The following is a 288,358-nucleotide window of genomic DNA, read 5'->3' on the forward strand; positions in this document are numbered from 1 at the left end:
TAATCACAGGGTAGAGTTTGCAATGGATGAACACAAACTAGACGACATTCTACTTTAATCCAGCTATTTGTTTTGCCTGTTTACAAGTGCAGTAACCCCTCACTATAATGCGATTTGCTACTTGACGGATTGGCATCGTGCATTGGGTTCTGTATTCTGCTGGGCTAAACAGTCTCCCAGCTTATTAATATTTGATTAATCACAAATGTTTGATTGCCGATGTGAATCACCTGTGCCCGCTCCTCTGGCGTCAACTCCCTCGACTCTGATTGGCTCCCTGTCCTTATTTAAACCCACTCCTATCTGTCCCCTCTGGTCAGTCCGTCTGCGGACCTCAGTTAACACTAGGCAAGCCTTTTTCGACCCTGACTCCCACCTGTTTTTTGCTCTAGTCTGTCCCCCGGCTTTGACCCGTTTTTAATCCTGACCACGTCTACTCTCCTGTCCCGGCTACCGACCCGTTTTTCCGTTCCCGACACCACCATCGCTCGCCACGGAAGATCCACTTCTGCGCTCAGAGAGACCTGCTTCCCCCGTCCAGCAATCATCGGACCGTGGGTGCAACATTTTCTATTTCTTACGATAAAACTGTGGGTCCTGTCATTCTGGTCTTGACAGTTTGAACAGTACTTTTCAAATGCTTAAGGTTTTTTTTTTGTTTTTTTTTCAATGGAAAATAAAGCTTATATTTTTCATAATTGAAATAAATAACGGGTTCCTATTCACATATTTCCTTTAAAGGTAACCCCAGCGAGAAACAAGGAATCGCTGTACCTCTAAAAGCTCTTGAAGGGGGCATGCTTCAGATTTTTGAATACATCTTAAAAGATCACATAAATTAAAAATCGCAAAACTTGCCAAATTCAACATAATATCCCAGTTGTCTAATTTCCCTCATGTCATACATTAACTAGTGCGTATTTATCTAATTTTACTTAGGGAAAAAATAAAATTATTCAAATGAGAAAAAACATGTGGTTACTCTGCTCATTTTAGGTACTATTTTCACTTATTAGGACATTTTAATCAAGAAATAGGAAAAAAAAAATCATTAAAATGAGAAAGACACTAAGTTGTATTGCTCATTTTACATATCACTTGACTTATTTTAATTTAAAACGGTTTAGAAGAAATTAATTCCAAAATATCAAGAATGCGCCTAATTCTGGATCTGAAGCCAATTAACCTATCAGAGGCAACATTTCTTGTTGTAGATAGTATGATCCAAAACATCCGATTGAGAAAAATGATTGTATTGCCAGGGTTGGTTTCTTTGTTTTCTGTCAAATAAAATAAGGTTGTCTATAATTTTGAAATATATTTAAAGATATATAAGTATATTTATTATATATTTGTCAAAATTAGTGTTGCATATGTTTTTATTTTGCTTTAAAAGAAGATTGCTTATAATGTCGGGGTTGTTCTATATTGACTCTCAAATGCATGTAAAGAAGATTGCTGCATTATAATATTATTAGAATAGTATCAGATTGCTCTTTTTTTTTACTATTATCGGCTACTAGTGCACTGTTAGCAAGATTATCACTATTTGCCAATCATGTTTTGTTCCCCACCATTTAAAGTTCTTCTGTGTTTTGTAGCCTAAGTCGTTTAATTAAAAGGAAAGTCTCAGGGGAGGACTTTAGAACTGTCACGTCGGGCGCGATTGCCATGGCGCCCAGTCGGTCCCAGCCGGGTGGCGCTGGATTCTGGAGCGGTTGCCGCGGCGCCCAATTGGCCCCGCCCATGGACACTGGCTGAGGCACATTGACTGATTGCTTTTTGGAGTACTCAAACACTTTCCTTCTAACTGTGCTTTGCCTGAGCGTTTGTTAAACCTGTGAGATTTTTGTGAACCTTCTGTGAGATTTCTGCAAGTTCTGTTTGGCTCTGAGAAATGCCTAGTCTGTACGTTTGCCTGCGTTTGATCCTGTTTTGTTTTCGGTCTGATCTGTTTGTATGTTTTTGACAACTTTTCTTTTGTTGGGATTTCTAATCCACTCCGCGACCATCGATTCCCGGATCGAGTGCGCGCACCCTCCTCATCCTTCCCCAATAAATTGTGAGTACGTCTACGCGAATGGGTCCTTATTTCCTTTTTCCCGCTCCGCTCCATGACAAGAACAAATTTGATTTTTTGATCTTGACGTTTCTTTATCCACTCTTCTGTTCTCCTGACAAGTTCAAAATCTATTGATGTCTTCTCTCCTCATTGTAAGTTAAACTATAAACCTATCAACCCATAAAGAAAAAGTATCATCTTGACAGCAAGAGCTCCACGAAGTTTCATCTGTCATAAGGAAACGGTAATAAAAATATACAGACTTTTTCCTCATGGTCCATTCTTATTGACCTACAAAATAGTTTGCATGTGGACAATTGAGCAAAAAACATCTGTGTTGGCGGTTTGTGAAAAAAAAAAAAGAAACGTCCGCTGTCTTTAACATTCATGTGTATCTCCCTCCTTGGCTCCCACCTCCATCGTCATATCTTTTTCTCATCTGTCCCCCAAGCGGGATTCGGGACCCTATAGTACTTTCACCGTGGCCTCAGTAACCTGTGAGGTCACATCCTCCCATCCCTGACCTTGAGAGTCACGGCAGCCTTGGGAAAGCGTCGGTGGACTGATTTAGTGATACACGGGACGGCGGAGTTGCCGAAAGGTCGGCGGGAGCTCGCATGGCCTCAGCGTCCATGTACTTTGGATTCCGGGATGATTTAGTAGGGACTGGTTTGGATCTGAGGAACTCCGTCAGAAGACGTAGTGGGAGGCATGTGGGAGAGTCGTTTCCGTTCACCTTTAGTGTTGACATCATACAGGATCATGTGCAAGTATATAATTTCGCTTCCCATTAGCATCACGTCACATATGTCAAAATCATACATATTCTTAGATTTTAGGTTGCATTGAAGTCTGCTGACAACATTGTTTTCAAATATACCTTAAATGGCTTGTGGACTGTTCCCAGGGGGTGGACCAAAACCAATGGGGCGGCAGTAGCTCAGGAGGTAGAGCGATCGTTTTAGGATTAAGGGATCCCAGTTCGAATCCCGGCTTGTCCGTGTTACATGCCGAAGTGTCCTTGGGTAAGACACTGAACCCCCAATACCCCCAATAAGCAGGTTAGCGCCTTACATGGCTGCACAGATCACGGCCGCTATTGGGAAATGTGAAGCACAATGTAAAGCGCTTTGGGAAGTCATTGACTTGAAAAGCGCTATATAAATGCAGATCATTTCATTTCATTTCATGGTGAAGCAGCATTCAGCCACTGGTCTTCCTGTATGGAACAATCTGCCGGAGGACATCTGGTCTGCAAGGACCTTTTCTATTTTAAAGAGGAGGCTCAAGACTCAATTATTTAATATGGTTTATATTTTTTATTTTTGATCTGTTTAACTTAAATATTTTACTGTATAGTATCCATCCATTATGTGCACCGCTTATCCTCAGTAAGGTCGCGGGGGTGCTGAAGCCCATCTCTGCCACATTTTGGGAGAGGGCAGGGGACACCCTGAATTGGTTGGCAACCAGTCAGAGGGTACACAGAGACAGACAACTTACTCACTCATTCACACCGAGGAACAATTTGGACCTGCCAATTAGCCCGCCATGCATGTTTTTGGAAAGTGGGAGGAAACCGGAGTTCCCGGAGGAAGTACAAGCACGGGGAGAAGATGCAAACTCCGCACAGTAAAGCTGGATTTGATCCCATGACCTCAGAACTGTGTCGCGGACAGGCTAACCACTCACCCACTGTGCCTCCTTTACTGCATAGCACTTAACTTTTATTTTAAACTTTTATGTTTTGTCCTGCAGTTGTTTTTATTTTATAAAATATATATTTCAGTGTTTCCTCATTTGGGGGGACCATATTGGAAGAGTGTGGTTCAATGGCTGAAAATCCTCAGGCCATCGGCTATTTCATCCAATTAAAGGTTCAACATCAACCACATTTCAAGTAGTAACAGTATAAACCTCGAGTTAAATCGGGTTAAACATTTGTAACCCAGAGTTATTGTTAAAGTGGCCCACATTACATCTACGGCAACCCCCTACACCTCCTTTAAAATAGCCACATAATAAAAGAAATATGAAACCAAAATATAAAATGTTGTAACAATGGCGCCACCACTCTGTACTTCCCGAGACACCACAGTAAGTGGTACCGCGACGACCCTGGCGATCAAGGGATCTGTGAACCGTGTATAAGAAAAACAGAAAAACAAATAATGAATTAAATATTGTGCCTTTAAGCAGCTCTTTGATGGTAGACACTCATATACACCATTTTTGTATTTTACGACCTTTTCATTCTTTTCCTCCATCATCGTCACTTTCTTTACACTTTTCCTTCCCCCTATAAATCCCTTGGACCCAATATATTGGGGTTAAAGGCAATAAAGGGTACCAAATCACAATACAACGAGATGTAGTCCCTCTTAAACACAATCAATAAGGCGCCTATTGACTGAACAGGAAGGAGAGATCGGGCGAGGGGGAAGCAAAAGGACATGGCATGACCTTGGGCCATTGGGTGGCTATGCTTGTTTTACACCTTCTTATGTTGATCTTTTTTTTTTTTTTGTGCATATAATATTGTTACAATATTGTAAAATTCGATGCTTGTACCTATGAGCATTTGATTCATGTGTGACAGAAAAGGTCAGCAGCTGACACGTTTATGTGAAGGGATTAAGGTGTGTTTGGAAAAGAAAAAAAAAACGATATGATCCAGTTCCAACAGTGGCGACTTGGCTTAAGTTGCACCCAAAAAAGCAGCACGGACAGTAATACGCAATGCAACAGACAGCAGCGTTGGCGGATTTAGCGTCCAGGCTAAAAAGGATTGGCTTGCCATTCAGCGTGGCCCCTCGTGCAGTTTCTGATAATCTCTTATCGTGTTTATCTGACAAAACCGATTAAATGGTCTGCTATCTGGTTTTGTTCATGCTTGGATTTGCCATCAAACTTTTTTTGTTACATGCAGAAGTGTTTGTGAGCTTCATGTCTCTGACAATCGGATCCCTTTTCAGCTGTTTTGTTTGTTGATTCTGGTGTATAGTTACAAACACCCCGTTTTTTTTTAAAGTTGCTTGAGATTAGTCACTATGATTCAGATTCAGATTCAGATTCAGATCTACTTTATTGTCATTCTAGTACAGGTGTATACAGAACGAAATTTCGATACATCTGACCCGCACAGTTTCCTTGAATGTACAGATATAAATAAAATGTTGTATTGAGTTGGAGTATTGAGTACTAATAATATACTAAATAATTATGGCTATGTATAGTATTTTACAGTAGCGCAAATAGTGCAAGAGGAGCAGCTAACCAGATGTGCAAAAAGGGCAGTCAGGTAAACAAGTCAGGTAAACAGTAACAATAACACTGTAACAATAACGCTGTAAGTACAATAGTGCAGAGAAACAGATGTGCAAGGAGTGGCTAGCTATAAAGAACTGCCAGTAGTGCAAAAAGTCAAACAAAACCAACATATGTACAGATTAGCAGCAGTTAGATTTACTATGTGTTTGATTGACCATTTAACAGGTACCATTGATGGTACGTAGGGTGACCATAATTATAACTAAATAAAAATAAACATTTCATCTCAGAATCGTGAAATGATAGTCAATTCATTTTCACAGTAACCTAGGTAGAATATAAAACCCCAAAACTCATCTCTCTTAAATATAATACATAATTATGAAATAGTTTATATTTAATTAAATCCAATATTTGTTGGGATAAAAGAAGCCTAAAAAGTCAGATAATTTGCAAATGCAAGGCACTCTCCTGAGCTACAATTCTTATCTAAATTCATCATCTATATTGATTATATCTCCTTATTCCTCCTTGCCTTATCCCATCTTACCAGGGTTTGGCTCCCTTAAACAGTCGTATGACTGAGGACAGTAAATGATGCGTCAATAGTTCTACCCAATCTATGTGTCGCAATACCTGCTATTGATTCTTTAGGTGAACAAACCTCCCAATTCCAACCCTTAATGCCGAGTGCCAGGTAGGGAGATACCAGGTACAAGTGCTGTGAGTCTAGGTATTACTCCGCCAAGGCCCGAACCACCAACATCCCGGTCTCATGGGAAGGCGCTCTGCCAGAAGGCCACTGAGGTGGTATCTAATTGGATTACATAATATCAATTTAATATTACTAATGTACAAATAAAATAAAATAAAAAAACATCATCGAATATTCCACACAAAAAAGGAAAATCTTATTTTAAGTATTAATTACTCGGGTATGTTTATTATAAGACTGGATAGATAGATAGATAGATAGATAGATAGATAGATAGATAGATAGATAGATAGATAGATAGATAGATAGATAGATAGATAGATAGATAGATAGATAGATAGATAGATAGATAGATAGATAGATAGATAGATAGATAGATGTTGCCAAGCATCAGTCAACTTCAAAAAAGTTGACTGGAAAAACATTGAAAACTTACATTTACATGCAAAAGTGGAAATTAATTCCTATTCGAGAGATGAATTTTAATTGATCAATCACAGTGTATACATTTTTGTCATGATGACAGATGAATAATTTCACCTGTGCCCGCTCGTTTGGCGCCAGCCGCTGCTGGCTTCCTGATTGGTTCCGCGTCCTACTTAAACTCCGTCCTTTCACTCGCCTGTTGTCAGTCCGTCAGCGAACCTCTTTTTCTACAAGGCAAGTATTTTGACTATGATTCCCGTCGGTCCCGCTTTTTTGACCCATTTTCACCCGTCCGTTCCTGATTTCCCCGTTTGTCTCCGGCTACGACCTGTTCTTGACCCAGACCACGTTTTGCTCTCCTGATCCGGCTATCAACCTATTTTTTCCGTCTACGACACTATGATCTCCCACTCTGGAAGATCCACTGCCGCATTCGGAACACGTTTGGATTCTGTCAGCGGGTTTTTTTCTGTGTCCAGCGACAACCGGATCGCGGGCGCTGCCTTTCCTCCTTATCTCAATAAAATTGTGGTTAACGTTACGCACCTGGGTCATAATTCCGTTCTGGCCGTGACACATTTTTGTTTCATTCACTGGAAGACCGTAATAAGGAATATCGTATATAATTTGAATTGTCCTTATTTCAAGTACTTTGTGAAGCTTCATGATGCCTTGTTATTGTATTAAGTCATTACAATTTATCGTGTAAGGTCAAGAACCATGAACTGCAAGAAGTGTACATGAAGACTTTGTTTTAAATTCCAACTCTGGTGGTCTTTTCGCCTTTACTCCTATCAATCATACGGCAGCTATTTATTGAGCCCAGCTTTTGTCCCATAACAAACGCGAGCTATTTGTGACATATTTGGAAACATCGTCAAGTCACTTAATAGCACTTTGCACTAAACACACAACTCAGCGGAGGGAATGTTTTCAATTGTGTTCGTGTTCTGGGCCTCACTGACACAAACATCATTAATATCCTTCTACTAATGCGTTGTTTTGTTTTTTCGTTTGGAGGGGGAATAATTTTGTCAATGCATACTTGAAAAGGTTTCGGAAATGATTTTGGAAAAAAAATGAAACTCATGCATATTTAATCGCAGTGTTATGAAACACAAACAAAGTTGTACTTGGCCATAAATGCATAGTTAAATAGGAACAGCAAAAACACTATGCATTGGAATATAAGTTGGAGTTTTATGGTTCTGATATAATAATATGACTAACTTATTTAAAAAGATGCCAACATTTATTGTTTTATAAAAAGCGCTACCATTCAGCGTATGAGAGGCAACAACAATATTTTGCCTAAAAAATAAATCAAGAAGAAGGTGAGATAACGCCTTAGATTGGCAAAAATGTTGCTCAATTCAAGTATTTTTGTGTAATACACGGTAAAAATTATGTTTTACAGTAAAATAAGAAAAATTAATCCTTTGATAGACAGTGTGTAATATTTAGCGCATCCTACTGGTAAGATTAATTGAAATCATTAAAAAGTAATTTCGAGTCAAGTCATTTTTATTTGTATAGCCCTTAATCACAAAGAGTCTCAAAGGGCTGCACAGGTTATTGCACGGACTATTATTTCAGACTATTTAATACACCATCCCCTGATCTGGAACCAACATGAGGGCAAGGAAAAACTCAAACATGAGGAAAATGAAGAAACCTTGAGAAGGGACCACACATGTGGTATCCCCCTTTCAGGATTACCAGGCAAAGGATGTTGCAATTACAAATAATACAGAGATATTGTCCACAAAAAGTATAGGTTATTCATATGCTTTAGAGTAGAAGTGTGTTTTAAGCTTAGATTTAAACATTTCCACTAAGGTTGCAGATCGGATCTCAGGGGGAGGAGCATTCCACAGCACCGGTGCTCGGATGGGAAACACTCTCGAACCTGAGGAACACTTCTTGGCTCTTGGGATCGCCAGTAGACCGGCGCTTTCAGAACGAAGGCTTCGGACCGGAACATAGGGGGAAATCAGATCTGAAAGATATGAGGGAGCAAGTCCATGTATGATTTTGTATAATACTAAGAGAACCTTGAAATCACATCTCAGGCTAACAGGGAGCCAATGCATGTTAGCCAAAATCGGTGTGATGTGATCGGACTTTTTTTGTCCTAGTTAAAAGCCTCGCTGCAGCATTTTGTACCGGCTGAAGGCTCTTGATTCTGGACTTCGGGAGACCAGAGAGTAGTGCATTACAGTAACACAATATTGAGTGAAATCTTTATGACAAATACTTAAAATATGAAATAAACATGCGTTTTTACAAATATTCGTGGGTCAAGAAATTACATTTTTATTAATTTAACAAGAGCTGCTATTTTGCCGCTACCGGTACCCAAAAACAAACAAAAAAGAACTGGATAATGTGTGTAAAAATGCTTTTAGATCCACCAAAGCAAAGACAGCTCAAGTCTTCTATCTAACATCTAAAATGCCTATTCTATACAGTCTGGAAAGTATCGTGTGCATTTTTCAAACTTTTCAAGCTTACTTTTTTTGAATACATATTCAGCTGTATAACATAGCGTGCATTGAACATTGATGTACATCAAAATAATTTCAGTAAGTCCTCTAAATCACTGCAGCATGCCAGCTCTCCTCATTTAAAACATCACACCAGCCCATCAGAAAGAAAAGGATACAAAAGTCGTCTTAGTTTACATCGGAAAGTCCGGTGTGAACGGCGCTCCTTCAGAAAGACGACAGTTGCTCGCTTCCATCTGTAATAAGCGTATAGTGCCCTGTGGCATGCAGTAAACATTAACAGTGCACAGTGCGATCCTTTCATGCGAAACGAGGGGACGATTGGCACCCCTTTTACAACACAAAGTTCACTTTCTTACTCATAAAAATGAAACATAGGCAGTTACCGGCTGTTGTATTGTGACACTCAATAGAGCCAATATGTTGTTTTGTCATTAAAATAAAAAAAAGTTGTTTATGTCACGTATTTCATTACTTTCAGACTCAACATTTTAATCAACATCAATTTCCTCAACCAACCTTTAGAGACATTGATGGACTTTTAATTATCATGAGACACAACACAAAAATCAAATTTTTTGAAATTTCATACCTGTATTTTTAAACTGAATCCAGAATTACTCAATGAGTTCATGTCTGTCTGGGAACCAAGATTTGAAAATCACTCTTTTTCATAAGCAGTGGGACAAAATACGATGAGGCCCGCTAAGGGATTGAATCCGGCCCGCGAGACAACACTCAGAGAAGCGCAAGAGAAAAACAAGCTGCAGGTTGAAATATGTGAACTTGATGTTGCCAAAGCCAGGTGCCTCAAACAAAGACACTGTATTTGTATTTCTTTTTCTCTCTCTCTCTTTTCTCCTGTCTCTTTCTCTCTCTATGTCTCTCTTTTTCTCTTCCTTTGTTGCTCTTTGTCTCTTTCTCTCTCTGTGTCTTAACCTCTTTTGCTCTAACTTCCTTTTTTCCTTTTCTCTCTTTTCTCTTTCTGTCTTAATTTGCGCTTTTTTTTCTCTTTTCTCTCCTTCTGTCTTTCTATTTCTCTTTTGATTTCTTTCTTCCTCTCCTTTTCTTTTCCCCCTCTCTCATGACTTTTATCTTTTGTTTCTCACGCTCTCTCTCTCTCTCTCTTTTTCTTTCTTTGTCCCGTCCTCTCTCTTTTTCCCTCCCTCTTTCTCTTATTTCGTATCTCTCTTTTTCTTTCTCTTTAATCTACTAGTCCGGCCCCCGACAGAATGTTTGTTCTATCGTGTGGCCCCCAATTAAAATGAGTTTGACACCCCTGATCTAGACAATGCAAGTTCCCTGACAGGTCAGACTCTTGCAACACATGCAAACAATCATTGGCCAATTTTAGTCTTGTCCCAGACTTGATGACTTTGGTGTTCAATTTTTCAAAAATTAAGCAAAGTCCTTCGTCTCCCAATAAACACAGACCCCCTCATTGCCCTTTTTTGAGTCCTGCCACCACCACTCTTTTCCTTTTCCACCGTACTTGCGAGTACACTCATCCCCCTTAAATAGACATACATCCCCTCTGACATATAACAGATGAATTTAGGAAATATGGCAAAATGTGAAGCTCTCCCTTAAATGTTCCACAACACCTAGAAACCCTTTTTACCACACATATATACTCTGCGGTTTTATAAGCTGACCCCCCGTTTCAAGATTTATTTCATTATTATTATTATTATTATTATTATTATTATTATGTAAATATTTTTTAAATTATTTGGTTGTGACTGTTATCAATAATAAATTTACATTTTGTATTATAACTATACCACAATTTCCCCTTTTATTATTTTATTTATTTACTGAATCAGAAATTCTTAGTTTTCTTGATTGTGTCAATGTATGGCTGAATTTTTTGGTTTTGGTGGCAAATACCAGCTCAGTAGCCTAGATGGTAAGGCGCCCGCTTTGAGACTGGGAGGTCGGTGGTTCGCGCCCCGGCCGAGTCATTCCCAAGACTTAAAAAGTGGTCGGCGGCGCCCTCTGTTGGCTGCGGCTGCATCGGCTCGCTACAACGGGTCAGGTGCAATCGACATTTCGTTCTGTGTACATTGTTACACAGAATGACAATACAAGGAAATTATTATTATTATTATTATTAAATGGCATATAGTATTCTATCTCCCTCAATTGTCTGTACTACCAATAAAGAGAAAATGTAAATAAAACTATTTTTGTTAAAAAAAAGAAAGTTGTGTGAGACGAGTAGTCGGCTTTGCTAAATTTCTATACCATAAGTACGAAAAAATCCTTCTGAAAAAGGAGTATATTATGAAAACAAATAAGCATTTCATTGATGTACCAATGGCTGAAATGAATAATGAATGATTACGAATAATACTCTAATACCACGTTTATTAAAGTGCAAGGCATCCCCAATGATATGCAGAAACAATATTGAATCATCAACCCAAATATAGGGTTGGTCTATATTTGTCTTGACCCCAAATGGGTTGTATTTGACCCAACTGCCCATGGAGGGATGAAAACAAGTAACCCTGCACAAGAAATTGACATGGGAATGCACGGAACAGACAGCAAAATGGAAATGAAATTTCCCTTCAGGGAATGCTATATGTAACAAATGCTCTCTTGTCAGCCTGTATTATAGTGAACATCCTATTTTCCTTTTGTCACTGTTAACTGTGAACGATCATATAATTACTCAATTCATTTTAACCAACGCAAATCCCATTGAACCCCAACCACACAAACAATTAAAAGTACACAATAAAGTCCATAATAGTCGAAAGCGAACAGAGAGAAAATGAGCATTGCAGTTTTCAGTCTAATACATTTTAATCTATATTTTAAGGTCATGCTTTAGCAGAAGTTACCTCAGGCTGGCCACATGCAAACCTGTTTAAGTTTACTATGCAAATTATTATATACAAAATACTGTGTAGACTCGTATAATCAGGCCTAAAACATCCACCCAGACCTGACCAGGGCAGGCAGCTATTAAAGTCCTACCTAGCCCAATACCAACCAATAAACTTGATTTGAGGGATCCATCCCGAAGAATACCTGGATTTTCACATTCATTTGTGAAAACTGAGCCGTGCTTCTCTCTCGCTGACTTTATTTTTAATTATCCACCTGTCATTTGTTTCTTTTTCCGTGTGTTGCGCGGTGGAGGTACCGTATCCGCATGATGGATTTAGTACCACTCTCACCAAGCGCCGAGCACCTCACTATGCACGCCGCCGAACAAGCCGCCAAACGCGGCAACACTGCCTGCGCTGCACAAGACGGGTCCTCATCCGAGAGCAGATAATCCACTGCGCGACATAAAAAAAAATAAACAAATAACAATGACCGGTAGATACGAGTAGCATTGACATTTTGAGCTCAACGTTTAGGCTGGGCTGAGTCCTGCATCATGCTTAAGATCTCATCTCTAAAACTGTGTGATTGGGAATTACCTGCAAACTTCTTCAAGTTACACACACAACTCAGAATCACATTATATGCGGTTAGGGCAGACAGAGACACAAAAGCCTGCAGGAAGCGGTGAGTAGATGGAATTGTTATCTACGTGGACACAATGTGGTGTAACCCTGGGCACAAAGATTTCCATCTGCTGCAGGGACGTGGAACTTTTGGCCTAGCGTGTGACGTCATCCACTCCACTGTTGCTAAACTACAAACACAGCACCCAAGGCCATCCTGTTAATCTGTTAACAATCACAAGGATACTGCTGGAAGTGTGACTTTACCTACGGGGATGAATAAAGTATCTATCTATCTATCTATCTATCTATCTATCTATCTATCTATCTATCTATCTATCTATCTATCTATCTATCTATCTATCTATCTATCTATCTATCTATCTATCTATCTATCTATCTATCTATCTATCTATCTATCTATCTATCTATCTATCTATCTATCTATCTATCTATCTATCTATCTATCTATCTATCTATCTATCTATATACATACATATCTAACCAACCTCCATTTTGCTGATGATATTGCCGGATTGGCAGGAGACGAACAGGAACTCGGAGATCTGGTCATAGCATCAAGCCAGTATGGGATGGAAATTTCAATTTCAAGAATATTCAATTTAATTATTCGGTAAAAAAATACATTTTTATCGGGGAAAATAGACAAAGAGAGTGGCATCAAAACAACAATGTTTAATGATGGTAGTCATATTTTATTTTACTTCTGTTCTGTAACAGGGTGATCTATCTAAAACGTACATCCTCTCAAAGTTAGATATTTAACAAACGATACTTGTTGCCATAAATAACTCTGTCGAGTGTTTGGCTATGTAAAAACTCAAAAGGGGTTTAAAACTTCTCTCTGAAACTGCCAGTCAATTAGGAAACAACTTTGGAATGCCTGAATATTTTGAGCGCGTGCGAAAGATTTTAATGGAACACTTAGGAATCTAAATACAATCCACTCGGTGCTTTCATTCATCTTGCACAAAAGCGTGGATTTTGCTCTGGAGTGACGCTAGCTTGCATTTGGACAAACATTGGTGCAGGTGCAGCCCTCTTTGACTGATGAGTCTGTTTCCAAAGTGCAAGCTGCTCCGTCACAGCTGTCTCCACACCGACACTTAAACACCACAATCCACTTCCCGCTCTCACTCTGCTTTTCCTTTTTCCCTCCCCCCTTTTAATTTGTACTGGGCATGCCCAAGTCTATTTTTCATCTCCAAGACAATCTTTCCAACTCTCGGGCAGGCAAGCATGTAACGGTGCAATGTAATTAGGATACAGAAAATATTAATACTGTAAATTCCGGACTATAAGCTGCTACTTCTTTCCCAAACATTCAACCCTGCGGCTTATTCAGTGATGCGGACAATTTATGTAATTTTTCTAACAGCCGCCAGCGGCGCTCGAGTACAAAAGGTAAGATTTAGACCGGTAGAATATATGCGCCGAGGATGACTGCAACTTCTTAGCTTATGCACAAACTAAATTAACATAAACATATCTTCATCATGCAAATTGCAAAAAGAAAGGCACATGACGCAGCTTTCAAGCTAAGCACAAACGAGCAGTCCGATAAAGAAGGAAACAGAGCTACTACTTGTAAACTTTACTTTGCGAGCTTGTTGATAGCGTGTTATTGAATAAAGGAGCGTGGGACGACGTCTATATGTCAAAGACACTTTCCCATACTGAAGGAAGACGACTTTGATGAAGTCAGTTATAAGGAGGAAGATGAGGACTGTTTACCGTGATTTCTACATGTACGGTATAATTTTTTAACAGAACCGTTTACTGTAGTGCGAGCGTGTTGCTAGTAGCCTTTTGCTACCCTTCACAGGCACCGTTTGGGATGAAAGTTATAATATTATTATTAAAGCTTTGAAAACTCTTTCGGTGTAACGTCTTTCTTTGTACATATGTGTAACCATGTATAATATGTATTTGCACCTGTATATGTTTGTAATGTGACGGGAAGTGGGGTAAAGGTGAGTGAGTCCTGTTGTCGCGGCGGACAATAGTGGATATATATTTTTCCCACCCTTACTTTTGGAAATATAGACTTTTTTTTTTCCTTGGATTAGTTTCAACGGGTACCCGGACTCTGCAGGTCTGCATCAAACCTTAAGTACCGATATCATCGTCCGTTCATTTTGCCGGCTGTGGTTTTTGGACTGTGTACTTTATATTCAGTTACAATCGCGGGACTCAGAGTTGGGTTTGGATTAATTTGGTGATTGTAATACATGATTTAATGTGGGTGCGTGCGGCTTATATACAGGTGCGGCTTGTGTAAGTACAAAAGCGGTTATCCTCTTAAAATGTGGTGGGTGCGCTCCATTGTCCGGAATTTACGGTAGTATTCCAGTTACAGAGAAAAAAGAAAAAAACAAATTACAATTATAAACAAGGAATACTATACAGGATAACAATTTTATTTAAAAGTATATTTACGTGTATATAATCTGCCGATAGATGAATTATGTCTATCATTTTTCATGCATTGGCACTAAAGACACATTGAAAGATAAGGCTTTGAATTAGAAATGTCTTTATTGCCATTGATGTCAACATTGCAAACCATTGTATGCAACTAGATTAGACATGGCACTCCAGGAAACAAAATGTAATATATTTGAAGAGAAAGGAGATGCAAGATTATCAGTATAAATAGGGAGAGAGAGAGAGGGAGAGAGAAAGAGAGAGACAAAGAAAGAGAGAGAGAGAGAGAGAGAGAGAGAGAGAGAGTGAGAGAGTGAGAATCTGTCCAAAGGACTGCACAAATCTGGCCTTTATGAAAGAATGGCAATTAGAAAGCCATTTCTTAAAGATATCCATAAAGTAAGAGTAAGTGTTGTTTAAAGTTTGCCACAAGCCACCTGGGAGACACTCCAAACATGTGGAAGAAGGTGCTCTGGTCAGATGAGACCAAAATGGAACTTTTTGGTAACAATACGAGATGTTTGGCGTAAAAGCAGCACAGCTCAACACACCATCCCCACACTCAAACATGGTGGTGGCAGCATCATGGTTTGGGCTTGCTTTTCTTCAGCTGGGACAGGGAAGATGGTTAAAATTGATGGGAATACAGGACCATTCTGGAAGAAAACCTGATGGAGTCCACAAAATACCTGAGACTGAGATGGAGATTTGTCTTCCAACCAGACAATGATCCAAAACATAAAGCAAAAGGAAATGGAATAATTCACCAAAAACATATCAAAGTGTTTGAATGGCCAAGTCAAAATCCAGACCTCAATCCAATTGAGAATCTGTGGAAAGAACTGAAAACTGCTGTTCACAAACGCTTCCCATCCAACCTCACTGAGCTCCAGCTGTTTTGCAAGGAGGAATGGGCCAAAATATCAGAGTCTCGATGTGCAAAACTGATAGAGGCATACCCCAAGCGAATTGCAGCTGTAATCCCAGCAAAAGGTGGCGCTATGAAGTATAGGTAGCCCTGGGGAAGAAGCTGTCTTCGATCCTATTCGTCTGAGTTTTGAGGGGGCTGTAGCTTCTACCAGAGGGCAACAGGTCAAAGAATTGGTGGCCCTGATGGGAATTATCATTTATAATGTTATGGCTCTGTTACAGTATCACAAAACAGTGATGTCTTCTAGATTGGGCAGGGAGCAGCCGATAAGCTTAAACTCAAGTAGCAGTTGTGGTAAAGTCCGCATCTTCTGCTCATATTGTACAGGTTGCATGTCTGTCACATTGTGTTGTGGGTAAAACATATTTTATTTTGGTCTCTATTTGATTTCTCCTTCAATGTTGCACTTGCCGTGACCTTGCAGTTTCGTGAGGACGTTTGCGCGTGTGCTAGTGATGCCTACAGGCACATTTGGTAAATTTGAACGTTTTTTTAATTTTCAGTTAATCGCTCAAAATTCACTCTATGATTACTGTATTAATGGTATTTTTATGTAAAACAAAGCATACTTTGTCTGCCATGTGAATGAAAAAGTTGTACCGTAAATTCCGGACTATAAGCCGCTACTTTTTTCCCAAATGTTCAGCCCTGCGGCTTATTCAGTGAAGCAGCCAATTTCTGTAATTTTTCTAACGGCCGCAGCGTTGGAGTATAAAAGGTAAGATTATGACAATTACGGGATGCTTTTTTTTAACAGGCACGTTTGATGCATTGATCCTAACTAGCGTGTTGGTACCTTTCAAAGGCACAGTTTGGGATGAAAGTTATTTTATTATCATTAAAGCTTTGAAAACTCTCTCGGTGTACCATCTTTCTTCGTAAATATGTGTAACCATGTATAATATGTATTTGCAACTGTATATTTTTGTAGTGTATTTATTTTAGAGATTTATTCTGTTATGTGTTCTACGGACGAATCAAAAAGAATGGGCGGAGCAAACGCGGGCTGATGGGAAGTGGGGTAAAGCTGAGTTACCGGTAGATCTGTCTGTTGTCGCAGCGGACAATAGTGGATATACATTTTTCCCACCCTTAACTTTGGAAATATTGGGTGCTGGGTCGGCGGGGGTCACTCCCGGGCCGCGCCACGGAGCGAGTTCGGCGGACGCGGCGTCACACGGCGCGACGCGTAGAAAGGCGGCGGGCGTGATCGGGCTACCCCCGTTACGACCCCAGTAGCGCGGCGCGACGACAGGCTGCCGTCCGCGCGCGGCGGGCAAAAGGCGGCGGACGTGCGCGGGACCCCCGTTACTGTGTCGGTGTCGTGCGTATCGCGCCCGAAAGTACTCGCGCTGCGGGTTAGGGGCTCGCTCGCGGGAGCGACCGAACGGCACCCCCAGTGCGGCGCAAGTAAAAACCCTGTCGTGAATTTGTCTCTGATCGTCCCGGGCGGACCTAAAATCGCCCAGCTGTACGACTCTTAGCGGTGGATCACTCGGCTCGTGCGTCGATGAAGAACGCAGCTAGCTGCGAGAACTAATGTGATCTGCAGCTGCGATTGGCTGGCAACCAGTTCAGGGTGTCCCCTGCCCCTGGAGATGGCGGGGATGGGCTCCAGCCCCGCTGCGACCCTAATAAGGATAAGCGGTGCAGATAATGAGATGAGATGAGTTTTTTTTTTTTTTTTTTGAAGGGGCGTCGCTACTTTGCAGATTTTCACTTTTAACGGGTGGTTTTGGTCCACATTAACCGGGTCTAAAAAATAATCATTAAAAACAATTTTAAAAAATGTTGTTTTTTTTTGAAGGTGCGCCGCTACTTAGCGGATTTTCACTTATCGCGGGTGGTTTTGGTCCCCATTAACCACGAGAACCGACGTCTTAATGTATTCCAAAAGTAATCAAGTTACATTTCTGTAATATTCTGGTATTCCGATTACATTACTGATTATATTTTTCAACAAGTTACTAATAACTGTATCGGATTACATTTTTAAAGTAAGCCTCCCAACTCTGCTTTTGAGGTACGGTAACAAGAATACAATTCTATGTCATCCCAAATAACTTAACTCTCCTCTATATTCCACTCTGGGGTTGAGTGAAAAGCAATCTGGAGGGTTTTTTCTGGGGGTGGGCGAGGGTCAGAGAGGAGACGGGGAAGCAGCTGCAGAAGCAGCAGTGCCAGGATTGCATCTCCGCGTATTGACCAGAAAGTTCACCAATCAGCCGTTAGCATAGTCTCGCAATGTGATTAGCATGGGCTGTGATGATAATGGATTTTACATGCAATTACGCCTGAGGGGAAATTAAGTGTGTTTTGGGATTCAGGCACCAAGGGAATAAGACAACTACCTGCATCGGATCGTGGCTTATGTCTTTGGCCGACGCGCTGGAAAGGGTACTTAAAATTCAGGAAGTGCTCGTAAACTTAGAGGATTTTTTAACCCTTTTTAACGTAGTTCATGATTTAAATGCACAAATATTGAATTGTCCTCAATATTATTAATATAAACGTGATACATTGGATGCGAGATAAAACATGGCACTCCAGGGTAAATATGTATTGAAGACCTTAAGAAGAAAAAAGAGAAAAGACTGTCAGGATAAATAGGTAAACATATTTAAAAAGTAGTGCTTTAAGACTGACCTAGGTTCTAATAACAGCACAATAAATAATAATAATAATAATAATAATAATAATTTCCTTTGTATTGTCATTCTTTGTAACAATGTACACAGAACGAAATGTCGATACACCTGACCCGTTGTAGCGAGCCGATGCAGCCGCAGCCAGCAGAGGGCGCCGCCATTTTTACCAATGTTATAAGTCTTAGGTATGACTCGGCCGAGGCGCGAACCAGCGACCAATAGTGCATCATAAGAATAGTGCAACGAAAAGAGGTGCAAAAACATTTAGCAGCAACAAAATATCCCCAAAAAGTTCAAAGTATATATATTTTCACTCTTGTGTGCAATAACATTCAGGAGCAACAAAAAATCCTGAGGTATATGTTTCCATAGTGTTCTGTGCTCATTCATAATGATTCTGGTCCTGGGGAAGAAGCTTTCTCTGAGCCAGTTTGTCCTTGTTTAGTCCATCAGAGGGAAACGGGTCAAAGAAGTGATGGCTGGGATGAAAACTGTCCTTTTGTAAGGTTGTCAGCTGTCACGATTGCCCATAACACTCACCTGTGCCCGCTCGTTTGGCACCAGCTGCTGCTCGTTGCCTGATTGGCTGCCCTCCTATTTAAACTCAGTGCTCTCATTCACTCCTGGTCGGTCCGTCAACGAACCTCTGTACTTGCAAGGAAAACATTTTGACGCTGTCTGATATCTTATTTGTGTATCCAGTATCTAGTATCAATCCCGTCAGTCCTGTCCTGTCCAGTATCCTGCTTGTGTATCCGGTATCGGTATCAATCCCGTCCTGTCCGGTATCTTACTCGTGCATCGTTTATCCAGTGTCAGTCCCGTCCTGTCTGGTATCCTGCTCGTGTATTCAGTATCTGGAATAAATCCCGTCTGTCCCGTCCTGCCTGGTGTCTTGCTCGTGCATCCTGTATCAGGTATTGGCCCTGTATGTCCCATCCCGCCCGGTATATTGCTCGTGCATCCTGTATCCGGTATTGATCCCGTCTGTCCGGTATCCTGCTCGTGTATTCAGTATCTGGTATGGATCCCGCCTGTCCGGTCCTGTCCGTATCAAGTATCGGTCCTTCTGCCCAGCGATCACCGAATCGCTGGCGTTTGTGTTCCTGCGCATGACTTCCCTGTTTCCGTAAAAAAGAGCTTGGTGTGAAAACGTTATGCGTTTGGGTCCACCGTCTGTTCGGGTTCTGACTGTCGGCTATGCTGCGGTATTGCAAGCCGTAAATGTCCTCTAGACAGGGCAGAGAGCAGCCAAATATCTTAAAACTGTAAAACCCTCTCTCCAGCGATTTTTTTCAGTACATTTTATTTTATTGCGTGAAGTTAGGTGATTTGATAACATTTATGAAATAATAATAATAGTGTAAGAGCCTGTGTCCCACATTAACAAATATGCCACTTTAAACCTTCCTCCTGTAGTTACTTGAAATGTCGAGGCTCATTTTGACCTTTTTTTGGTAAATACTGTTTTCAAAATAAGATGCGAGCAGTTCTATTTTCAAAACATGGACAACAAGTTTAAGGATCTGGGGATGGTGTCATTGTAAACTGTGCAGTCCTTTGATCCATTTTGTGATTTAGGGTGATACAAATCATTGTGACTTGACTTAATTTGGATGTAATACCTCGTTTTATCAGTCTAAAAAATATGTGTGTTTTTCTTCAGCAAAAATCTGCCGAAAGGTATTGATCACGCATGCATGAAGGGGAAATGGTACCATCGATATCGAGCAATCTTTTGGAAAAAAAAAAGAAGAAAAAAATAAAAAGATCAATCTTGGGGGGGCACGAGAGGATTTCTTCTTCAGAGAGGAGGCATGACAGAAAATAATTGAGAAGCACTGCACTAACTCAATTCGCAGAAAATCCCACAGTCCCGACGGTGACGACCCGGCGAAAAAAACTATTTTTTTCCGAAATTAAGCTCTCACAAGGAAGCCAAACAACACTAACAAATGATAATTGCTATTTAAACTGCAATCAATTCACATCATTAAAACACACTGCAACGCTAATTTCACATCTGAAGATTGAATCTTTCCGAACGAGTATTTAGCGTCGGGTGACCCAGCTTCGATGTAAACAGACAATCTCGGTTCTAATGAGGACTCGCTGATCTCATCCAGTTTGCCATTTGGGTCGTAAATTGAGAGTTTTATAAATTAAATGAGAAAAACGGTTGAAACTTCTAGACACATTCATTTAAGGTTACCAAGGCACACTGCGATCTCCAGTTATTATTGACATCATATTGCATACATGGAAGAAAAAAGAATATTCAAATGAAACACAATAAACCACTATTAAATAACGAAATGTTAATCCTATCCTTCAAAAGGATTTGGATTTTCAAATGTTATGAGCCATTATGACCTAAAATATTTCCATTTGGTGAAAGAGCGTGACGCACCGCTATAACTAATTCTAGACACATGATATGGCGTGGAATAATCTTCCCCAGCTTGCAATATATTCAAAATCATGGATCCAGATGTTTACGCTACATTTAAGGCCAAAACATATTTTGTTTCATATTTTGCAAACAAAGAAACATTGTCATGCAACTTTGATTGTGAAGAAAGTAAACTTAGATATATTGAAAATAAAAAGAAACATGTATACGTGTATATGTATAGTAGCCAAAGTATATTTCTCGATATAATGTTTAAAACATACCAAAATAAACCTACATGAAAATGAAATAATATATGTTTATTTTTCTCAGTAATGGTAAAAAACATGTTTGATATTTTTTATTATATAATTGTATTAGTCATACACAAGCATACCTCTGCTATAATTCCTCCACACTTTTGCAAGTATTTATTTATTTTCAGTATTTTTTTTAGGTTTTCTGGCTTATTGAATATATGTTGTCTTAGTTAAGAAAAAAAAAAAAACTACACATTTTTATCCCGAAAAAGCGTAAATCTCAGAACCAAACCGCCAAAGGAAAATAACAACACACAATAGTACAAACGTAAAATGAAAATAATCAAAAATATGTGAAAACTAGGAAGAAAACCTGGCATAAAAAATAAAAACAACCTTAAGAAAAACATTAAAAAATAAGAGTAACTAAAACAATCAGAAAATAAAAACATCTGGAATAAATCTGGCTAAAGAAAGAAAAAAACTTTGAATTGATAAACTTAAAAAAAAAACAAATAATTTGCTTTTTTTAATGCAACAACTTCCTAATACATCCCATCACACATCACACCTAAATATGTATAATTATATTGACATTAATACCTAGGTAAGCTTATTTTATTATTTTCCAAAAATATAAATGAATAAATACCCTCTTTACTAAGTGTTTGAATATTGGACACCTGGATAGAATGCCAAGTTTTTTTTGACTATGCTTGCTCACTGCTGTTAGTTATTTTGACTATTAAACAAGGAACACAGAAAGGGCTAACGAGAGGACCTCTAGAACAAGTTAAAATTTCTTATCTGACGATTTGACCATTTCTTATTCTCCTTGCAAGTTCAAAATACATTTATGTCTTCTCTCCTTTGTTAAGTGTCTCCTTAACTATAAACTTATATATACATACCACAGCCATATCCCCCTAGTGGGAGGTGGCTAGAGTCATTTCTGACTCATTTTGGGAGATTGATTCAGAGGAGGGGATTCCCAGCCCCCTCGCTCAACCCAACTGAGGTGTTGGGAGTCATTAGGTGACCAAACCCCACAATTCCAACCCGTAATGTTGAACGCCAAGCAGGGAGGCAACGGGTACCAATGTTTAAGTCTTAGGTATGACTCGGCCGAGGCTTGAACCACAACCTCCCAGTCTCGGGGCGGGCGCCACACCCCCAAGGCCACCGAGCTGGTCAACACCACCGAGCTGGTCAACTATAAACTTATCACTCCTAATTCCCCAAATTAAAAAATACAATAGAGGAAAAAACAAATCTATGCATGGATACTGAACAAATAACAAACAACAGAGTACAAGCTTTTCCACCCCAAATCATATGAAAACATGTCACGAAAAAATAATAAAAAAATGCCTTTCTTATTTTGAACCCTGCTCTTGCATTTCTTGTTATTGTCCAGCCACATTGCAAGACATTCCTTGATTAACAACCAGCATCGCCCTTGACCTTCAAACCACCTCCAACGCATTCCTCACATGCTGAATACTTTTTTCCCCCTTCCCAATTTACGATGTCAGTGGCGGAGCTGCGTATTCTCCCATCACATGTCGGAGACTTTCCAAGTGGGATGATCCCATTTGATATTCACTTCCTATAATTTATATGTTTGACAATAACCAAGGGATTGAAATGGAGCTGTTAAACCTAAAAAAAAAGAAGAGGAAGAAAAAAATCCCCCTGATCTCTCCACCTTCTGCGGAAGGAAGAGAAGGATTTTGGAGTATTTGGGGGGGATTGTGTTTGATCACACTGAAGCTCGACTCTGATCACTCCTCACATTTTCCATCCGTTGACACTGAGGCGCTAGCGGACCATCACATCATCATTGGCGCTTTGATAGCGAATCCTACCCAGTCGGAAAAAGCGGGCCGAGTTTTGGAATGTCGGGAGTAAGCCACTCTCGCCTCCCTTCTCCTTACCAATAAGGGTGGGCTGAGTGATGCAAATAAAAATGATACTGAGCGAGTACTTACCGTAAAATCCAGACTATAGAGCGCACCTGATTATAAGCCGTACCCACCACTTTTTGAGTGATTTCCCAGTTTTGTACTTACACAAGCCGCACCTGTGTATAAGCCGCGTGCGCCCGCATTGGAACTTGTGACATGATCACAAGATTAACCCAGATCAGGCTGTAAGTCCCACGATTTTGCAGAGATTTATTGTTCAACATTCTTTACCAATTCTCCATTATCCGTCAAATTATGATACACCACAAAGCCAATAGGCTGAGACACTTAGGCTGAGTCAAGGTCCTAGCCTCCTAGCCTCCTACCAACACATTCCAAAAGTCAAAAGTACACAATCCTAGAACCACAGTCGGCATCATGAAGGGAAAAAAATACCCGTAATTAACGTATGATGCAGACTTGTAAAGTCCGGGTCTCGTTGAAAGTAATCCAAGGAAACAATATGTATATTTCCAAAGTGAAGGGTGGGAAAAAATATATATCCACTACTGTCCGCTGCGACAACAGACGGATCTACCGGTAACTCAGCTTTACCCCACTTCCCATCAGCCCACGTTTGCTCCGCCCCTTCTTTTTGATTCGCCCGTAGAAAACATAACAGAATAAATCTCTAAAATAAATAAAAAAATATACAGTTGCAAATACATATTATACATGGTTACACAAATTTACGAAGAAAGACAGTACACCGAGAGAGTTTTCAAAGCTTTAATAGTAATAATATAACTTTCATCCCAAACTGTGCCTTTGAAAGGTGCCAACACGCTAGTAGGATCACGCTCGCACTGCATCAAACGTGCCTCTCAAAAAAAGAGCATCCTGTAATTGTGAAATTCACGGTAGATCGTCCTCAACTTCCTCCTTATAACAATCGTCATCAAGGGCGTCTTCCTCATTACCGGAACATACCTTTACTTAACAGACAATGTATGCATAAACTTAGAGGTTGCAGTCTTTCTTGGCGCACATATTCTACTAGTCTTAATCTTACCTTTTATACTCCAGCGCCGATGGTGGCCGTTAGAAGAATTCCAAAAATTGGCCGCTTCACTCAATAAGCCGCAGGGCTGAACATTTGGAAAAAATGTAGCGGCTTGTAGTCCGGAATTTACGGTAAATAGAATCAACACTATTGTTTTGGGATCAATGCTGTCTTCTCATTTGAACTATCACTATAATGTATTTAGTGGGTCATAAGATTATTCATACATTATATCTTTCATAACGTGTTCACACTTTATTTGCACCACTGACTTTATTTTGAAAATATTGTGCAATGAAAGGTATTTTACTTGTTTTGTTGACATTCAAAAATAAATATTCATATTGTTGCTCCGTTACTGCTTGTTTTGGTTTTACTCTTGACCTGTTCGAAAACGGTTGTTGTATTTTTCATACTGTTGCTGACATATTTTGCTGCGAACCGGAAGTGATCAATCCCCTTTAAAAGCGTTTTCATTGTGTTTTTTTTCAACTTTTTGCTCTTTGACTTATTATTTTCAAAATGTTGTGCAATTGAATGCATTTTAGTTGTCTTATAGTCATTGTTGTTTAATTGCTGCTTTTTGGGTTTGTCTCTCCAGAGTTTTGTTGTGAAAAATATGTTGTAGTAGACGTATTTTGTTATATTTAATGTTGACATTCTTTATATTTGATTGTTTAGTCTATTTGCACTCTGTCTTCATTTTCAAAATAATGGGCAATTTTTTTCCTTGTTGACATTATTATACATTATTTGTATTTTCGTCACTTTGCTGATTTTATTTGGTCTGGCCCTCTTGGCTTTTGTTTTGAAACATTTGTAATGAAATGTTTTTGTTTATTTTTCATACTGTTGAAGTTTGCATTGAAACAATTTAACAAAAACAAGGGAATTCTAATCATTGTGCTGTTTTTATCAAAATCATATACTAACTCAAGGTGGGAGGGGTTGAAACTTTTGCAAGTATCGGATCGATCAATTATATTTACACCCTTGGATCAAATCAATAATAATATCTCCAGTATCTTCCACGCTACTAAGGTTTGCAAGTGTCAACGTTAGACTTATAGCCCCTCACCTCCTTTCTGATTCTTTTGTTCAGCGAAGCATAAGACGCAAAGCCTTCAATCCCGTAGGCTTTATGGTTTGTAATTTTGTAAATTCGGAATTGATTTACATATGAGACGTGTTTACGTTTTGCGCTATTGCAGTTTACTTAAATGCGAAGCTTAATTATCGGAAAATGATCCATCCTGCCTTTTTCGGCGCCGATTATCCTTTCTCGGGTAAACTGATCCCGACTGAATTTGGGCGACTCTAAGCCGCTACTTTTTTGTTACTTTTTAGACACCACAGCTTTAAATATAGTGCAGCTTTTATATTTTTTTGTGCTAACTATTTCCATCACATATGTGTGATGGAAATGGTTAGCACCATTAGCACCAAATACAAAACAATACAGTGACCTGCAAACATTTATGATTCCCGTGTAGTCGTGAAACTACCATAGGTTTTTACCAAAGTTAATTATATAATTCATACACAGGAGCAAAAAGCGGGATTTAACAGTACCTCATTAAATATGTACAACATACTCAAAATATTTTAACTTTTTAACTACAAAGCAAGTCCTGAATTTGGCGCTGTCATCAATCAATATAGGGCTTACTATATAGGGTGCAGTAATATATACATACTTGCCTGTTAATCGCCATTTGAAATAGCCACACGATCCGAAAACTAAAAACCTCCTCCTCAACAGGGTTGGGTAGGGTTACTTTAACTGGATTACTGTCAATTACTTTTGAATTACTCCAATACCAAATATGCTTATAAAAGACAAAATAAACTAATTATGAATAAAATTATGACTCACAACACGTGGTAAGCTTTCTCTCCTGGCTTTGATCTCTTTGATCTCCGGCAAAACTAAGATAAAATGCGACAGAAACAAAATGAAAATAAATCCAAACAGCTTGCCAACATCATTTTTTGCCGTTCCATATATTCCGCTACACCCCAAACCTGCACAAAATTTAGTAATTTTATTCATATTTAGTCTATTTTGTCTTTTATTGCATATTTGTTATTGGAGTAATCCAAAAGTAATTGAAAGTAATCCAGTTAAAGTAACCCTACCCAACCCTGCTCCTCAACCATGGTGGGGTGGTGTCTGTATCATCCTCAGACTCCAGTCCTCGATTAGGATGGTTATGCGCAGTATCTAATCTCTTCCTAGGACTGCACTCTTCTGGACTGTGGTTCCAGACATGCTTCCAGGGATCCTTTGGAGCCACTCTTTTAGTTTGCGGGTCACTGCCCCAGAGTGCCCCCACTATCACAAGGATCATGCTGGCCTTGACCTTCTACATCTGTTCCAGGTGCTCTTTCAACCCTGGTACTTCCTTAGTTTCTTGTGTTCCTTCTTCCTGATGTTGGCGTCAGCTGTGTTTGCTACATCTATTATCACCACCTTCTTCTGTTATTTTCCACTACCACGATGTCGAGTGTTTAGCCAGGAGTGACTTGTCAATCCATCCAATATCGGCACCGCTTAACCTCAGTCAGAAATAAGAAATAATTATTTTAAAATATATTTTTTTAGCTATTTAAATATATATTTTAAATCCAATAATTCATTTAAATATATTTTTCATTAAAAAATGTTGACACATATTTAACAACATTGTTTCATGAGAAACACTGATATGCATTCAAAGTACCCAAAACATGATCACTAATGTTGTTTCCATCATCGGTTGTTCATGCTTTGATTGTTTACAGCATCAAAAAATATCGAGTGTATAAAACTTCCATTTCATCTACTGTACACACACTACGCCAGGAAACAGTTTGTGGATCTCATCCCAGCAAAACGTTAGCTTCAACTATACAATAGCCTGCAATAATTCTCAATTAACAACATGAGGCCTCCATTAGCAACTGGTGTCATCTTCCAAAATCAATACTGACAGCCTGACAGTCGTCATGACTTTATCTGTCCGTCTATACGGAGCGCGTCCCCCGCATACCCTTCATGCCATTAGCCGTTCTCGCCAGACGTTTCCGTGAAATGTTTGGCCGGCGGTAATCGGAGAGCAAGTGGGATTCCCAATGCATAAAAACCAGACAGCATGGCTTGCCTTGTTAATGTCATTTTCTCAGTTATGATGGAACAAATAGGGACAACTCAACTGTTTATGTGTAACAAAATGACACATCCTGTCTCTGTAAAGATCACTGAGGCAGATCCAAGTCTGTAAGCGAAGACAGGCATGACCAAACTACGGACCGTGGGCCACACAAGGCATGCTAGGCTTTTTTATGCGACCGTGGGGCAGAAATAGTAAAGATATAATTCCCAAAAAATAATGCTGATAATGTTTTGCCTTTTGCTGCAATTTTCAGATATTCCCAAAAGATGGCACACTCAAAACACATCGTCGTTGAAAGTACACCATCTAGAGGCCGAACCGTGCCAATCAACTTGATGTGAGAGACCGAGCCCGAAGGAAACCCTTATTTTTATATTTTATTTGGGTGGATTCAGGAAAAGGAGGGTTTTTTTTATTGCAGATGCAAATTTCTGACTGGGTTTGGGCTCAGACCTAAGATCTTACCTCTAAAACCAACCATTAGCATTTGTACGATGATGAGCTTAACTGCAGTGAGTTTTCTGCCCATGAAATGGACAGACCACCACAGCAATCCATTTCAGGTTAAGATTCAAACCTTTCATTAAAATGAGTGCACAAAAGACAATTAAAAGTAGACAGTCCACTGACAGCCAGTAGCAGTTAGATGCACGTAGCTTCAAAAAAAGTTTTGAATTATTGCTAATACTTTGATGACACGCGAAGTCCCCATTGGTGGAATTTAACAAGCTCATAAATATGCATTTGTAGCAAGCACACGTTTACTAACAACCTTGGTGTGACTCTTGTCCCCAGAGTCCCCTTGTGAACTCCTCTTCGTAAATCAAATATATTCTTCATAAAGGATCATAGCTGCGTAGCTTAGTTTATTCTGTTTTAGGTCTGGAAACTTGCAAAGGAGATTTCATTGGCATCATGGGATCCCAGTTCATTTATTTGAATATTATTTCGAAATGTTGCTCACTGCTTTGACTATAATGACCTGTTTATCACTATCGGCCAATCAAGTTCATGTTCTTTGTTTACCACACCCTTTTGTTAACCTAGTAAATGTAATAAAAAGAAAGGCCTTAGGGAACACCTTTACAAAAAGTTGCAATTTCTTTTTTAAAGGCTTGTTCTCCTGTTCTTTTTTAACTTCAATCTAGTCATTCAATATATATATATATATATATATATATATATATATATATATATATATATATATATATATATATATATATATATATATATATATATATATATATATATATATATATATATGTATATATATGTATATATATATATATATATATATATATATATATATATATATATATATATATATATATATATATATATATATATATATATATATATATATATATATATATATATATATATATATATATATATATATATATATATATATATATATATATATATATATATATATATATATATATATATATATATATATATATATATATATATATATATATATAGTATACATTTAATTTATCAACAAGAAAATTACTCAACAAGTGGTTAGAATTTATGTACTTTTGCTTATTTGTTCATAACAATATTGTCTTTTTAACAATCAGGAGGCTCTAAATAATACCCAATCTCCCTTTTAAATTTGACTACAAATAGCACAAAAATGTCAAAACTTACAAAAAAAAGTTTAGCTCTTTTAACAATAAATATGCTTATTTTCACTCTATCTATTTTGGATTTATGTTACTATGTTTTTGATCAGATAATACAAAAATAAATACATCCAAAAATAAGCTAAAAGTAAAAAAAAAAATAGAAGCAAATACACAATTGTCACCTATACTTGTGGAAAAATACTTTAGTTTTTTGACTCTTTTCTAGTAAAAAAAAGAAAAGAATGTACATAAACTGATGCTTCTTATTGTATTTTTTTCCATGTCTTCATTTGAAGAAAAAAATGAGCTCTAAATGTGTTGAGTTGTTATGCTTGTCTTTGTGATAACGCATGTATTTTTGCTTCATATTCAAATAAAAAAATGCTTTATTTTACCTCCAGAAGGCGCTAAATAATAAACAATCTCCCCTTGGTGGAAATGATTTACTTGACGACTAAAAAAATCTAGCGTGACACACTATGAAAAGGATAATAATAAGGAATAATGCGTGAGAGTACATTTGGCAAATAACGTTACAGGATCCTATAGTGAGGCCAACATTCTCATCGCAATACTTACACCCTCAATCTATAATAAATCAGTAGAGAGCAACTGGGAGGTTGTTTGTAAGAGTCATGTTACTCCCTGCCAAAAGTTTAACGTCCATGTTGTCGTAACACTGACGTTAGATATAGCGTTCCGTTTTCTCATAAAAGACATTAAAATCTTCTCAAGCTAACCATAACCTTCTATTTACATTTTCTATCATAACCCTGATTCGAACTTTATTCCAACGACCAGCATTATTTATGCTATGTCGACACAAGTATTCCGTTTTAATTGCAGTGTGCGTGCCCAAACTATCGAGTAATGCAGCGTCTTAGCATAAATCATCGTGTTCCCAACAGAATGGTGTCATGTTTTTGCTTTCAAACAGCGTTACAGCATCGGTCTTTTTTTTGCAGCCATCTTGTTTTGGTAACTGACAAACACGCAACGGAACTCCCCACATTTTCATTTGACTTCATCAGAACCCCGTGGGCGGCTTGATGGGTGCCGGGTTAAAAGGTTTGGCTCCCATTTGGTTTGTTTTGTCATACTACATTTTGTATCTGCTTCTAAGAGTCGTGGAATTCTCAAACAAAACGTTAGCTGGGAATTTATGGGTTTTAAATGTTACAATATTGGTAAATTGAATGAGCAGGATTCCAATTCCAGTTTATCAATAAATGATTAGCATTATCTAAGTTTTAGTATTATCCTATATTTAGAATGGAATTCACATCTCAGATAGAAAAAAAGTTAAAAATTGATTTAAAATTGTAAGTGCATTCATTTGATTACAGCTTTGCACGTACAAATTAACCTAGTATTATTATTAGCTTAGCATTGCAAGTATCTTATTTTAAGAATGGAATCCCAATTGCTCAATGAAGTTTGAAAATGTTGAGTGCATTCATTTGCTTAAAGCTTGGCACCTGCAAATCAATGTAGAATGAGCATTAGCTTAGTGTTACCATTATCCCCGTGTTAGCATGGAATATAGATCTCACAGCTGGATTCCAATTGCAACAAGGGAAAATAAAAGTTGAAAAGTGATTTTTTTTTTTTTTACATCTGTGTACCTGCAAATTAACATAGGGGTAGCATTATCTTAATGATAGCCAAAGTAAATACTAAACTGACATTTAGCCATACTTAAAATATAATACACCATCCAAAACTAGTATATTAGTACTGAACCAATCCATTGAACCAACTGTAAAATTGCAATAAATGAATATGTGTGGGAAAAACAACCAGTATCTCATCTTAAATCTTAGACTATCACTGCTAGGTCAGCTGATTTGGTACAATGCAGATTATCTAGCCCAGGGTCCATCTGACAATTGTCCATTTTGGGCAAATGATTAAAAACAATTTAAATTTTTGAAACCGGTACCTTAGTTAAATTGTCAGTATCGGTACACTGCAGATTATCTTGCCCAGGGTCCATCTGACAATTATCCATTTTAGACAATTAATATGAACAACTTAAATGTTTGAAACCAGTACCTTAGTTAAATTGTCAGTATTGGTACACAGCAGATTATCTTGCCCTGGGTCCATCTGACAATTGTCCATCTTGGACAATTAATAAGAACAATTTAAATGTTTGAAACCTTAGTACTTTAGTTGAATTGTCACTATTTCAAGCAGTTCATCAACAACTGAGAGTACTAGAAACAATACTGCTCAAAGTACAAGTGACAATAATTCCACAAGTACAGTGGCACTACAACAATTATTACTGCAACCATTACAAGTTATTATAATACTACAACTACTACTACTACTACTATACATACTTCAAGTATTCAATCTGCATGCCCTCGTACAATTCAAGAGTCTAAAGTTCAACAGTTAGTCAGAAGTGTTCTGAGTATTACATACTGCACAGTCCTGCGTTAAGGTAAGGTACTTATAACGGTACTCGAGCTTTCTGAAACATTTATAAAATGTGAATCCATGAATGACTGTAGTCTATAATTTTGACTGGCCTTTTTTATGATTGCCTTTTCTACGCTGTTTCAGTCAATCAATGTTCTGATGACTTCATTTATTTTTCCCACAATGTTACGGGTAATTTCTCCTTGCTAATTAACAAAGAAAAGTCAAACACATTTTGTCCTGATGCATCACACAGTTTCAAACAGTGACAAGAGTAAATATTTTTGTGAGATTGTAAAAGATTACTTCTCTCTGCACTTCCCAACACAAATACTAATGGGGGATGATGCTTGTACACGCAAACACTAACAGACAAAAATAGCCTAACAGGATGGTTCCCACGAAAAGAACGCCGACGCTTAAAAAAAGACTTAACCAAATTTGACAGTCAACAGGACCGTAAAAGCCTCCCTTGCTGTAACCAAACAGCGGTAATTGTACTTGTCAGGTAGAATTAGCTAACATGAAAGTGAACAGCTTCATTTCTCTGAGTGTACACACACTGTAGATATGTACATTTTTTTCTCGAACATAATGTAACTTTGCTCCTTATATAGAGTCCCAAATTCAATCACATTCTTCTTCTAACCTGGGTTGCATTGAAAATAAGTTAGTGACTGGCAGTGTTCCCTCTAAGCTGCGCGCATGCGCAATTGCGCACTGCTCACACATTCTCAGCGCTCAAGAAAATCGAGCCAGCGCACGAAAATGAGGGCTCAAAATTACAAATTAAGAAGCGACTAAAGTCAAAGTTACAGTGCATGAAGTTAAAAATACACGGGTTCCCCTGACGTTGTGTCCTAAATGCGGTATTTTGAAGTCAAGGTCGAAGTAGAACGAAATTGAGTAAAGTTAGTAGAGAACCGGCTTCTTCGGCTCGGCTCACTGAAAGGAACCGACTCTTTCTGGTCCTAAACAGCTCTTCGGGTTGTTTTTGCTTCTTTAATCCCAACATGACCAAATATTATGTAAAATTATGCACAAAAAAGGAAGGGGGGATAGAACAAAAAAGAAAAACATACCAAAATGAAAAAGTAGTGAAAAGCTGAGAAAAAAAGTAACAGCTCGGAAAAAATAAACACAATGAGATTTTTTTAAAGGAATTTTAAAAAAAAGGAGAAAAAAAAACACGGCAAAAATAAGAAAAAGTTTGTGTTGCATTCAAATAATTTCCAATTATAGCAAGTGAATCTTGTTGCTAACATTGTACTTCCACTAAAAAATGTGATTAAGTACAGTTCTGTATCTTACAACCGACTAAATAAGCCCCCAAAAATTGTAATATTATGCGACAAAATATTTCAGGAAATAAAAAGAAATGGATATCTTGTGAAAGAATTGTAAGAACAAACGACGTTTGTAGGCCGTAATACCTTTGCAATAGTACATGAGTCAATTCATTCAAAAGAGAAAAATAATTTTGCATTGCCGGAAACTCAGCAAAATGTAACTTGATGTCAAGTTTTGGACATGTTTGATAATTAATTATCTTGCCACACTTGGGATTATGGTTGCTCACTGTTGTTTCAAGCGCTGCTCACCAACTTTGAGTGAACGCTCAGACCTGTGGAAAATTAAAGGGAACATTGGTGACTGGGCTTATCCTGGACATTCCTTCAAAGCTATTGTGGTAGAACTGATTGACCGATTGGCTGTGTGTGGTAAATGAACTGGCTCACATTTGGGAATGTCCGGAAAGAGCTTGTCATGTCTCCTCGGCTGACATGAAAACACACGAGGGCGGAAAGATGAAGGGTAGCGTCGGAGGAGAAGAAAAGATTGAAATGGTGCTCCATGTGCTTTGTGAATGCATTCATGCATGCAGACCTTGCTCGCGGGATAGTGTCATTTGTTGTTTTCAGTTTTGTCGTAGTTGCACGGCGCTCTGATCCAGTGCTGCGCTTCACTGTTGGGCACGGGTCATGCTTCTTGGCCAGAATTGTGTTAAGATAGGACCCGGATTAGTTCATAAGGCTATCACTAACGGGTTCTGAAAAGCCGGTCTGCTGCGTGACGGAGAGCAGGGCACAGAATCAGGAGTGGATGAAAGTTCCAGCGACAGTGACAGCGCGAGTCCGGCTGTGGGAGCGTGGGACGACGTCTATATGACAAAGTTTCTTTCCTACACTGAGATCGCGGGACTTAAAGTCGGGTCTGGGGTTAACTTTGTGTTTGTGTTACATTCTATTAATGTGGGCGCATGCGGCTTATATACAGGTGCGGCTTGTTTAAGTGGAACATCGGTTTTCCTCTTAAAATGTGGTGGGTGCGGCTTATAATCAGGTGCGCTATATAGTCCGAAATTATGGTAAATATCATTTTTAAACATTGTAGCGTTCCCAACAAGGAAATTCCTGACAATGAGAGAAAATTATAAATAAAATAATTCTTAATTATTCAGAGCCAAATTTCAATTGGTAAGATACTTACTATTTTGGTTTGAACAATTTTATTGACACTATTAACAGCAAATAAACAAAGTGAGGTTTGAACAATTTTTCTCGACAATTTTAACAGCAATTAAGCATTTTCACAATTTCGTGAGAGACTTATGAGCTGATTTAAGTTGGATGAATTTAGTCACAAAATGATTTTACAATATTCTACAATATTTTCTTCAGTACCTATTGAACTCAGAGTTTTCAACTGAATTTCTTCATTTATTTTGATTTATTTAGCAATGATTATTTGGTTGCTTGATTTTTTCATGTATTTAGTCGTTAATATTCAGATTCTCTTTTGTTAGTTTTGTTTTATATTGTAGCCAAAAAGTGACTTCAAACACAGCGGTGTATACTTGTTAGAACCAGTTAAAACAAAGGGTCATTGTGCAGTGTACATTTCGCACAGTGCTTTATGATTTGGTTTTCCTCAAAGTTTAGGTTTTGATTCTCCTCAAAGCGTATGTATCTTTATTTTTTGCAATATAAGAATGCCTGGCTTCCTTTTTATATTTCCTCAGGTTTTATTTTGACACATGGACCGCCCTTCCAGAATGAATGTGATTGTCGGCCAAGTTAATCTTTGCACTTTGATTGTTTACAGTCATTGTGGTTTAGTTCATTTATGCCCAGAATATTCCGTAATAACCCCCACAACAGAACTGCTCATTTACAGCTCTTATTTTGATTGACTTGTTGTCCTTTCACCTGGATATGAAAAAAAAAAACTTTAGTAAAGTTAAGCTGCATTGAAACTGTTTCAAAACTCTACCTCTAAGAAAAATGCCACACTTTTTTTCTATCTTGATGGATCTCAGCGACTCCTGAACTGAATTAAGTTAGTTGAACCTAGTCACAAAAGTCTTTTGTTGGCTCCTGCTGGATCCCTGCAGTCTTTCCCTCAGTCCCTATTGAACTTTACGCCTCCAACTGCGTACAGCTGCATGACACTTCGCTAAAAATCTCATAACACTCCGCCGAGCTCCTTGGCAGGACCTAACATTGGAAGTCCGCTCCAGGGGGGTAAAACGTACAACCAGAGTGCAATTTTTTTAATAATCTCGGTTGCGCAACATGTTTATCCGTTTACTCGCGTCGTTAGATGAAAACAAGTGCTAGCACAAAGAGATTCATCTACATTTTCATGTAGAGAGTGATGCAAGGACGCCCCCTGTGGTGAGTCGGTCCCCTAATCCGTCAAACGTCTGTCTCAATCACAAGGGTACTTCGACACACACACAGACACACTAAGATGAATGTTAGCTTTGTACCGTCTTTACTCTCAAAGGAACCTAAGAACACATCGGGTTCTCCATCATTTTATCACCAAAGTAACACCGAGTGTTGACCTTACAACTCGCACACTTACACAAGTCCCAGGACTGCCGAGCTCATGCCGCCTTCTGTCAACGTAACAAATGATGCTAGCGCAGAAATAAGTAAAAATATAATCACAACGAATTTCTCAGCATTCTCGATGGTACGGAGAAGACAAACAGGTCGGTTATTGAAATGTCAAAAGCAGTTTGTATATTTATATGCAGGGTTGGGTAGGGTTACTTTAACTGGATTACTTTCAATTACTTTTGGATTACTCTAATACTAAATATGCTAATAAAAGACAAAATAAACTAAATATGAATAAAATTACTAAATTTTGTGCAGGCTTGGGGAGTAACGGAATACATAGAACGGCAACAATGATGTTGGCAAGCTGTTTGGATTTATTTTCATTTTGTTTCTGTCGCATTTTATGTTAGTTTTGCCGGAGATCAAATAGATCAAAGCCAAGAAAGAAAGCTTACCACGTGTTGTGAGTCATAATTGTATTCATATTTAGTTTCTTTTGTCTTTTATTAGCATATTTGGTATTGGAGTAATCCAAAAGTAATTGAAAGTAATCAAGTTAAAGTAACCCTATCCAACCCTGTTTATATGTGATCAACACTAGGGTCTTGATAATCACAAACAGTGCAGCTGGATTTTTCTGATTGTACAGGTTTGATGCATTATACATTTAAGGAACGTAAGCAATAGGCAAACAAGTCAATGCATCCCAACAGGACAGTATTCTTAAGTTAAATTGTCCGCTACAATGCTTTTCTAGCCCCTTGTTTTCGGTCGAACACTTGCAAAACACATACATCTCTAAGATGCCAGTCTCTAAGATGCCAGTCTGCTATTGAATGTTGTCATATATAGTCCTGGTCTGCTATTTGTTTGGGTCACGGCATTATGAAGATGCCATTATGCTATTGGCTAAACTCCCTCCAACAATCCCATCTTTCTCCTCTTTTAGTTCAGCTTGGAGCTTCATACAGACATTTAGTGTTGCTAAAGGGAAAAGCAAAAACATGATAACCATGGAAATGAAGCTAGCAACTACCAACAAATGCAATGAATCACACCCATTGTCACCCGCTCTAAGGAATATGACCGTAACCCATTAAGGATTTTGAAAAATATTAAAAATGTGAAGGTGATTAAAGTAACGGTCTTATGAGGGCATGTAAATACTTCCAAGCTTCCCCCCTGTCTCAGCATCCTCCCACTAACTCCAATGTACCAGCTCAAGTCACGTGACATTAAATGTAGAATAGAATAGAATAGAATATACCTTTATTGTCATTGTTATAAAATGAGCTAACATATTGTGACAACGAAATTGGGCATGACACTCCAGTTTTACACATTCACAGTAAGGTATGAGCCAAGTAGATAAAGGAACAGAGAAGATAAGGTTATAAAACAAGCGGGATAAGACTATAGTTATAATTTACATGGTATTTACACAAGACATGTCGGTAAATGTAAATGTAATTTTTCCTTTACTTGTATATAATAATGTGATTTATTCATATACAAGTCCATTACCAGTATTGCTTACTATATACTGTTTAGTTGATACTTTTTTAAAAGGATATACGATTCATTTTTGCCCCATTGGCATTAAGAGGGTTTGGAACGTATTAGCTTACTACCACAGATTTTGATCCTCCGCCATGTGACATTTTAACCCACCTCAGAAAGGGTTAATATTATATTTTAAGGGTATAGTGTACCTGGTGGAACCACATTGAACTGTTTGCTCAAAAATGCAGACTCTAAGGTTGTGTGTGTTGGATAGCAACAAATTCCACTCCAAGTACAACTGCAACTCGCATTAAACACTCTGATTGAAAATTTCTAACTGCACTTTTATGTGCGAAAATATCAACATTTCTTATAAACTGCCACTTAGTATACTTTCGTTGCTTTTCCACAACACTTCATCACACCATATGAAAAAATGACGTACATTTATCACCTTTGGACCAGCTTCATTAAAAAAAGTTCAGAAGTCGAAGTTCAAGGTGAAAACCATCTGTTCTGCGCTTACCGCTCTGTTTAATAATGTATACACTCTTAACAGCGGCCAGCTTCTTGGTGATTATTGATTTTAGTTGAAAGCTGAATGAAATGGCATTTTGACAAAGGCACATGGCCATCTCCATTTTTCAGCATTTGGTTCTTACAGTAACAGCTAAGGACACCACTTTTTAACATTCACCTGTAAATTACGCCCAAGCATTCAAGTCAATCTAGTTTGTCTTTGTCTGTTTCCACGTTTGCTTTATCAAGTCAAGTCAAGTCAAGTCATTTTTATTTGTATAGCCCTTAATCACAAAGAGTCTCAAAGGGCTTCACAGGTTATTACACAAAGTATTTTTTCAGACTATTATTACACCATCCACTGATCTGGAACCAACATGAGGGCAAGGAAAAACTCAAAAAACCTCAACATGAGGAAAATGAAGAAACTTTGAGAAGGGACCGCACAAGTGGTATCCCCCTTCCAGGATTACCAGACAGCGAAAGGATGTTGCAATCACAAATAATACACAGATAGTGTCCACGAAAAGTATAGGTTATTCATATGCTATAGAGTAGAAGTGATCAAGAGCATTGATTTGCAAGTTGTGATCCTCAATACAAGCTAATATGCATTCACGCTTATTAAATGTTTGCCATTATGCAGTCCTCCATTCATGAGCAAATCCATCTGAATCGTGTGCAAGTGACTATTTATTCTTAGTCTTGTTCTCAAAGTCCCTGCATTTATCTCACCCAATATTTCTTTTTCATTCTGAAGTTTCTCCAATCCTTTCATGCACATATTAAAGACATACATCACCGGGATCAAACCTTACCTTTGAGAACCCAAGACAGGCTGATTTAGTGCTGGTTTTCCTGGTGTGTTTGACTTTTGATTAGGGTCAGGTGCCAGGGACGCTGGGATATACCTCCGGCAAGGCTTGAATATGGTTTCTGGCGTTACTGGCTGGTTTTCATCACCTCCACTAGCTTGCATATAGAGAATTGCAAGGACAGGTGTTGATGTTAATTTAGACTTGAACGGTTGGATTGTACAGTGTACTGTTTTCTCATTGATTCACATTTAATTGTTTTCTACCTGTCATGAGATCAAACCTTCCTGTGTGGAGTTTGCATGTTCTCCCCGTGCTTGTAGGGTTTCCTCCGGGCACTCCGGTTTCCTCCTACATTCCAAAAATATATGTTTCAGGTTAATTGGCCGGTTCAATTTGCCCCTAGTTGCAAATGAGCAAGTGAGTTGTCTGTCTCTGTGTGCCCTGCGATTGGCTGGCAACCAGTTCAGCGTGTCCCCTGCCCACTGCCCGAAGATAGCTGGGATGGGCTCCAGCACCCCCGCAACCTTACTGAGGATAAGCGGTGCATATTATGGATGGATGGGTGGATCTTTTCTAACTGTTCGTCCCAATACAAGGTTACAATAGATTCAAAGCCAACAATACAATTGAAAAGAAAAACTTGGAGGTCTAGGCTTTCTTGCTTGAGGTGTTGCTTTTAATTCTGGATCAGACCCTTTCTTATAGCACAGGTTCATGAGGGATTTGCAGAATTCATGCCATTAGCGATGGGTGTTTCCTGAATAAAATGCTTGAACTTCCTAATATTTGGAATTGTGTTCAAACTAAAGATGGGTGGATCAATCCAAATATAATTTTCATCAATAATGAGAAAGTACTTGGATCAGCTTAATACTATTGTCCTGGGATTGATACTGGCTTCCCATTTTACGAATACTGTGAAAATGTTGTCAGTGAAGTGTACATATATCACAGTAAATCACGGTACAGCATATAAATCAAATAGTATGCAGTGTAAGGTATTTTATGTCTTGTTGAGATTTTTATTCAGTATTGGTAATTTCTTTATATTGCTAATTTTGGGGAGTTTGACAATTTTATTTTGTTATGAAACAATTGTAATATGAATATGTATGGTTATTTAATTATACTTTTTAAGTTTGCGTGGGTTTCCTCCGGGCACTCCGGTTTCCTCCCACATTCCAAAGACATGCATTTCAGGTGAATTGGCCGGTCCAAATTGTCCCTAGGTGTGAATGAGCGAATGAGTTGTCTGTCCCTGTGTGCCCTGCGATTGGCTGGCAACCAGTTCAGGGTGTCCCCTGCCCACTGCCCGATGATTGCTGGGATGGGCTCCAGCCCCCCCGCGACCCTACTGAGGATAAGCGGTACGGCTAATGAGATGAGATGAGATGAGTTTGCTTTGTTGTCATTTAATTTTAAAAAGCAAACAATTTATTCCCTAAAGTCGTTGTTCTCTGTTTATCGTTAGGTATCCACCAACCCAAAGGGAATAGGGGTTCAATTACTCCATGATTAAGACATTTCCAAGCTAAAAAGTATGGGTATCAGATCATATCAATCAGTACTATTAATTTCCAATTCAAACATTGATATCAAGGGCCCCGTCATGCAAGTTTTCAAAGTTTCCCTCCCTTGACACAGGTTATTAATGGAAATATAGGCATATGTATATTAATTTTATGATAATGCTTTAGCTTGCAATATAAACTATAAAACATGTTAATTCCTGAAATAAATGTGCACTGTATATTGTAACATATTAATTTTACTTAAATCAGATCAATGCTAAAATTCCAAGTTTTAACGTCGTTTTCAGGGGTTTGTTCCCTCCTCCACCACAGGTTGTTAAAATTGTCTGCTCATCAGACAGATCCTAGTCATTGCTATAACCTGTTTTGGACAGAGGGAAAAACCTCAAAAACATGCAGAACTAGATTTGGAGACAGCCTGAAACTTTTTTTTTTTACTTCTGATCAAGACTTTATGTACAGCACTTTGGATACAGCTTTGGTTATTTGTTTAAAAAAATAAATGAATAAAATAACACGCTGAACAACTCATGCTGAAATATGAATGGCTCTTAAAGGTCTGAATAAGAGCTCCATTCTTGACATACTTCATTTTCTATTTGGTATGTGTTCATGATTTATTTTGTTATCACTTCTTTCCCATCAGAGCTTGTAAAAGGAATGCATTACAACAGGGGATAGCACTGGTTTACCTGTGATCCTACAAAATGCTCACACATTTCTCCAGACTCTAGTACTCTAATGTTGTAGTTGTTTCTTCCCACTAATTCACACTGACGGTTTGAGCACCAGAGGGTTTTATGGATACAAAAACAAGACAAAATTGGTGGCACACTGTGTCCTTTGTTTCTTGACATAAGGAAAGCATGGTCCTTGTTTTCTCTCCTTGTACATCTGCCTACAAACATCTGGACAGAGTCAAGCTTACAACACAAAGCAGAGGAATCATTATTCTTTTTTTTTGTCCCTTCAGCAAAGAACACAAATCATTTTTATTAACACATTTCACCATTGGGGAACCAGGGTGAAGGGAGACAAAATACGTTGTTGTTTGCCATCACGTTATTGGACACAGCAGCTGGGTCTTTGAAAATCGGTAATAAAAATGAAAGGTCGGAGGACTGGTTCACTAGGGTAGTCAAATGACTCATCTTTGGCACATTTATTACAAATATTGGAGCTCAGGGCTTCGCTCTAAATATTGTTTTACTCACCCACAGAGTAATTATTTTTTTCTTCAACTGTGATTCATATAATATAGCTCCATCCAGGCATTACAAAAGTAGATAATCTAGACACTTTGTTGATCATTGCAATGAATTATCAGGAAATCCATCCTTGTTTGTTTCAAAAATTATAGAGCAAATCTAAAGCCTTTTAAAGCTTTCCCCACCATATTTCTAAACTACCGTATTTTGTGGACTGTAAGGCACACTACTTTGTGAAGCACATTTTTGACTTTCTGGCTTTTATTTTAGTAGTCGGCAATATATCGTAAACATCTTCCAATAATCTTAGTAAAATAGAGACAAAGTCTATTGGAAAGAAGGGAATAATTTGTAACCTTTGCAATGAATATACTTTCACACCGTTCTTGGAACCTCTGTCAAAGTAAAATAGAGAGCTTTTGCATCTCTAATTCCATGGGTATATTTTTTAAATAAATTTCAACATACCATATATAAAATAAATTCCTTGAAACGTGTTGTTTTTTAGGTGCGCCTTAGTCCGGACAATACAGTAGCTTAAAAAGGTCATTCTCAACTTTTTTAGGGGTGGCTTTAAGCTCTGAGAGCTATGTTTTATTTCAATCCACAGCAAAGATTTTCGGGTTGGGAATAATACAAACTAATGGTTTATATTTAGAAAATATACTGAATTTTATCTGACCCATAAAATTTGGAACTGCATTGGTAAGCTGCTATACTTAAGCTAAAAATACAAATAATTGTAAATAAATGTGTACACATATAATTTCGCATAACCATGTTACCCTTAAATTGCTAAAGATAAAAGTTGATAATGCAAATATTTGTGATCATTTTATTATATTTTAAACTATATTTTACTAAAAAAAAAATATATATATTTTACTTTAAAAATGTGAAAACTGTCTTACACAGCAGATGGCTGATACCTGTGTTAATTTCAGGTATAATCTTGCAAACAATATAAAATAAAAAATCCTTTTGGTTAACCTTTTTTTCTAAATGCTAGAAACATTCTACCATCTGCATATATCAAATATATTATATTATTTTTGTTTTTGTAAGTCCAACAGAAACATAAGTTAAAACATCTGGTAAAATTAACACATACAATTTAACCAGAAAATAAGGTAAACATATACAACAATTGTATCTCGAGTGTATTCATATTCTCTCGTTTGAAAACCACTGTCCTAATGTTTTGAAATTAATTTTATGCTTATATAAAATGCAATTTTGTTGTATAAGTTGTTAAAACAACAATGCATTACAGTGGAAGATGCAGTGTTTATTAATAAGCACGAAGTGTAACTGCTTATATTTTTTGTTCAAAACAAATGCTCAAAATAAAACACAAAACCAGTTGTAGCATCCGTCCATTTTTGGAAAACATTTTAAGAATATTTATTATAAAAATATAATGTTTCCACTACAAATCCTTTTACATTAGTTGACAAGGCCATCTATGTTGGAACACATAAACTCTCACACAAACACACGGGTAAGTCTTGAACAGAGAAAGGAGGATTCTGAATATTGGGTGCATAACAGTATTGCTCTCTCGGATGTCCCAGGTTTACAAAACAATTAAAAAAAATACATATAACACTGACATATAATTTACTGTAATTTAAAGAAAACAAAAAGCAGGCAAAAAACAAACACTGCGCTGTGTAATGTTAACAAATAAATAATCACAATTGTGTTTTTATTGTAGAAAATAAAACAAGCTGACAAATATAATTCGAAACGGTAAAATATAATACAGATGCTTTTTGTTTTGTTTGTTTTTTTAATTAACTTGTTGCACAATTTGTAATCTTTATACATAGAAAAATTTGTACAAAGGAGGATGGCATGTACATAATATTGCAGGATCTGTCGGGCTAGTTGCTAAAATCGTTATGATGGTTTACATTATGTACACGCGAATCAGATCACGTAGCAGCGAGAGCAGCATCCACAGGTAGAACACTGGCTATACCGATGCCATGAACAAAGCTCGGTTTTTCCCAAACATCTTCTCTGTTCATAATCTCCAACCAAAATACCTACGTCAAGGAAAGTGCTCACAAATTGTGTGTTAAGTGCATTTTTGAGTGCACCCCTTGAATGCTTCTCATCCTAAAGCATAGAGTACGTAGTACTAGTACTTAGATGAGAATTCTTGCAAACGTAGCATACCATTATACTGTGGACCATTTAAACGTAAAGGTGCACTCAAGAAATCCCTTTTTGGACATATTGTATTCATTTGGATCTGATACTATTGATAAAGAAACAAAAATAATATCACTGTTGGTATATTTAAATGGTGCTATATTGTATTCATGTACAACAACGCAGGATCTTACCCAACCACGAGGCACTCAACTTTGTGCGTCAACCCCATTGAAAAGATGAGGACATCGTCCCCGATACAGGGGTTATGACTTTAGTTGGTCCATTCAGTCCTGAAGATGTCAGTGGCCTTCAATTAATTGTAGTTGTTAGCAGATGTCTTAAGTTAACAGGGTGATACCTTTATTCTATCGTTGGCATTGGACACCTGCAGAGGAGATGGTATAGGATGACTTTTATGCACTGTGGCTATCGTCCAAACACGCTATTTTTTTTCATTTCCACACCCTTTAGAGTGGATCTGCTTTTGTAACCTAAGTGATAAAAATAATGGGTGAGTAGAGGCCCTTCAGAACAGGTTGGGATTTCTTATCTAAAGGCTTGCTCTCCTGTACCCGTTGATAAAACTTTAAACTAATCACTGGCACATTCTTAAATTTGAGTGGACAAGCCTATTTTTTGGGCATGTGTATGTCAATCATATGATAAACTAATTGAAACCGGATTTCACCTTTTGATGATTTTATCTTCTACCTCTATTACATAACATGGAAAAACTTAACAGCATTTTAAGTCGAAACTAATCGTCTTCAATATTATGTAATTCGAACAATTATTGAGCTCTCAAAGTTTGGAAGGCTGTCAAAAACAAACCAGAGGAAGTCGTTGTTTTCCATTGCCCGGAATGCTAAAGCAACAGGATAAGCTAAGAATGATCATGTATTCCTTGTGGTTTGGGTTTTATGACATAGTTTGCACTTTATGCAATATTTATTTGCGTATTCTAATTAGAAACATTCTTTATTTGAGGCTCTAAAAATGTTAGTCAACAGTTTCAGTGGTCTCAAACCTTTAAACTTTGTCAACTTTTCTTTCAAAACAAATTTCAGTGCATGTCAATCCAATAAAAAGGAAACCACAGAACAAACGTTTTCTTTTCCCCTTTGAGCATATTCAGAGTATGTCACATCCCTTACACAACAAGAAAATCTGAAGGGGAGGTGTGAAAAAATAACACAGCTTCATCTTTGACGTCTCATTTTCAACCTAACAATATCACTCGCACAGCTCTTAGTGTGCACTCTCGATTCCTCACTCAGGGTTACTCTGTTCACTTCATCTGTTCCCGCTTGTTAGAGAAAAATATAGATCAAATAACCTGTGCATCCTGATATTTCACATAAAGGTTGCCAGGTTGCGGCAACAGTGCTATAATGTTACAATATCTGCCCGTTTTGCGTTGAACTTCCATTTGTCATACAAAGAGTGTGAAGTGTGTTATTGCTCCCGTACCTTCAAAGCTTACTGTTGAGTGTATCATAGTCACCGTCTTTGAACGACGCATGCTCGTATCTGATTATCGTCATTATTGCTTAAATGTGACAAGTCGATAGAATGCTAAAGATCAGAATGGATGAAGTTACTGAGTTACTGTGTAGGTAGTTGCAGAAGAATCTCAAGACTTCCCCAGTCCAGGAAGGGTCCACGCTGGATTAGCTGCTGCTGCTGGTTTCTGAGGAACATCTAGTGAGAGGAGTCAAAAAGAACCTCGTGCTGGCAGTATATCAAAGGAAACGCCGTACACCGAGATTTTGAGCTCGGCCTTCAACAGGGCCATCCCGTGGCTTTGTTAGTTCTCGTCTTTTTGTGGTCTGTAAGGCATCTCAACTTGAGAGTGGAACAACCGAAGGTCAGCCGGTTGACTGCTTTGCCATTCTTGGCTGCCCGCCAAGACGTTACATGTCGAAAAAAAGCCCATTTCTGGAATATCCCTATCAGTCATCTGCCATCATTACTAGGTACACACGGTGTGTATTGGCAAGCAATTAGATCCAGCGATCTGCCGACTCAGCGGTTTGCCCGGGCGGGGCCTTGTCTTTTAAACAGGTACCGGACCATTCTTGGTGTGAGATTCCAGGGCTTTGAGGCTGCTCATGATCTTCTTCTGCTGTCCTCCAATTGTCAGTCCAACCTTTTTCAAATCCCTGTTAAAAAAATCCAAGAGGAAAAGGGGAGGGGGAGGAAAGGATGGGTCATTTACCAGACATGGCGACAGAGTGGGACGTGACAGAGAGAAAAGATTGGGAGGAAAAGAAATAGAAAGTATGCATTAGTGGAGAAGGAAGTGGCATCCTCCTGACATTTAATGGCATGCTCCCAGCTCGGCTCCCTTCGCATATCACCCATGCAACTGCCATTCACAACCAGACTACATTTCCCAGAAGGCCGGCGAGCTGCCACCGCTCTGGGTGAGGACACGCCTCTGATTTCCGTTGGTAATGATCAACGATACAGGCCTGTGGCCATACACCGACAGTCGCGTTTATGAGCTGTCAGCGTGCTTGGGTTTGGTTCCCTGGACTGAATTGAGCCCAGTTTTATCTAACAGGCAGGAGGGGACATTGGGAAAGGAGACTAACTGGCGCATGGGTACAATTTGACATGCAACTGAACAGGAACATTTGCTCATGAAGAGCTAAAGCTTCAATTCAACATACGTTAGGCAGTCTGTGCATTTGGAAAGTAATTCAATAACTCACTAACCTGGTGAGTACATTCAAATACATTATTAGTAGGATAAGTACAGTCCAAAAGACAAGGTACAAGAACACAATGAGAAATAGCTTGTCATAAAAGCAAGTTTTGCAAAGCAACGGACTTTAAGAAAGACATCACTGCAATCCGTGCTTAAACACAAAAGGGAGAGTTTACATGTCACAGGAGCTATCAGGTTTGAAGTAAAACAAAAAACAAACATCATACAAATAAAGGAGTTGCAGGAAAAAGCAGCATTAGTTTGCGAAAAACAGACGATTGCTCGGTTTCCATCCACACTAAAAAAAAATATTTACAATTAGAATGCTTGTTTGGATAGCCAATTGCTGTCTGAAGTGCTCACTTATAAATATGTATACAGCCAAAATCCAACAAAAACATGCATGTCTGTCCCAATAATATTTATTTTTTTATTTTTTATTTGACAGAAACATTTCTTTTTTTAATTTGTATCATTGATTTCCAAGGTAAAATTTTGGATTGTTGTTTTCCAAAGGAAAAAAAAGAATTATATTTTAAAATACAAACGATCAGTCTACCTCCATTGAGAACCAAATAAATCAGTGTTTTTTTCCAGTTGGGGAGCTCAAGTTTAGAGTGTTTGAAATTTTTGAAAACCAATTCAGAGTATTTTACCTATGAACACATTTTAACATTGTGAGGTAACCCACATTTTGACAAATACGTTTATTTCTTAAAGTCAAATGTACATAACATGACTTTGTATAAGCTCTTGTATCAATATTGTCACGAGCCAGGATGGGAGCCACCAGGTTGCAATAGCCCAAGACACACCTCAGAAAGTGGTGTCCTGACGACCCTGGCAGTTAAGGGGCAGTGAACTGTGGACGGTGATAAATATATTTACATATGCTTGTTTTAGATATAAACTGAAGAAGATACAGCGTAGGATGATTTTGCGCAATAACTCTGATGTTGGAAAAGAACCGTTTTTCCATTTTATGAAACAATGCAGCTAATTTATGAAAATAATTAGCTTTTAGCGTCAAAGAAGACAGTGCTAATTTTTCCGCAAAAGAAGACCATGACCCAGCACAAGCAAACAAGCCTTTTTGTATAATGCTTGTCGGCAGAAATCTATGTGATACAACTTTATAATCAAAATAATTAGTTATTAATTCATCACATATTTAATTGGGTAGTACCACATATTTTACGTTCTTATCAAAATGAAACAATTTAAACAATGGTAACTACATTGTTATCAATGTAAAAAATGTAAAAATTGGACATACATGTTTTGTTTTGAAAATAACGGTAGATGGAAACCTAACCATCAAGTTCCCACTAGCTATCCCCATTAAAAGAGAAGGCCAATCAGTTGCACGGGATCACGTTGCACTCCCGAGGAGGCTCTCGGCAGCACCGTACCACCCACCATCCAGAGTCCGAGGAATCAAAAGGAGAAGAACTGTGCGTTAGAGAGTGGTGATCCCCATGGACGGTTCCCATTCTGGGCAAGTTGCTGGCGTGACGTGGACCTCTGTCAGAATCACTCTACTGAGACACAGCCAGGCCCGGCAATGTTAGCAAATGGAATTGTATCACTCTTTAACATGTCCTGTTTGGTCATTTTTGCTGTTTTAGTTTGCGGTTCAAAAAGGTAAACCATTGTCAATCACAGATGAAATTTCATTTAACTGAAATGATGATGATGTTACAGAAGGAAATCAAATGCATTCATCATAATTTGGAATGAATGATCATACAAACAAAGCTCATTTGTTGCCCTGTGAGTTCACCTCTTAGAATTTAAAACCTTTCGAATGATGTCATAAGCCACGTGTTACCTCATCCCAAAATCTAAACGAACCAGGTCTGTTTGTTATTTTCTCATCAGAATTGAAGCTCGAAAACAGGCAGTGTTGCCAAAACAATTCCATAATTTTCTATACCTATAAACCTAAGGGATTGGATTACACCACGGCAATCAGAGATAGGTATCTCAAAAAGAGGAAAAAAATATGTCAACTGTTTCTTATGTGTTAGTGCAGACATTCCCATGACCTCTGTATAATACCTCTGCAGGGTATTTGTATTTGGACTGATCAAACGTGACAATAGCTCAGTGTGTAGGTACTCTTAACCTGATTGCACTTTTTAGATATGGAAATTCAACTCTTCACAAAATGGCCAGTTTGGATGAAAAGAGGAGAGAACTATATAATATGGAATAGGGAAGAGCAACGATTATTTCCTAGTGTTTTCTAGTTCTGCAAAAAGTTTTGAAGTATTGGTGGCAAGAAAGAGTTTCCTATTTGTCCTAACTCCGATGTCTAAAATAATGTCTGTCTGTGACACACATAATTAAAATATATGACGTCTATACCCGTGACTGCCACTGAGAATAAACATTTTTCAGGATTTGAGTGTACATTTTCTCCCCCAAAATAAAGCAAAACCAGACCTCCAATACTTCCAAATGGACTTAAATGGTACTAACAGAGTCAGCAAATTGCAGCCAAGTACGATTTCAGTTTGTCGGAGGTCAGAGCACCGTCAACACTTGTGCTGACTATCAAGGACTAGATTAAGTCCGTACAAATCAATAGAGTAATCTATAGAGAGCAATGCGTAGTCCCAGTCAAGGCTGCTAGTCTTGTAGCAGTGGCAGTGTTGGCCTCGGTTGCTATAGCCTCATCTTTCAGAGGATTAATACAGAAATGATCCAATTTAGAATTTAGCGACAGTGGGAGGAACGTGTAGTGCAATGGGATTCCTCTTGTGCAAGATTAGTCTTGTGTGGTGTGTTTTCTCATCCCCGATTCTGCAGTGTAAGCTCTTTTGTGGGCTGGTGAAAACGTTTTATTGATTCAACGTACCTATTGATGGAAAAAGAATACGATCAATCAGCTAACAAAGAAGAACAAAGATTGTCTTTTAAACTGACTGACTTTCTTTGTGTCTTTGAGGGTGTGTGTAAATTAATTTGGTGGCTATTGTGACTAGGGATGTGGTGTGACTGTGTTGGGTCTGTTGGATCATTTGTGATTATTTTGGGCTAGGCCTTGGGTCATAGTCTGGTTAAGGTCCCTTGTGATGATCTTATCAGTTGCTGCAGTACTGTACTTCTCAAGGGATGGCACGTTTCGTTGCTCAGAGGATGCGAATTACTTGCATTTGTCTCTTGTAATAATATGACCAGTTAGAATGTTGCTGCTTCGGCACTACATTTGTCTTCTCTGATGAGGATGTTTGTAACTTGCATTTGCTTGCTTCTTTTATGTGCCCAATATGATGTTGTCAGTTACTATGCAGTTGTCAGGTTATACAAATGTTTATTAAGATGTCAGGTAGTATCCAGTCAATGTGGTCTTGTATGTATTCTCTATGGTTATGTTGCAAGCAGAGGTAGGTAGAGTAGCCAAAAATGTTCCCCCAAAAAAGTACTCAGAATGATATGACTCCAGGAGGAGTAAAAAGTAATCATCCAAATATTTACTTGATTAAAAGTAAAAAAGTACTTTGTGAAAAAATACTCATGTACTGAGTAACTGTAGCAACCACATCTGTATTTTTTCAAACAGACATCCAATCAAATCATCAAAATATGAAAATTCATCCAATTAACAATAAATAACATTTAATTTTAAAATACATTAAGATAATCAAGGTAAATTCAAGTACAGCAATAAACAATAACAAAAATGTGTATAAATCAAATAAATCAATTTGGCACAGGCAGCACATTTAGAGCCCGAGGATTCTTTTAACGGGCTCTACAGGCAGAAGTATGCACAAGAAGAACTTGTATGAATCCTGTTTGTCTGTGAGTTTGTTTTTCAGTCTGTGTGAAAAAAGTGGTCCCTTTAAATGGTATATAATAATAATGTAACATTATGATCAAAAATAATAAATAATTTACAAAAAAATTGTATTATTCTACTAACTAAATTATAGCAGCATGTTTTGTCCACTCTACCACAATATATTGCTGTGTTGTGTAACTTATATAAACTTTGAATATATGTTATGGAATAAATGTGACTTGTTACTTTCCTACCTAATGGTTGTAAGTTGTGAAAATAGGTTTGCTTGGTTTTTATTTCCTGTGATTATTTTTCTATGTTATAATGCAGTTATTGTAGCCCAGCATCTGTCACCTCTGATAGAAATGTAAATTAGTGAGTGATATTTATAACCTGGTGTTGTCTTTTGATTATGCTGTCTGGTAATGGCACTTTCCAGAAACTACAATTGTCTCCTGTGATTATGTTGTCAGTTACTATGCAATTTATATGTTTTAATCCTCATCCCTTTTGTGCAGTTGGCAAGCCCCACTCTGTTTCTTCTAATGATGTTGTCAGTTGCTGTTCATTTGCTATACAAGGGGTTGAATATTTACGAGTCATAGTTTGTCAAATTTGGCATAGTTTTAGCTAAAGGTACATATTAACATTTTATCACTACTTTGAGGTTAATCAACAGAGACCATAATGTTCTAAAACTGGGGTACCTCTGTTCAGGTTTATTGGAGAAGATTTCCATTTGAGGCCGTAGACTTTATATCCAGCTATTTCACTCTGTTACTTTTCAGTTTGATGCAGAAAGACATTTTCTTCCGTCTTTGAGACTATGTGGCGCGCCTGTCTGTTTTCGAGTCCACCTCTCGTGTGACAGAAAGATACTTTGATGAATTTAGCAGTAGTACCCTCCCAGCGATGCACTACAGAAACATCTGCTCTTGTTTGCTACCCACATAACCTTTGGACAATATCGCTTGATGTTTGATTTGCATGTTCCCCTATAATCCACATTATAGGGAATGAGGCGTTCTTGAATACCAATCTGACAACCATGCCCGCATTTTCTCTTACAAAGGCTTTCCTCATTGGTCTTTTCAAATGTCAAGTTTACTGTCTTATTCCGTCTATGAATAGTTCCACTGCACCCAGCACCCCCCCCCCCCCCCCCCCCCCCCACACCTCAACCCACCCAAACTCCCCCAGTGTAGCTTACAATTATTTCTTTCTGTACCTCCATCTTGAGTCCTATTTCTCTACTTATCACTACTTTTTACACACTCGCCTTCTACCTTCATAATCATACTAGAGAGATGGAGAGCATGGCAAAACGGCTGTCAGGACGAGTTACCTTGAGACTTTTAGTAATGGCTCCATAGCCTTTTTTTTTCATCTCCCGATGCACCAGAGAGGACGATTGTGTGTTCTTAATCAAAAGACTCTAAAAATTCTCAGTAATGCTTGCCTCACTATTCGGGTCCTTATAAAGGATTTTGACATGAATAGGCAAAGTAACCCAGTGTGTTTGTGTCTTACTCTGTGGAAGTCTTGGCGAGGGTATCACAGGAGCTGTAGCTGACCCCGGAGAAGGCCTCATTGCAGGGTAAAGTCCTCATTCCATCCATCCAGTCCCCCATCGATCCCAAAGGGGGAACCTCTGAACTGCTTCGATCCAACAACAAGTTGGCCGGCCTAACAAAGGGCGTAAAAGTAAAAGAAAACAAAAAATATACTTTAGTAATTTTATAAACCCAGATAAGAAAACAGATGTGATCTTGGCAGACTGAATTCAGAGGGGAACATGGGTAATTTACAAAGGCTACAAATTGGTAATGGTAGAACTTATACATAGCTTTCCACTTAAACCAATGGGTGCTGATAAAATTGGCAGACCTCCAAGAACACTTTGGTTCCCTCAATATGAATAACGATCATCAATAGAGTAGCGGTAATAAGTAGGGCATGGACCCCGTGAAAGGAAAAATATTTCCTTGGAACAGAACCAAATTTTCCACGGTCAGCAATGCCAATCAGTGTACAGAACATTCCGATTTCAGCAAGAAGGCAACAGAGAATTAGCTACGGAATGCCTTGTGTTATGTGTTGTCTGTTGGCATATTTTCCGTAAGAAAACACCCATTGATCCAAAAGATGAAAACCTTGCAACAATTATTTTCCCCCAAACCAGTTAAGCATTTGATTAGGTACTAACCTAATATAAAATAGTCTATGACATGTCAGGAGTATTTGGGTTAATGTCAGCATGTTTTATTCTTAAGCAAAATTAAAAATTTCCATTTCTGTGCATGAATAGAGGAATTTCATTTAATTGGCCGGGCAATGGCCCGGTCAAGCCTAATATGGCCTAATCTTAACTTGAATTATTAGTAAAAGTCAATTGAATGCCCCGCTGTTATAGAGAGCATCTCAATTTTGAGATACAGAATTCCAGTTATGAACGGGTAACCCAACCATCATATTCTGGTTTATGAAGTAAAAACAAGAGTGTATTCCTGTTTCTGATGCCTTTTATATGGCTTTGCAAAGCTCTCATTTCACAGATATCCAGGTTGTAAAACATTTCCTGCTTGCATGTAAATTGAATCAATAAACATCCCATTACTTTGGTTGTGACTGCGTTTTCCAACTAGATGCCATATGAGCATGACAATCACTATCAGCGGAGAGCTTTACCCATCCAAACTTTATTTTGCTCAGCTGTAGTCAAACACAAAACTGACATTGTATACTTGGCTCTTACACACCGTATCTCTTAGAAGGGAAAACAGTGAAGAGTCTGATGTCTTTTGGGCTTTTATCAGTGTTATGTAAGTCCTGAAAGAACTTTTTGCAAAATCCTGAACAATTTTTGGGGAATAAAACACTTTACTTGAAAATTGAAAAAAAACTATGTGTATGATGTATATAAGAAAATTGGGTAAGTGAAAAAATAAAGATGAACTTAGATGGGATGGAAGATGACATTTCAAAGAGCAAATGAAAAGAGGAAATGTGTTTAACGATGTGACTAGGTGGTACATTGACAGGATCTTTTACTGGCAGATGAGAGAGACATCAAATGCCCAATGGGACCAAGGATGAGTGACTCGTGAAAAAGAAGGATCCACAGTGGGAAGCACAGACAGCAATACGGCCACATTTACACCAGAAGCTAGTTAGTTCTACTTCTAAGACGTCATATATTGAAAACTTCTGCCCTGGATGTGTTTGTTTTTCAGACATATTGATCTTCTGTGTTTTTGCTCTTGTTTCATTGGTTCTCTTCTGATGTCACTTCCCTTCATCATCTGTATTTCTTTTCTCCTTGAATTTCCTCTGAGCTGTAAACTGCAAATGACCTTGTTTTCCTCGCCTTTTTTCTCTTTGTTTTCTCCACGGTTGCCTTTTTGGCAGCGTATCTCACCCAAACCAGAGACAGGAACGCAACTGAAGATCTGAATGTGATGACAAAGGGAATTTTTCGAAGCCCCTCGCAGCCCTCAACAGAAAAACTCACAAAAAGTAAAAGAGTCATTGTCGAACACTGAACTCAATAAATTCCCCATCATTTTTCTTTATTTATTCACTACTTCTCATCAGGTCTGGTACGCATTATTCTGGCCAAATTCAAGTTATTTTTAAGGACTTTTAAGGCCAATGTTTCAAATTCTCGAATACTATTTGAAGTAGAAATCTGGTGTAATTCAAGTATTTTGAGGAGGCTCAAGTATATCTGCAATTTACATATGCCATTTTAATCTTGCAAGACATATTATTTTTTCTATTTTAAGTACTTGTAAATTGCAAATATACTTGTTTTTTAAACAAATGTCTCCCATATAGCTGTCAGGAAAGAAATTACAGTAATATGGAGCTTACACTTTCAGTCAAAGGATGTTTTTCCTATTACAATTTATCACCGGGAAATGATCCATTCATGTTTTGCATGGCCCATAAGTAATGTGTATAACTGATATAAAATAATTTCACTAATATACATTTCATAGGGTCTTGTTTAGGTATAGCATGCGTGTGTTCTCCTGTACAAGACCCTTAGGGGGCGATGATGACAATATCATACAAACCAATGCCAGCTGCCGTAAATCAGGATGGAAGAAATTTAATGTCATTTTTAAGCCCACTTGTTAGAGAAAATGGGCTTTACAAGCAATTTAGCAAAAATTCAAGCACTTATCAATCCTTGAAAAAAACAACGCTAAAATCTAAGCATTTTTAATGATTTTAAGCACCCCTACAAACCCCTTTTCATAAATTTGAGCTGCAGGTAATGCATTGCTGTGGTTTTAAGAGTTCTTAAGGGAAGAGAGAAGAAGAACATGCAGGACAGTTGGGGGGCAATTCATCTCCGGCCGCTCCCGGGAAATTCCTATCGAGTCCCTCGGAAAAAGGAGGGGCTGATACTAAGAGTTGGCCCTTGAAATTTAATTTCTGATCGGCCTCTGTTGGATATGATGGATGTGCTGTAGTGTTAATCAGTAACGCTCAGGTGGTCTGAGGAAAAACATTAACCCAGAATCCTTCATGTGTGACGTTTTGATTCTATTTGGCTTGTGCATGCACGATTGTTACTCAAAATGTTTGATTGATACAACATGCAATAATTCGAATAGATCTATGTATTTACTTTAAAAAAGTGATTTATTTATTAATTTATTCATGAATTACCCTCTAAAGTAGAAGTCATCTAGTGCATAAGGACCGGATAATTAGACTCCCAACCTGTTGTAAAAAATAGGTCACTATTGCAAATGTAATATTCTAGGAAATTTGTAGAAGAAATCATTATCTTTATTAATGAAGCCGTGAGTTAGGCTAAAGTAATAGTCATCAATTGCCTAAGGAAGGAATGCCAGCCTGTTCCCAAAAAAAAATTAAACATTGCAATTACAATTTCCCAAGAAATCTGCTAGATAAATCATGGACACACTGCCAAAAAGTCAAAAATCAAGAAAACAAAGAAATCTACGTTTTTTCCAAATGTTATTTATTTCTTATTCTGGCCATTGATTTTGTACATTTATTTTATACATATTTTTTTATCGTCTTATGTTTTATTTCAATAGTTGTTCTTAGTCAAGTTTACAATAGATTCTATGAATGATATTTTCAATGAATTATTAATGGTTTTACTTATTTTACCTCCCAAAAAATGTTAAATAAGATAAAAAATATGTAAAACTATCTGTCAATCACTTAAACATTCTAGAAAAGCAAGTAAAACGTATTGTGAGTATCGATAGAAATTGAAAAATGTACATAAAAACGGCACAATTAAAGAGACATAGGAAAAATTAATATGATTTAAACAAATGTGTAAATTATTTGCACTTTGACTGAGACAGAATACTAAAAATAAACAAGGCCTTTTATAAATGTGAAAATTTTTAAAAAACAAGGTAAACTATAATCAATTTATTTGCAAATGAATGACTTATTTGTATTTCAACTAACACGGAATATAGTAATCCTTTGCGGTTTCACAGTTTACTTTTCGTGGTTCGAATATTTCACGTATTTTATAATTTAACTGTCTTTAATGTTATTGATATCAATGTAGTGTGCATTGTGTTTTGCAGAAGACAGCACAGAGCAAATATTATTATGGATCAGGTTGCAATGTTTATGTGTGTGTTGTTTGGGCGTGACTCACTGTATGCCGTCAGTTAAAGAGCCAGGGTAAGCAGGCTCACGAGTCAATGTGTTCACAACCCAAAACAAATCTGACTATAGCTAGTATTCTAGTGGCTCTTTATGTTGAACATTGACCCATCAATTAAATTGGACTCTGAGTAAAGTCAGAAATGCGCTAGGAAATCCTAAAGCCGAGCAGGTGCTCCGTGGATTGTTATCGGGGGTGGGAATATACTGAAATGGCGCCGGAATTCTGGTCTACTACAGCTAGGCTACACGAAAACTCTCACGAACTTCCCCTGCTGGGTCTGTATCTCACAAACGCTGGATCCATTTACCATGAAATGGGTGACCTGGAGCTACAACTAGTGCGAAACCACTCCGTAAGTGACATTTTGTATTTTAATAATCATAGATAGCTAGCTGGCCACTCTCTACATCACTTTTCAACCAAATGAAATTATCTGCCAGTTTATCGATAAATTCTTTCTGCAGTGCATGATCAGTGTCTTTAAATAAAACACGACATTTTTAATAAACAAGCCTTTTTGAGAACTATCCAATAGATCACCTTAGTCGAGCCCTCCACCCCCGATTGAGTCATTTTGTTTTGCAAATGACCACCATTTGTGGAGCACATCCATGCATTATTCATTTATGTCGTTATGGAATCTCTGCTATGTTTCCATGACACTACAAGCGGGCATGACGGACAGTGCCCTGCAGGCCTGTTTGGACAGTGGTTGGCCCATAATTAGTCTCTGACAGCCAACCTTGACCTACTGATCCCAGATCCTCGCCATGCAGGGACAGTAAACTCTGACTGGGTCCCACCCCTGATCCCTCCAGATGCTAGACTCTGGTCCTGGGCTCTTGTCTGGCGGGGGTGTTCCATTAACCAGCTAGGACAGCTCTGTGACGGACGAGGTGTGTAGAGTTGAGTGCAGCTGCTCCCACTGCGCAACTGCCGCTTTGGACACATACACACATGCACGAACGTGCAAACTTCCCATAAATCAGCACGCGAGACTGTGGCGGCCAGCCGGTGATCACCCAGTGTTAAAAGCCAATCAGGAAAATTACATGCAAACTCCAAGGGACCTATTTTCACTTTCTTAAGAAATCATTAGTCAATGTTATGAGCTTTGACGTCTCAGTAATACCACATGCGGCTGCCACACACCCGCGAGGCTTGTCCTACTTCCTGCCTAAACTGACAATTGTACAAGTACTGCCCCCCATTTCACCGCTGATGGTAAAAGCAAAACATATAGATTAAGAAAAAAATATGCACAAACAGAAACACACACACAAACACAGACCTCTCCTGGGGTCTTATTATGCTACTTTGATACCGTTTTTTTTACCTGTTTTTAAATATTGGACCCCTGCAAGGAAGATGTCTTACCACTCAAGTTCATGATTTCAACTGTTATTATTATTATACACTGTTGTTTGTTGTTTTGACCTATGAACTACCGTAAATTCCGGACTATAAGCCGCTACTTTTTCCCCAAACTTTCACTGCGGCTTATTCAGTGATGCGGCCAATTTATATAATATTTCTAAGGGCCGCCAGCGGCGCTCGAGTACAAAAGGTAAGATTTAGACCGGTGGAATATATGCGACGAGGAAGACTGCAACTTCTTAGCTTGTGCACAAATTAAATTACCGTAGACATATCCTCATCACGCAAATTGTGAAAAGAAAGGCACATGACGCAGCTTTCAAGCTAAACGCAATCGAGCAGTCCGATAAAGAGGGAAACAGAGCTACTGCACGTAAACTTTACTGTGCGAGCGTGTTGCTAGCGTGTTTTTGAATAAGGGAGCGTGGGACAACGTCTATATGACAAAGTCTCTTTCCCATACTGAAGGAAGACGACTTTGATGATGTCAGTTATAAGGAGGAAGATGAGGACGGTTTACTGTGATTTCTACATGTACGGTATGTTTTTTTAACATACCAATTTACTGTGTTGCAAGCGTGTTGGTAGTAGCGTTTTGCTACCTTTCACAGGCACGGTTTGGGATTAAAGTTATAATATTATTATTAAAGCTTTGAAAACTCTCTCGGTGTACCGTCTTTCTTTGTAAATATGTGTAACCATGTATAATATGTATTTGCAACTGTATATTTTTGTAATGTATTTATTTTAGAGACTTATTCTGATATGTTTTCCACGGGCGAATCAAAAAGAAGGGGCGAAAAAAACGGGGGCTGACGGGAAGTGGAGTAAAGGTGAGACGTGTTTGTGGACGAAGCATAACATAGTGCATATATATCTTTCCCACCCTTACCTTTGGAAATATACATTTTTTTCCCTTGGATTATTTTTAACGGGACCCGGACTCTGCAGGTCTGCATCAAACCTTAAGTACCGGTATCATTTTCCTTTCATTTTACCGGCTGTGGTTTTTGGACCGTGTACTTTATATTCAGTTACAATTGCGGGACTCAAAGTCGGGTTTGGGTTAATTTTGTGATTGTGTTACATGTTTTAATGTGGGCACATGCGGCTTATATACAGGTGCGGCTTGTGTTAGTACAAAAGCGGTTATCCTCCTAAAATGTGGTGGGTGCGGCTTATAATCAGGTGCGCTCTATAGTCCGGAATTTACGGTATTTACATCTTTGTAACGTTCAGCCAATCAGGTTGCTGTTCTCTGATTTTCACACCCTATTGGGCAGATTTGCTTTCGTAACCAAGAAAGGAAGGGCTAAGGAAAGGGGCTTTAGAACATGTTGGACTTTTTTTATCTGAAGGCTTCTCACTCTGTCTTCCTTGCAAGTTCAAAATCCATTGATGTCGCCCTTATTCTGAGTTTCTACTAAACTTTATCTTTCGAGGAATCATTTTACCATTGTTCAACTCCTTTGTATAGAAAGAGATTAATAATGTATAAATAAATTATACAAACAAGGACATGAAGGATAATTGCTCTTTTACAGTATTTATTTTGTTAAATTATTTTTTCTCATTTTACTAAAAATAATTCCCAAAATATTTTGTAAAATAAGAAATAGATCATTTAGAATAGGCAACATTATCTTCTATTTTCTGATTAATTTCAAGTAATCTCTGGCAATTTAAGAAAATTATTTCACAGTAGAAAAAGAAAAAAATAACACGTGCATCAAAAGGTGCTGCAATGATGATTTCAGCCAGAAGATAGTGTCGTCAAATACAATATTTTGAAGTTACATAAACAACCTTTACACTTTAGAAAATGCGAAAGTATCAATTTAGTAAAAAAAAAAGAAAAAACATTAAAAATTTAGAAAATTGTGCATTATAAAATATTTAGCGCATTTTGATTATTAGTAATATTTACTACTACTGGAATAATTTAAAATAAAAATGGCATATTATATTTATTTTTAACTGGAAAATTAAATTTCAAACATAATACAGTGAATTGCTGAATTTTGATGATAAATATTTTTTCTAATATGGATTTTTTTCTTATTTCATAAAAAAAATACTAAATTAAAGTAAAGAAAGGAATATATCATTTCGGCAAACATATCTGTGCCAATGGCCAAGAATTCTGTCATAATAATAAACGTTGACTGGCAAACAAAAGTGAGTACACCACTTGGTAAAAGTGGCAACGTTTTAAAATTGTATGCAGGCTTCATTATTTTCCAATACAGTGGAACCTCGCTTCCTGACCATAATCCGTTCCAGAACCCTGTTCGAAAACCGATTTGTTCGAGCACCGAAATCATTTTTCCCATTAAAAATAATGTCAATCGTTTTAATCCGTTCCAACACCATGAATGTTTACCTTGAATGTTTAACGTAAACATAAAGCTAACCCAGGCTAATCGTACATTCGTGTTATCGTAGTCTTCCGTACGAAAGATTCCCCTAACATGAACGAGTAAAAATAAAAAAAAAACAGGTGGTTTACAAGTCATTTAGCACCCAGGTCTCCACAACAAGTGGTGAGCGGTTCATTGGAAAGGGGGCTCCGTTCCAACACCCTCAATATTGGGCTCCGTTCCAACACCCTGAATGTTTAACGTAAACTTAAAGCTAACCCAGGCTAATCGTACGTTTGCGTTATTGTAATCTTATGAATAGGATTTCTTACCTTTGTGGTGGTCAGCAGAAGGCGCTTGCACACCTCCTTCATATTTGGCTATTATTTCTTTCTTAAATGCAATAGTTGTACGCACTACTTTTCTTTTTTTACCTGTAGCAACTTTGCTGCTTGCACTGACTTTCTTCGGAGGCCGCTCAGCATCGCGCCCTAGCGTACGCACTCACGCATTACCGGCGTTTGAACTCCGAGTTTTTTGACCGAACAGCGAAGCAAGAATTTTTCGAAATTTTTGGTCGGACACCGATTTGTTTGAACTGAGAGGCGTTCGAAAACCAAGGTTCCACTGTACTTTATTTTTTAGGAACCGTGATTGCATTAACTCTTCAACATTTCGCCATTGGAATCTTTCTCCAATCATCCGTAACCACATTGCAAAGCTCGCTGATATCCCCCACTTGAGTCCGCTCCAACTTTCATTTGAGACATGCATAGGTAGTCTATCACCCTTTGGCACTGTGTGTCTTTTTGGAAGTCCATACCTTGGTGTGGTGTTGGCTGTAATTTTCAGACTACCCGGGTTGCGTATGAGTTTGTCCAGGATGCTGACGATCTGTTCAAACTTTGGCCGGTTGTTCCTTTCTTTCTGCCAGCAGTCCAGCATCAGTTGATAAAGTGTAGCGGGACAGTCCATAGGCGGGGGAAGGCGGTAACCCTCATCTACCGCTTTTATTACCTTGAAAATGAAAATATCGATTGAAACTTGAAAGACATCTAACAAAGACTCCGGCGACCGACTATCCAAATCATTTGTGTTTAACACACACCCCTACATTTATTTTTATTAAAAATCGGTAAAAGGAAATGCTTTCACTTGTTCTCAGCTCAAACGAAACATCGTAAGAGACAAACGTTGAAAAAGTGCGGCTATGCGTGACGTAATTTATTGACAACATGAGTTATGAAAAAGTACGAATCGTGTCAGGAACCTTTGGTTGTTTTCATGAGTACATCCGACTCGGAGATTAAATAGAACACCATCGAATATTTAATGTATAGGTACATGGGGAGCCAATTGTAGCAAATGCAAGGATGAGACATCACTAAATGCTTGTAAGAATCGGTCCAGATGCCACACCAAAAAACCCCATTTTGGCTGTTATTTGCTAAGAAATCCTTTATATGGAAGCTGATTAAACAGTCCATTTTCACTGTTGAGACACTTGATGATGACAACTCACAAAATTGTAAACACCCAAAAACTCTAACAAAGCACCCAGGGCAATTTGATTGGGTGAGTGATAGAAATGGGCTGAGCTATCAAAGAGCGCCTACTCTTTCTCGAGTGCTATCTGCACTGAAGATAAATACATCTGTATCTTCGTTTGAAGTTTTTTTGTGACATTTTTACAAAATAATTCAACAACCTTTTTAAAAAAAAAAAAATAGGACAACAATGACAAATAAACTGAGCCGCAACACTCTTAAAGGTGATGTGCATAGTTTCAGGTGTTCTTAAAAAGTTAAAAATATTGTATCTGGTAAGTATCTGTTAACAATGCCAAACCGAGTTCAAATATCTTAATGCGTTGTTTTTCATTGCGCATATCTGCTTTTCCTGGCAGAACAAACCCTCAAAAAATTGAAAAGAAATAAAGTTTATTCAAGCTTTTCTAAGAAATGCACACACATTATGCATTACAGGTTATGCGAATCTCCTGGATCAAAGCCATGATTTAAAACGCCACACCCCACCTCTAAGTAACTGCGACAGAGAGGCAATCTTTAAGAGTTACAGTATATTTATAATGGTATAGGACACAAGCTCTGGTACTATTATTATTTCATACATTTTATCAAATCATCAAACGGCACACAGTGAAATAAAATGTGCTGAAGAATTAGCTTTTGTCTGTTTTTTTTTCTTTTCTCGTTTCTATTAGGGGTGGGCGGATCGATCCAAACATCGATATTACAAGTAGTAGACAAATACATAATCAGATCGATACAATTGTCCTTGGGTCAATACTTTACCCAGCACACATATCCTCATAACACCGTGTTAATATGTAGACAGTGCTGTCCTTCTCTCTCTCTCAGGGGCCTGGGCCATTTTTTAAATTTATGCCTTGTGTATGACTGACAGGCACTGTTTTAGCACCTCTTCTTATCCGGCCTGCTGCTTTATTGAGTGCCAAGTATATGCGCGCACCTTTACCAGAAGCTAAATATGACAGAAGGTAACAGGAAGCGCACTGTGGTGTGGACTTTATTTTTGAACAACAGAAAAGGACAATGACACGTGTCATTTGTGAGGAAAGGTTGTCCACTACTATGGCAAATTTACATAAAGACGAGGAGAAAAAATAAATCACCCTACAGAGAGCAACAAGCTGCAACCAAAAATGTTAGCTGTTCACTGTGGCAACCGGGCAAACAGGGCTGGTTCATTATATTGCTGATTTTTGGGGTTTGACTCCCTTAATATTTTCTCTGTAAAAGTCGTTGTGGTCGAAGTATTTTATTTTCTATACTGTTAAAGGTTTTTAGATTTTATTGTTGATATGATTTACAGTTTCAGACTTTATTTTCAAAATATTGTGAATAGAAGGTATATTAGACATGCGGACATTGTTATTTGTATTTTCGTCACATTGCTGCTTTTTATTGGACTCTCTTGGGTTCTGTTCTGCAAAAGTTGTAATAGAAATATATATATATCTTGTTTTTATACTGTTACATTTTGAATTTCAGTTGAAACATTTTTAGTGACTAAGCTATTTGTGCTGTGTTTATCGCAAGTACAAACCAAGTAAAGGGTGATGACAATGATCATGACATATCGGATCAGTATTGATTGGTACTACCATGTATTTACTTCAATTGGATCGATAGTAAAAATCCCAGTATCGCCGACCCCTATTATTTTAGATTGATTTTTTGTTTTCTCCATTCTCTGACATTTGTCTCTGCTACAGAGAATAAAAATAGTGTGATAATGAGATAAAGTCTAATGCCTTTTCATATGTCATCCATATCATTAGTGGTAATGATTCAGGGCACTCACCGCGGTGGCCTGGGTTCGACTCCCATTGCATCCTATGTTTTACGATTGTGGACAGACATATTTTAGACTGATCAACCATTGCACAAATACGGTAGTATACTACTGTAAAACTTTAAATACAGTATAATGTGCAATGAAACTTTGAGGGGTCTGTTTTCAGTACAAAACAATTATGAAATACACACAAATAAATATGGTACTTGTGGACTCACATCTTGATTGGACATCTCCCAGTAAGGCCGCTCCCCGTACGACATAACTTCCCAGAGCACGATTCCATAACTCCAAGCATCACTTGATGACGTGAACTTCCTGTAAGCGATTGCCTCTGGAGCCGTCCACCGGATAGGGATCTTCCCGCCCTGAGGGACCAGTCGTAAGGGAAAAATACATCAAACATTAAGTTTTGCCAAAACATTTGAAATAAAAACTTAAAACGGGGAACTATTACAAAGAAATTCAAGATGATATAGCAGTGGAGTTATGTGCTGATGGATTGGCTCTGCCATGATCATAAAATATGTTGAGCTTGGCCCTGGAACAACCTAAAGGAACTACACATGTCAATATATTTGTTTTATACTGCAAAAGTGCAAGTAAGAGGAACATGTGGGAGAATGGTAAATCAAGCAATTATCCCAGTTGTATTTTTTTGTTCATTCGGCAGATAATTGTACTATTTTTAAAGTCATTATCAGGAAAGTCAGTTAAAATAAATTTTAAAATAATTTAAATATTTGTCCTCACATTTGAAAAATAATAAAGTAAGAAACATTATTTTACAATATATTTCAAGATTTGGCAGTGGTTAGCGCATGTGCGGCACAGTTATGAGGTCATGAGATCAAACCTCCTGTGTGGAGTTTGCATGTTCTCCTCATGCTTGCGTGGGTCTCCTCCGGGCACTCCGGTTTCCTCTGACATTCGAAAAAACATGCATGCCAGGTTAATTGGCTGGTCCAAATTGTCCTTAGGTGAGAATGATTGAGCAAATTGTCTGTCCCTGTGTGCCCTGCGACTGGCTGGCAACCAGTTCAGGGTGTCTCCTGCCCACTGCCCGAAGATGGCTGGGATGGGCTCCAGCACCCCCGCGACCCTACTAAGGATAAGCGGTAAAGATAATGGATGGATAGATTTATTTTTAGTAGTCCTGACACTAATCAAAAATAAGTCTCAAAGGGATGTACAGACTATAAACTACTATTACACCATCCCGTGATCAAAATTTACATATGAGCGAGGAGCAATTCAAAAACTCTAGCACGTGGAGAATGAACAGACAATACACAGATATCATGATGAATAAAGTATCTATCTATCTATCTATCTATCTATCTATCTATCTATCTATCTATCTATCTATCTATCTATCTATCTATCTATCTATCTATCTATCTATCTATCTATCTATCTATCTATCTATCTATCTATCTATCTATCTATCTATCTATCTATCTATCTATCTATCTATCTATCTATCTATCTATCTATCTATCTATCTATCTATCTATCTATCTATCTATCTATCTATCTATCTATCTATCTATCTATCTATCTATCTATCTATCTATCATCAACATGAAATATAGGTCATAACAAAATCTGCAGTAATAGTAAAGTTATTACAATTATTGAAAAGAGAAAAACATTCTAATATCGCCCTTATCAGGCAACAACAGGCATTTTAATATTGTTTTACTTGTAAATATAGTTCATACGGTTAATATATTTATTAATTTGTTGCATGGCTATACAGAAAACATGTGACATGATACTCTATAGCAGGGGTGTCAAAGGCAAAAGGACTGGTAACTGTTCTCTCTGTCCTCCTTTGAAGTTTAAAATCCATTGATGTCTTCTCGCCTTATTTTGAGTGTCTACTGAGGTTTAGATTTATTATAGTGTCTCTAATGCCCTCCAGCATCCAAAATAGGTACTGAAGCTCCTGACCACCGACCACTCCAAGCATTAAAATCCAGTCTTTGATTTAAACAAACACCGTGATTAATGCAATGATTTCTTTTGAAAATTTTATAACAAACCACGGACACAACAACCACGCACAAGGAAAATGCCCGGGAATGCCCGGGCCATGTGCTTGTGATAGAATAATGAATCAAGATCAACACAAGGGCCAATGTGTGAAAATAGGTGCTGTATAGAGTTCTAATTTCAAAAGAACAGCCACTTTAAAACAAACTACTCTCAAAACTTCTACGGACGCACACACACACAAAAAAAATCTCACTATAGATTTATTGGGGTTCCCACACTGGCATGCATTCGTAATGCAAAAATATATGTCATTTCTTCCATAAAAAAACATCTTTCAAGAGAAGACCAAAATTCCCCGCACAATTTTTCTCATTGTGGTGTCTGCTTCATTTGTCATTCCAGTTGAGGAAAAAGACAAATGAGGGACATGGGGCTGAGGGAAGGAGGCGCATAGCAGCCAAAACTAACAAAAGTCAACGGCCAAAGACCACTCCGTTCATGCGTACTGGTGTGCCGTCACACACACTCCTCTATAACAACACAAACTCTTGCGGTTTTGAGGAAACACGGCACGATGTGTATGACAGTGAGAGACAGAAGAGGAAAAAAAATTGCACACACATGTGGATTATAATACAGTGGTACCTCCACATACGAGCACCTTTAAACACAATATTTTCAATATTAAAGTTTGTTTTTAATCAAGAATCCAGTTCACAAGCAGTCCCATAGAATACCACTAGAGACCTGTGTTCCCCTAAGCTGCGCGCGTGCGCAATTGCGCACTGCTCGCACATTCTCAGCGCACAAGAAAATCTAGCCAGCGCACAAAAATCAGGGCTCAAAATTACGAATTAAGAAGCGACTCAAGTCAAAGTTACAAAGCATGACGTTGTGTCCTAAATGCGGTATTTTGAAGTCAAGTCGAAGGAGAACGAAGTTGAGTAAAGTTAGTAGAGTTTGTCGAGGAACCGGCTTCTTCGGCTCAGCTCACTAAAAGGAACCGGCTCTTTCGGGTCCTAAACGGCTCTTCGGGTTGTTTTTGCTTCTTTAATCCCAACATGACCAAATATTATGTAAACTTATGCACAAAATGACTTAAATGAAGGGGGGAATAGAATAAAACAGAACAAAATACCAAAATGAAAAAGTAGTGAAAAGCTGAGAAAAAAAAGAAACAAAAGGAAGAGAAAAAAAGAAGGAAACATTTAGAAAAAGGCCAGAAAAAAAAGAAAAGAAAGGAATGTAGGAAAAAACTAAATAGAGAACAAAAAGAAAAAAGTAGTAGCTCGGAAAAAATAAACACAATGAGATCTTTTTAAAGGAAAAAAAACACGGAAAAAGGAAGAAAAAGTTTGTGTTGCATTCAAGTCATTTCCAATTATATCAAGTGAATCTTGTTGCCAACATTGTACTTCCACTAAAAAATGTGATTAAGTACAGTTCTGTATCTTACAACCGACCAAATAAGCCCCCAAAAATGTTAATATTATGCGACAAAGGAAATAAAAATAAATGGGTATCTTGTGAAAGAATTGTAAGAACAAACGACGTTTGCAGGCCGTACAACCTTTGCAATAGTACATGAGTCAATTCATTCAAAAGAGAAAAATAATTTTGCATTGCTGGAAACTCAGCAAAATGTAACTTGATGTCAAGTTTTGGACATGTTTGATAATTAATGATCTTGCCACACTTGGGATTATGGTTGCTCACTGTTGTTTCAAGCGCTGCTCACCGACTTTGTGTGAACGCTCAGACCCGTAAGGAAAATTAGAGGGAACATTGCTAGAGACCGCTAAAGACTGCTCGAAACCGGTCACTGCCCGTGACTGCTTATCGTCTGCATCAGCTTGTCCAGTTTGCGCAAACATAATGAAACCAATCTGTTTTAAATGTATTTGTGTGTAGGTGATTTACAATCTAGTATCAGTATTGTTATACGCCAATACCTGGTAATGCCAAGGTCCAGTTCTCTAAAGATCGGGATGACACTTTACACAGGGGAAAACAAAACCAACTGATAAAGGTGCTGTATCTCAGTCAGATCAGGCTTCTCTTGCTACTGGTAACCAAGGAAATCAGTACTTTGTTTCATGTCGGGGAGCACATTGCTTCCCCAAAAAACAACCAGGTTTTACTGCCCAAGACACACCACATGAAGTGGTTCCCCAACAACCAAGGTAGTTAGGGGATCCATGAATATTGAACAAAATACAACTGAATGCACTAAAGGTGGCATGCTCTAAAGCACAGAGTACAATGTCACGTAATTTTCCCTTAATGATATACTGATATTCTGTCTAAGTATACTGCATCTTTTTAAAACTACAAAATAAAAAGGCTAAAGTTAGTGGGTAATAAAATGAAATTATCTGCATTTATATAGCGCTTTTCAAGTCAAGACTTTCCAAAGCGCTTTACATTGTGCTTCACATTTCCCAATAGCGGCCGTCCAGCCATGTAAGGCGCTAACCTGCATATTGAGGGTATCAGGGGTTCAGTGTCTTACCCAAGAACACTTCGACATGTAACACGGAGGAGCTGGGATTCGAACTGCGATCTCTTGATCCCAAGACGAGCGCTCTACCTCCTGAGCCACTGCCGCCCCAAGTTTATATGCGGACATTTATTGATTGTGTGTCTCCAGTAGCGAATAGTGGGCAGTGTGTGAGGGGGGGGGGGGGGGGGGGGGGGTTGGTTCTGGCTTATACTGGAACAACCATATCAGAGGGGCAAACGTGAGCACATCATTTATGGTAAAAGAGCAGAATTTCGGTCAGCAAGCCTGGGAGAAAAAAAAAACTTGGACATTACCCAGAAATCGGGAAGTAATATTTGAGTGGTGAGTGCGGAAGACAACATGGATATGGAGTGTCTCAACTGTTGGTTTGCTAGCTCTCAAGATTGCACAAGACTAGAAATATAAAGGTTTCACCGCTTCCACAGGGCCGTGTACTTGTTTTTTGCTATTTATTTTGTTATTTGGATATTTAAATCAGGTTCAGGGGATAACAAGATACTTACTTCTAGAGTAACTTTTGGGTGTCAGTTATCTGGGGGCTAAAGCAATTCTTCGGAGTAACTAATAACTGTAACCATTTTTTTATCAGCAATCTACCCAGCACTGAATGTGAGTGACAGAAAAAACAAACAAAAAAAACGTAAATTTCACAGACGTGTTGATTATAAAACTGATGTACAGCTGAGGTGCCGACAGAATTGCAACACAAACAGATGTGGAACGCACAAAATTACTTCCTCATACAATATGTGACAATGGGCCCCTTCAATTTCAATCTTGTGATGAAGTATACAGAAACATCCCAGCATAGTTTGCCTAATGAATCAGGAAGGATTCCGGCGTGAAGCTTTGTCAGTTACCACAGCGGACATTTGTTTATTATAATTTTTATGACTGACCATTTCATGGCATTTCAAAAATGACTACCTGGCTCTTTATTTGACAAGCAATCATTGGTCAGCAAATTGCAGCATGCGTGTGTAGTCTAGACCAGATCATCCATCTGGTGAAAATGGCCACACACGTGCCGCAAAATAACACAGCTGTAAATATGGACGGTTGGTGCTGAAAGCGGAACGCCGGTCAAATATCGGCAGGGAATTGTTTTTAGTTACAGCATACATATCACCAAGCTGCCATTTACTTTTGCATTTTTTAAATTCTCTTTCAGTATGTCAATTGTAATTCACTCACTGCCATAGATGCCAAATACACATGTTGTTTACCGTGCATGTAGGGAATGAGGTAAATTGTAGTTCCTAAAATTAACATACAACAATGCAATCATTTTACATGGCTATCTTTATTTTTCCTGTCAAAACAACTTCTTAATTTTTTGTTTCATTCCAGAAAGATTTGTTGGGTTAAGGGCTATACATCATCCATTGCAACCTGGTATTCCTGCAAGGGGGATTACCTCATGTTCGGTCCCTTCTCAAGGTTTCTTCATTTTCCTCATGTTGAGGTTTTTGAGTTTTTCCTTGCCCTCATGTTAGTTTTAGATCAGGGGATTGGTGTCATAATAGTCTGTAGTTTACAATAGTCTGTGGTCTGTGCAGCCCTTTGAGACTCCTTGTGATTAATGACGTCAGAAATACACATGGCTTAATTTGACGTGATGTTTTTGAGTTTTTCCTTGCCCTCATTCAGGTTTTAGATCAGGGGATGGTGTAATAATAGTCTGTTGTTTGCAATCATCTGTTGTGTGTGCATCCCTTTTAGACGCCTTGTGATTACGGGCTATGCTAGACAAATAAACATGACTTGACTTGACAATTGTATTTGTCAATTTATTAGCATGTACAGGATATACAAAGGAATGAAAATTACGTTTCACACTGTCTTATGCGAAGACATTGATAACAGTAAAGTGCTGATGCAGAAAATATTACATGAGAAAATGTAGGAAGAAAAATGGCAAGAAGTCTAAGAATAATACTTCCATAATAAAACTAGCATATAGGACATAGAACACAACAGTAAAGTAAAGCATTCCAACTGTGTTACCTGGCAACTAGTGTACTAGTGTACTTGAGGTTAACCCAGGTTTTAGTTGGTGAGGTCTGGCGTTGTAAGTGTAACATATGATCCTAGCTGCTGTAGCAATAATATTAGTAAGTGTCAGAACCCGAACAGATGAAGGACCCTGACGCGTAGCGTAGCCTTTTCACACAATCTTTATTTTCCGTAAATAGGGAAATCATGCGCGTGAACGCCAGTGAATCGGTGATCGCTGGGCGGAAGAAGTGAGACAGAGAAGTCAGGGACGGGAAAACAGGAAGTGAGAGGCAGACTAGATCGAAACCGGACAGGAGAGATGGGATGGATACCAGATACACGAGCAGATACCGGACAGGACAGACAGGATTGATACTGGATACTAGAGCCAGATACCGGATGGGACGGGACAAAGAGGATCGATACTGGATACTAGAGCCAGATACCGGATGGGACGGGACAAAGAGGATCGATACTGGATACTGGATACTGGAGCAGGATACAGGACGGGAGAGACAGAATCGATACTGGATACTGGATACTGGATCAAGATACCGGACAGGATGGGAAAGACAGGATCGATATCGGATACTGGATAATGGAGCAAGATACTGAACAGGGTAAAAATGCACGTCTTGCAAGTGCAGAGGTTTGTTGACGGACTGACCATGAGTGAATCAGAGCACTGAGTTTAAATGGGAGGGAAGCCAATCAGGCATCAAGCAGCAGTTGGCGCCAAACGGGCGGGCCCAAGTGAGGGCAATGGGCAACTGTGACAAGTAAGGGTAAAATGTAAAATGTGAAAGGTAAAATACGTAAACTAATATAAAAATGTATGTCCCAATTGTTCACTCGATGTTTTACACCGCACTTTGAGTTTCAATTCATTGCCTGAAAAGTGCTTTACAAATACATATTTATGCGATTTAATTTTAATTGCATTATCGTCACAATGTACTAGTCTTTCATTGCACTATTATTATAACAGTTTATAAGCACTAAGTTGTCTATATTTTGGCCAATTTAGCCTGACAGTGTTTTATCTTATTTTTCTCTTTAAAGTCTTCATTAGATGTTTACCCTGGGGTGCAGAGTCAAATCTCCTCACATAGAATGTTTCACCTCGTTGATAAAGACAATTTAATTCAATTCCCAAATGTATTCCACCGAGGGTAAATCAATGAAAAAAAGGCAAGACACACTGGCCTGCTTAATGAAGTTTGTGTGTGATCTCACCCTTGTAGTGTAGGCAGCCTCTGGGTCGTCCTCCAGGACCCTGGACAAGCCGAAGTCTGACACTTTGCAGACCAGATTGCTGTTGACTAAGATGTTCCTTGCGGCGAGGTCTCTGTGAACGTAGCCCATGTCCGACAGATACTTCATGCCTGAGGCGATGCCACGAAGCATGCCCACCAATTGGATGCCGGTGAACTGGGCGTCGTGCTTCTGAGGGACCAAAGAGACGGGGAAAAAAAATAGGTTAATGACCTTGTAGGTTATTTGCATGAAACATCTCTAAAAATAGCCACAGTTTTCTAAATTAAGCTTTAATGAAGCACCTTTGACATTTTCATTACTTTTAAAGTCAAAGGTCGCAGCTTGGAGGTATCATAGGGCTCCAAACGACTGAAGAAAAAAGTCCAAAACAATTATTGCTAGGTCCTTTTGTAACACCATTCATTTGAGACGTTTTTATAAACGGTCTACATGGCATCTTCTTGTGCATGTCATGAGAAGGTTTAAGTTGAACATTGACCACACGATTTGGGAAGTATATTGTTTCCTGGAGATGATTTTGAGGTCAGAGGTTGCTAATTTTGGCCTGATTCTGCTCTTGTTGTGTCCAACTATGTTTGAAAAGGCTGAGGCCTCACGAGATTTATTAAACTGGACTCAAAACACTCAACTCAACTCAAAACAATTATCCAATGCAGTGTTGTTTTCAAATCTTTAATTTATTGATTTACTTATTTGAGTAATAAACCAATGGCGACATGCAGCACACATCTCAAATTTTAACCAATAATAACTGAGTTATTAGTTATAATAATTGAGTTTGCCGTCAGAGCTTAAAGTCAATAAAAGCTTGGGAGTTAAACATAGTTTTAGTAATATATTTACAATAATGCGGTTTCTTTTTTGGGCCAAAGTTTTTTCTGTTAAACGTTGGAACCTTATCAAGTTTATAAATGATTAAAAGGTGATTCGAGGTGGCATATAGAATAGAATAGAATAGAATATACCTTTATTGTCATTGTTACAAAATGGGTTAACATATTGTGACAAAGAAATTGGGCATGACACTCACACATTCACAACTACTGAACAGTTTAATTGTAGACCTACAGGGTTCTTGGAATACTAAAACAGGATAATCAACAATACTCTACTCAAGTATCAGTATTTACTTTTTTTCTGAATAAGTTCTAGGATTTACTTTTGGCCTTTAAAATAATTTTATCTTAAAGACAGTTTTTAAATGTATAATATGAGCCTTTGTTTGAAGTGTTTATCCAGGAAAAAATAAATGAAGATATATAAAAAAAAAAAAGAAAAAAAGATTGCACCCTGTTTGCGGGGATCGATTGCCCATTTTAAGTGTACATTTAAAATGTTAGTATATTTTAAAATTATTTTTAATCTTGGGAGATGGTTCATTCTTTTTCCAGACGCTGGTCCTAACAAGTGCTGTGGGGGGGCTGGAGTCTTCAGGGCAGGGGGGGCACCTTAGACCAGTTGCCCACGAATCACAAGGCACATGAAGACACTCACAACTAATACCTCAGGAAAATCGGGATCTGTCATGCATGTTTTGGGATGTGGAAGGAAATTGGCGTACATATGGAAAACATACACTTTCCTTAAAGGGAGGGCAGTAGCTGGAACTAAAACCAGGACCTCTGAACTTATTAGCCATAGTTGCTTGATATTATAGAGCAAAATCAGCTCATCTCCTATGTATTTTTTCTCAGTTTATGGATGATTAAATTATCTATGGGAAACAAGAGGATTTGTTTTCAATTAGGTAGTAAATCAGTTTTTGGTGCATTAAAGTGCTTTATGAGCAATTAACTATTACCGCACATCCTCGACTACACAGCGCACCGGATTAAAAGCTGATCTCTAACAAGTTGTGTCAATTGATGGAATGTTTTAGAGTTGCTGCAGGTGACTAATCATCGGGTATATTTTTCTTATCGGGCCAAAAACTGTGACATCAATGTCCTAATTTTCCTAGACATTTCCCTGCTGATTTGGCCAAGTCAGCAAACTTACTCTATAGGAATAGTTCATCGATTCATGGGCCTCAGTAATTAGATGATGAGGCATTTTTCTACTGAAGGTAGGCATGGGTATTTACACCGTTTGCACCGGCTTCATTGAATTGTTTCACTTTGACAGTAGATATGCTTTTGATGGACAGTCAGATTCCCTGGTCCGCAACAGTTCTAAGCCAGCTGCTCGGGACCTCAGTAGGCCGCGTCGAAGTGGGATATCAACGGGCACCACAAATAAAGAGATTTGAGGGACCATTTGCCTCGCATAAAACAACAAGTACAAGCCACACCTTGTTTTAAACTGCAGTGTTTAAAATGGTTGGTCACATGGAGAGGATGGATAAGGAGCAGATGTTGAAGAGGATCTACCGAGCAGAAGTCAATGGAAGGAGACCAAGAGGAAGGCCGTGATTGACGTGGATGGATGGTGTTATGAGTGCACTGCAGGAAAGAGTTCTAAATATAATGGAAGCTAGAGCTCTTGTTGGTGATAGAAAGGAGTGGAGAGGTGTTGTGAAAGGATAGTGGGATTGTGGACGCGTTCTTAAGGATGGGCTGGGCACCCGTATGATGTGGCAGGGGTAAACCAGTGAAAGCTGTCGGGGCCTGCTGTTGAACAAAAGAGTGTGTTGTGTCACCCTGACCCGAGTGACATGGCCGCTCTCTGGTGTCCCATTTCATCTGGAGGGACGAAAGCATGACCAACTTAGGTGCTGAGGTGCCTAACTTGTTTGGGTCTTTGGGCAATTGGGTTAGCCATGGTCCAAAAATGTTTGTGTGTGTTTTTTGCTATTTTTTCTTTGTAATTTATTTTTTATTGTATGTGTTTGTCTTGGTGTCGGTCACCCCTCTTGAGGAATATGACCAAGGTAGATGGATAGATAGATAGATAGATAGATAGTTAAAAATATAGGACAGAAGTAGTAGTTTGTAATCCGGAATTCACGGTCGTTGCAATTGATAAATGAATACAAAAGCAGCAAGTCCATAAGTCACTTGTTATTACCAAAGTGACATTGAATCCGCAAACACTTTTGCAATTTTCAAGTGGAAAATCGAACTTATTATTCGTGTCGTTTCAGGATGTTCACGCACCCAAAATTGACCGTCTCGTACCGACAGAAGCGCTTAGCGGCCAGACCACCTGGAATAGTCAGTTCAAAGCCTCCCGCTGTCCGACATATGCTATAGCGCATAAGCTATGAGTTTGCGAGCGCGAGCGTACGTCATGTCCTCAGAGATGAAGCGCAGGCCTCAGGCAACACGCCAACAAACAGCTACTCCTCCGGGATGAACTGTGATGCGGCGCAGACGCTGTAAAAGGGCTACAACATGAGTTTGCCAGCTTTGATGTTGGTGTTATGACTTTGGCGCTCATGCTTTGACTAATTTCAGTAAGGCGGGTCACTCCCTTTTTAAAGAGCAGAGAAATGTTTTAAATAAAAAAGTCACTCCCTGCACAATAAATGTGAGATTGTACCAAACGCACACATGAAAGGCAACACTTGTTTGCATCACTGAAAAATCAAAAGAGAAGCGTCTGATATTTTTGTTTTGTTTTAGTACAAGGTCAGAAAGGGAAATTCCAGTATTTCTGGAAAAGATATAAAAGCGTTAGTGTCACTGTTTGTGCGTGCTCACTGAATTAGAAAAAGGGGAGCTGGCTAATGAGGCGTGCTGTAAGCAATGTCACCGCTGTCTGGAGAGGCTGTTGTTGCGATGCGGTTATCGTCGTTACGCTTTGCTATGACACCGTGACTCCCTTGTTTTGTGCTGCGCGTGAACTGTTTGACATTGACAGAAAAGGAAGCAGGTAGTTGGGCAAATAGTTGGAACTAACATAATACAATCATTGGTGAGTTTATTCTGCTTGCTTAAAATAGAGAATGCAGTTTTGTTTATACTATCGGACACCAAGAAAGGATATTTCATGGGATGCCAAATTTTGACTTGAATCAGTGTCTGAAATAACGTCTGCCCGGACGCCCGGGGCGTGCATCTTTTACGTCGGGAGTACAATTTACAAAACGTCTCTGCCCGGGTGGCCGACAACTTTTTCAAGGGGGAAAAAAAAAAACCCCGAAATATTCTTTTTCAAATCAAACGTTTGCTTTATTCCGATTTCGAAATGTCCGTTCCGTTTGGAAATTTCGGAATTTCGGTTCGTTTGGCAATTTGCATACTCGGCAGCCAATCAGAAGCCTGCATCGAATAGCTTCCAAATTTTCCCGAGCGTTATAATGTGGTGCATTTGCACATCATTTGGATAAGTGGTTAGGAATCAAGCCAAAACCTCAGCCCCGGAAGAAAGATTCGAAAGAAGCTAACAAACTTGATGACGCTACAAAACGTAAACGTAAACTAAAAGCATCTTGGAAAGAGGAGTTCACCTGGCTTGCAACACAAACATTGCATGAATGAAGATGAGTAAATACAGGAACATACTGATGGCAGATGGAAAACAGCGATGTCATATACATGGAATGAATGTTATAAGTAGATTCATAAAAAGGTTAATTTTAGAAGAAGAATTTACATTTATTGTCGTTCTTGTGCCAATGCACACAGAACGAAATGTCGATACATCTGACCCGCAGAGTTATACTGTAGCGAGCCGATGTAGCTGCAGCCGAACAGAGGGCCGCCATTTTAGACCCAACTGCTGGGTTGGGAGTCATTAGGTGACCAAACCCCACAATTCCAACCCTTAATGCCGAGTGCCAAGAAGGGAGGCACTGAGTACCAATGTTGTAAGTCTTAGGTATGACTCGGCTGAGGCTTGAACCAGCGACCTCTCAGTCTCGGAGCAGGCGCCCTACCCACAAGGCCACCGAGTTGGTTGGCCACTGAGCTTTAAAGTGTTGTTCTGTTATATATTCCGGTTATCAATCTTTAACACTTTTTTTTTTCACTGGGCTGTAAAGTGATGTTCTGTTATATATTCTGATTATTAATCATTAATACTATTTTTTTTTTTTTTTTTTTTTTTTTTACGATTAGTCGTCCTAAAGTGTTTCAAGTTGTGAAAAAGAGTTGTCTGCCCTGGTGTCCAGTTACTTTTTGTCATGAGTTTCAGACACTGCTTGTATTGCCTCCTATTATTCATTATTATTATTATTATTCATTATTATTATTATTATTATTATTATTATTATTAGTTTGTGAAGGTCTGGTACTTTATTCAATATTCACAGTACTATCAAATCAAGCAAAGTCCTTGATTTCTAAATCCAAATTGAACACGGTAAATAGGGGGCGGCAGTAGCTCAGGATGTAAAGCGCCCGTCTTGGGATCAAGAGGTCACAGGATTCCTGGCTTCTCCGTGTTATAAGTCGAAGTGTCCTTGGGCAAGACATTGAATTGCCTATCCCCCCGATAAGCAGGTAGTTGCCTTGCATGGCTGACGCTGCTATCAGTGTCTTGAGTGTGTGTGAATGGGTAAGTGTGAAGAACATTGTAAAGCGCTTTGGGAGGTCTTCGGTGACTTTAAAAGCGCTATATAAATGCAGACCATTTACATTTACATTATTGATTATGTTGTTGACCATTAAGCACTGTCTACATTATTGTCACTATTGGTCAATTATGTTGCTGTTTTTCAATTCCCACACTTTTTTTTCGACCTAGGATAATCTGTGGTCTGTGTAGCCCTTTGAGACTCTTTGTGATTAAGGGCTATACAAATAAAAATGAGCTGACTTGATTTGACCTAATAGAACGGACTCAGGTGAGGAATTTTAAAACAAGTTTTTTTTTTGTTTGTTTTTTTGTACAGTCGTATCCCGCATTTTTTTTCCATATTGAGTGTTTTCTGTGTGGTCCTCTTCTGTTTACCTTGTTAGTTCAAAATTAATTGATGTATTTTCTCCTTACTTTGAGTGTAATGAGATGTTTGCATTGTATGTGTGGAGGGACACGACTGGGTAAGGGCCCGGTCACACAGCCGTTTGCGTCTGAATCACGACCAGAAACTTCTGCCTGTGAAGCAGACGCTGTTGGACGCTTTGAGATCGCCATACAGACGAGATACAGCAGTGCTTTACACGCGGTCGGAAATTCACACGCGGTTGGCAGCGTGCAAAAGTTTTGCGCTGCTCAAAACTTTAGGGCCCAGTCACCAAGCCTTTCAAGGGCGTATCGAGGCTGAATCACGGCCATAAATTTCTGCCCGTGAAGCAGACGATGTTGGACGCTTTGAGATCGCCATATAGACGAGATACAGCAGTGCTTTACACAAGGTCGGAAATTCACACGCGGTTGGCCGCGCAAAAAAGTTTTGCGCTGCTCAAAACTTTAGACCAAGTGATTTGTATACGGCGTGCATTACCGTTCGATTACATTCACAACAAATACAAAGACGGAATGGTTTAAGTTGTATTATATTCCCAACAAATGCAAGACGAAGTGGTTTTGGTTATATGTTCGCCATTAAATTCCCTAAAAGTGATATAAAAGTGAGATAAAACGAGGTAAAAGTGGTTGTAGTAGCGAGGTGATGCAAAGCTCGGCAAGGATGCATTTCTCGGCATAACGCTGGCTCGGCAGCTTTTATACCCATGGTCCACACGAGAAAATGACGCGGAAATGAAGCGATGAGGAAGCGGAACAGTCGCCGGCGTCTGTTTTGTGGGCATACCACCGATGAACAGCGGGTTGGCCAATTTTGCGCATTTTCCATCGCGGGCAACCATGGGCAAAACAAAAAATCGCAAAATTTTACCCGTGATACAGACGCAAACGGCTGTGTGACCGGGCCCTTAGTTATGGAATGAGAAAGTAAGGAGGAAAAGTGGTGTGGTGAGATGTCGTTAAGGGATATTGTGTTAAAATTAAAGAATAGTTTCACCTGCCTAAAACGATGCAAAACTTCTTATTTCGAACGGTGTGGTTGTAAATGTGTTCACATATTATGAGCGTACTTACCCTCAGAAAGCTGTCCAGAGAGCCGTTTTCCATGTACTCTGTGACAATCATGACGGGCTTACCTGCAAATAAGATGATATTCAGGATTATACACTTGTATTTATGTAAATTCGCAGATAACATACTTATTAAACACTTTTTACTGAAAATTCCGATCAACAATCGCAAGTGACATCATTGATTCAAATAAGACCTAAGGTAATATGTAACAACATTACAAATACAAAAGAAGAAAAACATCACTTTATGTATCTTCCAAACCAGTCACCGTTGAATCAACAGGCCTGGCGTCAACATTCGTTGTGTCCCAGATTGCTTTGTTGTCACTACACAACTCCCGACTTGCCACCAGCCATATGTTCCATCTCCATATTACCCTGATGAATCTGCCCCTCCTCTACTTTCCACATCACGCGTGAACTGTCCCCACATCTCGAGCGGATGCTTCACGCGTGATGGAACTGCGTGTTAAATAGTGGCAAATCTATCAGCAGTCGATGGGAGAAATAACATTTCCAACCCGCTTGTGATTGATCACTTTAATTATGTCAAAGCGGGCCACAACCAAATAGATGATATCAATTACTGTTTGAGCAGCACGTCGTCAAGTATTTCAAGTGAAACCATGACAACAACATAAGTATGCTGGTTTCAATTTTATGATGCATGGTGTTAAAAGTAAATGCATTGCAAATTGATTGACATTTTTATGTCATCGGAATGTTCATGTTGAGCCGCAATGCAATTTTGAGTCTGATTAATATGTTCATTGATAAAATCTGTCTTTAAGGAGTTCAGGATGGGGCAAACCTGTATACTGCAGTGGACTGAAAATGACCTCACATCACGATCCTCTCGTGCTATCTCTGACTGTCTGTGTGTCTGTCTGTCTGTTTGCCTGCCTGCTGTCTGTCTGTCGGTCTGTCTCTTCCTCGCTCCTCTTTCACTTGCCTTTACCTTAATTGGTCAATCATTTAGGAGGTCTATTTCCCTCCTCAATGCTGTTGTCACTTATAGAATAGAATAGAAGAATAGAATAGAATGTACCTTTATTGTCATTCTTTGTAACCATGCACACAGAACAAAATGTCGATACACCTGACCCGTACAGTTAAACTGTAGCGAGCCGATGCAGCCGCAGCCAAACAGGGCGCCGCCATTTTAGACCCAACTGCTGTGTTGGGAGTCATTATGTGACCAAACCCCCAAATTCCAACCCTTAATGCTGAGCGCCACGCAGGGAGGCAATGAGTACCAATGTTGTAAGTCTTAGGCATGACTCGGCCGAGGCTTGAACCAGCGACCTCCCAGTCACGGAGCGGGCGCCCTACCATCTAGGCTACCGAGCTGAAAATATATATTTATCTCGATTTTTCCGCGTTTTTTCATCTTATTACGGCGCTACCTCTTTCCTTTTTTCAATACTCTATCCCCTTGGTTCTTTGCTAGTTTGTTTTCTTCCCCATTACATTTCAATCACCCATGTCACAGCAGCGTACCAACCCCCGAGTATCGTGGTGAACACAAAATATTTCTTAAAGTACTCCTTCATTATGAATTATAGGAACAAATTAGTACACAGAATAGCTAAATCATTGAAATGTCCAAATCAATTTGCCCAATAAACTCATATATTTACAACGATGCGCCAATGAATTGCTGCATTTATTAAGATATTAATTTATAGGAGGTGAGTGGAACACACACATGGATTCCCCCCTCGTGTCTTAAGGCCTGTTTGCTTCCATCCTTTTCCACTTTTTTTGACAAAGATAAAAACCCTGCAGGCCCTTTGTTGTGTTGTATACTCATGCGGATGACTGAGTGTGTGTGTGTGTGTGTGTGTGTGTGTGTGTGTGTGTGTGTGTGTGTGTGTGTGTTGCAACATCAAACACCCAAGTGCGTGTCTCTGAAAATATGCAGCCTGTGAATCAGCCAAAAGCAGCAAGGTAAATGGGGTGTGAAAGTCTCAGGATTAAGAATTAACAGGAGCAGCTTAATAAATCACCCGTGTGTGTGCGTAGGTGTGTACGTGTGTGTGCACCGTATATGAAACTAAATGCAAACCCTGCTTCCGGGCTTGACCAACATGCACAAATGTTCTGGGTATCACTCCAAATGCCCATTAACTTTATTTTGCGCAAATATTAACTGAGAAAAAAAAGCATCACAAAACACTTGCATAATTTTGACAGGACACTTTTGTATCTTTAAGTTAAACATAAATGCTAGTGCAAATTAAATTGATTAAATCTCCATATCTTCTGTAAGGCAAAAGCACCATCTAAATCAGTGTTTTTCTACTAGTGCAAACCAAAAGTGGGTTGTGGATGCGTTTTACTTGGGTCACTGGCCTTTGCCTTAACAAAATAATGCTAAGAAGAAGGGTCGTTTTGCAGTTGCAGTTTCTGGTCATCAACAATCGAGTTGAACACAGAACGATTGTGAAATACGAAAATGGTGTACGAGTGTCAGCCATTGAAGCGCTGCTAGAAGGTACAGTGAATGGTTTAAATATCTTAGAATTTTAGCTTTTTACCAGCATAGTAATCGTTAACTTAAATTGTTATTGATGTTTAGGTACACGCCTTATTATTTTTTTTCTAATTTCCTTTTAAATGGGGCTATTTCAAAGCAGGTTTAGGGTATTATTTAGAGTATCTACTATGTGTGCTGATACGTGAGCATGTATGGTTCATGTAATTATTTTGGTTTTGCTGGTCATTTTGTTTTTGAGAAAGAGGCGAAAATATTCAACTACCTCTTTTTTAACCTGCACAGTCCTTTCTTTGAAAATATTGAGAAGTGGATTTTTTTTTTTCTTGAATAACTGTAGCAACTTCATATTTATTGATTTTTTTTTAAAACACCCAATCGGATTATTAAATTATTAAACTCCATCCAATCACCCAAAAAAATACATTTAATTTAAAAGTAAATTTAAATAAACAATGTAAATTCAAGTGCTTTAATAATCAAAACAAAAAAATATTAATAGTATAAATCAAATAAATACATTAAGCACAATACAGGCTCTGTAAGAGGAACAACAAGCCATCCCATGAACTCGAACAAAGGGGGCATTGAATATTGTAGCTGGTGTTTTGCACCCTTTTTAGAGGGAACATGCTTTTGATGTGAGGCCAGGGGTGGTCCTCCTCTTCTGTGTTTTCATAGTTGGTTTTGCTAAGCAACATTTTCGAAACAACTTTTCCCCCGCTGAAGTTGAATATGGTCTAGTGACGAGGCTACTACGTTTAATTGGTTAAACATGGTAGAGCTTGGCGGAGTTCTGTATCAAAATAAATGGGCCTTAGCGGAGACAGACAGACGCGTACTTATGTGGAGGGGATTTTTTAAGTAACAAAGCAATGTCATGTAGCAGAGTAAAAGTATGGTTCTTCACAAATCTACTCAAGTAAAAGTAAAAGTATAGGGATTTTAAAACACTCCTAGAAGTACACAATTTCCCAAAACGTACTCAAGTATATGTAACTGAGTAAATGTAAACTGTTGCTACCCACCTCTGGGGGTGGGATACTATGCAAAGTCAAACCATGCAGCTGAACTAAATTAAAAAAGGAGGATGGAGCAATTTAGAAAGTGAGATCACAAGAGAGAATAGTAGAATTAGAATGGGGGAGATTAAACGAAAGAAAGCAAAAATTGAGGACAATTAAGTGAGGAAAGGCTCTTTGTGTTTTGCAGCGCTACATAACATGGCTGCCGCCTCGGGAAAAGATAGAGGCCAAGCGTGTTTCTCAGCGACAAAGTTCAGACTCATTATTTTGTTTTGTTTTTTTGCACTCATTCTGCTCTAAAGACTCCTCCTGTGCACCAATGATAGTCCAATAAAGAGGCCCAGTGGGGAACGAAATGTATATATGGATTTATGCCGCTAAGGACACAGCTTTGATCAGAGTACATTGATCTGAGGAGATTTACACCACGGCAACTCGATAAAAAAACGCTGTGATTTTCTCAAAGCGTTGGCCACTTTAGGGCCATTTGTAAAATCGGTATAAAACACCCCGCAGAGAATGGACGTGTCATGGAATGTGGATAGAAATCATAAATCAAGTTGTTTTTTGGTGCATTCTTCCACGGTGTTCACTTTCTTTGGGAAATTGTTAAAAAAATGCTATTTCATAATCCCAAAGAGATCTTCAAATGAGATCAACAGAGATGCCAGAAGAATAAATTTCACTCACTTCGTGTAACCACACCCTCCAGCCTGATGATGTTGGGGTGGTCAAACTGTCCCATGATTGACGCTTCAGCAAGGAAATCCCGTCTCTGCTTGTCTGTGTATCCTCCTTTTAATGTCTTGATGGCCACGCAGATTTCCTTCTTACTGGGCAGTTTGAGACGTCCACTGCACACCTCACCGAACTCACCTGGAGAAAGTTTTATGAAAATAAAATATAAACAGATCAAAAGATTGCTATGACCCAAAACAACATTATCCAAGATGCCTATTTACTATGATATCCACAAAGTGATGGCGCAGACACCATAATGATGACATTGATTGGAAGTAAATGATGCTAAAAATGTTTCAAAAAATGTTGTTATTGTGTCATACAGTGATGCCTCTGCATACAAGATTAATTGAATTGAGTTATTGTTCAGAATTGCTTGTATCTTGAGCGAAAAGTTCACGGATCCCTTGACTACATGGGTCGTCAGGGCACCAATGAGGACGTAACTCTGGACAGTTTGATCCATTGTATAAAAGTTGGCACCAGTCAATTCCCTAATGTTGTTGGCCCATTTCTTTTTGGGTTTTCCTCTCCACCTGCCGCCTTGGACTGTGACCTGGAGAATTATCTTGGCCAGTCCTGATGATCGTGTGACTGATACAAAATAACTGAAAACCGATTAATTCGTTCCAGACCTCGCTAAAGCATCCAGGTTAACACTTGATAGCTATAAACACCTCTTCTGAAGCTCAAACGTAGATGTATTACTGTATTTATATATATTTTGGTGTGTGCTGAAAGAGTAGTTATATTTATTTCACAAACCAACTACATTTAGTTACATTTTATAAGTTTCAGCAGGCCCTGAGGGCAGCCGGTACACTTATGTGGCCCTCTGTATTAGGTCGTTGCACAGCAGCTAAATGACTTCATGTCAGAAAATAACCTTTTTGAAACTGTCCAGTCAGCATTTAGAGCAAATCATTCTACTGAGACAGCCCTTGCAAAAGTAACCAATGATCTCCTTTTAACAATAGATTCTGGTGCCTCATCAATGTTACTGCTGCTGGATCTCAGCGCTGCTTTTGATACGGTCGACCACAACATATTATTGATTCGTCTAGAACGCATTGGTATCTCAGGAACTGTACTCTCGTGGTTTAGGTCCTACCTGTCAGACAGGATGCAATGTGTTAACTATGGCAATATGACCTCTAAACAATCTAATGTCCCTTGTGGTGTTCCTCAAGGCTCTGTACTTGGCCCCCTTCTTTTTAGTATTTATATGATCCCGCTTGGTGACATTATCCGCAAGTATAATATTAGTTTCCATTGCTATGCAGATGACACTCAACTGTATGTGCCACTGGAAAAAACTGGACATTTAAGTTTTAGTAATCTGGAGGATTGCCTTACTGAGATTCAAAGATGGATGTCAAATAATTTTTTACGCCTTAACCCAGAAAAAACTGAAATGTTGATTATTGGTCCAGCTCACTGTCGTCATTTGTTTTCAAACATTACCCTGAACCTAGACAAATGTAATATCACCCATAGTGACTCGGTCAAAAATCTAGGTGTTATATTTGATCCTAATCTGTCGTTTCAGTTACATGTGAAAAATATTACTAGAATAGCTTTCTACCACCTCCGTAATATTGCGAAGATTCGTTCAATGCTGTCCCAATCAGATGCAGAGATTTTAATTCATGCGTTTATTACTTCTCGGCTTGATTACTGTAATGTATTGCTTTCTGGTCTCCCGATGTCTAGCATTAAAAGTTTGCAGCTGGTTCAGAATGCGGCAGCTAGACTTTTGACTAAGACTAAAAAGTTTGAGCATATTACACCTGTATTGGCCAACTTGCACTGGCTCCCAGTCCACTTAAGATGTGACTTTAAGGTTCTCTTATTAACATATAAATGTTTGCATGGGCTTGCACCCTCTTATCTCTCTGATTTGATTTCCCCCTATGTTCCTGCACGGAGTCTGCGCTCGGAAAATGCCGGTCTACTTGTGATTCCGAGAGCCAAGAAGTCTGCGGGCTCGAGAGCGTTCTCCATCCGGGCCCCGGTGTTGTGGAATGCCCTGCCTCTGGAGATAAGATCTGCAACCTCAACGGAAGTTTTTAAATTGAGGCTTAAGACACACTTCTATTCCAAAGCATATGATTGATGCCCACCTCGTATTCTGTTTTGTCCTGTCTTTTTCTGAGGCCTGCCTGGCTGATACGAAGGAGAAGGATGATTTGGGATGGGTCAGCGGACCGGGGTCTGACCTGCAGCATGTCAACCCCTGCATTTACCAGCTGGCGTCGTCGTTGATGTCATGCTCTTTCCGGACATTTTCAACATCTTACCTAGTGTTTACTATTCTGTGTACAGTAATGCTAATTGTAATTCACCCTGTTCAATCCTGGAAGGGGGATTACCACATGTGAGGTCCTTTCTCAAGGTTTCTCTTTTCTCCTCACACTGAGGTTTTTGAGTTTTTCCTTGCCCGCATGCTGGTTTGCTAGTTTAAGATCAGGTAATTGTGTAATTTTGTAACTGTAATCCTGTGCAGTCCTTTGAGACATTTTTGTGATTAAGGGCTATATAAATAAATTTGACTTGACTTGACTTGACTATTATTTTTTTTTCAGGGGGCCTTCGGTAAAATTGAGCTTGAACCCCTGCAATAATTCATCATAAGGGACACAAGAACTGGCTAATGTTTTAAAATAACAATCACAGTTAAAGTGTATCATAAAGGACAGAATACAGGATTATTGTAAAAGAATTGACAACCTAAAAGTTGCTTGGACAGAATCGCTTGTTTTCACAGTTTTGCTACATTACAGATTTGCATGGTACATTGCGTTCTACATGGTGATTGGCTAACCAGTAAAAACGATAGTCATTGGTCAAAAATGAATACATGTTTACAGCGTACAGTACTTTTGTGTTTTAGACAAATGCTTGGGCCTGTGGAAAGGTTAACTAGGACAAGAACGTTTGATCACATTACCCCAATTTTAGCTGATCTGCACTGGCTCCCTGTTTAAGATGTGACTTTAGGGTTCTCTTGGAATTATGCACATTTTTTCATGAACATCCCCCCTCATATCTTTCTCAATTCCATTCTGCTTGGAGCCCCCACGAAATGCTGGTTTACTCGTGATTCCAAGATTCCAGGGACGAGAGTGTTCTCGGTTCAGGCACTGGTGCTGTGGAATGTTCTGCCCTCTGAGATATAATCTGCAAACTTAGTGTAAGTGTTTAAATCTAGGCTTAAGACACACTTAAATTCTATGAGTGATGTTGACCTCATACTCTTGTCTTGTCCTTGAGGGAGAAGGATGGGCCTGGTTGTTGCACATTGCATGCACTTAGACCTGATGTACGCCATCATCTAAAAATTGCTTCATCGGTCAAGATTTTGGGGCAGGAAGCTGTCAACTGGTCATTCTGTTATAATCTATATTTCATGTTGATGATGTCTGTGTAATGTCTGTTTATGCCCTTGCACCATCTATTGCAGTCTGGTCTTCATGGAAGGGGGATAACATAATGAGCGACCCCTTCCCAAGGTTTTTTTTCATTTTCCCCATCCGGAGATTTTTGAGTTTTTCTTTGTTCTCATGTCAGTTACATATCAGGGACTGGTGTAATGGTGGTCTATGTAGCCCTTAGTAACTTTTTGTGAATAAGGACTATAAAAATGAACATGACTTGACTTTACTTAAGTCCATTGCAGGTTATTCAATCTTACACGATTTATATTAAATGGAGGTATCTACTTCACAGATCGTGCCCATGACAGGTTCATTTTCGAACCTAATAACTGTGAAAAACAGTGATCACCGTACATCATAATCAATTAATCTGTTATAACTATGTTAAGCTATAAAAGTGAAAGTGTCAAAACTTTGGTAATGGAAGTTGTGACTTTCGTTATGTGATCAAGCGAGTGCATTTCTTGTACGAAAGAAACAAAAAATGCTTGATGGAGAAAATTCCCCTGCTGTTGACACAGCTCTATTGTCTTAGCACAACTGGATGCAAGGTGACCCAGTATGCCGTGATTAGAATTCCTTGATGGTGAGCGGATGTGTGCGTGTTTACTTCATCCTGTGCCAGTGTGTGTTTTGCACAATGTACAGTAAGTGGTGCTGGGAGCCTGCAACGCTTCAAATGCAGCCATCAACGCCGCAGCTGGCTTCAAGGATTTGGCCCGGCTTTAGACGAGCGGATCAAGAACGTCTACCGTACGATGTATATGCATATGGAACGTAGGGGTGATGTCAGAGCCGAGATATTTGTGGATCCTGCTTTTCCCCTAGCCTGTGCTACAATTTCCAGGCGTAACTCTGGAACATGGACCACAGGCAAGATTAGGTAAAGTAATACATGTATCGGCATTATGTAATTACGATACAAAAATGGAATGGTATTCCGTTACAGTTGCAGGAAAAATACATAATCAAATTACAGGTACACTTAGTTAAAATAAGATCACAATACTTTGGAGAATTATAAAATATTCAAAATTATATTTAAATATACATAATGTGCCGATAGACAAACTGTGTCAATCATAATTCCAATCACTGACACTCGAGATACAGAGAGAGATTAGGTTTACACACGACGTGCGCGCGGAACATAGTAAAGTCCATATATGTTGCAGAGATTGTACAGATTGCATGTTTGTCACACTGTGCTGCAGGTAAAAGCACTTTTGTTTTTGATCGTATTTTTGTCTCCTTTAATGTAGCACTCATTTTGTTGAATCAGCGTGAAGCTGCAGCTCTAGTGATACATACAGAGACATTTAATAAATATGATTGACTATGCATTTGTATTTTGCAGGTCATTGGTGTTCAAAATCCCTGTAGAATCACTGTATTGTTGTTTTGCGATAATGTTTTATTTAGCCTAGTAAATCTCAATATTGTCACGAGGTTTGGCATCCCCACTGTAAACAAGTAAAACTTAGACTTGGACAAAATAAATCATAGAGTTTGTGGGAAATGTAGTTACCATTGGGTGTGTTTAAAACAATATTCTGTTTTTAATGTGCTCGTAATGTGAGCTAAAACAGAACATAACTCGTCTGCCTTGTGTATTTTTGCTTAAAAAAAATACACGACGTGATTCAAATTTAAACACTTTTTGTAAGACCACTAGCATCTACCGGACCTTGGTGTTCTCCAATTTATTTTCAAGGTTGCATTGTTAATTTATCCTTAAAAAATTGAGTAACTGTATTCATATTACATTTATTTTGTCTTTTATTGGCATATTTGGTATCGGAGTACTCCAAAAGTAATCGAAAGTAATTAAAATGCATTACTGCAACATTATGGTATTCGAAATACATAACAAATTATGTTTTTTAACGGGTAACTAATAACTGTATCGGATTACATTTTGAAAGTAACCCTCCCAACCCTTGAGCACGGGTCACAATCTGGACGCGAAGCGATGGGGTCTGGAAGAATTTAGGCCGGAATAATTACAACCTGTCTAAATACCAACATCAGGCCTGCTCCATCCCGCAGTGAGCAGACCAGACAGGGTAAGGGAGCTTTTTTTGTGGTCACCCCCAGAGTGTGCAGATCTCGTTTTAATAGGGCTTGATTAGGGACACTCATTCACTTCCTGTTGTAAGCGGAGCCGAGTATCACACTTTGATGGGAAAGTCCCAGGTTTAAAAAAAAAACACACACAAAAATACACATAACTGTTCTGACATTTAACACACAATCAGCAAGTTGGAGAACGATCAAAGTCTGGTTAACGTAGCTTAGACATATGTGGATTTAAGGGTATCACTATAGAGTGAGTTACAACAGCCTTTTTAATTAAATTGTATTTATTTCAAGCAACATTACTCAACTATAGCAAGTTGCCGTCAATCATAATATGTATCCCAGCATCAAAGAGCTCAAAAAAACCTTACTACGTTAAAAAAGTTATCATTCTCCACATTTAACTTTATTGTGTTCCTATCAAAACCAGCATGATAGTTATTTGAACATAGTAACCAACTTAGTACTTTTCCAAATTGTATACTTCTTTTTTGTTTTCTTAAACATGACCTATTGTCCCCGTTAAAATATGTTCCCTTTACAAATAACGCTGTAGGTTAAAAAATAAATAAAATAAGAGAAAGAAAAATTTTAAAAAGGCAAAATAAAACTAAAATGAATAAAAACCTAAACTGAAAGTTAAAAAGGGAGCATTCTCTCTCCGGAAAAACTGGAAAAATATATGGTAAGACATAAATTATAATAAATGGAACAAAATGCTTATGCCATGCACTTAGAATAAATACAAAAATCTTACTGTATTGGCAGCGAATTGTGCTTATTTTAATTGTATTCTTTTACATTTTATAGCAATTATTACAAATATTTTCTATAGGGACATATAAAAAACAATACTTTCAAAAGAAAAACAGGCGTATCTAGTAGATACAATAGTAGATGATTTTACTTGTTTGAAGTTTTATTCTTTATTTCAACTAAAATGTTATTTTTTTCTTAAAATGAGCATTAACAGCTACCAATTGAAAAATTGCTAGAATTGTATTTTGCATAATAATGTCAGTTTTCAGATTGACATTACTGGTCTTGTTCTTACCTGCTCCCACCACTTTATCGATGGCAATGCAGGAGGCATCCAGCTCCTTAGCAAACTCATGCACGGCCTGACTCGGGTCTTCGTACGTGTGGGGGTCCACGTAGGTCTTAATACCCGGCAAACGTACTGCAATGGGAAAAAAGTAGGCATCAGGCACAAAGTGGTTGAAAATCGGCACTTTTCAAAGAAAAACTAGGATGATGTAATCGCTTTTTCATCAATGGGTTTCGAAAATGCCAGGATACTTAAGGATAGTTTGCAGAAGCCAGTTGAAATCCCTCAAACACATGTTGTAACAGCCTTGCAGATGTTTCTAAATGATGATAAGATGGGATTCATCCAAGTAAATAAAGAAAAAAAAGAATTGATCAGGTTGGGGGAAATTCCACCCCAATCATGACCATCTGCAAATAATACAATGCTGCTGTTCAAATGTGTTATAAAGCTTTACTCACAACAAAAAGATGGTATACATTGCAAAACATAGAAATAAATTAAAATCTTGCCCTATTGGAAGAAAATTGTCTTAACTTGAAGGGTATCTTTTTCTTTTGGTTATTTGAACTTGTTAGTTCTACTAAAATAAGAAACAATATACTTAAAATATGCAACATATCCTAGTTGACAAATGAATTTGCGCACTCTAAGTATTTCCCAGATTTTCAAACAATATTTCTCAAAATAAGAAATCATAGATTGATTAAGGATATTTTATTTTTCTCATTTTACTAGGCAAAAAAGTTATAGTGGGGGAAAAATAAGATACTAATGTCATAATGCTATACATAAGTGTTTATTGTAATATGCACAGTAAAGAACGACGATTCCCTGCACGATGAAATTCTTACTTTGCTGTCCAAGCAGTTGCCAGCGTAAAAAAAACTAAGAAACTATATAAATGCATACGTAAAATAATAAAACAACATTAAAAAAGAAAAATACAAGATGTTCTGACAAAAATACACAAGATTAACTCAAGACGAGTTAAGGCATAAGACACATAACATACGACATATTTGAAAGTGACTGTATTGCAAGACAAGTGTACAAACAAGTTTTATGAGGAATACTTGGAAAATGACAATATTACCCTAGGTATTTATTTTTATTCTTAAATAATTTGAAAAAAAACAAAAAACAATGAGGTCATTTTAGACCCCACCAAGGTTTCTGAGCACATTTCCGACAGTGGGTTAATAATTGATTTTTGGCATTGTTAAATTGCATTAAAAAAAAAAAACGCAAAATTGCCGCCCCCTGCCTAAAAATATATATAAATACATTCCAATTAGGTCCAGCGTTTTAACAATACTTAAATATGTCTAATATATATTTTACTACTACTTTACTACTTTACTTTAATCAGAGATTAAATTCATTCTCTTAATTTGAGTTTAGTTGTAAACAAAATAAATATTCATAAATAAATAATCTTGGGGAATTTTGTGTTTGAAGCTTCACGAAGCACCAGTACTATGCGTATTAAGTTATTCGAAAGTTTTTTTTTCTCCTTTGAGTATGAATGCTAACATCAAAGCAATCGATTCAACTTCTACTACATTAGTGAAGACACAAAAAAACAAAGTATAAACATTAAAATAAATCATAGCAATTTTAATGTGTGAATACTCAATAACGTGACCCTGTTAATATATCTGTTATGTTCCTTAACTTTAGCTTTTACAAAATATATATTTATTTATCTGTACTGCTAAATAAAAATAATTAGACAAATGCAAATAGTAAAAACTTCAGCTGGAAAAAAAATAATTGCAAGTAATTTATTATTCCTTTCCCAAGAGTTGTAAAGCATTCTTAATACCTACTCAACCACTGTGCCAAAGACATTATCCTATTCTAATTAGTTAGGCTGGAAAATCATATCTATTTCAAAAATGAATTCATTTATATAGCCATTAAAAGCCGTGCTTGTGTGCTGAGGCATTTTTGACTATAAGATGCTTTGGAGCGGTTGGGAAAAGCAACATTGGAAAACAGAACACTGTCAAGTTGTGGTCACTTTTCCCATCAGAAAAAGTTTATTTGGTAGTGTAAAAACACTGTGTGAAATAAATATGTACGGGAATGAAACATTTGAGCGATTTATAATGTGGCTGGCTAATTTGAGTTCAGTGAACTGTAAAGCGGAGACGGAAAAGAAGTTAAAAAAAAAACAGTAGGGCACTCACGGTGGCCGTTGCCAAAGTGCAGTCTTTTTTCATCTGGATGTTTGGATTTGCCACGGCAACAATACCTGTCAAAACCAAATGAAAGAAGGTCAGTAATTGTGTTAATTGTGGCAGCAATTTCAATAGTTGGTCGCGGTTTTAGTCCAATTTCTGTCTGTTACCTTCTTCTGGTTTTTAATTTAATGTATTTTCCAAATTATATAAATATATTTAGTTTGGCCGGTGGTGCAACTTATATGTGAAATTATAACACATTATTATATCAATGAGTTTTAAATTCATATTACCGGTATATCATTTCACATGTTATTTTCAAACTAATCCGCAAGAGGGCGCTCCAGGTCTGTGTTGGTAATTTAAACATCGCCCTGTTGAAATTACCAACACAACCCCAGTGATTTACAAAAACAACTAAGAAGAGTTTAACAAAAATGGCACCAAAAATACATTTATTTCTGCAGATTACAAGCTGCAAAAAGTAAAAATATGCAACCAAAATGGTAATCGAGCAGCAGAAAGAACATTTGCATTTAGCGGGAAGCGGATGTGACGATGACTCTGTCATAAGTCACGTGGATGTGGAAGGGGGAAGCTGCCTATTGTCTGCCTCCCGAGTTGGGAGAATTGTTTACAGTTAAAAGTGAACAGAGGATGAAGATTTTATTGGATTTAGTTTTGGAGTGAAACTGATTGTTAAGTTAACATGTTCTTTACGCTTGAGTTATCTGGAATAACTGATAATGTCATTTCTGACATTACCAGGTACAGTATGTCTATCATGTAACGTTAGAATAGAATGCACTTATTCAGCCTGTTGTTCTCTGTTTTATGTTTAGTTTTAATTCCCTTCAAGACGACATGCTTGTTTTTGGTGTTGGATTTTATCAAATAAACTCCCTCTAAAAATGCTAATTATACTCCACGTGTGACTTATATATGTTTTTTCCCCCCTCTTAATTATGCTGTGTTCAGCTGGTGCGACGATTTATAGTCCCGAAAATAGGGTAGTTTAAGTTTAGTTGAGTGTCAGTTAACACGGTGATATTTGTTTTCATCCAAGTTAACATAGAATAGAAATGAATATAAAAGAATAATATTTATTGTCAATGATAAAACGTGAACATTGTTTGCAACAAGATTAGACATGGCACTCCAGGATAGACACATAATAGAGACTTTAAAAAAAGAGATATAAGATAAAAGAATGCAAGGATAAATACGCATATTCTAGTTGTCTAGTTTCCGTCAATAAAATTTCAAGAATTGTGTCCAAATTTATCTAGGACAATCAATTTGCAATATTCGATTACTTAAAAGCAAACTATAAATAACACTTATTTTCACAGACCAAAAAGACAAACTTTGAACAAAGTTGTATAAATTCATTCTCTTTTCTCCATCTTGTATATGCAAAGGCTTTTTGAACTCAATTGGGCAATCTTTAAACATACTTAATAAATAAAATATCTGATTTAAAAAAATTTAAGGACACCTCAAACTACGAACCCCAATTTTAAGGGGCACCCTGGTGCCAGTTAGCCATTCTTCTTGTAATTCTAATGCCAATGTAGTCAATCCAATTTTTAGGTGAGTGCATTGGGATTGTGCCAATAATGACTTGTGGACATACCTCCCAATTAACACGTAGAGCAGCACAGTAAGCAGGATGATGGCCACTGCCGAGGAAATGGCAATGAGAACCACCTGGCTACTTTCACCGGATATAGAGAAAGCCGCTAAAAGTTAAAAAAAAAACAGAATCTTTATTGATGTGAACTGCACACAACACACTCGAAGCCCCCAAAATGGCTACTTACAGTCTGGACTGGTCTCGAACTGGAAACTGGGGCTGCTGGCACCATAACCGGCTGCCGTTCGGGCTCGTATCTGCAGCAGGTAGGCGGTATTGGGCTTCAGACCGTTCAGCGTTACGTTACAACCCCGGGCCCGGAGAATGGTGTAGCTGGTCTCCTGCTCCTCCTAGCAACAATGCAGACAGAGAAATTAAAGACGTAGCCTCGGGCCGAAATATTAATGAATCCAACATGTGCGGTTGTCATGTGAGAGCAGCGGCCGTCGTAAGTGCGCACACCCAAACAACGTAGACAGTTTGACAGCTCTGCCTTTATCTGATGAATTACGGCCCGGCTATTTCACGGCTTCTCTCCTGCTGATCCGTGCTGATAAAACAAAAGCAAGAACGCAGAGGCTTTCACCTTGCGACCAGATGTGGAATCTGCTAGGAGAGATGGAAATCACACCTTAATTGGAGTCTATGGTGTGACTTTTTCCAGATCATGGGAAAGATTGGATGGCAAATTAGCTTGATTAGAAATGAGCTTCACGAAGCGTTTGAGATATGTTTTTGACACCCTAACGGGGTGTTTCGGTTTAAAGATGATGTGGAAATTTGAAGATCACTGTTTAGATGAGTGAGATGTTTATTTTGTTTTTAATATTGGACACCTGCAAAGGAGATCACATTGAATGCCAGTACCTTATTATAACTAGTATTGCTTACTGTTGTTCAGTATTTTAAAGCGTATGCATTGTATACATTACGGGCATTACCGGACAATAATGTTGCTGTTGTTTGAAGTTCTACACCCTTTAAGGGTAGTCTGATTTTTGTACAGTATTCAACTAGAAGAAAGGACTCAGTCCTCTCCTGTTCTCCTTGCAAGTTAAAAGTTAACTCAATATCCTTGTAGTGTGCGCGTCTACTAAATTTGAAAACAATCAACAGGAGAAAAAAATGAAAGAATCTTCAGTTTCTGATTTCAAGTTTTCAGATTTTAGTAATTTGTAAATTATGTTCACTGAAGTTTGTTCATTAACATTATTTCCCATCGTGTTCTTAAGACAGTGACTATTATTATTTTTTCAAACGTATCACTCTGGTTTCCATAGTTTTTGTATCATTTTTCATATTTTACCTTTTTTTATTGTCTCAGTTTTAAATGACATTTTTACTTTGTTTACTAGACTTTGTGGAATTTATGAAAAATCCATTCTTAGTTAGCATCAGAGAAAAAATAAAACAACATATCAACATTAAGTTTTTATTTTGTAAAATGCAATATTCTTGGTGTAAAAATCTCAAACTATAGTAACAATAATAGGTTTTACAACTTATAGTCAAACCAAATATTGTAATATTATAATTGTAGTTATTTTATTTATTACTTACAAATACACTATTTATTAAAATGTTAATTGCATTGTTCCTTTGTGTTCTACTCGCAATTGCTACCGCTGGCCTAAAGGGACATTGTATTCTATTTGGCAAAAGAGATGTATTGTGGCATGCAACCATAACAAGTGCTAAAAGAACAAGGAATAATACAAACCACGGAGACTCACATTGACCAAAATACAGCATTTTTCTTATTTATTTATTTATTTTATTTTTGCTAAGCTTTTTTTTTTCAAGGTTTTGGGGTGTTCGGGTACTCGTAGAAGCAAGTCTGTGGATGATTATTTCACCTACGTCAAGGTAAGGCTCACATCAGGTCAAACAAATACACATTTCTCAACCTATGAGTACTAAAAAATGCACGTTTATATGAAATTATATGTATGTTTGCTCTTTATTCAAATCAACATACTTTTTACTCCTAAGAGGTGGTAAAAAATACACACGATTCTGCAACTTTTGGGTCAGGCTCATTCACGCTGCTCTATTATGAAGAAACTCAGAATTGCTCAACCTGGAACGCTTTGATCTAAAAGATAAATACAAGTCTTAGTTGAAAAGTCAGAGATCTTTTCTGGGGGATGCAAACTGTCTAAAATAATGTGACTACCCAGTCCCCCCCCCCCTCACTTAGCTATAGTCAAAAGCCATTAAGAGGAATAACTACCGACCCATTACCCTAATCCCGTATCCAATTTCGTCATTCTTACCTCCTGTCCCTGACCGATCTTGAACGTGCCTTACAAAGATATTAGACCAACTTACTGCGATAAAAACAAACCTCAGCAAATTAAATGGGATGGTATTAACCATCCTTAGAATAAGCCTTTTGTTTCTCACATTAGCCAAGCACATAAAAATCCAAACCACATCAAGACAGTCGAATCCTCTTTTCTGCAGACTGTTTTATTTACAACCCTCCTGTTGTAAAATGCAACACACACAAATACAGGGTGATATGAAAAGACTTCACGCCCGGTAATGGGGGTAGGATTAGAGTTCTGTAGAGCACAAAGCTTTTTAAACTGGTTTCTGTGCAAGGAGGTAACTGATACAACAGGCGTGCATCAGGATAACGCTTCACGGCCGCTATAAATCCACTCGCGGCTTGTCGCCATTCAACGGTCAGGACAGCATGGGATCTCTTTTAAAATCACACGCAGGTGTGGTAAAGCGACCTACGTTCGTGTGTATGTGCAGAGAGGAAGCAAAGCATAGCAACGGCACACTGTGATTATGGCCTGTCCATGTGGGAGCGGTATAGATCACCACCATAGCCGGAATACCGGTTGGGCAATCCAAACAAAGCTGAAAGAAATTATTGCTTGCATAAACATACACACAAAAAATGCTAAACAGGATCCTTTCAATGTAAGACTAAATAAATACACCAAACTTCTGCATGTGAAGGTCTCTGTGCTCTTGAGATTCCACAGATAAAATGTGAAAGAAGAGGATTGTGTTCTCTAGTTTGCAACCGCAAAACAGCTTTGTTCTGATTCATGCTAAAAAGGATAATATAAGAAGAAAGAAGAAAATATTCATCTTTACGAGGAACATGTTTTCGTACTCTTGGCAGATGGCTCAAAGCGACAATGTGTATTATTTAGTGCCTCCAAGTAATTAAAATTGCCATTCATTAATACCAGGTTCAGTTGAAACATAATGTAAATACATTGATTATTATTGAAAAGTAAATAATAATTGAACATATGTATAGAAAAACTTAATAATAAACAATATAATCAGCCAAAATAAAAATAACATTTAAGTTTTGCCGTGTGCAAACTGCAGAAGACAAAAGGACCAAAATATTGATGATATAGCAATAAATAAATGTTTAATCATATTTCAAAAACATTTAACGGTGGTGCCCATGGACGCAGCTGTTCACATTTCTTTAGCTAATTTTCTATGTACAGTGGAACCTCGGTTCTCGACCATAATCCGTTCCAGAACCCTGTTCGAAAACCGATTTGTTCGATCACCGAAATCATTTTTCCCATTAAAAATAATGTAAATCATTTTAATCCGTTCCAACACCCTGAATGTTTACCTTGAATGTTTAACGTAAACATAAAGCTAACCCAGGCTAATCGTACGTTTGCGTTATCGTAGTCTTATGAATAGGATTTCTTACCTTTGTGGTGGTCAGCAGAAGGCGCTCGCACACCTCCTTCATATTTGGCTATTATTTCTTTCATAAATGCAATAGGTGTACGCACTACTTTTCTTTTTTCACCTGTAGCAACTTTGCTGCTTACACTGACTTTCTTCGGAGGCATGATAAGGGGCTAAAACACCCGTACGCCGCTCAGCATCGCACCCTAGCGTACGCACTCACGCATTACCGGCGTTTGAACTCCGAAATTTTGACCGAACAGCGAAGCAAGAATTTCTCGAAATTTTTGTTTGGACTCCGATTTGTTCGAACTGAGAGGCGTTCGAAAACCGAGGTTCCACTGTATTACTGTTACTGTAATTAATAAAAATAATTTAACTATTACAATTCTGATTATATTTAAATGTATATTTTTTTATATCATACAATATTTTATAAACTTATAACGAAATCAAATGAAAAAAGTACAAAAACATAATTTTATTATTTTTCAACAGAACAAAATAATGAAAACTGTTTTTTTCAACATTTTAAAATCTATTTTCTGATAATTAGTTGTTTTACGCTGCATTATTTGCATTAACCTCGTGCATTCCACTTTCAGTTTAACTTCTGTTTCAATAAACTTTGCATCATGCCTTTTTAATCTGGATACTGTCCCGACAGATCAGGAAAAAAGACAAAAAAAAAAAAAAAAAAAAAAAACTGAACTTCAAACGTTTAGCAGCCATTTGGCCAGATATGAATCCCGTCATGCATGACAAATGGTTTGGTTCAAGGCTTGTGCATGCTATACAACTCTTGAAAAATAGCTTTATCTATGATAACGTACGTCTGCTGAAACCATCCCTGTGAAACAGTTTGAAGAGTAACAGAAACTTATAGATAAATGTGCTGATGTGTAACGAAAGTTGGAAGGGTTTCTTTAAAAATGTGATCCGATACAGTTCCTAGTTGCCTGTTGAAAAACGTAAGCATTAACATAATCTGAATACCTTATGCATGCAGTTATGTAACTTGATTACGAAGATTACTATATGCTGAACAAAAACAAAAACAACTAAATACATTGTAAATGAAATTATTCAACTCTGTTTAAAATAAATGAACAATACAAACATGAAAAATACTTGGAGGTAATAAAGGTGAGGTAATTGCTTGCAGTCCTTTATTTTAACTACGTAGTATAGTTTATTTAGCAAGAAAAAACTTCAGAGTTTGCATTTCAGACATGCAAAATATGCTCTTTATAATTCAAATTAGGAGCATATTAAGAATACAATATTGTTTCAAACCAAAAAAACGTTACCTTCTAAATTTCCAACAAACTTTGGGATGGCTTGCGTTCAAGATGTTTGAAGTAGGAAAACCAAACCTCTTAAATATAGCGCATTTCAAGTCTCTGAAGAACTGCCAAACCACTTTACAACGTGCTTCACACTTAGCGGCGTCATCCATGCAAGGCTTCTACCTGTTTATTGGGGGGACGAGAGGTTCAGTTGCCCAAGGACACGGGAGGAGCCGGGAAAAGAACCTCTGACCTTTTGGTCCCAAGACGCACACTCCACCTCCTGAGCTACTCCCTAACATTATTCAGATTTACTAGGCTGAGTAAAATATTCTCACTCTATGGCCAGTGATTATAAAAGTGATTTTAAACACAAATTAACTACAAAGCACAAACATAAGACAATTAATCATATTTACTAAATGTACCTGAACACATCACTAGCGCGCAACTGCCCTGCCCTCACGAAATTGCAGGATTACACTAATTCAACAAAATGAGTGCTCCATTGAAAGAGAAATAAAATACAGACAAACAGAGACGTGCTTTTACCTGCAACACAACTTATGAGTTGGGAGTCTGTACAATTTGTGCAACAGAAAAGGACAGTACTACCTTAAACGCGTGGCATCTCTCTGCCTCTCAAATATGGGTGATTGAAATTATCATAGACACAATTAGTCTAATGGCACATTATGTATGTTTAATACATTTAATCATGCAAAGTGATCCTCGTTTTAACTAAATGTATGTGCAATTTGTTTAGGTCTTTTTTTTCTGTAACTAACAGAATACAACAGCATTTTTTGTATCCTAATCACGTAACGCTGTTACATGTACTCCGTTACTCCCCTACCCTGCTGATACCGTGCGTCTGCTGAAACCATCCCGGTTAAACGATTTCAAGAGTAGCAGAAACTTATCATTAAATGTGCTGATGTGTAATGAGTCTCCTTTGAACATTACGAACGCTTGTGTCCTCCAGGCAAAGAGGGAAAAGGACATCCAGATTTTGGAGCAGCTTGAAGCTGAAAATCTTTGATGACACGGCGAGTATCTTCGTGCTCGTGGCATCCTGGCTAACTTGCACATCTGCGAAAGTGCCATTATTGTCGAAAAGCACTTCCAGGTTTTCTGGCAACGTGTGCTGCCACCCAGAAAACAGCTCTTAATGGTCACCCTTGCTTATATAGCAGGATAACACAATCATTTTACTGCTGTGTATTTGTGTTGTTTTTCCTGCTCTTTCATTTGTTAAATAGGTAAATCTCTGACATTACATTTATTTAAATAAAAGTTAACTTACGGTTTTGCGGTTTTGCATACTGAATTATGTTCTGCATTCTGATTGGATAAACAGCTTCCCTTGTTATTCTTATTTGACTGTACATATGTTGTTTGTAATAAATCTGTATTGTATTTATTTATTTTTACGAGCACTCGTGTATAACGTTCACCCCTATTTTTATTAATTTTTTCGCAGCTAAACTAAATCTTACAAGACATTTGATTTATCTTTAATGGAACTTTTGGTAGAATTTTGCTTTTGAAAACCTGATGCAGCCGAATCTCTCTCACACCCTGTTTCTGGCGACCCCCAAGAAAAAATGAGTTTGAAACCCCTGTATTTAATAGTTTAATTATCTTGAAATCCATAAAAATATACATTGTATGTACATGGTGGTTTTTGTTGGTATATTTTTCTGCTAAAAATGCCCAGGATTTTTAATATTTAAATCCAACACTAGAAGTAATAAAAATTAATACTTTTGGAAAAAATAAATGAAAAAAAAACATCTAGCGGAGAATAATTTATCTTCAATGCTGGTGAAATAAAAATGCATGAGTGATTTGTGGTCTTGAAGAATATGGTCAGGGAGAACAGGGTTATTGGTGGAAGGAATATAGCCAGCCACACTCTGGTAGTGTAATAGTTTATTCCTAAATACATTCTAAACTGAACACACCACCAAATTTAGACCTTCAGGGCGTCTTGACCTTCATTGGTTAAACAATTATTCCATGACCAGTTATATAGTTAGTTCAAAGTTGAATGTATTTCACCAAAGTATGCATTTCCTGTCCCTGTCCAATTGAGAAAATAAAAGATCTATAAATTAAACAGGATTGGCTTGAGAACTGACGTAGAAATCAAAACAATATTCCAATACAGAGAAATCCCTAAATGGCTAATAATAACCTGTTTTTATTTTCTTCCAGAATGTTCCTTTTTTTCTCTCAGTGAGCCCATCTCTCCAATACGGACTTTAGCTATGACACGTGATCATCCACAATGCTCAATTCTAAAAGGATCTCCCACTGGTGTCCTTGCTGGCCCATCTGCACGGATGAGTCTTTTGTCTGAAGTTTCGAATCAGTGGTCACTGTGAAGAATCCCTCGCAAACTCTTTTGATACCGCATTTTCCCAGCTATAAGGCACACTCAATGACCTCAAATTGCCCAGAAATTTAAATGTGCCCCTTATGAAAAGGGGGAACCTTATACATGGTTGAAATTGAAAATGCGTTACTATGTTTTTGCAATCATTGATCATTCGATAGCTTGTTTGCTCACCACTATTGCATAGCAATGGTGGCAACAGGGATAGAACCAGATACCAATGGTAACAGTTCTGATTCCTATCTACCAAGTCGCTAGGGACATGGATGGTTGTTCACAATCACATAACTGAACGCAACAGGAATCAAATCCTGAAAAATAAGGTACTTGTGAAAAATAAGGTACTTTTCCGTACGTGTCCCTGAATGTGACTAACACGGATTTACTAAAAACGCCACCATGCTCAACCTGCTTCAAAACTTGCCTTTATTTCGTCTCGTCATCGTTTTGTAAAAAAAAAAAAAAAGTGGCTTGCGGTTTGGCAATGAAAAACCTTGGCATCAGTCATTAACTTTTTCTCTTGCTGTTTTCCAGGCGTGTATTAGCATCTTAGGTAAGGTTGGCTGAGCAAGAAACGAGGCGACCGCTTCTGTCTGCCTACTAATCAGAAGATTAGGGGGCGAGGATTGGCACCGAAACAAATTCGGTTTTGGGGACACACATGCTTTCTTCTCTCGGATGCTGAAATGCGTGCATTTTCTCACATTCAACTTGCATTGGCAGCTACAGTTCCTAACGAAAGTATAGTGTCATTAAGTCTCAGTTAATATCAAAATGAAAACACTTAAAACATCGCAACCCTACCAAGACCGTCCTTCCAAACCTTAGGCCCAAACAAAGAGAAAACTAGGGAAAAACTTGGATGACCTGCATTTATACACAGCTGAGATGGGACAATCTGTGCATAAGACAACTATTAGTCGTACTCTGCATAAACATGCCGACATGAAAGAATGGCAACAAGAAAGCCCTTTATTAAAGAATACCATAAGAATACCAGTTTAATGTTTGAAATAAGCCACATGGGAGACAAATAACATAATGAACGAGGTGTTCTGTTCAGATGAGACCGAAATTTAACTTTTTGGACTAAATACAAAGTATTACATTTGGCAGAGAGTAACACTGCACATCACACTGAAAACACTGTCTGCCACTGTCAAACATGGTTGTGGCAGCATCATTCTCTGTGGTTACTTTTCTTCAGCAGTGACTGGGAAAATGTTTAGTGTTGATGTGTGCAAAATACAAGGGTGATTCTGGCAGAAATTATAGTGGAGTTTGCAAGAGACCTGAGATTTATGTGCAACTTCCCAACAGGACAACAACTCTAAAATAAGGCAAAATCTACAATGGAATGGTTTAAAGCAAAAATATAAAAGTTTAAAAAAAAAAAAAAAGGATCTGTGGAAGAACCTAAAAAAATGCTGTGTTCAAACCAATATCGTCAAAGGCTTTTGATCTGTTTTGTAAGGAACAATGGGCAAATATTTCTGATTGAAAATGTGTGAATCTTATGGAGACACACACAAAAAGACTTGTGGCTGTGATCGCAGCAAAAGTTGGTTGTACAACGTATTAACTAAAAGGGGGGCAATATTTTCGCAATGCCTACTTTTAATTTCTTATTTGTTAGCACAATATAATGTTGTTGATACTTAAAAATATTTTAAATTTTAATTTTGTTTCTACATTCACAGCCCAAAATATGGCAATATGTCCAAAAGTTATTGGTAGGGGGCAATAAGGCACTGTAATTTAACCATCAAACGTAGGCTAAGGAGTAATGTTTGCGCTGAAAGCCGGTAAAATTCGTTTGACACTAATTTCCGTTCAAAGAGGAATGAACGACCCTGTACAGTGTCAGCCATAAAACATAAAACTCCATTAGGGGGAGAGGAGGACAAGATGAAAAGCAGCACATGAATCGTGGAAAAAATAGGGGATGCTAAGTAATAGGGAGTGAAAAGACCCCTTCTTACCATAAAATACACTAAAAATATGCCAAGCAATGAGAAGCTGATTCTAAACGGCTCACAGAAGAGAAAGCAGGTGGGGAAGTTAAAGAAGTGTGAAGCTGATTTTATTTGCATATCAACAATCGCATCAGGCAATTTGCTGGAACACAAGAATCGTTTAAATTCTATGTTACGATATAATCACTCTCCGCTCTATTTCCTTATGACATTCAATCTTAATTCTGCTTTCTGGGATACCCGGGAAACTTTGTAGTATTACTGCAAATATTCAAGTTGCGTGTACTTTGTTTAAGAGTAAAGAAGGTTGTCCTGGGTAAAAAAAAAATGAGGGAGCTCTGTCAAAGACAGTATATTTGTCTTAGAACTTAATGTTAATGTTGTGTCACTTGCATTGTCATGGGAGAGGAATGGCGGGGAGTCATTGTCGATCACAAGCAGAGCTATCCTCTAATACATTTACAGTGTTATATCCATTTAAATTTAATCATTAAGACCATATACAGTAAAAAACGGAAGTAAGACCAGCTGTATAAAAATACTGTATATTCGGGTATTCTTTCAATTCAGTGACAAGCGGTGAGGTTCATTTCTGGTGAGGCACAGTCAGATCTCCAATTAAATTAATTTACTGTACTGTTTCTTTATCGTTGGCTTGATAACATTTAATGTATTTGGTTTTAACCGGTATTTTTTCCCATAACCATAAACAAACTGTAGATTTGTTTTTAATATGCTTTCGTCTTACCTTTAGTTATATTAATCAGCACGGCCTGCTTTAAATATTGAAAAGTCCTGTTTGAAAAAAAAAAAAGTTTCGATGGACCATAATCATCTAATTGATCAAGATAATGACCAAGCAACAGGACAACAAATTGCAGGTAGCTGCCCTTGAATTGCTGTTACTAAAACCAGTTCTAGTATTAATAGACATTTTAGGATTGTGCCAAATCAGTCACTGGTTTTAGTCTCACTACCGCCCCCTGTCACGAAACACATAGTTCTCCTTGAGGGTGATAGTAAAACAAATGATTGCCGGCGGTTACTTGCTAATACTATTCAAACGGTAAATGTGAAAATTGAGCACTATTGAACAATAAGAAAATCAATTAAAATAAGCGTAAAAAGGGAATACATATAATCTTTTAATATATTCTTAATTTTATATTTCCATGATGACACTTGCTTCCCCTGAATGCATGTCACTGCTTTTTTTAATTCAATATAATTTATAACTTAAATCTTGTGTACACATTTGTAAACCACCACCCCTTTTTTATTATATCAAGATGACATTATCTACGTATTAATGTGTTTTTATTTGTATTTTAAAGTATCAATTCATACAAGGGAAGCTCATTGCAGGAATGGCTGTCCAAAAGACAAAACATTTTTTTTCCAAATATAATAAATACATGTGTTTTTGCAGTCCTTTGAGACATTTTTGTGATTATGGGCTATATAAATAAATGTGACTTCACTTGACTATTTTTAAATATAATTTATTTAACAAACATTGATCTAAAATCTAAATGATGGTAAAAAAACGTTGACTTAATGCAGCAGTACTCAAAAATTTGGGTGGGCGCGGGGTTCCGTCACGAGCGCTTTTGACTTTGAGGATTTGTTTTTAACTTTCCCAGAATAAAGTGTAAGTGTACCCCTGCTACACTAGGGGGCAGTGGCATTCTCATTGGCAGAGTGTTTTGTTTACATGTAGCCTCCATTCTTCATGTACTTATATTTTGTTTTAAATGGACACTGTATAATATTTGACCACTAAATGTTGCTGTATTGTGCCGTGCAACTGAAAATGAGTGTTACAAAGCCCAAGGAAGAATACAAGATATGGAAAAACAAAGGGACCAAACCACACCATTTTCTTTCTTAACTTTTTCCTCAGGTTTTTGTTTTTTCGCGGGGCACCCGAGCATGAAGGTTGCAGACAATCATACCAGTTATTTTAGACGATTATTCATGTATTTTTGCTTATTATTCAAATCAGTGTTTTTTGATTTAGAGAACACATTTTTATTTACAACTAGGACGCACTATATAATAAACAATGTCCCTTACTGTTAGCACAATGCTAATGAGGAAAAGTGTGACACAATTAAGTTGAGGACCCACCTTTTCATAGTATTTGATCTCATAGTCCAGGATGATGCCATTGGGTCTCTCCGGCTCCATCCAAGACAAGGAAACACTGTTCCGTGAGGTCTTCTCCTTTTTGATCACAATTACTGGCGACGGAGCTGGTAGGGTGAAAACAAGAGGGAACGAAGGAGCATGTGAGTTTTTTCTTTCTATCAGGAGGTTCAGTGGAAGTTCAGTTGCTGGCGATCTATTCTGGCAATTGTTTACGGTTCCTGTTAGGCTAATTCAGTTTTCTGCCCAGTGGGGCCACATTAAAGGATATAGCTGGCATTGGAAAGGGGGGTTCCCTGCATGTGAAGGATTTACACAAAATAGAAAATGCGAAAAACGCACACACAGATCTCATGCAAAGGCAGAGACGCAGAGAAGTGTTTGGGTATCATAATTCAGTCAAACTAGTCTATGTAACTAACATAGCCCATATTTTACCCAAATAAACACATGCTGTCTCTTCAATTGCAAAAACATAGTTCCTCTATGCCAGAGTGCATGGAGGGACTGACGACACTTTTTAAGGGTTAATCATTCAGACAAACCTTCTATGATACTTATTTTCACCCTCTTACTAAAGAAAAACGTCTTCTTGGCTGCACAACATGGAAAACATGTCTTGAAGCACCTGGACATAGCATTAACAGAACGTGATGGAAAATTATGTGGAGTAGTTTATTGTCCCAGGTAGACAGACGATTTTTCAGCTTGTCAATGAGAATTAACATGATTGAGGTCAGAATTGACCAGGATTCCTGATGTCCCAGCTTCAATTTCACCCCATTAAGGCTACAACTAACGGTCATTTTAATAATTGATGAATCAGTTCACTTTTTGTTTTTGATTAATCGATAAACCAGATTAAAAACATGTTTTTTAATTTCCTCCTCAATTCAATATTAAAGTTTTGGACACGCAAAAAAACTAGTTAAAAAATCACTAGCGTATTATTTGGTATAAATCATTTCAAAGTGTTCCTCAAATAGCCTTACTATAAACAAAAATATATACAATTGTATGCTACACAACTGCAAATATACAGCAAAACCTTTTGTATATTCTGCATGAAAAGAAGTAATATCAAAGGAGAATGCAAGTATTTTGTCGGATATGATAAAATTATTCATTGTTTCCGTTGTTAAGTCATGGTTGATGCTTTTTTGTGTGCTGTGCCTAAATGAAAAGCCACACACAGAAAAACCTTTAAACAAGATGCTGATTGCGCATGTACTAAACACCCATCATCCACCCTCCTCCTCGCGAATGAAATAAGAATTTTTGGTTTTGCTCGGTTCCTCAAATAAAAACTATTTGTCAGGCTCGGGCCTTTAATACTTGCGGCCCGGGTCGGGTCGGGCTGGATTTTTTTAGTCCTATTCTTGCCTCTAATGTAGTCTAATTGCACATTGATTTTCTTATGCAACATTTTGAGTTGGATTTTGCAGTCTGGAAAGTGCTAGAGAAATGAATTTGGATTTGGATAAAATTGACTTTGTCCATCAAAATACGGTCTTGGAGCCATCTGCTGGACCAAAATCCTACTGCAAGTTTGTTGTCAGATCAAGAGACCATTCAATGCACTCTTTTATTTGCATTGAATACATCTGATGAGTGCTGCATACATTGTGCAACACTACCAACGCTTTCACTAATCAACTTAAATTGATTTTATCAGTTTGTTGTTTAAGCCTTAGATCTTATACCTTTATTATTTTTACCTCACTCACTGGTTTTCCTTGAGTCACTTATGGATTTTCACATGGTCTTTTTCAACACCCACGTTCTCATTTCCCTTTTACTTGCTTCATCCCCGTCCCATTTTTTTACTACTCTTTAATTGCACAGCAGCTCCAGGGCTCCCGATCTGAGGCGTCAACTTTTAATTTTATTAGACCACAGGAAAAAACATGTTTGTCTTTGAAATGTTCGAGCTTTGCTCGATTGGTTAAGAAAAGCCACAGAGTGCCCCGTTGTGGGCATGGTTATGTGTTTTTGTCTTCCCGTGCATGAAGGCTACCCATGTGTATGTGTTTTTTTTTTCCTTTCTAATGAATCCTGATGAGGGGTGGGAGTTATCAGTTTCTGTACTGCCCACTGTTTGTCTTCCCCTGGCTGTGTAGGGTGCGGATGTGCTTTCATTTTGGCATTCCGGTTTGTGGTGATAATAATTTAAGTGTATTTGAGGAGAGTTGGGGCATCTTTTATATTATTCTTGGATTTTTCCGTTCACTTATTCTAATTTTTGTCAAGTTATGACATAAGGGCAAAACCATACCAGTAATGGTTTAAAAACTGGCGTTTGGGACCATTATTATATTTTTAAGTGGTACTTTTATGAATACTTGTCATCAGTAAGTGCTACTAGCAATGCAGAGGCTATAACTTATGCATATCTAATTTGCTGAGGTCATTACTAAAAGTAAATTAAAACCTTTTAAAAAGACTGGATTAGTAAGTAAAACTTATTTGTCACCCTGACATTACTCTTGTTATTTTGGAAGAATTATAAGGACACTAATAATTTGATTTTTTCATACTCCAGAAGACGTCACACGTTTCAAAGTTATACAATCGAAAACTGGTCCAGTTGACTTTTTTGATTGAAAAATCTATCAGTCCATGCATTGCACTGTCAGTTTCATCTGATTGGCCCTTGGCCTCGATTCCAGTGGACCATGCAATGGAAAGTAAAATACAACTACACTGACTTTTTGGCAAAATGTAACGGTACATTACAGTCACATCTCCTGATGGAATACCTTTTAGCATTTCTATAAAGCAAATACATCAGTCTTTCACTCACACTTGTAAGAGTCCTTACCTATAAAAAAACAACAGGTTTTTGTCATCTAAATGACTACAAAGACTGAATTTCTTATACAGTCTCCTATATTGATAAATGTTGTTCTTATATAGCTATAAAGGCATAGCACACGTCAAAATAAAGCTTGAAACCTCATATTCAATTTTTTAAAAAAAGTTAAAAAAAACAGTTGGAAATTTCTTAAAAACATTTGTATCAGAGCACTAGACTGAAAAAGGAAATTTTATGAAAGAATGTATTTCAAGGAAAACTTTCACTTAGGTGCTTTTTTTGCATTTTTCATATCTCCAATATCTTTTTATCTATGTTTTGTGAACACAAGGGCACTTTGCTAACAAAATAACAATCTATTGCAAGAGCACTAAACCTATTCATAAACGATGCATGAACCCTGCAAGATTTTTTTAGCCTCAGACGTTTTCAGTGACGTGATCACATGATTCAGGTTATCATGGCATACGTGCACAAAACGTCTTCCCTCTCTGCCGCTTTGATGACGAAGGGACTTTGTCATATTTTTTAGAAAGAATACAGATTTGAATCTTTAAACTGTCTGTACTTATATATTTGATTTAATCTCACCACATTAAATGTACACGGCATTTGGGCCGTCGATAAAATGCCTTACGGTGTGATACGGAAACAAAACAAGGCACGAAGTGTGTCAACAAAGATCTTATAAAGCCACTCCTGCCATCTCGAGGTGATTTATCATACCAATATAATTTCGAGAGGCTAGATACTTTCTGATGAGCAGCACCAAAGCCTTTAGAATGTTTTTAGAATAATAATAATAATAATAATAATAATAATAAAAATAAGAATAATAATAAGAATAAAAGAAAAAAAACTGATTTTTACATTTTGGTACTCAGGGACTATGCTTTTGAAAACATATTTATATGGTATAATATTTAATAAGTGAGTGATAGGAAAGCGAATCGTTAATTAATGCATTCATTTATTCACTCAATAATTCATTCAGTCATTCATTCATGTGCATGTTTATCTTGGAGAGCCATGTTTTACTACGTTGTTATCAATGACAATCCAATTCAACTAATTTTGTCTTTTATCATGAGGGCTTTGCATCTGGTTAACATTATTGTTGAGGAGCCAAAATGAAAACAGGTATAAAAATGTGTTGGTAATCAACAAGGTGAGTAGAGTGTGGAGGACATGTTTTGGTACACTGTACAACCCCAAAAAATATGGATCAGTTTATTATATTGGCTGAATTTAACCTCAAGTCCCTTGAATGAAAACACATTCATTTTTGCTTAGCTCAAATTTTGTGGTAATTTAGTCCCTTGCCTCCTTTCTCGATCGCGAATAATACCTGCCGAACATTTGGACTGTGGGTTTTACCCGATCAGCGACACCGTGCCTGCCCCCGGACCTCGACAATTGCCTCTGGTGATCAAGATACTGTTGCCTCCATTTTTCAGTCTCATCTGTGTACCGAACCTGGACCGAATAAACAACCCATCGGTGCCTTTATCCTTGCTCCTGCATTGTGTTTCCGTGCTACCCTGAGCAGGTCCTAGACATATTGGGTCTATACAATACACAATGATCACCATTTTTTACTTCAAAATTGTGAATTTATCCAAAAGGGTTATAAAATAAATACTGACTGATTAAAGAAAAAAAGCCATCATAAATGTGTTAAACAGGCGCCCCGCGGGCCGGATTAGGCCCGCTAAGGGATTTAATCCGTCCCGCGAGACAATGCTGTGGGAAGCGCAAGAGAAAAACGAGCTGCAGGTAGAAATATGTCCACTTGATGTTGCCAAAGCCAGGTGCCACTCACAAGATGCTGTATTTCTTTCTCTCCCTCTATCTCTCTTCCTCCCTTTGTCCTCTCTATCTCTCTTTAACTCTGTCTCTCTATTTCTCTTTGTTCTTCTTTGTCTCGTTAGCTCTGCGTCTTTTTACCTTCTTTTGCTCTCTTCCTTTACCTTTTTCTGTTTTCTCTTTCTCTCTCTCCTGCTTTACCCATCCCTCTCCCCTTCTCTCTTTCTTGCTCTCAATTCCTCTTTGGGTTTCTTTTTCCTCTTTCCCCTTCTATTCTATTTCTCTCTTTGTCTTATTTTCTGTCGTTGTCTGTTTCTCTCTCATTTTCCCTTTCTCTTGTTCCTTGTCCAACTCTTTCTCTCCTTCTCTCTCTTTTCTTCTAAATTGACTAATCTGGCCCCCGAGAAAACGTTTGTTTTATCGTGTGGCCCCCGGGTAAGAATGGGTTTGACACCCCTGTATCAGGCAATTAATGTGATGACAGATTAGATGTTGATTAATCAATTCGCTCTGCACATATACTTCAGTTCAAAGCGTTTCTGTGTCATTGAAGTAAACGGTCACAAATGTACTAAATTTTAGACTTCAAACAACATCACAGTGACCATGAGCCGAAGGACAAAGAGATGAGATTAGGAAATCTATCTGACAACACTGCCCGGACGCACCGTTTTAACCCAGGGAAATACTTAATCCATCTTTTAGATGCCTTGGCATCGCTATGTGTGAGTAGATCAGGTAGGGCTGGCGCTCCGACATACTTAATCCTTGTAAACTCCCAGGGCCAACAGAGTGTACAGCTGCAGGCCAAGATATTCTTAAGACGTGCACATATTGCATGTGGGGGGGTGCAGTCAGGTGGAGAGCAAAGTGTCTTACAGCTTCAAAGCGTGAGTCTCTGCATCTTTGTGTGATGATCAACAATGTATAAAGCGCCAATCTCTCCTGACGATCACTCAAAGAGAATTGTTTGGATTCAAAGGACGTTTCACATTGTCGAGTGCACTTCGAGTCAAATATATCATGAGAAAGAGAAATCCCTTGGTAGATTATTATATTCAACGTAATCATAAAGCTTTGCTGAACTTTATGGGTTGTATAGTCTCAGAGACACGGACAAACAAGCGAACCAAATAATCGATACATATTTATGCGCCGTTTATGTGTCCAGTCTTCAAAATTCTCAGTGCAACACTGGTTACGAAGTAAAAATATTTCACCGGGGCCACATCAATGAAAAAAGTCAAAGAAACAATTTTCTGCAATGTGATCCCGCTGAAACCAAACAATATAATTATAGGAGACATTCACGCAAACACTTTGTGACTTTTACGATTTCACACGATCCGACTGCCGCCGCACGGCGATAGTCTTGCCAGATGTTTGCCTCGTGGGGGTTGCCGTAAGTTAAAGTGCAGTAAGAGTGGTCAGTTAAACATTGATTATTCAAGGGCACCAACTCAAGGAGTAAACATAAATAAATAAATAAATAAGTGATTCATGAAGTTTCAAGGACCAACATTTGCTTATCACTATCGGTGAGCAGAGGTGGGCTTTGATATCCATCAAGGCCTTCTCTGCTGGCCAATAACATATTTGAATCATGTGATGTCAATTCCTGTACTTCCTAGTTCCAAATTGTTTGTCAGATTCCTTTTAATGCTACTCCCTGGTTGCGGTGCTTCCATATTTAAGCATTTAACCAATCACTTTTCATCCATTCGTTTTTGCTAGGCTCAAAAATGCACCTGGAGGCCATCTTAAATAATTCTGAAGGCCCTGACCGGTAAAATCAGTCTTCAAGACAGCTGTTGGTTTAACTAATAAGATTGAAAGTTGCCGCCCGAAATCTTTCCAGAGGGCCTTGAGAAATGTCACTGGTTTCACAAACTATGACCGTCTAGGGAAGAAATTCACCAAAGGGATCTCGCCAACAGCCATTAAACAAACGAAGTATACAGTTGTGTTGATTTATAGCGGGTGGTTGGACAACTCTGAAGCAGGAAAGCATATTGCAAGCGAGAAAATGATTTGTCCGCCACTTCCAGCCTAGAGGTAAGATCTTGAGCCCAAGCCAAGGCCCGAACCCATTTCAATTTTGGGCTAGTTGGGCCTGGAACTTTAATCATCATGTTCATATCTGGCCTCGCTCCTTTCTCGCAGACTTTTTCTTTTAATGTTCCGCCCGTCAGTGTCCATTGTTTCTTTTTTTGCAGTCTTCTTAATTTTAGATTTCGTTACAAAACACAGGCTTTAGGTGTCGCATGTATGTGCTGTGTTGGGTCTTTTGCGTAAAAGGGAAATACTTGAGTGGTTTTAAGACGGACAAAATGGATAGGGAGTGTCTCATCTGTTAGTTTACAAACTCTCAAGAAAGATGACGGCTTTATTGCTCCCACAAGTTGATGTACGGGTTTTATTCTGATTCGTTTATTATGTGGCTATTTTTAAGCAGATTTATGGGGTCAACTTCCATGTTAGTACAGTATATCCGGTAATTTTTACTTTTCGGGTAATGCACTTCTTTCGGGTGCTAGTATTTTGGGGGGTAACGCAATTACTTTTCAAATGAAGTAACTGGTAACTGTAACATTTTATATTTTTCAGTAACACACTCAACACTTGTGGTAACTTCACTGATAAACTTGAAGGTGCCAGTTTTAAGAGCATATTGTTATTTTAAGCTCTCCTGTAAAGCAGATGACATTTTTATATCCGGGATGTCAGCCACAAGGTCTTGAACATCACCTTTTACTGATTAGCGTAAATATGTTCAAACATGACTATTAAATCAAACAGTAAAGCTTTAAATACAAAAAATAAAACATTATCTCGTGCAGAACGGGCGACAATGATCCATTGAAGCATTTTTCTTTGTGCCTCTGTCAAAAGTTATCACTTCAAATGTCATCCAGGTCATGCCGTATCCAGAAGGCTAGAGTCGAGACAGCGTTTCGTCCTCACGCTATTTAGATAGCGTGCAGTACGCTCGGGCTCTTTTGTGTCTCGTGACTCTTTGCCGTCTCCCTGCTGTGGTCTTGCTGCTTGTGACCCAGATATCTATCGTAGTGTGTCATCACAAAGCGGGAGAAGATTGCTGGAGGACGATGGAAAGGTAGACTTTTTAACACGGGTGGTATTTGAAGTGGCACGCAACACAAGCACGCAACGAGGAACTGCCTAAATAGCCAAGGGGGGGCACACAAAACTCAGGTGAGGAGAACCACATCAGTCTGACCAGAGCCACAGGAAGTGATGAAATGACAGAAATAACCTCAGGTATTACCGTAAAAAATACAAAAATAATCGTTAACAAGAAAATAACTAACATACTCAAAGTGTCGGTGGGTGTTATAAGCAAGGTTTTGCAGTAGTATAGCACATTTGTGCAATAATGAATCAGTCGATAATATTGCTTACCACAATTGAACAAAATTGAATGCAACAGGTCGCGGCAATGCGAACGCTGCATGAATATCACTATGCCACCAGTAATATAAATAACAAACAAAAAGGCATTTGATTTTATCTGATTACAACACGGGCAGCACGGCGGCGCAGCACGGCGGCGCAGCGGTTAGCGCGTGTGCGACACAGTTCTGAGGTCATGAGATCGAACCTCCTGTGTGGAGTTTGCATGTTCTCCCCGTGCTTGCGTGAGTTTCCTCTGCGCACTCTGGTTTCCTCCCATATTCCAAAAACATGCATGACAGGTTAATTGGAGTCCAAACTGTCCCTAGGTGTAAATAAGCGAATTAACTGTCTGTCTCTGTGTGCCCTGCGACTGGCTGGCAACCAGTTCAGGGTGCCCCCTGCCCACTGCCCGAAGATAGCTGGGATGGGCTCTAGCACCCCGCGACCCTACTGAGGATAAGCGGTGCAGATAATGGATGGATAATGGATGAGTATAACACTATTTTTCTTTGAAAAAAAGCAAGAGTGGTGCATCTGATGATGAATCAGACTTTCAAGCACATTAAATAAATAATGAGCATTTTATGTTGGTATTGTGTTCATAGTTTGACTTTTATCAGAGAGAAAAGATTGGCCAAAAAAAATTCAATCTTATTTTGAGCTGAGAAAAAGCTAAAAAAAATTGTTTATTATAAGTTTGTTTCAGTATTGCTCTTCATTTTCTGAATACTTATTTTAACTTTAATTAATCACAAAATAGCAAGCAAACATTTAGGAAGCAAAAACTGAGTATGGAAAACACTTGGGAAGTCTTCTTCTAAGAAGTCTTCTCTTATGCCACATGTTCTCCTTTTTGCTCCAGATGGCCTATACACAACTGTAAAACAATGAATCCAGAGCATCTTGTGTAAACTGGGCCGCACGTTCATTGTTCCTTCTGCATCTCGCGACCAATGAATTGCCTTGCTGCAGTGAGTGAATGAGTCTTAACGGCTCGGGTAGCTATTGTTTCTCTTGGAGACTTCCCGTGTGCAGCAATGGGAGGGGTGCGCCCATTTCCTCCCAAATCATTTAACATTCATGTCCTCAGATGAACTACTGCTTTTTTAAAGTGACATCCAGGAAGACATACCACACACAGTGCACCCCCTGCATCTATAATAGAGATGGTAGATATAGGAGAATCCAACTTTGTAATCTCTGATCTAGGTTTTAACATCATGTTGTTGATATTAAATGGGCACCACAAGCACCAGGGTTGGGTAGGGTTACTCTAACTTGATTACTTTCAATTACTTTTGGATTACTCCAATACTAAATATGCTAATAAAAGACAAAAGAAACTAAATATGAATAAAATTATGACTCACAACATGTGGTAAGCTTTCTCTCCTGGCTTTGATCTCTTTGATCTCCGGCAAAACTAACACAAAATGCGACAGAAACAAAATGAAAATAAATCCAAACAGCTAGCCAACGTCATTTTTGCCGTTCCATGTGTTCCGTTACTTCCCAAGCCTGCACAAAATTTAGTAATTTTATTCATATTTAGTTTCTTTTGTCTTTTATTAGCATATTTGGTATTGGAGTAATCCAAAGGTAATTGAAAGTAATCAAGTTAAAGTAACCCTACCCAACCCTGACAAGCACAGACATGGCTATTGATGTCCTCGGTCCAGTCTCTGCTTTGAATGGCTTGCAGCAATAGGCTCCTACAGTCTTTTTTAAAGTCTGGCTTTTCTGGGAACATCTAAACAATTGTGTTGCTTCAAAAGCGATTTGTGCACCTATACACACAACAGCTGGGCAAAAACAACCAACTCCACATACAAATCTTCTTTCGCTCCGTTCAAACTCGTACTCCTGCTCCTAATGTTTTAGGTTAGCAATGCACAGGCATCCTGTGATCATCTGCTGATGATGTAGGTTGGAAAGGGGTCTACTGCTACTTTGGACTTAGGCTCAGAAACTACAATTTTGAGGTCGGAAAAATATAAAACTAGTTTTTATTTCATCAAAAAAATTGGGATAACTGGTTGTGGTTAAGGTGTAAAAGTACGACTTGACCACATCAGACAATGACTTATCTCTCTGTCTATGAAAAAAATATCAGATGTCCGATTTTTTTGTGTATCCAACACCAATCAGAAATTCAAATGTTTTTTTAAACAGGGCAGACAAGCTCAACATGCAACCCCAGCAAATGCGGTTTCTGTAAACCCAGAATAATTCCCTGCAATTATCAACCATCTGTGGCATCTCACCGGCTTGATTCGTGGTGATAGTGACAGCGGCATACTGCCTCATCTTGGGTGCCAGCGACGATACTCCGTTCTGCGCCTCGATCTCAAAGGTGTAATTGGTGTGGGCAAGCAGGTCCCCGACTGTAACTGTGGTGTTTTGGAGACCTGTGGCTCTCGGAAGGAAGCGTACGTTGCTCCGGCAAGGTTCACACCGGGGAGGGCCGCCATTGCTCGCATCCACCCGACATCGCTTGCAGAGGACCGTAAAGGTAAGGTCCCTGCGGCCCCCGGTGTCTTCTGGCCAGCTCCAGTCCAAAATCACAGAAGTCTCGTTGATGGATGAGATGACATTACGGGGAGCCGAGGGAGGGCCTGGTGGTCGGACGAGAGAGATGAGGTGGAAGTTAGAACAGCAGGAGGTCGTTGGATGCACAGGATGGGAACATAAAGCAAAGGGAGAAGGGAAGTGAAGTCACAAGATGATGGGGAAAATGGGGAACAGCACAAAGAAAACTACATTTAATGACATATGGCAAATCCACTCACCGCTTTTTTATGAGTGCAATGTAAGCCAATACATCAGCTCAGGAGTTTTGAATTCTAGTTTTACAAGGTCTAGAGTTTTACAGTTTGTGTTGGCGACAAACAGAAAAGGTCATCATCTTTAATCCATATTCCTGATGTAAAAGTCGACCGTGTTTTGGATAAAATGGTCAAAGGAATGATCTTTTGCATTTATCATGTGTTTCTATTTTACTATTACTATGACATTTTTGTATTGTATTATTTTTTTTTAGATTTTTATCTAGCTTTTTCATCATATTTAAACCAATACTCTCCTTTATTTAGGAAAAGAGAGTTTTAAAAATGCTATAATTTTGGGGGGTGTTGGGTTGATTTAGGGGGTGATTGAGCACCCCCAGAAAATGCACTGTTTACACCCATGGATAAAAGTCATGGTTCTTAGCTGATTGTGTTTCGATCAGTCTATATTACTAAAAATAACACGAGCGTTTGGCGTAAGAGAAAACGACACACGTTTTTTGGGAAAAGAAGATCGATGCGTGAATCACTGTGTATTTAAAGGTCCTGTCCAAAAGCTGGAATTGTATCACTCTCTGTCGCCATCTCCTGGCTTAGTCATGATTGCAGCCTCAGTCAGCCCATTCATCAAGTGCATGCATTTCTTAGACAAGGTCACATAAATTCTTCTTCTTTCATTTTTTGGTTGTTTGGTTTGGTGTTTGTGTTTTTTTTTTTTTTTTTTGAAGGGGCGTCGTTACTTCGCAGATTTTCACTTTTCGCGGGTGGTTTTGGTCCCCATTAACCGCGATAACCGAGGTCCCACTGTACTTTTTGTTTTGGCACTTTAAAGCAATACTTCAAAAAACATATTAATACGCTATGGCTCCTCACCCAGAGTTAAGATCCTCACCCAGACGTCTATACATAGTTCAGGTTTTAGTTGCAGACCTTGTATGTCTCTGTCTGCTCCAAAAGAGAGAATATTTGGCCAGCTGACCAGATGGTGTTTGGGTAATAACAGCCTGTCATGACAGTTCCTCTAATTAGAATTCTGTCTTGAACGGAGGACGCCCATTTGCATGTTATACTGTTTTATTGCAATTGGCGAAACATGATGAATGACTTTTCTCTTTTAGTCCACTGCTAATAAATTAATACGTAATCAGACATCAGGGAAAGGGCTGATTAATAGTTTCATGGGGACCGGCTTTTGGAAAGCTGCTAAGATGAATCTGCAATCAATTTGCATCACAGGAGGACAAACAGAATCGTGTCGGCAGAAGAAAGCCTGAATCAGACCAATGAACATTTGTAACTTGAATGATCCGTGAATTAATGACCACAGCCTGAGGCTTATTTGATGTGGTTTTCTGTTAATAAATTTGAATCAATCAACTCACGTTTTTTTTTCTTTTGATACAAGGTTAATTTATTTCAAGGATGTCTACAATTGGAGAGAATACACACGTTGACACAATAAAACCGGTTTTGTTTACTAAACACTTCGCTACAACGACCATCATTCTACATTTTGATGTTGAAACATCAGTGTGAAACGTCTGGAATCATTTAGAGCAGGGGTCAGAAATCCATGGCTCCTGAGCCATAAATGGCTCTTCTTAGGCTTGGGGATCAAATTTAACTATCAGGCATTTATCTCTGGCGTTCTAAAGCCAGTTGTTTATTTTCCGATTTTGGTACGTGCGACCCTATAATGAGCGACCGTGCGATGGTCCAAAACATTTTGTGTGTGTTTTTTGCTATTTTTTTTCCCTTCCCCTCTTGAGAGATATGACCAAGCGAGCTCTGTTGTGGGCAAAGAGCTGGACAGCCTAACAACAGTAGCTGAGAGACGGGCACTGGAAAAGCTGCGGTCAATCATGGACAATCCATCGCATCCACTACACAGCATTATCTCCAGACAGAAGAGCACCTTCAGCGACTGACTGCTGTCACTGTCTTGTACTACGGACAGACTGAAGAGATATTTTCTTCCTCATGCCATGAGGCTCTTTAACTCTACCCGGCAGAGTAAAAGCCCACAGTAAACCACACCACCTACATTGCATATTACCGAATCTTATTGCAATATGTATTCTGTGTAGCACTATTTAGTTATTCTATATAACACCCTACAGTGGGCATTTGCACGTCACACTGGGTATTTGTATATGGTATTCTTTTTGCTTTATTATTGTATTGTTCTCAGCTCAGGGATGCTGCTGGAAATGTGAATTTCCCTTCGGGGATGAATAAAGTATCTATCTGTCGATCTATCTCTATCAAGGTAGATACGTGTGAGCCAAAGCAACACTGAGACACCCAAAGGTTCAGTCCAGTATATATAAGGTACATTCTCTACTACAGTCTACAGCAGGGGACGGGAGACCTTTTTGACCCAAAGAGCCACAAAATCAAAACATTTTGATTTTTATTCGGAAAAGAGCCACAATATATATTTTGAGACAATATTCAACAAAACCACTTAACTCACTTAGAAAACTTTATTCTTTAGCATATTTTATTTCATTGTGTAACTGAAGATTTGATAAAATTCCTGAAATAAGATTAATGCCAGATCCTGCGTCGACAAATATACCACAAATTGTCTCCGACAATTAGTTAAGATGGTTGAGGCATATTTTGACGCTTATTTTTTTATATACAATAGTTTCAAAACAAGGTGAAAGCGGTTATTTTGTGAAAATATTCTGCAAATGAGGATCCCGACGTATTTCGTTTCGGCGCAGACGTTGCATGGCGGTAAGCCGGAGGGAGTTCTTGCGTTCTTTGCACAGCTCCACCCTTCCCCCACCACTCACCCAATCAAATTCATTCGATGCTCTTCCGGGGTATTGGCGTAGAGTTTGTTGTTCACTTGTCAACAGTGAACAAAGATTATTTAATGAGCTTCCATACAAAGGATTTCTTAGCAATGATCAGCCAAAACGAGTATTTGGGTGTAACGCCTTGACTGTAAACTGTATTCAAACATGTGCCCTATATTTACGGAACAGTACCTCATTTCTACAGTGTTGGTTTTGCTTACCATACATTTTAATGTTTCTATCTTTCAAGTTTGAAATGACATGTAGAACATTTGCATGCAAACAATTTTGTCTCTGAGCAATACATACTAATGAAATTAACCATATATGCTGCTAATCTGGACATCTGTTTGTTTTTTTTTTTTTTGCAGTACTGGCAGTACTTTTATACCTAGCCACTCCTTTGCACATCTGTTCTCCTCTGCACTATCGTACTCCAGTGTTATTGTTATTGTATAGTGACATGTTTACCTGACTGCCCATTTTGCACATCTGGTTAGCTGCTCCTCTTGCACTCTTTGCACTACTGTATAATACTATACATAGCTATAATTATTTAGTATATTATTAGTACTTCAATACTCCAACTCAATACAACATTTTATTTATATCTGCACATTTAAGGAAACAGATGTATCGACATTTCGTTCTGTATACACGTATTTAAGAATGACAATAGAGTATATCTGAATCTGAATCTTAATCGGAATCTGGTCATTGACCCCAGGTCAACAGTCATTGTGTAACACCCACATACTCCGTTTAGGCGGTAGGTCATCAAGAAATCCTTTAAATGGAAGCTCATTTAACTATGTATGTTCACTGATGAGACACTTTTTGATGAAAACTCCCTGATCAAATTGTAAAAACCCGAAAACGTCAGAAAACCACTCTCAGCAATTTCACTGAGTGAGTGGTAGAGGTGGGTGGATCCATGCACACGGCGCAAGTTAATCCCTTCTCTCACTCAATGCAGCATGCGCCACAGGTAAATATGACAATATCCTTATTGTTTGCACTATTTTGTGACATTTTTACGAAATAACTTTGCTTGCACCTTATTTTAAAACCTTTATTTAGGACAAACATGGGAGTCAAAATGAGCCTCAAGACTCTGGAGTAACTGAAGGAGAGAAACACATTTTAAGTGGTATATTTATATGGATATGGGACATTTCATAATTTTAGATCAAATCATTAAATGACATAAAGGGAAATAAAATGTAATACTGTAATTTACCAAATCATCTATATTAGTATTACATGAAATAAAATGAAAACCTCATATCAGGGATTTTGTCTGTTTACTCACAAATACAACACCTTAAAATATTACAGCATCATCATCGGAACAATCATTTTTATTTTTAGTCTAGTTACTTGGCGATCTATGCCCTGCGATTGGCTGGTAACCAGTTCAGGGTGTCCCCTGCCCACTGCCCGATGATTGCTGGGATGGGCTCCAGCACGCCCGCGACCCTACTGAGGATAAGCGGTGCAGCTAATGAGATGAGAGATGAGACTTGGCGATCTGATTTTTTTTGTTTTGCATTAAACTCCTGTCTAGTTTATTATGTTTTGTGGGTTTCACTTGTTTGCTGTGCCATTTCCTTTCATAAGTACTTTATTTGCAGGGTTCGGTAGGATTACTTTAAGTGGATTACTTTCAATTACTTTTGGATTACTCCAATACCAAATATGCTAATAAAAGACCAAAGAAACTAAATATGAATAAAATTACTAAATTTTGTGCAGGCTTGGGGAGTAATGTAATACATGGAACGGCAAAAATGATGTTGGCAAGCTGTTTGGATTTATTTTCATTTTGTTTCTGTCGCATTTTATGTTAGTTTTGCTGGAGATCAAAGAGCTCAAAGCCAGGAAAGAAACCTTACCACGTGTTGTGAGTCATAATTTTATTCATATTTATTTTCTTTTGTCTTTTGTTAGCATATTTGGTATTGGAGTAATCCAAAAGTAATCCAGTTAAGGTAACCCTACCCAACCCTGTTTATTTATTATGTAATGATATACAAGGGCACATCAATGTGTTTAAATTTAAAATGTACACAAATGTGTGCCAGAGGAGCATGCCCCAGGATCCCCTGAGTCTGTCCACGCACTAGGGTTTGACAAGATTATCGGAAACACTGCAACTTACGTGTGCATGCCATGGAAGTCGGGTCTCCCTCAGCACGGAAGTAGTTTCTGTCGCATCCGCAATGCAATGATCCCTCGTGTTGAGCAAAACTGTGAGGCGGACACTTGGAGCACTCCACATTTCCCAGCGAGGACTTGTAAAAGCCGGCCCTGCACACTGGGGAGAAAAGAACATGACCTTTAGAATATATTACAATATATTCTTTTTTATGTTCAAAAATGTTTGATGTTGGCCCTCTTTGTTTTCAGTATCTATTAAACTATATACATTTATCAGTTTGTTTTCAAAAAGTAAACTCTAGTAGATTAAAATAACCCAGGTTGGGTCACAAACATGTATCGATATGACACAACTTGCCTTTTGTCAATACTTTTCTAAAATAAATACTTGTCATTTTTTCGTATTTTGTTTTGTTTGAACATATGAGTCAAACAGGCGGCCCGCGGACGAAATCAGGCCTGCCAAGGGTTTCAATCAGGCCCGCAAGACGACACTGATAGAAGCGGGAAATGAGCTGCAGTGTTAAATATGTCCACTTGATGTCATCCAACCCAGGAACCACTCGCAAAGCAACAGTCGTTGTATTTCTCTCTCTCTCTCTCTCTCTCTCTCTCTCTCTCTTTCTCTCTCTCTCTCTTTCTCTCTTTATCTTTCTCTCTCTCTCTTCCTCTCTTTTTTCTCTTTTTTTCTCACCATTTCTATCTCTCGTTCTCTCCTGTTTTCTATTTATCATTTTTTCTTTCTCACCCTCATTCTATCTTCCTCTGTCGTTTTTCTATTTTTGTCTGTGTCCTTTTTCTCTTTGGTTATTTCCTTTTTTTTCTCGCACTTTTTCCCTGTCATCCTCACTCCCTTTCTTTTTCTGCCTGTTTCTCACGCTCACTCTTTTTCTCTCTTTGTCTTTTTTTTTCTCTATCTCTTTCTCCTTTTATCTCTATTTTTATTTATGTATCTTTCTTTTTCTGTCTCTTTCTCTCCCCCACTCTGTCTATTGTGCTTTCTCTAGTTTTATCACTCTTTTTATGTCTCTCTTACTTTCTCCCTCTTACTCTTTCTCCCTTCTTCTCTTTCTTTTCATCTCTCTCCTTACTGCTCTCTCTTCATTTCTTCTTTCTCTAAAACCTACTAGTCCGGCTCCCGTGAGTTTTTCATTACTAGTATGTGGCCCCCAGCGCATATGAGTTTGACACCCCTGCGCTAGAATGTAATTTATTCAATGAAAGAAGGAGATAAATGTAAAAAATGAAAAATAGCCCCAAGATTAAGATACATCTTTTTGAAATACCGATGATATTATACCGGATATACAGCACAACTAATAAATGGAATGACAAGTGAATGTATGCAATGTAACAATGTGTAAAATTATTTAAAAATCATATATATTGACACACAGACAACATTAATCAAATTAAAAGAAAGCTTGAAACTGACACTATCATCTATCCAGAACCCCTCTTCTGAAAAATACAATAGTAACCTCGACCACAGGGAGGGTAGCAGAATATGTTGGCTCAGCAAAACAACACACCCGTGCAAAAGCCAATGACACTGCCCATACCACTACCGCCTTATCCATCACTGACATTGGCACACCAAGGTCCCAATGCTGCAGTAAATACTCTTCTACATCCAATCTAGCCCATGTGTGTCCGTATGTGAGTGCGCCTATACCCCCGCCTTTTGAAAACCGGTTTAAATGACCAAATATGATCCTACCACTAGAATGACAACCACAATTCTTGCTGACACACCCAGAAAACAGACCTACCCTGTCCCCTCCAGGATGATATTCCAGGAAATGAGACTTGACAGGCAGAACCCCCTCAACCATTCAAGAAAAAAAGAGGCAACAGGATAATTGCTTGCTCAGCAGAAACCCGCAAGGAATACAAACCAAAAATGCATACAACAGGTAAAAAAGAATGGATCTCACCCTGGTTCCAAATTGACCCTTTTCCCGATCCTGTTAACAATAAGCTGAACTTTGACAGAGTTCCTATGCTCCAAACGCTTAACCTTTCTGTACCGGGGAGAGTTTATTTCATTACCTTCGTTGGGCAGTCAACACTTGGCTCGAGTCCAGCTGGATCGGTCGACGTACAGGACTTATTTACGTGTAGTACAATCCAATTGGGGATTAGAAACAGAAAGGTGTAGGAGCCCTTTAAAAACCAGTCACATCAAAAAAATAACCCAGTTTAGATCAAACCAATCACAACCAATTACAGTACTTACAAGCTCGTAGTAAAACACAATTTGGGATTAGGAAGAGAACGTGCTGTGAACCTTAAAAAAAAGCCAGGTCAAGAATTAAGCCTGTTTAGATCTAAAGTCGCATGGTCCATCAAACAGGTTGACATGTCAAAAACAGGTTTGCTAATTTTAACATAAAACATTGACAACATCAAGTAAAAATGTAAAATAAAACTATGGACACTCATTTATTATTTTTTTTCCTGGGTCTTTTCTTTTTTGGAGGTTACTTTCTGAGAAAAAAAAAATAACGTTAGCAGTCTTGTTAGGCCCTGTTTTCATGTATTTATTCATTTTTGTATTTCTATTACTTGTTGTATTACAAGTAGTACATACTTAAATCAGAAAATCGCCACAAATAAATCACAAGGACCATGTTGTTTTGGTAAGTCATCTAAAATATAAAAATAAAAAACATAGAAAAAGAATTGTGTGGATCAAAAATCTGAATCGTTTATACGAAACAAGCCATTGTTTTTGGATGCGTTTCATTTTTACTCAACACTTTAAGTTAGATAAAGATCCCAAAAGGGTTGTGTTTTTTTTTTGTTTGTGTCTGAAACCATAGGTAAATATGTATCTTTAGAGCACAATGCATACCTGACAATCTCAGTCAATCACTCCCCTTATCAATGATTGCAGTTCTGCTTATTAAGCGATAACAAACCCTCTATTTACTCAAAATAAAAACAAAGGTAATTTGGGTGGGCAGGTTTATTTTATTTGCCAGATAGGCCAGTCTCTATTTTATTCAAAAAATGATTAACACAAACAATTATTTCATGATCTTTCTTAGTTCTATCCCCACCGATTACTCGCAAAACGGGCAAGACCAGATATGTCAAAAAAACATTTTTATCTATGTATTCATCCATTTTTTTCCCACATTAAAACCTATTTTACTTCATACTCAATTCCAATTGATCCAAAAACATATAACATTTGAAAAATAAGTAGAAATTGACAGGTATGATCAAGAATAATCAAATTATTGTCCATTCAAAAATAAATGAAAAAATAAATAAATACAACTCCCTTATTCAAAACTCTTTATCACAAAAGTATACTTGAGTAGTTACCAAGCAGGCTATATAAAACCGCAGGACTCTCATAACTGTTTTTAGCTTGAGAATTAATATCTCCACGCACACGTATGAAGTGTTCATATGACAGTAGGTGATTTGTTGTGTTTTCTTAACCACAACTGTAAAAATATTTTCCTAACGGCTGGAAGAGGATCATAAAAGTCTAGTTTTTTAGAGCCTCTGCCAGGAAAGAAATTGGGGGGGATTCCGAAACAGTGGCGATTGCAAAATCAGATTCCGCACAGGAGGAGCTAACTCCATGTTCCCCTGTCGTTTACTAGCAGTGTGTATACAGAGTATGATAGCATACGGGCAGTTAGTCATAAACCTTGCACCGGAACCCGTTTTAAACTCGGGAGAGTTTCCCTGCTATTACGCCGACCACCGGGAATGACCACAAAGCCCAAAGACTAATGAATGCACGTCTACCACCGACACGTCATAGTAAACACAGCTTGACTGTCTTTATCCCACGCGGTTCAACAATCAGACCAGAACTTTGTGTAAACGTCTTAAAACACATCAACGGATGATTCAGAAAGTCAACACCGGTGTGTTTTCCTAGAGAAAGCTACCCGGTGTATCAGAGCGCTTTGTCACTCCCGACAAAATGTCGCCTGAAACACTATCCCATCATTCACTTGTGAAGAGTGTCACAGATACACACACACCCAAACACACGAGCACACAATGGCAGCTGCCATGCGATATGTCGGTTGTATGAATAACTAAGGTTTCAATTTGCTCGATCGATACCCTGAGTTGTGGGTCACCCTCATCAATAATTAACAGCACCTTTGGTTGGTTGCCTGTTTGATTTGGCTATTGACTAGGGGTTTGTTAAAAAAGATCTTAGTGAGACGTCTCTAAAAAATGCAATCATTGGTCCTTATTTAAACAGTCATTATACCATGCTCATTTGCACTAGCCTCGTTAACTATGCATATAAAGTGTTTTATTGCATTGTTCTTTTCACAGGTGCAGCGATATATCAACCAGCCTGTTTTTCTGCATCGATTTTCTTAATTTTTGGGAAAGGATGATTGGCTGATCTTGTTAAACAACCCACTATATTTCACCAATCAAATGTCAAGAGTGAATCAGTTGTGTTGAGGCAAGTAACATGCCTTTCATATGTATTTAGGTTAAGTCAAGTCAAGTCAAGTCATGTTTATTTGTATAGCCCTTAATCACAAAGAGTCTCAAAGGGCTTCACAGTTCAAAGACTATTGCAAACTACAGACTATTATGACACCATCCCCTGATCTAAAACCTACATGAGGGCACACAATACACAGATATTGTCAAATACTTTTGAATCGGACTTGTCGTTAGAACAACGTAGTGAACATTGTCTGCAACGAGAATAGACATATCACTCCAGTATAGACATTCAATAAAGTTGCTCTACATGCTTTTTCATGATGCTCTACGTCACAAACCGGACCGATTCCCAGCTCCTCGATGTTATATGTTGAAGTGTCCTTGGGCAAGACACTGAATCCCGAATACCCCCAATAGCAGGTAGTTGCCTTGCATGGCTGACACTATCGGTTAGTTAGTGTGTAAAAGGGAAAAGTGTGAAGCACATTGTAAAGCGCCTTGGGAGGTCTTCATTGACTTGAAAAGTGCTATATAAATGCAGACCATTTACATTTACATTTACACAGCAGTTAAAATAATCGGCCTACCCACACCCAACCTATTAAAAAGAAGTCCATCAACCGACTGGCAAACACAGTAGTCCAGGATATCATCCATGACACCAATACTTCATCCCAATCCCATCAGGGCGCAGATACAGGACAATGAGATTTAGGGGGCCATCCTCAGGAAAAGCCTAACCCCCGCTGCCATTACCCTTTGAAACAACAGGCCACAACAGTCAACCCTCATTGCCCCACTGTCATATATGCAGGGTTATATATATATGCTGTGCCATTTCCTTTCATAAGTACTTTATTTGCAGGGTTGGGTAGGATTACATTAACTTGATTACTTTCAATTACTTTTGGATTACTCCAATACCAAATATGCTAATAAAAGACAAAATAAACTAAATAAGTATAAAATTACTACATTTTGTGCAAGCTTGGGGAGTAACGGAATACATGGAATGGCAAAAATGATGTTGGCAAGCTGTTTGGATTTATTTTCATTTTGTTTCTGTCACATTTTATGTTAGTTTTGCCGGAGATCAAAGAGATCAAAGCCAGGAGAGAAAGCTTACCACGTGTTGTAAGTCATGATTTTGTTCATATTTAGTTTATTTTGTCTTTTATTAGCATATTTGGTATTGGAGTAATCCAAAAGTAATTGAAAGTAATCAAGTTAAAGTAACCCTAGCCAACCCTGCATATATGTTTGTCATTCTGTTGTTTTTGGAATGTAATGCCTGTATTCTTCCTCCAGTACAGTCGGTCGAAGTAGATTTCCTTAAGGGGACGGATTAATCTAATCTAAATCTCATCAATCCAAAAACTTAAAAGATAAAGAGAATTTTTGGATAAACGGGCAAACATATTTACAAGGTAGTGCTTGGAGACTGGCCTAAATTTTAAGTCCATCCATGAAATAGTGCATGGAAAAAATAGTGCGTTGACAATTAGCAGCAACATAATTTAAAAAAAAAATGTGAAACAAGATATGAAATAGGCCAGATCTATTTTGCGTGCAGTTGGAAAAAAATGTGGTGGCTTCGCAGATACTGATTTTGAGATTTAAAAGGTGAACAAGTCCTGTGCCTGTTATTACAATCTGGATCGGCAACAAGCACGATGGGCATTTAAAAACATCAGTGATGAGCTGCAACACTGGGATTGGTGATCCCCTGAATTTCATTCTGACAGAGGTGTCACATTCACTCGGAAACCCTTCAGCAGATCCATTAACATTATATAAGACTCTTCTCACCCGCTACAACCTCTTTAACCAATTGCCCTCTGATAGGCGCTTCAGGTCCCTTAAAACAGGGACAAACAGGCCCAGGGACAGCTTTTTCCACAGGTTCATCACCACCCTAAACAAGCACGCGAAACTGTGAAAAATATATATCTTGCTAGTTGCATTGAGTTGCATGTGTACTTATATTTTATTTATTGCCTTTTTTTTTTTTTGCTGCTAAATTTTATTGCACTACTATTCATGGAACTACTGTTTGTTTCATTGTACTATTATTGCAGCTTGGACCACTTTCCAAGCACTACCTTTTAAATATTGTTGTCTATTTATCCTGACTATGTTTTATCTTACTTTTGTCTTCGAGGTATTTTCTACATGTTTACCCTGAAGTACAATGTCTGATCTCGTCACAGACAATAATATTACTAAAAAATTACGATTCATGATGAAAAAAAAACACTACAATATAAACATTGGTTTCTGTATGGTCTCTTGATTCTTTATTGTTGCATTGATTGTTGACACGGATAGGAAAGCCAAAATCATTTCTACCCTTGACCCAATGACCTAAATAGAAGCTGTATTCCGATCTATCATTGCTTCCTTGATAATCTTGACACAACATCAGAGACCTGTTTGGCAACACAAAGCAGTGAAGCAATGCGACATCCCAAGGATTGATTTTCTCTTTTTTTCTGGGCCTCATTTATCATCCGGTTTGCAAAAAGGAGAAGCCTGCAAAAGTAAAAGCTTATTTACCTGCCAACCTTCACTTGTTTAGAAGGACAATCTTACAGCGCCACAAAACACAAACTCATAATTTGAACTAAATAATATTACATTCATCAAAAAATGAGATCATGTTGGTGATAGAGGGTTACTGTCAAAAATAAATGTTAAAACAAAAGCTTATTGTCTGTGGTCACAATATAGTGTTTGGCAAAGGCGGATATTTTCAAAAGGATTTGACCACTAGAGACATATAAATCAGAATATAATTATCTTTTCTTGAATATGTGCAGATTTAAAGGCATAATTGTGGCAATTTTAAAATCTCTATTATGGCATTTTTATCATTGGTATATTTTCTGACGGTCTCCGACTACAGTACATTGAATCTTTTTCAATATGCCGTGTAATTTACTAGCATCTCGTTTAGTCTGTCTCTTTGACCCATCTGCAGCTTAGCCATAAAACTAGATTGAGGGGTAGAAAAGGTGATAGATGTCTGTAGAGGGACCTCCGATATTTTTTAATGTTTGTATAATTTAACCATAAGATTGGTTGTCACTATTTCACGCTATGTGTGAGTGTTCTGTTTTAAATCACACTGTTCCAATTTGAAAGCATTTGTCGGCGGATAAAGCATAATGCTGGGATTTGTTATCAAAACCAGCCAAAGCATTAATAGTAAACTATGTTAATAAAAACAAATATTGACCATGTACTGCTTACTGGTCTGCAATAATTATAACCAAAGGTCTTTCTGAAATGACCCTGTGTTGTTTATGTCCTTATCTATATTCATGTTAATTTGACTAATTCCCCTTTGAAATGTAAATTAGAAATATCAACACATGATGAGTAAAAATGCTTCTTTGTAACATGGTTTCACCTTGAATACATTCACTTTCATTTTATTTCCCATGAGTTGAATTCAATTCAGGGTTAAGGGGGATTAGATAATATCTGAGGACATGTGAGCTCTACTCGGGATTGATTGTCAGCCTATCACAGGAAAAAGGAATGAAGGGGACTCATACGTGGGAGTCTGATATTGTATAACCAGTAATCACAAAAAATCTAAAAGGGCTACACACATCGCCCTTACAACATCTCCTGATTTGAAACCCAAACGAGTGCAAGGAAAAACTCAAAAAACTTGAGAATGAGGAAAAAGTAAGAAACCTTGAGAAGGGGTCAAACATGGCGTATTCCCCTATACAGGAAGTCCATTAATGTTGCAAAGAAGCTCAACAGACAGTAGTGCACAGTCAATATCAACGATGAACCTAAATAATGATTTAAATCGTTCAAAAAGTCCAATTGACAGCAACAAAGAAGACCATGTCCAAAAATCTCAGCTGATGCAGCATGTTGTGGCATGACGGTAAAAAAAAGCTTCATGAAGCGCTGATGCGCCCTATTATGTTGGAAAAACACCCTAACAAACAGAATGTTATTATTTGCAATAATTTTGAAAAATGAGTACTGTTTTAAAGTTCAAAGAGTTTTGAACAAAGCTACTCCATGATATTTCATTTCTAGAATAGGCCCAAGAAATATAGGTCATAAAAATAACTAAAATTGCATGTAAACCCCAAAATGGTGTTGCTTTTGTACTAGAATACGGCATTTGATGTTTCAATTTATTTAAAGGGCCATTTAAAGAAGGACGAAGAAGCTTAGAGACCATTTCTTCCCCAGGGACCACACCACCTAAAACAAGCACGCAAAACTGTAAAAATATATACATTGCTGTTCAAAGGTTTGGGGTCACCCAGACAATTGAGTGTTTTTATGAAAAGTCACACTTTTTTTTTTTAATTCAAATGATTTGCAAAAAAAGTATAGTCGAGACATTGGTAAGAAATACTGATTTGTTATTAAAAACAAAAACAAAAAAACTCTAAACTTTTGAACAGTACTTAATTGAGAATTGTTGTTGCCGCTAACTACTATTCCACTGCGTCTCATTGCACTCTTGTTACCATGCACTAATACTATTTTTTATTGCACTATTGTCATAACCTAGGCCAGTATTTAAGTACTATGTTGTGAATATTTTTGCCTATTACTTATATTTTATTTTTATCTTCATAGTATTAACTATGCGTTTGCGGTGGAGTGCAATGTCCAATCTCGTTGCATACAATAATTCTCTATGTCTTTACCAATTTCAGTAAAGACAATTGAGTCAATTACATTGTTAATGAATGAGCTGATTCCTTTGTGGGGACCCAGGGAGAAGGATCGCATTGCCCCGAGTTGCCGATTGGTCTATCTCTGACAATTGTTGGGTTATTTTTGTTTTCAAACAGAATTGACTGCAAAAAGAGCAATTTTACCTCAAAAGAAACCATTGTTGCATGGTCGAAAATTATTTTTTTTGCTCCAGGAAACTTTCTCAGTAAAGGCTTTTTCTTGTAACAGAAGTCTGTGTGGCCCTTTGAGGCTTTTTGTGATAAAGGGCTATACCAAAAATTGTTAATTGACGTGACCTCTTTGTAATATACTCCTCATTTACAAAAATGCATTTCCTCTAAAATGTGATTGTGGGCTTGTGTAAAACCACTGTTGTTTGAAGGACAATAAAGTGGGCCAAAACAAGGGAGTACGTCCTATAAACCACACACACACACGGCAAGGGGTGGATCAACTCCCCTGCTGTATGCATCAAGGACGTTTTCACCGTTTCATACACGGTCCACACTTCGGAAATTAACCGGGTCAGTGAGGAAATCCAGGACAACCGGCACATAAGCAGCAAGTTACCGCTTGTAAACCCTTACGCTTTGTGTACCGGGGCGGATACGTGTGAAAAGTATAGCATGACACTGACCCTTTCACGCCCTCGCACTTACCCATGCACACACTCACGCATTCCGAATTTTGTTCCCTGGAAACGCACATCTCACCAGCCAACATTTAAAGCTATTCGCCCACATTCATCCTTTTCGAGACTATTGTGCCTATTTTAGCGCCTATCCACTAGCATTGCACGGCACAAACACCAGCTGCCCCCATTTTGGTAGTTCAGAGTGTTACTTGCTGCTCGAGTCGAAAAACTATCGCAATTTTGTTACAACTTCCAGTAGAATATAATATTAAAACTTTCCATCATTCCAATAGGACATATAGAGTTAGCAAAAAGATATTTATGACAACATGGGTTAAGTAAACAAAATCATAAAGAAATCAGAATTCATAATTAATATTCCCCTTATTTTGTATGTGACATCCATTTTCAATATTTGTGACTATTTAATAATGGATTTGCATTAATGTTTTTACAAAACAGGAAAAGATTACTCGAGCGGAACGTTAGGTGCTTGTATAGTGTTTAGCGTTGTAACACTTGTAACAAGTACAATATTATAATTGACTGGAGACCTCATTACTTTCCAAGAATAAGTTGCAAACCTTGAGCAATGTCATTACTTTCACTTTTATTATGATTCATAATTGTATTGAACAAAACAGTAAAAGCAGGTTAAAAAATATATTACAAAGTTTTGTTAAAATTAATTGTAAACGCTCTCGAAAGAGGCTGTTTTTTTTAACCTAATTCTAATATGTAGATAAATAAGAATACTGATAACCGATATGGGTATTGTGCCGATAACAGACATTTTCAAATAATTGTACCTGAATGAAGGCCAATACCAGCATTGGTTGCATCTAATGGCCAATCAGAAATCAGAAATGTCAGGAAGTATAATTTATCAGTTGAAATGTTAATTAAAATATCATATTGGAATGTTAACGCTGTTTATTTGGTAAACGGTCTCAACAATTACCCTTATGCAGTTGTCATAAAACTAAACACAAGGTACAAAAGAGTTCTGTTAGCTTGATAATGAAACATAAATTCTCAGCTTAGCTAATACATACAAATAAATATTCACACAAAAATATGTATTTATTTTCGGAAGGGAGAAGTTGAAAGTAGTATCACCAAATATATAATCGATTGATCTTATGCTTCAACTTTTTTATTCTAACTAGGGGGTGACAAATTGTTTTCAGCTCGGGGGCCACATAGTAAAATAAACATTCTTAGATGGGCAGGACTAGTAAATTAATGGCGAAAAAAGTGTGCCTTAGCTGGAGGGCTGGAGGTCTTTTCTGAGGCTCACAAATAAAATATAATTAAGGGATGTAAGATATGTTTATAAAACAATTATTGGGAATTTTTCCCCTCATTTTTTCTCTTCACTAAGAATTAAACATTTGTACTGTTATTCAACTCGACACAGCATTTGTAAAAAAAAATAAAAAGCAAAAAAATAATCCAACTAATTTCCACTGCAGTTTATTTAAAGCATACTTGAACGTGAGGAAAATAGCAAACAAAAACTAATCTAAATGATTGATTTAACGATTAAATTGTCTTTCTGCTTTTATTTTGCATCATTTAATGAAAAATTTTACCTCTCACATACTTTATATCCATTATGGATTTTACAGCATTGCATTAAACAGTGCATCTGAGACTTTTATTTCATCTAAAATAACATTGGGATGGGTTTCCTACATTTTCTCTGGTTGATTAATGGTAGTTAGCAAATAGCGTTACTACGGATGCTTTGTGAATGGCTTTGGCAACATCCAGTGGACATATTTAGGCAATTCATTGTTTGGTGCTTTTTTTCTCTTGTGCTTCTCTGAGCATTGTTTCGCGGGTTATATACAATGATGTGGGGGGCCACATTTAGCCCCCTAGGTCATAGTTTAACAAAGGTGCTCGAACTGTATCCATAATTCATTTCAAGGTCCACCATTACCTTTCAGAAATCCTTCCCCCTTTGTTTTTGCCCCCCTGATCTGATGAGGTTAACCCAGGATGCCAACATTGACTCCCCGAGAAAAAAAAAGCCCTTTTGCACCCCACAACTTAAGAAAAACTCAACTGGTAATACGACTTTCATCTTTGGGGCTACATGAGGACATGCGGAGGACACTAAAACGCGAGTGTATATGCAAAAAAACACACAGACAGACGTCTGCACAAAATCCACATACTAAGGAGGAGCAGGGTGGCCTTTCCTCACTACAGGCAACGTGACAACATTTCCCTCAGTGGTACTCGGCATAAGACAGTCTTAAAAAATGAACGCCAGGACCAATGAAAAAAGAAAGCCGTTAGTCACCAAAGAATCAGGAGAAAGATGAAAATAAGCTTTGTTGTGATTTACAGAGCTGCATGGTTTTATGCTCTAAAAAGCACAGCACGGCAGGTTTAAGATTTCGCCATCTGGTTTGAATATATTATTGGAAAATTAAAAAAAAAAAAAAAACGAGAAAAAATATGTCAAAATTAATTGTATCCAGGTTTTGTTTCGCTCATTTGGCCTTTTTTGTCTCTACAATAGTTACATTCACTAACGATGCCTTACAAAGTGTATTTGTACGTTATATTTTTTCTGGGTTCATTCTTATTAATTAAAATTATTCTATCAAAATGCCACACAAAGAAAAAAAGGATTCAACAAAAGTACACACTTGATAGAGATTTTCACAATGCGGATATACATTTTTTGATAATAATCACAAAACCAGGAAATGGTAAACCAAATTTATGCAGTTTTTAGTAAATACATTTTCATTTCAGATTTTCTTTTCACCTGAAAAAATAAATTATTTTTATACATGATGACTACATTGAAACATTGCAAAACAATTTGGTAAAATAGATTGTGAATTTTGTTTTGTTTACATTTATTTTTTAAATCCTTTTATTGTGAAATAAATAATAGAATTTACCACATATACGGGATAACTGCATCATTTGAATTGATAAATATTGTTGTTCGTTTAAAATAAATAATTCTTACAATGAGGAGACACATCTTTAGCCATTTATGAAAAAAAAATAATTGTACTTCAACTTTATATTCTTTAATATATTTAAAATACAGTAAAACAACATCAACAATAAACATGGTAATAATAATAAAAAAAAGAAAAAGAAAAAAACGAAGAAAAAGAAGAAGAAGAAAAAGAAGAAAAAGAAGAAAAAGAAGAAAAAGAAGAAAAAGAAGAAAAAGAAGAAGAACAGTAATGATGAAAATCATAATACTATTATTCATATTGAACAGGCAAAAAGTCTTGCTAAACTCGAATATGAAGAAAAAATAAAATTGAATTCAGGTGGGCTGTGCGAATCTGCAAGGTTCTAAGCCGAATTTTGCATCAAGTCATATCCTTTCAGCGCAGCAACACGTACCTATAACCACACTAGCTGTGAAATACTGGTAAGCATCCAGACTTTTATAAGCTTTTAGATCAGCATCAGTGTATGGGTATACCCATTTGTAACATGGTAGAAATCTTGTGAACTGAAGTAAGGCAGAATTACCAAATTGGTTAGATCTGTGAATACGTAAGTAGGAAAAAGGTATGGGTCGGTAGATAGCCCCTACTATTCTCAGTTTCTCTAAATACCGGTCTTTGTTCTTTCCGACGAGGTAACCCTCTCATCCCACGGCTGCACAATATGTTGTTGACTATTATAGCCTTCTTGTTGTTGTTTATTGTTTACTGGCCTCATTCACAGGTATTACTGTTTACTACGGTTTACTGCTTTCCGTCATGGCGTCGGCACCTTCCGTCACGTGGTTATGATCCCGAAGTCCAGAATCAAGAGTCTTCAGCTGGTACAAAATGCTGCAGCGAGGCTTTTAACTAGGACAAGAAAGTCCGATCACATCATGCCGATTTGGGCTAACCTGCATTGGCTCTCTGTTAGCCTGAGATGTGATTTCAAGGTTCTCTTAATATTATACAAAATCATACATGGACTTGCTCCCTCATATCTTTCAGATCTGATTCCCCCCTATGATCCGGTCCGAAGCCTTTGTTCTGAGAGCGCCGGTCTTCTGGTGATCCCAAGAGCCAAGGAGTGTTCCGCAGGTTCGAGAGCATTTTCCATCCGGGCATCGGTGCTGTGCAATGCTCTCCCCCCTGAGATCCGATCTGCAACCTCAGTGGAAATGTTTAAATCCAAGCTTAAAACACACTTCTACTCTATAGCATATGAATAACCTATACTTTTCGTGGACAATATGTATTATTTGTGATTGCAACATCCTTTGCTGTCTGGTCTTCCTGAAAGAGGGATGCCACATGTGCGGTCCCTTTTCAAGATTTCTTCATTTTCCTCATGTTGAGGTTTTTTAGTTTTTCCTTGCCCTCATGTTGGTTCCAGATAAGGGGATGATGTAATAATAGTCTGAAAAATAGTATGTGTAATAACCTGTGCAGCCCTTTGAGACTCTTTGTGATTAAGGGCTATACAAATAAAAATGACTTGACTTGACGTGTGTGCAAAGGGTCAATAATTGAAGCCCCGGCATTGGTCGAATGCATGTGCTCGTGTGCGTGTTTATTGGGAATGCATGGAGGCAGGTGTGTCAGCTGGTTTGGCCAGAGCAACGTTAAATCATTTCCCAACTGACACGCTTCACCATGGGGTGCAACGCCATGTGTTGGTGCACACTGACAGCGGGAGAGAAACCCAGGGCAGTGGTTACTGGGTCACTGAGAGAAGGGTAAACCTTTCTATAAATCAGCAAAAGCTCCTTAAACACTACTGAGTGTGTGTTTTATGTGTGTGCGAGCGGGAGATAGAAAGATAAAAAAGACAGACAGTATGAGAGGCCGTTTGAGAGGTAAATCATATTTGTATAACGTATAACATCATACTCTCACATGTGCAGAACTATACTCTCATACAGACACAGTCGTACCCATGCTAAAACAATACTATTCTCTCACACACATGCTACTTTACTATTTGTAGGAGTCAATAATAGCGTGTGTGGGGCAGGGTTGGGTAGGGTTACTTTAACTGGATTACTTTCAATTACTTTTGGATTACTCCGATACCAAATATGCTAATGAAAGACAAAAACAAAACAAAATATGAATAAAATTGTCATGATTACCTAAGTGGAGCCACCTGGGGTAATCATCTGGCGCGCTGGAATGCGCCTTCTGATTGGGTTATGTTCGCTATTTAGAATAGAATAGAATAGAATATACCTTTATTGTCATTGTTACAAAATGGGTTAACATATTGTGACAACGAAATTGGGCATGACACTCCAGTTTTACACATTCACAGTGAGGTATGAGCCAAGAAGATAAAGGAACAGAGAAGATAAGGTTATAAAACAAGGGGGATAAGGCTATAGTTATCATTGACATGGTATTTACACAAGAAATGTCGGCATGTGGGATGTTACATACAGTGTTGTCGTGATACCGTTGGTATCGTAAGGGTTGTGCAATATTGCATTTGGTGCAAAGTCATCATAGTGCAAAAAATAGTCAACATATGCATTGGTGCAAACATAGACAACATAGTGCAGAAAAAAGGAAATGGTCAGACATTGTGCAAGGTGAGCAGTAAACGTAGTGCAGTCGACATGTGCAAGAACATAGACATTAGTACCATTATATTCGTATGAGGTAGTGTTGGCACAAGTTTTCAGGTTTTTTGTGCTGTGTCTGTTTTGAGCAGTGAACAAACATAGTGCAGACAGCATGTACGTGAGTACCATTTTACATTCGTGTGAGGTAGTTTTTTGCAACAGTTTTCAGTTTTTTTGTGCGGTGTCTGTTTAGGGTGGTAATGGCTGTGGGGAAGAAGCTGTCTCTGAGTCTGTTTGTTTTTGCTTTGTGTGACCTGTAGCGCTTGCCGGAAGGCAGCAGGTCGAAGAGGTGGTGGCCGGGGTGAGAAAAGTCCATGATGATGTTTTCTGCTCTGCTGAGGTAGCGAGAGCAGGCAATGTCCTCCAGACTGGGCAGAGAGCAGCCGACGATTCTCTGGGCTGTTTTGATGATCCTCTGGAGCTTTTTCCTGTCTGCTGCTGTGCACCCAGCATACCACACCGTGATGCAGTATGTTAGGATGCTCTCCACTGTGGCTTTGTAGAAGGACACCTGCAGCTGCTGTTTTAGGTTATTTTTCCTGAGCAATCTCAGGAAGTGCAGTCGCTGCTGGGCCTTCCCTACCACCGCTCTGGTGTTTGCAGACCAGGAGAGGTCGTCGGATATGTGCACACCCAGAAATTTGAAAGAGTGGACTCTCTCTACACAGTCTCCTTTTATGGTGAGTGGTGCTGGATTCCTGCCATTCCTTCTGAAATCCAGAATCAGTTCTTTTGTTTTTGTGGTGTTCAATATGAGGTGGTTTTCCGAACACCACGTTGAAAGTGACTCCACCTCATCCCTGTATGCCGCCTCGTCCCCTTCAGAGATGAGGCCGATCAAGGTGGTATCGTCAGCGAACTTAATTATAGTATTTGTGGGGTGGGTCGGTGAGCAGTCGGAGCTGTAGAGGGTGAAAAGCAGGGGGCTCAGTGCACAACCTTGGGGGGAGCCAGTGTTCAGTGTTAGGGTGGGAGAGACGTGGGTACCGAGTTTCACCGACTGTGGGCGGTTGGAAAGGAAGTCCATTATCCAGTGGCAGATGGAGGGAGAGAGTCCTAGGTGTGCAAGTTTCTCCACCAGGATCTCCGGGATAATGGTGTTGAAGGCTGAGCTGAAGTCCAGAAAGAGCATTCTGACGTAGCTCCCCCGGTGGTCCAGGTGTTTCAGCACGGTGTGAAGTGCTGTGTTTATGGCGTCGTCAGTGGAGCGGTTTGCCCTGTAGGCAAACTGGTGGGGGTCCAGTGTGAGTGGCAGGGAGTTTTTGATGTGCCGGGACACTAACCTCTCGAAGCACTTCATGACCACAGGCGTAAGAGCTACAGGCCTGTAGTCGTTGAGGCTTTCCACTGCTGACTTTTTGGGGATGGGAATGATGGTGGATAGGGTGTATTAAAGCATTCTACACCGAGACATGGGTGTCGGAGGATTAATCCTGTTGTTCTACCTGATCTCCGTTGCCGACCCGTTTCCGAATCTGCCTACGCCCTGCCCGCCTGACTCCTGATCTCTCTTCCGAACACAACGACGCCCTTCTTGTCCAGCCCCAACCAACAACACGACGATTACGCCTGTCCGCAACCATTCCCGCCAAGCCTTCACCTGCCTGTCAAGTCTCGACAATCCGTCAAACAACGGATCGAAGATTCACGTCTTGTCATTCCTTACTTCCAATAAAAGTATTGTACGAACGCTCTGGGGTCTCCTGCTCTGTTCTGGTAATCCTCTTGACAAAAATTACTAAATTTTGTGCAGCCTTGGGGAATAATGGAATACATGGAACGGCAAAAATGATGTTGGCAAGCTGTTTGGATTTATTTTCATTTTGTTTCTGTAGAATTTTATGTTAGTTTTGCCAGAGATCAAAGAGATCAAAGCCAAGAGAGAAAGCTTACCACGTGTTGTGAGTCATAGTTTTATTCATATTTAGTTTATTTTGTGGCAGCACGGAACCGCAGTGGTTAGCGCGGTTCTAAGGTCTTGGGAACCTCCTGTGTAGGTTCAAATCCAGCTACGGGACTTACTGTGCGGAGTTTGTATGTTCTCCCCGTGCTTGCGTGGGTTTCCTCCGGGCACTCCGGTTTCCTCCCACATTCCTAAGACATGCATTTCAGATGGATTGGCCGGTCCAAATTGTCCCTAGGTGTGAATGGGCGAGCGAGTTGTCTGTCCCTGTGTGCCCTGTGATTGGCTGGCAACCAGTTCAGGGTGTCCCCTGCCCACTGCTCGATGATTGCTGGGATGGGCTCCAGCACCCCCGCGACCCTACTGACGATAAGCGGTGCAGCTAATGAGATGAGATGAGTTTATTTTGTCTTTTATTAGCATATTTGGTATTGGAGTAATCCAAAAGTAATTGAAAGTAATCCAGTTAAAGTAACCCTACTCAACCCTGGTGTGGGGGAATATATAAAGTATAGTATTTGTGTGTGCAAGCATGGTTGTGTGTTTACGAGAGGTTAATAGTATGTGTGAAAGAGGAATTTAGTGTGTATGAGAGTATAATAGTATGTGTGAGAGAGAGCAACAGTATGTATGAGAGACTATATTACTGTTGGTGCATGGGTTTGAATCCGTCAGTATGAGACAATAGTTGTGCATGTGTGAGAGTATGTACTGTGAGAGCAAGCATGATTTATTTCACAAACATATTATGAGACAGTGACTAACACAATGCCCTTGAATGTGTTTTTTTAAGCACATGTGAACCCAGTCTTTATTTTGGCATTGCAAATGCACTTATTTCATGACAGACTTTAAAATACATTTTCTTTGAATAACCTCCATTCCAGTATGAAACCTTGCAGTGCTCCAGATTAAAGACCGTAAATTTGTACTGTATTATAGACGACAAAAATAACAAAGTGGCACTAGAGAAACCCTAAAGTCATTAGGGGGAAACAGTTTACTGTAAATCACAGCTAGGATAACTGCTGGCTGTTTTTTAGACCTTCGCTTCGACACAGCAAGAAACGACCATAAAAATGATTTAAAAATATTATACCGTTACAGTTTTTCAGTGTGCTTATACAGTGTCCCAATGTGCCAGTTATTCTTTATTTACTTTGCTTTTAAATGTCTTAACTGTGTTATTGAGTTACACTGAGTACAATGAGTATAACTGAGTACTATGTGATTCGTTTCTTGCCAAGATCAATCATGGCAAACTCATTTTAATATATGTGCTACTTTACTGAAAAAAGGACCTTTTTTTTCAATACATTTTAAATTAGTTCCACTTGTCTATTGTCTTTACAGAATCCCTTTTTCATAATACTCAAAATCATTACTATATATTTAGATTATTGTATTTTAAGAAAACTGTAAGGTGCCTCGACATTTCTTTTTTAATGCATTTTTTTTCAATACCTGTCAACATTATGATTCAAACTATTTTATGATAATTGTTTTTGTCTGTTTTTTAGTAACTTTGATGTATTGATAGCAGTTTTCTTGTATTTTTTGATCCTAGCAAAGAACAATGGTGCATTGCAACAATGTCCAAACTATGGCCTATACATATTTTTGGACTACCAACCATTTTTAAGTGGCCTGCAGTATATATAAATAGTCTATTTGTTCCTCTCATTCACTTTGCAGGTTTTCCTTTTTTAGATACAGATAGAAAAATACTTGATTCATCCCCGTAGGGAAATTCACACTTCCAGCAGTATCTTTGAGTTGAAAAATAAATTAATAAAATAAAGATATGGAATACAAAAATACCTAGTATAACGTTTTGCTATAGGGTATTTAAATAGTGCTACGGAGAATACACACTGTAATAAAGATGGGGTAATATGCAAATATGGGGGTGGGGTTTAACGTGGGCTTTACTCCCCCGGGTTGAGTTAAAGAGCGTCATGGCATGAGGAAAAAATGATCTCCTCAGTCCGTGCAAATATGTAAATGATCTATTTAGAATTTTGTGAAGTACATAGAAAAACATTCTGATCTAATGTTGTGTTTTGTTTTTTGGTAAAATACTGCTCTACTTTTTTTTAAACGTTTGCACTATTTTTCATTGCACTCTTATTACAACTTGGCCAGTTTCTAACCAGTATGTTGTAAATATGTTTGTCTTATTATCCCGACAGGATAATTAGGATTTTATTTTGTGTTTCACTTTAAAGGGAATGCTCCAGACTTCCTGTGCGGAGTTTGTATGTTCTCCCCGTGCTTGCGTGGGTTTCCTCCGGGCACTCCGGTTTCCTCCCACATTCTAAAAACATGCATTTCAGGTGAATTGGCCGGTCCCTAGGTGCGAATGAGCGAGTGAGTTGTCTGTCCCCGTGTGCCCTGCGATTGGCTGGCAACCAGTTCAGGGTGTCCCCTGCCCACTGCCCGATGATTGCTGGGATTGGCTACAGCACCCCCGCGACCCTACTGAGGCTAAGCGGTTGCAGCTAATGAGACTGTAAAGGGAATGTGTGAAGTATTTAGCGAATCCTACGGGTGAAATAAACTCTTTAAAAGAAAAACAATTCTGATTTGCACATTAAGTAAAAATACAATAACTACATACATACATATATATACCAGGCATTTTTTTAGATACTTGTAGGTCGAGCAATAGGCATTTATTTCACGTAACATGAATTTCACTTCAAGGGAGCTGACATCATTGTCCGCCAAACTGTTGTACATGTACCCATAAAACACAAAACCCTGTCCGATTTTTCCTTTTTTTTCCTTTATTTTTATTCTTTCTTTGCAAAAGGCTGGACGAAAAATATATGAGAAGGAAACATTTCAGTCTCCGTAATTTGGGCTTTGTGGCACTCTTTTTCAGCTGCACACAATAAAGCTAAATCAAGTGGTCAAATATTGCACACTGTCCCTTTAAAGTCTTTATTAGGTGTTAAACCGGGGGTGGCATGTTTAATCTATTTGTAAACAACGCTACATTGTAATCAAAGAGAATAAAGACAATACAATGAAAGAACTATTCAGAAAACGATTTGGGAATTTGCTTTAAAAACAAACAAACAAAAGGCAGCCCAGAGCATGTGACTGGCGTCTTGGCACAGATCATTTTTCTATCCTCTAGTCCTACCCATCATTTATCACTCATGTGGCTCCTCACCAGTAGTTACACTTCACAGAGAAAATTTCATGTACCGAAACATCCTCATCCACACCAAGCACCAACCAAGACGAAAACCACAAAGTCTTTGTTATGGGCATGCGCTATCTCCCTCAGCAAATTTGAGTTTCATTTCCACTCCAGATTTGTTTTCATGTACATTCACAAAAATGCACACCTGCCAAGGGTAAAAGAAGCCCACGTGCGGACGCAAGCCCGGAAATTTCACCAATGCTTACAGGTACAAAAATGGTCAGCATTTCCAGGGGAAATTCTCCAAACGCTACCAACGGACTAAACTTGGATCGGGCACAAACACAAATCACTTTGTCAGAGGATCCTGTGGTGATTCATAAGAGCTCAGTGAAACAACTCTCTAGGGTCCAATTAAAATCCAAAGACATTTCTAAAATGATGGACACTCGTGAGTTTGAGCTCAGATGAAAGGAACAGAGATGTAAAATAATGCCGGTGCCTTTCTTTGTGGGCTTCTTCCGAGAGCTGGCCTGGGTTTCCTCCAGGTGCTCTTGTTTCCTCTTGTAAAAAAAAATAAAAAAATCAGGAGAAAAAGGGCTTCAAAATTATTTGTAGGTGTGGCGAAGATACTTGATAAATTGGCAATCTGTACACGACAGACACGTGATTTATGGATCACCCGTCCCGCCTCTTGTGCAATATCATTTGAGATAGTCCTGTCCCTGAAGAGACATTTGACTAGGAGGAAAGGACGGTTGCAACATTCGGGCTCCATGCACCTAAGATGTCTAACAGTTTCCCATTGAGTGTCTCTGTTGTTATTTTTGCATCCAGTGTAAAAAGTCAAATTATCACCCACATACATAAATGAAAACACACAGTGTGAGTTTGACGAAAATAAGTCTTACTTCCCTCACGGAAAACAATTCAGAGAGAATTAAGGTCACTTACTGTTGGATTAAAAAAGACCAGCCACGAACTATTGGATTCTTGGTAACATGTTGTGACCAGGCATTGACTAGTAACACTTTATTACGGGATTTCTATAGTGTGGAAACATAATACAGATGTACGTTTCAAACATAAAGCTTATATTTTCCTTTTGAAGAATATTTCTCCCCCTCCCAAAAACCCATAGAACACAATTTAAATGAATACATAAATATACATCTTTGTGTTCTAAATGTAAGTATTAGTGTCATATGGACATAAATTTGTCCCTAGGGCTTATGAGCTCTGAGGTTACAGTTTTTTAAAAGACAATTCACATTAATGTGATCAAATACACTCCAAACCACAACAACAACAACAAAAAATCGCCCTTAGCTGATCATTTTGCTCCTCTCAATAATAGCCTTCCCAGTGCACTTGTAAAATCTGACTTTCAAGCTTTAAAATGGCAGATGGCAGATAATGTTTGCCAATGTAAGAATTTAGTTTTTAATGACATAAAAATACAAATTAAAATGAGCCAGGGAATCTGCTATTTCCCATTTTCGATTATGTATTATGTATTTTATTTTTCAGTTCACTTGGAAAATAAGTTTACATTTACTAAGAAGCAGCCTGGTAATGATACATATGATGGTTGTTGTTTTTTTCTCTTTGTGTTCGGAAATGCATGGTTCATCTTTTGCAGGATCTTCTTTAACTTTTGACTGATGAAAGTTTAATAATGGAATTCTTGTTGTGGAAGCCTCTATTATCAAACCATTATAAAAAACTAAAATAAATAAGGCTAATTACTTTGAATATTTTGCAAATCAAGGGCATTTAAACTATTGCCCACGGATGTTATGAAATGAAAAGTAGATTGATAAAAATAATTAGGGGCTGTGAAGTTCACAGTGGCGATTTGTTTACCCGTCACAAAAAGCAACCAATTGAGTCCTGCGTTGACGTTCCTTTAAAAGAACACTGTTCATTACCAATTACTAATTCCTATCAATGTGCTATAAGGCCCTTTCATTAAAGATAAACAACACCTTTTTTGTTTCTTGGTGCTTCTTTGCATTGACAACATTTTCCAAAAAGCCAGTTTGAATTAACCCCAATTTAATTGCATTCATGATTCACATTCGCACAGTTCCAAATGTTGATGATCACAAGTCTGTGTGTCCATAGGGTGTGGTGCAGTGGGTGGTTTGTGGCAACGAGGTTGAGACGCTTGGAGAAGAGCATGCTTGGCAAAAAGCTTTCCAGTAAAGCGCCGTGCAATATAACCAATAGTGAATTCCCTGACGGCCAAGGTGAATCTATTGCGATGCCTTAACAGCATTACGCCGACTTCAGTAATTACTATCCCTTCTCATTGCGATTGACTTCCTAAGCAGATGATCTGAGAGACAAGGAACAATAATCATACAGAATTTGCACACGCGCTGACATTAACCCAAACCGCTGCGACAAGCCAAGGCTGACTCATGCGATGGAACTGGTTACGTTCCCTAATTGAAATCAGACAGTAGCCGTCTGTCATACAAAGTTTCCTCAGCACACCCATGTGAGAAGACGTAACTCAACACAGAGTAAAAACCTGAAATGAAATGCAATCATGCAGCTCATGGTGGCATGAATGCCGTTCAGTGTGGGAGGAACACCACAACTGGAAAGTTGTCAGGAAAATCATCATATGTGCTTTCCTTGGTGTTGACATAATAGCTTCATTGTATCCATAGCTCATATAGTTATAGTGCATTATTCATATACGTACTGTATATATATATATATATATATATATATATATATATATATATATATATATATATATATATATATATATATATATATATATATATAATAATAATATCCTTTGTATTGTCATTCTTTGTAACAATGTACACAGAACGAAATGTCGATACACCTGACCCGTTGTAGCGAGTCGATGCAGCCGCAGCCAACAGAGGGCGCCGCCATTATACCAATTAGGTATGTCTCGGCCGAGGCGCGAACCAGCGACCTCCCAGTCTCAAAGCGGGCACACTACCATCTAGGCTACTGAGCTAGATATATATATATATATATATATATATATATATATATATATATATATTTATATATATATATATATATATATATATATTTCTCTTTTTTCCTCACACTGAGGTTTTTGAGTTTTGTATATATATATATATATATATATATATATATATATATATATATATATATATATATATATATATATAATATATATATATATATATATATATATATATATGCTTAAAAATCTATGGGCCCCAACAGAGATCAATGGGTCCCCAAAATTAAGTGTTATTGAGGTTGAAATTGTAAATCGGTGACAAATATATAATAAAAAGCTATATATTCATTCAGGTTTAATCATCAAATTATTAATTCATTTTCTGCATCAAATTATTGTAGGTAATATACCGATTAAAGGGATAACCACAAACCTGTATTTTTTTCATTTTCTCCTTTTATACTTGCTTTTTTTTCTTAACTTCTTTATACAACATAATAATTCGTAATATAATGCATCAAAGCAAGTGAGCCGTTTGAGAGCCGGCTCTCTTGAATGAGTTGAGCTGAAAAAGCCGGTTCTCTAAAAAGAGACGGACTTTTCTCACGCAACTCAAGATCGGCGTGCCGGATCTGCCTGACGAAAAGTTTGGAGTGCGGTAAATCTTTGTTTAAAAAAAATGTAATTGGGTAATAATGACAATTTTGTGTCAAAAAAGTTGCGTCCCGGGGACGCACATTGATTTGAGACTATGCGTCCCCAGCAAAAATGATGCGTCTAGGACGCAGGGACGCGGGCAAACGAGAATACTGTATATAAGAAATCATTTAAATATCTCATCTCATCTCATCAGCTGCACCGCTTATCCTCAGTAGGGTCGCGGGAGCCCATCCCAGCAATTATCGGGCAGTGGGCAGGAGACACCATGGACTGGTTGCCAGCCAATCGCAGGGCACACGGGGACAGACAACTCACTCGCTCAGTCACACCTAGGGACAATTTGGACCGGCCAATTCACCTGAAATGCATGTTTTTTGAATGTGGGAGGAAACTGGGGTGCCCGGAGGAAACCCACGCAAGCACGGGAAGAACATACAAACTCCGCACAGTAAGGCCGGGAGCTGGATTTGAACCCACTCAGGAAGTTCCCACGACCTCAGAACTATGCCGCACACGCGCTAACCACTGCGCCGCCGTGCTGCCCTCATTTAAACATGTTTAAACTAATTGTTTAAGGTGTAAGTGAAGTAAGTGAATCGTTTTGTGATTTATTTATTCATTTATTTTAAATTTACGATAACCCTTCCAAAAAGCATAATGAATCCAGTTGTTCCTCACGGTGAGTAACGAAATATGATGTATCCCACAAATAAAAGGGCTTGTAATGAAAACCATGGCAAGAAATAAGTCTTTCTACTGCAGAATGGGAACATCAATCATTGGATTTGCCAAACGTTCGGATGTTTCAACAGTTCTGAGGAGAATAGACGGCCACAGCCAATTCGTGTAATTCAGTACCATTGGGCATTATCCAAGTGATGTCTGGATTTTTTTTTCTGGGTGTGGTGGAAAAAAAGACAACTAGAGTTAGAGTGCATTTTTTTGATCTGCATGATTGACTCAACTTTTGTTCTTTTGCTATTGAACACACGTAAACATATATACAAAAGTGTCCACCTTAATTTGGGGCCTGTGACAGGCTGAAAAGCAGAAGTGATAGATGGGCAGGCCTTAATCACCTTTAATCAACTTCTTCCTCAAATGATGACGTTCAACCGCCTTTTTTACGCTTGGAGAATAAAGTAAGACCAAGGGAATGAAAGACTGAAGGTCCAAGAGAGGGGGCAAAAACTGAATGGCCTTCTATAGGTTTTTTACAAGTGGAGGCTTTCTGCTTTCATGGTATGCATCTATTTTGCCGCTGCTTCTTTGGAAGAAGGATTTGTGTTGCCTTCTCCTTTTTGGTTCATACACATACACATTGTTGTGTTTCTTTATCAAGGACCAAAAGATCAGCTTTGTTGGCAGAAGATTGATTTATTTTTCTTTTTGTTGGTTGTGTGATCTTCACATCATCGTCGGCCTTTCAGGAAAACTTTAAATGTGCATTGCCTCTGACAGCACCCAGTCACAAGTAAAACTATGCGTAAATAAAAATAACCCCCAAGAAAATAAATAAATGAATAAACAAGCAAAAATACATCTATATAAATACATAAATACATAGACGGATAAAGATAAATGCAACTCTGGTCCGTATTCTCATTGAAATAAAATATTTATCACAAATCGTATTCTTGGATTGAATGCGGTATACAATCAGATAAATGGCGTTTTATATCAATTAGTTATTTTTCGTATTTCTGTATTCATAATTTGTAAATTTAATTCTAAAAAAAACTATTCTTATTTCCTGCCTATTTTTGTGATTACTTTTTTTTTTACTAATTAAGATTATGTCTTTACATTATGTTAGCAAATGTGTGTTTCATTCTATTATTAAAATATATTTTTATAATGGCCCTGCGACTGGCTAGCAACCAGTTTAGTGTGTCTGCTGCCCACTGCCCGGAGAGAGCTGTGATGGGCTCCAGCTCCTCTGTGACCCTACTGAGGATAAGCGGTGCAGATCATGGATGGAGGGATGTTTAGAATATATATTTTTGCCAATGTTGATCTTCCATTATGTGAATGCAAAATAATTATCTGCTAAATGAAAAAAATGTTCAGGTAAAAAGTAATGAAATAGCAGGAATACGTATATTGTTCCTTTAGACGTAATTGGTTGTGCTTCGGGCCGGTTCAATACCCATGGCCCAGGGCTGGTTGGATTTGTAAGCCCTTTTCTACCTGTAGTGCACGTTATACACATTTGCATATTATACACCAATACATGTGGTGAATGCTTTGTTTTGTTTTTCAGCCACAGAGTGGTAGAACGACAAAGGTTGCCGTCCCGTCCGTTCCTACTGTTCCATCACGCGTTCCAGCGCCAATGGGCCTGACACGAACGAAGCCGAATGGCAAGGCTGTCAGGGTGGCCAGAGACTGACATGTGGGGGGGCCTGTCAGGGCGGCTGGGCCCCAAGACAATACGTTTACAGTGAGGATGAAGAGCACATGAATGACCAAAGGAAATCGTGGAGCTGAAAGGAATGTCCCCCTGCCGGGCGCACACATGGTATTTCGCTCTGCCGACGGGTGATAACCTCCACCCAGAACACTCTTGTCATTAAAAACAAATCTGGCAAAGAGGTTTGATCCCACACAAATACATCATGTTGGCAAACAAAGGAGATGCTGGAGTTTATGATCCCTAGCCACATTTCCAGTGAGCTCTGCAGTCGAGCTGAACAGTAAATGCTACGGTTTTGTAGCGGGGAGTCGTGTGATATCATACTACCCTGGCAAGCCGTATTTCCACCAAGAAAATCAAACAAAGGACAGTTGAGTAGTACGAGTACACACAATTTGTCTCATTGACAGAATAGGAAAATGAGGGGCATTTATTGTTCTTTCAATCCGAAGATTTTTTGGTTACCCTAAAAGCTTTTATTTCTTGAGATGAAACCTTTCAAAATATACCGTTTTAGCTCTCTTAACCTAAATCAGCCAAAAGCATCTTGGTTAAGTTCAAACTTTAGTAGACACTCAAGGATCTACGGATATTGAACTTGCAAGGAGAGAGGGAGATAGTCTTCAGATAAGAAAATTCCATACCCGTTCAAAAGCCCTCCCCTGAACCCACTCTTTTTATCAAATCTTCAATGTTACAGAAAACAGATCAGCCCAAACGGGTGTGGTAATCAAAGAACAGCAACATGATTGGCCAATAGCAACTAGAATGTAATATTGAAAACAATAAACAACAGTGTGCAATAGTCAAAATAAGGAGCTAGCATCCTATGAAAACGCCTTTGCAGTTTCCCAATATTATCTATATTATCATGGGCGGCATTAGCTCAGGAACTTGAGCGCTCGCCTTGGGATCCAGAGGTCGCAGGTGCGATTCCCTCCGTGTTATATGTCGAATGGTCTTTGGGCAAGACACTGAATCCCTAATGCCCCCAATAAGCAGGTCAGCTATTGGTGTGTGAGTGTGTGTGTGTGAATGCGTAAGTGTGAAGCACATTGTAAAGCGCTTTGGGAGGTCTTCATTAACTTGAAAAGCGGTATATGAATGCAGATTATTTACCATTTATCTATTTATCTATCTGCCCTGGTCATATCCCTCAAGAGGGGTGACTGAACACAAGACAAACAGATAAAAAAAACAAATAAAATTAAAAGAACGGGAAAAGGTAGCAAAAAACATGGCCAACCGAAATGCCCAAACACCCAAACAAGTTCAGCACCTCGGCACCCAAGTTGGTCATGCTTTCGTCCTTCCAGATGAAATATTTCCAATATTCCAATATTAAAAACAAAATAAATAAATAAAAATAATTATACATATTTAGAATTAGTATCATCTTCATGTCATTGATAAAAAGGTAATGAAAATTGTTAACAAGGAGATTAGACCAGACACCCCTGGATAAATATGTAAAAAGTAAATAAAAGAGAAAAGTAAAATGAAAAATGGAAAAAAAAAAAATAATGTCAGGAGAGATAGGCAAACATATTTAGATATTTAAAAAGTTAGCTTTTGTAGACCGGCCTCCACCAAATCACTCAAATGCATCATAAAATAAGTACTAACAAGAAAAATAGCTCTTACATCGGGCAGAACGTTGAAATACGGCAGAAGGCATAACATTCTAGCTTTTTTTTTTTTTTTTTACTGCATCCATCCATCCATTTTCTTCCGCTTATCCGGGTCGGGTCGCGGGGGCAGCCGCCTCAGCAGGGAGGCCAAGACTTCCTTTTTTTTTACTCATAAAAAAAAAAGAAAACTTTTTTTTTCCTTTTTTTTTACTAAAATAGGGAAAACATACTTAAAATAAAATTGTGTCTGCTGTTAAGATGTTTCGTACGTGCATCAGACCCACATATGTATACAATGTAACTTCATTTTATGAACAAAATACATAATTTGGGTGGGTTGAAATTAAATAACTCTTAATTTTAGTTAACTTTAAACAAAAGACCCCATATTTGTGGTATAAAATAACAACCTAAGGACAAGTACTTTTTGGGAGTTGTTGTATTCTATTTTAGATTTTAAAAAAAGTACAAACATGAACCAGAATTGTACAATGCAACCTCTTTTTTTTCATAAACCAACTTTTCATTTTGTGTTTATAACCAAATAACTAAATGACCAGTTAATTTGGGTTTAAAACCAAATGACTAATTTTTAAGCAGTTTTTTTAATTAGATATTTGATGGAGAGGAATAAAGTATACCATTTAACCCAGGTTATTCTTTTTTTTTTTTTTTGAACAATTTATTTTTAGCTTGAAGCCGTTTGAAAAAAAGGTTAATTTTAAATACAATTACACCCAGATAATACATTATTTAAAATTATTCTAAATTAGGATCTTTGAATTATTTATTTTAGAATTGCACATATCCTCTAATGAAAAACTACAGTTTTAGACAACAAAAAAGGTATAATTTTTAAACTGCATCTGCAATTCCAGTTTCCGATACACCAACTCTTGTGAATACGAGAATGCCATTTACACCTGTAAAATGGATCATCTCAAGCCTCTCTCACGCAGAGAAGAAGCCCCCCAGTGTGCTGGAGTACCACCCCGAAATTAACTCAACTTCCATTCCAAGCGACATATGAAAGTAAAATGCACATTAAAGATTTGTGAAAGATGATCAAATAGTGCCTGTCGCTTCTACGTTAATGAACACCTTTAGAGAAGAGAGTCTGATGTAATCAGAAACTCAGTAGTCTGCAGTATTGCAATATGAGATCTCAAAGTTCAAAGTAAAATGCTTGTGGCTATTGCACACTCAGATTTCTCTCATGTGTTCTTTTTTTTCCCTTTTTGAAAAGCCACGATCACACCTAGTAAGGCGTTTCTAATTTTCCATCATTTGATATTTGCTATGATTGACAAATCTGTATGTGGTTTAATACACTTTGAATCAATATCACATGCACTACTTACACTCAAATGTATCTCATTATTCTCAAAACCAGTCACTAATTATCTAAAGATAATAATCATCGCTAAGTGGGTCAATGGCCGTCCCCGAAAACTATAATAAATGGGTCAGAATTGGTTTGTAAGGCAGCAGTGTGAAGCAGACAGCAATATTTCCTGTTCGGAACCGCACATTTACTCTTTCCCAACATGGCAGTGTATTTTAGAAACCAAGATAACAAACATTTCAAGCCAAACCGGATTTTTTTCCCCTCGTACTCAATCTGTTTGGGTGAAAATATTTGTCCAGGCTAATCGTCATAATTTAGGGATAAAATATGACAAATGGTCCTAGTAAAATATATTTTAATACATTTTTACTGATTTTGTCAATAAAGAAGCGTTTTACATGTAAAATATTAAGTTATATTACAAACAATGTAGGCTTCACATTTAGATAACTGAAAGTAAGACAATATCAAAATGACTTATCCTCAAAAAATCCATCTAAAACTAGGGTGTCGAAGCCACATGGTAAAAAAAAAACATTCTCATGGGATCAAGACTAGTGAATTAAGTGCACAAAATGTGTGCCTTAGCTGGATGGTTGGGGGATTTACCGGAGGCGTACAATTAAATTGCATTTCATGGGTGTAAGGTATGATTAGCAAACATTTATTTAATAGTTTATCTCTTGTAGTATTAATCAACTTTGCATTTTTCAAAAAAACAGCAGCAAAAGCAACAATTTATTGAATTTCTAATAATGTTAATTTAACTCCAGGGAACTTAATCCTACTAGAAAGTGTCAAAAATAGCAGATTGACTTTAATTCAAATGATTGATTTAATTATTTAGAGGTGTTTTTTTTTAATATCTAATTAGAATTTTACTTTTTTTTTTTTTTAAATGTTTACCAGAATATGGGTTGGATTGTATATCTATTATAGAAAGGCATTAAGCCCCTTCAAACTTCTGCAAAGACACCCAGGTGCTATTTTTTATTTTATTTTGTATTTTTTTATTGCCTTAAACAGCACATATGTGACTTTTATTTTATGTAAAATAACATTGGAGTCTGATCCTCAATGTTCTCTGATTGATTAATGGTAGTCAACAAATACAGCTAAAGTGGATACTTTGTGAATGGCACCTCAATTTGGCGACATCCAGTGGATAATTTTAAAACTGCAAGCCATTGTTTGCCCTATTTTTTTCCTCTCGTGTTTCACTCACCATTGTCTCGCGGTCCACAAAAATGATGTGGCCGGCCACATTCGGCCAGCGAGCCATGAGATTGATACGAGATGGTTACTAGGGATTACCAAAATTACCGGATGAGATTTTGGTTTTTAATTTCATTGGAAAAAGAACACAAAATAACTTAAACATGTAGCTGGAATGAGCAAAGTTTCCGGTCAATGGACATGGAATGTATCTATTTGGCATGGTACTGGTTGAATGTTTGTATCAACCGATATTTGAGAAGACAAACAGATTCAGTTTCCTTCATTCCTAATTACTAGTAAGCATGACCCGGCTTAATTTCCCCCTCTGATCTTAATTACCGTGCATATGAACTGCGATATGTCCTGAGACACGCTGCTTATATGAAAACATATTCCAATGTTAACCAGATGTGAAGAATGTAGTGCAATTAATTCAAAGTGATGCGGTCTACTGGAACCTCACAGATCTCATCATTCCCATGCACTCCTAGCATCTGCTGTGCCTTCTTCGTTGCCGTTTCTCCCCTTTCTCACCGTTTTTATAGGCTTGTAAATGCTAGGCTAAATCAACTAAACCAAAGGACTGGATTGGAATTAAGTACTTGGTTGATGGCATTATTATAGAGTAGCAAAAGAAACTTGAACCTCTCAGCAAAAACAAGAAGTAATGTGAGCTCAAAACTCCATGAGAATGTAACAAATTGAAAAACAACAAAATTGTCTTAAGTGGGATACAAACGGACACAAATTTAAAGGAGCCTATTCTTTCACCATCTGGCGTCAATTTTACCTTGAAAAAAACAAAGCATGTTAGTAATTAACACTCAACTTCAGTAATTTAACAGCGCAATAGCATTATTCCTGTAATGTTGCCTTTTCCTAGTGTGAAAAAAAAGTTTACAGAGTCCATGTCCTGTAGCCCAGAAGGAATTAGATGATTGCAAACAGCTACTTTAGAAAGTGACGGTCTTATTTTTGTGCCAAAAAGCAAGTCTACTGCACTGGTTTTCAACTGGTCTGACTTAAGGACCAAATATTCCACCCTAATAACAAGCTGCGACCCAAAACAAGAAAAACATTCCACCTCTCAGATGTATCCAATGTAAAGAGTGTGCAATTTAAAGCAGAGATCATATAATATATTCACCCATTACCAAAAAATAAACAAATGACCAGCAAAACCAAAACAACTTCATGTATTATGCAAACTGACATATCAGCGTACTTAGCATATAAATAATCCCTTAAAACCTCTTGAAAAACGTCACTTGCTAAAATAAATAATAAAATACTAATAAGGCGTGTACCTAAACATCAGTAACTATTTAATTATCTTGTTAATGAAGATTACTATTGTGGTGAAACCTCAAATTACAACATATTTAAACCATTCACTGTACTTTCTAGCAGCGCTTCCATGGCAGACACTCATACACCATTTTCATATTTTGCAATCGTTCAGTGTTCGACTTGATTGCTTTCCTGGGACCCGTTATTATTGGCAGAAAAGGGAAATAAAACCAACAAAATCCCAATGAAACGAGATGTGGCCCCACACAAAAGCACCAATTAATCCAACGGGGAGAAAATATAGAGCAGGCCATTATTGTCATCTACTGTTAAGAAGTGTAATCGACCTTGGTGAAAATGGGTAGGTACTGCTCTTACCATTCAAAGAAATTTCTGGTATTGAATATCTGAATTGTGAACACAGGTTTTTGACTTTTTGATGCAATCAAAAAGTTTATGACCTGATAATCAAAAGGTGTGTAGACCCACAACCAGTAGGTTGAAATTGTAATCAACACCTTATTTTCCTGATAATTGGATTCGGTGCCATTTAAAAGGCACAAAGCAGCCACGTCTCCCCCGGTCTGGCATGGCCCTCATCGTTCGAGTTGTAAATCACTTGTGTGCGCCAGCATGTGTCACTAAGCATGGCATTAGCATGGTAAGTACATGCAGATGGCCGTCATAGTAACCTTTTGGGATCCATTTACATGTAAATCAATGGATTAATTGTCCAAAGCTCATTAGAGTCGGGATCTCATCAATAACATCGGCGACATAGCAGACTGGGAACTCAGGATGATGATCATCGTTTTCAGTAAATGGCACTAAACACTTTCATCAAAATGGAAATGGACTGGAAGTTGCTTTAATCCAAAACAGAAATTGTCTGGCAACTTCCTAAAACGCATAAAGCAGTAAAATGCCATGACATTAAAACAAGCATGTTAACTATACAGATTGCGGGCCAAACCCGGCCAGTTCGATGATATAATTCATTGCTGAGTATGCCAAAAAATAAGCTAGTCTCTAGGTCTCATGTGTCGAACTCATGGCCAAACTGTGGCCTGTCACATTATCTAAAGTGGATGATACAAAAAAAAATGCCTGAATCAGACAAAAAAAGTCCGAAACTACATATCACACATTTCCTGTCAATTATGATACCTGCAAAGTGACAGTTCAGCACCACTACACAACGATGTCTCCATAGCAATGCCAATTTATCCCCAGGATGTCCAAGAAGATTTTCTAATTGTTGCTATTGTTAGCGTATAGTGTAAAGTTGACTGTTTTTGGTTGTGTATTTCTTCCATGCTATTAAATTAACCTGTTTTTATATTCCTAATATAAAAACAATCATCTCACATAGTCATGTTTCAAAGATCAGTCTAATTCCTTTATTTGTAAATACGTTTCTCAATTTTTTTTTACTGTGAAGTCGCGCTTATGTGTGACTTCATTTCCTGTTTATGTGTGAAATCAATAAACCACGCCTACTGACCGGATGTTTTCAGTTTAGCCTGGGCGGCCAGCGAGCATGGCCGGTCAGGCTGGGCTGGGATATCCACGAAGTAGATTTACAACCTCAACAAGTGTTTTTATCTAAATAATTCTGCCAACAGAAAGTTTATATCTTGTATATCTCTCACAATAACATAATATATACCTGTGTGTGTGTAGCTATATTTTTGAAACGCATTGTTTGGAAGTTGAGGTAATAAATTCAGAACTATTTTAAATGAGGGAGAAGTTGCATGCATGTTTCCACACCATTTGACTACATACACAGTTACATTTTTAAAAGTTAAGATTTCTAACTGCAAACCAAATACTCTCGCTGGCCCCTCGATGTCAGCTTTAGTACGCCGAGCTTGGTAGTTTCATCTTATTTAATCGAATCTTTTTGCCCATACGATGCTAAAGTTTTAATCTTGTAATTCTTTTGTCTTTATTCCAAACCAGGACAACAATTAAAATTCTATTTTTTGCAACAGCTTCAGTGTATATAGTGAGGCAAGTTGGTTCAGGTGTTAAAATGATCAAGTTAACACATTCAATGCCAAACATGAAAATATTATTTTTCCTATCGTTTGTGAATAAATACGTTGTGCTTGGAAAAAAATACCTTGTCATCCATGATTATAAGATTTGGGGTAGACTACTAGAGTAGGCTGAATAGAAATGCAACTGAAATACTCCAGCAAGCTTCAAATGGCATGTTCATATTGTTTTACTTATCTGTCCCGTATGAAAAAAGAAAGTCTCGATTCAGCTCCAGAGCTAATCGTTGACATCCCTGCTATAAAAGGTGAAATAAACAAGTCAGTTATAAGTCCTTGCTGTGTTCTTTTCGTTTATGAAATCAGAGATGTCCCTCCAAAATGCAGTCACAATTTTCACCCCGGCATCACTCTCCGGTGCTGAAATTGGACGTTAAACGGTAAAAGAGTAGCCGAGCGGAAGAAATGAAAAAGCGGTGGCGTGCATCGCAAGTGTGGGTCATGCTACCTTCACCATGACAAATACCTGCTGCCATGTATCTCAACAAGCCGAGATGAGGGGAAATGAATCGGTGGTGGGAAAACCGTGGATGATGAGTAAAGTAATTTTGTTAGACACTGCTGTCTGTCTTTTCTTGTTTTTTTATTTATATTTTCTTCTCCCATGATATTTTATGAGTGTTCTCACTCACTCGTGTGTGTGTGTGTGGGAGAAATAGACAATATGTGCATGAGTGTGTGTAATTTATAAGAAAGGTCAGCGCTCATCTGCATTGTGTCTCCGGACCTTTAAAGGTTAGATATTTGGTCCTGGTATAAGTAAAACAGTAATACCTATACAGGATGAGCAATGCAAAGTATTATATAGACTATATTTTAGTTTCATATACGGCAGGCAGTCATATTTGCAAGGGATCACAGCTTGCTCCAAAAGGATTTGTGAAAAGTTTGTCTGCACAGAAAACTATGATATGAAAACAGAAGGGGGACATGGAATGGAGAAAATTTAAAACAGAATTTAATTGTTTTGAAACTTATTTGAGGTAGCTTTCTATTAATTTATTTGATTCTACTCTTTTCAGGCATTGTAGAAAATGGGAACTAAACTGCAAAAAACAGGGTCAACTTTTTTGTTTTTGTATTTTTTTCTTATTCGACGTCATCGAAATCTCTGTAGCGTATCGAGCAATTCTAAAGTTGTTATCGTCATATGTTACTTTTCCCACCTGGAACAGGACTACGGTGGCGCAAAAACTTCTAACAAAATATAATAAAAATTAATCGATCGTCGACGCTTAGGCTTACCTGTATCCCAGGACTGTTATTCTAACTTTCGAAAAGTGATTCTGAAAGTGAAAAAAGTGAACTTTTTAACAGAGATTTAACAAAGCAATTCTGATCAGAAACAGAGGATGAGGATTTTGAAGGTTTTGTTAGATATGGATTACTGGTAAAAAAAAAAAAATGTGAGCACCAGACTCTGTTTTGCACTAGCTCTTTTTTATTTTTATTTTTTTAACCTCATTTTACTTAGTGATAAAAGCTTAAATAAACCACAGCAAAACTTAGTTTTGCTTCCGTTGTATTTCTAAACATGCACACTTGTCTGTCTGTCCGTCCGTCCGTCCGTCCGTCCGTCCGCCCGCCCGCCCGCCTGCCTGCCTGCCTGCCTGCCTGCCTGCCTGCCTGCCTGCCTGCCTGCCTGTCTGTCTGTCTGTCTGTCTGTCTGCCTGCCTGCCTGTCTGTCTGTCTGTGTAATGTTAAATGCAGAAACAGAACCAGCTACAGAGACAGTGCTTTTTAACACAGTGCACCCTGTAGTCGTAATATACGGTAATAAACTCAGATTATAATCCGTTAATATAATGTAATTTATCTTGTTATTGTATTTCTTTTTATTTATTATTAGAATGTATTGGACAATGTGTGTTATAGCTATTTAGGGTTAACTTGGATGCCTTCGGATGTCAGATTATTTTGTTTTTAATTATTTCCTGACAGGAACATATACACAAGTAATTTGAGATATGACTGTGATCCGTTAACAGATAAGGCTTGTATGTTGAGTTACCACTGTATTGTTATTATTAGAAAATCTTACAGGTTGACTTCTGGTTTAAGTAATTTTCTAGTATTGTTATTTTTCCTGGTCCATTGAATACCATTTATTTTTTTGCTTAAAAGCAATTCGTTTTCAAAATTTTAACAATGAACGTGACGGCTCGAGCCTGTGGCGCACGGTCAAAGTAGAGGCTAAAGGCCACGGCAGAGATGAGGAAAGACACACAGCCAAACATCCACACAGCTGCAGGCCTTTAAGGTCTCCGGCGTTGCAGTCGCTATGCTTGGATGCACTGAGCATGCTCAGTTGTGTTTTGGCATTCAGAGTGCAGGGCAGTTAAAGGCCTGATCGCTGAGGCCTGACCGCTTTTAATCAGCGCACACCGCCTCGCACGCGCTTATGCGCCTACAAAACCTTGTGCGCTTTGCACGCAAATGACCCACTACCACACTTGTGCACGCAAGCGCTCTCCTACTAGAGGGCACGTCATTCGGTCTGACACCATTTCCAAGTCAAGCGCTACGGCTGAGGGTAAATGTCACCGTTCTGCAAATCGCAAGTGTGCGCAGAAGTGTGGGCTGTGCAATAAACAAGTGTGCTGTGAACTTTTCTTTTGTCCCGATCAAACTTGGTACCAGGCTCATGATGCATGGAATCATTGGACATTTTTGGGCTTGAATAAAAGTCCCCTTTTTGTCCAGGCACAGTAAGCCTACCTCTGTCACAGAGATTAAGTTCCAAAGCCCCTATGGTAAGTGACAATCCACACAATATTTGTACTGACACGATTTTAATTTGTTTTTTCTTCACTCACTTTTGTGTATTTCGGCTCATAAGATAAAATGTCACTTACAAAATGAAAATGATTGGGGGAGAAAACAACAACTGATACCCACAAAGAATAGTCACATCAAAAAAGGTTGTGTTAAATGTAGTAAACAAAATACAATCTATTAAATCCGGGTTATTTGTTCATTTGAAGTAGGCATACTATGGCCTTGTGAGAGGCATGCAGCCCCTCACTCATTTGAATCCGGCCCACCAAATAAAAGTCATAAGAATGCAATAACTTGTATAGCCTTTAATTGCCAGGGTCATCAGAGCACCACTTCACTGTGGAAGTACAGCTTAGTGGTATCCATACCGCTCTAGGCCATTTTTTTGGGTAGGGGCGGCAGTAGCTCAGGAGGTAGAGCGCTCGTCTTGGGATCAAGGGATCCTAGTTCGAATCCCGGCTCGTCCGTGTTACATGTCGAAGTGTCCTTGGGTAAGACACTGAACCCCTAATACCCCCAATAAGCAGGTGAGCGCCTTACATGGCTGCAAGGCCGCTATTGGGAAATGTGGAGCACATTGTAAAGCGCTTTGGGAAGTCATTGACTTGAAAAGCGCTATATAAATGCAGATCATTTCATTTCATTTCATTCTGCTCCCCTACATGAAACCGATAATACAGGTTCCCATGGTTACCAGTTGCAAATGAAGCCTCTTGATCTGACTCGAATACAGCCCCTTCATCGTCTGGCTGAAGTTTTTTCTCATTGCAAAGCGTCTACTGATACAGTATATATATTGATAAATAAAGTACTACTCATAAACCTATTGTTTTCGTGCCAGTATCCCATTGAGCTTTTCAAAACTCATTTGAATGTATTATTCTTTAATCTAATCAAAATGAAATACAACATTAATGAGTATGCCTGTATATTTATTTATACAGTAAATGCAAATGAAAAAAATTGGATAGGTTTACATTATTATTTGTTCCCTTATGTAGTTGTTAGATACTGAATTTGAAACCATCGACGGATACAAAAAAATGAAATGATTCAATGCTTTTCTGCCCGATGCCAAATTGTTAAAACCAATGCGGCCCAAGCCTGATGATGCAGAAAAATATTTTTGAGGTACAAGTGGAAGAATAGTTGCATTCCATTACATGTGTAATTATCGTAGTCGTTCCATAACATCTATCCATCCATCTATTGTCTTCTGCTTATCCGGGGTCGGGTCGCGGGGGGAGCAGCCTTAACAGGGAAGCCCTGACGTCCCTATCCCCAGCCACTTCCTCCATTTCATCCAACTGGATCCTGAGACGTTCCCAGGCCAGCCTAGAGACATAGTCTCTCCAGCGTGTCCTGGGTCTCCCCCGGTGCCTCCTGCCAGTGGGACATGCCCGGAACGCCTCCCGAGGGAGGTTTCCAGGAGGCATCCTAATCAGATGCCCGAGCCACCTCAACTGGCTCCTCTCAATGCGGAGGAGCAGTGGCTCTACTTTCCTGGATGACTGAGCTTCTCACCTTATCTCTAGGGGAGTTCATTAACATTTTTTTCAAGATATCTATACATGCTATGTCAAAAAAACAACAAAAATCTTTAATCTAATTCAATATATTTTAGAAAGGAATCATGTTGATACTGTTCGATTTGATGGACTTTAACGTCTTAGCCACTTGTTTTCTTCTCTCTTCTTATTTTTGTTTGCAAGTTTGTTTGTTTTTTCCTGGACCAATCCAAGCAGTAGTCAGGCATTACATTAAAATAAAAACGTGCAGAAATAGTAGCCATCCACTTAGTTTATCCACCGGCTTGCAGACTTGCGGCATCAGGTTTCTTAATCAGGTCTTATTTTTCTGAGACATAGCTAGCCCCAGGATCCATTCGGGTCAGTCATGCCAAACTAGAAGGTTTAACTGAGCCCGAAAGTTCCCAACCCCCACTGAGAAATCAAAGTAATTAATTGTGACTCAGCTCCAAAGTTTCAGTTTATGGTCAACTCTAACTTTTCGGAGAAAGGACAAAACAGTCTTTGAAAAACAAACTTCTACCATCTTTTAAGCGTTAAAACCTGCACTGAAATTTCACAATTCTGACCAGTCAAAACCTGACAACTATAAATTTAAAGCACACTAGTCACAACACTCAAACTTGTTACAGCCCCAAATACTACACGATCACAGGATGTGTTTGTGTGTGAGTGAGTTCATATGTGCGTGTTGAGAACGCCTTTGTGCAGAGGTAAGCACATTGTCTTGTCTTCACCACCACTACTCTACTAATGACTTGTATGCAGTATATTGACAGACGTGTCTCATCCACTTAAACAGGGCATTCATTTTCTCTCTCTCTCCATCTCTTTTTCATTCTCTGTCTTGCACTATCAACCACAAAAGTGGTGAAATATTTTTCTTCCAGTTACAGTTCTTGCCCCATAGATCGTTCTTGTAGAAGTATGAAGAAAGAACACATGAAATAAAACAAATGACCCTGTCTAGTTTAGAAGTAACAGAGCAATATATGTTTTAAGCTTGTTGAGGCAATTTCTGCAAGCTCGTTTTCGGGCCTATCATCAGTCTTTTGGAGGTTCTATCAATCTCGCAGTTGATCGTCAAGGGAGAGTGCGAGAAGAAAAAAAAGATCAACGTCTGAGAAGATCAAAATGATCGTTTAGGACCTTAAATGAAGACTGTGCTGACACAAAGAATGGTGCAAGTTTTAAAGATTAAATGGTCTAAGAAGTCATAGTGATGTTAAATTGAGTTGTGTTATGTCCACTGGGAAGAAACTCTTACGGGCTTACTGTAAAAGTCATAGTTACAGACCGTAAAGTAGGTTCATATTCTCATATTTTTCACCTGATGGAATACTTGAAGCAGTATGTTGTTTTTTTTTTCAATTTGACATTTGTTTCAAATTATTGGCAAAACACAAATCTTCAAGAAAACAAGTCAAATTATTCAATATTTAATATTTTAATTAGGGGGGTACATTTAGAAAATGGAAGAATGGAATAGCCACTTTGGAATATAAATATAATAAGCCAAATATATATTTTTTATTTTTTTATTCATATTCTGTCCAACTTAAAATAAATAATAATGCATGAAACCAAAATAATCCGATTTATTAAATAACTGCATTTATTTTTACTTGTATGCAAGAAAAAGTAAAACATACAGTAAACACAAATAAAATATTACATTAAAAAAATGACATTATCTACCACATTAGCTTATTTATTTTTAGCAATTTGTAAGATGACTCTTTTGTCACTCAGATAACAACATTGTCCATGACCGGATTCTGTCCCAAAGCTGAAATTGGAAAAAATGATTTGATATTAAAATATAATAGTGATTTTTGTTTTTGTTTGTTAAGATAAAATAGACAATGACACTAGGCAGAACCTAACCTACTGAAGTTTTGTTTTTGTCACACATGCATGTCTAAAAAACCCATCTAGTATATCAACCCAATAATGGTATATATGTTTGCTTGCAATAAGCCTGGCTAATATCATTTTTGTGTGCATATAGGAGGCCACAAAAAATTACATTTCATGCTGTAAATATCCCCAGGAGTGTAGTGTGTTCTCACTGCAATTAAGTCAACATTAACACTGTCATAAAACATTTGTACCTCGTAAATAGTGTGGCCTACGTATTCTGGCATTAACTTCATCTTATTTCTCTCTTTATTATATGCATTTATTTCTCTTATATTATATTTATTACCTTTATATTATATTTATTAGGTCACACAAAGCAAACACAAACAAACAGATTCAGAGACAGTTTCTTCCCCACAGCCATTACCACCCTAAACAGACACCGCACAAAAAACTGAAAAACTCTTGCAAAAACACTACCTCACACGAATGTAAAATGGTACTCATGTAACTATAGCCTTATCCTCCTTGTTTTATAACCTTATCTTCTCTGTTCCTTCTTGGCTTTTTACCTCACTGTGATGTGTGAAACTGGAGTGTCATGCCCAATTTCGTTGTCACTATGTTAACCCATTTTGTAACAATGACAATAAAGGTATATTCTATTCTATTCTATTCTATTATTACTATCCTGGAGTTCCATGTCTAATAACATCGCAAACAATGTTCACTTAGTTGTTTTACATTATAGTAAATATCATTCCAATTATCATGTTTTGCTGTGTGGGTTCAGTTTATCCGTCAATCCATCACATCGAGAAAAATAATAATCTGCATTTATATTCAAATCATTGGAGAATCTCGAAATTCAACTGAACCTAAACAAATATTCCATTCCCCTCTGCCAAAATGATTGCCTAGTACTTAGACAAGACAAGTGACCCACTGTGAAAATGTGATAACGGAAGGGTGTTTTACAAATTGTGACATCACCGACAAATGCATTCAAACTGCTCATGTGATTCGTCCAGCAGAAAATTTGAGACTGCCGTCGCTATTCTTCTCTCCGTGAGCCGGGAAAAAAGAAGACGCTGAGCAATGGCAATTATTTCCAGTGAAAACAGATGTTGCCTAGCTGTCATTTGAAGAGTTTGTCGGAAATTCACGTCACGCTCTTGTCTGCGACAAAGCGAGCAGGGCGAGATTAGACGGCGACTGCCAGACAGACGTTGATGTGGCTGCGAGCCGCCGTTGCAGAATCGCAGCCGTTCTCTGACACGATCCTTCTGACAACTACTCAAAATGTTGCCGTATATGCCTACAGGAGCTGTTTAGATAAGTGAAAAAGCTTGACAGATGAGTCACAGGAACAAGCGTGCTATACACATGATGGGTTTCTACCAAAAACCCTTTTCACCGCATGAGTTACTGCATAGCAAGCACCTGCAATTTGATATACTGATAGAAAAAAAATAAATAGATAAAAAAAAAAATGATAATAAAATAAAATTACTGTAAATTCCAGATTATAAACCGCTACTTTTTCCCCAAACTTTCAACCCTGCGGCTTATTTAGTGATGCGGCCAATTTATGTAATTTTTCTAACGGTCGCCAGCGGCGCTCGAGTACAAAAGGTAAGATTTAGACCGGTGGAATATATGAGCCGAGGAAGACTGCAACATCTTGGCTTGACTATTCATTTCATTTCATTTCATTTCATTTCATTTCACTAGCGGCTAGAAATATTTCACTAAAACTGGCCGCATGCGAAAGGCAACTTTTTCGCAAGTCTGCGAATGGATCCTGACAGCCTGGGGCAGCATCAAAAATTCTACTATCACCAACGGGTTCCGAAAAGCCGGTCTTTTGCGGAGAGGAGGGCACAGAATCAGGAGTGGATGGGAGCGTGGGACGACTTTTATATGACACTGTTTCTTTCCGACACTGAGGAAGACGACTTTGATGGCTTCAGTTCTAAGGAGGAAGATGAGGACGGTTTACCGTGATTTTTACAAGTACGGTATGTTTTTTTAACAGACCCGTTTACTGTGTTGCGAGCGTGTTGCTAGCGTGTTGCTACCATTAACTGCCCGGATGAAAGTTATATCATTATTATTAAAGCTTTGAAAACTCTCTCGGTGTACTGTCTTTCTTTGTAAACATGTGTAACCATGTATAATATGTATTTGCAACTGTGTATTTGTATAATGTATTTGTTTGTATTTATTTTGGACACTTGATACTGATATGTTTTGGACGGGCGAATTAAAAAGAAGGGACGTAACAAACACGGGCTGACGGGAAGTGGGGACCGGTAAAGGTGAGTGTTTGTGGACACGGCGGACAATAGTGGATATATATTTTTCCCACCCTTACCTTTGGAAATATACACTTTTTTCTTTGGATTACTTTCAACGGTACCCGGACTCTGCTGGTCTGCATCAAACCTTAAGTCCCGGTATCATTTTCCGTTCATTTTGTCGGCTGTGATTTTTGGACTGTGTACTTTAATGAAGGATATTCAGTTACAATCGCGTGACTTAAAGTCGGCTCTGGGTTAATTTTGTGATTGTGTTACATTTTTTTAATGTGGGCGCATGCGGCTTATATACAGGTGCGGCTTGTGTAAGTACAAAATCGGTTTTCCTCTTAAAATGTGGTGGGTGCGGCTTATAATCAGGTGCGCTCTATAGTCCGGAATTTATGGTAATACTCCGCGCTGGTCAAATCACTGAAGAAACCAAGCTTTCGTTTCTGCTAGTTCGGTGTTAAATGTCGTCATGTTGTGTGCTTGTCAGTCAGAGAAAAAAAAAAATATTAGTGATCCTAGATTGAAGTGGACACTCCTTATCAAGAAACAAGGAAAGTGCTGTGGTTAAATGAATGAAAGCAAAAAGATTGGACCGAGGCACTCGTCGAAAATGCTGGGGTTTGCAACGCACAATTCATATCAGGTAAGACAAATTAAACATCTGTGATTGGTGCGATCGAGTCGACATTACTTATTATATTGTGTAATATCTTGTTATTTTCTTAACTTCAGCCATGGGAATAACTGCCATGGTCTGCAGTCTAAAAAAACAATAAATAATGAAATGAATGCATCTCATTCATATTGTGGAATGTGTGTCCAAGAATTGCAATGCGTGTTTTTTTTTTTTATATTTTCAACCCATGCAGTGTTTTCAAGGCTACCGTTTGCATTTGTTCACATTTGCAAGCACATCAGACTAGTTGTTATCTACTGTGTGAACATTATAAGAGTCGGGGCGGCAGTAGCTCAGGATCAAGAGATCGCAGTTCGAATCCCGGCTCCTCTGTGTTACATGTCAAAGTGTTTTTGGATAAGACACTGAACCTAATGCCCCCAATAAGCAGGTTGGCGCCTTGCATGGCTGCACGGCCGCTATTGGTGTGTGAGTATGTGTGAATGGGTAAATGTGAAGCACATTGTAAAGTGCTTTGGGAAGTCTTCATTGACTTGAAAAGCGCTGTATAAATGCAGATCATTTCATTTCATTTCCCGCGCATTGCGCTCAGTGTTTACGGAAGTACTCATCTGCGGAGTGTATTTAGGAATTTTTAGCACTTGTACAATTTTTAGTTTTAAGAACAATATTAATAAGAATGTGAATCAGGATTTTGACCATGGCGTTCTTTGGGGAAGTGGCATTATTGTCTTCCCAGGGAAATGAATGGGTGCCATGTTGCTGTGCAGGTCGCACAAATGTGTCTCCGACGTTTACACAGCAGTTGCATTCCAAAAGATCAGATATGTTTCAGGGTACAGGACCACATATGCAAGTGGCCTTGGTCTGGTGTGAAAAAATCTGATACGTGCCGTTCAGATGAACTTCAACAGATCGGATACAGGTAGTGTCTGTGTAGTAAAATTAGATTTTCCTGCAGTGTGACCCTAGCCTCTGACAAACGAAATGATTATTGACTGCAGGAATTGAGGATGCGTTCGCTTGCTGGGAAAAACTGCAGACTTTTATAATCAGACGACATGTTGACAAAGCCAGAAGTGAATGGGCAATGGAATGTTTGATGAAAACAATCGCTGAATCGCTATTGTATACGTCCAGCGACACAGCGAGTGGAACAACAGGCCAAGTGAATTACATATACACTGGTACTTAACATTTTATCATTGTATTCAATTGCTGTTGTTGTTTGAAATGGTCTTGGTGAATAAAGCTTTGCACTGTACGGTAACTTCATTGCTTGTATTTATTTAGCCTTATTTCTTGTTTTATTTATACAATGTGGTATATTTATGAACATTGACTCAACATGTGTGTACTGCTAGGGCAGTAACAGTTGATGTGATGGGGGTTTGGTTGCATTTGATAACCTTGGAATGGATTAATCCCGTTTCCCTGTATTTAAATGGGAATACATGTTTTGACTTACAACCAATTCATTATACAACATCACTACTAGACCCAATTAAAATTTTAAGTGGATGAAGCGCTGTAAATTGCATTTTAACACAGATTCATATCAAGGGAATGAGACCAGTCAGCAACCACTAAACAATTGCATATCACAACATGATGATGGATACGTTGTTGGTCTGCAACCTAGTTTACAAACTTACAAGTATGTAATAATGTATTTGCAAAATTTACTCTAATTTTTTAAGACTTACCTTTATATACCAACAAATATTTTACTTAATACTGCAGCAATTTAATTCAACTTACCATTTATTTAACCTCACGTAGCAATTCATTGACATTTTTAAATACCGTAAATTCCGGACTATAGAGCGCACCTGATTATAAGCCGCACCCACCACATTTTAAGAGGAAAACCGATTTTGTACATACACAGGCCGCACATGTTTATAAGCCGCATGCGCCCACATTTAAACATGTAACTCAAACACAAAATTAACCCAAACCCGACTTCAAGTCCCGCAATTGAAACTAAATGTCCTTCATTAAAGTCCACAGTCCAAAAATCACAGCCGGCAAAATGAACGGAAAATGATACCGGTACTTAAGGTTTGATGCAGACCTGCAGAGTCCGGGTCCCGTTGAAAGTAATCCAAGGAAAAAAGTGTATATTTCCAAAGGTAAGAGTGGGAAAAATATATCAGATGAACACATTTACTCACGAAACTCCTTTTTCTTTAACCAACTTTTTAGCCCCTCTTCTGTCCTTGTTTGTCCCTCACTTTTAGCGGTCCCCACTTAAACTCGGCACCCCGCGTTTGTTCCGCCCCTCATTTTTCGTTCACTCGTGCAAAACATATCAGAATAAGTGTCCAAAATAAATACAAATAAATACATTACAAAAATATACAGTTGCAAATACATATAACACATGGGTTACACATATTTACAAAGAAAGACGGTACACCGAGAGAGTTTACAAAGCTTTAATAATAATAATATAACTTTCATCCCAAACGGTGGCAGTTAATGGTAGCGACACTCGAGCGCCATTGGCGGCCGTTAGAAAAATTACATAAATTGGCCGCATCCCTGAATAAGCCGCAGGGTTGAAAGTCAGGCAAAAAAGTAGCGGCTTATAGTCCGGAATTTACGGTAAATGTTTGTAAACCAGGAACACCTTCTATATTTCACACCTTATTTCCGATTCATCTTTACTTCTTTTTCTAGCCTATTCGACAGTGATGGATAGACTTCCTGGTTACATTTTATGTTTCCAAACATCCATGGTGTCGGTAAATGCAGCATTTCCCACAATGTCCATCCTGCTGTCACAGTAAGGCCACCCACAAGAACTCTCATGCACGCACAAGGCATGCTTTCAGACTACAATTGACGTCCTTCCACACCCATGGACAGCGTCTGTGGTTTGCATGCAAGCATCCATATTTCAGATTGTGCATCTTTTTTTGACCACTCATATGTAATGCCGTGCTTACACACAAAGAATGGCCGCTGGGAAGTGGTGTTGTGAACGGGCCAGGGCCTCTTAAACAAATAAACACCCTATCCGTCCTCTCGCTGTGTCTGTGTGTGTGTGTGTTGCACACTAGCATGTGTGTGCATGTGTGTGTTTGTTTGTTTCTGTGTGTTGCAGTTGAATTCCTGAGCCTGTGGTTACCAACTGCTTTGAAGTCCCCACATTACAAGGACCCCGGGGTGGCAGACTTACCCGTTGTCCCCAGCTTTCGGTCGAAGGCTCATAAAGACCAACACCAATGATGCCGCAAATGGACATCTTTTACCACGACCTGCTTAGTTGACCTCGACAAATACCCAACACAAGTTCAGTATCTTCAAGCCATTTTGGTAACTTGTAATATTTGTTGTTCCGTGGAAATAATGCCTGTAAAAATATGAACTATAGCAAGCATGGGTAAACTACAGGCTGGGGGCCCACGTGGTTGTAACCAGACCCTTCAAATGAAAATTGTAAAAATAAAAGTAAACTTCTGAGCTAGCTCTATGGCATTTTGAGTTCTTAATTGCATATTATAGAATTTGGTGCTTAAAAAAGGGAGCTATTTTTTTTTTTTTTAGATTGATATTTGAATTCATATTTTTATAAACAAATATATAATGAAATATAACATATAAACGCATACATATTTGGTTATAATGCAAATGAGAAAAAAATCAACAGGCCTGCATTATCCTTTTTACTCATGCTAGCCGATGGTATCAAATTTAAGTCTGTATTCGCAGACACCAAAAACATCAAACCAATCGGTCAATTTATTCCCCCCAGGTTGCGCCCCTGGACCCAATTTTTGAACCTATTGAGGCACATGATCCAAACATTTTGCCTAGCTATAGGGTAGCCATGCTGCGAAAAAAAAGCTATGTTTGAAAGTACATTTTTTCAGACAAATACCAAAATCGTAGATAAAAACATGTAAAGTATGTACTATATTATTCAATTTCAAAATTCATTTAACTTTCTAAACAAATACCTTTAAACCCAAACCAATATTTTACTTAATGTTGCATCAATCTAATTCAACTTAATAAAAACTTTACGTAACAATTCCTGATTCCTCAATAGCCACGGCAATGCGGTCGATACCCTAGCGAGTACTAATACCTAAAAAAAAATCACTGGTGTTTGTACAGTCAATAGCCGATTTTCCACTCATGTATCCTAATAATGAAGCTAATTTTTCACACAAATATATACACATATCTATACATATACACACACACACACACACACACATATATATATATATATATATATATATATATATATATATATATATATATATATATATATATATATATATATATATATATATATATATATATATATATATATATAGGGTCGCGGGGGTGCTGGAGCCCATCCCAGCCATCTCTGGGCAGTGGGCAGGGGACACCCTGAACTGGTTGCCAGCCAGTCACAGGGCACACAGAGACAGACAATTCACTCGCTCATTCACACCTAGGGACAATGTTGAGCAGCCAATTAACCTGACAGGCATGTTTTGGGAATGTGTGAGGAAACTGGAGTGCCCGGAGGAAACCCACGCAAGCACAGGGAGAACATGCAAACTCTGCACAGGAAGGTTGGGAGCTGGATTTGAACCCATGACCTCAGAGCTGTGCCGCGCACGCAAATATATTAATATAATATAAAAATATAGCAAAATATATTGATTCCTTGCTAGTGAAGCATTTTTTTACACATTTTCATTATGAGGTTTTACTATCTGTACTCTAGATGTGTCTAGGTGGCCACAACTGTATCATAGGCCCTCTAGTAGCTGTTATGGCAAACCGCCCTAAAGGAATATCGCATTGTCATTATAAGTATGCAATTTTAAGTCAAATATTTTATAGGAGTTTATAGGAATTCCTTCGAAAACAAATAAGAACATTGAGAGGAAATTGTATCAACTATTGGTAAATTAAGAATTGAGCTGATCACTCCTCATGAGTTGTATCAGTATCGATGACTCCTAAAAAGTTGAGTATTGGCATTGGTACTGGTCTGAAAAATAAGCAAAATTGAACATTCCTACTTGATTCAATGTACGTTTCACAGTGTAAACGCCACACATTTTATGCATAAATAGGGGTGTATTATGAATGTATGTTTAACCACTAGGATGATCATGGAAATGCATGTTTCATTTGACTTTCCTAAACCTGACTTTCTTACCATAGGCTAAACAAAAACGCAAGTGCACACACACACAGGGTTTAAGTGCATGCTCCAGTGGTCAAAATTATTGCTGAGTTAGTTGCCTTGCTTTGTCAATTACGGTTTTTAAATTAATGGTGTCTCTAATTAACCACACACTCATCCTATTGCCTCTCTCTTTTCACTTTTTAAACACTTCCTTCATTTTTTCCCTCCCCCTCGCCAGTCAGATTTTCCCCTAGGCTGCTGTGTCGTGGAGTAGTAGGATTACTGCAGGCCCCTCACCAAGCTTTTTAATTAGCTTTGTGTATACATCAAGGCTATGGAGGAGCCCAAAAAACCCAACCATGCAAGGAAGGCTCAAGTAGGAAGTTACAATTCTGTTTAGACGTATATCACGACTTCCTACTTGGCTTTATTAGTAAAGTGACGAGGGCTACAACAATTACTCGACATTCTTGAGAAAAATCCACAATAGAAAAATTCCACATTGAATTTTATAGTTATTGTTGCTATTATTGCCAGACATGTTTTTCCAAGAGAGAATAAGAGTAGCCTCTTTGTCTCGAGTATCATAACATGCATAAATAACGGTGTCAACATCAACTACGCGTACCAAAACTAAGCAGACCTTGCGTATCATGGCAGTCGATCGGTGACACACAAAAACCTAAAGATCTTGTCGGACAGTTGAAAAAAAATAGAGTCCGCTTTACTTCAACATTTAAGCGAATATGATTTTAGTGAGCTGCATTGAACATTTTATAAGTGTGTATTTTTGCTATATAAAAGAGCTTTAGGGTTATACCAAACTGTGCCTGACAAACGTTTTGAAATTAAATGTATGCAGTCCGAAGAACAAACGTTGGTTATTATAATGTTCAAAAAACATATATCAGTTAGTAAAACAGGTTGATTTCAACCTGTTGTCTAATGTGATAGAAAACCAGAGCCACAGCAAGCAACAAGATGTCAGACAAACATGGTGGCGACCTAAGTAAGGTATTGTTTTTTGCAAATATTAATATTAGTATCACAGTTTATGTACCTTTTCCTTGTATTCAAATTAATGGTATTTTTTTTTGTTTTTCTATGGAATTATTTTTTTTTTGTACCACATCTAAATATTACACACTGTCGCTTTAAGTACTTAAGTTACTGACATTGCAGTTGGCCACTGAATTTACTTCAAAAAATGGACATAATATGTGTTTACTGTTTTACTGATGCTAGTGTGCCTATTATTGATTTACTGGGAGAAAAACAGAGTTTACTTAATTTGATTGTGTTATTTATCTGCCTGTACTTAAAAAACAAACAAACAAAGGCTTATTTATGTATTTTTGTTCAAACTGACCTACCACAGTGCCTAATTGGTTTTATATGTAATTAGAATCTGGAGTAAGTTAAATAATCATTGTTCCCATTTTCTTTATGTTTATTATCATGTGCCACATTATCAAATCAACTTTGTGCAAAATTGTAGGAAAAATATGAGAATTGTTCAATTATTCGACAATCGTCTCTATAATCTGTGACCATTAAAATAGTTGTTGGTTGCAGCTCCAATAGTCATAAGTAAATATAACAAAATAAACACTGAAGTACCCCCTCCAATTTTATCCTTTCTTCTCACCTCTCTTTCTCTTTTCCTGTCTTTGCTTCAGAACGGGTACATTCATAGCACCGAGCCAAATGGCTGCAGCAGAGAAAGCCTTCACGCTAAACTAAAGTGACAAGGGAGGAGAGGACGGATGCAATGGAATATGAACCAAGAATGCAGCCATATACAGTAAAACACTTCATTTAGCCAAACAATAACAGGGACAAAAACTGCAAACAGACACCAGGACGGAGCAATGTGATGATTTCATATCCCGAAAATACGAGCGTGTTCTGCTAGATGTCACTGAGTCGTATTAAATAACCCAGTGTTCAACCGCAAAGAGCCACGCAGCCCTATTCTAACGGTAAAATATATCATCTAAAATAAAAGTATCATGTGGAGCTGAGTGCTGCTGGAACGGAGAACAATTGTTGAGTTTATTCTAGGAAGAATACACAAAGGCTGCACAACACGATATATATTTATATACGATACAGATGCCCGCTCACGTGTGAGCAGAGATGTTCTCGAGAGGCCAGTGCTTATATAAGTGTCAACACACAAACACAGACAGCATTTCCCCGACATAATGGAGCCAATAAATAGCGTTTAAATAGAAAACATACTGAAATAGTTGGTTCGATAGCTGAAAAAAGGGAAGAGTTTTCTGTCCAAATGAAGTTTTGTGGGCTTTTTTGTTGATAAAAATAAATATGCTGATTCTGCATATCTATACAATTTGTTAAAAATAAATACATAAATAAATGAACACACAGCCTTCCAGGATTGTGATGCCCTCACATTGCATTGTGTGCATTTTGGAAAGACCATATGCAAATGCTGAATGTTAGCGCTCACCGAGTGATTTATCAAATCCGTGACTATTTGTGATAGCTTGTTTGCCTTTTAAATAGCAACCATGTAAGGCAAGGGCAGCAGAACCTAGAGAAGGCACAAAAAAAAGATGCATTAAAGATATGTCTTTTGGGAAAAATGCTGGAAACCAATTTGTGTACTTTATTCAGAGTTTTGGATGTAGATTGAACTCCAAAGGTTCTGGTTGTAATTCAAGATCTTAACCTTGGGGATGAACAATACATTTTGAGTTTTCTAATGTCAATGCCAATCTAATTAAGATCATGTAGGTCATATCTGGCAACTATGAATTATTAGATTTGCTCTATGTTACTATATCCTTGCCAGAGTTGAGAGAGCTACTTCAAAAAATGTAATCCGATTTAGGAACTAATTAGTAATCTTTAATGCAATCTGAATACCATCATATTGCAGCAATGTAATTTGATCCCTTTTGATTGCTTTAGATTACTCGAATACAAAATTTGCTAAAAAAATTAAAAAAACTTAAAATAAAATTAGAAAGTTTTGTCCAATATACATAATAAATGTAACTTTAAAGGGCAGCACAGCAGCGCAGTGGTTAGCGCGTGTGCGGCACAGTTCTAAGGTCATGAGATCAAACATTCCTGTGTGGAGTTTGTATGTTCTCGCCGTGCTTGCGTGGGTTTCCTCCAGGCACTCCGGTTTCCTCCCACATTCCAAAAACATGCATGTCAGGTTAATTGGCCGGTCCAAATTGTCCCTAGGTGTGAATTGGCGAGTGAGTTGTCTGTCTCTGTGTGCCCAGCGACTGGCTGGCAACCGGTTCAGGTTGTCCCCTCCCACTGCGCGAAGCTAGCTGGGATGGGCTCCAGCACCCCCACGACCCTACTGAGGATAGGCCGTGCAGATAATGGACGGATAGATGTAACTTTGAACAATAAATAGTGGAAACAAATATCTGGTAGTTGCTTTTACTCCCCCAACAAGTAGTCTAGTGTATTGAGCTAACATCAATAACCCAATATTGTTTAAAGAAACAAAGTGTTCACTTTCTAAATGTGCCTTATATACACTGGGACTTCCTGTTATCTTTCTCTGTCTCTTAAGTTTCAGCAATTGAAATTATGATAGTAACAATTCATTTATTGGTGCATTCTGTATTTGTAAATGGAAAATAATTTGAATGAGTGCATGAAGCAAATGAATGAATGCTTGAAAGGATGCTGTGGAAGAGGGATCATGCATTAAATTGCATTAATCATTTCATTTAATGTACATGTATTTGCTCATTCTCGTTTGTTGATGTTGTCTTGTCAGTTGCACTTTAACTAGATGGCCCTTTTTTTTTCTTAGTTTTGCGACGTTTTTGGTCATATAGTCAAGATTTGTAGTCAGGCACCTTGGGCAGCTCTGAGGATAGAAGGAAGGGTGAGGGTACTGAGTGTGCTGCGTGTGTGTGTGTGTGTGTGTGTGTGTGTGTGAGAGAGAGAGAGAGAGAGAGAGAGAGGTGCGACAGGAAAATAATAAAAATAGTTAAAACTAACACACACCTTTAATGTTCTTCCGTGTAGTGTGAAAATAAAAAAAATATTTTCAATCTAATTGTAATCCTGCAATGTAACTGTTATTTCTACAAACACCTGTAAATTGATTTTTTTTTCTGTGAATGTAACGGAATGCATTTATTTTTTGTATCCTAATTATGTAACGCCGTTCCTTGTATTCCGTTACTCCACAAGCCTGATCCTTGCACTCACATACATTCTCCACATCCAGAAGAAAAATTCTAACGATGGCAGTACTCATTTAATAACAGCCCAGTGGAGAGAAACAATTTGTAAATGGTGCAGATTTCCCCATTGCCACTTCAACATGATGGTCTCCACTCATCCATAAAAAAACGGCAAAATGTGAACCGAGATGATCTTTTTCTGAAAATGATATGAAAAAAATTAACATTGATGAAATATAATGTTATTATAAGTTTTCAAACATCAAAACAGAATGGCCGTGCAGCTGCTTGCATTGAGAAAATGCACATATAGCGCCACACACAATGATATGCACACGTCCTCTCTCTCCTTACAGACATCCGCTGGGTCTTTTAGGATCAAATTAAGGTCGTAGGAATTCGGCACTGATGCGAGACGGGAGCAGCTTCACCTGCTGCAGTTTGTTCTAATGACAGACAAAAGACTGACTTAGCCATAGATAAGATCTGCCCCCACATTCTCTGTGAAAAAGCTCACCTCAAAACATCTAGTAACTGGGCGTCCGCCAACTCAAAGTAATGCAGATGATAAAATATCAAAATGCAGTCACTGTTTTCAATTCTGTGCCACCGGGCAAATATTTTGATCCATAGATTGGTCACAGTGCTACATTTTGGATAACAGTATTGCTTACTTTTGATGCAACCACCCAAAAAAAAATCTTGTGTCCATAAACGAATCACAGTATGGACTAGTGTGTGATAGAAAATTGACCATAAATTAAAATATATTTCCAAGAAATTGCAAATGTAGATACATTATTTGTATTAATCTGTTGCATTATGGTGTTGCAAAATTATCTGTGTGGCATGTGTTAAAGTAATACCTTACTTTAAAAGTGGCTTAAGTTCCTATAAGAACCTTTGTTAGGCAAAATATGTTAGGTAAGAACCGTACTTCATTTCACTATTATTATATATTTAAATCATTTATTATTAACTGAAACCAAAGAATAAAACCTGTTATTGCAGGCCGGAGCATTTGGGTAACAAATTGATATACATTAATAACGCTTTTTTTTCATTTATTTTCTATTTTTCACTTTTCTTACAAATAACTGCTGTACCTTCAAAAACGTAATAAGCAGGGAGAATGTTTAGTCAATCAGAATGTGGGACACAATGCACGATGCAAATTTGTAAAGTAGTGAAACATAAAATGGAAAATATTTTAAGATTGTTTTAATTTATTTGTATTTATGTTTTAGGCTTGGTTAAAATCATTGAAAAAGTATAATAACAGACTTGATGGTTTTTATTTACCTTTATTTAAGAGATTGAAAAATTGCTTTAAACATGCAGTACTGTTTTTGTGTCTGATCAAAAAGAAAACTGCTGTTCAGTTCTCTCACAGCTCCTCTCTCATCACGCCAGAGGTTTGCATTAATAGAGGAGGCTGTATTAATGCTAAGGCCGTGATGAAAAACAAAATATGAAATATTCAACAAAGCGCGGTTTAAATCACCAATGTACAAAAACACTCAATATTAACAGCGCTCTCATCGCATTCCAACCCGACACCCTCTTTAACTGAACGATTAGCTGAATACTATTCAAACAGAGAACTTTTAAATATATGTAACTCAATAAACACCGATAAATGGTGTACATACATCTATGAAGTGTTTGATTTAAAATAGGACAACGCAATATCTATTATATTTTGTTTATCCGGGGTCGGGTCGCAGAGCAGCCGCCTCAGCAGTGAAGGCCAGACGTCCCTAACCCGGGCCACTTCATTCAACTCATCGACAGGATCCCAGGGCATAACTAAGCCAGCCTAGAGATGTAGTCCTTCCAGAGTCCCGACTCGTCCCCGGGCTCACCTGCTGGTAGGACATGCCCGAAACACCACTTGAGTGAGGCGTCCAGGAGGCATCCTTATTAGATGCCTGAGGCACCTCAGCTTGCTCCTCTCAGCGCAGTCCCTCCCAGATGACCGGGCTTCTCACCCTATCTTTATGGGCGAGCCCAGCTACCATGCGGAGGAAACTCATTTCAGCCGCTTGTATCCGGGATCTTGTACTTTTGGCCATGGCCCACAGCGGATGGTCATAAGTGACGGTAAGGACGTAGATCAACCAGTAAATCAAGAGCTTTGCCTTTCGGCTCAGCTCCTACTAGGGTACCGGACAGTTTTATCTGGACTGTGAGGTCCGTGTATGAACGGTGTAAGAGATTGGTCCGCATTGCTGGCATTACGCTGGATTTTTTTCTAGTGGGAGTTGGACTCTGCTAAGGCCCCTTGTCACTGATCCTGTCCATAGCTTTCATGGACTGAATTTTAGGCGCAGGCTTGGCATTGAAGGGATCCAGTTTGGGGGCCTCAGCATTGCAACTGCTCTTTGCAGAGTATGTTGCTGTCAGCTTTCTCAAGCCGTGATCTTCAGAAACACTGTGCGAGTGCAAAGTTGCCGGGATGAAAATAAAGCACCTCCAAATCCAAGACCGGGGAAGGGTGGCATACTTTTATCAGGGTTGGGGATGAGACACTGCCCCAAGTGGAGGAGTTCAAGCAAACTATCAAAATATATGTAAATTGCATATTAGTAGACACAGTGTGCCGTGTTTCTTTTGGGTAAGAAACAAAGTCAAACTTGTCGTGGGAGTGAACACAACCCAGATGAATCCTGACCAATTAGGTCGGCTCCCCTACTTCCCTTTAACATCAACACAGAATGCATGTGTGGTCTGCATGACAGTATCTGAATCATTCACATTAACACGACTTAGACTGTGTGTCACCTGGTCCAAAGTATAGTATACTTTCTGACACTTTCTGACAACAAATTAATTTTGCTTCCTTATTAAAATCTGTGTGTAATCAAGAGCACTTGTTTTTGACGTCTCCTAAATAGCAAATATATGTTCCACTTTTTGTCTGTAAGGTCACCTAACTCCATACACTCATCTGTCTGTTAACACGAAGGGTCTGGGCACGAACCTGTAGTCTGGGGCCCATAGTGGCTGCACGTGGGGGATGCAGGGGCCTGTTGATGCAGCTGTCCCACTCCAAAGTAACACAAGACCTTATTAGGGTCCATTAGAGCACTCTGAATTCAATAAGAGATTGTCCAGTACATCCAAACATTCACACAATATGCAGGGAGTTGGAACGTCAACAAAGGCTGATTGGCTCAAGTCGTTCGGTGTTGGCTATAGTCGACATTATGCATTTATAACATGTATATGCAGATGTAAATTCAAACATCTAGAAAGCAACATTTGATATTGTATAGCAGCCAACAATTTAGAGCAAGCCAATCATTTGAACGGATTAAATTAATTTGTCATTTAAAAATTGTTAATGTGAAAATGTGCTCAATCGTCTAATGCAGGGTAATAATTTAACACTTTATAGGTGGGGTGCATCGTTTCAGGTGTTTCAGGTTTTATTTTTTGCTGCGCCTATCTGATTTAATCTTACTTTTTAGCAGAGCTGTTCTGGGCAGTATACATTTTGTCGGAGGAATGGGCGTCGGGGGGAGTGCTGGAGAGTGATATCAAGATCACCCCCGTATGTTTGTTTTAGTTTTTTTTTTGTCAGTGTAGCATGAAAATGGTGAAAGTAAGAATACTTTTGCTTCAAGTAGAGTCCGAACACCAGCCAAAACTCCAAGAAAGTTAAAAAAAGAATACTGTATCCGAGCGTGTCTAATAAATGCATGTTTTTGAATGCACATCATGAATGAGCTGACTCAGTCTGCAATGATGACGAAAGGCAGAAAGTTCCAAATTACAAAGAGCTTTAAGCGTGATCACACTAAACAAATACTGATTCTAAAGTATTAGTTAGTTACTATAATTTTGGGTTTAGACCAAATAAATCACATACTATGAGTTATTTTTGCACAAGCCATGACTATTAACAATTTATTAAATATGATGTAAAATCGTAGCTTTTTGACTTTGCACACGACATTTTCATCAAAAACAAATTCTTACAATGAACATGTATACTTTGGTATTTGGGAATACAATTATAAACCTATGGATTTACTCATACAATTGATTTTTTTCGGGGGACATTTGCCAACCCCTACATGCTATGAGAACAATTCTAATCGTATTTACACTGTTGAAGGTCATAACCCAGGCGGATGTGTTTGCCTGGCTAATGTCTGTTTCTAAGTATTATCAGCAAAGCAACAACTCAAGATAATCCTAATTTATCAGAGCAGAAAAGGTATACATTTATTTTCCTTTATCTTTCGACATTTTGTTAGTGCAGTGTGCGTGTGTGTTTGTGATAGCAAAGAACAAGGACAGTGAGGCTGCCAGAAGTCCACCATCCCAGAAAATAAGTTCCCTTGGTCCCACCAACTGGGGCTTAAGCCCTGACTCTGCTTTTGATCTTTAATTAACAACGAGGCCGAGTCCAGAAAGCAGAACGTGCGTCAACATGACATTATTCGCAACCAGATATCATAAAAAACATGCATATATTTTCAGCTATACAAGGAGAGCATTACAGTCTTTGTGGACAAGCCAGAGCAGGAATGTATGCTTCGAACACATTTATATTCAGCAGCAGAACATATAGGATGACATAAACCACTGCTGCCAGCCACATGGAAGGCGTATTGGGGTTTGATAGCACATGCTGTGTCTGCAAGCACTTTCAGCTTTAATTTCCAAAAATGTAAACACATGCATAAACCAAAGGAGCATGAATTAAACAGGAAGTTGTCAGGAACCACTGATATGTGTCATCTCAGTTTCCAAAACAATTTTAAAGAAAGGAGCGGAGGTTGTGCAAGCAAGATGATGTTTGAATTGTGCTCAAACACAGTTGGGGTGTACCGGAATAACGATATATAGGGCTGTAATTTGTCTCAGGAAGTTATATTCTTCTGTATCTGATTTTATAATTGTCTATAAGAGTGCAATGCTTTAGGGTCCCTATGGTGAACAAGTAGGTTTATCAGCAAATACCTGTGCACCTTTAACGTGAGAAGAGAGATTTAAATAAGCATGTTTTTGTATCTATCAAATAAAAACTCACGAAGAGCAGATAATTCACAATGATTCAACGTTTTCAAAGTATTACTACGCTGTCCTTTCTAAATTATTGCAGATGGAAGCAAAGTGTTTACAGGCAGAGATTGTAAAACTGCATTTTATTTAGACTCCCATTGCAACTCATTTTTAAACTGTTATAAACCTTATGTGTGAAATGTTGAAAAAAATGTCTTTATCTAATCATGCAAAGAACATTTTTCTTTCCCTCTGAGCACATGCTCCCAAAATGTATGTGGAAACCACTGATCACAATCCACGAACTGATAATTTCCTGGTAAGCATGCTGTACTTCCAGTCAAGCATTAGCCTCAATCAAGGTAAAAAAAAACGATATCTGCTCTGTTGGATGGATGGATGGATGGATGAATAGATGGATAAATGGACAGATGTATGGAAAAAAGAATAAATGGGCTACAAAATTAGTAGAAATCCTACAGAGAAAATAAAAAAAACACATTAAAATATGTTGAAAATTTAGAAAACAAGCAGACAACTCAAATCCGCTTCCTGCACATCCTGTGTTATAATGACGTATGCAGACCATAGACCAAAATTAGGTAGCAGGATTTCTGGAAACCGCCTCCCGGCATCAATGCACTTTGAGAGTGAAATTGAGTATCTCCAGACTTGATTTAACACCGACTCACTCATGTCTCCTGCAGCACCCGCAACCATCACCGCAGCTATTTCGTATTTTACCATACACTCTCCAAACCTCTGCTTTTTTCTGTTATCACTTCCATTTTCGGCTTTCTGCTTCAGATTTCCCCATACTTAATGATGTGACACAGAGCGGCTTACTATCAAACTCCTGTGCAGCCGAGACCTGGATAACAGATCATGCATGAATGGGGAAAATACATGTGTGGCTGCTGAGTCATCCACCCCCACTATGGTTTTCTTGGGTTCTTTTGAAGGCGCCACTCACGCAAAAGACACATGCATCAACTTAAAATAAAGATTGGACATTTTATGTCATAAAGGTTCTGGGCTGACAGATATGGGGTGCAAAAGTATTCACATCAAGAACGCCTGCATTTTTGATTGATGTCCACGAAAACAGAGGTCCGCAAACTTTTTTTTAACACAGACTGGTTTAATATCTGACTATATTATCCCAGTGCAGCCCAATAAAAACGGTAGTAATAATATTAATAGTAAGCCCCCAAATCCACTGCGTAATCACTAGACCACAAGGAATCTGGATGGCATTGGAAAAAAGGCATTCGATTTTATCGCATCACACTATATTTACTTATGGTCACATGTAAAACAACGTTGTTTTGGTTGAGCTCTTTCCCATGATGATCCGATACAACCATGTACAACGTGGCACCGTGAGTAAGAATAGTGTGATGATGAGATTTTCCTTTATCAGCAATAATTCTAGTGGGCTAGTGATTAGGTATCAGCATTCTCATTACCGAGATCTGGGTTCGATTTCTTTTGCATCCAATGCCAAGCAAATCCAGTCAGCAAAATGTGCCCGATGATTATCATTGCTCAATTAAGGTTATATATTACCATATAACCTTGGTACACATTGTAGGAAACATTAACAGTCATGACTGATGTATTTAAATCATCGCAAAGACTTGGCTTACGCCAAGGATCCCGATGCTAGCGTGCAGTGTGTTTATTCTACTATTGATAAGTTGTATAATGACGAAGGCCTTTGCATCTAAAGACATTCAATATTTCAAAGACAAAAAAAAAACACTTTGTGATTAAGTGAGGCAGGTTCATTTGTAAGTTAAAATGAATGGTTCATGTTAAGGCAATGGACACAATAAAGCATCATCGTGCAACTCTGCAAGAATAATAAAAATGTCTTACTTTGACAGGTGCTGCTTCGTTCTTCATGGCCTGGATTGCACAGACATTTTCCAATGGGCACAAGCCATTCCCCTTCCGTGCTGCAGTACATTCGCGGAGGCTCCTCCTCTTCCGAATTATTGACACATAAGCCTTTCACCTCAACCAGTGACTGGGAGTCCACTGGAACCGTGTCGGGAAAGGAGGCCAGGTTCTTTATCGTATTGGGGCACTTTTTGAAGTAGACCCTCACCGAGACTAATGCCACGCATGCGCCCACGTCCTGGAATGCCAAGTAGAAGCCTTTCTTGCTCATGGGTCCCACTTCGCGCACCTCTGTGTTGAGTTTCAAAATGCGGTCACCGAGGTCCATCTGTGTAAAACTCTCGTCCGCTGCGATGGTGTCGATCTTGGAGAATTGGTGCTCTCGGAAGTGACTCCCTTGGTCATCGTCCGTCTCCTGGTAAAGGAGGTTGAAGGTCTCCTTGCACGTGCCCAGGACCAAGGGGATGGAGTTGCAGTCCCTTAGCGTGAACTTCAGCTCCACGTAGATCTTCTGGGCCGACTGACGGGGGATCCAATTGGTGCGGAGCCAGTTGTTCTGGCTGTACTCCATTACGTTGCACACTTGGAAAGTTCTGATGGGTGTGTAATGCTCATCCACCCCACTGATTTCTTCCCACTAGGAAAAAGAATGGGTGGAAAGGGACAAAGGACAGAAAGCAGGGAAAGACGAAGAGAAGCAATGGATAGGAAAGTCGCAGAAGTAAATGTAGAGGGGGGAAATTTGCCGGAAATACGGATGGCGTAAGGAATGAAAAGTAATCAGAAGTAAAAGATCAGAAAAGTAGAAGAAAGATAAAGTAGAAGCAGGAATAAGGTAAAAAAGGGAAGGATAATAGAAAAAAAAATAGGTTATTGTCTTTCTGCACCATTCACAGTCAAGTCATTTAGATTCAGACGCATCCATGCTGAAATCTAAACACATAAGGGTGGGAAATACCACTACCAGATCTCTTATTGAACACAAAATTGTAAGCAGGTAGATCCAAATATTGTAGAAATATTCTGAGAAATCTGTATTTAAAATAGTTTAAATTTTTGGTACTCTGTTTTACAAAAGTCTTGTAGTGCTTTTTTCCACCCTGTTACTAACAGTTGATCTACGAGTGAGGACTGCAGTCGTTTGGCTATCTACGTCCTAGTAAAGCTACTGACAGAAAACGTGCGTTAACTACTACCAACAAAAAGCAGCTATAAAAGTATGGAGAGGTTTCAGTGTATACCAGGAACGTTCATGGCTATCTTACATTTTCCCTCCACTGGAAGAAAGCGATGAGAGAAGAAGGGAGACAAAAAAATCGAGGGTCATTGCTTTGGAATTCAACACAGCGGCTAGATTCAGAGATCATGCTTTGTGGCTTTGTGTTTACGGGGAAAAAATGATCAGCGAGATTGTGAACCTGAAACAATATCGTTCATTGTGGTTATTTTGACAGAACAAAGAAAAAAAAGGTCACCTGGTTGGACAGCACTTTTGAGCCATGAAAGCAACACTCATTGTTTGGTGGAATCAGAATAAACAGCACTTTTGAGCAAGTGTAACTTGAAACGTATATTATTCTGAAACGAGCATTCGCATTCAGTTATTTTGGCGCCCTTATTGCTGATTTGCAGCTGGTGCACACAATCACGAACCCGGCATGGCAAGAATGGAGTGCTTCAGCTTGCTATTGCTAATTTGGCTGTGGTTGTGTGAGCAAATCATATCTTTTGAGTGTTCAAGCACCTCTCAGGCTTGAGGATAGCCACTTAGTTTTCATCTCTTAGTAAAAAGACATCAAGTGGAAGCTTGGATAGCTGGCCCAGCAATGCTAGCTCAAGTGGAGGGCTGTAGCCACCGAAGAGCAGAGCAATAGAGGAAGGGGTAGAGTAAGCTATCAAAAATAAGTCATTGAAATTCCACAGGGCTCCATCCTCTGCTGTTGTGATTTTGAAGCATTGCCTAGATTAACAAAGTAGGCTAAAACTTTCAAAAAAATCCTTATTAGCTAAATGGATTTTGTGCAAATGATGTAATATGCTGATGTGATTGGTAAAATAGCTGCACTCGTATAATAATATGGCAGGGAGAGTCCAAAATAGCTGGTCAAATCATGATCTAAGGCAGGGGTCGGGAACGCATGGCTCGCGAGCCGTATATGGCTCTTTTCATGAGTACGTCTGTCTTTGTAATAAAATAAGATTTACAAAAGTAAAGTAGCATTGGTGCATGCAGAGCCAATCTCTGCACAAGCAACCCAGGATCACACTGTGAGTGTGTGTGTGAATGAGTAAGTGTGAAGCACATTGTAAAGCACTTTGGGAGGGTTTTCAGTGACGGGAAAAGCAATAGATAAATGCAGATCATTTATCAGTAGGACGTCCTGTATATACAGTTTAGGGCTCAGTCTCAACTATAGTTTACAGTCAGGGTGTTACACCAACTGACCCCGTTTTTGCTGTACATCGATAAATAATCCTGTGAAAGCTGAATAAAAAAAATCTATGTTCACTGTTAAGACACCTTAGAAGGAAAACACGGAGGACAAACTGTAAACACCTAAAAATTCCAGCCAAGAGAACTAAGCAATTTGTTTGGGTGGGCGGTACGGTGGATCTTTGTCTTCCGTCTACAGCAAAGGTAAATATGTTGGTATACTCCTTTTCAGTATTTAGCGGCATTTTTACAAAATAACTTTGCTTGCACCTCGTTTTGAAACAATTATTTAGGACAAAAATGAGCCGCAACACTCTTAAGTAAATGCGGAAGGAAGACAACTGTTAAGTGGTTGCCTATATTTATATTAATTTGGGACAAAGGCTCTGGTAACATTTTTATTTCATTATATTGTTGTATCAAATGATCAAACATTACGCAGTAAATTTAATGTGCTGAATAATTAACCTCTGTTTGGAGAGCAGTTTTGTTGAATTTTAGGGTGAACATTTATTTTATTCATTTTTTTACATGAAAATCGTCAGTCGACAACTGAATGTATGAATAAAGCTCATCAAACAGCTGAGGAAGCTCCATCTTCCCAAACACGTCACAATAATTAAAAGCAACAAGCGGATGAGACTTTGTGTTTATCAACAAGTGGGTAAGGCGCCCCTTCCATTGGTTCCTAATTGACATACAACAACAAGGGGGACCTAACATTGGTCCCTGTGACCTCTGGCCCCTAACCCCCATGGTCACAGCTGGGCCACTGTTTGGTGCGTTTGGTCCCAGGATGCTCTGATCTTTGCTGTAGGTGAGGCAACTTCAGGGACAGTAAAAGGAGAGTGCAGTAACACGAGCTGTTGAAGAAATTACAACGATGGCAACAGGCGCACGTCTCAGCAGTTCACCGGTTCAAGCGCTTCAAAGGAAGGTCAATGAGAGTTAACGGGCGTGCGTAGAGGCCTATGTCGGATGACAATAAATTTAGACCAAGACTTCTGAAAAAGACTGGAATAAGGAATTCTTTATGAATTTGACCCCAAAAAAAAGACTGTTGTTAAACTGTCATCTGAGGGATAACCGCAATACCGTGATATGAAACATACCACGTTATATTATGATTGCCATGTACCCAAAATAAAAGCAGCACATTTGTGTAGTTATCTGATTATTGAATGTTTATTTTTGAACATAGTTCTATTTTTCTCATGGGAATTATTTGGTTACTAAATAATTTATTATTCCAAAATTCAGTTATATCAGCACATATTTTTAAACATTCTTGCAAAAATGTATGTATATTTACAGGTAAAACAAGTTGCAACCCTGGACAATAATCTTTATCTCTTTATGCCTTGTATTTTTCTTTAGTCCTGAATGTCATGTTTCAATTATCTTCTGTAGAATTATAGTAAATGATTTCCCCTGTGTGTACAACCCTTATGTTGTGTTAGGGTCTCCAGTGACCTGTTTCAAGGTTATAACATGTAAAATCTGATGTGTCTTCAGGGGCCCTACAATCAAATGGAATACATGGTTATGGATGCATATCATGTTCGTTAAGATGTTTTAGTAATTATATTGAGCGATTCTACTTTCTTTTTGGTTATCAGAACTGAGTTAGACAATGAGTCAAAACTCAAAATTCACCTGGTAACAACATTGATGCCAATTCCTAACACAATTTGAGGGTTAAGTTTGAGTGTCGTTATTAAAATACAAATAACCTCTTAATTGTAAAATAAGTCATGGTTTAAATTGTACGCAGAGCCACCCTTTCAATTATAAGATCGATTACGATGTCTGTCATCCATTTTTCTGACAAAAATATCTATCTATGTCTATGCCTCTCCAACTGGCAAACGTAATACAAAAATTAAGTTTGTATCTTTATGTTAATTTATCTGATTATTTATTCACATAATTTATCAAACTTCTAAATATATTATTTTAAAAAGGGCACATTTTCTACCAATAGGCTGAATTTTTTCAGCGATGTAAATTGCAAATTCTGCTGGGGTATTGGTCCTAAATTTCTGAAAATATTGAATTTTCATTTAAAACCGTTGAATCTGATTTCATTTTTGTGTCCTCCGGTATCAATTACTATATAATTATGGAAAACTCATTCATCTTTATTGGTTGACAATTATTAAAAAAAAAAAAAATAGTGTTTGTTTCTGTTTTTAATATTAAACACCTACAAATGGGATCGCAAGATATGCATGTTTGTTATTTTGACCAATGCTCCGTTGAGCGTGTTTTTGAATATTGTGAATTGTTTACATCATTGTCACTATCGGCCAATCATGGTGCAGTCCTTTCGACACCCTGTAGTGGAAGCTGTTTTTGTGACCCAAGAGATTTAATAAAAAGACCCTCGGGGTTGGCTTTTAGAACAAGTTGGAATATGTTATCTGAAAGCTCATTGCCCTGACCTCCTGCAAGTTTTAAAAACATATGTCTTCTCTCCTTATTGTCTATTAAACTTTAAGTTTATAAATAAGTATTTAATAGTTGGAATTCATTGAAAAAATTACAACTAAAGAAGCAACATTCTTAACTGTATTTAAGTGCATTACTTTGAAATCCCTTTGAACATAAAGTATCACGAAAAATAACATAATACTAAAAAAACAACAGCTTAAAATTGCACTTGTAATAGATTAAAAAGACAGAATAAAATAATACTGTCACAGTTCTATGAATCAAGTTGTTTTTTAAGCCATCCTTGATGATTCAACTAATAATATTAAATAGAGGGATCTAGCGCTTAAAGGGACACTGTGTGAGTGTATGTTACCACAATATAGTGCTGTACTATGAAGTGCAACCCAAAATGAGTGTTACAAAGCACAGGGAAAACTGCAAACTACGGAGACGAACTAAAGTAACCAAACTGCACAATTTTTCTCGGGGTTTTTTTTTTGCCTAACTTTCACGAGATTTTTGGTGCTTAGTGGGACCCTTAGCAGCAAGATGGCAGACAATTATGTCAGGTCCAGGAAAAAAAATAATATGTATTTTTACCGACCCAAAAAAAAAAAAAAAAAAAGATAGTTCCTGTATTTTTACTTTTCAAATCAATATATGTATATACATTTTTTTAAAACACTAAGTGGCTAAATCATACACAATTTTGCTTTAATGGTTTCACAGTAGTATGCCTGTGTGGAGCCATCTTACACTGTGGCCTCTGTAAGGGTTACAAAGGTCAGAGACGCGACAACTGCTGCATATCAGCCAAAGGGCGTTTCTTTAGCCTCTGTTGTCCAAAAGAAGAACGCTTTGCATGCCTCATCTGCTTGGCTTTGCTTGTCATTAATTCACTTTTTAAACTAGAAAAGATGTGTGTTTCATCTTCACAACGCAGATGAGATGATGTAAATAAAACCGTGTCTGTAACAAATCAGGCAAGATGGTGGACAATTTGTAATCATTACTGTATGGGAATTCTATCAAGTGATGGGAAAAGGGACTTTTTGGCAGATATAAACAATTACAAGGATGTCTTTTCAATTAGCAGTCACATTGATCCAGCGCTTCTTTACACTGACGTCAATTGAATGAGGCTGCAACAATTAGTTTTGTTGTCAATAATAATTGATGATAGAAAGAGACGACTATGAATTACATTGTCGACTATTGTTTCAAGACATGGTTTTCCAAAAGTGTGACTCATCTCTACATGAATATAATCTCTAGTAGTGTCTATTTGTGTAGTGGTAACGTGCAAAAATGACGGCATCAACAAGTATGCGTACCAAAACCTTCTCAAGTGCTGGTGCTTTTTAGCCTGAGTAACGTATTAAAAGAAAGTTTGCAAATCAGACCTGATGCACCAGCTTTTAAAGACAACATTCAGAGAGTCCAACGAATCAGAGTCTGACTCGCCTCTGTAATATTTAAGTAACATTTAAGCCAATACAGTTTTGTTGAAATGCATTGTACAATCCATATGCATATATTTGGCTATAAAAGAGAAGTTATGCTGGACTGTGGCTGACAAACTTATTTGAAAATGAATACACGTGATTCTGAGGAATAAACATCAGTTATTATTATTATTCATTTGCCTTTCCGCCAAAAATGTAAAGAGGTTATTTATGGATGTATGTTCTTTTTGACAGAGCACTGTCCCTAATTGGTTTCACATAGTGCTATTTGTTTTTTCAAACTGTTTTTCTTGTGTTCATTATCACAATTTGCCACATAATTATACCAATGCCACGCTAAATTTAAGAAAAAAAATCATAATTATCTGTATTAGCCTTCGTTCTGAAAGTGCCGGTCTACTGGTGATCCCAAGAGACAAGAAGTGTTCCGCAGGTTCGAGAGCGTTCTCCATCCTGCACCAATGCTCTTCCCCCTGAGATCCAATCTGCAACCTCAGTGGAAATGTTTAAATCCAAGCTTAAAACACACTTCTACTCTATAGCATATGAATAACCTATACTTTTCGTGGACAATATCTCCGTATTATTTGTAATTGCAACATCCTTTGCCTGGTAATCCTGAAAGGGGGATACCACATGTGCGGTCTCTTCTCAAGGTTTCTTCATTTTACTCATGTTGAGGTTTTTGAGTTTTCCCTTGCCCTCATGTTGTTTCCAGATAAGGGGATGTTGCAATAATAGTCTGAAATAATAGTCTGGGCAATAACCTGTGCAGCCCTTTGAGACTCTTTATGATTAAGGGGTATACAAATAAAAATGACTTGACTTGACTTGACTATATTTGTCAAATTATTTCAACAATCCGCGATATGTCGACTATTACAATAGTAGTTAGAAGAATCCTTACAGTTAAAGAGATTATTCGGATGAGGAAGGAAAACAGACATTTTATGCTTTCCCTGCAATATGCAGGACAAAAACAAATCTTTTAATCATCGAAACGAAAAATAACAATGTCCTGTGAGGTGGCACATGAACTGAGTTTGCGTGAGTGTCCGGGCAAGAGCCGTGGCATGAAAGTGCTCATTGTCTTGACACGTTTGTTCCTTTGCCCTTTCACGGGTGACTGAAAAGTGCATCAGTGTCTGTGGTTCCCCTTTCCCACTTACAATGGCATTACAGTCAGTAAGTCTTGTAAAATCCGATGAGTAACACGCTTCTATATATAATAATGCCCGTTTTTAATAATCCTTAAAAAGCAGGCTTTTTTTTTTATCTGTGGTTGGGTATACTGTTGCCCCAAAATGTGTGTTGTTTTTTTTTTTTTTTTAATCAGAGGGAAATTTAGAGTAAAATTCCAAACATATCATTAAAGCGTTTAATGTTTTTTTTGTGTTTTTGGGGAAATATGTGTCCGAAAAATCATGTTATTGCATTGTATTCTCATTCATAGAAATTAAGTATATCATTTAGCTTTTGAAATACTTCCAGTTACCGATGTGTATGAAGCATGTTAAGTTGTTATTGTTAAGATAAAGCAAAAATATCTCCAACTGCTATTATCTTACTTTTTATCATCAGTGTTCCGCCCACAGAGCACAATTGGCTGGAGGGAAACAGGTGGAACAGATAGGGGGAGGAGAGTGCCGAGTTCGTGGTTTTATTGTATCCCAGGATGAAAATGTTGAAAGTAAGAAAAGGACTGTTTGGGATACAGTCGGGATGACAATCCAAACACCAAAAATGGTGAAAAAATACGAGTTTGTTGGAGTGCATCTAAGAGAGTCCGCGTACAAGCAGTGCATGTGCAAAACAAGCAGTTTGACTCAAACCACCTTTAAAATAAACTTCACTTATTGACTTCAACTTAAGTTTCCAATGGCGGCTTATGCAATGTTGTATTATATTCTCGGCAGATTTCTACAGAAAACAGACTTAAATGTGTGTGCCCATTAATTCTATTTGCATGTCCGGAGTGTATCTGGGGTATTTGGTTTGTTTCTGAAGAATGCTTTCAGAGCACTCAAGAATGTAATCGGGATCCCTCTTTAGTCTCGTGGATGGCTAAGCTCGCTCCCAGGACGCAACTCTGCCACCAGCCTCCCTCCCAAACAGATAACGTCTATCTGGATCAAACACAATGGCATCTACCAATGGGCAGAAACTCGTTCCAGTTCATCTACACTGGAGGCTTCCTGGGAGGCCAAACTTTTTAATTTACTGTGAGCGGACAGTGCTTTGCTTTGCCAATGATGCAAAGGAAAAAAAAAATCTGGGAAGCATCTACCCCGCCACCCCACCCCCCTAGGCGCAGTGTAGGGAGTAACACGTTGCATAGTAACATACTGTAACGCCTTATTGTGGACATTAGTAACTCGTCTGTTAGAACATGGTGCGTTACACTTAAAAGCAGATCATGAAATACAATATCATCTGTTCTTTGACGGTTCTGCTTTCGCTCATAACGCATCATACGACCTTCATTAATTATTGTATTTTTATCTGTAAAATTAAACAAATAAAATACACTATGCCTCCTGAAAATCATTAAACGTCTTGGTCATTACACAGAAATGTAGAGGGAAATCTTCAAGGGGTTTGAAAACAAAAGACAAAATGGATATGGACTGTCTCGGCTGTGTTAGTTTACAAGTTTCCAAGATTGCCCAAGCCAAGCCATATAAAGGATTCAACTGTTGGTGTTTTTTTTTTTTACTATGTGGCTATTACAAGCCGTTTTAGGGGGTCAGCTTCAATGGGAGTAAATATGGATATTTGTAATTGCATACTGTAGGTACATTTAGAGTAACATGCAACTTTTGGGTGTCAGTAACCAGTTACTTTTTTCAAGAACAGTAACTGGTAGTTCTAACCAATAACTTGTTTTCAGTAATGCGCCCGACACTGGCCCCTCATCCCACAGAAGGCTGCTTATCGGAGCAAGTCGCCGGATGACTTGAGTAATTACAGATGATTCACCTTGAGGACTTCATCATCAGCATTCCTTTCTCTACCAGTCTGTCTCTCATCCACCCTCTCACCTCTCTCTCTTTCCTTTTTTTCTCCCTCATATCGATCAACCTCTGTCTTTTGGACTACATTTTCAGTACAGTCTTTGCAGCATGAGGGATTTATACTTATGTGTCTGATATCTAAAACGTGTACTCCACCATGCTTAATTTCAGGGGTCTAAAACTCAATTTACTTTGGGGGCACTCGAACTTGGGCCACTTCCGGTTTCCAAAGGCAGAAACTTAATGCAGGTTACATAATATGCATCCAATGTTTTTTGAGCTTCAGTTCAAAACAATAGCATTTAAGATAGATTACTCAAATTTTCAAAAAATGAATTTGTATTACATTTAGTGTTGGTTTTAGATTTTTAAAAACTAGGGTTTTTAAGGAAAGTATATCAGTATGGTAAGAAATAAACCAAAAACAACCATGTATATGGAATTTATGCTTAATGGTTGTCAATAAAATATTTTGTAACTAATTTGCAAAAAAATGATTCATCAAATAAGATAGTTTGTAGAAACTGAGTCTGCAATGCTTCCACAATGTTATGGGTCGAAGCAGGAAGCAGCTAGCGTGGTGGCCAATCATTTTGCAGAGCTGAAGTGCATCCATTTCAAACAATAGTGTGTAAATTTTGAGCTTTAGTTAAATGATTAGCAAATCGGACTTACACAGGCAACACTAACAATAAGCTTTTATACCATGGTGGGGGCCCCAAACTATTTTCTTATGGGTCGCGGGTTCGAGACCCCTGCTTTAGTTGCTTGTGACTACAGAAATAAAATGCACATCAACGTTTTAGATAATGCCTTAAAATAGCCCTTCCTTCATTGACTGCCTTAAACATAGTAAATTGATGTGGATAGTTTGGTTTGGTAAATTTACAGTAATCGGGATTATGGGGGGGTCAATCGATGCGGAGCAACATGGTAGTTTGAGGAGGGCAAAACCAACCTGCAACTTTATGTTTTTGATTTTCCCTTTTTTTGCCTTCCTTTAAAATTGATGGGTTACACGTTTTTTTCTAAAAAAAATTAAACAACAAAAATGAGGGAAGCGGGCGTATCACTAGGAATCAGCTATGGTACTGATACCAGCCTTTGTTTGGGTTTGGTAACTCGCGACTGCTTTGTAGTGGTCATTTCAAAATTAGATACCTGAAATTATAGGAGTAGTAAATTGCCGATAGTAATTTAAAATTAAGGAATTATTTTATTGGGATGTAAAAGTATGTTAGTAAAATTATCCGTTATTTTTTACCTAGTGCATGTAATTCCAAATACCCATTGCATTGGTATGTGGAACTCTATCGACTACAGAATAATTAGGGATCGGTATCATTTTTGAAGAAAAATCTGGTATGAACATCCCTAGTAAACCAATTGTTTTTTCACCTCAGTGAAATTTGTACTTTTGACTTGTAAACAACCTGATTTTTTTATTTTTACACGTTCATCTTAGCGTAATCTTTCGTACGGAAGATTACGATAACGCGGATGTACGATTAGCCCGGGTTAGCTTTATGTTTACGTTAAACATTTAAGGTAAACATTCAGGGTGTTGGAACGGATTAAAACGATTTACATTATTTTTAATGGGAAAAATTATTTCGGTGATCGAACAAATCGGTTTTCGAACAGGGTTCTGGAACGGATTATGGTCGAGAACCGAGGTTCCACTGTACATTAAGAGAATCAAAATAGATATGACATAGTCCACAGGAGCAAACTGGTGGGGAGAAGTCCTGGAGATTTCATTTTACATCAAATATACTTGATCAATGCTTTTGCCATAAAAATGTGAAGCTCCGCAGATATGTAATAGTTTTGTGTTTGCATGTGTATAACTGGTATCTCTGTTGTATTTAAATATTTTCTCTGAAATATGCATCTTTCTTTAGAAGCATTTTCATTTATAGCCTCCACGTAAGCAGGTTTTGTTTGACAGCTGTCAGTTCTTTTAACAGACTCCCTAGGAAACTACACCGTTTTTTCCACTTAGCACACTTTATAAATAAAGTTCAAAGCTTTTATATCGCTTTGTACGCAATAGAGAAAAAAACTCTGGAAGCTCTTCTGAGAAAATGAGAATTGTTTTAAGTTACAGCCAAAAAGTAACACTTAATCATGGAAAACGTTGGCTTTAGATGAGTGTGTGTGCATGCATATGCAGCATGTGCATGTATGTGTGCAGGCCAGCCCTGCGGCACAGTAGTCGATCCAGTTAGACAAATAAACTCTGCAGTGACTCTGTAGTAGAGCAAAGCTCACAGATGAGCCTCCAGATTTATTTATATTTTTCCCCGAAAGTGAGTTTCCTTTTTTAAAGCACACTCAGAGTATAATTTGCATTTTAAAGAACTAACCATTTTCTGATGCGTGTATGCTTGCAATCATTATCCCTTAGTATACCAGAAAAAATATAAGTTCTAAAAATATTGTCATTTTAGATTAATTAATTTAAAGGGACAGTGTGCATTTTTTTTGCGCCTCATGATGGTAAAAAAAAACGTCATTTATTAAAAAAAAAAAAATATATTGATTATAAGAATAAGCAAAAATACATGAACTATGCTAATGTTTTTTTACTACTCTATGTCAAATAATCATCATGTATTTTACATAATGAGTCTCCCTTACTAGGGGCTGACAAAATTGTCCGTCATTTTGCCGCTACAGGTACCCGAACACCTCAAAAAAGGCTCGGCAAAAAAAAGAAATGTTAAATAGATAGATAGATAGATAGATAGATAGATAGATAGATAGATAGATAGCTAGATAGCTAGATAGATAGATAGATAGATAGATAGATAGATACATAGATAGATAGATAGATAGATAGATAGATAGATAGATAGATAGATAGATAGATAGATAGATAGATAGATAGATAGATAGATAGATAGATAGATAGATAGATAGATAGATAGATAGATAGATAGATAGATAGATAGATAGATAGATAGATAGATAGATAGATAGATAGATAGATAGATAGATAGATAGATAGATAGATAGATAGATAGATAGATAGAAAATTCACACTTCCAGCAGAATCCTTGTGTTGAAAATAAAACAATAATAAGTAAAAGGAATATAATACATAAATACCCAATGCAACGTGTTGATATAGAGTATTTAAATAGTGCTACATAAAATACACACTGTAATAAAAATAGGGTAATATGCAATGTGGGGGTGTGGTTTAATGTGGGTTTTTACTCTCCCGTGTGGAGTTAAAGAGCCTCATGGCAGGAGGAAGAAATTATCTCTCTAGTACACTTTGGTCATCACTTTGAGTCCCCGTCGTTTGTAATATTCCTTGTACTTTCCAGCATTCGTTTTCAGGTGCACTACACCATACAGAGACATAGTGGTTTAATAATACACACTTCTCCTTTTGCAATCATTTTGAAATTCAGAAATAATTATTTGTACAAAAATAACATTTATAACTGCCTATTTACAGGAATCTGTTTTCTTGAGATGTACTGAGAAATTGTGATATATGTATTGCATATCTATAAATGTTTTTAAATCAGGAAATCATTCCATCATTTACTCCCTGCACCTAATTATTATTTTTTATTTATTTATTGCACTTCAGGGAGGCGCCTTGCATGACTGACTCCCTATTGGTGTGTGAGTGAGTGTGAATGGGTAAGTGTGAAGCACATTGTAAAGCCCTTTGGGACGTCTTCATTGACTTGATAAGCGCTATATAAATAAAGACCATTTACCATTGTTACGATGCACTGTACTTTTTCATTCATGAACATTGCACTAGTAATAAAACTTCTCTGAGAACTGTGTTGTAAATATTTTACTTTTTTGCTTTTTATCCTAAAAGTCCTTTAACTTGTTTTCCCTTTAAAGTCTTTATAACATGTTTACCCTCAAGTGCCATCTCTTATCTTGTGGCATACAATATTTCACAACGTTGATATCAATGGCAATTCAATTCAATTTTAAAATGTATTTGATAAAAAAATGTTTCATGTAAAAAATATGTTTTAATGAAATCATAGCTTAAATTGAAAATACATATCGGAATAGAATTAAATTAAACTAATTCAAGTATCAATACACTACCATGATTCTAAATGAAGCACAGTACCTATCAGATTCAATCTGACATTAAAACATATTTGTTACTCATTTCATCAAAAATCAAAAAGACGGAAACACACATTACCATAAAATAAGCCCAGAATTAATTGTCAAATGTCATTAATTTGAATGCGTGCCAAAAAGGGGGTTAAGCATCCTGAAAATTCCGACAAGGATGCTTTTGTCCAAACAACCCCAAATCCCTTAATACCATAATCTGTGTTGCAACACGCACACACAAACCCAGTTAACACCAATACAACCATTTTCTAGACCATATGGCGAGTACCAAATGTTTAACCTTTAACCTGTGAGGTGCAGAATGTACCAAAACGTTTAAAGAGAAGTGGGTTAATCTACACTTGGCTTATTTGCCTGTCATTACAAAGTGAAGAGGAGACTTTAAACGTTGACAAAACAACCATAATCTGAGCGTAGGCAAACATTTTTTTGTGAAATAAGCTCACTAGGGCTGCAACTAACCACTATTTTGATAGTCGAATAATCGCCGGCAATTGAAATGATTAGTCGGATACTTAATATTTTCTTTTATTAAATTCAGCCAGAAGTGGATGTAATAATATGGCAAATCATTGTTTATTTATTTGAATCTTTGGTGATGCAAAACACAATATATTCAATACCATTATTGTTCGCACCAACGCTAATGATGTATTTCGGGTTGGTGCAAGCCAAGGAAAATCAATTCTTCTCAATTTTAAAGGAACTGTACAGATGTTATTTACTACCTGCCACCATCTCCTGGCTTAGAATAATGATCACAGCCACAGACAGCTCATTCATGATGCCTGTGGAAGTATGTACATTTATCCGACGCGTTCGAATAAACTGTTCTTTTTTTTACCTTTCATTTTTAAGCAAACATGCTTTATTCTTCTTCATTTAATCAGTGGTCTATTGAAATAGACCGCAGAGAAACATGACAACAATTTCAAGCATTTACAAGCACTTCACCCAAAATTCAAGCACAAAACTTCAAATCACAATATTAAAATTCAAGCATTTTCAAGGATTTTAAGCACCCGTATGAACCCTGATTCAATGGCTGTCTGTAACAAATATGCTCAATTTATTCTGAACAGTTTGAAATCAAACGATCAGGCACAGTCTGGCTTAACACTCAAGCTCTCTTTTATAGTGAAATATACAATGCAGGTCATAAACAATGTATTGTCTTGAATTTAAATTGAATATTACTGAGGCGAATCAGACTCTGTTTCATTCAACTGTCCGATGGTTCTCTTTACCTCATTCAGCGCCAAAGACAATTTTCACACCATATTTTTTTTTCACCAACACTCCCAAAAAATAAATTTAATACTTGAAGAGCCAATTGTGTAATTTTTAAGTTTTTTTTATTATTGAGAAAAAAAAGCAAGTAGTATTTTACTTAGATTTTTTCGTTCGTGTACTTGATGTTAACACCACCATTTCTGTATGTTCATTTTACTGCTTGACAGAGATATGCTCTTGGCTATTGAGCAGGGTTGGATAGGGTTACTTTAACTTGATTACTTTCAATTACTTTTGGATTACTCCAATACCAAATATGCTAATAAAAGACAAAATAAACTAAATATGAATGCAATTACTAAATTTTGTGCAGGCTTGGGGAGTAACGGAATACATGGAACGGCAAAAATGATGTTGGCAAGCTGTTTGGATTTATTTTCATTTTGTTTCTGTCACATTTTATGTTAGTTTTGCCGCAGATCAAAGAGATCAAAGCCAGGAGAGAAAGCTTACCACGTGTTGTGAGTCATAATTTTATTCATATTTAGTTTATTTTGTCTTTCATTAGCATATTTGGTATTTGAGTAATCCAAAAGTAATTGAAAGTAATCAAGATAAAGTAACCATACCCAACCCTGCTATTGAGCATGTGCAACTCTCAGCAGAAATTATATTTATGCAGAAAAGGCTCTCTCTGTTCAAAAAACGTGTCTGGTGACAATAGATCGTCAAATAAATTATTTGTCGACAAACTCATTTGTCAATTTTTCGTCGACAACTTCAACTAATCGTTGCAGCCCTAGTGGTCACCATGCAAATAACAGTAGCTCCTCAATGTCAATGGGATTATATGTCAAAGTTAACTGGAGATAGAGGATACTCACCCCATGTGACGGGTAGGAAATCCATCCTAACTCTCCTTGGCTGGCTTTGGAATCTAACAGGTTGACTGTGGGGTTGGGTGGGAAGACAGAAAACAAAGAACATATGAGTGTCTAGTCCTTGTTAGCCCCAATTAGCCCCTTATCTAATCCCACAGGAGAGATCCCCGACCTGGAGCACTCTAGCGCCGATCATGCCACTGTTTACTCAGCTGCCACACAATACACATTTTCTGCACTTGGCAACACTGAAGCCAGTTTCCCGCGTCACGCTAGCACAAGTTGCTAGGCACGGATATGGGATAAGAAAACATGTGACAATGACACAAAAAGAGTTTTTTATTTACTGATGCATGGTTTTGACCTGTTTTGTTTGTTAGCCCAAGACACAGTTGCAATTTAAAGGTTAGCTGTTGTTTAAAAAAACAGCTAACCTTTTGGTAGCATGCCTCACACTTACCGTGTTTATTCTTGTATAACGTGCACCTGTATTTTTTGTTTTTATATCAAAAATATGTACAGGTACACTTCATTTCACTTTTTAAGGCTCAAACTACACATTGTAAGCGACAATCTTTGAAAAACATCAATGGATTTTGAACTTGCAAGGAGAACAGGGGGAAAACAAATTCAGATAAGAAATTCCCACCAGTTCTAAAAACCCTTATTTGAGCACTTTCTTTTTATCAGATTCCCGCGTTTGCAAAATATATTCCATTCCAAAAGGTGTGGGAATCAAACAACACGATTGGCTCATAGTGACAGTGAGATCACAATTGTTAAAACAAAAATCACTGGGCAATAATACCGTATTTATCCGTGTATAACTCGAGTACAACGCACACCCCTAATTTTTAATTAAACATTTTGTTTTACCCTTTCTCAGGTCAAACTAAGCATTGTAAGTGAGAAGCAGTGTTACATATGTGCAGCAACAATTTAAATAATTTAATGACAATGTAAACTATGAACACAATAGCAACATAGAATAACAAGGGATTTATTTCATGCCGTCCAAAGTCTAATTTATCTTTTGATGAACCAAAGAGTTGTTTCCTTTGTTGTGCTTTTTTTAAATGCAAATATTGCCATGATTACCGATGTGAATCACCTGTGCCCGCTCCTTTGGCGCCAACTGCCTCGGACTCTGATTGGCTCCCTGTCACTATTTAAACCCACGTCTACCTGTCACCGGTTTTCAGTCCGTCTGCGAACCTCAGTTTATTCTAGGCAAGCTTTTCGACCCTGACTCACTCCTGTTTTTGCTCCCGTCTGTTTCCCGGCTTCGACCCGTTTTTTGACCACGTCTACTCTCCTCTCCTGGCGTCGACTCGTTGCTGATCCCAACCACGTTTTTTGTTCTCCTGTCCCGGCTACTGACCCGTTTTTTCCATTCCCGACACCACCATTTTTCGCCACCGAAGTGCCACTTCCACGTTTAGAGCGACCTGCTTCCCACGACCAGCGATCTCTGGATCGTGTGTGCAATCCTTTCCTTTCTTCCCAATAAAACTGAGAGAAACGTAACAAAAGTGGGTCCTGTCTCCGTTCTGGTCCTGACATATATCTTTCAGGATGACTTTTATGCACTCCGTTTTCTAACATTTGTCTCTGGTACCGTGAACAAAGATAAAGAAATAGAATCAAATGCATTTTTTAATATTATCTACAGTATGTCACAAAAGTGAGTACACCCTTTTTATTTCTGCTGATTTTTCATATTAATGAGGGATTGAACAACACTAAAGAAACGTCCCTTTGACACAGTGAAAGGTAGTCTATGTAAAGCCTATGTAGCAGTGTAAAAGTATTTTTTCCCTCAAAAAACTCAAAATATAGCCAATAATAGCTAAACCCCTGATAACAAAAGTGAATATACCATAAGGTAAAAGTTTCTGAAATTAAAAATTGTGAGGCCAATAGGATTTTGCAGAAGCACCTTAATCCATCCGGCCATGGATTTCACCAGAGCCTCATAATTCGTCACTGAAATGCTCTTCCACTCCTCTATGACAGAGCTATGAGATATTCAAGATCTACATACTACTTACTAAAAATATTATACAATTACAAAATGCAGTGATATTTTTGACCAAAATACGAACTCGAATCAATTTTGTCATTGTTTTTATCGATATTAACATTGTACAAATGTCAAACATTGCATGTAAAGAGATTAGACATGGCGCTCTAGGGTAAAGATGTAATTCAAACTTTATGGACAAAAAATATGATAAAAGAACTGTCAGGATGAATAGGAAACATTTAAATATTATCATAAATATTCTACATATTGCTTTATTTGGTAATGCTTAGAGCATGGGTCTCTAAAGTGGTGCCCCCTTTAGGACAGTTGAGTTGAAGCTTTCATTTTAGAAATTGATATCAAACTGCATGTCTTTTGCACTAATTAGTAACAAAAAGTAGCTCTCAGCTTGAAAAAAAGTGGAAGAGAAACTGGCCTAATTTATAATGATAGTGCATCGTAACAGTAATGCAACGAAGAACAGCTCTGGTCAAGAAATCCATATAAAAAATGTTATGATTGCAAACACATTTTTCCAAATGCATTAGTGGGCATTCGATATTAGCCAAGAAGGACACAATACTAGACAAAAAATAAGTGAAAAAAAAACATTGCATTGTGGGTGAGTTCCAATTCCACAATTTTGGTTTTGATTATTCATCCCAGGTTAACGGTGAGATGTGACGAGCACTTTCTTGGCTGCAAAACATTCAATCCTGTCAGCACTATTGGCAAAGTGTGTGGCGGGGATCAAACTTGAGTGCGGACCAATTTTCATTTGCAGTGATTATGGAGCGAGCATTTTATTTCTAATTTGTATTTACACAAATGGAAACGTGTTCTCGCGAGCCAAGGAGCGAAAATTTGCATGGGCTTGGCGTCGGTGTTTTCTCAAGTTTCTTGGACGTGATTTGAATAAAGGAGACGATCTGATCTAAATGCTGTTTCGGGAGTATGCATTTTAAAATGTCTTGGCATCTTGACAAACCTGACACGGGTTCTATACACAAGCTGTCAGCCTCAGTTGCTATGTAATTTACATTTCCCTTTTGCTGAGATGTAGGGAAAATCGAAGCAGGGAAGTAGAAGCCACACACAAATCTTAAGGATAGCCGCAAATCCCCTTTCAGGACCTGAAATTGTTACACATTAGGTACAAGAAAAGTAACAGAAATAAATATGAATATAAATGGAAATTTAAATAATAAATAAAAGTGTTTTTTCATTATTAAAAAAGAAAGTGAAATTAAATACAAAACAAAAGTGACAAAAACAATCCAAAAATGTCCTGCTCTTATGTTTAAAGCATTGCACAATTCCCTGCAAACAGGAAGAGCCGATTGTTTTGTGCATGTGTGTGAGTGTGTGTAGTAGTCTAACAACGCCGAAGACTCCCCAGATTTCATACTTCATGACACATTTCACATTGTCTCCTGTGTTAAATTGATTCATTTGAAATCAAGGAGTATATTTTAGTATATTGATTTATTTTGTGTCTATTCATAAATTGTATGTTTATTTGATTTTATTTCTACACACACACACACACACACACACACAATGTAAAAGTGCAAAGCCACAATAAAGTAAAAAAAATACAAAAAAAATGGAGAGACGTCTTTTACACATGGCAACAACACTTGCAAAAATTTGTAAAGGACTAGTAATTTGCTACCATTTTTTTCTATTTTCAGAAAAAAGATGATATTATTAAAAGTGATTGTTGCTGACGGGGGGGCTTAATTCTATTGGTGTCTTATTGTACATTGAATATATATATATATATATATATATATATATATATATATATATATATATATATATATATATATATATATATATATATATATATATATATATATATTCATTTTTATTTAATTTTGAGGTATTGTATTGTATCTACATTTAGCTTATGTATTTCATTAATTTATTGTATTACAGTATTTGTTTCATTACTTATTTCATCAAAAATATATGTAAATATTTTTAAGAGGTCTTGAAAGTAACATATTTATTGCATTACTTTTCTATTACAAATTTCGTTTTCTTTTCGGTTTTAAAATATATACATTTTTTTGATTTATGTTCGCAATATACTCTTATATATAGGATTGATGACCACATACTTAGATATTCATTGGATAAATTCCCATAACGATAATTGAAAATGAAAAGTTACATTCTAAATGCAGTATATATAAACATTAGGTTACGTATTGTAAAAAATAAAAGCTAATAGAACGAAGGATAAAATGATGTTATCTTCAGTCCGAACTCAAAACCGAAAAAAATCAGTCCATGATAATATTGAAATACTTGCTATTAATTTTGGTTTCTTAAGAATATATTGTAACCCAAAATAACAGCAAGTCAGGCCATCTTGTTGCAGTACATCAGTGCCAAAAATGACAGTTTAGGGGTTTACCGAGGAGTAGGTGGTCTTTGTCCTTATAGTATTCATGTCACCTCATATCGATGCATTAACATGGTTACTCGGGTTGCATGAAAAAGAACTGATCACACAAAATATAAAAAGCAAAAAAAAAAACTCTTCTCGGAAGCAGACATGGCCAATTGAAACCTTCTGAACATGGTCACATTCCACTATCTAGGTCAGGGGTTGCCAAACTAAGGCCTGCGGGTTGGATCAGGCCAGCCAATGGATTTAATCCAGCCCGCAAGACAAAGCAGAGAGAAGCACAAAGAAAAATAAGCCCCTATCACATCAAACAATGACCTGTCCACTGGATGTCACCAAAGCTAAGTGTCATTGCCAAAAAATGTGTTGCGACCATAACTAGAGAGAATTTGAGGGAACTAACCTTACTAATGTTGTTTTACTTGAAATACAGAGCACGGAAACACTGTTTAAAGCAAAGGATTATTCTCATATGGATTCAAAATGTAAAATAGTGCATGGCTGTATTTACAAAAGTTTAAAGAAGGTTAGGTTTCTCTCTGTAATGGATTAAATCTACAGCGAAGTTCCCAAATTAGTGAAATAGTATCGTTAAAAAAATCAGAAAAGGCTTTCAAATCAATAAATCAATCATTTACTTAAGTTTTTTTAACACGGCCTGCTAACCGAAGATGGTAAAGACATAAAGCTGACACATATAATAAAAAAGTGCTCCTAATAAAAGTGTTTTGTTATTTTGTTATTTTTCTTATCCTGTGCCCCTTTGTGTGCCCCCATCAAACCTCATTATGCTTATGGCCAGCATTTAAATACCGGGCTACATTTTTCTGTACTTGCTTTTCCAATTAGTTTTATTTATCAATATATAAAATGTCATGCAGTAAATGCTATGATCCAATTTAGTGCTTAAGAAGGAATATATGAATTTCTTCTGACTTTTAGTCAAAATTGTAACTTGTAAATTGACACTTATTTCAATTGTTTGACTGTTTCAAAACCAATTGGATGAAATGGTCACTTTATAAAAAAAATAGGCAGTGAAACTTGTTCAGGTCAATGCTAAAGTGAAGAAAATTAGGTGGCTTATGTTAACTATTTCCCTCATTTTATGCCGAGGCATCGGATTTAAAACTGTGTACAACAAAAAAAATCCATCAACAGCCATTTTTCTTTTCTCCCGACCAGTCTCCAATGTGGCTCGCGACTTGAATGATTTGGGACCACTGTTATACGGCGTACACAATCTGAATCAAATGATCAAACAACGTATAAAACACTAAGAAAACATTTAAGTTCACGATTATGTTCAAGCAGAAATGGACAAATGAAAATTTTTTGGTCACATTCCACTCTCTAGTTCAGTGTTTTTCAACCAGTGTGCCGGGGCACACTAGTGTGCCGTGAGACCTTTTCTAGTGTCCCGCTGGAATTCTTATCTTTCCACAAAATCAGGCCATTAATCAGACAAGGAAGTGTAATAGTCATCCATATCAGTAGGTGGCAGTAGATTTTTATATACTTTTAAAACACTAATTATCTGCTCAGGAGGTAGCACAGTACATTTAATAACTTAATGTATTTAACAAAGCGGTTTAAGATTGAACTGTAAAAAATAAAAACATAAATAAAGCACATCATTTGTTTTTATTTCAAGTATTATTTTTTATATACTAATTACCTATTCATGAGGTAGTACAGTGAAATATTTGACATAACTTCATTTTCAAACATTTTCGACGGACAGTGTGCCTCGGAACTTTTTATAAATAAAAGTGTACCTTGGTTCAAAAATGGTTGAAAAACACTGCTCTAGTTTTTCTAGAGTTATCAGAGACAACCCTCTGATTTTTGCCTTCAAATTCCAGCACTGTCATAGAAAATCCGAATTTAGATCCACCTAAACCTCAGCCTCCCAGAGCCGATCAGGACGAAGAGCTGCAGTTCCCATCAGGGTATAACGAAGCTATCTGTTCACGTCAGATAATAGCGGCTCGGCATCCGGGCTCATTGCTTCCAATTTACATTTTTCAATGAGGCGAGTCCACCGCTCCAATTGAGTCGAGCGAAGGAATTTGAGAGCAGAAAATTAAACAGCTCTTATATGGCGTGCGTGGGGAGAAAGCGGGGATACTGGAGGGGGAGCATCATCCAGCTGCTCTCGGTTTAGAACTAGGCACTCCAAAATCGGTCGCGTAAAAACGTTCGATTGAGCGGACTTTGATTCTGTAAAAATACCCAAATTCACACCAAAGTTCCCATTAACTTCTCCAAAATAGGTTCATTTATTTTCTGTGGATGTAAATCACCTATAAAACGACTTAACTGAGACAAGACAAAGAAGAGCACACGAGCCGACAGCTAACTATTTAGCATGCTAGCATCATGCGGATAGCACCTAACTAGAAAACATATTTATCTATAGAAAATCGAGCCAGGCTCTATGCAGGTCATCAATCAGACAGGCATTTGTTTTTCACAGACACAACACAGCCATTACAACCAGTATTGGAGCGATTACACCAGTGTTGGATTAACACTAGAACTTGTTTTTTACTAACCATTTTAAACATGTTCTTTTTTCTTAAAACTGTATTTTCTTAAAACTTCAACATGTTTGATACTTGGAGCATCAGTTCAGGAAAAAAGAGTGACTCTATGAAATGTGCTAAATTAACACTCATGAGTGTCTCCGAATATTAACACTTTCTAGTGTCCAGTCAGACAAAAGTCAAGTAATCAATCAGAAAGGATTTATTTTTTTATATACATAACACAGCGATGTATCCAAAGTTGGATTTACACTAGAAATTGTTTGTGAGTATACTAACTCTTTTAATGGTTTGTATGTTTTCTCAGGGAAATATAAGTGGAACTTTGAGATGTGCAAAATCAACACTAATGAGTGTCTTCACACATCAACACTTTCTAGTGTCAACTGAATATCAATTGGACAAACATTTATTTTTCATAGACACCACACAGCCACTTAATTAGTGTTGGATTCACACTAGAAAGTGTTGGCTAGTCCACTAACTCTTTAAATCATTTTCATTTTTTATTGAACAAATCGAATGTTGGAGACTTGCAGCAGCAGTTCACAAAAAAGAAGTGACACTGTAAAATGGGTTAGATTACCATTTATAGGGGTCAACAATTTCTAGCGTTAATCAGTACACTAGCAGAGTTAAATGTGAATCCTTTTGTAAGGACAGTGAGTAATATTTACCCCTAAATTGCATTTCACTGTGTCGTGCAACTTAAAACGAGTACCTAAAAAGCAGGAGGAAGAATAAGTTCGGAGACTCAAAGTGACAAAACTGCACATTTTTTCCACTCTTTCTATTCTTTTAAAAAATATTTGCAATGTTTTGGGTACCTGCAGAAACAAGATAGGTAATTTTCATTTTTTGTAAAAAAAGACACGTTTTTATAAGTATTTTAAAAAATGATGGTTAATGTATGTTTGCTTGTCATTGAATAAATGAGTAGTTTTTTTCAATAAATTAAGTATTTTTAACCACTAGAAGGCTTTTAATTGGGGTTCCCAAATAGGTGCCCACGGGGACCCGGTAGCCCCCTAAGACCACCTGAGTAGCCTGTGAACAGGTTCTAAAAACATACCACGAGCCATTATGGTTTTATGATACACTTTACTTCTAACTGGATTATGTTTACTGGGGACTGAGCCTATTTTAACTTTCAACAATTACAACATGGGAATAACATAATAATAACATCGTAACAACATAGAGATAACATGTTATTTTAAATACATATTATCAAATTTGTAGCCCGTCGTACCTAGCAGTAAAAAAAAACGTAGCTCTTAGCTCTAAAAAGGGTGGGGACCCCTGCCCCAAATAATGCACTCTGCCTGTATAAAGTGGGCATGTCAAACTCAGTTTGGCCTGGGGGCCGGATCCAGACTTTCTGTTCTAAGGTGGGTCGGATCAGTAAAAAATGTCAAAGCCTAGTATTTAGATTTTGTTTTTCACTACGATGCTTAATCATTCAGCCTATATATGTAGCCTACCCTACAAATGTAATCACAGATAATAAGGTATATTTTCTAAGTACAACACATTTATTCACAAACAATGAAAAAACATACATATTTTCATGTTTGGTGTTGAATGTGTTAACAATTTGTTTATTTTAACACTTGAGTAAACGTAGCCTTACATCTGAACCAACTCACCACTAACATAAAACAAACTTAAAGGGAGCTATGCAAAAACATGCTTGCCTCAGTTGCCATACTGCTTTAAAATACATACAAATTAAATATAAAACAAGAGTTTGTGCAGTGGACGGGCAATAACATTAGATCATATTACCAGGCTGGGTCTACTGAAAATGTACATACCCCTCAATATTGTCTTTAACATAAAACCAGACTGGACGTCAGCTCTTTTTCAGGTTTACTGCTCTCGAGCCATTGAAAGCATCATTTGGTTTGTATTTATTAAGATAAAAACATAACATAAAAAAAAAAATAATAATAATAATTTAGATCAAAATAAGTTATCAACCTGCTTTTTTTACATTCTTAGCAATTAACGGTGGGCCGGATTTAACCATCCAATGTGTCGGATCTGGCCCGCATCCCGTATGATTGACATAGCTGCTGTAAAGTCATGGTGAGTATTGTCTTGCAACTATATTTTGGGGAACATAAAAAAAATGTTTCCTTCAGTTTAGGTTAGAATAGAATAGAATAGAATGGAATAAGGTTTTGATCTGTTCTACAATTTAAAGGGTTTTGTGTGATGTGTCTACGCAAAGGTTGTCATGCTGCAGTGTAGGCAAAGCATGGCGACTTGCGTCTGTGTTAAAGGATGAAGTGTTCACCTCCCATTATGAATAATTCAAGTGCAGAGTCGCTCTGTCTGAGGTTGCTGCTGGGTACCCAACCCCTCTGGCCCCATTCTTTTTTATACTTTCTTATATACTCACACGCAATATAGTTATCAAACACCTATACCAGGGGTGGGAAACTACATCTCCGCGAGCCCATCAGTATTTACAACTGGGTAGCTGAACTATAATGGTCAAAGTATAATGACAGTAAATATACAGTATATGGAAAATAGTTACTCTGCCACCCTACCCATCGTTCAATCCAAACTCAAAACCCAACTTTCCATACTAGTTTATTCATCCACCTAATCCAAAACTACTTCACTTGGCCACCCACCCCCTTCCACTCCTTCTGTACTTTAAAAAAAACATGGTTTATTTTTTTATCGTTAACATGACCTCATTCGGTGTACAGTGACATTGGGTGTCCTGAAATGTACTAGAAAATACAGTAAAGTCTGTTTTTAGTATTATTAAATAAAGTACTACAACGAAAAAAGAATAGTGCCAACTTTTATGTGTCTACTACAATAATGCTATGACCGAAATAATACAAAACATCTAAAAAATGTATTTGTATATCAAAACTAAATATCACATTGTTTGCCCTATAGTAAAATATTAGAAAAATACAACTGCAGTAATACCGAAACACAAAAATACTACTACAGAAATATTACAGATTTACTACAAACATATTGGTGTACATAAATACTACAAAAATACTTCTACAGGAAAACTACAAAATCATACTTAAATATAAAAAAAGCTACTACGACAAAACTACTTATACAGTAGTACTACAAAAATACTACAAAACATCTAAAAATTCTCTCTCTCTCTCTCTCTCTCTCTCTCTCTCTCTCTCTCTCTTTCTCAAAAGTTGTAAAATAATAAAAATACTACAACAATATAAGAAAAAAACATCTGCAGTGATACCAAAACACAAAAATACTACTACAGAAATACTACAGATTTACTACAAAAATAGTGGTACAGAAATCCTACAAAATACTTCTACAGGAATACTACAAAAATGATACGTAAATATAAGAAAGTTACTATAATAAAACTACTTATACAGTAGTATTATAGAAATACTACAAAAAAAAACCTACAAAACTACTAGTACAGAAAAACGACACAAATATGACTACAGGAAAAATACATAAAACTATAGAAATATAAAGAAGCTGCAACGACAAAACCACTTTTACAGTAGTTCTACAGAAATACTACAAAAAAAACTGATAAAAATACTAGAACAGAAATACTATACAAAAATGACTACAGAAACACCACAAAAATACATAAACAATATGGGTGGGTGGCTGGCCTCCTTAATCACTACCGTCGTAGGGGCACTATTTTCTTTGGTGTATCTTGGGCAAGTACAGCCTGGTGGCGCCTATCCCTCTCGAGGACAAGAGAAGTTCTTAAACTATAGGAAAAAAAAACTAAAACTTTGTACAGTTGCACTACCAAAGAACCCACTGTGAAATACATACAAAAATACTACGGAATTACTACAGAAATAATGTTCCACCGATCTTTTAACCTCCTGGGTCGTCGGGGCACCACTGTAGACACAACTCTGGACAAGACAGTAATACTACAAAAATACTACAATAAAACCTCACAAATACAACTACACTCAAACAAAAAAATCGAACTATCGAATGTAGTGCATAAAACAAGGACCTGGTGTATGATTTTTGGGCGTTTCAACACCAATTTGATGATTGAATATAACAATAAATACAATATATGGCATATAGATGACTGAATGTGTATTTATTCATACATAATAAAAAATGAATAAGTCTTCAGGATCACTCCCTCGGCAAAAAATTTACCCTAATTCAAATTTTATTTTTGACCTAGCTTCGCTCTAGCTCAGTGATTGGTTGTGACGCATAAGCGTAGCGCGTTTTGGAGAAACGCAAAAATGTGTATGGCGCCTATTAATAAACGGGAAAAGGGAGGAAAAGGCAAAATAAACGCTCCACACGTTCAACTTCCCTTCGAGGCTGCACAATCCAGGGGCTCACGGGGCCACAGCCTCCTGCCGCCCGCCTAAAAATAGCGGGTCCTTGGGACCTCCATTCGCAATTATGGGCCTAAAATCAAACCACCTCGATAACTTGACTCCACATTAAGGTAAAATAAAAACGAATTAAGGAAAAGGGGATTCGTTCAAACTTTTTTTCTTTGATTGAAGCTAAATCAACTAAATAATTATCATGTTTTTTTAAATTGCTTTTAGACTAAAAACATACGCAAATAAAATGCAACTGTTTTTTTTAAACACAATTTTCTTTCGCAAAAAATGACAAAAATAAATTTAGGAGCTTCAGTTTTCTTTCTTTAAATTATAAGCCCCACGTGGAACTTTTGAGACTTTACAATAAATTACTTAACTTTTGAGGCAAGGAAAAACAAGTCAAAAAAGTAAATAAACTTCCCTTCACCCATATTTAAAATCCAACACAAAAAGAAAAAGTCAAATAAACTCGTTCTATTGATGCGCACTAAATGGGTAATGATGATTCTCGTTCCCTGTCTACAAACACACACGCATCAACACGCACACTAAACACACTTTTTGGAATATTGATTTAGAATATATTCTTCGAGAAACTCCACATGTGTCTTGTATTTTAAAACGATGTGGTTAAACATTATTTAAACGTAATTATGTATTCATAACTCTTTGAGCTGTAGACTACGCTAAAAAGTTAGACCCTCTTTAACAAACTTTTCAAAAGTTTATTCCACCCTCCAGAGAAGCTATCCAATAAAAGTTTGCAGAGTCCAGTTAAAATAAAACACAAATTATACAGTATTTATAAATTATTACTTGGCCAAGTTACAGATTATCGTTCAAAAGTTTTGAGTCGTTAAGAAATTTCCATTATTCGAAAAAAAATGAAGGATACGTCTGTTTTCAAAATAAATCACGAGTTTTAACCTTCTCACTGTCCCGACCGTTGTTTCTTTTATTTTGCAACTCATTTGATTATTAAAAAGGTGATTTATCATTAAAAATTCATCATTTTTTGGTATGTGTATCATCTTTTTTATGTCCCACGGGATTATGCGCCAACAACTTTTACAAGTCATTTTAACTTCTGTTCGCAGATGTCCTGTTAAAAATGTGTTGTTCTTGTGCTGAAAGCACACATTTAAAGATTAAACAAAGATGCTTATGACGCTATATGCCTTGGCGTGCCGACTTGGAATATATTCGATATGATCTCTAATCTAATCCGACCCGGTCACGCGTAAATCAAATCGAGATTGATGTTTTGATCTTTCTGCGCTGTCGACATAAAATGAGAAACCCTTTTCAAGTTTGTGCGACTTTCTCTTGTTTGTGGGCCATTATCAAGTGTTTGAACAGGTGACCATTTTCTGTCACCTTTTACCAAGCACCCCCACTTTGCTATCACGCAGACGCACGCACACAATGAGACACAAAGTGACAAAAGATTAAGGGAAGTGGGAATTGAATTATGTTTGAGTCATGCTGTGCTATATACTGAATTATGTTGCTTAATTCTAGGACGTATAATACTCCCGCTCTACCCCAAATAAAATAATATAAAATGGAAGCGTTACCAAACAAGAAGCGCTCGCTGTTACGCACGTGCGCCTCGTCTATTGTTTACCATATTCCGGGTTTACGCATTGCCAGAATGCAAACCTTGTAGTTTTTGTTTTACCCCCCTCACAAACCCCCCATGGGTTTAACTCTGCGATGTCTTGGCGTCATGTCTAGTCTGCAATCCGCACATTCTCCCCCCTATTCAAGACTTTAATCCTCACTGGAGCGATAATCCGAAATTAAGGAACTGTCTAGCATATTTGGGTCCAATGTCATGTATTCCAGATTCTTTCTACTTTATGTTTTCAAATTCTGACCCACTTCGGACAAGTTCGCCACGAGCGCAAAAGCACTGGGTGAAGAAACCACTCACACACACGCACGCACACTTCGGGATTCCACGAGGACGCTTACCTTCATTTGGAGGGTAGATAATTGCAAAAACTGGAAGCGCAAGGGACAAGAAAAGAGGTAAAAGGTAAAAGTGCGATCGCGGGTTGCAATCCATGGCGGTGCATCAGAGGTGCATAACTCCATGAAGCCACTGGCTGCTCTGAGAGCTTACACGACGCGCAAGAGATCTCGCCCACTCCACGAGAGCGTGAGGGGAGGCGATTTTCCGCTGGGTCCTACACACTCTGCGGTGAGAGAGACACTCTGCAGTGAGAGAGGGAGAGAGACATAGAGAAAGAAAGAAAGAGAGAGAAGGGGGGGGGGGGGGGGGTGAAGAAAGATATATAGAGATAAAAAAAGAGAGAACAATAAAGAGATTGTGAGAAAGAAAGAGAGATCATCAGAGAAAGACAATATGTGAGAAAGACAGAGAGACACAGAAAGAGAGAGAAAGAATGTGTATGAGAGAGATAAAAGGAAAGAGAAAGGAAGAGAAACAAGAAGAAACAGAGAAATAAAAGGAAAGAATGAGAGGGACAAAGACAAAGAAAGGCAAAAAAAGACAGAAATAAAAAGAGAGAAAGAGAGTAAGATAGAGGGGGGAAAGAGAGAGGGGATAAAAGAGAGATAATTAAGAAACAGAAATAGAGAAAGAGCGAGGTAAGGTGAGAAATAAAGTGAACGAGGGAGAAAGAGAGATAAAGAGATGAAATGAATAAGAGAAAGCAAGAAAAGCAATAAAGATAATGATAGGTAAGGAAAGGGAGGGTGAATGTACATATATATATATATATATATATATATAAAATAATGTAAAATAGAAGCGTTACCAAACAAGAAGCGCCCGCAATCTCATCTCATCTCATTAGCTACACCGCTTATCCTCAGTAGGGTCGCGGGGGTGCTGGAGCCCATCCCAGCAATCACGGGCAGTGGGCAGGGGACACCCTTAACTGGTTGCCAGCCAATCGCAGGGCACACGGGGACAGACAACTCGCTCGCTCATTCACACCTAGGGACAATTTGGAGCGGCCAATCCACCTGAAATGGGAGGAAACCGGAGTGCCCGGAAGAAACCCACGCAAGCACGGGAAGAACATACAAACTCCGCACAGGAAGTCTGGAGCTGGATTTGAACCCACGCAGGAGGTTCCCAAGACATGAACTGTGGCGACGTGCTGATATATATATATATATATATATATATATATATATATATATATATATATATATATATATATATATATATATATATATATATATATATATATATATATATATATATATATATATATATATATATATATATATATATATATATATATATATATATATATATATAATCTGTATTTTGTTTGAAACGGTGCATAACTTAAAATAAGACCTAATGTAAAAAGGATATACCTGAAAACCGTATTTCAAGGATTTTGAAATGTGCCCACAACAACAATTTTTGCCTTTTCAAGCAGAGAGGAGAGTGTAAAGGAACTGTCAGGTATTGTGAGGAACAGTGGCCATTTGCAAATGTGTTTGTAGGTTTAATTGTAGCACAACAACAAAAATTGTATTTCAGCTTCATGAAAAACTTGGGATATTTTTTTCTAGATTTCTAGATTTTGGTGCAACTACAATATTCAGTGGAATAAAAATGATGTAATGGGTTGATAAGTACATTGTTAAGTAGACACTAAAAATAAAGTGAGAAGACACCAATGGCTATTGAACTTGAAAGGAGAACAGAAGACCAACCCTCATATGAGAAATACAAAATTGTTCTAAAAGGTCCTTTCTTTTTATTAAATTTCCTAGGTTACAAAAAGCAATTCCGCCCTTAAGGGTGTGGAAAAACAAAGAACAAGAATAATATTGCCCGATGGTGATGATGATGTAAACCACGGGTGTCAAACTCATTTTTAACTCGGGGGCCACACGATAGAACAAAGATTATCTTGGGGACCGGACTAGTAGATTTGAGAGAAAGAAAAAAATAGAGAAAGAAATAAAAGAGAGGGAGAGAAAAAAAGAGAAGTCGAGACAAAGAAAGAGAGAAAGGGAGAAAGAGAGAGCGCGAGAGAGAGAGAGAAGTGAGAAAGAGATAGAGAGAATGTGAAGAAAAAAGAGATACAAAAGTGTAGGGGGAAAGAAAGATAGAGAAAAATAAATCCCAAAAGAAGTATAAAGCGAGAAAGAGAGGAGAGAAAAGAGAAGTTGAGAAAGCAAGAAGGGGGAGAAAGAGAAAATGGGGAAAGCCAGGTAGAGGGAAAGAAAGAGAGAATAGGAAAAAGGAAGAGGGATAAAGAAGGCAAAAAGATGCAAAGAGAGAAGAAGACAAAGAGGAACAAAGGAAAAAAGAGAGACGGAGAGAGTTAGAGAGAGAGAGAGAGAGAGAGAGAGAGAGAGAGAGAGAGAGAGAGAGAGAGAGAGAGAGAGAGAGAGAGAGAGAGAGAGAGAGAGAGAGAGAGAGAGAGAGAGAGAGAGAGAGAGAGAGAGAGAGAGAGAGAGAGAGAGAGAGAAAGAAATACAAGTACGGCGTTTGTGAGAGGCACCTGGCTTTGGCAACATCTAGTGGACATATTTCAACCTGCAGCTCCTTTATCTCTTGCACTTCCCTCAGCGTTGTCTCGCGGGCCGGATTCCTTCCCCTAGCGGGCCTGATCTGGCCCACGGGCCGCCTGTTTGACACTGTAGAAAGTTAATTAGTCAAAATTATGAAAAACAGTTACGTATAATGTCAAAAAAATGAACTGTCAGCCTATTCAATCTCCATTGCAGGTGTACAATATTCAAAACAAAAATAAACTTATCACGTAACAAGATTAGATCATGCACATTATTTTCCAGTAACTTTAAAAATGAACAATTTGCAGCATTTAAAAATATACCTTTTAAGAAATTATTGAAAGATGGTTAAACCGGTTATTATCTGATATATCTAACTACAACTGGGAATAGTTAAATCAGTATAGAAATGAAGACTGTGTTGCCCGATTGCAAGGTTTAGTTATAGAGACCAACGAGGCCATGCAGAGAGTGTGTTTGCCATAAGGCAATTGTTTTAAAGACGTAGCACAAAGTCAAAAACAGATGTCTATTAGGACGTGTTTTACGGGGTTATTTAGTGTTTATTTGACCTTTAAGTTGAAAAAAGTAGCAAAATAAAACTACTTTTAGGTTTTCCACATCACTTCCGGTTTCGCCTCTCAACATGAATATGTCAGGACCAGAACGGAGACATGGCCCACTTGCGTTGCGTTTCTCATAAGTTTGATTGGAAGAAAGAGAAAGGGTTGCGCCCACGATCCGGGACAGGAGAGCAAAAACGTGGTCGGGGTCGTAAGCGATTCGTAAGCCAAGAAAGGAGAGTAGGTGTGGTCGGAGACAACAGAGGCCGAGAGCCGGGACGGGAGAGTAGACGTGGTCAGGATCAAAAACGGGTCGAAGCCGAGGGACAGACGGGAGCAAAAAACAGGTGGGAATTAGGGTCGAAAAAAGGCTTGCCTAGTGTTAACTGAGGTTTGCAGACGGACTGACAAAAGGGGACAGACAGGAGTGGGTTTGAATAGGGACATGAAGCCAATCAGTCCGAGGCACAGGTGATTCACATCGGTAATCATGACACTCTCAACATGAATAAAGTCTTACACAATGTCTAATCTATCTTCATTCATGTTGAAGGATTAGCAAGGCAATGGTGTAAATTTCTTAAATTTCTGATATGATGTATCAAAAACTATACATTGTAATATTTTAGTCAGAAGTCAAGTTCATGCACTTTTTTTTCCCATGGACTTATTGACACATGATCTCAATATATTATATTCTACTGTTGCAGTTTCCACTGTCCAGAGAAGGGAATTAATGTCTCAGTATCATGCTCACTATAGCCACAGTCCGTCTTTGGTGGTTTAGCTGAGTGTCATAATCATGACACTCCAAAGTTAATGAAATATTTTGAGTTTAATTTCAGTTTAGATTGTCTTTAATAGGATGGTATGGTAGTTTAGGAGTGCTTCTATCTGGATTTGATCAATTCTCCATGTTGTCACTTTAGTATGTTATCCCAATTTGGTTATATTGACAAAAATAGAACATTTTCACTGTTGAAAATCAATAAATTAAAATAAATAACATGGGTCCCATTGAAGCACATGAAGTTAGAACAGTGCAGCCGTGTCATCTACCATACATGACGATTCCTTTATTTCACAGTTTAAGTTCAAAAGTTAAAATTTGAGCTTGTTTGATTGGGTGGAAAAATGGGAACATAAACATTGCTCTCAAATGGATTGATTTGGACTTCAAGCAATAAACAACCTCATAAAAATGACTGAAAGTCCCTCGCATTTTGGATGTTGCGGTTTTGTTCCATAAGCCGTCTCTTAATTCTTTGTCCGGTCTAGCTAAACGCTCGCTTTTCTTTCAGACGGGCAGATTCCAGCTGTCGTGTTTATTCTCAGAAAGCGATATTTAAACATATATGGTTGCTCGGAACATCGGCGGTGGAAGAGGATGCATCCAATTTAAGAGCAAAGGCCAAATCTTCGGGCACTGAAGGATATTAGATCCTACTGAGCGTCGGTTTCTGCGAGGGCCATTAGGGGCCCCCGACACCGCTCGACTTGATCCGCTGCAAAAGCCCGCACTGACAGTGTAACGTCAGGGTCCTTGCTGAGACACCAGCTGTTGTGGTGGGGGGTTGACGGCGGCTAAGGCATTTGACGTATGGGGAAAGTTTGAGGGGATGGCAACCAGGGTTGGGGTGTAACGGAATAGACGTAATGGCGTTACGTGATTAGCATATGAAACAAAGTAATTGTATTGTGTTACAGTTGCAGAAACAAAGACTCAAAACACAGATACATTTAGCTAAAATAAGGATTATATTATATATATATATACTACAGCCATATCCCCCTAGTGGGAGGTGGCTAGAGTCATTTCTGACTCTTTTTGGGAGATTGATTCAGAGGAGGGGATTCCCAGCCCCCTCAACCCAACAGAGGTGTTGGCAGTCATTAGGTGACCAAACTCCCCAATTCCAACCCCCTAATGGTGAACGCCAAGTAGGGAGGCAACGGGTACCAATGTTTAAGTCTTAGGTATGACTCGGCCGAGGCTTGAACCACAACCTTCCAGTCTCGGGGCGGGCGCCATACCCCCAAGGCCACCGAGCTGGTAAAATAAGGATTACTTTTCAGAATTACGATGCATTTGAAACTATATTTTCCTATACAAAATGTGCCGGTTAATTGTGTTGATCAGGATTTCAATCTGAATCCTCCTTTGCAGAGTTTGTATGTTCTCCCCGTGCTCGGGTGGGTTTCCTGCGGGCACTCCGGTTTCCGTCCACATTCCGAAAATATGCATGTGAGATTAATTGGATGGTTCAAATATTCCCTACTTGTAAATGAGTGAGTGAATTGTCTGTCTCTGTGTGCCCTGCGACCGGCTGTCCACCAGTTTAAGGTGTCCCCTGCCCACTGCTCCAGCACCCCCACGACCCTACTGAGGATAAGCAGCGCAGACAATGGATGGATGGGTAATTTTAATCACTGACCCTCGAGAAATACAGAGAGAGTGGACGCACTTAGTAATCAGGGTTGAAAGGGTTACTATAAAAATTTAATCTGATACAGTTACTATTTACATGTTTAAAAATGAAATCTAGAACACATTCAGAATACCATAATCATTAAGTAATATAACTTGACTACTTTGATTACTTTTGGTTTACTCCAATACCAAAGCCAAAATAAACATATTAGAAATACAATTACTAAAAAGGGTTCAAGATATATGAATAATGTAACTTGAAAAATAAATAGAGGAAACTAATATCAGGTAGTGTCAGAATGGCGGCGCAGTGGTTAGTGCATGTGCGGCACAGTTCTGAGGTCACAAGATCGAACCTTGCTGTGTGGAGTTTGCATGTTCTCCCCGTGCTTGCGTGGGTTTCCTCCGGGCACTCCGGTTTCCTCCCACATTACAAAAACACACATGTCAGGTTAATTGGCCGGTTCAAATTGTCTCTAGGTGTGAGTTGTCTGTCTCAGTGTGCCCTGCAATTGGCTGGCAACCAGTTCAGGGTTCCCCCGCCCACTGCCCGAAGATAGCTGGGGTGGGCTCCAGCATCCCCCGCAACCCTACTGAGGATAAGCCGGGCAGATAATGAATGAAAGAATGAATGAATGCCCACATTTTAACCACGTAGTATACTGTATCAAACAAAAATAAAATGTTCTCTTTCACATGAAACATAAGTTATGCTTTGTGTCATTTTAAATTAAGAGCACACAAAGTGTTGACGTTTTAAATTTCCAACACACTTTGGGACTTCTCGTCATCTCCCTCTGTATCGCTAGATGTCAGTTAATGAAATTATGTCACAATTTATCCATTAAATGAAATGAAATGATCTGCATTTATATGGCGCTTTTCAAGTCAATGACTTCCCAAAGCGCTTTACATTGTGCTTCACATTTCCCAATAGTGGCCGTGATCTGTGCAGCCATGTAAGGCGCTAACCTGCTTATTGGGGGTATTGGGGGTTCAGTGTCTTACCCAAGGACACTTCGGCATGTAACACGAACAAGCCGGGATTCGAACTGGGATCCCTTAATCCTAAATTGATCGCTCTACCTCCTGAGCTACTGCCGCCCCCAATACATGAGTGCATTATATACGGTATCTCTAAATGTTAGACTCATGTATATGAGCGCATGAAGTAAATGAATGGATGCTTGAAACGATGCCGTGGAAGAGGGCACATGATCCCGGGCATTCAATTGCATTCATAATTTCATCTCGGCGGCTGAGTGGTTAGTACGTCTGCGGCACAGTTCTGAGGTCATGGGAACAAATCCAACTACCAGCCTTCCTGTGCGGGATTTGCATGTTCTCCCAGTGCTTACGTGGGTTTCCTCCGGGCACTCCGGTTTCCTCCCACATTCCAAAAACATGCATGTCAGGTTAATTGACCAAATTGTCCCTAGGTGTGAATGGGCGAGTGAGTTGTCTGTCTCTGTGTGCCCTGCCACTGGCTGGCAACCCACTGCCTGAAGATAGCTGGGATGGGTTCCAGCAACCCCTGCACCCATGTGGCCCTACTGAGGATAAGAGGTGCAGATCATGGATAGATGGATTTCATTTCCAACCCTCAAGGAAATACAAAATGCAGTAACTTTCTTTCTTTTGTTCTCTCTTTCCCAACTAATAACAAAGCAAGAACACATTTGCATTCTTGGAGAGAACAAATTTGTCTTTTCAGCTGGAAAGTCAGCAACGGACAAAACAACTGATTTAGATTTGAATGATTTGTCACAATTGTTGTGCATGTTATGAAAAAACTATTTAGTTCCAGTTACTAGTTACTTCATTTAGAATGAATTCCGTTACTCTCTAGATTAATGACACCCAAATGAATGCTCTATTTAGTCACAAATTGCCATATAGATACTCCAATATATCCCCCAAAACTGCTTTAAAATACCCACATAAGTGATAACCTAAAAGAAGACGTGTACACCAGCATGTGCAGTAAAGTCTTTATATTTCTTGACTTTTGCAATCTTGAGAGTCTATAGAAGAACATTTGGCCAAGACAATCCATAAACAATTTGTAACCGGGCTTCAAGCCACTGGAAGATTTCCCTTTCCATGTATAGGTACTTCCCAAGGATTTTTGTTTTCTCTTAGTCATGGTGTATTGTGAACAGAATTTTAAAAATACCCAAACTTAGCACGCTTCTACTGCAAATTATCTGCTCACGATTGCCCAATTCCTGTATTAGCCATGGCTCCTCCCACACGTTCCCTACCGTTAGCTACCTGTGACACACAACCAAATATAATACATACAAACTGACCTCCTGATTACAGTATTTGATTTTACTGGGGCGATTATGCCAAATGGACAACTTCTTGGATCTGGTCCGGATTTGTGAGAGAAACTCTCCCAATAGGGTATCCGAGGGTGTTTACTTGATATCATTATTATTTTTTAAAACACAGTTTTCTCCATCGCTATGCAGATTAGATTAAAATATAGCATTGGATTTGAAGCATTGCCACTCAAGTGATAACATAAAGAATGGGGACATATACAGTTATTGGGCAAAATCAAAGCTTCTTGGTTTGAATCTGTTTGAGATGATTTCAATTTGAGAAAACATCAATATCTTATTGTGGTTAATGTTGGTAATTATTAAGATTTATAACTTTTCCCTTGATGCAACAGGGACAGACTGTGGAGGGATCCATTGGAAAATGACAACTGGCTTTGGATTCATACCAAATTCAAACAATGGACTAGACTTTTGAGTAAATCATGAAAGAAAAAAATATATGTTGTCACTGGCATCGCGGGTTTTGGTTTGATTTATGGGCCCTTGTTTTATACAATAAGGAAGCATTGTGAAGCCATCACTTGAGTTCTAGCAGCTTCGGCATTTTGATTTACACAGCTGAAAGGAATTTCACTCCACTTGTTTGACGATGTGAAAAGGAATGAAAAAAACTAATGAATTCTGTTTATGCAAATTTGATTTATGGTGGGATAAAAAAGGTCAATAAAATCAATAAAACTGTTTCTTCAAACATTCAACCTGGATTTTACCAAAGGTTTTAATCCGTGTGAATCAACCTGTTTGCAGATCATAGAAAGAAATCCACTTTAGAACAGCATCACAGTGGGTCATGGTGACATAACCATAATGCATGGCCTTTGATTTATAAAATACACTTAGGTATTTTGCAATATGTCAGCTTTGACACAACAAAGCATCAATCAATGGTACCACAATGGTTTGCAGATCACACAAGGAAAAACATTGAACTTTTACTCCAGTAGGTCTGGTTGAAAGAATTATGATTTATGGCATCTTGGTTGATGCAATAAAGAGGCAATGTCGAGAGGTGTGTTGATTTTAATCCAAATGTGATTATATTAGCCTTCAAGTTATTTAACATCATTCTTGTAATTCACTCATTAAATGTTAAATGATATTATTGGAAAAAATCCCTTTAACGTTCATCAATTTCACCTGAATGGGGTTGGTTTTTGGATTAGAAAGTACTGACATGGGGTCATGTCACGAGATTTCTCCATGCCTGTTGAGCTTGTGCTAAGCTAAAGCTCGTGCGAAGTTAAATCATGTGTTTAGCCAAGGCACTGCTCAATAGCCATTGTTAAAAGTGGATGTTTTCAACAATCTTTCGCTGCCCAGTCCAACATCGACCGAGTGTTTGGTACAATGCATGTATGAAGAGCTCCATGGGGTTACTGTACCAGAAAATTGAGTTTCATTTGCCTCGCCGTCAGAGGCATTGTTTAAATGAAATGGTAAGTAAAAAACATGCGCCTCTCCATTCGGCTTGATGAGCTCCGTTTTCCCAACCCTTTCACCACAAATACTACCCATTCTTGAACCTGTGCCAATGGAACAATCCAGTAAAAAACAGATATTGATTCAAAGCCGCGACATAAACATAGACTTATCTCGCCTCTTCCATTTGGAGCTTGGAAGGGCTTTGAAGTCGCCGAGGCCCGACTGTGTTACACAGTAACGCACTAACAAACAAAGACCGGCTGGCTAGGTTTCCTGCTTGCTGTCAGTACCTTCTTCCTCCCTGTGGTTCCCGGACAGCGCATTCCTTCATACTCTAAGCATACTGAGGGAGGAGAGCCTAGCGTGCTATTGGCATGGAACACAATCCCGCTGTACCGAACATCTCACCAGTGGCACGTTTCATGGTTTCGACCACTGCCAACACTGTGTCCTTTCATTTGCTTTCAGAGGTCTATTGAGAATCTGGACTGCAATTTTTTTGATTACCTCACCGTTTAGTCAAACCAGGCAATGACAACTATTATTTTTCAATGTAGGAAGACATACAGCAGAGGCCACCATTCATTTCCCAAGAGAGAGTTCACGATATAATGAAGTGTCAAAGCAGAGATAGTCAGTCCAGTATCTCTTTTTCAAAGTGTTCTTTCCTGACAAAACTGTGACCGCTGGGCAGTGTCATTCATATGAGGTACATGTTTCCTTATCTTGATTTAATTTACTGTCGTTTCAACAAATTAGAAAAAACACCCTCTGGTTGTAGAACTGATTAATTGGTTTATGCTTCACTTGGCATATTATACTTAAAGACAAACCTGCCACAACACACAACGCCAAGCTTTGGTCCTACGGCAAACAACTTGCCTTGACACACGAGTACGTTAACGTCTTGTGGTTGCAATGGTGGAATAAAATACGATATTAGTAATTATATGTGAGAATTGATCTGATGTGGAATAATTAAATTATTTTATTCTATAATTTAATGTTTATGTTAATCAGGCATAATATGAAGATTTCCTTGCTACCTTTTGCTTTGTTTTTTGCGGCCACGAGGCATCACAGGTGGAGAAGTATTCCACAATCCATTATCCCCGATCAGGTCAAACAATCAATCATTTAATGATGTTAAATGTATTACACAAAAAAATCAAGCTGGTTACTGTATGTATAATTTTGGTTCAAGCCTCTGAAGCGTCCCGTTATGGCTGGGCAAAAAGGAACTGCACTGATGCAGCCGTGGTCCGTTCGGTCCACCAAAAAGTGAACTATACTCATGCGGTCGCAATTGATTATCTACAATCGTCTGTTGCTGCTAGAGGGGCTGGCCGAGCGCACTTTTTTGGGCATGTTGGCTCTTTTGCCATTATTTCTGCTTAGAATGAACTGCATTCGTGCAGCTGCTATCCTTTATTCCCAATCTCATATTGCTGTGAGCGGGGATCATCAGAAGGAACTTTGGTCCTGATGCGTCCCCTTCTTGCCCTCGTAAAACAAAATGCATTTTGTGGCCGCTATCCATTATCCCCGGTCAACTGCTGAGAATGGGGGCTGGCAGAGTTCACGGTAAAACGTTTGGCTTAGGAACTATGTCACGTGTTGCTATTATATTTTTTTTGTTATATTAAATGATTGACTTATTAGAAAATAGAGGAGCATGAGAGCTCAGCATAGGATCAGGAATGTTTCCTATTGAAATAATAATTAACACATAAAACATGCTCTTCAAATTGGCTGTAAAGCATTTGAGCCAGGTGATTGCTCATAATTAATCCAAATTGTAAGATTTGGCTACTACAGTATTTTTATTGCTTGAGGGGGATATACAAGTTGGCAAGGCATCAAGCTAAAAAATCCCCCAGAACGTAACAGTCCTAAGAGTGCCTACTTTATGGAGAGTAAGCAAACAATAAAATAAACCACAAGAATGTTTAATTGGAGAGGAGAAAAAAAAACATATGGTCGCTTTTATGGTTTGGTTTTGTCCAGGGGGAGTTGCACCAAAAGTCAAACAAGAAGTCACAGATGCTTACTCCTTGCCTTTTCTGCCTTCTAATTCAATTTGACTTCAAAGTAACTAAAATCCTGTTAACGTCAAATCAAATATTGTTTAACAATTGCATACGGGTACATTTATCGGAAAACACCAGCAAATGATCGGGGCATTAGGGATCATCAATCCCTGCGATAAAATATGTTTGCATGTTAAGATATGTTTAAGTCGCTTTCACTTACTGCGCTCTGTTGCTTGACTGCTTCATATACTTATACTTAGGACTATTTCCAGGAGAAAAGCACTTTAATTATACGGACAATTGAAAGTAGGCCCTAGAGTACTGTGCCTTTGTGTGTATTTGGCAGTTAGACATAGGTGCATATGTGTTAAGTCTTGAACTCCAAAACACATTTTAAGTTACTATGGAAACAAAAATAAAATCACATAAATCAAGTTGGGCCACAATTTCAAACAAGCTCAGGCAATTTAACTTTTATAAAGGGAGAGTGGGTATTTTTTTACCACGACGTGTTGCTGAATTGTTTAGTGCAACAAAAGCTCATGGACCAGCACAAACTACGGAGAATCAAAGAAACCAAACTGCACTATTATTTTTCTCTCTCCTCTTTGGCCAGCAGTTATCGAGGTGTTGGATGGGGTCTTTTATTAAATACAACACACACAAAAACAACAACAATTTTATGAAAACCCAAAAGCCATTTTGGTGGCCTCGGGTTACGGCAACAGGACTCGGAGGTCGCTAGTTCGCACCTTGGCCGAGTCATACTTAAGACTTCCAACATTGGTCCCTGTTGCCTCCCTGCCTGGGGCCAGGATTTCGGGGTTTTGTGACCCAATGACTCCTAACAACAATTTTGCGACACATCAGTTACCTAGAACTATTGTCAAATCAATTTACCGTGCACAGTCGCCCGTTTGTGTTGTGGTTGATCTGGTTTAAGGTAAGCAAAAACAAGAATATAATAAAATTCCAAACCTATTAGTTCTTGTTGGCACATGCTCAATGATAAAATCCCGCTTATCTTTGGCCCTGGTTGTCAGATTTTATGATACATTCAAATGTATTCAACTTTGGATGCAGATGTAAATAATGCTGTCAATTCTGCATGGAAAACAATCACACACAACACAATTTGTATTTTTCTTTGCATACCTGCCTAATATATGTAAGCATTTTTCTTACAGACAAGGTTGTTTAAAGCCGTCTCTCAAACTCAAGTCCTTTTGTAACATTTGAGCTAGGATAAAAAAAGGAAGACACCGGAGTCCGGAAACGCTACCTACAAAACCCCGTCCAAACATACACTTGTTGCTTGTTCTCTGCCAAAGCTATTAACAGGCTGGCCTTTATTCATTAATCATGGCTGTTACCTGAGCAACATTCAGTCGAGCAGTCATGCAAAGAAAACGTCGCTGAGGCGTCAAGTGACGGAAAATTGGCGTGCAATTGCCCAACTATTATATTAATCGGATTATTTCAACACCTAGGTGAGTGATCGAGCTCCGTAGTCCAACACTGTGTTCTCAATACAAGTACTGGGTCTGAATCTATTTGTGGATGTGAAATGTATGACTGTGTTGAGACTACACTGTGCCAAGATTGTTGAGTATGTGCTAAAACGAGTGTTAATATTATTCAAGAAACTGGATAGGGAACAACACATGAATAAAAGCAAACATTTGATATTTGTCAGTGGTCTTGCCTGTGTTACTATGAATAGCTGTCGAAAGTGAAGACGATGGGTGTGACCAAACTATTTAGGGTCGGGTGAGAATATCCACTTTTGAAAATGTGTCTCATCAAAATTGTATAGACATAGATAATAAAATGATCGCAAATGTTGGCACAAGCACTAGGGGAAAGTAATTTATTTTTGCTGTGAGTGCCCCTTGTTCCGTTTGAAGAAGCACTTTCCAAAGTGCTTGCATGCAAATATGCAATTTAAAATCCCGCACTAAATACAGTAAATATTGTCTTACAAAATAATGTTTGTAAATCAAGCATTTCTTGTCGAAGCTTTCAGTCGGTGGCACATGATAATTTATAATGATTTTAATCCTAAGGCCACATAGTCAAAATTCATTTTTTATACCAGCAAAATCTACCGAGTTTACTTTTGTTGTTGTTTCCATGTATTTATTTTTGGTTGCACTAGGCATCAATGCAGTTTTACAATGTGGTAAATGGGGACCAGAATGATTTACAGATGCAAAATCATTTGACATGAGAACGTATTTTAATACTGGACTCCTAAATAAAACTGGCGAGACGGCTTAGCTGAGATGTGAGCAATCCAAAAATGATGCATTAAGTTTCCAAAGTTGCAAACATAGATATGAAATGAAATGATCTGCATTTGTATAGCAGTTTTCAAGTCAATGAAGACTTCCCAAAGCGCTTTACAATGTGCTTCACATTTACCCATTCACCCACACACTCACACACTAATAGCGGCCGTGCACCAATGCAAGGCGCCGACCTGCTTATTGGGAGATTAGGGATTCAGTGTCTTGCCCAAGAACACTTCGACATACAACACGGAGGAGCTGGGATTCGAACCTGCGATCTTTTGATCCCAAGACGAGCAATCTACCTCCTGAGCTAATGCCGGAGATATGAACTCCTGCTTTCATGGTTTAACATACTCATAATTTTACATGCACTATGTATTATTGTTTCTTTTGTATGAGGTAATGTAGACTGAGTGCAGTTATTTCAATAAAAAAATTATGGTAGTAGTAGCCTGTGCACAGTAATTTTCTGTTTAAAAATTCCTAAACAAAAGTAACGTATATATTAAATATTTCACTGGAAAAATAGCCACTGTAATGAAATTTAACAAAAAGGGAGAGAAGTACATGGAATCACTTAATATTTGCAGAAGTTGGTCCCCAGCTTTTATTGGCTAAGAGCAGTAGTCCCCAACCTTTTTCTAGCTTAGAGCTACTTTTTGTTACTAAATAGCACAAAGGACAACCAGTCCATATGCATTTCTTATCATGTTAGTACTGTGTTGTTACTGTGTTATAACCAGATTAATTATTGGAAGTAGAGTTTAATAGAATTAGTCAAGTACAAAAACATACTTTTATAACAAATTTACAATGACCCAGCACTGGTGAGCTGTATTTAGAAAAGGTCCACAATCGAGGTAAGATTGGCCTAAAAATCCAGCCCGACCCGGTCTGCAGGTATAAAAGCCCGAACCCGATTAATTTGATTTCAGAGACCGGGCCAAACGGCGTCCTCCAGCTCTCCCCAAATTGTGTTGGGATCGTTCGCTGAGTTCACATGGTGGCTGGTTCATTCTGTCACGGGACCGGACCAGATCGGAGGCAGGAGGCAGGAAGGATGAACTCAATTGCGTAACGACCAGTTACTTCTATTCAGCAAAACAAAAGTTGTCCAACACTCAGGGACAAAACGAAACAAAAACAGGCTCACAGGCAAACAGGAACTCAGACTAGGAATACTCACAAAACAGGCTTTTACTCAGAACGGGCAAACACAGGTTTCCTCACGTCAAACAGAACAGATTAATGCAGAACAGAAAACGCAGTGAACCAGCCCCCGTCAATCCCCAAAACCCGCCTTTAAGAAGCACACACGCAAATTAGACGATCTGCTACAGCCGGTGCCCAGCGACCGTGCTGGACATGACACTTGATGATGCTGACAATGCATTAGTAATTCTTAGTCCATGTAAAGTGTATTGTTTTTGCAGCTATGATGCCCTGTACTATTATAATTTATCTTTTACAACACGGTTGATATTTCCATCGTTATACTATTCGTACATTCCATGCAGATGATGTCATAATCCTGCACTCAGTTTTCAGTTTCACTGTACATTAATCCTCTCTCTACTCCCTCGACCATGCCTTATTTGGCCACTAACTTCCAGGTTATTTTTTTTTCCTCACAGCTGTGGTTACGTGTCTTGATTTCGCCACAGTTTTTCCTCTTATCACAACTTGTCTTCTTCCCTTTATTAGTACTCTATCCCCTCGGTTCCTTGCTAGTTTATTGTCTTCCTCGTCATGCCCCAAGCACCCTCATTTCAGCTTGCATTGTATCGTATCATTGCCTGCTTTTCTGGATCACGTGATCAACTCTTGGACTATTGCTTTCACTGTTTGGGTTTACAGGAACATCAACCCGTAGTCTGCAGCTTGGATCACATTTTGCTTTACGTTAGTATTTTTTGTTTATTCAGTGCCTCCAACTTTTCAATACAATGGATATACTGTAGTTTACCGATCTATTTACGTCAATTATTTTGTTCCAGAGAAATCTAAAGCCGTTGAGTTAATCATCAGTCTTTTGTGTTTTTTTTTAACAAACTGAGAGCATGCTGTCACGAGGCGTGGTGGCGTGGAAGGTGACCGGACCAGAACGGAGGCAGGAGGCATGAAGGGAGAACTCAAATGCGTTGACGATCCATAGGTTTTATTTAATAAAATAAAAGTCGCCCAATACTCCGGGGCAAAACAGAACAATACAGAGTTCCTCCGGCACGAACTTAACGGGACATGGCATAACAGACTAAAACAGGACAAGGCATAACAGACTAAACAGGACAAGGCATAACAGACCGGGACTGTGAAGAATGAGTGTTAATGAACCCGCAACCGCAGAGCCCACCATGCAGCCTTAAATACAGACCCACCATTAGTGGAAATGCTTTCAGCTGTTGCCCAGGGGGCGGGGCAGACTGGTCACCAAGGCGACCGTGACAGAGCCCCCCTCTTAAGGGACAGCTCCCGAGGTCCCAAAAAAGAAAAAATTACAACCTCACGCCCCGGAATGGTTCGACGCTCACGATTGGGGCAACCCCGCTCCCTCCTCCGAACACGCAGGAACGGGGAGAGGCAGGCGCCATCTGCGTCGGGCGGATCGGAATCGGCGCTCGGTAGGGGGGGGTCCGGCGGGCAAGCTGGACAGGGGATAACAGACAGGCAAAATCAGAGCAGAATCAGAACAGGTAAACAGGACAGGCCTCTACAGAAGAGTCGCACTCAGGTCAGGCCTCTACAGAAGAGTCGCACTCAGGTCAGGCCTCTACAGAAGAGTCGCACTCAGGTCAGGCCGATGCAGAAGAGTCGCACTCAGGTCAGGCCGATGCAGAAGAGTCGCACTCAGGTCAGGCCGATGCAGAAGAGTCGCACTCAGGTCAGGCCGATGCAGAAGAGTCGCACTCAGGTCAGGCCGATGCAGAAGAGTCGCACTCAGGTCAGGCCGATGCAGAAGAGTCGCACTCAGGTCAGGCCGATGCAGAAGAGTCGCACTCAGGTCAGGCCGATGCAGAAGAGTCGCACTCAGGTCAGGCCGATGCAGAAGAGTCGCACTCAGGTCAGGCCGATGCAGAAGAGTCGCACTCAGGACAGGCCGATGCAGAAGAGTCGCACTCAGGGGGTTCAGATGCAGAAGAGTCAGAATCAGGGCGTTCAGGTTCAGAAGAGTCAGACTCAGGGGGGATCAGATTCAGAAGAGTCAGACTCAGGGGGGAACAGATTCAGAAGAGTCAGACTCAGGGGGGAACAGATTCAGAACAGACAAGACAGGACAGGAAAGACTGAACAAAATCAGTAAAGGGAGACTCAAGGCAGGCATGGGAGTCGAACAGGCAGGCATGGGAGTCGAACAGGCAGGCATGGGAGTCGAACAGGCAGGCATGGGAGTCGAACAGGCAGGCATGGGAGTCGAACAGGCAGGCTTGGGAGTCGAACGGGCAGGCTTGGGAGTCGAACAGGCAGGCTTGGGAGTCGAACAGGCAGGCTTGGGAGTCGAACAGGCAGGCTTGGGAGTCGAACAGGCAGGCTTGGGAGTCGGAGTCGGCCCGACGGGCAGCGGAGTCGGAGTCGGACTTGCACGCAGGGGAGAGGGAATAGCAGGCAATCGGCACGGGAGTCGGGCAGGCAGGCGTCAATTCTTCCTGGGACCCCATTCGAGGCACAGCAAGGGCCACGACGGGCGGGGCCGTGGTCCGAACGGGCAGGGAAGGCCAACTCAGTAGGCGCCTGCCAAACTGCGCACTCCAGCTCTCCCCAAGTCGCGCTGGGATCGTTCGCTGAGTTCAATTGTTGGCGGGTTCATTCTGTCACGAGGCGTGGTGGCGTGGAAGGTGACCGGACCAGAACGGAGGCAGGAGGCATGAAGGGAGAACTCAAATGCGTTGACGATCCATAGGTTTTATTTAATAAAATAAAAGTCGCCCAATACTCCGAGGCAAAACAGAACAATACAGAGTTCCTCCGGCACGAACTCAACGGGACATGGCATAACAGACTAAAACAGGACAAGGCATAACAGACTAAAACAGGACAAGGCATAACAGACTAAACAGGACAAGGCATAACAGACCGGGATTGTGAAGAATGAGTATTAATGAACCCGCAACCGCAGAGCCCACAATGCAGCCTTAAATCAGACACACAATTAGTGGAAACTGCTTCAGCTGTTGCCCAGAGGGCGGGGCAGACTGGTCACCAAGGCGACCGTGACACATGCGTGCATGGCTTTCAACTGAAACTGAGTAGTCAGAAGCCTTTCAGTCATCACATCTTTCATGTCAGGAATGTCTGTCTGAGACTCTTCCTGTCTTATTTCAGACTTATTAAATGGAGAAGGATTAACCGTCGGAGTGAGGAGTCAGCTTCACAAGCTGTGATCTTTTGTGTTGCCTTTTGGCCTTTGTGTTTGTGGGAAATGTATGCCGCACGCTCGGAAAAATAAATACACGGACGGACCTGTGACTTTCTTTAATCAACATTTCTATTATAGTCTCTCTGCTGGAATTATCCCGTGTATTGGGAGATAACCTCCATTAGTCTTCATTTGCATATGTGCAAACGGTTTCATTGCTGGAACCAGCGTGGGAAACGCTGAGATACCTTGAAACTAAATCACCATAGGAATCTATCGACCGATGCGTGTGTGTGGTCCGGATTCCAAAGGTGAACATCACCTTGACTCCTGCTATTTACGTTTATCTCATTCGTGCACATTGTGTGTGAAAACACAGAGGATCTAACTCTCATTGAACAGACCGTGAAAAGCTGGTGCTTTTGAATATAAGCGACTGTTCAAATCTCTCGACGGACTACTCTTTTGAGAGGGATTTGTGTTCACTTTTGATGAAAGCCTCCCAAAACACCCTTGCTTAAATAAGTTTCCGGTAAGATGGTTACTCCATTCTATTACATAAATGTTGGCTTTAACTGATGAGAAGTATGATGAAGTCTGGGCTGTTATAAAACTGAGAAAATGGCAGCTGAACTGTGGCTAATTATCAGGCACAAACAAACAATATTCCAGCTTTTGTGCCCAATTAGTGGATTTTTTTTCAGTACTTGATTATTCAACAGCATAAGAACCCCGAGGTAAAAGTCGAGGTAGGAGAGTTCAGATCGACAACGGGTTGGAATTTGCCATTTGTGCGCTGTCAATATAGCACATACGAACAGTTGGAGCGCTGCTTCTTTAAAATCAATAATTCACTATTCGATTTCTGCAATACACATGGTAAAGTGTGACGTCTGAACATGTAGTGCATTACTGTTATTCAGAATGTTGTTTCATCAAAGTAATCAAATCAAAATTTAAAGACGTTCCCCTACTTACGACCATTTGACTTACGTAAAACGGTAGATACGAACATTTCTTTCGGGATGTCGAAAAGTATCCGGACATAGTAAGTATTTGCATTGGTCTGATACTATTGTCCCAGGTTTGATACCTCACCCATCGATCAATTTTTGTTCAATATGTACATAGCACAGTCATCTCTCGCACCCTGCACCCTCGGCCACTTTATAATTTTATACTTGTTTGTGTGACTGACCTGTGATTTTTAGTACCTCTCTCTACCTGGCCTGTTACTGCAGGCAGAGGAAAGGGCTAAACCTACAAGTGCACATTTATCAGAAGCCAATTATTACTAAGGCAAACGGGAAAAGGAGCATGGTGTGGACTTTTTTATCTTCAACAACAGAAAAGGATGATGCCAGGTGTCATTTGTGTGGTAAAGTAGTCCGCTGTTGTGTCAAACTGACATAAAACATGATAACGGTTCACCCTAAAAGAGAGCTGAAACCAAAAATGTAAACATGTTGCTGTTCCTGAACAATAAAACTCCAAAATCCAGTGTCACTATAGCAACAGAGCCATGGTGGCTAATTCTTTACACTACAGATTTTTAGTTGGACTTTCTTGGCTTTTGCTGTGTAACACTTGTACTAAAGATTTTGCATTTTTATACTGTTAAAGGTTTTTAGATTGTATTGTCTACATAATTTGCGCTTTCTCACTTTACTTTTAAAAGATGGTGAAATGTAAGGTATAGTCAAACCTTCCCGTGTGGAGTTTGCATGTTCTTCCCGTGCTTGCGTGCGTTTCCTCCAGGCACTCCGGTTTCCTCTCACATTCCAAAAACATGCATGTCTGGTTATTGGCTGGTCCAAATTGTACCTAGGTGTGAATGAGCGAGTGATTTGTCTGTCTCTGTGTGCTCTGCGACTGGCTGGCAACCAGTTAAGGGTGTCCCCTGCCCACTGCCCGAAGATAGCTGGGATGGGCTCCAGCACCCCCGCGACTTTACTGAGGATAAGCGGTGCAGATAATGGATGGATGGATGGAAGGTATAGTTGACTTGCTGACATTGTTTTATTCTACTTTTACTTGCCTTTTTTGTTTGACTTTTGTTTTAAACAAAAATATATATTTTTTTATATTGTGCATGTTTAAATTGTAGCTATTCAACTAAATATGAATCATATTTGGGTCTTTGTTCTGTATGTATTGTTAAGTATTGGGGGAGGGTTCAATTATTCAATGATCATGACATCCACAAGTAAAACATGCCAGAATTGGATATTTATCCGTTGATGCTACCATTGAATCAATACTGAAATTCCAAGTATTGCCTACCCCTACCCTTCTCAAAATGACTTAAAAATAAAGAACATTTTTCCAGGACACTGGTTAAGAGCCATGGAATAAACTAAACAATGAGGAGGAGGAAAACACGTAATCCCTGCCCTAAAGGTATATAATCGAAACAAAAACAAAAAGCATACCTGTGCTCAAATGAACGGAAAAAAAGAAAGAAAACCTTCAGGAAGTTATCCGTTCATGCTGAAAAGATTATTTCCTTTCAACGACTGAACACTAGGCTCATACTTATCTATGAAGTGCATTAAAAGCGTCTCATTACACATCGTTGCCGACATCGAAAATGATAACGGAAATTGTTCCTCCTTCATTAACTATGTATACAAACAATATGTTCCAATTTGAAATTAGCCTCAGGGGCCAGCGCTTTGTGTGTGTTGGAGTAACCTACACACACACACGCTTGTAAGACTTCCTAAACTCTAAAGCATTGTGACACGAGCCCGGTGGCACAATTTCACTGACACACACGCTTAGCATCACGACACCCCTTACCTGCATGCATGTGTGTATTTTTATTAACAAGGCAAACCGTGGATAGCCTGCATCAAAACTGTCCGACTTTTGGTGGAAAAAAATGGCAGCGGGTGTGTAATGTTTCAAATCCAGTGGATTGATGTCTACTTTAGCAAAACACTTTCATTCTTTCCCTTAGCTGAACAAAGAAGGGAAGTATTGTTGCCCTTCTCGAGTGATTATTTCTGGTCAGTGGAGTGTCTAACGAGGAGTGGCACCCACACATTAAGGCGTTTTATCCCTTAGCTCAGTTTAACTGAAGGACTGTGCACATAGAAATGAGAGAAGCTTATCTTTTTCAATGACCACACTTAAATTGCAATTGTGGATTTTCTTTTTTTAATAAGAAAAATGTCTTTGGGAAAATGTTTTTTTTTAATAGATTACACCACAGTAATCCTTTTGAACTTATTCTCTACCAATTAAGGCTACAGACGTCAAATATACTAATGTGACTGGCAGTCACTCATACGTGCTAACCTTTTGATATTAAAAGGCAGTAGATGTTATTGTCAGGACCTGAACGGAGACAAGACCCACTTGCGTCCGTTCCTCTTCGTTTTATTGGGAAGAAGGGAAAGGATAGTACACACAATCTGTAGATCGCTGGTTGCTCAGACGCGGAAGTTGTATTTCCGTGCGGAAAAAACAGGTCAGTAGCCGGGACGGGGGAGCAGAAATCGTGGTCGATATCAGATAAAGGGTCGGAGCCGAGAAACAGACGGGAACCAGAACAAGAGAGAGTTAGGGTCGAAAAGCTTGCCTAGTGTGAGCTGAAGTTCGCAGACGGACTGACAACCGGTGACAGGAAGACGGGGGTTAAAAAGTAACAGGGAGCCAATCAACGTCCGAGGCAGTTGGCACCAAAGCAGCGGGCACTGTTGCCTTGCATCAGTAATCATGACAGTTATCATGTTACCAAACAAAAATCTAAAGCAATCTGGTAAGCAGTTTATTCATGCACAAAGACTTAGCCTTTCTTCAAATCAAAGCAACTCAATTTGAAAAAGCGGTATATTTTCATAAAAAAATATGTAGGCCTTTTTGAGGAGAAAAAAGCAATAGTCAAACACGTAAAGTGCTTGTGTTGGTAGGTATGGTTACTTAGTTAAATAATACTGTTTTTGCAAAACAAATTGAAACAGAAATAGTCAAGATTCTATGTAGTCTATGTCTATGTCACTGCCTTATATAGACCCAATTGTTTGTCATGGTTTGTTTTGTAACCTGATGTGTCCTTGAGTAATGTTGCATCAGTACCAGTTGAATGATAGAACCGGTTTAAATAGGAATTCATTGTAAGTGGATGAATCTATCAGTTGCATGTTGAGATTCCTTTCAGCTTCAGCGCGGTGTTTTAAGTATAAAAAATAATAGTTCTTTGCATCTCCTCACTAGTGACCTTTTACATCCATTGTCTGTAACTCATCCGTGTCCAGATTATTCAGTAAATAGAAACTTTGAAGGAAATGTTCATCATCTCCAGGCATCACCAACATTCTCACGACCAAAACTCAAAAGAACACACATGGGGAAAAAGTGTCCTCTTACGAAACCTAAGATTTCCTATGGAGAAACGGTATTGCAAACTTTACATCATACTTACTTTTATTCTCCTGATCCACCTCCGTTCTGTTTTGATTTCTGCAATAATGTAAATGTGCCTCCTGCTGGGTTCCCCACATTATGAATTTGAAAGTTTTCCTCTGTTTGGATGTATAGCTGCTTATTCTTTTGTAGAAAGATTCTCTGTGAAGGCATTTTCTTTTTCTTTTTTTTGTATGCTCTAATCAACACTCACAATATTTTTCATTCTATGTATCCCTCTTTTCATAAAGACAAAACAAAAAATCATCTAAAGATAACCCTTGCATATGAGTCACACACCAAAAAAATTAAAAAAAATCATCATCAAACATACTTATTATCACCCCCAAAATGGTTGTTCATTTAAAGAACTATGTTATTTATATATGTATTTTTTTTGGTATAATATTACTTGAACCTGCTAAAAAGTAAATTAATAAATAAAACTCCAATACATGTTACTGTGATTGTAAGAGTCACGTTTATGTTAAATTCACTCAACAAGTAACTAAATCAACTGCAGAATATTCTTACGATATTTTATAACATTATATATTTTTTTTAAAGTTAAAAATACAAGGGAAAACAATAACGAAATGTTATTTTTAATTGTATTGTTTGTTAATGCAACATATTTGCAGCCTGGTCATCCTGGAAGGGGGATTCCATCATGTGCAGTCCCTTCTCAAGGTTTGTTCATTTTCCTCATGCTGAGTTTTTTTGAGTTTTTTCTCACCCTCATGTAGGTTTTAGATCAGGGGATGGTTTAATAATACTCTGTAGATCGTAAGAGTTTATGATCTTTGCATCCCTTTAAAACCACCTTGTGATTAAGAGCTATACAAATAAACGTGACTTGACTTGAATTGAGGCAACATGGGATTGGGTTTTTAAATCATGGCTGCATGAGTGCAGTTCACTTTTTGGTAGAATGAGCACCAAAAAACCCACAAGCAAATGTGCATTATGCCGATCCCCACTTGCAGCAATATGCAAAAGGGCATAATAGATCACGGCCAAAACCGTTGATTTCATTTAAACCTGGCCAGAACAGCACATCTCCCTACAATATGCCTTTTGGCGGTGCCCTCGCAGCTGCACAAGTGCAGTTCATTTTTGGCAGGAAAAGATTAACAGCAAAAGAATAAAAACGGCCGCTCGGTCCAACAAAAGTGGGCTTTGCCAATCCCCACTCAGAACAAAATACGATCGGGGATAATGAATTGCTGATGCTCTAGTTTAATTTACATTTTGGGGTAAAGAATGGTGAAAAAAGCTGCCGAGCCTGACAAAATTGTCTTCGGCCAATCCTAACATAAAACAATATGGGATTAGGGATAACGGATTACGGGAACACAAGCGCATGTATTTTAGGCCGAAATACAGGCAGCTGACAAAAAATGTGTGCTATGCCACATTTAGGATAATTGTGTTAGGTTTGGGTAGAAAAGAATCAAGTTCGTACACATGTGTCAAGTTAACAGTCTTTAATGGGGATCAGGGAAGTAACGAAAGGAGCTTTGAGCAGAAAGGGAATTAAAAAGTAGGAACAAAAACACAGTCAATCAAAAGGCAAGGCTGGAATAAATATCTTAATAAAGTCTTAATAATAAGCAGAGGTCTTTTTTGAGGGCAGTGCTGACGAGCAAAAACATCAGTCGATCCAAAAAAGAAAATCAGTCAAAGCTGTCCTTATATACATAGTATAGTTGTCATGAGCACCAGGAGTGCCGGATCAATCAATCAGTCACCTTGGTGCACAGGAACCTCACAAAATGGATCGCCAAACTCTTCAAAAATCTGCTCTGCCGGATCCCGCTCAAATCTTTGTGTGCTTGGGATAACGGATATGTTTCAACCTACAATGTAGTGACGATGCAAAGTATTTTTGTGTGACAACTTAAATTAACCACAAGGTGTGAGATAATTTTAACTTACCTCCAAAGGTATTTTCATTTCTTTAGTTTTTTACATTGTTTTTTAACACACCGGTGAAACAAAGAAAAAGGATCACCATGACTTCAATACATTTATGGAAGTATTCCATTCACTTGTCTGTTTGAACAAAAATAAATAGACAGGCTTTATTTTCAATTTTTTTCTGAGTCATGACCTCCCACTCTCTTCCACATCCCTGTAACCGCCGTTGGCTTACCAGGTCAAAGAACTGGCATACGAGATGTCTGACACACGCCCTTTCCCTTTCTTCTTTTCCGACAAGCTCTTCGTGCCCGTACGCAAGCTTGGCCTTTCTTCACGCTAGATGCTTCCACAAAACTTGTCGTCAAACAGAGGGAGATGATTACACATCTGATTGTAAAACCTATGCTATTAAGCAGAAGGAGGAAAAGCTACTAAACTAGTTGTAGGTTTGATCAGTGAGGGGATTAATAGAGGAAACACCATAGTCAAACTTAATTTGTGTCAGGAACCAGAACAGGAGGAGGACCCAGATGCGTGACGTTTCTCACACAGGTTTTATTTTCGGGAAAGGGGGCAGTCATGCACGTAAACCCAAACGGCAGTGATTCGGCGATCGTTGGGTGGAAGACGTAAGCCAGCAGTATGGCGTGGAATCGCAGGAAGCCAGAGGCCGACGAGATCGATACCAATTGCACGAGCAGACCTCAGACAGATGTGGTCGATACCAGAGATGACGGGACAGACAGGATTGATATCAGGCACTGGAGACTGGAGTCCGTTAGCAAGCAGGACGAGATAAAGTAACAATATAAAAATATAACCAACAGAGACATCAAATATTGAAAGGAGATCTCATATTTGATTTAAATGTGACAATCCATTCCCATTGAGATGTTTTCCTAATGCATCAAAACAACTTTTAAAATTCCAAAGAAACACAAAATCAAACTCACCAACACTTTAGTGAGTCAAAGTTTTTTTTTTCTAAATTGGAAAAATTTGTTTTTTTAAGCAATAACTTGCTTACAATTGCTAATGTCAATTCCAGGTCCTGTCTGTTATCTACGCTGGCGTGTGAGCTCTGCCCGCAGCAAACAATGATAAATTCCGTGCTAACGGCACTCGTTATAATGTCTATGATGTTTTTTTTTCTTTTTTAACTTTATTCAAATTAAGTATCAATAGTTGTTATTCACTAAATAAAAATATATTCCTTTTGGATAATTTAATTATATGATCAGATATTTGCTTGGCTGGCAACTAGTCCAGGGTGTCCCCTGCCCACTGCCCGATGATTGCTGGGATGGGCTCCAGCATCCCCGCGACCCTACTGAGGATAAGCGGTGCAGCTGATGAGATGATGAGATGAGATATTTACTACAATGTTTTTTTGCATCAAATTTTAATATTTTTTTTAAATGTCGAATAATCCTTTTTATTAGTTTTATTAGTTTCTATCTCATTTTCCAGCAGGGGTTATACTTTATTTTTCCCCACTTTTGTTGTCCTTCCATGCGAGCTTGTCCCCTCTCTTCATGCCGAACGCTTCCACCAAAAATGTCTTTAAACAGAGGGAGATAATTGCATAGCTGATCATACAGAACGGGTTGAAACCGTTTGTAGAAACTGTGAAGGGATGCTTTGATCGCCAGGAGGCTGTTTCAAGACATTGGCAGAGAAACCTATTTAAGATGCACATTTTTCATCATGATATGCATGGAATGTATTAGAAAAATAATGATAATAATGCATAATATCTTTGCGACTGCTGTTGAATATTTATCTGGAATCTGGCCGAATTCATTTTGGATGACGCTAGCTCAAGGCATCAATAGAGTTTGTCCAGACTTGGAAATGAGTTGTTTTTCATTAGCGTAGTCTTATTAGTTGGCAAAACACAGATGCTAAGGAGGAAGGAAAACTGATTTTAAATAAGGCCCACCCAGATTCACATGTTTGTACTGAACCGTTTTTTTTCTTTAAATTCTGGGATCTACAGCAGTTGTCAACTTTTTACCTTGAATGCAAAATCTTGTGGAACACTACCTCCAAAAAAGACTCTTGTTTACTTTTTTAAATTATGAAATTGTTAGTTTTGTTTTATTATGTGACGATCTGTATTATATGTTATCTCCTGTCATGGACCAGGAACGGAGTCGGGACCCAATTGCGTTCGTTTTACTCAGCTTTATTTAGAAGGAGGAAAGGGCTTGCACCCACGATCCGGTGATTGTCGGTTCGGGTAGCAGATTGCTGGGAACGCGGAAGTGGCACTTCTGTGTCGATCGAAGGCAATGTTGAGAGTGAGAAAAAAATAGGTCGATGGCCGGGACGGAGGAGCAAAAAGGTAAACAGGTCCAGAAAAGAGGTTGGCAACAGGAATCAGACGGAAAACAGGGCAGGATAGAGTCAGGAGTCAAAAGAGCTTGCCTTGCGTGTAGCTAAGGTTTTGCAGACGATATGACTAATGCTGACAGGAAGGCGGGGGTTTAAAAAGAGTACAACAGCCAATCAGGGTCCGCGGCTGTTGGCGCCAACGGAGCAGACTCAGGTGCCCCGCATCAGTAACCATGACATCTTCTAGAGGTAAAAGAAAACATTCAGAAAGAAAAGAAGCAAGATTAAATGAACTATAATTTAAACATGCCTTTTTAAAACACTTGTAGGTCAAAAAATTCGGATGTACCTGACATAATATGAGCCCTACCTAAATGCAGCCGAACTAATTGTCGCCAACTTGCTCTCACGGATACCCAAAAAGCTCAAAAAGGCTGGGTAAAAATGAAAAGTATAATAGTGCACTTTTGACACGTTAAATCTCTGTAGTTGTGTGTTGTTTCTGCTTTTTAGCACTTGTTTACAGTTGTACAATCATGCACAGGGATATTCTAGAGGTCATAAAATATGGTAGGATCTCTGCCCGTGGAAGATACAGCAAGAGATTAATCAAACCAGTGGCTAATAGCCAATCAGCATGGAGAATTGTTAGCCGCAGCTCACTATATCATTTTTCAATGATTATGCCTGACACAGTGTGAAGATGGAGTGTTGCAGTTTGAGGATTTATGGAATCACTACATTGAGAACACGCAGAGATCAAAAACTACGTTCCATGATAGCAAAGTAGATGTAAACATATTCATATTGATATTATTGTTTTTGCTATTATATTACCAGAACAGTCTTTTTCATTGCAAACATTGGCCCTATGCTGTCTAAGTCTGATGCTAAAATCATAATTCATCCGTTTGTTACCTCCTTGTTCGATTACTGTGATATACTACTCTCCGGTCTCCTGAAGTTTAGCATATAAAGCCTGCAGCTGGTACAAAATGCTACAGCGAGGCTTTTAACTAAGACAATACAGTGTGATCACATTGCCCCGATTTTAGCTTACATGCATTAGTTCACTTTCAGTTTGATATATTATTTTAAGTTTTTTTGGGTATTATTGATTTTTTTCATAGACTTAACCCTTCATACCTTTCCCTCTATGATTTAATTTCCCTCTATGATCCTGCTCGAAGCCTTCGCTTGGAAAACGCTGGTCTACTAGTAAATCAAAGAGCAAAGAAGAAATTGTTGCTTCGAGAGAGTTCTCCAATTGGGCCACGGTGCTGTACATGTTCTGCTCTCTGATTTTTGACCTGCAACCTCAATGGAAAAGTTTAAATCTTATCTTAAAAAAAAACGTTATATCTAATAGCTTATTAATGATGTTGACCTCATACTCATGTCATTTTGTCCTTGAGAGACAAGGAGAAGCCTTGTTGAGGCACAGCCCATGCATTTCAAGCCATCATACAAACACTGGGATCTAATGTACGGTATCATCTAGAACTTGCTGTACCAGTCAAGATTTAGGGAACAAAAGTCTGTCATCTGGACATTCCATTAATACCTATATTTCCGGTGTATGATTTCTGTGTATTGTGTGTTGATTCCCTTGCAACTTCCATTGCATCCTGGAAGGGATATTACCTCATGTGCGACCCTTTCTCAAGGTTTTGTAATTTTCATTATGCTGGGGTTTTTGAGTTTTTCCTTGCCCTCATCTAGGTTGCACATCAGGGGATGGTTTAGATGGTGTTTCTGTGAGATGTTTTGGGATTAAGGGCTATACACATAGAAAATGACCTGACTTGACTTAATATTGGGCCAGACCATAAAAATGTCAGACATGAAACCGCCCCATGGCGCAGAAAAAGTTTGGGGAGGTCTCCATTAGTGTGTGTTTAAGAAACACTGATCTATAGCAAACCACTCCTACGGCTAAACATTATGTCACACTCAAACGCCCCAACTCCACCTAACATAAGTAATGACTAATGTCAAACTCGGAACATGAGCTAGTTCACAACTAACAATCAATGGCAGGTCAATACGATCAAAGCTGACCGCACAAGTCACATGTCAACCAGCTGACAGTGATGCATTAAAAGTGCATCCTTCGATTATGGCACGGCAGTATACATCGTGCCGTTTTGTATGATGAACAAAGACTTTTATTAAGAACAGATGAGCATTTTCATGACGAGGCCCCAGGGAACAAATTGATGTGTTCGTTCTGGTTTCGGCATATTCCCATGTGACGGGATGAAAAAACTGAAGTTTTACTTGATTGTCATTTTAATGTTGATTGGTGATTGGGCCTTATAATATATAACTGATTGTACCTACTGTATTTGAGATTAGGACATTTTTTGAGCTAACTTGGAAGTAGGCTATTATATAGTTCTGAGAACATTTGTCTAAATGTATTAAACTTAAAACATTTTAAAAATAATTACCCACATCATTGCATGAATGAAAAATGCTAGAGTAATTATCAGTAGCCTTCTGGAAAATGTTTCAAAAAAAAATTCCCAAAGATGATTGATACCATTTTATCCATTTTGCAAGGTCTAGCACTTCAAGTTAGCCTGCTGTGCAGAGAGACAAACTGTCAAAATATTCAATAAAAACATGCTCAATGTTAAACTTATATGAAAATAAAATATTAAAAAAAATGATCATAATAAATAGAAATAAAATAAAGCACCTATGGTATTTATTAATAAGAATGTTCCTGAAAAATAAAAAGCCTTATGGTAACTTTGAGCCTCCGTAATTTGTTTTCTACCTTGTACTATGCAGAACTCATTTTTAGCTGCACTATACAATGCAGCGACATCCGGTGGTCAACAAATACAGATTGCACCATTAAAGATGTCAATAGATGGTTTCTGTTTCATCCTTCATTGGGTTGGACAGATCTACTGTGACTATGTACCATTATCCAACTATCCAGGAGAATAACTGCCACTGAGAGCATGCACATTATTATTATAAATCATTAACATATTGTTTGAATTTTTCATTTTTCAAATTAGATTTACTTGCACCTCAATGAGAAGTCCTTCAATTTTATTGTACAATTCTATAATGACATCAAAGGTAATTCACGTATCTACCTACCTACCTAGCTACCTACCTACATAGAGTTGTGGTCAAAAGTTTACATTCACTTTTGAAGAACATAATGTCATGGCTCTCTACAGTTTCCAGTTATTTCTACAACTCAGATTTTTCTCTGATTTAGTGATTGGAAGAGATAACTCTTTGTCACAAGAAAAACATTCATGAGATTTGGTTTCTGTATGACTTTATTTTGGGTTTAGAGAAAAAGTAATCACATCTACTGTACCTGCCTACTCTCCTACCTACCTGCCTACCTACCTGCCTACCTGCCTACCTACCTACCTACCTACCTACCTACCTACCTACATACCTACCTACCTAACTACCTACATACCGACCTATCGACCTACCGACCTACAGACCTACAGACCTACTTACCTATAGTGCAATAAAAACGTATCCCTTCCCGTCCTGAGTTTTTTGTATTATCCTGTATTTATCTGACTGTTTGTTTCTACCAAAGTGCCCACGAAATTGAACTAAAAGTAATGGAATTGGAGAATAAATTGAAAGGGAACAAGCATATTATGGGAAAATCAAAGATTGTTCTGGTAGGGCACAGCATCATTTATCACAGTGTACCTAAATGACCCCAATGCACATCAAGCATTTAAATTCACCCGTAGCAATTTGTTCAAGGTTTAATCAATCACACACAGAAATCATCTATTTGCAAATAATACATTTTTCCCAGAAAGTGCACTTGGCAAATGTATTCTCTGTTCCAGTTTGTAAATCATTTTCCACATCTGTTATTTTTGAGTTAACAATTTTGTCTGAGCCCACACACGTAAATCTTAAGTCTACCAAGGACGTTGTGTCATTTCCATGACTATTTCTTTGAAGAAAGTTCAAAACAGGTGGTGGACGGATGCTCTTGCCCACCTTTCCACAGGAACTGCTGGACTAGTGGAAGGCCATTCAGCAGATCAAGCTGTATCTGCAAAATCAGCACATGCTGAGAATCAACAGCTTACATTGTACTGCCAGCAAAGAATGTGCTTGCTGCAGATTTGCACGCTGGCCAGAAAGCTGTTGTGTTTAATATACACGCTAGTGTAGTGTAAATTCACGCAGAATGTGAAGAGAAAATCCTAATTATGGATGAGTTTTCCCACACATAAAAAATGACATACTCCCTTTGGTTTTTCTTGAGGAGTTGCAATTGTGGCCATTAATGCATTCCAATAGGGATGGTATTTTGACTCTGGGTGTGGGAGAGAAGCTCTTAGACGGATTGGTATTTAGCTTGGGAAAAAAAAAGCTAATCTTCAGCTATTATGTCCTTGTCTAGCTACTTCAACAAAACATACAGGTTGACTCATGTTTCGGGTTTGGATGCATTGACAACAGCTGTCTTATGCCAGAGCAGGTCGCTGGCATTGCAAAACCTGGTTAGTGATGACACCCAATGTCAGTGAAGGAACGTGTACATGGGAACTTTCTTTGTAAAACAGTCATGTTTGTGTAAGAAGCCACAACGTAAGAAAACAATATAAAAGGACAAACACTCAAGAGGCTTTAAACCATGGGTGGGCACACCTCAGGCTGGGCCCACCAAATTTTAGAAATATAATGATAACTTATGAATGACCTATATTCCACGTTGACAATATCTGTGTATTATTTGTTGTTACAACATCCGTTGCAGCCTGGTCATCCTGGAAGGAGGATTACCTCATGTTTGGTCCCTTTACAAGGGTTCCTCATTTACCTCATGTTGAGATTTTGAGTTTTCCCTTGCCCTCATGTAGGTTTTACATCAGGGGATGGTGGAATAATATTCTGTAGTTTGCAATAATATGTGGTCTGTGCAGCCCTTTGAGACTCCTTGTGATTAAGGGCTATACAATCAAACGTGACTTGACTAGAACAATAACAAGTAGTACTGAAAAAAAGTAATTTAGTCCCACTCTGGTCCTCTGTGTCCCTAAACTTTCAAATAGCTAGCTACATTATTTTATCTTAATCAGACATGCATTTGATCTATCAAGTTAGTGATAAAGGGCTATACAAATAAACATGACTTGACTTGATCAACTTTAATGAAAAAAAAAACACTTCTCAACTAGCCATATTGCATTTCGGGATGTAAAATGCACGCAGTGATCTCTCGCTATAACGCGGTTTACTCTTTACAGTTTCGCTACTTCATGGATTTGCAATGTGCCTTGTATTCTGCGTTCTGATTGGTTTAACAGCCCCGATGATAGTACTTAATGGTCATGTATAAATACATATTTACACTTTTAGATGACTGCCTGTTTGTGTGAAATATTTAGATGCTGTATTTGGATGACTGCAATGCTTCCAAAAAGGCCAAAAGTGTAGAAACCTCATTTTTTCATCCATTGTTAAAGTATAGGATTATATTGGTAAAGTTGACATAATATTGCAAGAAAAACTAATTTATCGTAACAATAGTACAATGAAAAGTAATGCAATAACATTTAGCAGCGACAAAAAAATCCCAAATAAGTAAAAAAAAATGCATTGCAGTGCTACTTCCACAAAACTCTTTTTTTTAATATTAGTGTGCAGGTCTTCTAAGCAGTTGCAATGTCATCGAGTCATCCCTTAAAAGGCACAACACGTCAAAATAAGAACATTTGCTCTTGTTTTGCGAATGTAATTATCAAGTTGTTGTCATTAATTAGACAAAATTGGGTAATTTTAGCAGCACAGCAAGTTCTCACGGCACACTGGCTGCGAAACATGGCTTCATGGGATACCACCTGGACTCGTCTCCCGCCAATACTGTCTCTAGGCTCATAAATGACTTGCTTGTTTTCCAGACAGGCATCTCCTCCAAGGAAGTTTGACCATTACACAGTTTGAGGACTACCATGTTTTCCCCAGACCCGGAGGTGCTTTGGAGTAAAATTGGAAACGAAATGCGGGTTCTTTGCGTCCCGTGTCGAGTGCAGGGCCCTGAAGAACCCCTGCGGTCTCCGGTCCCCCTCATTAGCAAACGGGCATACATGTTTTCATTTGCAGGCAGACTGCAGGAGGTCAATTGCCGCTAAATTACCAGCGCTGGCTGGGAAAACAGCACACAGATAATTAGTTCACTCTGCCCGTCCACACAATTAGGTTTTCTGAAAACAGTCCAGAAGAACCCCAGTTGCAATTAGACCAAAATTAGTCCAGCATTTGTGTCGATATAGTTCCGGACCCATGAGGCAAGACAAAGAGATTCAGTTTGAATGTATTTAGTGTAAATATAGTATGCATATGTCAATAATATAAAGCTTTAAATGCAGTTACTGAATATGTGTGTATTGCACTACAGCCTAACCTTTTTCAACCAGTGTGTCAGGGCACACTCGTCTGCCGCGACACCTTGTCTAGTGTGCCACAGGAAATGTATCTATTTTATATTTGCAAAAAAGCTCCTTATTGTTCAGTATATTTGATTTTTTTTTCCATCAATCAGCCGAGTAACTAACATTCATCAACATTAGTGGATGGCAGCATTTTTCTTCATTTTATGCACTAATTATCTGCTCATGACGTCGTACAGGCAAATATATTTGGTAAGTTTAGCCTGTTTTGGGTATTGGACACAAGCAAAGGAGGTAGCACAGGATACCAGTTCTTTATAGGAATTATTATGACCAGTTGTTTATTTTTTTTACTCTTATGCACTATTTACATCATTATTACTATTGCTCAATAACTTCTGTTGTTTGATTCCACACCATTTAGGGTGCTTTTGTATCCTCGGGAGTTTAAAAAAAAGAAGAGCTCAAGGGCTTTTAAAACAGGTTAGAATTTCCTATCTGAGGTTCAGGCTCTCTTAGCTCCTCTCCTGTTCTCCTTGCAAGTTCAAAAAACCATTAATGTCTTTGATCCTTATTTTGAATGATTATTACTCTATAAATTGTTATTCAATAACTAATTTTGTTTAACGACGCAGTTTAAGACTGTGCCACAAAAAAATGATATAATGAATCAAATAAAGTAAAAACAATGTACATATATTTGCTGATTAGAATATTTTTTGTCCTAAACAAAGAAAACATAAACAAGTAGGACACTTGTAAAACATTTGGGTTCCATTCGGTAGACCCACCTTTGTTAAAAAAAACAAACAAACAAAAAAACACTATGAAAATATAGTAAAACTTGAAATAATATAGTCAATTCCCAAATTAACGCAAAATTATTCACCAAAAGAAATAATCTTCTGGTACCGTCTAAGCCACGGTGATCAAAAAGAAAAAAATCACACCATCAATTTAACATGATAATTTAAGCTTAACTAAAATGGAACTGGTGCTAGGCATTATTTTTAAATATGTTTACTGAATGGTTTTCCTGAAGATTTCTGATTTACAAAAATGTGCCTTTGTTCAAAAGCAGAAAACACTAACCTACACAATGGATTCAGGTCATTGTATAAATCCTAAAACAAATATTTAACTCATCTTCTGGAAAGAGGGGAAAGTTTATCTATTATGATGAGGAGAATGGACAGCAGCTGTAAACAACATGATAGGCTTTCTAAGCTCTTTTGTTATCTCGGAGCACCAGTTTTAATCTATAGGGAAAATACAAAGTAATATTTGGTTTGTGGACTTGAAGATGCAAACACAGTTATCTACGGCTCATGCGTGAGGCCGGAGGCAAAACCGTTTGGGATTTGATGCATAGCTGACCATACAAACAGGGCAACAGACTGGAGATCTCGTCAGCACACGTGCACTTATTGCTTAAGTGTTATATGCAGACCATCATATATGTATATTCCATCACCTTATCGTCTCCACTTTCTGCTATCTCCATCACACAGGCCTCCAGTGACCCTATGGGTCAGAAGAAAGAAAAAGCAGGTACCCTCCCCCACATTGACCTTTAAGGCTTGCTTTGGAGCGCCCCAAGGATCTTTACCAGGGCCAGATGAGTTCACCTTAAAACGAAAAAAATAAAAATATATGTTGTTTCATTTGTAAAATAAATAATTGGAATATATAACCAAACTATAGTGTACAATTACCCTTTAGGCTTGAAGGATGTTGTATGGACATCATTAAGGAAAATTAAGTGTGCTCACAGAGCATTTGGAATAAAGTCAATGTATTTATGAAGGGTAAGGTATTGAAAAAAAGAAAAAAAAAGAAAATGGTTAGTTTGGCATCTATTTTATACAATGAACTTGTCCGAACGATTTTGATTATTTGGCTATGTGTATATTAAATATATATCTATATGCCTAAGTTTCATTCTGACTCCGGTTATTTTCATTGATCTGGCAATCAAATTAGAAAAATAATATTTGAAGGGACAATATGTAGTATCAGCTTCTCTTTTTGGTGGAACAAAACACAATGATTAAAATGAATTGATTGAAAAATCAAGCAACACCAGATTAAATATTATATAAACATGCATTTATTGAAATATTCGTAGGCCAGGAAATTTGGTTCTATTTTATATGACAAGAGCCTCCTCTAAAAGAAGCTGATATAATTGTCCTCCTCGCTGTCGCTAAGGGTACCGAAAAACTCAAAGAGGCTGTGCAGAAGAAAGAGAAGTAAATGGTACAATTTGGTCACTTTGAGACTCCATAGTTTGTGCTTTTACTTGTGCTATAGTGTATCCAATTTGTTTCGGTTCCAGTAAATCTTAGAGCAACATCTGGTTGTCAAAAGATATACGATGTGTCTTTCAAAATAGCAACGGATTCTGCCATAGTAGACTATTTTTATACAGTATAAATATGGATATTCTAATTATATCTAGAAAAAAGGTAAAACACAGCATAATAAGGGAAAACAAGTACTTTTCATTTGTATGTTTTGTACCAAAAAGGTAAGTTGGTCCCACACAACTCTCATTTTAGGTTTCCCTGCCTTTTTTTTTTTACAACCTTTGCATGATACTTTAAAACAAATCATTACATAAACAAAGTTTATGGCTCCCAGATTCTTGGCAGCAATTCAACTCAAGAAATGAAATAGATCCAAGACAGTCAGCGATAACATTTCAACCTTCAGACGTCTCAATGTGGACCAGATTGTTCCGCTACAGGAAGGGCAGACGGCTTTCAGACGGCGTCTAACAATCTTCAGGTGCAGAACTTCGAAGAAAACCTAGCAGTAGCCATGCACGCTTTCCTCTTTCCATCAAAGGTCCGGAGTAAAGTGGAGGAAACTAGCAGGAAAAGGTCTGTCAAATGGAAAGCCGCAACATAATCACAGGACGGTTTTCTGACAGTCGGCTCAAAGGCCAGCAACTTCAAGCGGCTTAAGAATCACTCCAGACTTGGCTGTAAACTGCCGGTCAGGGAGGGTGGTAGTGTTACGGTTATTGATAAAATGAATGTTGGGGAAAATATGGCCAGACGTGTCAGAGGGAACACGGAAGACAGAGAGACAAGACAGACAAACAGGAGCAGAGACGAAAAGATGGGGGGCTCGACAAGACTAATTAGACTAATTAGACAATAATTTGGCTAAATTCGATGGAATTCACTTGATAAATAATTTAAGAAAATAAATCTGTTCCCGTGTGAAAAAGCCTGTCTCTTGTCAATATTTTTTCCCTAATATCAAGAAAAAAGCACGCATTGTTAGGAGAATAAAGTTTGTGTTTGGTTAATGGAGTCAGATAACTAATTCGAACAATTTGGTGAACGATAAATGTATAATATAGTTTTTCATTCCCAACAGTATGTTTTGTTCTTTAGTTGTTTCCTCATTTGGGAGGCCCACACTAGTAGGGTGTGGTTCAATGGCTGAAAATCCTGAGGCCACCTGCTGCTATCCCTATCAGTGTGCATAAGCCTCCTTTAGATGATTATACTCACATGGTCAATATGTGCCTTGTTGTAATCTTATTCACGATTCATTTTGTTTTTATTGTATTTTAATTTGAAGGAGAGGATCTTCTTGACTATAGTACGCTGAATGAAAATTAATACAAATAATTAAATTGCAAGTGTTTCAAATACAACCAATCCAAAAAGCAGCAATATAACGTACATACAAATACAAAAATGTAACCATACATTCCATTGCAATAATTCAGAATATGCAAATTCAGGAAACAATACAATGCAGTGCAAATATAATATACCGATCTATAGCAAACCACTCTTCTCATCTCATCTCATCTCATTAGCCGTACCGCTTATCCTCATTAGGGTCGTGGGGGGCTGGAGCCCATCCCAGCCATCTCCAGGCAGTGGGCAGGGGACACCCCGAACTGGTTGCCAGCCAATCGCAGGGCACACAGGGACAGACAACTCATTCGCTCATTCACACCTAGGGACAATTTGGACCGGCCAATTCACCTGAAATGCATGTTTTTGGAATGTGGGAGGAAACCGGAGTGCCCGGAGGAAACCCATGCAAGCACGGGGAGAACATACAAACTCCGCACAGGGAGTCTGGAGCTGGATTTGAACCCACGACAGGTTCCCATGACATGAACTGTGCCGCACAAGCGCTAACCACTGCGCTGCCGTGCTGCCTAGCAAACCACTCTTGTGGCTAACAATTATAACACACTCAAACGCACCACTCAAAAAAAGCAATGACTGATGTGCAAACTTGGAACATGAACTCATTCACAACTAAAAATCAATGACGGATCAATACAATCAAAGCTGAGCGCAAAAGTCGCATGGCAACCACTTGACAGCGATGCATTAATAGTGCATCCTTCGATTATGACACAGCTGAATACTTGGTGCCGATATGGATGATAAACAATGACTTTCATTGAGAACGGATGAATACTCTTTGAATTGCAATGAAGACATAATCATAGCATTGTAGCCCTAGAGAGCAAATTGATTTTTCTGTTCTATTTTTGACATATTCCCATGGGACATGAGACAAAAAAAATACTTTATTGTCATTTTCAATGTTTTGGTGATTGTGCCTTATGATATATAACTGACTGTAGCTGCTGTATTTGGTTGGGGTAATTATTATTATACAGCACTGAGAACATTTGTCACAAACTTTCACACTTAAAATCATTTAAAAATATTTAACCATATCATTGCATGAATGAAAAATGTTAAAATAATTATAAGCAGCCTTCTGGAAAATTTTGCACATTTTTCACTAAAATGCTAAATACCATTTTATCCATTTTGGAATGCCTAGCATTTAGAGTTGGCCTCCAAATGCTACGAAAGGAGCAAAACTGTAAAAAATATTCTATAAAAAATAAAATAGAAAAAAGTTGAAAAATTGGGATGAAAAGTATTTTATTTTTTCCGATTAAAAATATAACAAAAGTGATTCTGCCTAATAGATTTCGAGAAATCTTTTGAGTAAATTTAAACAAAAAAGGAAATAAGTACAGTAAAAAATAGGTTGAAAATAGATAGATGGATAGATAGATAGATAGATAGATACTTTATTCATCCCCGTAGGGAAATTCACACTTCCAGCAGTCTACCTCGTTGTTTATTAACAGATTAACATGATGCCCTAGGGGTGCTTGTAGCGGAGTATATGATGTCACGCCAGTCCAAAAGTTCGACATCCCTGCGGCAGATGGAAAACTTTTCTTTGTGAAAATCCAGGGATACACCACCTTGTGTAAGCAAGTCCGCCTCCTCTCCGATTCCCCCCGGCTTCGTGTCTCTGTTTAGCGGCGTTGAAGCCGGAATAGCTCCGGGTAGCTCGGGGTGGCTACACGTTAGCGTCCGGAATGCTAAACGTGAGCCACGTTTCCGCAAAACACAGCAACTGCGCTCCCTGTGCGCTTCGATGTTTTACCTGTATGTAAATACAACAACAAATACTACAGTCATGTTGTGTTCCATTCAATAAATAAATACAAAACTTAATAAAAAATGAGAAAGTGATAAAAAAAAAAGAAAAAAATAGCTGACATAATTGTCTGCCATATTGCTGCTACGGGTACCCACCCAAAACCTTGTGAAGGCCAGGCAAAAAAGGAGAAGAAAAAATGTGCCTTTTAGTCCCTTTGAGTCTACGTATTTCTATTCTTTTTTGTCCTTTGTAGCACTCATTTTTAATTGCACTACCAAATACAGCGACATCTATTGGTCAAATATTGCACAGCTCCCGTTTAAAGAGCCCCACCCCCATTTTTTGCAGAAAAAGTAGGATAATGGGTGAAAATAAATATAAAAATATAACATGGTAATAAAACATTCTTTTCGGTGAGCAATATATTGATAAGGCATAAAATGAACAGCCAATTGAACAATATTTTGTCCGGTGCACAGCTGTATGTAGATATAACTTTCAGGTGCAATGAACACAAACCATATCCATAATGTGAAATTTGTGGGGCACGATTGGCCAAACATCCTTACTAACCAGGATTGGCATCTAGTTAATCCGTCTATTGTTATTCATTAGTTCTTTCGGTTATCCTAGCTTCATCTGAGACCTTTGACTCCTCCGTCGAGATAGATTAGCTCATCCACTCACGTTCAGCACCCCATTCGTCAAGGTCGTTAGGTAGCATTTTAATCTGAGTTACAGATTTGGATGATGGTCATGGGTTTAAAGGTACTCCCAAATATATATTTTATATATATATATATATATATATATATATATATATATATATATATATATATATATATATATATATATTTCTGGAGTATAAGTCGCAGTATTTTCATTGTTTGTGGTCAAGTTGTTCTGTCCAAGAAATATCGAAAGACGATCAACCTTTATTAGCATATTTGTATTGGAGTAATCCAAAAATAATTGAAAGTAACCCTACCCAACCCTGTTGAAGAGTTAGGGAATACCCTTAAAGACACCTAAGGGCGTGAAGCATTTTCATAGATACACAAAAAAACGATCTTATTTAGGGCAGCACGGCAGCGCGGTGGTTAGCGTGTGTGCGACACAGTTCTGAGGTCATGGATTCAAATCCAGCTACCAACCTTCCTGTGCGGAGTTTGCATGTTCTCCCTGTGCTTGCGTGGGTTTCCTCCGGGCACTCCGGTTTCCTCCCAAATTCCAATTAGCCGGTCCAAATTGTCCCAAGGTGTGAATGAGCGAGCGAATTGTCCTGTGTGCCCTGCGACTGGCTGGCAACCAGTTCAGGGTTCCCCTGCCCACTGCCCGAAGATGGCTGGGATGGGCTCCTGCACCCCCACAACCCTACTGAGGATAGGTGCAGATAATGGATGGATGAGGATCTTATTTAGGTGATTCTTTACAGCCTTTAAACCCCACAGAGATACTTTGCTTCAATTTGACTCATTGTGAATCATTTCAAGCACCAATCAATGAAATAATTTCACCCTTTTATCGCAGAGTTTGACTGTTTTTCTTAACTATTTCCATTCCGCTACCTTTATCAAGTGGCCGTGGTTGTGAATAGCTGTCTTAACTCGAGATATTTTCAGGAAGCGATAAAGAAATAAAGAATAAGCCGCCCGGCTGTGAATGAATTGCAGAGTGAAATACACACCTGATGTTCCGAGAACCATTTGCTTTTTGAATAAGGGGATAGAAATGGAATATATAATGAGGTTATATTTAGACCCTAATAACATGACTGGCAAGAATAATGAAAAAGTAAAAGTGGATATCCATTACCAGCTGTATAATGATTTATTCAAACTGCTGGAAATTAAATAGTTTCTCCCTGAGACAAAGGACTTCTTTCAATCAGGTATTTTCCAGTCGACCATTCCGATGGCCTTTGTGCGGCAGAGAATACCATGTGGAGACAGTGCAGTCATGCATGGGAAATAATTTTCAGGCCGAGATGGTAAAACTATATTAAAAAAAGGCTGGATGGGGGTATAAAATCGAAATACAGTCGCATATCTTAATTTGGGTTTTATATAATGTTTTTTTTTTGGGAGAGAAATAAAACATCAGAGTTTTTAAACAAAAACAATCCTTTATTTTGACTGTCAAACACACTCTATAGTGGCACTGCAGAAAGTGCTATTAGATAGTTTAAGAACATATTTTAAGAATATATTTTCGGTAAAAAAAGCAAAATTACCATTTTTTTTAAGAAATGTGTTTAATGAAATATACTCAAAATGAGAATAATTGACTTCGTCTGCTACGCCAAACACGTATGTTCATTTCAACTTTTATTTTATTCCATTTTACTAGAAAATCAAGATAGAAAAACATACAAAATAAAGTAAAATATAGCTACATTGCCTAGATATACATATTTTACAGCACCTATCTGCTTTCATCATACTTTTATCATTAGTGTTCCCCACACGGAGCGCAATTGGATGGAGGAAAGGAGGCGGACCAGATAGGGGTAGTAGAGTGATTTCACTCAGGTGGTAGCGGTTTTCTTGTATTCCAGGAGGAAAATGGTGAAAGTAAGAAAAGGACCATTTAGGATACAGTCCAAATGCCAACCCATAACCCCCAAAAGATGAAAAAAACAAAAGTTTATTGGAGTGCATCTAAAAGTCACGTACTTGCTGTGTCCTTGTTGTTATGGTTGTTTTATACAACATAGTTTAATTCCTATATGATATTAAAAAAGAATCAAATAGGGAAATAGGGGTCAAAGTGGTTTCAAGTGGATCTGGTTAATAACGAGAGTGCCAGTTTTTCTACATGTGGACCTTTGTTAGGAAATTGAGGGTTGTTTAAAATAAAATTACACACATTTTAGAACTGTTATTTTACGAAAATCAATTCTAACAATAACCTAAGTGGTAGATTGGTCCACGTCATACCAAAATATGTTGGTTTTTACCCCAAATGTTTTCTAATGTTCAATTTATACATTACAATCACAGTGTTGGTGACATTTTCATTTTGTATGGATAAGAACACACACCTATGCACTAATCATTATTTTGTTTGAGAATCTTTTTGTCGGTTTGTCATCGATGTTCACCAAGTTCTCTGTGAAAAAAGTTAGTTACGGTAACGACCCCGATACGCTCGCTGCCACCGCAAAACTTTTTTAAGAAGTGCACTTTGCAAGGTAAACAGCGTTTTAAGGGATCTTAAATGAGGTAATCCCAGCGAGGCCCCCTCTTGCTCGGGGCTGGGTTTTGAATACGAAAACTGTTACACACCCTCTTTTATGTTAATCTGCTCCTCCGGCTTGGAAATAAGAACCACATGTCTGCAAAAAAGAAGTGCATTGACAGACTGGCCTTTCATTGAGGGGGACGCTGTGTGTCCTGGTAGGCACACAGCAACGGTAGAACCTGGAATGAAGTAAGTACCTTATTAAACCGGAAGGACATTCTGAAATGAGGAGGAATGTTTCTGTAAAGTTGGTAATAACAAAATATAAATACCAAATGCCATACATGTTGAAAACCACCTATTGTGAGCGAGAGAGAGAGAGAGAGATATAAACTTTAACAGACACACAAACTTGATATCTACAAATTTTCTCCACACATTATTACTGTATAATCTTACATATTCACGTACATCGCTAACCCAACCCAACTTTAACAGACACACAAACTTGATATCTACAAATTTTCTCCACACATTATTACTGTATAATCTTACATATTCGCGTACATTGCTAACCCAACCCTCTAAAACTGTTTTAAAAATGCCACATATGTGCCCAATTTTTTAGTAAAACCAGTACCTAAACAACAATAATTATTTAAATGTGTAAATAACAAAGATGTGTGTCAAGATAATGACAAAAAATAAAAATGCATAATTGTAAACCATTTACTGAACCTTTAAGCACTCTGACTAAATGTTCATGTTTTGCAATAATTTCCATCTTTGACTCTATAAGTGTTATCACTGTTTTCAACTTATCCTTCACCCTATCACTAACATTCTTGGGACCCATCATGATTGGCAAAAAAGGCAACAAAACACACAAAATCACAATAAAATGAGATGTGGTCCCTTTCAAACTGAACAGGAAAAAGAGGTTGGGCAAAAGGTAGGTAGGGGCGTAACCCCCTGATTTCAGGATTGTATTTTATAGTTATAAATACATCTCATATGGAATTATATACAGTAACCTTCATATAAATCACATTCTTTTTTTTTTCTTTTCTTTTTTTCGCGAAAAAATTGTAACAGTCCCTAAATTCCCAAAAATATTTTTGAGTTGTAGGTGTCATGATTACTAACTCTGATCACCTGGAGCAATCAGGTGGCGCCTGGGTGGGCACCTTCTGATTGGCTGGCACTTCGCTCTTAAGCGCGCTGCGCCCAGAGTTCCGTGTCAGAGTGTACATTTGTAACTCTGTGTGTTTCTTCTGATATCCCGTTCACTTAAGAAATCTGCTTACCCGTTTCTGCCTGCCTCCGATCCGACCTGTTTCCGTCCCACGCTTCGATCTCCTCTCCAGCCCCGGTAAAGACAACCTGCCTGATTTCCGCACTCCGATTGCCCACTCGATCCGAAGCTATCTCCCCGTCGCCGCTGCTGACGTCCGACGGTCATCACGTCTCCTGCACGCCCTGAACGCTTCCTTAAATAAAGAACTAAAACGAATGCTCTGTGGTTTCCTGGTCTGTTCTGGTCCCCTTGATAGTACAGGTAGGTGTTTCCATTGAATAATGATTATCTTCTCATCCTTTGAAAAGTCCGTACGATTGCACTTGACTTCAATACCATTTTATTTTTGACGGTTTCAAACAAACCAAAGGCACCGTTTTTCATCAGCCAGAAATTCAAATTCTTGCACTCTTCTCTGATAGTCAATTGAACTAAGACTACTAAAACACAATCAAGCATTTCACAGAATCATGCACAGCCTCTCACCTCATACTGTGTGTCAACAAAACAACATAAATATGGTTTCACCCCGTCACTCCATCATCCCATTATCATAAACACACAAATAATTGAAACATCGGACATCTTCATATACTTAGCAGTAACAATAGACGACAAACTGACCTTTGAAGAGCATACCACGGACATTCAAAAGAAGAGTCAACAAAGACTCATCCGTAAACTCAAACTATGCACTTCACCTCCTCTTACTACTTTAAAGCTCCACCAGCATTTTCATTATACTCTCAGTCACAAACGAGAACAATTTCACCAATTACACATCAGCTAAAACCATTGCCCTACCCCACCCAACCTCTAGGACTGGTTCATCATCTGACTGGACACTAGTCCAGGATGTCACTCGCCCACAACACCAATACTTTATCCAACTAACATCAGGGCGCAAATACAGGGCAATAAGATTGAGGAGGGCCCACCTCGGGAAAAGCCTGATCCCTGCTGCAATCACCCTTCTAAAAACAGGCCCTGCTGACCCATTCAATCAGTCTGCCCTTATTGTCCCACTATCGTAGATGTTTGTAATTCTGTAGTCTTTGTAATGTAATGCCTGTTGTTTTCGGTGGAATATAAATTCCCTAAGAGGGCCAATACTGTAAATATTGTCTAAATATAATCAAAATTAAGAACCATTCATAAAACATTGAGCTCATTTTCTGTTAATGGGATAAGGTTGTATTGTTTACAGTACACTGAATCTTTTCCTGTTTTGATTCACCATAGAGTTATCGAAATGAAATAAGGACAGGCATCATGTTTCGATATATAGGCAACCTTTGTCTGACGGAAAAGAAGGCACATGGACAACATTACCGCAATAAGGAAAAGTAAACACATCAGGGATTATTTTAGCAGAGCATTTTTGAGACAAGTTACTTCCCGCTCATGCGAACATAGTATCAGGAAGCCGGATGTAAAGCGGTTGAGGTCATCTGTTGCTACAGCCGATTGCTGATGTTTTGGATCTTTTTTAAATGTAATTTAATTGGGCAATTCTCAAAAGTGGTGCGTGCTACTGCCAATTCTATATAACCACCAACATATGAAAAAGTGTCTTTAGAGTGACACGAGTTCCTCAATGAGGTACGATGGAACCGGGACCCTCAGACTTGATTTACCCAAATACAATTTGGTAGAGTACAACAAGATAACTTTGAGGTCGAAGTGTTTCAAGTAACTGATTATAAACAGTAAAAGGTCTTCAAAATTAAACAAACTTTGACTTTTTCGGAAATGAACACTGACCATTTTGTCTGACATTTATCAGCAAGGAGCAGCAGGCTTTGTTTACTCCGTTATCTTGCGTGTTATGAGTAGCATTGAGAAGAAAGGGAATTTTGTCTCCATTCCCACTCTGAGTCGGGCAGTTGAGAAACAAACAGAATTGAGGTTAAACACGACTAACGGTTTGTTTTCATACTTGTCCAAAACATTTGATGTTCTGAGTCCAAGTTCATTGTTAACTGCATTTGTTTCGACAAAAGTGGAGTTTGTATAAGACTTAGTTGGAGTTAAATTAATAAGGATTTGGAATACTTTTCGTCAGTCAAGAGGGTATTTCTTATTCTTTACCAGATGATGTTTTTGTTCACCTCATCCTATCATAGTAAAACATACTATTTTGCACAAGTGACAGCTGAATGTACAGGAGGTAGATCATTTATGAAAAAAGGACCAAAAAAATACTGTTAATACATACATACATACATACATACATACATACATACATACATACATACATACATACATACATACATACATACATATATACTAAAAGAATATATATCCTGGATTCTTCCTAGAAAATGTTCCTTAAGAACATATTCCATATTTTACCTTACTTTATATAAATGTTGACATACCTTTCTAGGTAAATAAACTAAATAGAGTCCAATATTGCAGATCATAGATGACTTTTGGTGGTTTGAAGTATTTATTTCTGTTAATGGTATAAAATAATCATTAAAATAGGAAAAACAATTTGCGGGCAGTAGCTCAGGAGGTAGAATGCTCGTCTTGGGATCAAGAGATCGCAGTTCGAATTCCCGGCTCCTCCGTTTTACATGTCGAAGTGTCCTTGGGTAAGACACTGAACCCCTAATGCCCCCAATAAGCAGGTTTGCGCCTAAAGGCCCGGTCACACAGCCTTTCACGGGCGTATTGAGGCTGAATCACGGCCAGAAATTTCTGCCTGTGAAGCAGACGCGGTGGAAAATGTGCAAAATTGGCTAAAACCGCTGTTTACCCGTGGTATGCCAGCGAAACAGACGCCGGCGGCTGTATCGCGAGTAACCGCGGCTGCATCGCGTTTGACCGTCACACGCGGTACACACGCTAATGCACGTGATAACACCGCGATACAGGCGCAGAACAAACGTGCTATCACCGTGCTCCACCCGCGATTACCTGCTAAAATTTCGCGTCCTACCCGCGTGTAACCACGTCTTGGCCGCGGCCGTAGCAAGTCCTAGCACGTTCGTACTGCGTCTTTACCTCGTGTGTACCACGTGTGCCGCCCGCGGTTACCCATGGTCTAAAGTTTTGAGCAGCGCAAAACTTTTTCGCGCGGCCAACCGCGTGTGAATTTCTTACAGCGTGTAAAGCACTGCTGTATCTCATCTGTATCGCGATCTCAAAGCGTCCAACAGCGTCTGCTTCACGGGCAGAAATTTCTGGCCGTGATTCAGCCTCAATACGCCCGTGAAAGGCTGTGTGACCGGGCCTTTACATGGCTGCACGGCCGCTATTGGGAAATGTGAAGCACACTGTAAAGCGCTTTGGGAAGTCTTGACTTGAAAAGCGCTCTATAAATGCAGATCATTTCATTTCATTTCAAGAAGATAAATTTGCTTATTTAATTAAGTTCTCTTATTTTCTATAGACAGTCTACAGAAAATGTGTCTTCATATTTTATTTCCAGGATGAATTTGATGGTTCAAATGCTTTGCAGAGTGAGATTTCCCCATTTCGCTGCATCATTCAAAACATAAGCCTTTTTTGCTTTCTTGCTTCTTTCATACTCCCACCCATTCCTGTTGCTTTCATCTAAATCAGCCTCCGTTCCTCGTCACACAGCAGCTCTTCCTTCCGCTCAACTTATCGATTTCCTGTCCAGCTGCCAGTTAAGACGTAGCTCCGTCCAACAATCTCCTAGATGCTATTGTGATTAACTCCATAGAGCAGTTTCGATGTCGGCAGCCCACTTTCGAAGTTATCCATCTTGTTCTGTAAAAACAAAGTGAAATTCACTCGCAGTAATTGAAAGATCTCTTGGAAGTGCTCCAGGGGTTGTTATGCGTCTGCAATTTGCAACTCAGCACCGTTAGACCATTTCCTCTGCACATCTATAACACGTAATGTGCAAAACATAATTTATACAGAAACTGGCAGCAAACATACTTCAAAAGCTAGACAATAGATCATTACAGTCTATAATGCAGTTTGGCAATGTTAGGGGGGAGCGACGAATGACGAAAGCGAACCCGGTGCTGGGCCGCCCGTATTTAGCTCACAAAGAGGTAAACTTGATGGTTTGCTGTTTCTTTGAAATATCTTTTATGCGAAACAAAAATCGTGACTTCTTAATGTATCTAGATTTTTTTGTTTCTCGAACAAATTATCTTCATAAGAAAGCCATTCCCAGGCCTCCAAAAACTTCCACTTTAACACATTCAACTAGTAATTTAACATCACAATATAACATTAAGATAAATAAGAGGACCTTAATTAATTAAAATGTGGGTTTAGTAAGAGCATGGAGGAACTTGGGGATTGCTCACGGAGGTGTATGCATGTAGATGGAGGAGTGAGGGAAAGAAGTGCAGGAAGACTGTGTATGATACGTGAGCATTTATTCTATTACTTAAAAGACAGACAATGCAATACAAAAAAGCACTACATAAGGGCTATATGGCAGGAAACGGACTTGCTCACTGGGAAGAGCTGATGGTTGTTGAGCAGTCTCGAGAACTCAGCCATCTAGTGGTAGCATCTGAAAATGCTCGTAACATTAATTTTCTCTCGTATGTCGGACAAAATTTTGGCTAGGAAGAAATCTCGTGTGACACATTTCTCAAAACTAGTGTAGCTGGTAGTTTGACAACTCTTATCATGGCATTGCTAGGTTGTAAGAATTAGGAATAGGGCTAATGTAGGCTGAGTCAACTCAAAAACTATCTTCCTTGAAAAGCACCACTGGGGTTATTAAGTGTATAATTGAGAAGAGAAGAGAAGAGAAGAGAAGAGAAGAGAAGAGAAGAGAAGAGAAGAGAAGAGAAGAGAAAAGAAGAGAAGAGAAGAGAAGAGAAGAGAAAAGAAGAGAAGAGAAGAGAAGAGAAGAGAAGAGAAGAGAAGAGAAGAGAAGAGAAGAGAAAACAAGACAAGACAAGACAAGACAAGACAAGAGAAGACAAGAAAAGAGAAGAAAAGAAAAAAAAAGAAAAGAAAAGAAAAGAAAATAAAAGAAATGAAAAGAGAAGAGAAGAGAAGAGAAGAGAAGAGAAGAGAAGAGAAGAGAAGAGAAGAGAAGAGAAGAGAAGAGAAGAGAAGAGAAGAGAAGAGAAGAGAAGAAGATGTATATGGAGATATTATAAAAGGGAAAGTGTAAAATATTTTGTATCTTCTAATTGGGAAAAAAAAATAGTGATTTGAATAATTACAAAAATAAATGAAAAACAAAACAAACCAAAAAACTTGTCAAAGGCTGGGCAAGAAGAATTGTCCGGTTTGGTAAATTTGTGTCCTTCCCTCCTTGTAGTTTTTAGCAGACACTTTTGGATGCGCTATTCGATACAGTGATATTTGGTAATGGAAATGGAAATGGTCTGCATTTATATAGCACTTTTCAAGTCAATGAAGACCTCCCAAAGTTCTTTACAATGTACCTCACACTCAAGCCACGCAAATGTGGGAAAAAAATAAAAGAATAGAGCCAAAAGTAGCTCATTCTCCTCTGGGAAAATGTATGAAAAAAACATTTTAAAGCGACCTTTTTATATCAATTAAGAATAATCAAAATAAAACACAGGTTGTATTTTTCAGAATAAATATCCCCTAATTTGGTTGTTTTTCTTTAAAATACTAAAAAATGTGGATATTTTTTACTAACCCAAAAACTGGATATCTCTTACAGAGGAATTTGTTTAAAAAAGGCCAAAAATTAGGTCATTATACCAAGAAAAAAACTAAAAAAATTTAGATAAAAAAAAAAAAACACCCAGATGAAAAATAAATACCAGTTTTAGTTAGACCGATCTCGTCTTACCCATTTTGTTTCAATTCCAGAATCGTCTCGGCCATTGGTAGCAGACAACATTCCTTTTTATTCTACCTTATCTGTCTTGCTGGGAGTATGTGTAGCATTGTGTTAGTAAGGTCTATTATTGCTTAATAAGGGGGTAAGCAATCATTTATAGCGGGAGCAATTGCATGAGGTTGACAGGCATGTGTTCTACAGCAACTATTTAAAAATTGTGTGGCACAATTTTTGTGATAATGTCATGTCCAGCATTATCGCCGTGGCGACCGGCTGGCCCCGCCCCCTTGGCACCGGCTGTAGCAGATTTTCTAATTTGCGTGTGTGCTTCTTAAGGGCGGGTTTCGGGGATTGCCGGTTGCGGGTTCATTGCATTACTTTGCATTATTATGTTCTGTTTGACTTGAGGAAACCTGTACTTGCCCGTTCTAAGTAAAAGCCTGTTTTGTGAGTATTCCTAGTCTGAGTTCCTGTTTGCCTGTAAGCCTGTTTTTGTTTTTGTCCCTGAGTGTTGGACGACTTTTATTTCCTTAATAAAAGTAACTGATCGTTAACGCGAATGAGTTCACCCTTCCTGCCTCCTGCCTCCAATCTGGTCCGGTCCCCTGACAGATAAAGCGGTATACACATAAACAGGGCTTGGCGTGACTAATTTCCTAAAATCTAAAAGAAAATATATATATATTTTACCAGGGGTATTCAGATTTTTTTGTTGTTGGTGTTTTCTTAAGATTGACCTGTACACATCTTTGGTCAAGTAATACACACTGTCCCTTTAAGAATTATGTATGGAGCGGTACTAATCATGCTATGTCTTATGAGACAAACAATACAAAACTCTTTTTTTAAATCAGTCCCGTTGTTTACACTTTCAGGTTTCCTTGAAAATCAAAATGACTGGTGAGCTGAGCTTCTTTGGGCGTTATTTGGTAAAACCTTGGATTACTCGGCTAGGCATTATCTCAGGGCAGAAGGTCAGCCAATCATAAGAACGAGGCATGCCAAGGTCAAATATTACATTTCCATTAAACTGAATTTGTGTTCACCGTGGGAAAATCGGACATGAAGATGTCTTGAATGAATTTCCCGGCTTTAAGGGAACTTATTCTGATCAAAACAACATTTTTCACAAATGCTAATGTTCTCAACTTAAAAAAAATGTTTGGTTTCTCATAAACAGTGTACGGGGAATCCAACACTTTTTTCTGTAACGATAACTGCATCACGGTATCAATAAATCATTTTAACTTAACTGTTGTTAACATAGTGCGTTACTCTGATACTTATTTAAAGCAGATCACACATTATTATAATTTCTAATCGTTTTCTGTTCCTTCCTCAAAAAAAAAAAAAAGGAATATTCATTGTTACATCAGCCAGTAATGGTTAAGGATTGACATAGTCCAACAGAATACAATTACGTCTCAAGCACAAAGTAGGAGAATGCTGCATTTCTCCTGTCAGGTCTAAAACGACCACTTACGTGTGGGAGAACCAAAACACATTGACTAATCGTAAAAGGAAATTCAAGCAAAGACTTTTTGAGTTTTCAAGACAACTGCAGTTGGAGAAGGTAGCTTTCGTCTCGCCGTCTGCGCTCCTTCTAAAAACTTTCCCCCTCTGCACTGTTTTTTTGAAGTCACATGGGTGGAATAGTACTGAGACAAAGAAGGAAAATAAACTCCCTCTGACCAACGAAGCCAAAAAGGGCCATAAAATCTGATTAGAAATACACACATTTTGAGCAAATACCTTTAAGCCAACTTTACTCTCCTCATAGAGATGCTTTCCCCACCGTATACATCTAGGTCATATACACAACTACAAAATAAAATATTGAAATCATGAGTTTAGTTAATCTGCACAGATTCGGTTGTGTGTCACCAGTAGCGAATGTTAGACAGAGCCAGTGGAAGGGGTGTAACTTATACAGGAACAAATAAATTGCACAAGCCTACACATGGGAAGGGATCACTGCTTCCCCAGATTGTTGTGCACCTTTGCTTCTATATCTTCTTTTGTATGGCTATTTTAAAGCACTTTTATCGGGTCAGCTTCAATGTGAGTACATATAGAAATGTGGAACTAGATAGTTACTTAAAGACTAGTGTGCTAGTTTAGGGTGTCAGTAATCTCGACAGGGAACAAAATTACTTTTTAAATTAACTGTAACTTTTTTTCAGCAGCACACTTAACACTGCTCGTACATTTGAAATTGTTCATTTTCGCTCACACTTCTGTTTTCATCACCAATTTGTGGAACAACCATCAGAGTAACCAACTTCAACTTTATTGTCATATATGCTGTTTGCACAACATGCGACACAATTAAAATATCTTCATCTTTCCTTTATGAAAAGCTGCAATAAACAAGGCACGATACAAATAACAAATAGCAGCAAGGTCAATAAAAAGAAAAAGTATGCACATAAAAAAATATGAGGTTTTGAATGAGATATGTACAAAGCGTAAGCCGGGATTTAAAAAGAGCCCTTTTCATTTATTTTGGCAGGAGGGTAGAGCAGTTAGAAAGCTACGAGTCCTGAATAGCTTATAGAAGAAGCTGTCCTTGAGCCTGCTTGTTCTGAGGTCTGAGTGACCTGTTTTTCACCAGTAAAAGATCCCAATCTAAGTTGTAAATGAGTACATCACAAGCAAAATCGGTCCGAAGATAGAATTTAGCGCCCATCATTTGTCACCTTAGTAAATCACACCCTGAATGTACAGTGTACATATGTAAACCATTTCACAGAAGCAGCACCTTGGGAAATATCCCGGTTCCAAACCACACCACGGTCCGGTTTCCAGCAGATTCATTCAAGGAGAAATGAAAACACAACTGCTAGCCACGCTAATTGGCTCATATTTCATCTCACACACGAGGCTGACCTAACCATATTGCAAGAGTGTAATGTTTTGATAGTAACTTAGTCTTTTAAGCACCAAAAAGAGATTTTGTGTTAAACACCTTCATTTAGGATAAATCGTATATATGAAATGTATCAAATGTTGTTTACGTGTGTGTTAAAAAAAGAGAGATTTTCATTTCTGGATCAAAAACAAAGGTTGTCGCCTAATGGTTTCCTGTTATTTTTTCCTTCTAATTCCCACCTTTTACTTCTTTGACCCTATAATATCCAACAGCCACTGTAGAAGGAAGATTTCATGAATGAAACATAAAGCAAAGGCAAGTTCATTGGTATAAAGCAAGGGCGGGTGAACTACGGCCCGTGGGCAACGTACCCACCAAACACAAATGGTTCAACGTAATTGTAATATAAATAATGGTAAATAAAGTAATAATAATAATACTACATTTCTGTTTTGGAACGACTCTTGTTTCCAGTCTCCCTTTGTTGATGTATCACATACGAGATTCTGTAAAGACAGATAAAATAAAAAGAAGTGGAATTTTTAAACCTAACGCCAGAGGGGTGTCTGGTATCCGGTCCTTCCGAGGGGGTTAAGTTAGGGTCTACCATACCTCCCACCACTAGAGGGCCCCAACAGGGGTTTTGAACTGGAAACAGGTGTGTCCAATTATTACAACCATCCTAAACTATTTAAAATGACATTGTTGTTCAGCAAGCTCAGTACGGTCATTTTGAGTTTTCCTGTCATCTTAGTATCATCCGCCAGAATTATTTAATTCTGGTTCATTTGATACTTTGCTCCTTGCATTTTCCAGGTCCAGGTTTAGTTTTTTTGTTTGGACATTTTGTTCGTTGTTTTCTGCCCACTTTCTTGTATGGTACTTTGGTCCTGATTTTGTCAATAAATACCATCCCTGTTTTTCAGACCTCTGCCTGCAGCTACTCTCCGCCACATGGGCTCATCATCAAATTATAATTTATTATTAAGTTTTCTGGCCGATGTGCAGTGTTACTCCTCCTTCAAACGTAAACCTTGGCATTCAAACCAATAAGACTCGCTAGACACTCTATGTTCATTTTTATAATTCTATCTGTTTTCACCCAAAACCTTTGTCTCTTTGGGGTGCCTCACTGTCTTTTTAGAAAGTATCTTGCTTTCAAAATGTTTTGACTTCCTCTACCCAAACACGTAAGGAAGGTTATGCAAGTAATTAAAGTGAGCTTCTTTATGAGCCTATCCGAAGCTCTTTTGCATACGTAAGAGCCCTAAATTCTTATTAATCATGCAAATCCGATGTGACTGTTAGTCATCCCAAAGAAAGAAAAGTTCCAAACTAGCTTCCAGTCCCCCTTTTGACCATTACTCTGCTGCTCTTTGTTTTTTGGCCTAAGCTCCTCTTATTGTGTAGAATTGACACTAACACGTCAAAGTTAAGGATGCACTTTTAACATACTGTACTATGTTAAGGTGCCCTAACTTCAAGTGTTGTTAAACTAAAACACACTGAAATAACAGGAATTTTGGTGAGTATGGACTCCACAACGTCACACACACAATAAAAGCACACTCATCCTGCCTACCAAATCGTTGGATTTGCATCTCATTTTCTTCGTGTGTGTGCGCTTGCTTTAGCGTGTGAGATTTTTTTTTTACATATGTCCGTGAATGCCTCAGCGTCACACAATGGGCTCTCTTGCTCTGCAAACCATTGCAAAAGAGGGGCAGATTTAGATGTGCGGTGACAGCTTAATAAACTGCACATCTTTAGGCGCCTCGGTCTGCAAAGGGAGATGCAAAGCTAGATGCACAAGACGCATCAATAGGAGGAGGTTCTATCTGTGGTGGGGCTAGTGGCTGCACAATGCCCACAGTGGCTGACCTACAAAATGGTGGTCAAGATAGGGCCTTATGTTTCGGGGCTGAAAGGGAGGAGAGGTCTGGTTAGCGGGTTAGAGAGAGTTCAGTGGCTCTGTGAGGCTTCAAGACCCGATCGCTGCAGATTTGAATAGGCCTGCTGTTAGGGTAAACAAGCTGAATAGCTTCCAAAAGCAAAAGGGAGAAGGCGATAGCTGGAGGTGGGAGGGGAAACACTTGTTCGGTTTGAGGCGGGATGTAAAGGGGCCAGATTAGAAGCCCCTGCCAAGCATGTTGCTAAGCGTCCTCGCAAAGTTGAGACACATATGACACCCAACTAATCTGTAGTATTTAAGTTGATTAACTTTAGTTATTAAAAATAATGTATCCATCTATCGATCATTGCAGTCAACAAGAGGAATGCGTTTATCTTAATAAGTCAATAGACAAACGAAGCTGAGTCAAGTTTGTGGTTTTATTTTTGTCCATTAGATGACAATAGTATTTGAAAAATATAAAAAAGAGGAAATTAAACCAATGCCTTTGTCCTAAACTTTACAATTAGGCAAAGAGCAACCAAATAGAGGAGTAAAACACATTGGTAGTGCTCCATGATACCTCAGGATGCTTCAATTTCGGCCAAAATAATTTGTTTTCTATCCAGACAATAATTGATAATGGCCCTTATGGTGGATGGGTGGTGAGCGCGTTAGTTCTGAGGTCATAGGATCAAATCCAGCAACCAATTTTCTTGTGCGGAGTTTGCATGTTCTCCCAGTGCTCGCGTGGGTTTTCTCTGGGCACTCCGGTTTCCTCTCCCATTCCAAAAACGCATGTCAGGTTAATTGGCCGGTCTAAATTGTCCCTAGGTGTAAATGAGCGAGTGAATTGTATGTCTCTTTGTGCCCTGTGACTGGCCAGGAACCAGTTCAGGGTATTCCCTGACCGCACCTTGAAGATAAGTGGGATGGGCTCCATCACTGATTAAGACATTTTTAGTCATGTGAATTTGCTTTGGCTTAGAGTGAGAAATACCATTATCCAGTTATAAATTTAATGCACAGTATTTATTAAGACATAAATAATTCCCATAACAGTAAGACAATTGAAACCTTGCTCCAACCTACATCAAAAGTTCAGTCTTGTACATTTCATATCAGTTCAAAATAAACAGCTCTACCTTCTGTAGAAAAAGAAAAAAAAAACATGTATAAATCAAGCAGTTTTTCGATCAATCAAAAGCGGCCAAATGATGGTTCTGTTTTTACTGCAGCTACTCTTCTCTTTTCCTTTCCTGCTCTACCTTCTCAACTTTAGCGAACAATCTAAGTGATCACTCACTGCAGTCTAAACAGTGTTGCTTCATGCAGGCTGTTTTATATCCCCTCTAACCATTTTACCAGATCCTCTTTTCCCATCCAAGATCCATTCTTCGAGTTCAACGCGAGTCCTCTGAGCTCAATCACTGCGCTGTGCTCCCTTGTCCAGCAATTATGCTAATGCACAGCAGCGTCCCTGTATGTTTAGCCACAGGCTAGAGGTAACGGACCGTTCTCCATTCAGACGCTTAACCCCAATCTAATGCCCCATTAGTGCCACAATGCTATAGTTTGAATGCTGAGGGGAGACTTATTTTCACTCAAAGTCAACCAGAAAGGAACGCACTACATACCATATATATATATATATATATATATATATATATATATATATATATATATATATATATATATATATATATATATATATATATATATATATGTCTACATAAATGTCTTCGTTTTTGCGATAGATTGGGACCAAAGCCACAAAAAATGATTTATGTGTTTTACATGACTGTGCAATTTACCGGTAAAAATGCAGTACTTAAAATGAGAAAAAAATGGGTTTATTTGCAGTGCATTCCTTTATAATTTTTCAATCTTTTATTCAAGCAACAGTAGATGCCACTGCCAGTTGTGGATGTGAGTTGCTAAAGATAATAATGTGAAGTCAGTTGCTTAAGTAAAGCTAGTTGCTAATGTGCTGGTCACAGCTAGCTCGCAGCTAGGGACTTATACAGCATTGTCAGACAATAATGAAGCTAAATAGATGCTCCGTTCAGGCTAAGGACAGCCCAAGATCAAAGGAAAATAATACATAGAATACGAGAAAGGAATGATTTATTTGCAGTGCATTCATTTTCAATTTTCCAATGTTTTATTCAAGCAACAGTAGATGCCACTGCCAGTTGTGGATGTGAGTTGCTAAAGGTAATAATGTGAAGTCAGTTGCTTAAGTAAAGCTTGTTGCTAATGTGCTGGTCACAGCTAGCTCGCAGCTAGGGACCTATACAGCATTGTCAGACAATAATGAAGCTAAATAGATGCTCATTTCAGGCTGAGGAAAGCCCAAAATCAAAGGAAAATAATACATAGAATAAGAGAAAGGACTGATTTTTTTGCAGTACATTCAGTTTCAATTTTCCAATGTATATATGTGTATATATATATTTATTTGCAGTACATTCAGTTTCAATTTTCCAATGTTTTAATTGAATAGCAGTTGATACCACTGCTAGTTGTTAATGTTCGGTGATAATGCTAGCAATGCTAGTGACAGCGTCTATGATGTCAAGTGCTCAAGTAAAGCTAGTCGCTAATGTTGTGTTAGTCACATCTAGCTTGCAGCAATCGACCCTTAAAGCATTGCTAGACAATACTAAATCCAACAGCTAACCTCTAAAGTCAAATATGTTTAGTTCAGGCTGAGGACCAAAATTGAATACAAATAATACAAAAAATAAGAAAAAATGATTTACTTGGAGTATATTTATTTGTAAATGTCCAATGTTTCGATTGAGCAACGCTAGATGCCAATGCTAGTTGTTAATGCTAGATGACTATGCTAATAATGCTACTGACAGTGTCTGAGATATTAGGAGCTTAAGCAAAACTAGTTGCTAATGTTGTGCTAGTAGCAGCTAGCTCAATATCATTTACTTATTTGATTTTTTTGGGGGGGGATAAAGTCATGTGAAAGACAATAAAGTATAAAAATAATATAAAAATAAATAAAATAATAATAAAGTAACGTACGGTTCAAAAAATACTCAAAGATTCCTGGTGTACAATATAATAATGCATCAAGATCATTTCAGGGCCATATAAACCTTCTCCCGGGCTACATCTGGCCTGCAAGCCTTGACTTTGATATACTGTATGTGCTGTAGAGTCAAGGCAAGGGCATACTGCTTCGTGAAGAATCCACAATCACATTCCCAGAAAATGTGCAAAGTCTTTTGGGATTCCAACGTGGCCATCTTTTAATGAGAATGTCAAGGTCTGTTTTTGCTTAATATCCTTGAATGCTACCTAACACTGTGACAACAACTTGCAAAACCTTGGAGTTTTTTTTTTTTTTTCAATGAGTTCATCATTATTAGATTCCAAGAGATATTCACGTTCTGATGAGGTATTTGACTCATTAAATTAAAATGACGAGTGTTTTTGTTGGGAAGAGCAAATAAATAGCTTGGTTATTGTATGATTTGAGGAAAAACTGGATTTTAAAATCCATTTTCTTTTGTTAGCCAGATGCTTTGAACATATAGTGTGGATTTGCATTCAAGAACGTAGATTACGACCACTTAAATTATTGTTTTGTTATTTTACTATTTTAATTTTCTAGAGAGGTAAACAACTGGCACCTGCAGCAAAGAAAAAAAAATAGGGAACGCTGTATTGGTGATCATTATTTTTCAGAATAATATAAATAATTAAATTAAATAGATAAAAAAATCAGAATCATATTATTTTTTCCTAAACCTATATTATGGGCAAGTATTTGTCCTCCCAAATGGAGGAAAATTTTAGGATCGGCTCATTTTGGAACTTTAAATTCAGTACCAGCATCTTTTTCAGTAATTGTCAGTACTTTTTTTTTCAGAATGAAAGTATAACCACAGAAAAAGTAATGAAATACCTTATTTGTATTCAAAGACTTTTAACCGAAATGCATTGAGTCCTAAAAGAACAAAACATAACATTTTCAACTCAGATAATGTTTAAATTGTCTAAAATAATTTCTATTTATAAAATAACAGAGTGATTTAATACAATTTATTTTTTTTGCAAATCCATCCAATGTTTAAAATAATTCAAAAAACAAATACATAATCAAATCATTAAAACAAATATTAATACTAGTATGTATTCAAGTCTAATTTATATTTTTATTCAGATAAAAAAATGTAAACATAATGAACAGTTAAAAAACTACTGAAATAAGAAGTTGAGGAGCGTCCCGTTCTTTCAGCTGGGCAAAAGCACACGTCCGTTATGCATTTATTTTTGCATGTTACTAATGAATTCTTCTCTGGTGGCTCATTTCTGATTGTCTACTTTTTGCAAATGTAAGCACACAAAACACCTTTTCTGGTTGAGTCAACGCCGTTAACGGGTCTGAAAAGAAAAAATGCATTCCGACCATTTTCTCAACCGCATTAAGCTTTCTTATTCCACTTTCATTTCAAAAGGAAAGGCTCGCCTCTTCTTTACACTTTACACCAACCTTATTGAATGGCTGCACGAGATATTAAATAATAAAAATGCCAAAGTTATCAGTGCGCTAGAGATACAGTATAAAATCTTTACACACGAACTAGGGAGAGGAAGTCGATTTCTTCTTCAGGGTGGATGCCGGGTGACCTCTCACAGTGCCACCACACGCCGGTAGCAGCGGAAAGAAGCACTACAATAATGTCCTGTACTCGGAAAAAGGTGCAGACAATAAAAACAATCGAATTTACAGCAATGTCTGGATATTTTTGACATTTTACTTCAGTCGAATGGTTGTGAGTAGGGGAGTGTCTGTATACTAATGTTAGATGATTGACATACCTGGTAATGTTATTGACTATGTAACATATTAAGAGTTATTTAGATAACTGTAGCATAAAGAACATGCTCACCAAACTATTAGTTTCACTCAAAATCACTAACTTGAGAGTTAGACGGTGCGACACTTCCTCCATCCGCTTATACGTCGCCTATGTCAAACTCACCGTCACTCCAAACGTTTTTGATGCTGCTCGATTACCGTTTTCAGCTCTGCATAATTTACCATTTGCAACTTCCGCAGAATATGATTTTATTTCTGTGCCACTTTTGGTTCAGATTTTCTTAGTTGTTTTTATAAATTACCATTGGTGTGCCGAAAAATACCCCCCGACAAAAGGGAAAGGTTGAAATTATCAACACAGGCATAGAGTTCCCTCTTGTGGTTAAGGATGTATATAACATGTGAAATGATATACTGGTAATAACATTTTAAAACTCAATAATATAGCAATGTGTTAATAGTTTCACATATAAGTCACAACTGGAGTATGAGTCCCACCCCTCGCCAAACAAGTCAAGTCATATTTATTTGTATAGCCCTTAATCACAAAAAGTCTCAAAGGCCTGTACGGAGCACACCAACAACAACAAAATAACAAGGAAAATATAACATCGGAGGAAGAGAAATATGTTAAGCAAAATATGGAAAAAATATATATGTATCTTTGTTTACATGGAATCCAAATTCCAAATATGATTCTATGAATGGTAATAATATTGTTATGTAGTGTTCATACATAGGTAAAAAAAAATATTTGGAGCTAGATAGCTAGCCAAAATAGTAAAAAGATCAAATGTTGGCTCGATAGCATGCAAACAATGTAAAAAGCCAGGTAGCTTGCTAAATAGCTAAAAATGCACGAAGATAGCTACCTACAAAGCTAAACAAGTACCCAGATAGCTAGCTAAAGAAACCTGCTCATATTTTGCTCATTCGCTTTATGAAACCCAATTACTGAATTGAAGCTTTTTGTACCACTAGGAGGCAGTAAGAATTACTCACAGTCCCTTTAAAGACTAACACTGCTCCAAATTCGACACTTGAAGCACTCACCTCCACGACATTAAGGTTGATCCTGTCCAAGATACTTCTTGGACGGATCAGGGTGACAACTTGACCACAAACAATGAAAATACTGAGACTTATAGTCCAGAAATAAACATACTCATATTCAGGGCTGGGTAGGATTACTTTAACTGGATTACTTTCAATTACTTTTGGATTACTCCAAGACCAAATATGCTAATGACGAGACGGGCACTGAAAAAGCTGTGGTCAATCATGGACAATTCAATACATCCACTACACAGCATTATATCCAGACAGAAGAGCAGCTTCAGCGACAGACTGCTGTCACTGTCTTGTACCACGGACAGACTGAAGAGATCTTTTCTCCCTCATGCCATGAGGCTCTTTAACTCCACCTGGCAGAGTAAAGGCCAACATTAAACCACACCCCCCTACATTGCATATTACCTAATTTTATTGCAATATGTATTCTGTGTAGCACTATCTAGATACTCTATAGAACACGCTACAGTGGGTATTAGCACGTCACATTGGGTATTTCTCATCTCATCTCATCAGCCGTACCGCTTATCCTCATTAGGGTCGCGGGGGGGCTGGAGCCCATCCCAGCCATCTCCGGGCAGTGGGCAGGGGACACCCTGAACTGGTTGCCAGCCAATCGCAGGGCACACAGGGACAGACAACTCATTCGCTCATTCACACCTAGGGACAATTTGGACCGGCCAATTCACCTGAAATGCATGTCTTTGGAATGTGGGAGGAAACCGGAGTGCCCGGAGGAAACCCACGCAAGCACGGGGAGAACATACAAACTCCGCACAGAAAGTCTGGAGCTGGATTTGAACCCACGACAGGTTGCCATGACATGAACTGTGCCGCACAAGCGCTAACCACTGCTCCGCCGTGCTGCCCACATTGGGTATTTGTATATTGTATTCTTTTTGCTTTATTAGTGTATTGTTCTCAGCGCAGGGATGCTGCTGGAAATGTGAATTTACCTGCGGGGATGAATAAAGTATCTATCTATCTATCTATCTATCTATCTATCTATCTATCTAATAAAAGACAAAAGAAACTAAATATGAATACAATTATGACTCACAACACGTGGTAAGCTTTCTCTCCTGGCTTTGATCTCCGGCAAAACGAACATAAAATGCGACAGAAACAAAATGAAAATAAATCCAAACAGCTTGCCAACATCATTTTTGCCGTTCTATGCATTCCGTTACTCCCCAAGCCTGCACAAAATTTAGTATTTTTATTCATATTTAGTTTCTTTTGTCTTTTATTAGCATATTTGGTATTGGAGTAATCCAAAAGTAATTGAAAGTAATCCAGTTAAAGTAACCCTACCCAACCCTGCTCATATTTCAGTTACTACTTAGCAGTTTTGGGGGACGCAACTGTCTTCTAACTTTATCTGCAACTGCAACGTTGCCTCTCCATATTCTCTTTAAAAGTGTTGGCAATACCTACCAAAGACCTTCCCATTTTTTTGTTTTCTAAAAATATTATTCCTATGAGCCAAATTACACAACACAGCGAGACTCATCATCAGAAAAGTTCATTGCGGTAAAGCTAAACTCACTCAATTGAGCGTAGGTGTTTACCAATACTTGAAAGGCGATTTATTTAGCATGCCATGTGCGAACTTGTAGTGGGTGGCGAGCTGCATCTGAGCACTTGGACACACTATATTGTGCAATTCTCTGCGTGTACCAAAATGCACAAATGTGTGTGTGGGGGGGTTATAGCAGAGATTGACGACAATCCTTTTTGCTTCATGTCTGGCAACAGATTTCGGAGCGCTCTCACAAAAGAAAGAAGCCAAGGCACACGTTAGTCATTGAAACGTCGTTTGGCTGTCTAGACAGGGATATGCAATACAGATATACTGCAAGCAATTTAAGAGGAAACTGTTCTGTTGTCAATAGATTTTAGAATTATGTTTTTGAAAACGTGACTATGTGGAGTTTAGGTGAAATATTGTGTCTTTTCGTTTTTATTTTCCAAAACTGCAGAACATTACAGTTATTATTCAAGTTGATAGGATTTATCCATAATCTTCGACAGGGGAAATATAAATAAGCAAGACAGAAAAACAAAGCAGATAAAAGACAAACTTGGTAGAATTCTAGAAGTTTACTTGCATGCTGCAGCTATTTTAGAATTGTTAATTGTTTTGGTCACAAAAAAAAAAAACACTGACTGGTCTTTAAACGGGACACTGTGTAATAGTTGACCACTAGGTGATGCTGCAATGAGTGCAACTGATAACACGTTTTTTTGTTAGTGTTATTCCTAATAGTTGAGGGTACCCATAGAAGCATGATGACGGATAATGATGTCAGCTCTCTCTGGGTGAGCCTAATTTTATTTAAAATAAAGTGGATCTCCCGGAGAGGGAGATCATAGCGTGGTCAAACGGGCAAAACGTGTCGATAGCCAAAGCGGGAGATCAGAGCGTGGTCGGAGTTCAGAAACGGGTCGTTATCCGGAGCGGGAGATCAGATCGTGGTCGGAGGTCAAAAACGGGTCGTTATGCAGAGCGGCAGATAAAGAGTTGTAGAAAGGACAAAACTGGTCTATAGCCGGAGACAAACGGGAATCAGGGAACAGACGAGTGGTATACGGATGAAAAAACGGGACCGACGGGAGCCAGAGTACTTGCCTTGCGTATGCGGAGGTCTGCTGACGGACTGACAGGGAGTGACTGGTGTACTGAGTATACATAGGAGGGTAATTATTTAGGCAACAAGCAACAGATGGCGCCAAATGAGCGGGCACAGGTGAGGGTAATGAGTAATCATGACAACTTTTTTGACCTGCGAGAAAAAAAAAATGCATGTTTATATGGTAGTTCATGCATTGTGTTCATTTGTAAATATATATTGGTTTCGTTTTAATAATTGTTTTTTTTACTACTAGAAAGTGCTTAGTAATACACAGTGTCCCTTTGAGAGATGGGTTAAGAAAGGGGTATAGATGTTTTTCGTTAAAATTGTTTAAGTGTACTCGCTATGATTATGTATTGTCACCATATACTGGACCTGAAACATGTCATGCCTCCGGAGATAAAATCTGCAACCTAAATGGAAGTTTTTAAATCAAGGCTTAAGAGACACTTCTATTCCAAAGCTTATGATTTATGCCCACCTCGTATTCTGTATTGTCCTGTCTTTTTCCGATCGCCTGCCTGGTGGTGAGACGAAGATGAAGGACGATTTGAGATGAGTCAGGGGACCAGCGTTTGACCTGAAGCATGTGAACGCCTGCATGGACCAGCTGGCAGAGATGGGAAGCTGCGTCGTGGCCGTCATAGACTTTCTGGACTAGTTTACAGGCTGGGGGTGTCGCTGCTGTCATGCACTTTTCGGACAAATTTTCAACATATTACCTAGTATTGACTATGTTTGTGTACTGTAAAGCTAAATGTAATTCACCCTGGTCATCCTGAATGGGTGATACCACTTGTGAGGTCCCTTCTCAAGGTCTTTCTTTTTCCTCAGGCTGAGGTTTTGAGTTGTTCCTTGCCCGCATGTTGGTTCAAGATCAGGTAATCGTGTCATTGTAATCCTGTGCAGTCCTTTGAGACATTTTTTGTGATTAAGGGCTGTATAAATAAATTTGACTTGATTTGTTATCATAGGCATCGACGAGCCGGCTGAGATGGGAAACTGCATTGTTGTTTTCCATGACTTTTCTAACATATTACCTACAGTATGTCCATTGTTAATTTTGACATCTATTGCAGCCTGGTCATTCTGATAGGGCTATTACCACTTGTATGACCCCTTCTCAAGGTTTCTTATTTTCCTCATGCTAAGGCTTTTGAGTCATTGTTTGCTGGGTTAATAATTATTTGGAGTTGGATAGCCAGGTATGGTCTGCAATGCATTGTAACATTAAAATTACAACTTGTCACAGTTTCGCGGAACAGTGTCTTCTTTTGACTATAACATACTTTTATTGCCCCAGGTCATAACATAAGATTAAAAATGTAAACTTTTGCTACCAAAACCAACATTTCAATGAGTAATGCAAACTATTGCTTTTCTATGCAGTTTTATCTCCCGTGTTTGCTCAGTGAATTCCCTTAAGCCTGACACCTCCACAGATAAGACATTATAAAGTATGGAGCAACGCAATATTTCATAAGTCCACTAAAGAATCGTTTGGCAGCCGTGTGGAAACATTCTGTCTCTTTGCGGCCTTCTGTTCTTCCTGCCAAAATATGTGCCGTGGTTAGAGGAGAAGCTTAAACATACAGTCATCAATTAGGCACTTCAGACTCCCATATCACCCTGGCTGTCTCATTCAGCAAGGTATTGAGTACGCACACACACACATTAGGAGAGTTTCGGCAAACGCAAGCATAAATGCATCTCTTTACAAGGACAAAGAAGTTGTTTTGGGCTGTTTCCTCTCCTAGTCAGCAGGGGAAAGTGAATATTCTCTCTTGTCAAAAATACCCTTGAGGAAGATACCATACCGGGCATTTTGGCTTTGACAGTTCACTCCGAATATGGATGCATTTATGTAGCTCATTTGTGTAGGAATTACTTTGGAATACAACTGTTAACAGTTATAATAAGAAAAGAAAAACAATAACAAAAAAAAAAAACTTTTTTGCTTTATATTACTGTAATGCACTACTCTCTTGTCTGCCGAAGTCCAGAATCAAGAGTCTTCAGCTGGTACAAAATGCTGCAGTGAGGCTTTTAACTAGGGCAGAAAAGTCACATCACGCCGATTTTGGCTAACCTGCATTGGCTCCCTGTTAGCCTGAGATGTGATCTCAAGGTTCTCCTAGTATTATACAATATCATACATGGACTTGCTCCCTTCTTTCAGATCTGATTTCCCCCTATGTTCCGGTCCGAAGCCTTCGTTCTGAGAGCGTCGGTCTTCTGGTGATCCCAAAAGCCAAGAAGTGTTCCGCTGGTTCGAGAGCGTTCTCCATCCGGGCACCGGTGCTGTGGAGTGCTCTCCCCCCTGAGATCCGATCTGCAACCTCAGTGGAAATGTTTAAATCTAAGCTTAAAACACACTTCTACTCTATAGTATTTGAATAACCTATACTTTTCGTGGACAATATCTCTGTATTATTTGTGATTGCAACATCCTTTGCTGTCTGGTAATCCTGAAAGGGGGATGCCACATGGTCAAGGTTTCTTCATTTTCCTCATGTTGAGGTTTTTGAGTTTTTCTCTGCCCTCATGTTGGTTTCAGAACAGGGAATGATGTATCTAGTCTAAAAAATAGTCTGTGTAATAACCTGTGCAGCCCTTTGAGACTCTTTGTGATCAAGGGCTATACAAATAAAAAATGACTTGACTTGACTTGACTGGACTAATACTTGAAATAATGATCTTGATTATCGTGTCACTGTTTTGTGCCTTTCTCAAACGAGTTTTGTTTTCATCAACATCATGTGATACAAGCCAGTGCCCAACACTGCTGTTCATGAGGGGAAGACAGTAGTATACACGGATACTAGCTATCAGGTTTTTTAACATCCTCAGTGGATAGGGTTTGTCAAGAACCCACTCAGGGTGGTGTGGAAGTAAAGGACATGAGCCATAATGTTGATGGATTGCATTTATGCCTGTAGAAAATTGTTTCCAAATGCATCTCTGCTCCAGTTTCACTTTTTAACATCTGAACTGTCAAAAATGGATATACTAATGTAGCTCAAGTTAAAAAAATATAAAATTGTTTTAATCAAAGGATCCATTGTTCAAATATTGTTGGCGATTAGTTTTGCTGTGATTTTGAATTTTACTGTATTTATTTTATTTTTTTAAATGTTATTACATGTTTGATCTTTGCAACTTTTTAGTGGCGGCACGGCAGATGAGTGCCGGCGACATAGTTCTGAGGTCATTTGTACAAATCCAGCTACCAGCCATCCTGTGCGGAGCATGCATGTTCCCCATGTGCTTGACTGGCTAGTCAAAATTTTCCATAGGTATTAGTGAGCGTATGAATGGTTGTCGGTCTTTGTGTTCCCCGCTAATGGCTGGCAACCAGTTCAGGGTGCCCACTGCCTGAAGATACATGGGATAGGCTCCATCACCACCCAACCCTACTAAAGATGAGCAGTGCAGATAACTTTTTCGTAACAGAATGGTTTTGTATTTTTACCAATGCACAGTTCATCAGTGTTGTAAATAATGTTGTTTTTTCAGGAAAGGGGTCTATCCGTCAATCCATTTTCTGCACCACTTATCGAGGGGGTGCTGGAACCCATCCCATTCATTTTCAAGCAGTGGGTAGGCAACCCCCTGAACTGGGCACAGGTCAGCTGCAGGGCACACGATGAAGGACAACTCACTCGCTCATTCACACCTAGGGACAATTTTGACCGGCATATTAACCTGACATGCATGTTTTTGGAATGTAGGAGGAAACCAGAGTGCACGAACAAAACCCACACAGGCACAGGGAGAACTTCCGCACGAGGAGGCTGAGGTAGCTGGAATTAAATCTTGGACCTCCCGACTGTGGGGCTGTACGCTAACCACCTAGCTGCTGTGCTGCCAGTAATGGGGTAGACTGACAAAAAATGTCGGGCCATAAGGTGACGTTACTGTTACTGACGGTTAAAGGTGGTACATTACTTTGACTCACATCTTTTGGGATCTCGTCAACGTCAAAATAGAGTCTACTATACAGTTGGAAAACTATTACAATAACTAAGGCAGATGAGGGTTAAGTCACAACCGACCATTTTCATTTGCGAACATTTTGAGCATAATTTTCGTTTTAATTGTTTTGTATTTTACCTTTTTTTTGTAGATTCATAAATATTTTAATACCGGTGTTTTTTTATGTTAACATACATACAAATGTAAAGTGTATTCCTTTTTTTTTTCTTTTATTGTTTTGTTTATGTATCTTTTTTCTTTTGTCAAGTCAAGTCAAGTCATTTTTATTTGTATAGCCCTTAATCACAATAAGTCTCTAAGGGCTTTTGTTTCTTTTTGTCCATTTTTTGCATCCAATTCATAAAACTCACTTTATATTGTTTACTGCAGAATTCGGTACACAGGGTGTCAGGTAAAGAGGGATTTATTGCAATCCAAGATGAAGAAAAGGAGGGCATTCCAAGAGTTCGTCAGGCAGTACTCGTGATCCAGAAGGCAAGTACCCTGGAATAACAAGACACTGAGACCAGAATGTTTGAGACCTGACTTGGAAAACAATGAATTAGCACAGATTTAAGTGGACAAAGTGTTTAAATGGGGACGAAGGAGAGTCTGGTCATTAAAAACCCAGTATATAAAGACTGTGCCAACAGCAGAAGCTGTCAGATTGTTGTCTCCCATTATTTTATGTTTCTGCCAGTGATTGGTTCCTGATTCGTTGACGCCCGTCCTTGTACATCTGAGGATTTCCTGTTCCTTGCAAGCTGTGAGTTTTGTCCGGACTGTGTTTTAATATTATCATTTTCTCCCAATTTCCCAATGTCTGGAGCATTTTTTCGGATTTCCGTTGTCCCACTAAACTGGCCACCCAGCTGTCTGTCTGCGCCACGATTCACCTTTTTGAAACATGACACTACTTTAGCTATCTCTCAGGAAACCAACCTTCTAGTCTCTAAAGGGAGAGACCCGACACCCTGTGGAAGAAACTAATTTCAGTTTTTGTTTCTATTCAAAGGTATTTTCTTTATTATCCAAATTATATGATGTACATGTGATTCAGAAATAGAAATTATGTAATATTTCCGAACATTACTACAGATATCGTGAATCTCTACTGCTAGCCACGATCCATTCTATTTATTACATTGCCTGTTCAGGGTCAGGGGAAGCTTTTTTTATGATGAGTTGACTATGGCACATACACCCACAATTGGTCACTAGTCAATAACAGAGTATATACACTGCAGGGATAGACGACCATTCACAGTCACATTTGCGTTGTCCCCGAGTCGAACCCACATTCCTCAAGAGAAGTCAAGAGAGTGCACTATGATACCACTCAATGTGGAAATACAATATGTTTTTTCATTGATTTGTCACTCAAGATGAACAAAAAAAAAAAAGCGGAAATATCAATGGATTTTGTAAATGGAATCTCCACAGTGAAAAGCACATCAAAGTGTTGAGCTAAATAGAGGGCTGTGTATATGCCGGAATACCGTGGAGTCTAAGAAGATTCATGGCGGGGAGAGAAAGATCTATGCAGAAAACACACAACGCTTGGTAGCAATTTGCATCTGGGGAGCACAATTCAGAGTGAATCATGTCTACAGAGCCCCCGCATAAACAGCCCCCCAACCTCAAAGCCAATATAAAAAAGCACAATACAGACAACCAACGACAACATTTATCTTCCTCGATTTCCCTACAACCATTTATTCTTCCCCGCCCTCATTCTCGAAAGGGACCAGTACAAGTGTCTTGGTGACAGGTGGGGACTATCCATCACTTCAGATAGTCGGGAGCCAAGCCGGGTAGTTTACAACACTGCTGAAATGCGGGTGGGCTAAACGATCAGGACAATTAGTCTTGTACTGGTGAAAGGATCACAAATGTGTCTACAGAGGTGAAGTTACAATCCGTGTACTGTGTTTAATCCTACAACTTGGGTTTATTTTCTTGTAATGGCCTTGTAAAAGATTGAACCGTTTCAAACATTCCTAATTTTATTTTGTAGATCTTTAAAGTCAGCGAGCTTGAATTGAAATAGTCACACAAGTAAGGATTTATCATTACTGTTTGTTTACAGTTCTGCAAAGCTTTATGGACTCTTTCTATTCTGTTACTGAGATCACTTTAGCAATAGCATTACCAGCAAGGCTAATAAACAGATCCTGTCAGTCAGTTATCTTAAGTATTTATATCAGTTACTCTCATGCCTGGTATACTATTAATACTGTCTTAATGACCATCCATTAGTGGCAAATCTATATCATATCAGCTCTCTTGGCTAATGTTGTTTATGCTCTCCTGTATGGGTGTGTCAATTCAAAACACAGAAAATAAGATATAAAGAGATCTACTGTGCCATACAGCGACAAACCAATTTAATAAACAGTGTAATGGAAATTTAATTAGTTGTTTGCTGTCAAAAATGAATGCTAAGTATTTTGTTTCTTCATTACTGGCTAACTATATTAATTAGCTCTAAACTAAAAGATTTCCCACTCTTCAACTGAACAGAAATTTTAGAACCAACAAATGACAAAGGTCTCCAACTAACTGAGTGGTAGTTGAAAGAGTTTAAACAATAAACAGTACCGCTACCCTTAATGTTCCAACTGCCCGCCAGTGGCCTGCCGGACCTTTGATAAACAAATATATGTCTGCACAATGTCACCAACATGTACTCATCAAAGAAACAGCACTATCTGTCTGAAAATAGATACCTGGAAACAATAAAGACAGTAACTCAAGATTACATCCTCTGGCAGTCGTACTTCTTTGAATGTACACAAAAACGGCTTTGTTACATCAAGGACAATCCATAAAATCCAATATTTACCTTAAAACAGAGGATAATACCAACGGATGAAAAGGAATCCACCTTAAACATTTTTGCTAAGTTGGATGTTACAAATATTATTTCTGTTTAAAAATAAACAGACTAGTAAAATTGAATTTGATTGACACTTGTTCAGTGTTCCCTCTAAGCTGCGCGCGTGCGCAATTGCGCACTGCTCGGACATTCTCGGCGCACAAGAAAATCTAGCCAGCGCACAAAAATGAGGGCTCAAAATTAATAATTAAGAAGCGACTTAAGTCAACGTTACAGTGCACGAAGGTAAAAATACACGGGTTCCCCTGACGTTGTGTCATAAATGCGGTATTTTTAAGTCGAACGAAGTTGAGTAAAGTTAGTAGAGTATGTCGAGAACCGGCTTCTTCGGCTCGGCTCACTAAAAGGAACCGGCTCTTCAGGTTGTTTTTGCTTCTTTAATCCCAACATGACCAAATATTAAGTAAAATGACTTAAAGGAAGGGGGAATAGAACAAAAAAGAAAAAAATACCAAAATGAAAAGTAGTGAAAAGCTGAGAAAAAAATAAACAAAAGGAAGAGAAAAAAAGAAGGAAATATTTACAAAAAGCCAGAAAAAAAGGAAAGAAAGAAATGTAGGAAAAAAGTAAATAGAGAACAAAAAGAAAAAAGTAACAGCTTGGAAAGTAAACACAATGAGATTTTTTTTAAAGGAATTTTTTAAAAAAAGTAGAAAAAAACACAGAAAAAAGAATAAAAAGTTTATGTTGCGTTCAAATAATTTCCAATCATATCAAGTAAATCTAGTTGCCAACATTGGACTTCCACTAAAAAACGTGATTAACTTCAGTTCTGTATCTTACAACCGACTAAATAAGCCCCCCAAAATGCGACAAAATATATCAGGAAATAAAAAGAAATGGATATCTTGTGAAAGAATTGTAAGAACAAACGACGTTTGTAGGCCGTACAACCTTTGCAATAGTACATGAGTCAATTCATTCAAAAGAGAACAATAATTTTGCATTGCCGGAAACTCAGCAAAATGTAACTTGATGTCAAGTTTTGGACGTGTTTGATAATTAATTATTTTGCCACACTTGGGATCATGGTTGCTCACTGTAGTTTCAAGCGTTGCTCACCGACTTTGTGTGAATGCTCAGACCCGTGGAAAATTAGAGGGAATATTGCACGTGTTCCACGATCAGAGTCTTTTCATGCTAGTTTTACTCATGCCGAAGCACGTGTTACATTGAACTTGCGTCTTCCTCGACACATATATCCAATGTGTCTCTTTCTTACCTTTGCTGCCCGGGCACCCCTGCCGGCTGTAATAAGAAATGCATAAATTAGTCACATCATTGCATAAGCCGCAGGGTTGAAAGCCTGGGCAAAAACTTTGGACTTATAGTCTGAATATTACGGTATGTTTTGTTTATATTTGCCATACCTACCGAACACTAATACAATTCTAACAATGTGGGTATGGGATTTTTTTTTTTTTCTGTGGTATCGATGTTTCATTCATGAACTCTTATTAATTGCATACAATGACGTAAGTCCACAGTTTCTAGTATAGATATGATTTTCCTTGAATTACCTTGTTTATAACATGTGGCAATTTGCCATGTTTATCATTTCTTGTGTTTATGTGTACTCTGTATCTGAAACTCATGACAAAAAGTTACCGGACACCAGGGCAGACAACTCTGAAATGTTGCCTGCCCAGCCATAAAGTTGCCTGCCCCCTTTTTCACAACTTGAAACACAATAATTCGACTAATTGCAAAAAAACCCATTGTTGCATAGTATTAAGGGTTGATAATCAGAATATATAACATAACAACACTTTGAAATTAAGTTTATTATAAATCTACCTATAACATTCATTACATGTACATGACATCGCTGTTTTCCATCTGCCATCAGTATTTACCTGTATTTACTCATCTTCATTCGTGCAATGTTTGCGTTGCGTCGTCTGCTACAAGCCACGTGAACTCCTCTTTCCACGATGATTTTAATGTACGTTTACGCTTTGTAGCATCATCCATTTTGTTAGCTTCTTTTGAATGTTTCTCCTGGGGCTGAGGTTTTGGCTCGATTCCTAACCACTTATCCGCTTTTCTTGTGTTCTCTGTGTGTCTACTTTGGAAAACGATATGCAAATGCTCGGGAAAGTCCGGAAGCACAAAGTTATTCAAAGTGGGCTTCTGATCGGCTGCCGAGTATGCAAATTGCCAAACAAACTGAAATTTCCAAACCAAACGAAGATTCGAAATAAGAATAAAGCAAATGTTTGATTTGAAAAAAATATTTCTTTTTTTTTTTTCTTGATAAAGTTGTCGGCCACCCAGGCGGAGATGTTTTGTAAGTTGTACGCCCGACGTAAAAGATGCACGCCCTGGGCGTCCGGGCAGACGTTATTTCAGACACTGGTGTACTTAACAAAGGCAAGAATTGAAAAACAAAAAACTGGGTACAACAAAGGGTGTGTAGTTTTGTAAACTAAGACCATATTCAGGAGACGAAATCTATTTTGTTTTAATTTCAAACCAAAAATAATGTACTTTGTAGAAAATCTCAAATAGTCATCAATTCTAAACAAATGTTTTCAAATAACCAAATAACTCATATTAAGTTAGTAGCTAAATCTATTGTTACATGGGATATTAGTCGAACCAACCAAAAAACAGCACGGATTGATTTTATCCATACAACGATAAGTAAAAGCATTTCTTTTAACTGACTTTGCCTCCCTGAACAGTAAATTGTGCCAATTTCAAAAGTGGACAGTGCGTGCATTCTCATGGAAACATTAAAATAGATCAAATGGACTTCTTAAAAAAAGGACATGGTACTAGCTGTCTTTCCCTTTTCAATGTTCATATTAAAGAGGAAGGATGTGGGTAATGGTGTGACCAGAGAGAAAACTAGGTTTTCTTCTTCTTATGTAAAGTGAACTTTGTTCCTGGTTGTAGCCCCAATGAATGAAAAACACATACTTATACTTTTTTAATATATTTTTGGTGTTTTCTTTTCCAAATACTAAAATTTATAAATTTGTAGGTATTTCTGAAGGGGAAAATAAAGTTTTATAAAGCCTGATAAAAAAAAAAAACTCCTCTAGATAGTTATTTTGGTTTAAATGTTGTGAATTTACATGTATTTTTGTCCTTATGCTGCTCAACCTTTACCTGAGGGGTTCAATTGTATTTTGTTAGGCATAAAGGTTGAACTTTCCTTGATGTGATCTTCTATCTCTGCCCTGGCATTCAGGAATATGTATGTTTACATACTCCGTATACAATTGTGTCCTCCTGAAGTGATAAAGAACCTTTCCCTCGACAGTGTCTGAACTGTTTGGAATAAATCAGGGGAGGTATCAATACGCTGGCCAGACGAGATTCAGGGCTTGAGCTGATCACACCTCTTCAAAAACTGAAATTAATATTTCCTGTCTCTCATTGTGTTTTCTTAGAAAGGCAATGGACCTAATAATGATGCACAAAGCCACTTTTGGCTACAAAATAAAAACAACTGAAGTTACATAATTCCGATTAAATAACATTAAGAAGTAATCAAAAAATATTTAAATATCAGCAATATTTCAATGGAACACTTATAAATATTTTACTCCCAGCGCAGTAAAAATCCTTGATCACCATAACCGTCAACGGCACTAAATGAGTCAACCTAAAAGCATCATCAGGAAGAGTCAACCATATATTAGGCGGTTTGTGAAGCTTCATTTGTCCCATACTATTGGCCTGTCATATCTTGTATTTCACGGGTTTTAGACTCAAACAGGCATTAGCTTATGACATGTTCTCAGCTGGCAAAGACGAGAGCAATTCGGGTTCCTTCTTCCGGGGAGGTGGCTCAGAACAAAGAAAGAAGAGTCTCTAAGCTTCTCTCTGGAGATTGTGACAAAAGAATGGAAGGTAATGAGTGTATTAATAAGATATTTTCAAAATCAGCTTGTGAACAAATTACAAAACGAAGGGGTTTTTTTTTCTTTCAATAAAACGGTAGACTGGTCAATAACTTCTGTCCTTTGCCCAAGAACAATCAGATTGGTGACCTTGGAGCACATTTATTCAATGCAGCATAGCCAAGACCAGATAAAAAAAACAGGTGCTATATTGGCCCTCAGATTAGAATGCTCATCTGCACATATTAAGCCAATGACCTTAGTTTGGTCCACGGCGGTAGAGCAGCTGCTCACCGCAGTCACTCAAGGTTCAAAATGTGATGGAAATGACCTTTCACTTCATGTAATGCGCTCCCCTGTTATGCATCCGAAGATTTGTTTTTTTTTTCTCTCATAAGCTGTTAGATGCTTGTTTCTGTGTTAGCCTTGGTCTCATTGAGAACAGACAGTAAGGCCCCAAAGTCATTGATTTTGTCCGGGGTAGACCTGACCTTCTTATATCTTTTACGCCAGCCAAATCAGCAGGGCGGCTGCACTGATCTAAGCCTCACAATCTCTGTCTCGCACACACACAGAAATACAAACCATCGATCAGCGCTCTCAAGATGACGGATCTATCAACAGTGATCGGCATAGAAGTGAAGATATATCCATCAGAGGAGCATTTAGTACTGGCGTTTCTCGAAAAAGAAATAAAAAAATCAGATTTGAAATGAGACATAGGTTAAGTGCAAGCCGTGAAAAAAAATGACAGATGATGCATGTTGGCTGTTGGAGAATGTTTTCCCCTATTGGTGGATTTCAAATGTGGTTTAGGGTTTCTTGCACTCGCACGCAAACTTACACAAGATAAGTATGTGGGATTGGGTTATTGATTTGCATGAGAGATGTCTGAAAGCAAATGTCTCTTTACAGTAAGGTTGCCAATTAGTAACAGTAAGCTGATAGGACTGTACCAACATACGTCAACATGTGTAATGTTTGTTTTGGATAGTTTAAAAAAAAACAACTTAAATGTACAGGATACCTCCAAATAATCTATCCAACGGTACAATGTTGGGCTTTTTATTTGCTAATGTTTAAGATAATCCATTAATGTCATGGCTGTCCGAATAGACAGCTAGCATTAGGCTAATCGCATAATGATTCATCTGTGTGGGCTTACATCCTGGTTTGCAAATGTGTGATGGATTGTTTTACTGTTCACTGATTAGCAAAGTAAACATTACAGTATCTGAATAAAATTTCACCTCAGATTAGTATTGACCTGAACATTGTTGTTCGGCATTTATTTTCAACAGATGTTTGCACAGATGCGCTACTTGCTAAGTTTAACACTTGCCTTTTGTTTCCTATATTGTATAAAGGGACAAATTGATTAATAAAGGTACGTCTAACAATTGTCACCCTGGGGTCCGGCTTATTAGGATTAATCTGTTTTTATTCATTCCTGTAAAGTGGTATAGCAAGGAGTTTCAGGTCAACTTGTCCCATCCCACCCAGCAAAAAAATATAAAAAAGAAAACTGCTTGCACAATTATTTAAAAGTCAGAATTGTTATGAACATTCTTTACACAATAACTTTTTAATTCGGTTTAAAAGGGAAATTTCAAAATGTGTTCCTTACAAAGATTGACTTTTTGGGACTAAAGTTGGATTACTTAGGACAGGGTATTTGCAAACTAAAACTGGACAACAAAGGGTGGGCAAACTTTAATTCACGGATCACATTGAGTTAAACAATTTGGTAGAGTTGCTGGGCCGGAAAGGGAATAAAAGATTAAATGATTTGCTATTATTTTTTTGTATCTACGAATACAGTGTCCATATTGGCACTGCATGAGTTCTCCCAATTTTTAGAGATAGATTTATAAATACATATACAAGCAGACATTTATAAGAACATGTTATTATATGTTATCATACATTTGTATTATTGCTATTATTATTTATATTATTATCATTATTATTATTATTATTATCAATTTTATATTTTTTGTTAATTCACCATTTACTCAAATTATTTTTGAAACTCTCAGGACTAAAGCGATTTAACATATTATCTCCCTTTTTAGGCACCACATTTCATAATTCTCATTTTATACCTATATCTACCCTAGTAATATCCCTCGAGAGGGGTGACCGACAGCAAGACAAACAAAAAAAAAAAAAAAAGAAAGAAAGAAAATAAAAAGGGGGAAAAAGTAGCAAATCACACACAAAATGTTTTCGACCATGGCCAACACAAATGCCTAAACACCCACATGTTAAGCACCTCGGCACCCAAGTCGGTCATGCTTTCGTCCCTCCAGATGAAATGGGACACCAGAAAGCGGCCATGTCACTCGGGTCAGGGTGAGGAAACACACTCTTCTGTTCAACAGCAGAGCCCGACAGCTTTCACTGGTTTACCCCTGCCGCATCATACGGTGCCCTGCCCATCCCTTAGAACTCCTCCAAACATCCAATTATCCTTTCACAACACCTCTCCACTCATTCCTGTCACCACCAAGAGCTCGAGCTTCCATTATATTTAGACCTCTTTCCTTTAGTGCACTCATAACACTATCCATCCAAGTCAATCGTGGCCTTCCCCTTGATCTCCTTCCATTTACTTCTGCTATAATAGTTCTCATTAAAAACTCAACATTTTAAAGTGTTTTCTTTTGCAAAACGTATGTCCTAATCAATAAAATAAACAGATGATAAAAAATAACAAATTAGAAAATGCACACTTACAAATTATATTAAACATTACATTGACATTACTTTAATGTTCCAAATGCCATTTGTATGGAGGGAGGAGCCACAAAGGGAGACTGAGTACAAGAGTAGCATGAAAACAAAAACACTTTTGTAGTTTTGTAATACTTTTTTCAGTGGGCTACATTAAAAAATACGACGGGCCTATGCGGCCCCTGGGTCATAGTTTGCTTGCCGCTGGTGTAAATACAAACTCAATTACATTTACAAGGACATGCCTACACTCAATGTCCAATAGATTCTGATGCCAGATGGGATTGAAGCTTTTTTTCTTTTTTCACTTTTGCGATATTGCAACATTAAACTGGTGGACAGTTTACAAGAACAGTTCCTTGGCATTAGGTCCCAAACTGGGTTCTTTTTGGCTTTTATCAAGTCAAGTCAAGTCATGTTTATTTGTATAGCCCATAATCACAAAGAGTCTCAAAGGGCTGCACAGACCACAGATTAATGCATCCCAAACTCAGACATTCCTCAATGATAAGGGAACGAAACGATGAAACCGGGCAACAGGAGGTCTCCATTTGAACATTTCAAGGTGGCTTAAACCTTCAACATGGTCACGTTGCCATGACAGGGGTCGAACTCTTCTTGTCTCCTTTGTTCACATTTGTCCAAATTGGTCTGGAATGTTTAAAATAACCACTCAATTTGTCTCGTGCTCCCACATTCATCGGACAAATGAGAGTTATCAATGTCCATGCTCTTGATTTATTCTTTTTTTCCAAAATCATCTTTGTTCGGTGTCAGCAAAGTCAACAGTCTGTGTCACTGTCATTTGTTTTAGCCTGGAGCTGTCTTCTTAACCTTTCTGCGTTAACCTTGACTTGGTATCGGACTTCAGCGTCATTAGGCAAAAACAGATGCAATTCATCACAGTCTAATAGTTGTCAATATCCTTTTTTTTGCATTTTAGGCACTTTCATCAAGCTGGTCATTTGCTTTGTGAACATTAAAAGTGTAGTTAACAAATGAAATGGATTTTTGCATGGGGACCCGAGCTGATCCGCACAAACATGTTCCATGTGTTAGGAATAATCAACCTTAAGAGAGGTCACTGTTTGCCTGATATCACCTTGTTTGGACAGGATTCCAACAATCACATTGATCTCAGCCTCACCAGGACAGTTAAATAAGCGTACCGCCTGACTGAGCGGCGACTCACATTTGTTCGGTATTAGCTCCTCATGCAGAGATTCCCCATTCCATGCTGTCCAAATATTTAGGCGGGCTTAAAGATAACGTCAGATCTCAAACAACATGCTGGTCTGAGTTGAAGAGTGTATGTTTTAATTAGTAGTAGCAGTTAGTGACCGGAGATCGTGAAAAGGCAAATGCTGACATAATGGACTTATATGAAATGAAGGGTTTCCGTTTAGGTGGTATTCATACGTCTTGTGACATTTTGATAATATGTACCGTATTTTCCGCAATGTGAGGCGCACCGGGTTATAGGGTGCACCCCCAAAAAATAGTTGTTGGTCCTATATTTTCCATACATAAGGCGCACCGCATTATAAGGCGCTACAATGGGAACGTCGACAAAACAGTCAGATCATTCAGTCAAACTTATTACCCCCTTAACATTCCGAAAGCTTGCAAAGAAGCAAATACGTGCCTCAGACATGTACGGAGACAGTGTCTGTATGATGTCACCAATCACTCAAATGCATCGTTCCAAATATCATTCGGAAGGTTAAAGTCTTGGGATTCAAGAAATGCCAAACATTTCTTAGTTTCCATTTTATTTTTTGCTGGCAACTGTGTGGACAGCAAAGTAAGAATTTTATTGTGCAGGGAAACGGGGTTCTTTACTGTGCATATGACAATAAACACTTTGAATTAAATTTAGTTTAAAAATAGACTCATCACAGAAACATCAAAACAAGATACCGGGAAAATATAAAGCCGCATAGCTCACCTAAGTTCTCTTGCAGCCATCACGTTCAATAATGATAAGTAACCATGGTCTTCTTACAACCGTGAGTATAGTAAATCCAGGAGAGTAAAATATTTACAAATACAGAATAGTAAAAAATGCTTTCTCTATGCCGTAGTGCTACCCAACGTGTGATTCACATTCATCTTTTTCGGCCAATCGCAGGCTTTGTTTCGCCCCTTTAGCCTATGCGAGCCTGTAAATGATAAAAAGGATCCGCCCCCTTTATCTCCGAATAACTTTAGCAAATAGTGACTGATTCAAATGATGATTGACACATTGGTTAGGAAATGAAACGCCGGTATATAAATCCCAGTATACACTGCGGACTACTTCGCCTTCGGGAGAAAATCTAGTCGGCGGCTGCTCGCCTTAGTTGCAAGACTTTGCAACTTAATATTGATCCATATATAAGGCGCACTGTATTATAAGGCACATGGTCAGCTTTTGAAAAAAATAAAGGCTTTTAGGTGCGCCTTATAGTGCGGAAAATACGGTACTTAGAATACAGTTGGTGAGGCACGGTCAGATTTAGAAGTAAATTAAACTAAATTTTATTCAGCATTCGATTGGCAGAAGAAGACAACAATATCCTGCATAAACTGTTGAGGTGGTTGGGGCGGGGATGTGGTCTATGTATGGCAATAATTCTCCTCTTTGGCCGTCATTAGATTACTCATGCTTTCACCTTTATTGAAAGGCAAAATTAATCACTTCTGTGTGACTATCAGTCTTGGTGCTTGCGTTGTTCACCTGGATCATTATCAAATACCCCTCTCATTATTACCGTTTTAAGGTTTAAATGTCAAAAGTATCTGGTCTTTATTCTGCTTGCTTACAATAAATAATGTTTTTCTGTTTTTACTATTGGACCTGCAAATGAGATTAAATGTGATATGATATGTAAGTGTTGTTCATTATTTTGACTTATTGATCATTACTTTTTATGTTTTGGACTGGTATGCACTGTTTACATAATATCCACTTTTGAATATAATATTTCAATTCTTTGATACCCACACCCTTTCAGGAGGTTATGTTTTATGTAACTTTTTTTTTAAAAAAAGAGAGGGCCCAGATGAGGACATTTAGAATAGGTAGGAACTTCACATAGTTTGGGATTTTGTACAGTCCTCTCCTGTTCCCCTTGCAGGCCCAAAATTCATTGATTCGTTTTTTTTTCAATTTGAGTGTCTACCTACTTGTAAACGTATCAGTGTCATAGCATACTATTAAGAGTTTAGTCGTTAGGTTTTAAAGGTGGACTCATATGGAGAAAAGTATGAACTGAAGCCTGGGTGCTCAAAATCAGGATTTCATAACAAAACCATGGACAAAGTAACAAAAGAATAAAGGAGTACAAAACAAATTACATGTCCAAACAAAATCAAATCTGACAAAGTCCAAACCGGAAACAAAGACCCAAACTCGAAATGGAAATGCAATGAGAATTGTCACAAACAAGTGGACACAAAACTACTAACAAAGAGTCCAAACAAAAAAACTGAGCCAAAAATGGTGTGGCATTGGACATGCAATTAACAAAGTGAATTAATCAAAAAAAGTGGGCTGAAAGAACCAACAAAATATCCAAAACAGAAACAGGAAACAAGAAAACTACTCTGATGTAGCAATGACAGTGAAAATGAAATGACCCAAAGACGTGTGCTGTCCAAAATGTCCTTATAAAGGGTCAGGATAATTAGCGACAGGTGTGTGGTGATCAGGCTTGGGGAATAACATAATTCATGTAACAGTGTTACGCAATTAGGATACAAAAATTGTAATTACATTATGCTACAGTTCAGATTCAGATTCAGATTCAGATCTACTTTATTGTCATTCTAGTACACGTGTATACAGAAATGAAGAAGTAATCAAATTACCGGTATAAAAGGAGTACTTTGCAGAATGACAATTTTACTCAACATAATTTTTATGTTGCACGCTACAAGTGATAGTATTGACTTGCATTGTGTGGTAGTTTTAACTTTAATGCATCTCTCTCATCTTTCCACACACGCAGCAGTGGGCTTCAATTTTAGGAGCACCCTTTACCCCTTTACCTGCGGAGCTGCCCAAGGCGCCTTGATACAAAACATGACTATATATCCAAAAATGTCACAAAATTAACCGAAAAGTGCCATGTAATTATAGTGCAACTAATAAGACAGCAACAATCAAGTACAAAAAGATGAAATAACATAAAATGAAATGATGAACATGTGCCCTCTTCCACAGAATCCTAGATAGATAGATAGATAGATAGATAGATAGATAGATAGATAGATAGATACTTTATTCATCCCCTAAGGGAAATTCACATTTCCAGCAGCATCCCTGAGCTGAGAACAGTACAATAATAAAGCCAAAAGAATACAATATACAAATACCCAGTGTGACGTGCAAATGCCCACTGTAGCGTGTTATATAGAGTAACTAAATAGTGCTACACAGAATACATATTGCAGTAAGATTCGGTAATATCCAGTGTAGGTGGTGTGGTTTAATGTGGGCCTTTACTCTGCCGGGTGGAGTTAAAGAGCCTCATGGCATGAGGAAGAAAAGATCTCTTCAGTCTGTCCGTAGTACAAGACAGGGACAGCAGTCTGTCGCTGAAACTGCTCTTCTGTCTGGAGATAATGCTGTGTAGTGGATGCGATGGATTGTCCATGATTGACCTCAGCTTTTTCAGTGCTCGTCTCTCAGCTACTGTTGTTAGGCTGTCCAGCTCTTTGCCCACAACAGAGCTCGCTTTCCTAGCCAGTTTATCGAGACGAGAGGCATCCTTCATCTTGACGCTGCCTCCCCAACACGCTGCCGCATAGAAGAGGGCGCTTGCCACTACTGTCTCATAGAATATTTTCAGGAGCTTTTTGCAGATGTTGAAGGAGGCCAGCCTTCTGAGGAAGTAAAGTCGGCTTTGCCCTTTCCTACATAGAGCTTCTGTGTTGGCAGTCCAGTCCAGTTTGTTGTCCAGCTGCACACCCAGGTATGCATTCATTTACTTCATGTACTCATCCACATGTGTCTTACATTTACATCTATGTAATCTACTCATAGAGGAATTGTGTCCGTCATAATTTCAATTACTGAGACTAGAGAAACAGGTGGAGATTACAAAAGGTTCCAGTGTGTGTTAGGAATTTAAAAAGTTAACAGACAATATTTGGATCTTGATGTTCTTTTGATGTAAATGGAAACAAAGTATATCCTTTTCACCATGTGAAAGAGAAAGTTTAATTTTTGCACAATATATTATACTACGTGATTAAAATGTGAGCACTTTTTGTTGGACTATCAGCAACTACCTGATATTGGTTTCCTCTATTTGTCATGATTCTGATGTGAATCACCTGTGCCCGCTTCTTTAGCGCCAACTGCCTCGGACTCTGATTGGCTCCCTGTCCCTATTTAAACCCACTCCTATCTGTTCCCTTTGGTCAGTCCGTCTGCAAACCTCAGTTAAAACTAGGCAAGCCTTTTTCTACGCTGACTCCCGCCTGTTTTTTCTGCTCCCGTCTGTCCCCCAGCTTTGACCCGTTTTTGATCCTGACCACGTCTACTCTCTTTTCCTAGCTTACGACTCGCTTCTGACCCCGACCACGTTTTTGCTCTCCTGTCCCAGCCACTGACCCG

At 38.3% G+C, this 288,358-nt stretch overlaps 1 protein-coding gene and 1 pseudogene across 3 annotated transcripts; one reads left to right on the forward strand and one right to left on the reverse strand.

Moving 5' to 3' along the window:
• The first annotated feature begins 17,301 nt into the window (after positions 1–17,301).
• Positions 17,302–17,455, forward strand: LOC148352616 (5.8S ribosomal RNA; annotated as a pseudogene).
• Positions 17,456–43,488: 26,033 nt separating this feature from the next.
• epha3 (eph receptor A3) lies at positions 43,489–207,369 on the reverse strand. 3 transcript variants are annotated; one of them, XM_088353344.1, is made up of 18 exons: positions 207,204–207,369; positions 193,881–193,945; positions 178,256–178,916; positions 118,838–118,993; positions 113,345–113,695; positions 103,028–103,152; positions 91,732–91,894; positions 91,545–91,650; positions 89,915–89,979; positions 87,726–87,851; positions 81,105–81,290; positions 76,894–76,955; positions 69,928–70,137; positions 62,387–62,536; positions 59,650–59,843; positions 50,943–51,098; positions 47,042–47,160; positions 43,489–45,071 (listed from the first exon to the last, which is right to left on the reverse strand). In XM_088353344.1, exons 1-17 carry the CDS (start codon positions 207,295–207,297, stop codon positions 47,082–47,084), a joined length of 2,949 nt encoding a protein of 982 aa, XP_088209470.1. In that variant the 5' UTR covers positions 207,298–207,369; the 3' UTR covers positions 43,489–45,071; positions 47,042–47,081. The 3 variants fall into 3 exon arrangements, with proteins under 3 accessions (XP_088209470.1, XP_088209469.1, XP_088209468.1); XM_088353343.1 differs by having other exon boundaries at positions 47,042–47,163; XM_088353342.1 differs by lacking the exon at positions 47,042–47,160.
• Between the last annotated feature and the right edge of the window lie 80,989 nt (positions 207,370–288,358).

Source organism: Urocampus carinirostris, chromosome 14, assembly GCF_059441175.1.
Source record: "Urocampus carinirostris isolate Australia breed hairy pipefish chromosome 14, RoL_Ucar_1.0, whole genome shotgun sequence".
NCBI classification, from domain to species: Eukaryota; Metazoa; Chordata; class Actinopteri; order Syngnathiformes; family Syngnathidae; genus Urocampus; species Urocampus carinirostris.

Coding starts and splice junctions, on each gene's coding strand:
- epha3 (XM_088353342.1), bottom strand. CDS start 207,297: ATGGATTGCAACCCGCGATCGCACTTTTACCTTTTACCTCTTTTCTTG. Junction 81,291..87,725: donor CGATAAAGTGGTGGGAGCAG/GTAAGAACAAGA, acceptor AACTTTCTCCAG/GTGAGTTCGGTGAGGTGTGC. Junction 59,844..62,386: donor GGGAGATGTCCAATCAAGAT/GTGAGTCCACAA, acceptor TTCATTTTCAAG/GTAATAAAAGCGGTAGATGA.